Here is a 245,867-nt window from a genome sequence, read left to right as displayed (position 1 = left end):
TCACGCTTCACTAACATGATTTGGATAAGGTTATCATGGTGCTGATACTGCGCAAATGCCCTAAATTTCTAAGGTTAGAATCCTGCCTGCAACTTCCAGCCATTATATTGTGATACTTCCCCTATGAAGATGCATTGACATTGTAATTAAGTCACCTCACAACTTCTTCAAAGACAAATTGAACTGTTTAAACTCCTTAAGGGCATGTCAGTACAGAAGAGCATGCACATTCTTCTGGCACAATTATACCAGTAAAATAAAGTGCTAGGCACCAACAGAACTCCTCACAAGGGCACTGTTGTTTTGAGGTAGAAGTGGGTTTTCTTTTTCTTTTCTTTTAAACTTCTTCCAAAGGGATCTTGGAAGCTCTCCCAGTGCTCTCTCCTGCCTAGGGGAGGATTTGGAGATGGGTAAGGAGCACCTGAGCTTTTGCAGTAGTTCACCCCAACTGCCACATGTAAATCTGGAGATGCCCTGGGCCTGTGACTCTCTTGGATGTGGGACATGAGCTTTCACAAGGGCTAACGAGAGCCCATGAGAGTCCCTGTCACTTATCCTTCTAGAAGAACCCACTTCGCCCTCATAGCTCATGAGACTCATGGGTTGAACTGACAGAACACTTTTACAATCACTTACACAGAAGAGTCATTTTTGTTTTAAAACTCAAGGATAGTTGCCTCAGAGGTTGGTTGATTTTTTTGGTAGTTTTTTTTTTTTCATAAGTTAAGAGCAACCTGAATATAAAGGCATGAAAGTTCACTGGAGCCTGTTTCAGCCTGTAAGTGGGTCACAAGACACTGAAGCGTTGAGTGAAATAACACCCACACAAATCAAATAAAAGAGTAGCTAACCTGTATTTAAAAAGAATAATCTTTCTGAATGCCTTAGTCATAGATTTCTTAGCCATGAAATATTCAAGACACCAAGCACTTAGTGGAGAAGCGGCTGCAGAGGATGCCTCCAAACCTAGGTACAAAATTATCAGGCTGACATTAGTAGTTAAATCACCTCCCCTCAATGCTCCAGGGACCTGGGATGCATGCGATTTCCATCAGAAATAATGAAATTCATGAGTATGAACCTTGGAAGTGGTGTTTAGTGAGAGCTTTAGGGGAGAAAATCTTACCAAAATATCTCACACAGAAGTTGGCCTTAAAAAAAACCAACAGAAAACACAACAATCAACAAACAAAAAAGCCCAAACAAACCGTCACACAAACACAAAAAACCTGAAGAACAAGGGAGCAGGTAACACTGCATGAAGCCCCTCATGGTGACCAGCTGAAATTGCTGAAAGACGGATGCTGCTGTGGGGAGCGCTGCTAAGCTGAGCAGAATTACGATCTAAATAGCTCTGAGAGCCTGCTCGGAGGTTTTGTCTTTGCTGCTGGTAATTACAGCACAGGCCCAACCAGCACCACGGTTTGTCTGTAATTACCATGGAAGGTTTACGCATTCTGGTGGCTGGGTCTGACTGCTGGGAGGCTGCAGGCAGGCAGACAGCCGCGGGTGTGCGAGGCTGAGCAGCACTGGAAGGACAGGGATTTGTCTCTGGAGCATGTCTGAGTGCAGGAGTAGGGAGGAGGCTTGCTGGGAAGGAAGAGGCGGCAGGTGCTGAGCACCATCCAGAATGCCTGGAAGGATGAGCTAATACTCCTAACAGACCCTTCAGACTTCTCCCTGCTGGGGGTGGCAACTGGGAAACTTTTCTTATGCTGCCCTTCTCATGGGTGTGCCCTGCAGATGCCTGTGGTCTCCCCATAGATATTTTCCCCAACCACACAGCTGCTGGGTTGGGGCTTCCCTATGTTACTGCTCTTAGTTTTGACCAGCAGAGATCAGACTGTGCTGCAGAGGTCAATCTCTGCCTCTGGTGTGAGCTCCCCACCTGTGCAGCATGGCTTTCCCTTAGCAGACCTGCTGAGCCCCTGTTTACCCGTCCGGAGCAGGATGAAGGATAACAGCAGTGGGATGTGAATCAGAGCAGTGAGTCACTCGGTTTTAACTTACCTCTACTTCTCTGATGGGAAACAGAAATAACTGGAGATAATGCAGTTACTCTCCAGCTATGGGCTTGCCCTGTCATCATCCTATGCTTCCATGGTGAAAGAGAAGAGAGAAGAGTGCTGTACCTGGACACGTCTACAGACTTCTGGGTGTTTGACAGAAGGCAATCATGTCCTCCCGTTAGCATTACTTCTGATTTTTTATGTTTTTAATTGACAGTAAAAAACAGAATGGAATAACTTCATAGTGAAAATGGTAACAACTCATAAGACAGCAGGAATATAAGGTTATTTACACCTATCATAATGTTCTATGTGCAATATCCTGGCAACAGAAGTGGACCTTCCTCAGAGGGATGGTTACCCACTAACTATTTGAGCCTAAGCTTCAATGTACCCTCATGCAGCAGCCCATGAACAAACCAAGGATAAGGGCCCCTCAGCTGCACCATCTAATACAACCCCCCCTCCCACTGATGGTATAAAGGGCCAGGGTACAGACTGGCTAAAAAGGAGGATATATCCAAAATTTGGGACACCGAAGGGAAATCCAACACCCCATCACAGAAATGTTTTCTGTATTCGTCAAATTAGCCTCATGTTTGGCATCAGATTATGGCCAATGCTTTCATAGTCCCGAAAAGGACAAAGGATGGGAGACTGTGGAAGTGCAATTAGGGGGGCTTTTCTCATCAAGCTGTGGTTCAGCTGGGTTTGGATGATGATGAGAGCACATTTATTGCCCATTAATACAGAGCCTGAAATCCGTGGGAAGTCCACTTTACCAGCTGAAAACCCACTTTATGAAGAAAACTAAAACTCTTGACCTTGAAATAGCTTCCAAATTCTAAAAGCAGCACATCTAGCCGCCTGTTACAGACATTAATCACTGCCGTATTTTTCACAGCATGTAAAATTTAAGTAATAGAATCACTGTCCCCATTGCCATACTTGCAACTAAAAGCTGATAAATAGAAGCACTGACCTCAGCTGGTCGATTTAACCCGATGAGTCATGGTCTTAGGGCCACATATGCTTCCTCTGCTAATATTCTTGTTCCTATTTATTTTTTTTAAAGTGTGCTGGCATGCTGTGTACCACAGAATAGCTTCTCTAATGGGCAGTTCCAGAAATAGAAATATCCCACTGGTTCGCTCTCCTTTGTCGGGGTTTCACAGTCCCCACTTAGTCTACACAGAGCCACAGCAGCTCAAAGAGATGCCGGGAGAAATGGAGGATGAGTGAGGCTGTTGAACAGTGAATTCCCCTTGAAGTTCTCTGTCTGAGAAGCACCCTGCTATATTCTTGATTTTTGCATTACAGGGAGCTAAGCTGTAGAGAAAGATGAATCAGATGCAGGCTCCTCCACCTCACCTGCTCTGGGTAGACATGTACCTGCCACAACAGGGTCTACTCACAGCAATAGCTTTGGTGTTGCTCTGAATGAGATTTTTCCTCTGAAAAAGGCTTGCTTTTACATCCCAGCTGAACAAGAGTACCGAATCACAGTTGGTTTGGCGTTTCAATCAGGGTGGTGGTCCACAGCAGATTCCTTGCCTTGGACTGGGCTCCCACAGGGCTGGGCACTGTTCAGAAATACAGAGTGGAAAAGCCTCAATCTCCCAGGCAGACATTGTTTGCAACTTAATAACTTTGAAAATTAATATTCACATGTATAATATTTAATGATGGGATGTGGCACTTATTCTAGAGTTCTGTTGGCATAGTGGTGTTTGTCAGAGGTTGGACTCAGTGATCTTGGAGGTCTTCTCCAACCTTAATGATTCCATGATTCTATGTATGAATGTCAGCTGCCCTCACCGCCATATTTGTGTTGATCTGAGCTGGTGAATCCTGGTCTTGGGGCCATGTGTGCTTTCTCCACCACCATTCAGACGGGAGTGACTGTACAGGGAACGGATGAGATGAGGCTGGGCAGAGATGTGTGCTCAGCAGCCCTGGTCACACAAATGTCCCACAGCAGACAGCATGGATGCCAGGGTAAGAAGGGGTGTGAAGGAGGACTATGGCACTTTGCAGACTGGGCTGGGCTGTGGAGCATCAAGGGGAGAAATCATGGCTGGGCTTTGCGAATGAAGATTTGGGAAGGGCTCTACCCACGTTTGTTGCAAGGGGAGAAATACCAAAGTGACTAATGGAAGATGTCAGATGTAGGTCTACTGTAATCTGGCACTATCAGAAATGGCATTTGCCCAGTGACCTTCCACCAACCCTGTCATTACAACCTTAAAAAGATGGCAATCCAATATAATTTTCGAAAGTTCTACCTGTAACCAGACATGGTCCACAGTCCAGTGTCTTCCATGCAGGCAGGAACCTGTCTGGCTTGCAAGATAAAGACTTGGCAGACTACAGGCTGTCACACAAGACCCCAGAAGCCATGACTTTCACAGCCTGTAAGTGCTCCCGTGCAAACCTAGTCCCTTGCAATAAGGACCTGATGGGGACTCTCTGCTGGCCTCCAGGTGGGAGCCCATGAGAGGCAGGTGCCTCCTGTGCCTCTGCCCCATCCCCATCTTGTGGAGTGGGTACCTGGGATGTAACCTGGGAGGGTACATTCCTGTATTGCCTTTTCCTCTTCTGTGGGCAGATCTGTAGTGCTGCAGCTCCCTGAAGGAGTGGAGCAAGCAGTGGGCTTGCACCTGGGTGCCCCTGCAGCACTTTGGCACTAGGTACTCATTCAGATTGCAAATTGGCAATGAAGCTTCAAAAAGAAAAAGAAATAAAGTGAGGCAAAAGCCTTTGGCTGCCTGGATAAAAGCCATTTCTACCACACAAGCATCACTCAGACGCCCTTGTTGCTCGTGGTGTTTATGACACTTAGACTTTTTTGCTGCAAACAAATTAACTTAAAATAAGACTCGGCCGTACATTAAACCTGACAGACTCGTGATAGGGAGAAGGCTTGTTTATTTCCCACTCTCAGAAAGAAGCAGCTATTGTGCTGATTCACTTCCATGTGTGAGTTCATCAGGCTGGAGAGCCTAATGGGCTGCAGATTCTGGCCCACAGCTGGACCTTTCTCTCTTCAGGCATATCTCCACTCCTTCCCTCTTTAGATGGTAGTTCTCTGCCTTCTGACTCTTTAATGTCACTGAAATTGAATTTATATGGGGGATATTTAGCAATATTACATTAGTATTTGACATTTCATCTCTTGGAAATTTTCGATGATGTTATTTGCAAGGACATTTTTCATCACTCTAAATTACAATCCTTCAAGAGCAGTGTAGCAGTTTAATTTTCTAGGTCTGTCTCTTTGTCTCTCCCTCTTTATGAGGATTTCTGGTGATTTATTTGATTCACAGGTCCTTTGGATTTTTTATGCTTGTTACAACACACCTGTGTTTCAACAACACAGAAAAACGTTGATTTGAAGTAGCAGCTCTGGCTTGCAGTGCTTTGGATATGATACAAAAATAGAACTGTGTAGAAAACCTATTTTATTAGCTTTCTCAGAATTCTAGACCTCAGGTAGTTCAAGCTGAATAACATGGTTTACCTAAAAAAGGAAACCAGTTATTGGTTGCTTGAAATGGCCACTGAAGGAAGATCTGGGAGCACTTATGAGAGACTTATGGTGCTTCACAAGTCTTTATATCACATGCTCTGAGGACTATAAAATTCAAATGTGCAGCTTTTTCCAGTAGTGAGTTTATACTTTGCAATTCTTGCATCTCTCTTTTCTTTTCTCTTTTTTTTTTTTTTTTGTCTTTAATGATTAACTACAAGAAACACAAAAGGAAACATTACAGTGCAAAAGCCTTAATGAAAATATGTTCGGAAGAGGCTGCTGTGGCTGTGCAGTGGGAGTCTGATAAAGAAACTGCAGCCCAGGCAGTTAGTGGTAGGCTTGTGATTTTGGTTGGGTTTTTTTTTATTTTCCCAGAAAACTCCTGTGATGAAGGATTTCTAACTGTAACAAAGTACAATTTGGGGAGAAATCTGTAGGAACAAAAATAAAAAAGGATGCTGCATATACTACAGTGTTAAAAACTGACAGACTAAACTGAGAAGTCTCTCCTGAATATCAAATTTCTGTACACAAGATTACAGAGATCTTCATGATCCAAAAAGACATTCTTACAGTTCACTTAATTTCTACCTTGCCCTCATTTAACAAGATGATTTTGCCTTTCTTTGGCACTTCACATCTGAGATCCCAAATGCCATGGACAGCACCTGCCATATGGGCCCCAGATAGATGAAGATGTATTTTTTTGTCCTTATTTGACATGGTAGAATATGAAGACATCGAGTTATGGAGAACTCAAAAACCTGTTGAGAAAGAGCTGCCTTTGGAAATGGTACATTCCTTTCAGAGCTGCTTGAATTTCCAGAAAAATCACTGCTCTTATGAGAAAAAGGTTTAAAATATCTCTTCCTTTCTTATTTTTTCCAAGTTTAGAAATACAGTTACTGGCAGATGGCCTGTGGTGCTCAGCACTCATTCAAACAGTACTGAAATATTAGGAATTTCTATCCATGTGTCCAGGCACACACAGACACAGATGCACACAGAGACAATTCTAGGCAGAGTTTTAACGTGATTTTCAAATCAAAGCATACTTCAAGGCAGATGTCAGACCAGATTCAAGCTAAATTTGTAGGCTGAGCTCATCAGATGGGTAGGACTGTCTGACTGCAAAGGATTATAATGATGAACATGTGTGACAACCGTTTTATTGAACAACGAGTAGATTGTTTAAGGGATTTGTCTGCAGCAAGTGCTTCCCAATCCTGTGAGGAAAGGACATCAGGCTGGTTGTCTGTGTTATGAAATCAGGCTGATCCCCTTGGTTCTGGTGGACTGTGACGTGGCCGTGTTGGGCAAAGCATGATGCTCTGGGGGGAAAGCAGGAGCACTGCCAGTACCCAGGAGCAGGGTAGTGCTGGCAGCTGGCTAGCCTTGGGGCAGTGTTTCTCCAAAACTTGGCTAATCTCTTAAAACACTTCTCTTTGCACAGCCCCTGATTAATGTGATACTGACGAGGCACTGCCTCTGCTATTTGTGCACTAAGGATATGGACATTCCCTGGCGACAAATTGCTTTGGCAATGTTTAAGAAGGACTTGGTATCTATTGCACAGTTATTTGATAACTCCTGCGTGCTGGTTCTGTGCAAGGAAGGGCTCAATCAGTGCTTTTCTTATCATTTTGTCCAGGCAGCACGCACTCAACTATTGTAAATAAAACATTCTGGTTTCTCCAATAGGTATGAGGAGATACGGATTTCTGTGCAAAGATGAAGCTCAAATTGAAGGAGGTGCTTTTGAAATGGTGAATGACTCTATATGCGACCACATATTTAACAGTGAAATCTAATAAATTCTAAGACACACAGAGGCACTGCTGTAGACAAAGGGAGGAACTGATTACCTAATAATAGAAAGCAAAGAAAAAAACCCACAGCATCAGAGCAGACTTGATAAACACTGCACCATAAAAAGAGGAGGATGACTAATTTGCTAAAGAAATTGGCAGAAAATCTTATCTTGATGAGAAGCTCTAAGATGATAATTAGTGACTGGTTTATTTTAACTTTAGATTTTTGTATCTATTTCTTTGGTCTCTGCAAACAATGTCTACAGTCAAGTTCTACTGGTGGGTGAGTTTGTCCTCTGATATACCACTGAAATCAAAACAAGTGTTCATCTTAGAATTACATGAAAGAGGGTCTTTAGAGAACTGTGTCTTGCGTGTAGCAAAATAATCTTAGCCTTTTACCCTCAGGAGCCTGGAAAATGAGTATTTCTATAAAGATTTGTAGTTGAGTGCTTGAATCTGAGGCTGACTCTTACTATTGACTTTGGTTTGCTATAGTATTTATATGGAGTGCATGTCTGAGACTTTTTCAGCAAATGAATAATTCAACGTGTGGTATCCACAAACAATGTATAATAAATGTATCTAAGTGTATATTTTCTCACTTTAAAGTTTAGATCTTGTTGATAATGGCATTTTTGCTGCCTGCCTTTACCCCTCCACCATGTATGTTGGAGGCAGTTATGCTTCCATGTTTCATGCTAATTTAAACTAAATACTTCTTAAGGGTTGCCCACTGTTGTGCTCTAGGGGAAACCCATTGCATCTGGGGAACTTTACATCCTAGTTATTCTTGCCGTTAGTCTATGAAAATTCAGGAGGAGAGACATAAATGGAGAGAAATCCCTGCTGATGGATTCACAGCTCTTAGCTTGTTTTTCCCCCCTTGCTGTAAAGATGTTAGTAGGCTTTCAGAAAGGAGTAAAAAAAAAATATTGTATCAGAATCATTGTTTTTTCATTATTGTTGCTCCCATTTGTAGCTGATGGTCCAAATTAAAGCTGGAACAAAGTGGAGTGTCACTATTACAAGTGACACAAGGCTTTGCAGAGCCAAACTGTGACAGTGTCTCTGAGCCTGGCGTGACTGTTCACTTTCTGTGCATGGCTCTATCCAATTTCCAAGATTTCTCTTTTTCAGCCCTTTTAGTCTCATATTTACTGCAGCACATTGATGGAGGAGACATATGTAATGTGTTCCCTCTCTTGGGCTTTGCTTATGCAAAGAAAATCACTGTCACTGCCACTGCAGTGGAAGCAGCACGGATGCAGTCTTTCAAAGTAAGACAGCGTCCTGGAAAAATTGCTCTGCTTTTGAAGTAATTATTTCCAAATAAAATTGGAACACTGTGCCCACCTGAGGACCATGATAACTCTAGGTTATTACTGTAATCATGCCGGTTAATTTTTCCATGCAGAATAGTTCATTTTAGCCTCCTTGTGAATGGAATTTATAATAGCACAGCCAGTAGTAGCTTGTCCTTGGTCTATTTTATACCAGCCATGTTCATGGGGGAGTCTGTGTAAAGGACAGATATGTGAAGAGAGAGAAGATTATTATCTCATAATAAAGATGAAGGGTCCCACTTTTGTTCCGTAAATACAGGAAAGCACAAGTCTTGCTAGCGGAGCTCACAATTTGTCAGGACTCACGCTGCGTTTTTTAAATCACAGCCTGAAATTTGGAAGCTGCTGGGGGGAAGTAGTAATTCAGGTTAATCAACCCCAGATACGTACTGCCCCGCTTTTTGTTGTCAGTGGTGGCAGCATTAGGTACACCCTACCTGGATATAAAGATGTGCTTTTTCATTTATGCTTTCTTTTGTACCTACTGCTAGACAGTCTGTCCCCTAAACTAGACCCAAGCACCATCAAATCAGCTACAGAAACACTTCAGAAAAATGTGAACCCCCACATTTGGGGATTTCAGGGAGATCTGAGGGCAGGTCACAGCTCAGCAAATCTGCCTGGATTGCTGGATGCTGTCCAGCCATCCCCAGAGCTTGGCAGAAGATGAACACTGCCAGGGTGGCACGGGTCAGGGCAGAAAATCCTGCTTGTGTTTGGAAAATGTGACAAAATTACAGATTGTTGGAGATGGCATTGGGATAAAACATTGTTAGGGTGACAAAAAACTGCTGTGTAGCAACTCTGAAAGTACTCCATGTTTCTGAAAATATGCTACTGAAGTTCTGTCCCACTGGTACAGCCACACAAGGTTGTATGTTCTCGGGAGTATTTGAATCTCAAAAGCTGAATATTACTCCATTGGCCTAATCTGATTGTTCTTTCTGCTTCCTTGTTTCTCCCTTTTTCTTTGGGCTCCAGTACCTCTTCCAGGTTCCTCTGGGGTCCGAATAACTGCTTTAGTTTCAGCATCCTTCCCTTATCTAAAGCAAAATAAAATGAGATTGTGGGCACTGTCTGGGAGGTGAAGTATGAAAGACACTAGGGGTTACATTTAATCTCAGCTATCTGAGAAAAACATGGACTAGTACTGATGCTCTCAATATCTGACCAGGTTGCAAAATACAAGTTCTGAAATTTCTATATATCAGTGTTGAGAGATCCATACTCATGAAACCCCATTTAATTAGGATTTTGATGCTCATATTCCATAAGAGGTGCATAACCTTCAGGAAGAGCAGTAGAAAAATAGTATTTTTCAGATGTGTAAGAGGAGAATGTAAAATATTGCCAGCAGCTTTCAGAATTACTGATTCTGGTTGTAGATAAAGCTGACCTTTCCACAGACATCTGCAGAATAAACCCAACACGTATAGCACAGTATCTTTTCCACTTTTTGGCCTGAAATCAAAAGATATAAGCAGTGATTGATTTACATTACAAAACTGAATGCCAACAGCTGCCTATGAAAGCACTTAGTAAAAGACATTGTTTATGAGCATCAGCTTTGACTCCGTTGTATAATCCTGCCAGAGGCCAAACGCTCTGCAGCAGGAGCACCCAGCCTTCAGCACTTTATATTGTTATCTTGCAATTGATGCAGAAAATGGGGAAAATGATCATGACTGACTTCAGAGAGATTTAAGTGATACTGTTATGTGAAAGGCAAGAAGGCTAAAGGAGTCCCTTTCTATGCTGCCTCTATGTTGGTGTAACCCCTGAAATGAACAGAATTGCTCTGATTTGAATAAGAAGTGGTTCATGCATAATCTGCTCCCTTGCCTTAGCAATGAGCTGAACAAATAGGCTGGACTTATGGACCTTTTAAAATTAAGACAATGGATAATCAGAAGTTAGTGCATGTATATTTTGGTGATTCTGATAAGCTGCTGCTGCTGGAGTTAATCATCACATTTGCGTGGCTATTGTATATTATTTCTTTCCAGAATCGATCACAAGGGACAACCTGAAACAAGGACTCAGAACTCCAGGCTGCTATCCCGAGGTGTTGTGGGCCCTCCGGGGATTTTTCGTGCCCCGCTGGGAGATAATCACAATTTTGAACTGGGGAGTCAAAGGGTGTAATTCTCAGAGTTTCTTCTGCTTCACCCCCTCATCCATCTTGCTGCTGTGAGCCAGCACCATTTCTAGCGAGCTACCTGGCAGCACAGAGGAATGATTTGCAAGCATGGCTGTTCTCATGTGGATAAATAATGAACAGAGCATTGTTCAAAGACAGCTTTCTAGAAACAGGGGGAAAAAAAGTCATGGAGGGAGGCTGAGTGAGTCTGATATTGCAGTGCTTTTGGAGGGGTCTTGAGTGGTGGCAGAACTTCATGCACCTCCAAATCTTTTTTCATGGACATTTCATTGAATCATGTGCTGGATTAACCCTGCAGTGAACCACCTGAGGGGCTCACACTTCTGTGTGAAGATAAAGGGGAAAACCAGGGTGGGATTTGGTCCTCCTGGGTGGTGCAAGTTGACAGTGACCTGGCAAGGTGTCAACATGTTTGCCAGAAGCATTGCTAGAAAAAACTCAGCTGGCTGGGAGCTGCTCTCTCTCCTCTCCCAGAAGTTGTTACTTGCTCCATGTGCCTGGGATTTCCTCACTGGAACAAGGTCACTGTCAGGAATCACACACCTGTTTTTATGTACCTCATCCCAGAGTTCATCATTGTGAAAGGAGTTTTGTGTGTTTTTTTTTCTTTTCCTCACTGCATGCTATGGCCTGGCCAAACACCACTGCAAACCTTCCTGCTCTGCACGGAGGGTGGTCCAGGGTGTGCTCTGCAGTGCTATTTTGTTTGTGTGGAAGTGTTTTGCATCCACAGAACAATTTGGCTCAGCTAACATCATCCTTCCCCTGCTGAAGAGTCCTAAGGCACTGCCTGGTACCTCGTGCCCAGCCTGTCACTGCAACAAGTGCCCCTAGACAACCCTCTGCTATGAACGCTGAGCTTGATTTAGTTATCAGCCCAGACATTGCCATCATGAGCAATCATCTTCAAAGGAGTGATAGGCAGAGCATCCGGGCCAAATTGTAACGTGATTACCTGACAGAGCTTTTAATAAAGACAATACTTCAGAGACACTTTGGTTGATCTGAATTCTTTCTTTTTTTTCTTTTTTCCTAGATTTAATTTTAGAACGGCAGTGCTGGAAACACACTCCTTGAGCCTTGTTTAGGGGCATGAGTCAGGAAGGGACTCTGGTTTGAAAGAAAACAGAGTTACTGATAATTCCCTTTTCCTGTGCCTGGGAAAAGTGAACCTGAAAAAGCAACTAAACATTTCAGAATGCACTTTCATTTTAATAATCATAAGTTTCTCATAAAAAAAACTTCTAAAAAAAATTAGAAAGGATTGGTTTAGCTCTATTCAAAAAAAAAAAAAAAGGTAATTCACTGTTCGTTTAAATCATCTTTGGAACTAGCACTGCCTGCTGAGTGAGAACAGAAGATAAAAGCGATACAAACAAAACATTTAAAGGACTTTAAATAAAACTCGATGTGCTCGAAAACATTAATACCCTGGCAGCGAACAACGCCTGCTCCTCAGGGGCTGCAGATTTCAGGCAAACTCTTCCATCGCCAGCCGGCCCCCGCAGCACGGTCCCTGACCTCCCCCGGCTCTCCGCAGCCCCAGGAGCGCCGGGGCGCTGCCAGTGGGTCCCGCGGAGGGTGGGGAACCCCGCCCGGCACCGCCCCGCCGAGGGCCTCCCGCCCGCCCCTCGCGGGATCCCCGCGCCGCCCGCCCCGTCGGGGCCGCCCCCGCCGCTCCCGGGCCGGGCCGGGCGCACCAGGCGGCGGAGCAGCGGCGCGGGGCCGGGGCCGCCTGCCCCGGGGACGCCGAGCAGGTGTCGGGGCGCCGGGGCCCCCCGAGCCCATCCAGGTGAGTGGAGAGCGCAGGGCTGCGGGCGGGGGCTGCGGGCGGCCGGCGCTGCCCCGCTGTGCGGCTCCGCTCCCGCGGGCACGGCGGGGCTGCGAGGGGCTGGGATCTGCGCTCGCCCCGCTGCGCTCTCCCCGCGCTGCCGCAGCGGGACGCGGGGGTTCCTTTCCCTGGCGGTCGGTGTGATCATCCCCCCGCCCCCGTCCACCGTCGGCTCTGGGGCTTCGTTCCCCGGCGGTCAGTGAGGTGCAGCCGCGTCCCCGTTGCCGGAGATGTGGCATCTCCCGGGGATCGTGGGTGCCTCCCCCAGTACGCTGCGGGCTCCATTTGCTGCGAGTGGGCAGGGTGCACCTCCCCACTCTGGTGCTGGGGCACTTCACCTCACCCAGAGTTGTTTGTGAGCGGCAACAATCCCCCCCCTCCATGTGTCGGTGGGGTGCCTCCACCATGATCCCTGGGGCTCCATCCCTAGGGCACCTGAGGGTGGCATTCCCTCTGCAGAGGGTCAGGGGGATGTGTACTCCATCATCGTGGGGGCTCCATTCCCAGGAGGCTGGTGGGTTGCAGGAGTCCCTGCCCAGGGGCCATTGGGGTCCATCTCTTCGTAGGTCAATGGGGCAGGTGTTGGTGGGGTCCATCCCGCAAGGGTTGGTGGGGTTTCATTCCTCTGGGGGTCAGTGGAGCATATCCCCTGATTTGGGGGTGCTTGTAGGGTGTCTGCCCAGCCCTTGCTCCGCTGATCCCAGTGTGCCTGCCTGCAGGGCAAGGGGCATGCTGTGACACTTTGTGCTATCACCCTGCGCTGCGGATTAGGTCATGCCGTGACACTGCCTGTTACTGTCTCGCAGTGCAGCAGGGCCCGGGGATATGAGGAGAGGGGTTGCAGTTGCAGAAAAAACAGTAACCACCCCCCTTCGCTATATGCAGCGGTTTAATAAAATCAGACAGCATGAAGCATGGGTCTGATATTTCCCTCCCCCCGATCATCAGAAGGTAGTTCTCTGTGTCATTAAATACTCGTGTCCGCACAAAGCAGGCTGTGATATATGCAGTGTTGTAAGCCCGGGAGCAGTTGTGGATGAGATGTGTAATCGGAAAACATCAGGAGCTGACCTCAAACTCCAAAGTTAACTGTGCTGCCTCTCCTTCGGGTGGCCTGGGGTACTCTTTTAAACCTGTCTCAGTCTGTAACTATCTGTCCATTACACGTGGCTGCAGGAAGCTCTGATGCCCCTTTGTAGGTGCCATAAAGCTGTAAATGGGCTTAATATAGCCCATCCCGTTAACCTCAGTGCTTTCCCTCGGTATCCTTTTAATGAACGGCTCGTGAATTTCTCTCAACGGGCTGTCAGATCTTCTCTGCTTCTGGCTGGAGAGAGCTTGGCGAGGCTGTGTGAGGGGAGACTTCCCAGAGCTTCCCAGAAGGATCAACACAAGGAGTTGGTGCGCTCTGGCCAGTGCAGTGGCAATGGGTTCAGGCACTGTCCCTGCATCAGCATCTTGATTTTAGGGCACTCCCAGGGCAGGGGAGACATCAAAGTCTTGGGCTTCACTTTGCCCCTGGCAAAGGGGCAGCTGGAATGCTTGTGAGCAGGCCATTTTACCAGAGTGCTCAACCACTTTGGTCTGTGTTCTTCTGCCTTCATTTTGAGGCAAACTGCAATACCTGTACACCCTCTGCAACTCTCACTTTCATGTCCAGGATGCATGTCCTTGCAAATATTGTGCTAATCCCTTGAGATGACTCACTAACTTTGCCTTTTTTAGAGTGTCTTCTGCCTCTCTTGCATGGGTTTTTGCACTGGACAAATTATCTTCTGGGCAGCCAAAGCTCATAGTCCGTGGAAGAATAGCCTGCAATATTACTGAGTTAATAATTTTCTGAAAAACAAAATGCCTGAATGTAAATAGAATGGAAAACATGTCTTTGAAGTCTTTTTTCTTTAAAATTATTCAGTGCCTAGCCTGGAGGAAACCTATTTTTTAAACTTTTATTAAACTCACTAGTATTTTACAGAAGTGGGAAGTGATTTTATTGTTTCTCCTTTTTGTTTAAAAGTCTTTCAGTTTTCATGACATGAGGTCTTTTTTGTGTTACCTTTTAAATGTTGACAGGGGATTGCTAGTTTAAGAAACTTTATGTGTGAGTAGATGTTTAGTCTGGTTTACCAGCTCCTGAGCTGACAAAGGCAGCTGCCAGCAGCTCTGCCCGGGGCACAGCAGGGCTGAGTCCAGCCAGGGATGCTGAGGAGTCCCAGGGCACTGATTATCTCAATTGAGTTGAAGTAGGGAGAGAAGGTCAAAGTCCATGTGGTATTGTAATGGATTTCCTAGGCATGCAGAGAGCAGCAGCTATCTTGTATGGCAGGTATCTACTGAAGGGGCTGTTTGACAATGCTGGTGACATCAAACCTCTGTGTTGTAAGAGCCAAATTTAAAAGGTATTGCATGTCTTCATGATATTGCCATAGGTGTTTTGCTAGCTTTTCAGTAGCTTTATGAAATAAAAAACATCTCTGGGCGGGAGTCTGTCTGGGTGCAATAGCGCACACTGGGTGTTGGGATGTAGGAAAGGCTTTAATGTAAGGTCCATCTGCCTTAGCTCATCCGCACAAGGGTTGGGAAATGCTTCCCGCCTTTCAAATCCGAGCCATGACATCCAAGTCTGCAAAACCCCCCATTTTTTCTTTTATTTGTTACTAACTATAGTTCTTGTACACAGCACACTTTGTCTCCTGAAAGGGCAGTTGAGATGCCCTAAATGAAAAGCTGTGGGTTTTGCCTGAGTAATACATGAAAAAGTCTTACAATGCAGGCACATTTCTTAATTGTGTCTGAATGTTGTTATTAAAATTAACTTTGCTGTATTTGTACATGTTTCTATACTAGGTAGATAATATTTCTGAATGCTATTACTGTCTTCAATATAGGACTTGTTCTCTTGCTGGGTTTCCTGCAGGTGTTACTAGGCGCTCCGTGTAACATTCTTACCTTAAATGGGTTCAAACCACTAATAAAATCCATTAGACAAATGCAGAATTAAAAAAAAAAAAAAAAAAAAAAAAAAAAATGGTTTTACTGGGCAATGTTAAGTCAGGAAATACAGAGGCTGAGGCTCCAACAGCAATATTAACTTGGCTGCAATACACATCCTGTAAGCTCTTTTATGACATACATCTCATAATGTAAACAGGAATAAGCATGTAGATTAATGTATGCAGAGAAGGAGTAGAAAAGAGTATTTTTCTGAGTCTGGCCCCCTTGTCCCTGTGTCAGCTGGCTCTTGCACAGAGCCTGGAAAAGCCTGGCACTGCTTTACACTGTGCTGGGCAGTGTGTCCAGCACCGACTCAGCTGCACCCAATTGCTGATGGAGTAAAAATAACTGCAGTGAATGAGTAATTTGGGTTTCGTTTCTGTCAAAACAATACTAGAGTAATGAAGTTTGTTTTGCTCCTTAAGGTCTGTGAGCAGTAGGATGTATGAGCCTTAAGCGTTCCCGCTTGCATTATTCCCTACTGGCGTGCCTGGCCCTGCTGAGGCTGCTGTGGTTGTAATGAAGTGCAGTGGCTTTTCTTTGGTGAGTCTCAGCTTTCTACTTGTATTACCCACGTGTTACAGTAACAGCTCTCCCGGCTAATTTTAACTAGATCATGTACAAAAGTGATTACATGCATATTGTTTTTTAACACAGATCTGCAATGGACCAAGCAGTATTGCTCTTTGTATTATGTTGTCTTAATTAAAAACTGTGTTATTAATATTTCAGTAAATTGATAAATTTCGCCTGAGGGTCAAATAGTCTAATCTGACCTTCGCCATGTCACAAGACATTATATCTCATGCAGTTACCACTGTTCTGAGCTGGAGATTTGCATGCGATGTGGTGTCATCTAGGGCAGAGTCTGTGGTCCTTCAGCATCAGCTTCCAGCAATGACAAAGGTGGTCTGGGTGAATAAAATTAATTTATGGGTACTCTCCAGGAGAAAATAATTATCCTTTTCTGTCTAAAAAGGGCTCCTAATCTAGTATCAGCACACTGATATTGCTGCCTTGCTGTGACATTGTAAAGCTCTGCAAGGGAAGTGGGAGCAGCTCTAATTCTGCAACCTAATACTTCTCCTGTTATACCTGCCTAATTGCAATGGCTCCTCTTTGGTGCAGCCTCCCAAAGATGCTGTTAGAGCATTGTTGTAAGCCACAGCATTGTGCTTTAATTTAATTACTGTTTGATTTGGCCAGCATTTTATTCACTTTCTCTGCAGTGTTGGACAGTTTGCAGAGGGGTTTCTACCTGGCTGGGTTACAGCACTTATTGTGTGCACTTAACCTCAATTTCTCTTTAAGCGGAATTGTATTAAAATAATTTGACAAAACTTTGAAATTACAATAGGGCTGCTTTTGATAATTGACTTACTCCCCTCTCCCCCCGTAAATAATTGTATTTATTAAAATTATCATGATTCAGAGAGTCAGAATGGTTCAAATCAAACAGAGTGTCTGGATCCCACTGGGTTTTGGTTTTGGCCATTTTTGCTTTGTGAGAAGTGAAGGTAGGCACCGCTCTGGGGTCCCACTACGGTGAGCGACCAGCTGTCCTCTGTCAGCTCTCAGAAGTGAAACAGTACCTGTCAGGATTTGTGCTGGGGGAGTTGTCAGAAAGAACAGCATTGAAAAATGAGAAAAGCATAGAAAATGGTCTCTAACTACATTAAAGACTTGTGAAACTTCTGCTGTTCTGCAAAAAAACCCTGTAATTTTGCACAGTGGAGCCATCCTCCCTGACTCAGACTGGGAGAAAGACCTATTCAATGTTACATTTTAATCATATACAACACAAAGACTTTTGCTGTGCTGTTTAAAATCCAGCTTTCTTTCAGGCTGTGTTCTGCCGGGATGTTTTCATCCAAAACGGACTGCTGAGGCTGACAGGAACAGTCTGAAAAAGCAGCTCTAACCTTCCTTCCTGACACTTCAATAGTGACACCCACTGTGGGAAACTAGGGCATAAATGCATTAACACTTGTCACTGGGAAGAAAATCCTCTCCATGATGGGCACCAGAAGAGAGTGATTCTTAGATTCATGATACAAATTGGTTCATTATTTATTTCAATCAAAGTCTGTAGGTGCTCCTACAATGAAAAATTAAAGTGCACTTTGCAGAATACTTGTGAGCTGACACTCTGCCAACCCCAAAGCCTTCCTGACCTACAAAATGAAAGAGAGCTTTGATATTCGCTGCACTCTTCACAAAGTCTCAGACAAACAGGCTTTGCCCAGAATTTTGACAGAGGCAGGACCTACTGAAACAGATGCCAAACCCACTTTGTTCACTGTCGCCTTCCAGGGGAAACATCCTGTTGTTGCCTGTTGGTGTTACAGATCTGTATGAGGGCAGCCCAGCTGCTTAGTCTTCTGTAAATACTTTGGACTTCAGTAGGTATCCCCTTACGAGTGCCACCATACTGTTGCATGTTGTCTAAGTTTAGCAATGCTCTCATCTTCCCAGATGGGTAAAAGACAGCTTGTTCCCTGCTGGAGCAGGGTTTTCCCACTCCTCCAGCTGTATGCAAATGCAGCACTTCTATAAATCAGTAATTGTGAAGGAACTAAAGGAACACACGGCTGCTTCTCTCTCTGCTCCCAAGGCAAAAGTGGTTGCCCAGCAGTGTGGGGAAAGTCTAGCTTTAATACTGAGCAGTGTATTTTACTAAATGTGCTGGTCTTAGAATCATAGAATGGTCTGGGTTAGAAGGAACCTTAAAGACCATCTACTTCCGACCCTCCTGCTGTGTACAGGGACATATTTCACCAGACCAGGTTACTCACAGCTCCATCCAACCTGGTCTTAAACATAGCTTCCCTGGGCAACCTGTTCCAGTACCATACCACCCTAATGGTAAATATTTTTTTCTAATATCTAATCTAAATGTACTCTCATTCAGTTTGAAGCCACTCCCCCATGTCCTGTCATTACATGCCCTTGTAGAAAGTCTCTCTCCATCTTTTTTGCAGGCTGCCTTCAGGTACTGAAAGGCTGCAAACAGGTCAGCCTGAAGCCTTCTCTTCTCCAGGCTCAACAATCTCAATTCTGTCAGCCTTTCCTCATAGGAGAGGTTCTCCATTCCTCTAATCAACTTGGTGGCCTCCTCTGGACTTGCTCCAACAGGTCCATGTCCTTCCTGTGCTGGGGACCCCAGAGCTGGATGCAGTGCTCCAGGTGGGGTCTCACCAGAGCAGAGCAGAGGGGCAGAATCCCCTCCCTCACCTGCTGCCCATCCTGCTTTGGATGCAGCCCAGGACAGGATTGGTTTCTGGGCTGTGAGTGCACATGGCTGGGCCATGTCCAGTTTCTCACCCACCAGCACCCCGAAGTCCTTCCCAGCAGGGCTGCTCTTGATCTGTTCATCCCCCAGCCTGTGTTGGTACCGGGGGTTGCCCTGACCCAAGTGCAGCACCTTGCACTTGGTCTTGTTAAACCTCATGAGATTCCCATGAGTGCACTTCCTGAGCTTGTCCAGGTCCCTTTGGATGGCGTCCTGTCCTTCAGGTGTGTCAACAGCACCACTCAGCTTGGTGTCACCTGCAAATCTGCTGAGGCTGCACTCGATCCCCTTTGTCTGTGTCATTAATGAAGATATTAAATAACACTGATCCCAATATGGACACCACTTCTCACTGAGGTCCCTTGGGACTCTGAGCCATTGACCACTATCCTCTGGATGTGACCTTCCAACCAGTTTCTTGTCCATCTAACAGTCCACTCATCAAATCCATCTCCCTTCAGTCTAGAGAGGATGTTGTGGGATACCATGTCAAAGGCTTTACAGAAGTCCAGATAAATGACATCTGTAACCCTTCCCTTGTCCACTGATGTAGTCACCCCATCGTGCACAGCCATGGGGTTCATCAAACACAACTTGCCCTTGGGGGAGCTGTGTTTGTTGTCTCAAACTACCTCCCTGTCCTCTATGTGCCTTAGCACATCTTCTAGGAGGATCTGTTCCATGATCTTTCCAGGACCAGAGGTGATGCTGACAGGTCAGTAGTTCCCAGGGTCCTCCTTTCTTCTGGTCCCCTTTTGCACTCACCTGGGACTTCTCCTGGCTGCCATGACTTTTCAAATACCATGGAGAGTGACTTGGCAACTACATCAGCCAGTTTCCTCAGGACTGTGGGATGCATCTCATGGGGTTCCATAGACTTAGGTCTGTTCAAGTTCCTCAGGTGGTCATGAACCTGATCTTCTCTTACAGAGGGAAGGACTTTGCTCCTCCAGTTCCCATCCTGCTCTTCATTTTCTTGAGAGGTGTGGGAAGAGAGGTTGCCATTGAAAACTGATGACCAAGATCTGTTGGGGTGTTTATTTCTCAGTACAACCAAAGATCAAAAAGAGACTTCAAAATGGCATGGCTTTTGAGAGAGCTTCTGTCCAAAGTCTGTACCAGAGCACAAGCCCCAAAGACTTTCCTTACTTGATGCCATTCTAACACCCTGATGCACATGGTGCAGCTCTTTCATGTCCGCTGTGCTGGGGGAGGAGGGTGGGTGGGACCTGTGGCAGCCACCTCTGCTTGTTGTAGTGCCTGGCTCTCAACCCATCAGCTTTAATTAGGGCTGGCAGGAGCTCTGATGGCAACTGACCTCATGTCAAAGACTAAAGTCCCTGTCTCATCTGAACTCAGCTCCCTTCAGGAAGGATTTCAGATGACAAGTGGGACAGGTATTAAACATTAACCAGCTGTTCATCTTTAAAATACTAATCCTGGCTCTTAGCTGTTTTCCTAGGGTTTGAAGGACTTGAGACTTTCATGAGTGATGAATATCTATCTTGTGGTCATCCCAGATCTGCAGTGCCAGTTTCCAGCTTTCAGGCCCTCCTCACAGGTGTCTTTGCTAGGAACATGCTCACTTTGTTTATCTGGGAATACAAATATGTGGGTGGGCTCACTTCAGGCCACTTTTCAATTTGCCTCCCAGGCTGCCAGCAGCATAGATCATATTCCCCTTCCCTTAATAATCTTTATTCTTCTGTACCACTGAGCAATCTTTCTCCATATGGGTTGTATTTGGATCTGCCACTTCTTGGGATGAGGAGCTGAGTAGAGAAATGTCTTTGTTGCTATGATGGGGCTTGGGCTGTGAGGTGACATGTGGCACGTCATATTCTAGCAGGAATCCATCTCCCCTCTCTTACGGAGTAACAGACATCCTCCTATTTCTCTTCTGAATAAAACTACAAGCGTTTCTGTATGGGAAATCTGTCCCATAGCTCAGCTGGAAATTAATAAATGCAGCAAACAAACTGCACCAACGAAGTGGCACCATTCCAAAACGCAGTTATTGCAGCTGGTGCACTGTCGCTGCTGTGAGGTGTGGGGCTGTGGGGAGCAGGGTGTGATGGGCTTGTCTTGGCCTGCAGCCTTGTCTTTCAGGCCATGTCCACGTGCTCATCAAAGGATTTAAACCACTATGCAGCGAGTAGTCTGAAGTGGGGTGAATCATAGCTCCTGGATATGTAGGGTGGAAAGGGCCTGCTGGCTCACCTAGCCCTCTGCTTTGCTTTCAGAAGGATCCTTCCTAATTAAAGCACAACTGGTGATTGCAAAACGTCTTATTTGGGTGGTTTAATAAATTGCCATCCTCTCTGTGAGACATGAAAGTGTATTTACTAATGTGGCTGTAAATGTCTCAGCTGTGAGGTTGTTATTTACTGCACTATTGTAATGCAAATGTTTGTGGTTATGTTTGCATTGATCGCACAGACAGTGCACACATTTTATTTCTTGGGGTATTTAGGCTTGCCTTTTTCTCCTTTCTGCTGTATCTGTTCTGTTACACACTATATAATAGAAATTGCTTGAAGTGTAATTGCCTGTCACTCAAGTGCCATTTTACAATATAGGGCTATATCAATCAGAAGATTCTTCCTCCTCCAATTAATTTTGATTTTTGGGGGTAGATAGCAGTGTTTGTCTGGAGAATATGCCACTAAATCATTTGGTATTTTATACATTTATTTACTTGTAAATGTATTTTATGTGAAAGGTAATGGCCTGTAGTTACAGTTGCAGAAGACAACGCTCACTGTCAGAGCCTTGTGGTTGGTGGTGGTGCTCCCAGCATGGATGCAGCCTGAGTGATCCAGTCTGATGGATATGCAGTCACTGGTTGTATGCTGCCAAGGAGGTGGCAACTGCCCTCTTTTTAATGTGTGTCCTGGGGCATGAGGTAGGAAAAGGTTTAGGCATCACAGTTGCAAGTTTCCCAGATGAACTATTTTTTGAAGCTTATTTGTCAGTCTGAAGCCCTGTATGTCTTGCGTGATTCTTTCACGGATGTGGGCAAGCATCAAAAATGGTAGCTGAGCTTTTAAACTGGAAAACTGTTTAGAATTGATATTTCTTGCTTTGAGTAGTCCTCTAATAGACTGGCTTTTCAGTGTGTACAGAGACTGGAAAAATGGAGTCTGCGAGTAGGAAGCCTTGCCTTGAAACAGACTGCTTTGTGATTAATGATTATGTCTGTAGCCTTTTAATACCTTGTATAGATGAGATGATAGCCCAGAGGTAATCTCTCTGATGGGATGCAGGGAGCATTGGTTGGGAGGTTTGATATGGCATCTTTTAGCGTCTCTCTTCAGTGTTCATTGGTGATAATCCTACCTTGGGGTGGGGATGGCCTTAAATTTGATGGAGCTTGGATTAGATGCCAACTGATTTAGGCCTCTAATCTATAATGAGTAAGCTATTAGATTGAGTCCTTTAAGTACACAAAGAAATATATAAAAAAAATTAGGAGACTTTTGAGCTTTGTGTACTATTAGTCAAGACAGTGGACATTACGTTAGCCATGGGCTCATACTCATAGAGATCTGCCTGGATCCATTGGTTTTTGTTGTGGGTAGGTAGGAGGGAGCTGTTTTGAAAACTACTTAAGTTGCTAAGACTGATTACTTTATTATTTTTTTATTTGTAATGACTGAGTCTGTCAAAATTGAACTTGAGCTCTTCTGTGAAAGACCTAATATTTGCCTTAAAACCACCTGGTTTCATTTTGGTCTGTAATTGCCTGGAGTTTGCCTGGCTGCATGGACTGCCAAAAGTGGTTGGTATGTCATTGTGTACAGCCTGGGTGTCAGTGTGTGTGCAGGTTGTGTTAAGAGTCAACATCCGTTATTTGTTGGGGAAAAAAAAGAGAAGATCCATTGGGGCCCATTTCTGCTAGAACCAGAAAAAACCTGGAACAAAACCCTGTGTCTTTTATAGTTATCTTTTTCTTTCAGCTCCCACTTCCATTTATTTTATGAAGCTGCTGACGCTGCAGGGGCAGTTTGCTCTTCCTCCACTGCGCTCAGAAACTTTCTGTTTGCTGGAGGTGCAGCTGTACCTTGCATTTGGCAGTTTGCATTGAGGAGCAAGCTACAATTTCAGTTTAAATGAACACTGTTTCTCTTAAATAAGAACTTGTTTAAATAAAATCAGGTTAAAAAACAACTAAGAGTCTTTATGGAAGAGCTTACATGGCCTGGCAGGGCTGTGCATGAGCTTGGCAGCATTTCGGAGCAGTGACCCATTACAAGGGCATCCCTGTCTCCTTCTCGAAGCTGCCCAGAAAAGAGCAGGTTCTCTGGCCCAATTTTGAAGGGAGAGTGAGAAAAGTGTTCTAGCTTGTGTTGATGCAAAATGAATGCAGATTTTTTCAGGGTCCTGTTTGTTTCAATCAATGGTGTGTAGGGATAGTCATATCTGGTGCATTGGGAAAGACTTATAAAAACATTCAGGACAATAAGGAGCTTATTCTGGCTGCTGGCATGCTTTCTTCTGCCTACCTGGTGGGTCAGGTATAAGCTGCAGCTCAATCCAGGCCACTGTCTGAAGTGATGTTCTAGGGGACTTGCGTGTCCATGGGGAATGGGCACAAGCCTGGAAGAATGAACCCTCTCCCTATGCTAACAGTCCTCTTGCTGCTTATTGCTCTACATTGCAGAGCCCAAATTACTATCCAAATATGTGTTCTACCTGCCTCTTAGTTTTCCTGATCACTTTGGTATTTGTAATTCTCCCTTTACACTCCTGTTGCTATGAAGAAAGGCAAAATGGGCAGGAGACACTGATTGTGTGCTTGAGAAACAATGAAATGGTGTTGGAAATGCTGCCAAAACTTGAAGAGGAAAGGGAAAGGATGAATCTGGGGGGGGGGGGGGGATATTTTCTGTTACTTACATTGTGTGTATTAGTAATGGATGGAAAATGATTTCAGACAAAGCTGTGAATTTTGTTTGTCCTAAAAACACTCCAATTTTTTTTTTTTTTAAAGCTTCCCTGTGAGTATTATGGCCAACCTCATTTCACAGCTTGATCTATTCATCTCAGTTAAATGCAATGGACAAAATCTACACAAAACAACTGCTTAACATTATAAGCAGCTTGCATCAACATCAATTATTAAGGTCACGAGAGCTCCCAGAAACCAGCTGAAATGAGTGCACTGTTGCGTTTCTTTTTTCAAAACATCCATTAATTAATAAGGGGCTTAGTGCCCAGACTGTTTCTCCCTGCCTGCCTCCATCAGATTTTGCTTTCATCAAGTGGAGGGGAAAGTGTCACTTCTCTCTCTTCCTCCTCCCTTTTCTTTGGCTGGAGCACAGAAAGGTGCCAGACTTCATCCTTCATAAGCCCATCATTCACAGCTGTGATATCCTAAAATGCTCAGGCGGGTTGTGTTGGGGATGTCACAACAGCAGCACACCCTCTGGAAAGGCCAGGGGCTTCATTTCATGCCTGGACTGCCCGCGTGCCTGCCACAATAGGAGCAGGGGTCTGAAGTCAAGCTGCCAGGAGCTGGAGAGTAGTCACATTGACGTATTTGGGCAGTGCACTGAAGGCAGGGTGCTCACAGGAGAAGCATGGAAGAGAAGAAGACAATGAGGGGAATGTAGTAGTGTCTAGAGGTCCTGTCCGCCCTCTGGAAGCACCACAACCCCTTGGTTTGTGAGGGCGTGGGCATCATGTCAGATGTTGGTCCCCTCCACACGACAGGGGCATAGGCAAGCACATGGTGGGCATGGAGGCCTCGGACATCAGAGCTGTGGGAGCGTTTGGTGGGAGCTCCTCTCTAGCCCTTTCCAGCACAGGAAGGAATTGCAGGGGTTTGATTGAGAAATGGGCTGCTGTGATTGAGAGGCCGAGCCCTGCTTATATGCAAAGTCTAGGTGCGTATAAATATACGTCAAGGTTCACAGTGGGAAATGTTGCAGCAAGGAGTTGAAGAAGGAAAAAACAGGAATAGAACAATGTTCATTTTTTAAATGAATTAATTCAGTTGTGGTGCTAGATGTAGAGGGGCCAAATCAGACTAACTGTGAGGAGGGAGGAGGCTGTGGCGACCAAATGGGAGATGAGGAGAACTGTGATGGTGGGTGCTGCCAGTGTGGGTGGTGGGGGAAGGCTGAATCTCAGCGAGCTTACACAGGACAAAGTAGCTCAGATGAGAGAGCTTGCTCATGGGACTCTATGTTTAGGAGAGAGGATACCTTCAGAGATGGTTCTAAAATGTCAAAAAGGCAAGAAGCAAACTTGTGTAAAAGGGGATTGAGCCTTGGTATCCTGTAGGTTGCACATGGCCTGAGATTTTCTTGCCTGGTTCGTACTTGAAAGTAAACCCTCTAAGACAGACACTTCTCTGTATTTGTCAGGAGTCAGTGTGGGCATGAAGGCTGATGGTTTGCAACTCTGTTGTCTGGGATCATGGCATCTGCAAAAGAAACTCAGATGGCTAGGATCTGGGTTACTGAGCCCCAGAAAAACAAACTCATCACTTTTGGCCTTGCTGGGTTTAAGCGAGTATCATCAGACGATTGAGGGAGGGGATTGTCCCGCTCTGCTCTGCACTGGGGTGGCCTCACCTTGAATATTGTGGCAGTTTTGGGCACCACAATATAAGAAAGATGCTAAATTCTTAGAGAGCGTCCAAAGGAGGGCAGCAAAGACAGTGAAGGGCCTTGAGGGGAAGCTGCGTGAGGAGCAGCTGAGGGCACTTGGTCTGTTCAGCCTGCAGAAGAGGGGACTGAAGGGAGACCTCATCCCACTCTACAGCGTCCTCATGAGGGGAAGAGGAGGGGCAAGCACTGATCTCTTCTCTGTGGTGACCAGTGACAGCACTCAAGGGAATGGCCTGATGTGTGTCAGGGTAGGTTTAGGTTGGATATTAGGAAAAGATTCTTCATGGCTGGGCACTGGAACTGACTACCCAGGACAGTGGTCACAGCACCAAGCCTGACAGAGTTCAAGAAGTGTTTGGATGATACTCTCAGGCACGTGATATGACTCTTGAGGATGGTGCACGGCTAAGGGCTGGACTTTGATGATCCTTGTGTGTCCCTTCCAACTCAGCATATTCTGTAATTCTGTGATTCTGTGGCTGCATTTCTCTTGGTGCCTCTAATGAAACATAATGCAAATACCAAGACATCAAATGTGGTCTTTTATTAAAAATCTTACTAGGTACCACACCTGCTCTTTATCTGTCGGGAATCTAATTTTTGCAGCCACTAGAGAAGCAGTTCAAGGAGATACAAATGTTAAAGCCATTATTCAGATATTTCTGAACTGGGGCCAGTACCTACTTTTAACTTATCAAACATCAAAGAGGTTCTTCGGGAGGAGTTTGGAGGGAGAACCTGCCTCCACCATGCTGTGAGTTAGGACACAAAGGCCAAGGTGCAAACCTTCACCCCATAGGATAATGCTTATGGGGGATGCCTTCCTAAAAAGCAAAAAAAAAAAAGTTTGTCCCATGCTTTATTCCAGCATGGGTTTTGAAAATTACTCATCAGAGGCTGCTTTTGATATATAATAAAAAAACTCTAAGCAACAAAGGGGATTTAAAAAAAGCAAAGACTTGACATATTTGTTAATACTCAGGGTAGCAATGCATTAATTTTAAGGCATGCTTTTTAGGTTTGGGTTTTTTTTTAAAAAATGAAATGAGGACACTAATTAAAATTAATCCATTTATAAATCTTTCCACATCCAATTTTAAAGTGTAAATAAAACATTTGCCTTGTCTGTCTCTTTTCTCATGATAAGATAATACAGACCATGTAACTTTTAACTCTTTCAGGTATTAAGCAGATAAAACTATCTTAAGTTATTTACTAAAAGATACAAAAATTGGTTGCACAGTTGAGATAGCTTTTAAAGAGCAAGAAAGATGGCAGTGGGAATGTTGGGAGTACCTCAAAATGGGTTTTAATGCTTGCCTTTGGGATCTGCAAACCTCAGGAGTTTCTCACCCCGGCTGCCTCCCTGTCCTCCATTCCCACCCCTTTCATGAAAATGAGCTGTCTGTTGGCTGCCTTCCTTGATATGCATTTTTCAGTGTGTGATAATTTGCACTATAAAATACACATCGATGAATTTACTTCAGTTTTGCTCCCACAGTCAGTCAGGATTTGAATTGAGTTTGGAAAAAGAGAGGTGGTAGACTACTCCACAAATATGACATATTTGATTAATTTATGTGACTGAAAAGAAAAAGAAAATGGGGGGGGGTTATGGCAAAGAAACTCTGCAGTTTTAGTTCTGTGACATGTGAGACTGCAGTGTTGTCAATGCTGAAGGTATTATTCTGTGCCTTGTTTAAAAAGGAAGCTAAACACGACCTTGGGTCTGTGATGGTTGGTAGCTCCTCAATGTATGCTAATTAGTAAAGACTGTGAGAAAAGTAGTACAGCTGCTGAGGGAACTATATATTCTGATTTTTTAATGTGTTGCAGATATTATCAATTGTGCCTACAGACCTTTGGTGCAGTTATGGCTGTGTCAAGGGTGCCCATGTCTGTGCAGTCATCTACCACAGCAAAGCACTTGCACGTAGAGTGCTGGCAAAACTGCTAAACCCACCCCCCAAACAGCCATGTGTAGGTGATATTTTAAACTCTGACGTAAGCTGTGTGTCTCTGCTCCATCTCAGGCCATGCCAAAGCAAAGAGATAACATGGGGCAGGTCTGTTGTGTGTGAGGATGCTCCCCTCTGCTTTCATATGCAGATATTTAATAAAACAACTATGCATCCCTGCTTCTTGTCATGCCTATCCCTGGGAAGTTTCACGTCCTTTGCTATCTTCTATCAGTTTCCTGTGCTTTGGTCTTGATGTCTGTTCTTCATAAACCTTCCAGCCTGAAATCTGTCCAGTACTGACCCCACCCTGGTTCCCAGCCCTCTTTGCCAGGAGTAAAGCTCAGCAGCTGCAGACAAAGTGAGGGTAGGAGGAGAAAAATTGCCAATTCTCAGAACAAAATGTCCAAACCGAAGTTGTACTGGCTTGGAAAGGAGTGTCTTGCTATGGCTGTCCTGCAGATACAAATGGGCAATAAGTAGCTATTTGGTGAATTAGCAGGTTGAGAGTCTAGATAGCTCTTTCCAGCAGTGTTTGTACTCTAAATATTTATCCACAGTGCACAGGAGCATTGTTCCACCTTTCCCAGAGAAGTCATGCCCAGGTAGGAGGTTTGATGCCTCTTTTATCCCAAGGCTAAATGGGATTTAGCTTCACGATAGCAGGTTTGCAGCTCTTAAACTGAGTTGCTGAGATCTACTGTTTTAAGCTCTGCTTCTGGTAATCAGTCTCCTTTTGTGAAAACATAAAGACACAGATGTTGCAATTGCAAGAGTTAAGGCTTCGTTTGGTGTTTGCTCGAGGTGTTCTTTCTCTGTGGGTGCAACCATGGGAAGTGGGGAAGTGCAGGAGGACACGGCTGGGCACTCGCCCTCCACCTCCCGAGAAAATGAGGGGATTTCTCATTGCGGAAAGCAACTTTTGCATGGAGCTACGATGGGATTTTTGCCCTGTGTGCTCAGTTTTCTATTTTACAGTGCTGTGCAAAATGACTTCTTTGCTTCCAACTACAGATTCAGAACTGCTAACCACCCACTGTACAGCTGCTAATGCACAGATTATCTCCACAGCCAACAGCTTTAAGTAATCAAACAGAGATAATTTTACCTCTGTGACCCAACAAATAAACACCAGAATCAAGAAAAATCCTTTCGCCACACAGTCCTACCCAGGCTTTCAAGGACAGAGTAAGGACTCTCATCAAAGCCTGCAGAGGTGTCAAGGTCACCAGGTTTGTCCCATCTTAGATCGATGGTGTGGGGTGCTCTCAGGAGGGTCATGATGCTCTGTAACCTGATGAGACCATCTCTTGCTGCTGCTGCTGCAAAAGAAATCAAATGAGTAGAGTATACTCTGAAAGTTGTGTATGCGGTCCTGCTTGCACAGGAAAAATTGTGGCTTGGAATGGCGTTTGTTAATGACATCAGCCTTTAACTTTCCGTTCTTTGGAAGAACAGACATTTCTCACAGCTATCAGAGGTTTAGCACCATTAAGGAAACACAACTGTTACATATCGTAACATTGCATCTGTGGCTTCTTTCTCACTGATCTCCACCAGCGTTGAGAAAGAGAAAAAATTCTAGCCCGAAAGTCATATCAGAAAACATTTTTATGCTTTAAAAATCTGTTTCTCTTTGCTTTTATTTCCCAGATCAGCCCATTGTGGCTGTGATTACTGTCTTCGAAATGAAGTCTCAGCTTTTTTTTTTTTTTTTGGTGTTAGTAAATTCTAGCTACTCAGAGCTTCTCTCATTTTCCCTGCCCTTTCCCCCTTTGTTCTAGTCAACTCATTTCCTTATTCCTACTATTAAGGATACTTAGCATGTTGTCATTGAGAAACAGCACTCATTTCTTCATGGAAAGAAGCTGCTTAATGTTTCACATGTTACAGTGAATAATTAAATAAAGAAAAATATCTAAGCCTACAAAAACTAGCTGGCAGCTGAAAGGAAGAAAGCATTTGCAGTCTGCTGGGGAAAAGTAACACTCCTGGCCTGGTGTCTTAAAAGTACAAGGGGAAGGTTGAAAAATGAATATGTCTGACATGACATTCAAAAAATCTGGATTTTTCAACTTTCCATGCATTTATAGCATTAATCTTTAATTGTCGTATTCTTGAGCAACTGGCTGTGAGATCAGAGCTGAAATTGGTGGGGCTGAGGAAAACCAGGCTGGTAAGTGGAATGAAATGTCTGCAGGGACCACGACCTTGTGAACTGTCAGGGATGGAAAGGCTGTCAGCACTCAGGGAGCTTGGCAGCCTGATGGCGTATGGCATGAGCGGTCTTCATGTAAATAAGGGGTTTTATTGGCCTTCATAGTGCTTTTCACCCTTTCTGGGCTGCATGGTCATTGCCCCTTTTCTTTTGATTTTAAAATAAATCTTAAAACACAGCTGATGGGCTCTGTGAAAGTGAGATGAAAAACTGGGGAAATGGGGCTTCTGTGCTGAGAATTGGGAGAGGGGTGACTGCTCCCAAATGATCTAAATGGACCACGGAATGTTCTACCTTTTCAAATAAAACCAGAACTGAGCTGTAATTTTGCAGTGACCTTTGCAGTTTTACAAAATGAGATCAGACAATTGCCATCCTCATGGCAGAGATAGCATCGTTCAGGACCGAGTTACAAATGGGGATCTGCACTGAGTATCTTTTTTTTTTTTTCTTTCCTGCCCCCAACTACTTTTTCCCCTCACTGTATGTATAATATCAAAAGGATAACGTGCTTTAGCAGAATTTGCTGAGACCAGAGACAGATGGAGGTTTGTGCAGAGCAGTAGCTCCCTGTGCCATTGCACATCCCTTTGAATTTGGTTAGTCCCATTAGCTGGGGTAGGATCCTTTGCATTCTCCTTTTTCCGCCCTATATGCTGAGATGTGGAGGCTGGATCACATAATTTGTATCTGCATCTTCCAATTGCCTTTTGCATTTTCCTTTCTGTCTGTGATCTGCAGCTCTGGCTGCAGCGGGGACACAGTGAGCAGGACTGCAGTGATGGCCTTGTACCACTGTGAGAACTGTTGATGTGGACCTGGCGTGCTTGATACACACCAGAGTGACTGATCTAACAACCAGAGAACATCTCACAGCTCTCCAGCCTTCACGTGCTCTGCTGCTCTGCCAGCGTGACTGGCCTGACCTCTGCTCAGAGTGAGAGATTGGGTCCAATTCAACTTGAAGCAAAGTGGCGTGAGGCTTAGGGAGCTGTTGCAGCATCCCAGAGAGCATCCAAAACGAAAAGAAAGGGGACTTCTTTTGGTTCCAAAAAGACTGTTAGAAATTCCTGTTGAGGGTTGGGCTGCAACAGTGCTGTTAACTCTTCTGCTGGCTCATTTATGTACTGCTGAACTAGTGAATATTTAGATCATGTCCAAACATTCTTCCCTTTACATTGACAGAATCTGCACTGAATGGCTCATACTTGATAAGACGAGAAACAGTTTGAGAGGAAATGTGGTTTTTGATTACTGCCTCTTGCACCTCATCTGTGGTAGCTCACCAGTTTGTGATTGGCTGTACGGCAGAAAGGATAGTGCCATTTTAAATGTGCTGCTTATACCACTGGCTTAGACTTTTCCTGTAGACTTGATTCAGGTACATAACCACACATCTACTTTGAATTGCATGAATACTACTGCTGAAATTAGTGACACTCTTCCTGTGGTTCATTTAGGATGCATGGTTGCAGCTGACCCAAGTCCTGCTGAAATAAGTGAAAGAACTTCCCAGTATTCTGATAAAGCCAGGTCAGGTCCTAAATCCAATTAGCCCTTTGTGTTGTCTGCTTACCACAATACTATAGTTTGGGAGTGGTACAAATTCTGGTATGCACCGCACTGATCAGAATTCTTTCCATAGGGTGTACCAAAAGAGGAGCTCTCCTCAGTCCCAAATGCTCTGTAGTTTATCTTCTGATGTTCTCTGTTACTATCTAATTTCTCCCCTGCCTTGACCACTCTTGATATCATTTAGCAGAATCTGCATTTTCTCTGTGCATGAGTAACAAGTAAAAGGAGTCACTGCACTCAAGAGCCCTGGTGTCAGTAAGAGGGCAACAGCAGCCAGACCTGGAAATCCAGTAACCCTGGTCCCACTGACCTGAGGATTAAACCCTGCTCACTGAAACATGAGCCCAGGCTGCCAAATTGCCCGTGATAAGCTTTAAGGAACCGGGAATAAAACCATGCCTGCATCTATTTCTTTTGCAGCAACTTTTTAGCTGGAGGCTCATAAATGGCTGCAGCAATGTGAATAGAGAGACCCCACAAGAGACCTGGAAGGCGCTCAGCTGTGTTACAGGGTCCTATTCTTGGGGTTTTGTTTGTTTGTCATCTGGATTAAAGGGATTAAAGACTTAACCTTTGTACAGCCTTTCAAATAATAACATGTTTGTGCTCATACTGCATGTCAGGGAAATGTTTTCCCCCACTCCTGATTTCATGATACAAGTGAAGATCTGACAGTGGTCAGGCTTATGTAAAGTTTTGTCTTGTGCTTTGAACACCAACAAATTTAGCTCAGTGCTCCTGTTCTTCTCCATCTTGTGGTGTTGGTGGGCCCAGGGCAGGGTACCTGCTTCAGACCCTCATCCCAAGGGTTGGGAGCTGTCATGTTGGTGGGGGGCTGCAGTCTGAGCTGCCAGATCCGTGTCCAGCTGCCACCCCTCTGGGCTGTGTTTTTTGTAGTCAGAAATAAAATTTGTGCTGCCAGATGGGGTCCTGCTGCACGTCAGTCTGTCACATGCCAGCCAGCTGTGGCCGTTCCTCACCTCCTGCTCTGGAGTGGCTTTTCTGAGCAGGTTTCAGAGTTCTGTAGTTTATACTGTAGCCCTTTGCATGACTGGCAGTGGCTTTTTTGGGCTTCTTTTGGGATTCTTCTGGGATCATTCCAACAGCGACTAAAATTTCCGAAAGCATCCAAGTGATCTGACAAATTTATTGACGTGTGCAAAAACAGACTAAGCAGGACCCAAGAACTGTCTTTACTTTTGAAAATTTTTTTATCTAATCCCTGTGCATATTCCACATGTTATTAAGGGAAGACCCAAGGCCTCCTTTGGGACCAGCTGGTCCCAGCTGCAGGTATATCATGTACAAACATGGCCAGGACTTGCTCTCCTCAGCGTGGTGCAACACCTGCATGGTCTGGGGGATGCCCAAGAGACAGTCAGGTGGGTGTAGAGGTGTGGGTGGCCCAGGCTTGAAGACTTTGTCCTTGGAGTTGTTCCCTATAAATAGTGCTGAACCAGGAGACCTTGTATGTGGGGATGGGAGGTTTTGGGGTTGGATTTCTTGGGACTGGGATTTCCTGGGGATGAGAGTTCCTGGGGATGGGAGTTCTTGGGGTTGAACTGTGCGAGGAAAAGGCTCACCTCTGGCAGTTTGATCTCTGGCAGGGAAGATGACCCCCCTGATTGCCTACATGGCTCAAAGCAGTCCACCAAAAGATGCACAGTTTTGTGAGCATTGTTTTCGGAGCGTCAGCAGTGCCATAGGACTCTAGTGGATGCAAGTGTTGGCATGGCACTATGTAAAGAGTTGGTGGAAAAAATAAATAAAAATCATTTTGGTTCTTTCTATTCACAATGGACTGGCTATAACAAAGATAATATGACTTTATCATCTGGATCAGGCAATAGCTTTACCATCTGTACTGTCATCACATTCAGTAACTTGCCCCCTCCTTCAAACTACAGCTCTTTTCTAGGTAGAGCAGCCAATGTAAGTAGTAGTTTTAAATCTACAAGACATATAAAACCCACGGACCTACAAATCTATAACCAAGAGGCTGTAAGATCCATGCTCAGGACCTGAGTAACAACTGCTTTCCCTCCAAAGACAGCACATGCAGTGTCAGCCTCTAACAAAGGTTATTACCATCAAGGACTTTCCTCTGGGGAAATAGTTTAAAAAGAGCTGCCTGAATATTGCCTAAAAATGTACTTGAAAGAGAATCCTGAATCAAAGTGATGTAACAACAGGAGTATTTACTTTTCTGCTTGACCCCAGAATAGAGAAGTCACAGAGAGTTAACCATTCTCTGCATTTTAGAGGGGATTTTATCTTGCAAGAAATTTGCCCTACCCTACTTAAATTTAGAAGATGTCAGTCCCCTTGTATCTCCTGCACACCAAAGGGAATGCAGACTGAACTTGAGCAATATATCTTAAATTTGCCAACAGTTTTCCGCTGCAATAAATACCTCTTGCAACATAACACTGAAATCTGTGGGTTGCAAGCCTGTGCTTTCTGGCGTATAATATACTTCATCCACTCCACCAAATGCCCATAAGGAAATTGTAAGTGAAATCAAACCACAATATATGAGAGTGAACTTGCACAGACAGTTGATTTAGGACACAAGCACCTCATTCTGGCTCTTCACTCTACAATTTTCAAAAGCAATTCACAGCAAGTACGTAATAGTCAAACAAGTTGGGTTGGACATCAGGCTTTGTGGTGGGTAATACGAAGAAATAAATGGAAATGTGGTTACAAATTTGAAACTTTATCTTTGGAAACTCTGTGTAGCATTTCTGAGAGCTCCACTTGACCTACAACTGCTGGGTAGAGGCAGTAAAAATGATGTAAAGGCAGTCAAAATGAATTAATTTAAAAAGTCTAAGTGAATATTAATAGTACCTGCTATATCCAACAATTTACAAGCGTGTCTGGCATTTATAGATGAACTCCGCTGTTTGTTACATATTACATTAAAGAAGAATCCTGAACCAACATATCAAAATGTCAAACTAACACAACATTTTCCTTTGATCTCCTTTTTTGTTAAAATGAATTATTGATAGCCTTTTTCATGGCTGGCAGGAGAGATTTCTGATTTTTATTTGCGTACTAGATCAAATCTCCTGTTCCTTCTGCAGGCAGAGCTCTTTACAACAATATCTAGATATGATATGTGCAATTACAGAGCTCAGATTCTTTCTCGCGGGGAATGTTCTCCCCACCCATCCTGTGCTGCTGTGATTTCTTAAGCTGATATTTTCATTGGAAGTCTTTAAACAAATGTATAGCCCACCCTGGAGCCAGTGGTCAGGACAAGAGCGTAATGGTTTTGTGTGGGCCCACAGACCACACTGGTGGGTGTGCAGCTCCGTAGAAGGATCTGAGCTGTTTTACCCAGGATCTGTGGAGAAAAACCTTCCTGTCTGTTCAGTGATGTGGCTTGGGAGGGTGTTTTCCAGAGCAAGGTCATATTTATGCTAGGTTTCAGAAAGCCCAGGTGGGGAGGCGGGGTGGATAGTTCTTGAAGTTTTGGTGGCATGGGGGGATAATGACGTCTCTATTATCCATCATCACCAGCAAAGCCTTAGTCCCAGTAAGAGCTCTCAGCTGCTCCAAGTTTCATGGTTTGCAAAACTTTCTTTTCAAATATCACCCCAGTTATGGTTCTGGCACTCATGTTTCCTAAGGGTCCACCTCACTCCTGGAACTTGGCAGCCCCCAAATCCATTTGCTATGCTCTGCCTACCAACACAGAAGTGGTTTTGGCTTGTCTTATTTTAAGGTCAGGAGTCTCTGTCAGAGAAATGAAGAAAACAAACCTTCCCCCTTTTGGTGTCCTTTTTATTCTGTTTTGCATTTTGAATTGCATCCAAAAGATGCTGCTTGAATTTGGCAACTCTTGGGACTCTTCTTCCAGTGTCTCTGGGTTTACTAAGGCACAAAGAAGGATGGTGCAAACTATAGCCACAAGGCTCATGAAGGGTTTTAGATTTGCATGGGTTTAAATTGTTTTGCTCGATTTAAATGAGAATAAATCGACTGGAAGTGTGGAACGGAGGACAGAGGGACACACTTATCTTCTTATACTCCCCTATCCCCAAATGTGTTTCTGTTGCTTGCATCCCATTACAGATTTGAGAAACCCAGCTCCCGCCCTGCAATTGTGGAAGGGGGGGACCAGCAGTCCTTGTCTTTCTGTGCCTCTGAGGAGATGTGGAGCCTCTGAGTGCCTTTCCCTGCCTTCTGCTGTCTCTCAGCCAGCAGGTCTGCTCTCCTCCTTCATGCTTTAATCAGGTTTTTTCTCTCCGTTCCGCTGACCCACTTTAGGCTCTTTGAAGGCACGGCGGAGCTCCCCGGCGGCTGCGGCTCTGCCTTCGGGGGACATGGACGGGGACATGGAGGAGCTGAGCAGGCGAAACGGCAGCAGCGCTCGACCCATGGGAGAAGGGTGGTTTCGGAGGCACAGGTCCCCTTGGTTTGCTCCCCTGGGCACCTTTGGGCACATGTTTTTCTCTCTTAACTGCTGCGTAGGGTGTGTTGTTGTTTTTGGTCTTCTGTTTTTAAAGTCCTTTTTTTTTAAAGGAGGTTTCATTTCAAGGCTGCTGGAGCAGTCTGCAGTGGGGTTGCAGACATGCGTGCTCACGCTTCGTGCCTTAATAGCACCTGACATAACCTGGTCATAGGCACAAGGAAGGCACAGATTATCCATCCCCCACTGCTCCTCTGTCCCCGCTCCCATCCCCTGTATGTAGGGCATTCTGTATCTCAGGCAGCATTCCCTGCCTGAATCACTTCAGGAGCCTGTGGGGAGCTCTCTCCACCTTCCCATCTCATCCTGGAGTCTCAGTTTCATGTTCAGATGCTGAATTTGGGGTGAGCGTGACCCTTCCTCTGTGTGTGGGCGGGGATGCCGGCTTTGCTCTGGCTGCACAGGGGTGATTGCAGCTCTGCAGTAATAATTATGTGAGCCTGGCTGAGGAGTGATGGTAGGGGAGAGGATCTGCGTGGTGAGATGACTCAGGGGTGGGATGACGCAAGTCTGGGGCCTGACTTTCTCTTTGCAGGCTGCAGAAACTTCTCTCCAAAAGGCTAGGTCAGGGAATGATTTACCACTGGGTGCCAGTCTCCATTCTCTCTGCGTGGCACTGGCCCCACTTCTCACTGCAAAGGTCTCCAGAAAAAGCATGAGACCACTTGTTTTCACTGTTTTTGTCGGTATTTGGTGGTTTCCTGCCTGGCTGAAGGATCTTAGGTAATGCAGGAGGAAACTAAGGACCTGTCCTCATGAGATGCTGTTCATGGTGAATTCCTTGACAGCTGGCCTTTGGGAACTTTTATTACAAATTGATTTCATTTCCCTCCGTGTCTCAATAACCAGGAAGAGTAATTTCAGTTTACATTCAAATTTACTTTAACCTGGATGAATCTTCCTGTGTAGACATGCTTAGGGGTGTCAGAGGATCTGCTTCTGTATAAAGCTGGTCTGCTGCTGCAGCAGCAAAGCTGCCTTTGACTGACCCTTGCTAACCCTTCAGCACAGGAGACAGCAGCTTATGTTTCATGGCCATACTTATGACTTTTGTATGGTTGGTAAATTCAATCATGTGGGCAGGAGGTCGCCCATATGGGGACTCTTTGCAGCTGCCCTTCTGATAGCACTCGTGGTCTTAGCCTTCTGATGCTGTTGCTTGATTTCTGGTCATGATGCAGAGGCTGTTCAAAGCCCATCCCCCCTTCTCCTAGCACTCAACCCTGTAAGGAAGGGCACAGAAAGATGGAATTATGGATCTGCCTGATGGCTGGCAGGTAGAAACCAGCTCGTTCCAACTTGGGGCATTTCCCATATATGTGCTTTGCTGTTCAGGCTCTGTGTATGGACATCTGCATGCAGGTTCTGCTGTGTAGGAGATGCCATCCCTGTGTATTAAAGCAAAAAGTGCTTCAGTATCTGTTCTACAGACGATATAATTTTTATGTCATAAATAGCCTCTCTTGTTGCCTATCCCTTGTCTCCTCGTACTTCTTCATGGGAGTGTATTCTTAGCACTGAACCTCTTTCTTCTAAATCCCATTGCTGGTTTCCTCATGTATATTTGTAATTTACTGAACAAAACAGGGAACTTCTGAAGATTAGTGTTAATTGTATTTAGAGTGAAAGTAGGTAATGGCTCTGGAAGTTTTCCCACAGGGTTATTTTGGTCCTGGCTCTTTGGAGCAGAGCTGCTGATGGGGCTGGGCTGTGCTAGGGCGCCTGGTGGTTTGTGATGCACACACAGACTCTGCAGCAGACCCCTGGCTTCATCTTTCTCTTGAGATCACGCCAGGATTTAAGCTCTGCAATGAAAGAAAGTGTAAAAACCCTTCTCCCACACACATGGTAGTAATACTTTATGTATATTTATAGAAAGGGCTGGTATTTTTTCCTGTTGGTATTAAATTATTGTAAAAAGGATAGAAGTGTTACTAAAATGCAGTTCTTCGTCTCCTCAGAGCATTTCTTCTCTGCTGTCTAATAACTCTGTGTGATGCTGGTGTTGGATGGTCATTTTTGGATCATCGTATTCCTGTGGGCTAGGCACAGGTCTTGGAAACCCCTCTGCATCATCATGCTGCTCCACTCAAGGGATTGTCAGTGGGCTTTGTGTGTTTCTCGGGCACCGGTTTGAGAGTCGTGTGGGGCTAAGCTGAACATCAGAGGTAAGACATTACATTGCTTTTGGACTGATCCTGGTTGGACTCCAGCAGAGCCAAGCCTTGAGACTAAGTGCTTTGCACTGCCTCCAAAGCAGGAAGAAAATAGTAGGAGCAGCTCAGCACTTACACCAGTAATATAGTGCTTTAATCTTCAGTAATTTCTCCAGGAATTAGCTGTGTATATTTTTTTTTCCCTGTGCAATAGCTGACTTCTTGGAGGCAGGCGCTAGATTTCTTGCAGGGTCTGTTTTCTGTGGTTTGATTAATTTAATCAGTATACAAGTGTATAGGCTTGGGATCATCTGACCAAAAATAAATACTGTCAGAGCTTTTGCTCTTGCATTCAGTGCATAAAACCTGGCAGTGTTTCAGGCAGTTCAGGTAGCCTTCAAGTTTATGTCTAGAAAAATCTGATCAATTGTTCCTTGAAAAAGGTATCTTTTTCTCTAGTGGCTCAAACATGCATTCATATATTTAATACAGGCACCAAAACTGAAATTAATCCAGTCTGCAGTTCCTACAGTGACAGAATATCTGGATTACTTGGTACCAGGTTGCCCCAAGATGGCACTCTGCGTGCATGTCATGCTAAAATAATAGTATGGTTCCAAAGGACCGTCTTTAGTATCTAAACACTGCATACTTCTCCTTGTGGGAGGTAGAGAAGCTGTAAGCCTGACAGGTGTGCAGGAAGTACTGTCACACTGCCTTTGAGTGATGGTCTGTGAGGGCATCAGGTGACATCAGAGGTGACACAGGCAGGAGGCTCATTGCTGAAATGATTGGTAACCAAAACACGACCTGATATGTTTTTATCCTTTTACATGCTTTTTCTGTATTGATAAGGTGGTATAATTGCCAGATAGTCATAATATGTCACATAATTGTTTTGCTATTCCTTTATCTCCTCATATGCAGGGTATCCTCCTTTGACAGGGAAGGGAGTTGCACCCTAAGCAAAATCTGACTGCTGAGGAAGCAGCGTTTCCAAGGGGTAGGTCCAAAATAATAAAATAACTTCCTCTTCCTGTGTTAGTGGAAAAAAATGCAGAAATACTCAAAACAAAAGTGACAGGATAGAATGGTAAAGATGGTACCTTAATTTTATGTTACAGATCATAGAATCATAGACTGGGTTGTAAGAGATCTTAAAGATCATCTTATTCCAACCCATGGGCAGGGACACCTTTTCCTAGACCAGGTTGCTCAGAGCCCCATCCAACCTAGCCTTGAATGCTTCCAGGGATGGGGCATCCACAACTTCTTTGGGCAACCTGTACCAGTGACACAGCACCCTCACAGAAAGAATTTTTCCCTATTATCTAATCTAAACCTACTCTCTTTCAATTTGAAGCCGTTCCCCCTTGTCCTGTCACTCCATGCCCTTGAAAAATCTGATCTTTCAATCTTTCTTGTAGGCTCCCTTCAGGTACTGAAAGGCCTCAATTAGTCACCCCAAAGCTTCTCTTCTCCAGGCTGAACAATCTCAATTGTCTTAGACTTTCCTCGTAGGAGAGGTGCTCTATCCCTCTAATCAGTTTGGTGGCTTCTTCTGGACTCACTCCAATGGGTCCATGTCCTTCCTGTGCTGGTGACCCCAGAGCTGGATACAGTGCTACAGGTGGGGTCTTACCAGAGTAGAGTAGAGGGGCAGAATCCCCTCCCTTGACCTCCTGCTGACCCTGCTTTGGATGCAGCCCAGAATGCATTTGGCTACATTTTGGAAATTTTTAAGCTTAAGGGAATTAGCCAAATGTATATTTTAATGATTAGAAGACTGTCAAATACGTGTTTAACTTCATTCCGTGTCTAAGTTGCATGTGAGGGGCTTTTTTTTTCTTCTTGCAGAGTAATCCTTATAATTCTGCTTTAATGATTTTTCTTGTCTATCTGAAAAACTGGGAAAGAAAATTTAAAAAAAATTAAAGTTTTCTTCTTATTTACTTCTTCTGTAGCTGTCATTTATAAATCTTTAATGATGTACATACTTTGAATGAACCATATATTTTTAAATGATTTGTAAAAGGAAAAAAGCCTTTCACATTCTTGCATTGTATTTTTGTAATAACTTCTCTCAGCCTATGACTGAAAATTTGTCTCCATTTTGGAACCTTCTGTAATGGAACGAGATAAAATCTAATTCTGCACTTCACATACTCCATGGGCCAAATAGATCCTTCACTTAATTCCATTAAGTGGGTTTTGCAGAGAAAGGAGTAATTTACAGGCAGCACTTGGCCCCAAACCCTCTTCGAAGTGACTGGCAAATTAGATAGACACAGGCACATGGAACTGGGTCCTACGGCAGCCTCCTTCATACGGGTGGAAGATGAAACCCTGAAAGGCAGGATGGTTTCTGGAGAAGGAGGGATGTTAGCCAGAGGTGCTGCTGCCCTGCTGGATTCTCTCAGGGTGCTCACCCACCTCTGCCTTTGCGTGTCACCCGGAGGACGTTGGCTGCGCTGATGCAGACACTGATTGCACTGTTCCACAGCTTTGACAGCATGCATTAACCTGGAATCTGATGTGGCATGACAAGACACCAAGTTCTGCTCTGGCAGTGGGACTGTTCATGTGCAGTGCAGTCTGCTGGAGTCTCCCAGGACGTTTGAGTCGTATCCGTGTGTAATGGCCTTGTGCAGTTAAGTAGAGCACACTGTCTGAGATGAAAATCAAGTCCAAGAACAGGCTTGTTTTCCTCCCTTCCCTTTCCCTCCACCATTGCCGCTTGCACCACCGCAGTGGAATGTCTTCCTGCTTCCCCATGGCTCCCCAAAACACACAAGCCCTCCTTCCTGCGTGGTGTAACTAATCTGGCTTGCTGACTGGGATCTGCTGGGGCCTTTAAAGTGATGCCAGCTACTACGTACTAAATGTAGCATGGCAGCGTTTCAGAGTGAAGCTAAAAATCCAAATCCAATAAGCAAAGAAATAACCATAAAGATGAAGCCCTGGTTTCCATTCTGCCCATCAGCTCGCTGCCTGATGGGACAGCTTTGGACTAAAAGTTGGCGGTGGACTATATGTTAGAAGTACGAAGGCCTCTTTTTTTCCCCTTTAAGCTCAAATCTATGAATAGATGCATTTTTTTTTAATCTTACAGGAAAATCACATTATTTTCAGGGATGAGCTTTCAGGCAGTTTGGATTCCTTTTTCTCTCTGTTGGGATTAGCAAACAGCAGCAAAACTCACACTTCTCTTCCTAAATCCCCATTCAAAACAGAAGGGAGGTTACCCAAGCTCAGGTTTTGTTCTTTTGGGATTTAACTGAAAGAGAGTTTCAGTGTGGGGGTTGTGATCCCGTAAGGTGCTGGCTTTCATGAAAATTAGCAGAACGATTTTGTGAAAAATATTTGCATTTCAAGCGAATGTAGATTAGTAAGACTTTTATGGTGAAAAAGACTGTTATGGTTTTGTGAGGAAAACAGGTTAAATGATTTCTCGTTTAGTTTGTGGGGAGAAGAGGACTTTTCAAAAAAAAGCAAAAGAACCCCCAAAACACAACTACTGAACATCATGTGGGGGAACATGATGTGACAAAAAAAAAAAAAAGATATGGGGTAAACCATCCACAGTGCTGGAATGGGTACCATAAGTAGTGAAATGCTTGCTTTTGTGGAAGAATGGAATGGGTGCTGGAAGCTCTGTAGTTTCTGAAATGACAGAGCGATGTTTTCTTCTGCCAGTGCGTCCCGGGGGGAAACTGTTATTACAAGGTTTCACCAGGCCAATTTTCATTTTATTTTATTTTTATTGAACAAAAAAAAAAATAAGGAAATTCACCAGTGTAAGGAGGATTAAGAGTGGATAATCCATTTTTGTGACTCATTCTGATAAGAAAAAAGCTCATCAACTCCCTGTAGCCTTGCATCTGAAGACAGTTGCTGACAGATTGCACAAAATATGTCCCTGCATTTTTAGGACCTCAAGACAGCATCTTGCAAGCAGATAAAACCAAATAAAACCTGACAAACCGTCTTTGTACCGGAGAGATGAGAAGAAAAATGTGGATAGTTTCTGTTGGAGGATTTGAATGTGAAGCTATGGGGAAGGACATTGAGTTATAACTTTAACTCCTTAAATGTTCTCTTAAGCATGAAGGATCTCAGTTAATCAAAGCTATTGCATAACTGCTGCTGAGGAGTGAGAAGTTTATTTTTAATTACACTGCCTTACATAATTGTTACACGATGACAGAGGCAGCATGATGAAATGATAGAGATTTAAGTATACTTTTTAATACAGTGAAATTAAAAAGTGAAGTGTTGATGCATTTATTCATCCCTGCCTTGTACCTGGGTCTGTTTCATGGTTTCTGCTTCAGCATGGAGTTTTTTAGGATAGTATCATTTTATTCTGTACTTGTACAGCCCACAGCTGTGACGATGACTTCTTGAATGTGGTGTTCATCAAGATAATAAATAGTCTTGTTCATTTTCAGCTTCTCCTTTGATCTTGGAATGTTTTGGCCAGCAGACCGCTACACGTGCAGCTATAATTTATCATAGTTGTGGAAAACCCATTTAAGCTGGATGATTTCTTAAGTAATTTATTTAACTGTGGTTATAAAACTGTATTTTCTGCCTTGATACAATGAAATGCTTGCTTTAAAAGCTGAGCATGCAACAGGACAATTCAGTATGTTGTTTTAAATTTGAGAGAGCATCTACAGAAATGTTGCTAACAAAAAAGGGAAAGTGAAATGGATGTGAACTAAATTTTCGCTTTAATGTACGTAAAAGAGAAACTTCTTTTCTGTCTCACTTAAAATACCTCTTGTGAAATACTCCCTTTTCTCCTTACTTTGAAGTCTCTATGTGTCTACTCGGTGTTTGCCAGCACTGGAGTGGTGTCAGGGTGGGGCCATTACTTGCCCCACTGCTGCACACGCGGGGCTGGGGGCTGCTGGTGGCGGCTGGGCTTCGCTCCAGTCCTCAGCTCCATCACTCAGCCCCTGGAGGGGGACACACTGGGGACCTGATGGCTGAAATGGTGTGTCCTAAAGTGTGATGTTCAATTTACCTAACAAAAATACTCGTCGGGGGAAGCCACCACCAGCTGATCAGGCCTAACAGAAAACCAGACAGGAAAACAGCAGCTCGTATAGAGGTCCTAGTTTGACCTTGTTAGACTGAAAAGGCTTGTTTCTAGCCACGAGGAAACTACTGCCCCTTTACTTTTGCTTTGACAAGCACCTTTTCTACAAAAGGACTGATGATGACGATGATTGTTGTTGAGGGTGGCCTATACTGTGAAGAGTTTTAAGCTAAATGATGATGGACACTGTAATAGCTCCAAGGAAATCTGGTGTGAGACTCCTCCGCCTTGTGGCATAAGCCTGCCCTTCCTCCTTTACAAATTCTGTAATTTCTGGAAGCATCCAAGTTACAGAGGAAAAGCTGGAATTCATTTACAAGCTGACTTAATGTGGCTTTCATCAGAAACTTATGGCTATTGAGTATTTCTGACAAAGTCTTGTTAGAGGTTTAGAGCTTGCTTTGTGAGTGTGTTTATTAATTAAAGTCTGCCCCTCTGTCATGGCTTTGACTATTACTTTTTAACTGGAAGCCATCACAAAGGATTTAATTGTAGTGATTTTTTAATTATTTTGTCTTAGAAGTATTAGCAAATGCCTATGAAATTGAACGAATGTAAAAATTAACATCGGATCCTCTCAGTAAGAGGGAATTAATGCAATGAAGATCTGCAATATCAGGTTGTATCTGTGAAGTCAGATATGCAGAGATCCCTGTCTGAGGTACATAAAATCATGAATTTTTAGGGAATGACAAGATCGTCTATTGGTGATGTTACATATGAACATGCTTTCGTCCTGTTGTTTAATGGGGTGGTTAACACTCAGTGGTACTGTGTGCCTGGTGTTAACATGTCTGTATGGACAGCAGACTTTTGCACTGACCTTCCTTTTCATGCTTGTCCATGTGTTTTCAACTGCAATCTAAGTAATAAGAAGAAAAAATCCAGTAATTTGAATGTTCATTTGTGAGCTTCTTATGTAAGTCTGTGCTTCTTATATCCTTTTGAAGGACTTAATTAAATCCTTTTCAGATAGCCAGAAAAAGTAGGACAGGAAGGTAGGGTGTCAGGTAACCCTCCAAACCACCAACCTCATTTCCCACATCCGGGGTAGGTACTGGGAACCCTTGATTGGGATTAAGATGCCATTATGACTTTGAATGCTACAATCCTGCATCTTTGTTTTGGAAAGGAGTGTACTGTAGTATCAAGGCTGCCTTGTGTACTGCTTATCTTCATTTTTTTAAAATGTATTACAGGGAAGTTTGTGCCAATTGTAAAATTGAAAGAAGAGACTTAATGGAGAGGCACTGAGGCCAGCAAGAGTGTTGGTGTTGGGCACAGGACTTGATGGGTGAAACGGTTCGGCTCCGCATCCTCAAACTTTGGAAATATGCAACAAGGGGAAGGGGCACAGAGGAGCTGCAGCAAGTGGCAAATAACCCCATCCAGCGACCCACCCCAGGAATATTTAACAGTGTGCATTGGATATATGATGTTAGATGCAGCATTTAGGCATTACAGGATGGGGATGCAATAAAAGGCTGCAAAGAGCAAATAGTGCTGAGCCCTGACAAACCTTGTTAGTTGGCCAGTGCACCAGAAACATCGCCTCCTCAAAGGCACTTCAGCTTTCCTTTCCTCTTTGTGAATTAGTTGACTTTCCCCAGAAGCAAGAAAAGAATAGGTCTCTGTTTTAAACACCAGCTTACTGGGTTCAGCCCTGAAAATTAAAATCTGTCTGCGACTGGGACTTGTTGGCTTCTGCTCTGCAGTTCTCTGGGGGAGAACTGCTCACTCTCACAGTTGGTTTCCCTGGGGTTTGGCTGAAAATCCACTCCTGCCATTGCCTTGAGTCTGTGTGCATCCCATGGGTGGGTAGCATTAGGTGTCCTGCTTTGTGCTTTGCCTTGCTGGCATTTCACATGGGAGGTTTGCAAGTTTTAGATCAATTAGAAACCAAGACAAAGTAGAACTCAGGTTCATTTGAGAGTCTTTTTGGTTTTTTTGAGAGTGACCATTTGTTTTTCTAACTCAGGAGTTTCCTCCCCCCATAAATGTAACCAGAAAGGAGGTGGCATCACTTGGCAAAGGAACATTTAGGTTAAGTTTCGTTTTGCCGGAAGTGTTTTTCCTTAGTTGTTAAAAACAGATTGAGGTTTTTGACAGCACAATGTGGTGTCCAGCCCTTGTGTGGGTGGCAGGGAACACTTTGTAGGGGGGGTACCAGATGTTTTTGTCTGCCTTAGGGAATATCTTAGAAAATACTCAACGTTTTGTTGTGATCTGCTGCTGTACAATCTGCAGAAACTTAAGTGGATCCCAAACATATGTGCTGCCTGTGGACAGAGCCAGTGCTCTTGTACATCAGGAGCTCAGTAGGAAGCCAGAAGATCTGTCTTTATTTGGAGATCCAGCTGAGTCTCTGAGTCATCATCTCCAGTGTATCGATACTGCAAGTTATTTGAATTTGATGTGGGTCTGTAACCAGGGTAATCGCACTTGTGGTCACTGGTGGGGCTGACTGTCATGTTTCACTCAGGGATTTTTTTGCCTCTGATGGCATTATGGGAATGGTTGTCTCTGGATGAAAGATACGATCCCTGTTTGCTTGGTGATTGGAAGTGTCTGCTTTGCTCTTGAAGTCAGAGCACAAACTTTTCTTCCACTGATCTTTGTTTTACCCATGCCAAGCATAGTATAGACGGGTATTGAGTGGAACTCCATGAATATCTGTTTTCCTGCACTGTGCTTAGAGGTCAGTATAGAAAAAAAATATGTGTTCTTAATGAGGACACAGCATTCCATAGGAGCACTCTCAGCCATTGTGGGGATTTGTGTGTGTTTTCTGCTGGGTATCTGTTTTTACTCCACAGAGATGTGTGGACCAGAAAGTCAACAAAATGTTGGTCCAGAGGGATACTGGGAGTTGTGAAATCCAACTGTCCATCCTGGATATTTAGGCCATCCCTGATGGATGCATCCTAGCTTACTTGGCCTGTTCTTTCCAAAATCTGAGGTGAGAACATCTTTTGCTAGCTTGTTCCACTGTCCTGTCCTTGCAGCTTTTTTCTAATGTGTAGCCTAAATATTCCTTGCTGGCAATTAAGCTGATTAATTTTTGGGTTACTCTCAGTGGACGTGTAGTACAATTGACTGCTGTCCTTTTTATAACCTTACATGGCTTTGAAGAGCGTTACTGCATTCAGACCTCTCTTTCTGAGAATATTTTTATTTGAGTCTTTCCTCAGAGGGACACCCACCCTTGCAGTAAAATATCCAAAGTCTGGAATCGCCTAGTAAGTTGTCTGGGAAGCTTTCTTACTGTATACAGTGGAGGTGATTCATGGAAAAATCCTGGTTATAATCTGTGATGGCTATCTTTATTTCTAAGAAATTTCTTTCTGAACCTCTTTATAGAGATGACTTTACCAGATATGAGTACACATGTAAGCAAAAAAAATGTCTTCTCTGAGACAAAACATTACTGAAGATCCTTTCCATACAGTAGCAATTTAAGTTCTTCTTTCTTCCTGTCAAAATATAAAATGGAAATATTCAGAGAATCATGGACATTTTTTCTCCCTTCTTACATTAAAAACCTACTGTAAAAATTGTGTATCTTCCAGAATACCACAGGGCAACTTTGTAAATGTGGGGGCAACCAGAGCTGGAGTTGCTCTGTGGATTTGAATGACTCCAGACTATTTCCTTGCAGCTGAATATTTGACTGTGTAGGAGGGTTTTCTAGTTACTCTCTCCTAAAAGAAATGAAAAAACAGTGGGGAAGAAAACACAAAGTAAATTACAGTTCCAAATTTACTCAGCAGATCACAGCTTCCATACCATGCATACAGATTATATCACTAATATTTCCCACAAAGAAAGGAGGTAGTGCCGCAGACCTGCAATTAATACTTCGCTTCAGCAAAATATTATGATGTAGCTGTCCCGATTCTCCATATGTACAAATTCAGCATGTTCTAGGCATTATTTTGCACTCTGCCTTAGTTTCTTGGGAGAAGTGTTGCAGAGGAAACTGGTACTTAGTTTATAAAAAGCGCAGTCGGTGCCACATGGAGGGATTTTTGTGCTGTGTGATGTGGTGTGGCACGTCCTCTCTTCAGATTATAGACAGTCAAAGTTAATTGCAAGTGTGATGCCAACTTGGTGGCCGCCTGGCCTAGCCTTTTGATCAGCTTCCCATGCTACACTCTCCAAAGTTTGGGCTGCTGGTGTATAAAACATGGGATGGGCATCTGCCCGCCTGGGCTGCTGTTCTTGCTTCCCGTGGAGGGAGCCTGGGCACTGGTGTGGAAGGATGTTCCAGTCCCTCGTGGGTGCCTGGACATCACACAAGGGTACAGCCTGGATCTACTTCTCCAGCCAAGACAGATTTAAGTGTTTTGAGTATAACAAAGCGAAGCCTAACCTAAGGATGTGCATCTGCAGAAGGCAGGAAATTTTTTTTAATTTTATTTTCCAATCACTTTTCTGCAAAATATTTTTAAGTGCTTTGTTGCAGACAATAAATACATTGTTGATGAAAGGCTAATAGGCACTGCCTGGGCTTGGTACTGCCTAGTCTTGACACAAGTGCCTGGGAGAGCAACACAGTTGGTATAATAGCTTATATGCAGACAATAACATATCTGCATCCGAGACAAAGTGCTTTGTATATTAAGATTTCAGTGCTTTGTATATTAGGATTTCTGCTGCGCAGAGATGCTGAGAGAAGGCTTCATAACAGCTGGAGTGCTCACAGAAAGCGTCTGTTAAATATAAGGGCTGAAGTCTGGATAATAAAACCAGAAAACCCTCAATATCTACCAAGGGGCACTTAGTGCATCTGCTTGGCTTGGCATTCCCCCCTCTTTAGAAATGTGAAATTGTAGTTTAAAAATCAGGGTTTTGTTTGGTCTTTTTTTTTTCCTTTTTATCTCTACCTGTTAGCATTACCATCATATTAAGAATGCCACCAGGTGCAGATGGTCATCAAACCACCATCACATTCCTTTCTGTGCAGCAGTGCACCTTCCTGTGTGTCAAGACCCCAAGGGGGATGTTTCATATGCGTGCAGCTCATTTAGAGAAGTACTTGGAATTTTCAGACCTACTGGGAATTGAATTTTATTTTCTCTCCCATGGTAACCACCAGTTTTTGCTTGGTGCAAATGACTGACTTTCATAAGAAGACACATTTTTTATGGAGAAATAACTGGTAAAAAACCCCAGAGCTGCTGTGCGTTTAGAGACAAGATGTGCCTTAACTAAATCATTACTTCTAGAAAAGTTGTTTAGTCAAGCTGGCACCCAGCTGCCTTTACCCTGGCCAGCAATAGTCTCCCACCAAACCACAGGACTCTGTCTGGAATTTGTTTTCTTAAGAAGTAATCCTTGCAAATCCTCATCTCAAATTGCAATTTTCTCTTTCCCTAGTTTCTCTGATTTTGCTAAATCCAGGTATCCTTGATATCCCTTGCCTGTTATATCTTCCCTGTGCCTCAGCCAATTCCCTACACTCTAATCTTTAATCCTGAGGTTTTTTTCTTTAGCCTGTGGTTTTGCATTAGTTAATCTGTGTTTTGCACATGCCTGGTTTATCTTGCAACACAATTTTAATTTGGATCTAGAGTGAGCATATTGTTGCTTCTGCCGAATGAGCACAGATGCTCTGTAAGTTGTTCTCTGGCAGTCTGAGGATAGCTCTTGTGTGCTCCTCTCTGGCACCCAGAGTGCTCTGGGTTGCCCACTGATGGTCACTTTCACCACTAGTGCAGAGCCACCTCTGCAGCTCTTCTTGTTGGCACAGGGGACATGCTGTTAGAAATGCAGCAGTGACTATGGGGAATTACAGAATGGTGCAATTTGGGACAGTTCAGAAATTCTCCTAAAATTTTGCTGGGAAGTTGGATTGAACTTGGCACAGAAAAGCACTCAACAGGGGCTTTGCCCAGTGCAGCTGAGTAATCCTCAAGATGTTTCCTTCATTTGTGTGTTGATATATAGTATTTTCGGCCAGTGTCCAGGCAGCTCACCAAATTCTGTTAACAATGTGATCCTAAGGGGATTAGCTAATGACTTTCCATACTGATTGGGTAATGACTTTTTGGAAAGTGAGAGCTCAGCAGAAAACAATCCTGGCAATTACTGTCTGCTCATGTCAATACTCCAAGTGCTGCAGAGCAGCTACATGAATAAAATGGCTTAACTTCTCAAATTAAGTCTGTGTCTGTCTCACTAACCTCCCTACAGAGTCTCCTACTCTTGTCTGATTCAGGAATATCTTTTGCACTCCAGACTCTTTTGGGGTGAGAGTGGTTATAACCTCCCTGAACAGATTCTTGGTCTGTGTGCTGCGAGAGTCTGGGTCCTGTTGGCATTTCAGGTGGAGTCTCACAATGCAGCCCAGTCCTGCGGTGGCTGCTGGCACATTCGTGTTCTCCCCAGGCTGGGCAGATCTGTCTGCTCCTTTGCACCAGGAGCGATACTCAGTATGCTACTGAAAACAGCCAAAAAGCTTTTCTGGCTTTGGAGGTCTGAGTTTCTGCCCTGTGCAGCTTACCCTGGGGCTGGGCAGGCAGCACTACTGGCTGGGAGGTGGTTTGCCTGCTGGACAGGTGGAGGTGTATTCCCCAGCCATGCTCTTCACTCAGCTGAAGCCTCTCTGCCCTGCAGACATGGGCTGTGAGATGGAGGGTGATGCTGTCAGGCAGGTTAGGAAGGAGGAACAGAGACGTAAGGTTCAGGGGGCAAATTCAGCCTTGTTCTCGTGCCGCCTCCTGAACTCCTGCTATCAGGAGTGCAATCCAGTGCCCAGGATTGGTGGGATGCTGCTGGAAGGGATGCAGAGCAACCCAGATTTTGTGATGGATGAGTGAGGATACTGACATGATTAAATTCACCTTTTTTGTGCTTTTCATTTCTCTAAAGGAAAATCTCATAGTGCTCAAATCCAGGAAAACATGGGATTTTGGACACCCAGATATAGTACAGGCATTACTGGCAATGCAAATGGTTTTAAAATATATGATCAAGACAGGAAGTCTAAGCAGAGCCCCGAATGAAGGGCTGGAAACAAGGGGAGAAACAGTTACATATGTAAACCCTTACAGTTCAGAACAGGCCAGCTAAAGGGCAAGTTTCCAACCAGGATTCTGATATCTCTTCCAAAAAGGTGGAGCATAACCTCACATTGACCCTTAGGGTGTGCAAAGGAGAGCACTTATGCTACAAGAACAACTCAAAAGAAAAACAAAAATATACCCAAGAAGAGACTTGAACCCTACCAACACAGGGCTTTGTACCCTCGTGGGGGCAAGAAAGGGTGTGCAGCACAAGCTTCCTGGCATTTGCAATAATTTTTACTTTTTCTAAGCATTCGTTTTGTCAACAAGACAATAGTTAAAAGATATGTTAGCAGCTGCATCTGCAACTGCATGCTTCAGCCATTGTTATGCATAATTACTCAGTGTTTTATCAATTCTGTTGTACTCCCAGTAGTCTGGTTTGAGAGCCAAAGCACATCATTGAGATGTCAGCTTGGGTCCCACCAGAGGCACTGAAACTTGGCTGACTAACTGCTTTGTGCTGTTTGTTTTACCCCTGTTGCCTGATGCTTGATGTAAAAACCAAGTAAACCCATCCAACCTGTAAATGAGATAGCAAAGTTCGTAACAATAGTGGCCTGCTTAAAACAGTTTGCCTTCTGATGTACTGACTTTATGACATACATCTTTAGCAAATAGTTAGGAAGAGGAAAAATTGCAGATATGCAGTGTATTGGAGCTAAATCTGGCTGCTTCACTGTCTCGCCAGTTACTGTTAGACTTAGTATTAAGCAGTTAAGGTTGGTTATAAAGAGCAGCTGAATATTGAAAGTGTTGGGTACATCCTGATGGTGAGCTTAGAGGATCATGTGATTAAGAATAAACTCTTCTTATGCTTGTTTTTACAGATTATTGCAGAGTTATTCATGCTATGTTCAGATGTGTTCTTCAACTGGGAGTAAGCTCACCTCTCCCACAGCTGCTTGCATCCTCCTTCCCAGTGTCACTGACTCCCTTCCTTGCAGAGGATAACCCCTATCTCAGGTTTCAAGGGAAATTTGTTCAGTGAAATGCAACTGTATTTCTTCTTTATTTTGGCAGCTATTTATCTTTCCACTCATCTTCACCTGCAGTACAGAAGTCGGGAGTTTTTTATGAAAACTATTTCTTTCTCCTCCTCCTCCTCAAAAAAAAAAAAAAAGTGGCAGGTCTTTCTCTGGAGACCAAAATTGTATGTTTCGAGCATGCAAACCCGGGAGATTATAATGCAAGCTGATTTTCAACCTTTGAGTGTAACAGCCATTGCCAGCTGTTGGTCACAATAAAGTGCCATTGTGTCTCCTCGTTGTCACCGTCATCTCCAGTGATGGTGCCAAGTGCATCCCCTCACACCCTGCCTCGGAGTGGGGGGACACCCCTTCCGACTGTCTCCAGAAGCAAGTCCCCACCACTGTCACTCATCTTCCTGTGGCCCTGGCTGAGCAGAGATGCCTCACAGGCTGCCCCTTTCACTGTGCTCCTTGTCAGTCAGCTGCTTTTGTCCTCTGCTGGTCAGTGTTGTGTGTGTGCCTCCAGCTGTTTGAGTTTCATGCCTCTCACATTTTTTCACAGGCTGAGTCATCACCACTGCTCCTGAGCACTCCTGCACCTTCAGCATCTTGAATCTTAGTCTAAATCGTGCTACTTGGGCCAATTTCTGCTGTTTTCCTTAGTTGTCCTGATTTTGCAGATTATAAATTTAAATGAAGAGGGCTCTGATTTTCTACTCTCGGCTGCTCCCGGGCCCTTGTTGCATAGTAAGCGACCAGCTGACAAACACTGTGTGTAACATCATGCATATTCCTGCTGACATTGCTGACAGCAGAGCTCATGCATAAAGAAAATTATGCCATAAAGCATAGGTAGCTCTGCGGACTTCTGCTCTATTTAATACCCACGTCAGAATATTGGTCAAAGCTTCTCTAAGAACGAGAGATGACATTTCCCCATCTGCTCATGCGAGGGGAGGAGTTTGTTCTTTAAAAAGCAGAATAATTGTTAGAAGACAAACGAGCAGGCCAAAAGGCAATATGCTCCACAAGTAATTGCTCCTGAGTTGCAAATGTGTTCAGTGAATAGGGGCTGTGTAGCAACGCTGTTTGGAACATGTGTGAAAGCTTTTTAATGCTGCTGGCAAAGCAGAATGGTGCTTCTTTCTGACCACAAAGTAAAAAAAGAGAAAGATTTCATAGTAATTTTAAAGTAAGGAGTAAGAATAAAGCTTTTTTTCCTTCTTATCTAGCCTATATTCTTCTGAACCATTTCCCTTTGTTAAACCAGAGACCCAAGGATGTGGTCTACAGGTATCTTGGTCTCCTTCTATGTAGCTACCTTTCTCCCGTTCTTTGGCAAATCTTTGGCAAATTGTAGAATAGTTTGGGTTCGAAGAGATCTTTAAAGGTCATCTAGTTCCAACCTCCCTGCCATGGGCAGGGACATATTCAACTAGATAAGGTTGCTCATCTGACCTTGAATGTTTCCAGGGATGGGGCATCTACCACTTCCCTGGACAACCTGTGCCAGTGTTTCACCACCCTCATCATAAAAAATATATTTCTTATATCTGGTCTGTATCTACACACTTTTAGTTTAAAATCTCTACTACTCATCCTATCACAACAGGCCCTACTAAAAAGTCTGCCCCCATCTTTCCTACAAGTCCCCCTTTACTGAAAGGCCACAATTAGTTCTCCCTGGCGTCCTCTTCTTCAGGCTGAACAATCCAAACTCTCTCAGCTTGTCCTCACAGGAGAGGTGCTCCATCCCTCTCATCATCTTCCTTGTCCTCCTCTGGATTCACTCCAACAGCTCCATGTCTTTCCTGTGTTGGAGAACTCCAGAAGTGGATGCAGTGCTCCAGGTGGAGGGGCAGAATTACCTCCCTGGGCTTTCTGGCCATGCTGCTTTGAATGCAGCCTAGGATGCAGTTGGCTTTCTGGGCTGTGAGTGGACATTGCCAAGTCCTATCCAATTTTTTGTCCACCAGCACCCCCAAGACCTTCTCAGCAGGGCTGCTCTCAATTTGTTCATGCCCCAGCCTGTGTTGGTACTGGAGGTTGCCTCTGTACTTCATCTTGTTAAACCTCATGATGATCCCAAGGGCCCAATTCTTGAGCTTGTCCAGGTTCCTCTGGATGGCATCCCGTCCCTCAGGTGTGGCAACCACACCTCTCAGCTTGGTGTCACCTGTAAACATGCTGAGGGGGCACTTGATCCCACTGTCCCTGTTGTTGATTGAAGCTATTAAACAGTGCTGGTCCCAGAACAGACCCCTGAAGGACTCTACTCATCACTGATCTCCATTTCGACATTGAGCTGTTTATCCATTGCAAGATGTGACTCTGTGGCAAGAGCTGCCCCTCAGTTTGCTAAACCACCCTTCTGCATCCAGAGTGGAGGACTTGCAGGCACATCATCAGTCAGTATCAGCACTTTTTGGCCACTGACAACATAATAAGACTGTTCACCCTCCTTTCCAGGTAAGGCCTTTCCCGCTTTGAGGACACGATCACCCAAGTGGACAGAATTATGATGGTTCTTTCAGTGCTGAAGGTGCTCTTTTATACTCTGCCTCAGTGCTTGGTGCAGCAGGGACCTGCAGCCCAGGTTTTGCCCTCACCTGCCTTGCAGAGCCATCCATGCCAAACATCAGAAGTGTCTGATATGAAGCAGAAGTTGTTAATGGGAACCATCCAAAAGGCAGGTGGCCAGGGTGTAATCCCCCTCCCTGTGAGGGCTTTGGAGTTCGTGTAGGGAATATGTCATATTGCCTCCTGATATGCCCTATTTACTATGTTTCTAGGAGAAATATGGGCAACTTTCTTGCTGACTTTGTTAACTAAGCCTAAACTAACTTTCCCATTGCTCAGCTTACACTAAAAGCATTCGAAATAGAACAATGCGGGGTGGTTGGGTCATATATTTACATATGAATGAAAAAAACACATGCACAAACATTTTTAGCATTTTACTTTAGCAAAGACAGACAAAACTCCTTATGTTTTTTTTAAATTCGAATCTGTGTTTGAGTTTTCATGTGTTTGTTACACATTTCTGGGTTAGTGGTGTAAGTGAAAAATCCTTTGTTTCTCTACCTTTGCTGTCACTTGACTAGTTTGTTTAAATTTGATAATGCATGATGATAAACCTGTGGCTAATCTGGGTGTTTCAGCTGCCTTAGACCACATACAGTGTCAAACCTACATTCCGAGCAATCTGCTGCGTCATCTGAAGAATCTTAATCTTTTTACCTGAAGGTGCTGAACGTGATTTAGTGGGAAGATCTGGGCTGCATGTCCTGTATCCCTGTCCACTTACGCAGGTTTGTATGTTTCATAACATCATGTGCCACTGGTTATGCAAAGGAGTTGTCAGTCAACCATCTGTGACCACATCTTTCCATCGCTCAGCACCCAAAGCAGATTCTTTCCAGAGGTTTGTTTGAAGAAGGACACGTGTTTGAAGATGGTGGTAACACTAGTATTTAATATTTCCCAGTATCTAGTGGCACTTTGTGCCAAGCTGTTTCAGACGCACTCACAGATAGAACGGATCGCAACCTGTTAGATCTGCGGAAGGGTTACACTAGCGAGTGGGGATTATTAATGCAATGCACTGGGTCCTCCGGGTATGCAGGCACCTGGCAGCGGTGCCTTTTTCAGCAGCGAATGTTCAAAGCAGGAATTTAAAACATTCCAGCATGGTGCTTCCTTCTGGGCAGAAGATATTTGTACCGACCTGCCTCTGTGCATCTATTGAGTGCTGCTTGTGCTGTTGAAATGCCAGCTGGCTCCGGGCACCCCCGCTCAGTCCCACGCCGTGAATGAACAAGCACCGTTTGGTTGGATCCCATAAATAGCTTTTGTTCATTCATTGAAAATACAGTCATTATAAACACACTACTTTAATAACTGTATTTAATTAATGGTGGGTTAGTAAACGATGCGTGGAGAGGAGGTTAAAATGTACTAAAGGCTGTTGCTGTGTAGCTCTTAATTGAATTAAGTGTGTATTAAACTGGGCCTCTTCCCTGACCCTGGAGAAACGAGCTGGATGCACTGGAGCGTATGGATGCTATTGATTTCAGGAAGTTCTGGTTAAAGGCAGTACAAAAATGCTCTGTGGCCAAAGTCCAGATTCTTCTGCATATATAATAAGGCCAAGGCAGTGTTAGCACAAAAAGATAGGGAACATGGTGTTTACTTAAGGAATTCATATACCTGTAGTTATTATCACAAGTCCTTTCCCAAGCAGTGCTATTAAAAAAAATTGTCCTACACTCACTTAGCCTTATTTTAGAATCATTGGCTTTTTTTATAGTTTTTGTATAGGAGAATAGGTTGTCCTGTATCTGTATATATACTTATATATATATACACACACATATATGTATGTATGTATATATACACATATATATGTGTATGTACATGCTTAGACACAGTGTCAAAAGTTTGTTTTTTAATTAGCTGCCTGAGGCTGTTTTTTCATACTACTTTTAGAATATAGACTAAAATTTTCCCATCCCCAAAATCCATCTATATACTGAAAGAAAGATGTTCTGAAGAAAAATCCTAAGGAAAATGTCAGCAGTCTGGGTTTTGGCTTTTTTTTCAGCAGTCTGTGTCCAGCAAGACCATTCAGAGCAAAAAGGAAAAACAGTCCTCAGGGAAGGTTTGTAAGAGAGGAGAATGAAGGCAGGAGCTGCCATGTGCTAGGCATGGCATCCTCGTGGCCTGTTAGAAACTCATTTCATGTTTGAAATGAGTTTATGTAAAACTTGTGTTCTTAGCACAGGAAAGTCATGTGCACAGGTGGAGTGAAGGTTGTCTCTGCTTGCAAATGAGAAAATTAAGGAGAAGCTGCTATTGAGTTTGCTGGAAGCTTTGGATAAAACACCACTGTTCAACGTAGTGGAGTAATTTTTTTTTAAGCTTTTGGAATAAAAGCTTCTAATGGACTTTTTAAGGTATTTTGAAGATCAGCATTAAATACTGCAAATGGACCTTCTCATGTTTTATGAGTATGTGTTCCCACTGTGTTCATGTGCCCTCTTCCTGCAGAGTCCTTCTAATGTTGTTTCACCTTTGCAGCTACAACCCTTACAAGTCGTTCCCTTCAGCTTGATTTTTATCCACATGGAAAAACAGGAGCTGGCTTTGGATTTTACCTTTTTTTCCTGAGGATGCACAACTTTTGTGCTCAGGAAAAAGCAGTTTGCATGAACTCCATGGGTAAATAGCCCAAATAAAAATTTTGCAGCGAAAGAACTTGCTGGTATTTATTTTGTAGATGAGCAGCTTTGAGGCATGAAGTCTTATCAGAGATGTTGGATAACTGAATCCTAAAATGCAGACAGCTTGTACTTGAGAGTTTTTCTCCTATTGCATAGGTTGCACAATCAAAAATAAGATGAGCATTAGGAAAAAGCTGGGAAGCTCTTATTGACCATTTGACTAAGCCCTCAGTTATAGCATTTTGTCAAAAAAGCAGTGTTTTCCTTCAAGTTCTTAGAAAAATTCTATTTGAACTTAAAAAGGCAGATAGTGTGGAGAATTTTTCTCCCATGTTTGTTAAAAACATTTTTTCTAGTTTTACACAAAAGTAGGTCACACTAGGGTGCACTGTTTCTTTTTGTGTCTAACAGACAAAAATGTGATCACAGAAGTATGTTCTAATAAAGTGACTAACAGGGAGATTTGTAAAAATATTTGATGAATGTCAGGCTTCCAGGAAAACAGGCAGTTTTGGAAAGGACCAGACTTTTAAGAGATTCAGTTAACTGTAAGAATATTCAAAAATCTTGAAGTGAAGGAAAAAAGAAACCCAAAAAGTAGTTTACAAAAATGTGTAAAGAAATTTAGTGGGTTTTGAGGTCTGACAAAATTCAGGAAGCAGTGGAAGAAGTGTTTAGTGACAACTTCCGAAAAAGGGTAAGACAACAGGATATAAAAATCATTAGTCTTGGGGATGTTTGTGCCCTCTGGGTGCCAAGAGTCCTGATCGCACTTGTGCTGGGGTGAAGGGTGAAGTTTCAACAACCCATGTGAAGGCTCTGTGAGCTCTTGGAGCTTTGCATGCCTGGACCTTGGTATGACACCTGTGCAAGGAGATCTGATGTTCTCTGCCAGCCTTTGTGCAGGACCCACGTACTGGTTTTGTGGACGAAACAGCTGCTTTAAATGTCAGTGCTAAGACTTGTGACACTGTGGCACAGTAACACACTTCTGTTTGGTTTTGTGCTGTATTTTGCCTCTGGTGTTTTCCTGAGAGACATATGCCTGGTGAGAAGTAGAGCAAGCTAAAACTGCTAAATCTTGCCTGCACGGTAATGCTAATGTCTTTCATGGACTCTTGAATTAATACTATTGCTCTCCCACAATATAATTTAGTTGAATATAAGTTGCCTCAAAGAAATCCTGCTGGTGTTGCTGTTGTTACCCTATGACATTTGGGTTAAAATAGCAGGAAAAAAAGGGTGGCTTAGCTTTGTTGTCTGATACTGTTAGGAGTGAGTTGCTCTTTCCTGCTTCAGAGAGCTTCTCACAGCTGTTGAGAGAAGTACTTAGCCCCAAAATGCAAGACTTGTATCCCCCAGGGCTGGTGGAGAAGAGGTTGTGAATAATTTGACTTGAAGTCAAGGTGGTGCTCGGTGGAGCAGGAAATTAGGAGTGCTATTTTTAAATGCTGAAGAACTTATTAAAAAGCAGTAATAGTTTTCATTAGACAAAGAGCTTTGAGTTTGGGAGGCTCGTCATTTGAGGTAGCATCATTCATCGAGTAAGTGTTTTTTGAAGAGTGCCAAGTAAATCTGCTTTTCTGGAAGGGTTGGTGACTATAAGGAGAATTAAGTAAGGGATGCAAAGCTTAGTGACATAAATCTTGGCGTGCCAAGTATGCCTCTCTAAATTGGCAGCTGGTGTTGCCACACATTAGCATTTAGAATAAAATAAAAATGACAAATTTGTCTAATGTGAGAATAAAACTAACACAGAAATTCTGCTCATTCTGTATCTTTTGGTCCTCTCTCTCCTTTGCTCTGTGCCTGTGATTTTCCAAGAATCTGGAAGAGGAGAAAGATCCTGTTCCCTTCCCTTCTAATGCCAAATGCAAAATGGCCCATGGACACAGGCTTGTAGCAAAGGAGGGATAATTCAGACACTAGAGAAGAAAATTCTGGAGTCACTGGGTGAAGTGACCTAGAGGCTGGAGAATCCACACCAGTAGAGACTGTCGTGCAGGAATCTGCAGGGATGTGCCATCTCTGCTCAACTCTGTTTCAAGCAGGGAGATTGAGCAGAGGCCCATTGAGGTACCTTCCAAACTAGGTTAGTATGCTTTCTGTGACAGAAAAAGGGCAGTCAGCCTTTGAAGATGGTCATACTAGGTTAAAATCAAGAAAGCAGAAGTCTTACCTTCCTTTGTCCTTGCCCAAGACAGAAAAGCATGTTAATGCAAAGAATATTTGACATTAAAAAATTATGTACAACCAGAGCAGAATAAGGTCCAGATCCCCATGGCTGCAAAAAGTCGCTTTGATTTTTTTCCAGACCTTTGGGTTTCTTAGCAGCAAGTTCTCCGCCTAAGGGCTCTTCAGAGAATGGGTAGTCTAAAGCTGGCAGGTCTTGAGATTTGTTTTATATTTTTCTGCTGAATGTAAGTCCAAGAAGACATGTAGTAATCATGATAACACATTTACAGCTGTACTGGAACTCCCTGACCCTAAACAGGTCATAAGCCTCAAAAAGTAACTGTTTTCCATGATGTTAAAATAGCATTTATTCTTCAGGTTTGTAAGACTTTATAGTTCACTAGCGTGTGGACAAAAGCTCCCTATTTGGTCCTTCAGGAAGATTTTTCTATTTATTATTGCCCAAGATATCCCTCATCTCCAAAACAGAGATGACTTTTGAATACTTATGCTCTTCAGCACCTGGTTGTGCATGTTTGCACAGAAATGAAAATGAGAGATTTCCTTGCACTGTTCAGTTGCTCTCATTCAACAAGTGGTATAAATGTAAGTAAAACTAAAGAAGATTTGATTTTTTTTTACTCGTTATTCAATGGAAAGCTGATTAGTGAGACCTTGAAACCTAATATCCCCAACAGACAGTTCACAGCACTGCTTGAAACCTGGTTTGTTGCAGGCAATAAAAATTAGAGGTGACTGGAGAGCAAGCCATTATATTATGTTTGGAGGGGAAATTCAGGCTCAGGCACACAGTGGAGTTTGTACTGGGTAACAGTTCATAGAGGTCAGCAGAGCTGTGATAGCTGGGGCTCAGTGATTACCTTTGACAACCAGCGAGGGGTCAAGACCAGGCTATTGAAGGGCTCCTGTCCTGCTCACTGCCAGGGAATAGTCCTGTGCCTTCCCTTTCTCAAGCAGTAATGCTTTCATGGCCGGCTCTCCAGCCTGGCTGTGTGCACCCACCACCCCTCCATCCCCTGGATCAGTGGAAAGGGTCCCACCACAGATCGGTTACTGACTACATCCTTGGGATGAGAGAGCATGTGAGGACACCATGCATTCCCAAAGATGAAGCAGGGAGCTTGCTCAGCCGTGATGACCTTCTTGGGCTCTGAATTTTTTTTGTAGCTAGATTGTCAGATTTTGAATTTCTACTTTCTCACCATTCTCATGACAATAAATGTTTTGTGTAGCTTCCAAGAAAAAAAAATTGCTTCTCAGTGCCAGATGAGATTTGCTTCTACTCTAGTGACTTGCAAAGTAAGTCTGAAGTTTGCTGAGGCTGCCCATGGTTTTTAGAAACCACTGCTTTTAGCATGAGGGGTTTGGCTTCTAAATGCCCTTTGAGGGGGTTGAAAATCCTGCCTTCAGCCTCTGGAACTGCTGCTGTGGCTCAGACTTGTGGAGCTCTTCAGGCATGGAAAGTGGAGCAGGATGGGTTTTGATTGCAGCCTCCAAAAGTAATGGTGGTAGGAAGAAAGGGTGGAAGAGAGGAGGGGTGGGGGAAGATATCTGGTTAGTGTGTTGGGCAGGCTGGAGTAAGAAAGCAAAACACATCTCTGTGCGCATGGTCCTGCTCATGATTCACTGCATGCCAGCTGAAAAGGACAGACTGGCTGGATTTCTGTCTGCTCTCTTAAATGAATCTCTGCTCTGCAAAGCCTTTACTACCCTGAATGTAAAGATTATCATTACAGCTCACACTCCCAAGGTGTCTGAGGCAGAGGCAGACTGGTGACCAGTCGCTTGATCTTCATTAAGGTTCATTTCAGTGATTTTGCCTGAACGTACTGAAGCTGCTTTGTAGTCCCTTGTTTGTTGTACTGAGCACCCGAGTTGAGGACTGAGGGAAGGAGTTTGCACTCCTGTAACTCAGTGCTGCCCTGAGGGGCTGCCTTAGGGCCCAAGGGGGTGAGATGGTGTCCTAATGAGCTGCGACCACATGGATAATGAGGCAAATACTAAATCTTGCACATCTCCTTTCATCTTAAAAATATGAACTGCAACATAATTTATCTGAGCATTTTTTTTAGCATTTTTTCAGCATTTTAATCCCTATTCTTCTCCAAGTGTTGTACTACTGCTTTGGAAACTGCTCTGCTTTATTTTTATCCCTCTCATATGACAGTCCAGAAAGCTTGCTTGCATCCTCTTTTTTTTTTTTCTTTTTAAATCAAATTAATTTTTAACTAAATATTAGCAGTTTCAAGATGCAAATGCAAAAATATGGTGTTCGAATGCAGGGGGAGAAGTAATGAGCAACTTGCCTATCCCAGGAGATCTGCAAGGTTGGAAACCCCAGGGATCAGTAGCCGAGGTGGGTTAAACAAGCGCTTAATTATTTTCTTTAAAAAGTATTGTTACCTAGTGTATCAAGCCTATTCAAAATAAAGTAATCTTGGCAGATTGTGATTTTAAGAAATCCCATCTTATTTCTGCTACTTTCCTTAATGTATTCCTGTTACAGTTTGCACTTGCAGGTTTTCTGTAGAAGCGGGGTAAAATTTCCATCTGTGTGTTTTGTCAGTGGAGGATAGAGAGTCTATAAATTAGATATTCCATGCGGGAAAGCCTGCAGTGGCAATTCCTGTGGGACATTGCTCCTCACAAGAGGCAACATCTCCTGTTCTGTCCTGGCTTCTGCAATGCAGGTTGAGCTTTTTCCATTGGAGCAAGGACTGGCAGGATGAGGATGTGTGGTCACCAGCCTCTTCTTCAAGAATAGTGTCAGACATCCAGACTCTTAGGCTTTTTAAGGCTGAAGGCAGGAAAAAAAGCAAAAGAAAAGAAAATATTTGGAATTTTCATAGAAAAGTTCTCTGGAACTTTCAGAGCTCTACAGGGGTTTAAACATGGTTTTCCAGTGAATATATCTCTTTAAAATACTGGGTTTTCCCAGTGGATGAGAATTCAAATTTTTTACCAACTCCACTTTATTGTATTTTCAAGGTTTTCCATTTTGAGGCTGGGCATCTGGCTTCAGTTTTCCTTTCATGAAAAAAGCACAGGGACATTTAAATAATTCAAGGGAGAAATTATATGCGCTCAGCAAACAGATGTAAAAAAAAAAAAAGAAAGGAGCTTAAAATCTAGGTCTCCAAAGTCACTTCCATGTATTTCCTTTTTAAAGAATGTATTTTTAATCAGCTTTTAGAAACAAAGTGCCATGCTGACATATACGCACTTACCCAGTGTTTCATCATGGGACAGAACAAAGAAAGTGAAACCAAAGTTACAAACTATTGTGCTATAATATGTGAAATAAATGCTATGATACCAAATCGGTTCACCTGACAAAGCCCAGAGTTACAAGACTGTTGTGGTGTTGTTTTTCAGATGATGTGATGATAATTGAATGAGTTTCCGTGCTTTTCAACAAAAGAAGTTCATACAAGGGCTCTGGTGGCTCCAGTAAAAAAGTATAATTCCCTTCTCCAGGCGATAAGATCACTCTTCTAATTGTAATTTGTAATTTTCATTTCTGATTTGTCTTTTTTAGTCTCATTCAGCACATTTTCCTGTGAAGTTGTTTCAGGGACTAAGTTTGGACTGTGGCGTGTCTCCGCCTCTCTCTGTGCAGCACAGCTGTAGGATGGCTCCTGCCCTGGGTATCCTCTAAGTTGTCAGCCAAAATATGAACTAACACAGTAATCTGAAGGGAGCCTTGAATGTTGTAGTAGAATTAATGGAAGAAAAGTGGGTGAAGACAGACAGAAGAGAACCTTGCCCTCCTGAGATTGGTGTTGTACAGGTCAGCCCAACCCATTTTGAGGCTGCTGATAAAGCTGCTGTTGCCACATGGTTTTGTGGCGCCACGTCATTAGTTTGAGTTTAGGGTGTTTCAGTCCTGATTTAGTGCCTGGGTGGAGCTCTGAGATAGGCTGATCTCTGACAGCTGCAGGTTTGCTTGAGGCACCTGGGAGAGCAGGGACGGTGGAGGGTCTTCAGGGTGCTTTCGCCTCTCCCCTTTGGGGAAATATCTCCATACACCACTGGGATTTGAGCCAGTTTAGGAAGATCTTTGAAGATGATCGAATAATCCAGTGAGGGTCAGAAGGTGCTACTTTCCATTGGTACCTCTGAGGGTGGATCAGGTCTAGTGGAGCAAATCCTCTTCTGCCACCCACTGCCATCAGTGTAATTGTTTTTGAGTTTGTCACCTGTCCTTTTAATTTTGGTGGAGAGGATGGCTTAGGGTTTATGGGGTCTTTTTAATGTTGTGTGTGACACCCTGTTCCTCCTCTACCCACACTGCCCACAGTGGACCACGCTAGCAGCTATTGCATAAGAGATGCTATTTAATCAGGTGCATGCTTGCTTGTTGCAGAACAGGGGAATGTGGGACTAGCAAAGCAGGGAGGAGTGGACCTGCTCTGTCTGGCGCTGGGTGGAAAGAACAACACTTTGTCATGCTCTGGCTTTTCTGGATTGTCAATGCTTACTGGCAACTCCTCTTGAGCTTTCCTGCTTGTGAAGAGCGGTTCTTACTGCAATTTCAGAGTGTTTCCTTCTCTCTGTTGTTTTTCTTGTTGGCTCTGGGTCTTCCCTGCCTGTGGGTTGCTCACAGTAAAAGACTAGCCATCACTAAAACCATTTTTTTTTTCTTATATACATAGAGCAGTGATATGGCTATCAAATCCCCCTCTTTGGCAGCATCTTAGAATCTCGCTTGGGATGCTCTGGTGACTTTGAAGCTGAAAGTGTTTAAGAAAAGGGTTTTCAAATACTAAGAGGTGGGTTGAATTTTCTAGTGCCGAAATACATGTTGAATATTGGTCTTTGGGAATATTCTGGTGACAACATGCACATATTTCAGCTCCTGATCCCTAGGATGTTTCTAAGCACATGATAAAACAGATGCATCGTAAGTCTGTTGATGTGAGCAATATTACATAATTGCTCAAGTGTTTGAAGGATTAGTATTTTAGTTTTCAATATTTGGATTTTTGCCTATGCTGCACTTGGTTTTTTCTTTAAAAAAAAAAACAAACCAAAAAAAGCGTATTTAATTTATAATATTTGAGTCCAACATTGCAGTAGCACTATATTTAGTTTTAAAAAGTCTGTTTGGTTTAAATGAGGCTGATTTTGAAACTCGAGCTTCATGGTTGAAGATTAGGGGGAAAAACAGGGGTGTGTGGTTGTTCTGGTTTGTGTCTCTTTCTTTTAGTAATTATAACCTGTTGAGAATGATTATGATGAGAGCTTATGTGGGAGAGTCGGCTTGTTGCATGTTCTTAAATCTTTGGCACGTCTCTGAAAGCCTGCCTGGCTTCTTTTAAATATGATCTGCAGTTGCACACATCTGAACAACATAATACATGAAAGTGCATATGATGTTTCTCCAAGTCCAGTGTGGGGGTAATATACCAATATTGCATGGAATGGTAAAGATTATTATGTGAGTTTGCTCTGAATGGACTTGCTCTTTGTTCTTCTAGCCCAGTAAGAACATTGACTGAGAAACCTGAATATTTAAAATGCCTGAAGGCAAGACTTTGCTTTCCAGGCTTTGCTCCTTGTCTTTGCAGAGATGATAACTGCATAAAAGCAAATGATTAGGTAAAGCATCAAGTCATTATTTATAGACCATAACATTTATTTATGTATTTTTAATAGGGGCTCAATTCAACACTGAAGTCTTTTAAAGCACAAGAGAGATATGCAAGAATGACCATGACAGCAACCTCTGTGCTTCAAACCTTTTCCCCAGGGTGTATGAAATTTTAGTGAGATTGTATGTAGTGTGAAAATGAGTCTCCTGACCAATACACAGTGGTAACAGGGTCCCTGAAGAGGGAAGTCGATGTCTGCACTGTGTGTATCTGTTGCTGTATCTGGATTCTGCTAAAGCTTGTGTGGAGACTTCCAGGAAGGCAGTCATCTCCTGAAGTTCCCTTGAGGGCACAGGTTCTACTGGTTGGATGTAGGCCCTACAGTTCTGGCAGAAAATACTTCATAATTACCTGTCATCATCATGGCTGGGCTTCGCGAACGAAGATTTGGGAAGGCTCTATCCACATTTGTTACAGGCACGCTGGTGGCTTATGAGGCCAATATGAGACAGACATATCCGATTGCAAAAGGCACAGCAGAAAGACTCCTTAGGTGGTATATTTTGCAAGACACGGTTCTTTCTGCGTTGCCTTTTTTCCTCGAGGGTGATCCTGCGTGTGTTCTCAAAGGAGACAGCTGCGTTATAGATGGTGTGTCTCCAGGACTCCCGATTGGAGGCCAGAGTAGACCAGTTATGGTGATCAATATGGCCAAGGCTGAGATGTTGTTTCAAGGAGTCCTTGTATCTTTTCTTCGGGGCTCCTCTCTTGCGGCAGCCGGTGGCAAGTTCACCATAGAGCAAGATCTTAGGGAGGTGGTTGGTCCTTCATCCTGGAGACGTGTCCTGCCCAGCGCAGCTGTGTTCTCATCAACATGGCCTCAATACTTGTGATTGCTGCTTGTTCTAGAACAGATGTATTGGTCACAAAATCTGACCAGTGGATGTTTAGAATTGTACGGAGGCAGCGTTGATGGAAGCGTTCTAGGAGTCGCAGGTGGTGACAGTAGATGACCCATGATTTGGATCCATACAAGAGAGTCGACAGCACTATGGCTCTGTAAACACTGATCTTGGTACTTTTCTTCAAGTGTTTATTACGCCATACTCTTTTGTGGAGTTTTCCAAAAGCACTGTATGCCTTTGCTAACCTGTTGTCTCTCTCCGTCAATCTTACCATCCGAGGAGATGAGGCTACCTAGGTAATTAAACTGCTGGACTGATTTGAGCTCTGATTGGCCAATGGTGATGTGGGGATGATGGGGGACATCCTGAGGTGCAGGTTGATGGAGGACCTCTGTCTTCTTTAAGCTGACTTCCAGCCCAAAGAGCTCCGCAGCATCTGCAAAGCAGGATGTTAAACGCTGCAGGGCTGCTTCTGTGTGGGCAACAAGGGCGGCCAAAAACATGGAAAACCCCCTTACATTCTAAGAAGTTGAATTTGCTCTATCTCTAGCTGTACTCTCTCCTCCTTTTTCTTAACAGATAATTTTCAGTCAGCCAAAAAATATTTTTTGAGAGGAACTGGACTAAAGAATGCAGTGTCCAGTTATTTCTGGAACCAGAGGACCATCCTGGTCTTGGTTGTGTGAAACCTCAGAAACAGCTGTAAAATTCAGCTGCCTCCAAAAGCACGATCACACGTTGCCTGAGAAAGTTCAGAAGAAGCCTGGGAGGCTTCCAAATCCATGCTCTGAAAGGTCTGGCTGCAGAAAGAAATTGTTCCTGTGGTCAGTATTAGGGCCAGTCGTGTTTAATATCTTTATTAATGATCTGGACAAGGGGATCGAGTGCACCCTCAGTAAGTTCACAGATGACACCCAGCTGGGTGGGAGTATTGATCTGCTGGAGGGTAGGAAGGTTCTGCAGAGGGATCTGGACAGGCTGGATCGATGGACTGAGGCCAACTCTGTCATGTTCAACAATGTGAAGTTCTGGGTCCTGCACTTGGGTCACAACAACCTGCAGCACGCTAGGCCTGGGGCAGAGTGGCTGGAAAGCTGCTCAGTGGAAAAGGACCTGAGGGCTCTGGTCAACAGTGGCTGAACATGAGCTAGAATGTGCCCAGGTGGCCAATAAGGCCAATGGCATCCTGGCTTGTATCAGCAATGGTGTGGCCAGCAGAACCAGGGCAGTGACCATCCCCCTGTACCAGGCAATGGTGAGGCTGCACCTCGAGTCTTGTGTGCAGTTCTGGCCCCCTCACAAGGACATTGAGGTGCTGGAGTAAGTCCAGAGAAGGACAAAGGAGGTGGGAAATGGTCTGGAGAGCAAGACATGAGGAGCAGCTGTGAGAGCTGGTATTGTTTAGCCTTGAGAAGAGAAGGCTCATGGGGGATCTTATCACTTAACCCTGAAAGAAGGTTGTAGTCGGTTAGGGGGTGGCCTCTTCTCTCAGGTAACAAGCGACAGGACAAGAGGAAATAGCGTCAGTGTATGCCGGGGGAGGTCAGGTTGGTCATCAAGAAGAATTCTTCACTGAAGAGGTGGTTAAGCATTGGAATAGGGTGCTCAGGGAGGTGGTGGAGTCACCATCCCTGGAAGTGTTTAACAAATAACTGGACGTGGCATTTGGTGCTATGGTTTAGTTGACATGGTGGTGTTCGGTTAAAGGTTGGACTCTATGGCCTTGGAGATTTTTTCCAACCTAAATGATTCTGTGATTCCATGATTCTATAAAAGAAATGGATGCTTGTGGTCAGCATCAGCAGCATCTTGTCTCTGAGAGGTGACAGCTCATTGCTTCCAGCGAGTTTCTACCAGCAGGGTTAACCTTCAATTTGGAAGAGAAAAATTCAGTCTGGCATGTGTGCTTTGGAAGGCTGCAGTAGTTCAGCTGGAGGTTAAGAGGACAGAGGCAGCAATGACAGGGTTATGGTTCAGTGGTTTGTGTCCTTCAGAGGTCACAGATGAGCCCTTTTTACCACAAAAACCTTTGCATTGACTTGAGAGCAGGAATAGGAACTAAACTAAAACTGCAGAGTGCAGAGACTGACCCTCCATCTGTGGAAATCCCACTACTGGCTGCAGTTGAAGCGATGTCCTGATTTCGGAGATGCGCTCCCTAAGGAGGTGATGAGAGTTGGCTTCATGTGTACTCTTACCTACCAGGGCTGTGTGTAGGAGAGCTGAGCTCTGCTGGTGTGTCCAAGTGCTTCACACGGGTGGACTGACCCTTCATGGAGAAAGAGTGAGGTGTAACTATGCAGTATCGAAGGCAAACGCAGTTATGGCCTCCAGGTAGATACTGGTGGTAGAGATGTAAACTGTTGTCTGAGCATCCTTAAGTTTTTCTCCTCCCAGCTCACTGGGAGGTGAAAGAGAACATTGGTGATAATGAGTCAGTGAGCAGTGTTACGGAATCTGGCAAAGCTGAGACGGGAAGGATCTTCCTTGAAAGTCCCTTCCTAAGCTCTACTTGGCACAGTTGCTTGGGAGCACTAACAGTAGGCTGTTAATTATTTCCAATGTTCAGATCAGATTGGAGATGATTAATGGATTTTGGGAATAGTGATATGGAAATATTTTGGTGGTCTTAATTCAAACTTAAGAGAAAATAGAAAACAGTTCTTTCTTTCTTTTTTTTTTTTTTTTTAATTTTATTTTATTTTGGCCTTTCCAGTAACACAATGAAATCACATCAGTCCACGTTCCAAGTTTATTCAGTTCTGGGGTTTTAAGCTGTATGTTTTCTTGGTGCTTATCAAAACTTAATTTAAACAATTGGTTAGGGGCATTCGTTTGTTTAATATAGAGTCACAGTATTAGAACATCAGATGTTTGTGGTTTGCTTGTAATACTAGATTCATGACTCCTGCAGACAATGCAGTCCAAATTTAACATGTTATTTACATTTTCTTGGTTTATAAATAATTATTGCAGAGATCTTTCCCACAGGAAGATCTTGAGAAGAGTGGGAGCATTTAAAAATAATTGTAGATCTACAAAGCCTTTTTTTGTCCCTAATTTTACATAAGTTGTTTTCAGAAAGAACTGGAGTGTGGAGTCATTTTCTATAGGAGTGTTCAAAATGTTACATGAAAACTCATTCCTTCAGGAAGCCTTGCAATCAAGAAATTTGGGGTTGTGGCTACAAAGGTCTAGATAAATGAGTGCTTATTTCAAGGTCATACAGGAGTAGGTGACATTAGTGAGGACTGGATTACTTTTCAGGTGCCTAAATGTAAGTTTGAACTCACTTATATGTCTGTAGTTTTGACTAGTTTTCTGTGTGCATATGTGTGTGAGAGAGAGCTGTGCTATTTTCAAACATGGAAAAGGGATGTTTCTTGGAATCTGCATACTTAAAATTAGATTTCCGTTGTGGTTACACAACTGTAAAGTAAATCCAGAAAAGCATTACTGACTTTAATTATGTTACTCCAGATTTTTGCTCCCATAAATTATGCCAGAAATAAATTCTGAATACTCTGAAAATTCACAGTGGTGCTTCCCAGCACTGGCTCTGAACTGTTCAGCAAGTGGAAGAGATCCAAAGGATGATTAGGCATGGTGGTGTACAGAGGATGCAGAATAATTGCAGAATTGCACCATTCTTCAAGAAACTCTTTAAATACAGTTCTTCCATTGTTGAACAAGCTTGCAATAACTCAGTTCCTCAAGCAAGCATTTTCTGCTCTGCTATTAAATTAAACAGTCTTGAAGGGCTTATAGGTAGATACATATTTTTGACTATCTGACAGCTATAGAACTTTGCTTTTGTACAGTCTGGGACACTAGATCATGTGAGAATTGGATGATTTTAAGTCTTGTCTGAAATAAGTTGCTTCATTCTGGTTTAAATGAATGCAAAAGGGCAAGGCTAACTTCCTTCAATATTTAAAGTACATTCAGCACAAGAGAATATAGGAAAGATTTAAAAATTAATTTAGAAATTACAAAGCCTTCCCATTTTCCCACCTGACCTGGACTTGGAGAAGAGGCTGGCTGCTGGAGAGAGTTTGTGTAAAAAGAGGGTGACGACGAAAGAGAATAATTTGATCATACTAAAGGGCTTCTGTATCAGTATCAGAAAGAGTTTTAGATTTGATCCTCTCATTAATAATGGATGGCCAGACGGATGCTTCCTCCCCTGCTGTCTCTCTTTAATTCATCTGAATGATGGTGGAAAATACAGCCCAGCCGTTTGAGCCAGGCTGTCTCTCCAGTTTAAAAGCTCACTGTGTCTGTCCCTGAATCTCCTCTTGCAGCACAGCCGTTTTGGCAGGTTGAAAAGTGCACTTGGGAGGTTTCCTTACCAAGCTCAGCAGGTCAAACAACCTAGCTGTTGTTTAGTGCACAGAAGACCCAAACCCACAAAGTCGCATCATCTCAGCCCTGGCTTGGAATTTTATTACCATCTGCAACACAACTGGCTTTGGCTTTCCCTGCTTTCAGACCAGGGCTGCCTCTATGATTGCTTGCCATCCCAAAACTACATCACAGTTGCTGTCCCCAGAGGACACCAGCCTCTGGACACCACAGGCAAGACTGCAGTGACATGCAGTGAGGGAAGGGCTTGTGCTGCCTGACCTGGGCGTGGTGGCTGGAGCCTTTGGTCAACACAACGCTTTGGAGTTTTACTGTTACCTGCTGACATATAGCAAAATGTTTTTCCAACTTTCACCCATTCATCTTATTTTAGTAATATCATTAAAACCCCACCATGTTCCTGTCCAGTGTAACTACTTTCTAGGATATCACGATCCTTGATTTCTGGTATAATTTCACAAAATACATTTTGGAAATGTGTCTCTTTATACGACCTTGCTTATATTGTATGGACATAGAAATAAAGAGGAAGGAGGACACAGATGGCTTCAGGGCTCTAGGAGTAATAAACAGCTTCTACCAGGGGCACTGGTTGTTTTTGTGAGAACTGAGGCAGCTCCTCATAACCAGTGCTGCTAACAAGGACACACCCCATGGCCTTGGAGGTAATACTGGTGCTGGAAGCCCCTGTAGACTTTACAGTGGTGTCAAAGCCAGTGGGTCTGGACTGACAGCAATCTGGTGTTGCAGTTCTGTCACCTTGTGCTCAGATGATCTCGATCAAGGGTAGAAGGAATTAGGGGAGCCTTGCTCTCTTCTCATCCTTGGTTGGGACGTGGATCCCCATGTGGTGCCTGATAAGGGGAGCATATACGGTGCTTAAAAAATTTTCCAGTGGTCCTGTGGCTACAGGAAAGCTTCACATGAGGCTGTATGGGATGCATACCTTTTGGTAGCTCCATTCCCTCTTGTATAAAAATGGGCACAATCCCATTTCCTTAATGCAAAATTTTGCTAATTACCAGCATTTTGGATACTATGAGAGCAGCTGGAAATAAATAACTCCTGTAGAGAGTCATTTGGTGGTAAGGTTTTCAAAACAAATCCAAGTATATGGCTAGGTTTTTATCTAACTGTTCTCCCCCCTTTTATAGTGTAATGTTTCCTGCAAAAATTCTGCATTTCTACATTTGGCTGTTTGAGTGTCCTCTTGGTGAACTGTTCTTTGTTCTCAGGACGTGTTGGCCTGATATTGCAAATGTCCTGGCAGTTACTAGGTTTGATTTAGGAAGTCTAGATGTTTCCACAGGTCTTTTGATCCTTAATATAGTCGACATAAATACTTCAAAATCAAAGCAGTTAAGAAAGCATTCCAGGGAACCTTTCTGCAAGACTTGATATAGAGTTTTTCTGGGCCCAGTTTGCCTGGTTAACTGGTTTAAATCAGGTTCTATCTGATCAAATTCAGATACCTCTGTTCTACATAGCCACATATTTTTCAGGCAATGGAGCAGAAAGTGGACTTGAAAGATGTCATGCATCTAGTCTGAAAATAAAGATCTGCAGCAGGTCAGATAACCATTTCCTCCTAAGAGTGCCTATTTCTCTCCTTTGGCCAGAAATGGAGCCCATGGTGACAAGGTCAGGATCCTCATGATGAGGATTCAGCTGATGTTAAGTAACAGAAATCCCAGTTTTCATGTCCCTGTATTCTTGTTGGTTACTTATGTGGAGGTCAAACCTGAGGGTGTAGTTTCACTGTTCAGTAAATCCAGCTTTAGGGCTCCTACAGCTGGATGAAAAGCACTGAGGCCATGAAATGTAAAATGCTGACTGCTATAAAACTCACTGTCAATTCAAATTTGTTCAAAATCTTCCAAAGCCTCCCAGCGCCAGATTTAAATTTTTATTGCCAGGTCAAGTATCAGCAGTCTTCCTATGGCTGGCATAAAGCTGACCTGTAAATGTGCACTCTGGCTAATTCAGCAGAAGCATAACTCTGTGCCCAGATCTGATTTGTACCACTGGGTAATCCAGAATAAAATGCGTTTCCTACTTTCCTGAAGGATTTCGGACCTCAGAGCATTACAGCAAAACCATCTTTCAGCAATAGCATGTCCTTTAATGAAAAACTGCAATTCAGTTCCAAGGTGTTTTTTTCCCATTGTTACTTTTTTTGTTATTAGTTTCTGACTAAGAAGTAGAAAAAATGAAAGCTACACTTGAATAGCAATTAGTAAATGAATGTCTTTTTCTGGTAGTGCATTTATTTCTCTGGTGATGAAATGCCCAGATGACGTTAGGAAAACAAGTACGATGCCTACATCTATATATAAAAAGATTAACTGTATATGTCAAACATAACCTTTAAAGCAATTATAAAGTGATCTCACTCAGGGGATGAAAAAAAATTTTGAAATAACAGTATGTGTTTTTCTGGAGGTTTAGGCTAGGCTGAAAATGCCAAAGGCTTTATCCTGGAGGATTTTGTCTTGGCTGTTTGCACAAATCACCTTTTAAAAATCGGTAATGGGACATTTTAATGACCCTCTCTATTTCCTTTTCCCCCTATGAGAAAGTATTATTGAAGCTCTTTACATCATCCCTTTGAGGACAATATAGGAAGAAAAAGCTCAGCTTGTCAGAAAAAAGAAAAAAAAGTTTGTTGCTTATGCAGTGAATATCCAGATATGCTTTTTGACAGTTCCAGCGTAACTTATTTAAAGAAAATACTCTTATTCTTCTTTAAAGGGATAGCTGTATGAGGAGTGGCTGAGGTCTCTTGGTCTCTCCAGCCTGCAGAAGAGGAGGCTGAGGGGAGACCTCATTGCAGTTACAACTTCCTTGTGAGGGGGAGAAGAGAAGCAGACACTGGTCTTTTCTCTGTGGTGACCACTGCAGAACCCAAGGGAATGGCCTGAAGTGGTGTCAGGGGAGGTTTAGGTTGGATATTAGATTAGAAAAAGGTTCTTCCCCCAGAGGATGGTTGGGCACTGGAAGAGGCTCCCCAGGGAAGTGGTCACAGCACCAAGCCTGACAGAGTTCAAGAGGAGTTTGGATGATGCTCTCAGGTACATGATGTGACTCTTGGAGGTGGTCCTGCGCAGAGCCAGGAGTTGGACTCGATGATTCTTGTGGATCCCTTCCAACTCAGCATATTCTGTGATTCTGTGATAAGCAATCATTTAAGACAGCTTTTTTGCTTCCTTAAGAAAACCTAAAAGAAGCAGCCTCTCTTCACCTACAGCACCTATGTTTAACTTGGTATTTTGAACTGAAAGGCTGGAGATGAAGAAAGTAAGTGTGTTACTTTCTGAGCCATAACTAAAAACTTTCGCTGAGGAAGGGAGAAGAAGATAGCCAGTTTATTTATGTGGGTGATATTTCAGTCTTTGAGAGCACATCTTATGTGAGTGTGCTGGGTGGAAAAAGGGCAAGGTAAAAGCTGATTTTTCTGGCTGTAAATACTCCAGGGATGAAGGTAAGAAGAACTGATAACCACCAAGAAGAGCAGAGAGCTGTAGCAGTTACATGTCTGTGGGTTTAAAATTTCAGGAATACATTTAAGCTGGAACACAGACCATTTCCAACTATGTGGTGTGCTGGGACAGCTTTCCAGCAGAGTAACAGAGATGTAAATCTTCCTTACTTCTAGTTAAAATTTGATGAGTTTTATTGAGTAGAGAGTGAAAAAGTTGCTGTGGTATCTGGGGTCCAGCTTTGATGGTGCCCAGCAGGATCTTTGGCTGGTAGCAGCTGCTCTGCTCACTGGGTGGTGGTGGCACATCTTTGGATGGAGGCAGGCACCTGGGTTGGGCAGGCTGCAGCCGAGCAAAGTGGCTTGTTGGTTTGTGGTTGGACAGAAAGGAGTGGTAATTGGCTGTTGGCATTGATGGGTAAGAGGGGACCTAATTTTTTTTTTAAAGGTTTTTGCATCAGCTTCTTTTCGACCCTCTGAGAGCATCTGGCCCAAAAGCTTCACTTTGTGCAAAGGACGGTGCCTTGTCTTGTGCCGTGAGTTGGCTCTGGGTACAATCCAGGGGCTCCTGCAGCAGTGGAGGGTAAGCCTGAGCCCTTAAACCAATACTCAGGATTGTGAGAGTCTTTCTAAAGTGATATCCCATGAAGGGTGATCCCCTTGGTCCTCCTCAAACTGAGTGGTCACTCTGTCTCTGCACCATCACGACCCTACTACTTGAACAGGACTAATACTTCTATATTGCACTCAGTATATTAATTGAGATTTCCCACCCCAGAATCTTCCCAGATGAGATGTTCAGTACCTGTAAATATCCTATCCACAAAATCTTAGTTCACTTACTTTATCCTTGAAAAAAAAAATCTCAGTGGACCACACTTACTGAGATATAGGTGATCTGGCAGATTTAATCACCAGATAGTGTGAATCGGCAGTCTCAGAAGGATTCAGAGCAACCAGGACAAAATCTCTTTGAAGGAAAGTTGTCACCAGGAACAGGGACTCCTGTTATCAGGACAAGGGACTTTGGGCCTACTGGGCTACCTATTCCCAGTTCTGCCTTGGTTTACTGCAGGCAATTCTAGGCAATGCCAGGGTGGGCATAAAGTTAGAGTATTTTGTATGTAGGTCTTGTACTTGATGCAAGGCAGTGAGGTGGTTTGGCAGGTCTGTCACCTACAGAAAGTAGCAAGGTGGTGACGACTTCGTTAAAATTTTCTCACCTGTGTCTTGAATCTATTTTGGTGGAAATCAAGAGTAAAAATAAATTTCTTCTTAGAGTTTTCCATTTTTATCAGGCAGATCTATTTTTTCCCTTGATGAACAGCTTGTCACCTTTCTATTTTTGGCTTCTTTTGGCACTGGACACCTGAGCTGCTCTTCTCACCAGTGCAGAGGTGTTCAGCTCAGTGCTGCGCTGTCTGTTTCTTCTGGGAGGAGTATTTCCTATTTATGCTTGTCTGGAGTCATTTTTCCAAAGCCAGAAGGTTTTGTTTGAGAAAATCAAATCCCTTGAAAGTACTGTATAATTATCTACATGATTAATTTAAGTGTCTGCCATGGCTCTGCAGTGAGCTCGGGGGCGTAGACAGGCAACCCGCGGCGTATCAACGCCTGCAGTTTTTCCTGTGGGGAGCAGGAATGGGGTTTTGAAGGCTGCCTGCCCCCGGCAGCGTGGAGGGGGCTGTCATCCACTGTCTCCAGAGGGATATGTGTGCATGGAGGGGAAGAGCCCTCCAGCAATGTTGCTAAATGAATGATGGATGAGTTTTGCATGGAATGCAGATGCCTTTGAACGCTTCAACCAGCCAACTGCAGGATTGAAGCTGAAGTCAACATCAGGTTGTGCCCTTGGCCAATGTTGAAAGGAGATTTGGAGACTGGAGTTAGAGCTTCCAGCTGCTTTCAAGGAGCCCCAAGTTCTCCAGGCTGGAGACTGGGGCAGTGCTTTTGGTCTGGGGATAGTTTGAAAAGGACAGCCTGTAACACGTCCACCCAATGTCAAAATTGGTAACCAGCTGAGAGCAAAACTCCTTAAATTATTAGGTCAAAAAAGGCCTCAAAGGATGATCTGGTCTGATCTTCTCTGGAGCTTAAATGGTTTTGAACCTTGTGTGGTTACTGAGAACTATACTGATGTTTGCTGTTGAAGCAACGATAAGGATGTCATTGTCATAACTTACTGGATGTTACCCATTAAATGACCACTCACTGTGCTCTTGCTAAGATGATGTTGAAGGAAAAAAGTAAGAGGGATTGAAATGGAGAGATCTACTCTTTCCCACAGCCCAAGAGAGATTGGCTCTAGTCATTGCTCATGGCAGATATTTGTCCAGCCCTCGGCAGCTACCATGAGTGATGGAGACTCCAGCCACTCTAGACAGTGTTCTGCAGTGCTTTGATATTCTTTATCCTTATGTTACCTAACCACTAACCTAAACCTATCTTGATATGGTTTGCACCCATTACTCCACCATGGGCAAGCGGAACAGACTGTTTTTCTCCTCCTGGTCACTGTAGGGCATTTTAAAGTACATGAGGACCTGTAACTTGTGCTCTCACCCCCCACCTGCAATGCCTTCTCTGTTTTGGACTAGCAGGCCCTGATTTCTTGAGTGTTTCCTAGTAAGTCACACTTTCAAGACTGGCAGAGCTCTGCTCCAACTGGGCAGTTTTGCTGCTGAGACCTTCCCAGCCCTGCGTGAAGCTACAGAGATATTTCACATGCCTCGTAGGCTTTGTCCCTGTTGACACACCTTGGACAATGACCCTTTTATTTCCCCAACAGCAAGACTTTATTGATGGGAATGATTCCCTAGAAACTCTGGAAGTGTTCAAGGCCAGGCTGGATGGGACTCCGAGCAACCTGGTCTAGTGAAAGGTTTCTCTGCCCATGGCAGTGTGGTTGGAACTGGATTCCCTTCTAACCCAAGCCATTCTGTGATTCTATAGTTCTGTGAAACTCCACATCTTTCCCCAGAGACTTGCCACCTATCTAAGCCAACCTATCTAAGTGTGGTTTTCCTTTTGTAGTACTCTGCTTCTATCCCTACTGAACTTCATCCTAATTTTTAGAGAATGTTTTTCTGATTTTTCCCAAGCTATTTTAGATGCTGATCCCGTTCTCCAGTGTGTCTGCAGACACTCCCAGCTTCGTGTAATCTGCAGATTTAATATGTGTACTCTCTTTCCTTGTCCAGGTCACTAATGAATGTGCTGAGCAGAACTAGATCCAGCAGAGTTCCACTCACAGTGTCCTTCTGTTTTCACAGAATGTCATTAATAACTACTCCCTGGGTATGGATTTATGGTAGTCTCATTTAATCATGTTTCCTTAGTTTGTTTATGAGAAAGTTGTTTGAGACAGTGACAAAAGCTATAATAAAGCCCAGATAAATGACATCCAACAACTTCTCCATTATGAAATTAATTTGATTTTATATTACTTTTTTCTTGTCTCTCCTTTTATTTTTGTTCTCTTCCACATACATGCAGACTGTTTCTTTGTTTGACTTAGAGTTTTTAAAATGATTTAAGATAGACTACTGAGTGATGTAGCATTCTTTTGCTGCTTCTCTTTTTACCCTTAAAGACAGACACTGCACTTGCCGTTGTCCTTCCTTCTGGCACCTTACCTGCCTGAGTTCTCACAAGTGACCAACAGGGAGGTATCTGAGATGGTTTCAGCTGATTTTGTAGGGAATTTAAAAGGTGGTTTGTCCTACTCTGCTGGACAGAAAATGCTTGACTTGGACAGAGGACGGATCTCACCCTGGAACAGGCCGAGAAGAGGATAGTGTACTTCTGTACTGATATTGTGTCGCATTTTATACTAATCCTCTGTACATAGGTGGCAATTTTAACAAGGACTAAAGCAAAAAGCAAACCAGTGTTGCCTTTTTCAGTGTCATTTTTCAATAACTTTCTCTCTGAGCAACACTTTTTCAGACTGTCTTTGTGGTATTAATATGCATATAAAGAGTAATTTTTTTTCTTTTTTTTTCATCTTCTCCAAGTTTTATTTCATTTTTATGCCCTGATGTTTCTATTATTTTTGCCTATGTGTTCACACTATGTTTTTTAACTCCTGCTCGGTAACCTTTTAGTGTTCTTTCTTCTTGTCTTTGAGGAAAATGAAAAGCTCGTGATGTTGCCAAGTCTTCTGATCCTTCTGCATTGAGATGCTATTGTGCCTGTGCCTTTTAAGCACAAAATATTGTTTCTTCGAGGAACTACAGCTCACCTTGATTTCTTTTTCCTTTAAACTCTTCTGCATGAATTCTTACCTAGTAGGGTTTTTTAATGTACTGAAGCCAATAATTTCTGTTTTGCTGTCCCCTATCTCTTGATTTTACAGGCATTCTTACATGAGTTTCTTTCCACCTTCTTGCCCCCAACGTATCCCTCTCTGGAGGCACTTCCCTCCTTGACCTATCTGTTATGTGAGAATGTTGTTCTGAAGGCACCAGGAGCCTCTGTCTCATACTGCTCTCCTTTCCTAGCAGATATCTCATGATTGTACTCTCCCATTGCCATTGAGTCAGTTGTATCAGCTTCTTTGTTTAGGGTTTGTTTTGTTTGTGTTTTTTCACTTTTATTATTAACCAGATAATTTAGCAGTTCTTCCTCCCTCTGTGTTCTGGACCTCAGAGCAAGTATATAGATCATCCTCAGTATGTCAAGAGTGCCTCTACGTTTTCTTTTTTGGTTCATATATAAGCCATGCATCTTTAGATCAGTATTCCAGATCGAGGTCTTACTACAGCAAGTTCCAATTATGTCAGTTAAATCATCACTTTTGTCTTAAATTAAATCTGAGATCTTAAATAAGACCTAAGTTCTGTGTTAAAAAATATATTCACCAGTGTTGCATTAAATATCTAAGATGCGCAGAGGATTTAAGGCTATTTCGTGGTCAATCTGTGTCTCTATTATCACCTCTTCTTTTTAGACCTGTGCTAACTCAGAAGTGCCTCTCACTAGGCAGTGGGCCATTTCCTCCATTCCCAAGCTGATGCCCATCCTTTTTGAGCTGTTGGTGTAGCATCACCCTGATGGTGAAGATGATGGTGTCCTCCTAGGAGGACCACATGTGGCCCTGATCTGTTGTCCTTCCCTGAGCTTTCTTGGGGTTACTCCTGTCCGTCTAAGTAGTGCCATGCAGCCAGTGGGGTGGCAGAAATTTGGATACAGTTTCTGGGCAGCAACATTTTGCAAGAGTCTCCCTTTACACTCATGCTCTTGGGGTTACAAGCTCCTTCTACAGCTCCTCTGCCAGAGCCAAGCCTTGCGTACACATCTGCAAGAGCAGGCCTGAAGGCTGCAAGCTCAAAGCTGCTGCTTTCTCCTGCCTTCCTGGTGCACAGCTCACTGAGCAGCATCCACTGCTAGAAAATAAATCCCTGAAAGAATCCAGTCAACCAGACTTGACTCGTGTCAGGGTTTTTTCTTGTTTCATAGATCCTAATGATCATGAAAAAAACCCCTTTCTCACCCTCTTGCTTGCTAACCCCCAGCTCTCACTGCTTCCTGGTTGGTTGTGTGCCTCACTCTCAGAAGTGCAGGAAATTGGGGAATTCACCTGCCCAACTCTCGTCCCAGGAGACTGGGTAGTCGCCTCCCTTAGATGCTTTATTGGGTTGATTCAGTCTGCTGTAAGCCACTGCCGCCAGTAAGAGGAGGGAGCCCATTGATGTCCTCACCCTTCATGTATGCTGCTGCCCATCCCTCGTGCAGCTTGGTGGGGACGTAAGTCAGAGATGTGACCAGTTTAAGACTATCTCAGCCCAAAATCACTGGCATGGAGGAGGCAGAGCTGCCTCCAGCAGGGGCATCAGCCACGTTCAGTCACTGGTGAGACTGAAGTATTGCGCTTTGCCCTTTCAGCAGTCCTTGGAATAGGTTTGGCTGGAGTGTCTCCTCTGCTTCGCTAAGAGCCCTGGAGCTGTGGCAGGAGCATCCGCTCGGCTCTCCAATTCCCCTTTTACCGGGAAGGTCAGGAGCTAATGGTGACCTTTTATTCCCTTGCTGAGGAGAGCAGCTGGTGCCCTCAAGTGGCAAATCGCAGAAGGAGAGCGGCCCGGCCGGCGAGCCGGCGTTGGGATGCTGGGCTGGGGCTGTTGAACGCCTGCAGTGGTTTTGGCACTTCTAACCATGCTGTTTACCCCTTGCAGGACAAGACGGTGTGGTGATCGTGGCAGGAAGGACACTTTGTTCCCAGCGGAGTGGGGACCCCGACGGCAGGCATACCTGGACAGCCAGAGACACTCCCCATTGCTTCATCCACTAACAGCCAGTCCGTAGGGCTGGCTGTGCTGTGTACACCAAACATCCTGCCTTGACTGTGCTTTTGGTCAGTCAGAAACCCCTCCCCCCCAAAAAAAAATCTCCCTAAGATTAGATGGAGTTTGCTTTGGATCTGCAGCCCCACTCCAGCATGTCCCCAGGGGCTGCAGGGGGCCACGGCAGACGACCAGGGAGCCGACTGGGGCCGGAGCTGATGCCGTGAGGGGATGCACGGGGACAGCGATGCCCATCACACAGGACAACGCAGGGGTCTTCCTCCCCCTCCTGTGCCAGTGGCTGCAGAACAGCCGTCGGGAGGGGGCCGAGGGAGCCGAGCAGCAGCTCTGCCGCTCGGCAGTCCAGAAGCTGAGTGAGTACATCCAGCTCAACTTCTCTGTGGATGAGAGCACACTTCAGCCAGGGAGCTGTGGGACTCTGGATACAGAGATCTGCACCATGTACCTGGCCCAGGAGATGCGAAAAAACGAGGTTCTAGGTTTGAGCTTTGGGAATATCCCTGCTCTGGGGGACTATGGGGAGAAGCGTCGGGTAGGAAAGAAGAGGAAGGGGCATAAGGGGCCTGTGCTTGACGTTGGGTGCATCTGGGTGACGGACTTGAAGAAAAACAGCCCGGCCGGGAAGTGTGGGAGAGTGCGCCTGAAAGACGAGATCCTCTCTCTGAACGGCCAGCTGATGGTCGGCGTGGATGTCACTGGAGCAAGGTAAGAGGGGAAAAGCAGCCACCAGCAGCTGTCTCCTGTGGCACATGCTGCAAGTCATCAGCTGGTGCTGATGAAAGTCCAGGAGCAGATGTTTTGGCCTCTGCTTTCCAGCCCCTGAGAGAGCTCTGGGTTCATTCTTAAGGTCTGCAGAAAATAAGTAACGAGAGCAAATCGATAATTACCTTACATGTGCTACTCACACTTCCACTGGAAAATTTTCAGAGGTCATTGTGTCAAAAAATAGTACGTCGTAAGCATCAGAGGGGCTCCACTGAAACAGGAGTCTTCCTGAGTTTGTATAAAACTGTTTCCTTAAGTAAAAATGAACACAGATGCAGCAGCTCTGAAAGATATTTTTACAGGTGCTTCTTATTTTTGTTTGAAACATTTGAGTTGAGGGAAGCTTTTTTGACAGCTAAATGTTGTCTGAGACTTTTTCAAAGCAAGACATTTTTGTGTTTTCCACATTGGAATAACCTAATTTTAATAAATTCCCTTTGATTTTAATGCATTTGCTCTCTTCTGTTTCCTGTCCCAGAAAACTTGAAACCTTTAAGACTTCAAATCAGACATGAAGGTTTTTGCAATGATATAGATTATTTTTGTGGTGTTTTTTTAATTCAGCTACTCCATGCTGTAAATTTGTTATTGTCCCAGTCTTGCTCTTTGTGGGCTGGCAGACTTTCTCACATTTCTCTTTGCAAAGGCAAAAACCTTTCTCTGCTAATGATGTGGATGCAAATGTTCATTCATACCTGAGGTTGCAATGTACCTGAGAGCACGAAATCTTCCCCCTCTTGCCAAAGTGGGTTCATCTTGGGAATGGACAGTTTTGGAAACCAAGTGCTAGTGGAGTGCTCCCAACAGGCAGTGGATGTGGCAGGAGTTAGGGGTAACTATCACTCCCAGTTCTGCCATGTGACTGAATAAAAGCAGTGAGTTCTCAATCTGTGGGCACTGGGCAGCTCAACCCATCTGTGGTTTTATAGGTGTGAAAAAAACCCTCCGTAATTCCTGACCTGTCGTTCAATGAATGTATAAATATTGCTACTGGGGCGGTATCAGTCAGTGGGTGCCTCCAAATTCAAGAGGGGTTGTGGCAGAAAGCAGTGACATTTTGCCAAATGTCACTGGTCCTAAATCCAAGGAATCCAATACAGTGCATAAGAGCAGCACAACACGTGGAGGAGCTGGCTGTGGGTATCACTCATCTGTCTCTCCTTGCTAGGAAAGCTGAATCTGACTTCTTTAAAGACAAGTTATTTATTTAAATTCCACCTGATTTCCATGTAAACAGCAGAAACAGATTGATTATTGCCGAACTTATTTCTTTTTTTTTTCTTTCTTTTGATTTAGAGAAACATTATGTGGTAATAAGATCATCAAAGCTCTTTGCTTAACAGCGTATTATTACATTAGAGAGGAATAATGTAGGTGGTGTCATTTTTGGTGATGTTAGTGATTTAGGGAAAATTACTGCTCTCTTCAGACTTAGAAAATTGTGTGTGTCTATCAAACACAATTACAGGGAAATGAGCTGTATTGGAGTATGGAATAAAGGTTAGTCAAAACTCTGTCTATTTATTTATCTTCTGTCTATACAACTGTATCTCTAAACCACATGGGTTATGTTCCCCCAGACAACAACTTCCTATGTATATTGGAACTACTCTACTCTTTTTGGCTCTTACTCATTTACTGGAGGGAGGCTCTTAGTATTTCTGCAGATGACAGATGAATCCTTCATTTCTTGAGCATAACTGAATGGGGCTTCACTGAGCAAGTCCTGGGAGAATTGCAAAAGGATTATTTTGTCATGAATATCATTCAGTTTGAAATATTTCATTATGAATTTCATCAAGCATAGCTGCAGTGCTTGGACACAGCTACCATATACATCTAATCTTAAAAGTCAGCGCTAAATACGTTTCCAAAGTCAAACTATTTTTAAAGAAAGCAGAGTAAGATACATTACCAGTGTTGACAGTGTGGTAGAAACATGAGATATGATTATAATTTTGTCATTGAGAAAACCCAACCACTGCTTTAAAATACCATGTTTCTCATTGCCAAAAATGACCAAACATTGCCATGTGTGGGAATACAGTCAGAGAACAGGAGGACTTCTTTTTAACCCACAAACTGGAGCTGCTTCCCAAAAATGAACCGAGAAATGTTTTGGCAGCCGTACCTTTGCACAGTTTTTCTTAGTCTCTCCTCTTCAGCCAGTGTCCTGGGCAGAGTTGCTAGGACTCCTGAGCACAAGATGTGGCATGCCAAATGTCAGGGAAACCAGTTTATTCTCAAAGATACTGAGAAAGTCCTTCAGGAATCAGGTCTGCAATGGAGAGGGAGTTTCAACTGACACTGCTAAAGGTGAAGCTTTTACTTTACCTGAAGTTGATGGTTTTCAGCAGAGCCAAGGTCTTTCCTGAATGCTTCCTGCTACTGCACATTACATGTACATGCTCCAGGATAGCTGAAACTATGATGGTAATGTTCTGTTCCTCCTAACAGGTCAGTGGTAGTAGTTGTGTGGTATGTGGACGTTCTAAACACAGTACTGCTTCTCTGTATGTGCTCACAGCTGATTACAGAGCACAGTTCAGAATGTCTAACAAAATCACAGGTGTCAAAGTGTGCGTAGCACTTTGTGCTGCTTTCTGTGGCAGTCAATAACACTCCTGGGTTCTGCTAGATGAAATCTTGAGGTTCTTTGTCAAAAAAGTTCTTGCTGGTGCTGGAAACACAACATGCTGTCCCTGGCTGTAATTAGAGACAAATTCTGCTGTTCACAGCAGTCTTCAGGAGGGTGATCTTCTTCCTTATCCCCTTGGGAGCCCTGCACACAAGGAGCAGATCTGTGCCTGCAGAGCAGTACAACTGCTGTGACAGTGGGAGCAGGGTACAGGGACCTTTCCTGTGTCTGAGAAGCGCTGCTCAAAAATCTGACAGTGTGGTTGGAAAACTTGTTTCAGCAGAGTACTCCTTTCAAGGCACTTTTTTATTGAGATCCCCCTTCCTCAGAAGTTTGAATGGCAGGATTTTTTAAAATAGATTGCTTTGCTCCTCCAATAGAAGTATTTTCTTGTTGGGAAGAACATTCTTCCTCTCCAGATGTTGTCACTATTTGATATTCAAGTGCAGTGCTCCAGTTTTGCATTTTCCATGGGGTGCTGCTTCATGCCCTGCTGTGGTGAGACACTGTCACTGCCTCAGGAGGCTGGATGTCCTCGCCATGGCTACTTTGTTCCTGCACTGGCAGCTGTGCTTGTCTCTGGAGCATCGACAAGATTTTGTTGCATCCTGTTATTCAGCAGTGTGTTCAAAATGCTTCCATGTGCCCTGAATGGCTTGTGGAGATAACATGTATGGGAACAAGGATCAGTGAATCAGCGGGGGCCCTCAGGTTAAGTTTTGGGTAACTAACCCATTTTTTAGTAGGGTCAGGTCTTAAGGTGTGTTATGGTGGAAGGGGAGGATTTCAGGTTTCTGTGCCTCTGATGGGATTGTGTTTCTCTTGAAATTTTGAGGGATTTAATTTCTGCTTGGCAGTTCAATCTCCTTTATGCATAATTTTTATTATGGAAAAATCACCCCAAGAAAACTATCTGTGGTCATCGCAGAAAGCTTTGTCTCACTGCACCCCACCTCCCCGGCATGTCAGGTTGCATGGATTGATTGGTCTGTTTTACTGTTTCCTCACCTCCTTCCTAAATTTAGCAAATGTGCTGCCAACACAAAGTGCTGCTCAGTGTAAGCAGCTGCCTTTTCTGGTGTTAGTAGGGCCTTGATTATGTTCATAAGAAAATATTTTTGTTTTATTAGAAAAACAAATGGACATTTATCCTGTCCCTTTGCCCTTGGCCAAGGGGCAAACTTGTCTGTGGGAGCTCCTTGTTAAAATATTAACAGCACTGACTACACAGAGAAAAACAAATACAGTGGTCCTGGAGACTGTAGCCTCCAAACACAAGTTCAGGGAATAGATTTCTCATAACTGACCTAAAAAATGCCCCCAACCTGTTGTGGTATTGAATTAATTTCCTTTTTTATATCATATTACCAATCTTCATGCTGCTAAGTGATGGATCAGGGCACAGAGGCTGAGACCTGGGGCTTGTTATCACGGGCAAGGATGAGAAGCCGATGCTGACATGCCCTCCAAGCTGCCTGGTGCGTGAGTCCTGAGGATGGAAAACAAGCAGCACGCAGGGATTTTGGCAGAGGGTTTTCTCCTCCAGTTGAGCTGCTGTGAGCTGGGATACAGCAAATGTGTGCTCAACCTGTGCAAAATCATAGAAAGCCTATGGATGTCTAACGTTTCCCAGGCACAGCCCAAGTCTTTCTGTGCTCCTGAAGTCTGGCTGCTGTATTTTACACTGATAATGGATATAAATACCCCTCCTTGATTTTGGATATAAATTCCTCTGCTTTTCCCCCTCCCCCACCCTTAAAATATTGCAGGACTAAGAAACTAAGAAGGAGTTGTTTTTCTTCCCTTTTTTTATGTCTCCCAGAAAGGTATGAGCAGACTTAGCCACACGTGTTGAGAAATAAATTGCTCTGAAGAAATGAGCTTTATTCCAAATCCTCTCTTAAGAGCCAAAGTCTTAAGCAGAAGGTCACTAATCCCCAGACTCAGCAGAGATCATTTAGCTTGTTTGTCCTCTTTGCTTTGCTAATCTGAGTGTGTGTTCGCTCAGTTTCCCCTCCTCACCCTCCTGTTTGTGCCGTTCCTCTCCATCTCTCCATGCCAAGCCCAGCATCTGCAGAAGCAAAACTTGTAGCCATAGTCATTTGCAGCATTCCATCACTACAGCTGCCTCCTCAACAGACTCCCCAGACCGCTCATCCTCCTCAGATTTGCATCTCATTTACGTTCTTGCTTAGCGCAGTTTTATCTAACACCTATGAAAAATGATGGAAAGACTTCCATTGATTTAAACAGCTCATGTCCCATATGTGTTTGTGTGTTTGTGCCAAAATTTTGGGAATAATATGCTTGCCATTGCCTTCTATGCACTACTGCCACTGAACAACAGAGCTGTCCTCTCTTGGTAGGAAGCGTGATCCCCAGGAGCATACATGTATAAGTAGGCAACATCCCCAGGGTCATCTGCTGAAATTGCTCCCAGCCCTGTCTCCGCACGCTTGCTTTTCAGAGGGATTGCATCAGGCTTGGGCAGAGAGGTTGGTGGTGTTGCCTTAGGAGATGTAAAATTTCCAGGGGGTATAAGAGAGTTGTCCTACACTTTTTTTTTTCGTGCTTTGGTTTTGTTCTACTGAGCTGTGAGCACTCTGATTAGAAGGCTGTACCTTGCTGCCGAATGTGTGGCTGTGCATCTACATTTAATTTGCTGTTCTGACCACACTGTAATTACAAGAGAACCAGCCCAGTGTTTGGGAGGGAGCTCTGCCCTCTCCAGTCATCCACTGTGGGAACATCTTGTTTTGGTGAACTAGCCTTGTGACTTGTCATTTACCCTGATACCAAAGTGCCAGCAAGATCCCTTTTCCATCCTGAGTGGGATTTTCAGCCTCACACACAGCAAGCATCCCATGCTCTCAGGTCATCTAGAAGCACAGTCAGGATGCAGCAGAACATGGCTAATTGGCAAACTGCTGGAACGTGCAGAATAGATTCACTTTTTTCTATTGCCCAGCCAATGAACAGGTGAGGCCTTCAGCTACAGCAGCAATTTTCACCACCTCTCCAACATTGCATTTGCTAGCACAGAACAGTGTTTTAGCCATCAATAATTAAAAATACAGATGTTCAAAAACACAAGCAAGGAACATTTCATGCCCCTTATTCTTACTCCTTCTATAATGCTTGTGCCCTTACACTCCAATTTGCAGTGTGCAGTCATTCACAGCATCTCTTCTAATCTGTAAATGTAAATTTCTCTTTATATTCTGGGAGTCCAAAGTTTTGCACAAAGAAAGCTGTGGGCTAAAGACTGATTTCCGTGAGATAGAAGCTCTGAGTGATGCAAGAGGAGGAGGCAACTGGAGCCAGGTTACTGAGAGGTTGTAATTTCCAGCCTGTACTGACTGATGTGCTATGAGTTTCAGAAAGGCACAGCTTCTCCAGTCCTTATTGAATTTTTTTTTTCTCATAGGATTGGGCTAAGCAAGCAGCATTTCCCTTCTCCAATGGGTTTTGGGGCTGCTCCGCAAGCAGGTCTTGATCATATCTTCTTGCCACCTCATGTACCTTTGGGTGTGATGGTTGCTGTCCTGGACACGTACTAGAACTGAACTGTGACCCTCCAAAGCTAAAAGCATTAACAGTGATGGCAGCTTAAAACCCAATTATCCTCTGTCACTGGGAATCAGGCCTGGATTGGGAAGGACAGGAGCAGGGAGGCTTGAAAGATGATGAACAGGAGACAGTTCCACAGGCAGAGGCTCAACAACAACCTCAGAGAGATGATTTGTCAGCATGAACCTACCATCTACGGACATAAGTGACAGGATAAATATAAGAAATAGGTATGATCAGGAAAGAGGCGGGTGTGTAACTACAGAGACAGCTGCTGCAGTGGATGGCTTTGGGGATGGGCTTTTTTTTAACATGGAAAGCTCATTGCTTATTTTAGGTGATGTGACACTTGCCTCCAGCTCTAAGCAGTATCACATGCTCCTTGAAACTTATTTTTCTGTCTCTTTTTTATCAGATGTGGGCTAAGAGGGGAAGGGTGTATGTATCAATTGCAGACTCTGCAGCATCACTCACTGTACTTGCTGCTTTCTCTGGGTAAAGTTTATGATGCTCAGCAAGATCAACTGGGCCTCAAATGGGAAACACTTTTAACAGACCAGTACCAGTGAAAAGATAAGTTGTCAGGCATTGCCACAAAATTTGGGGCTGTTCAGGAAGACTGCTACCTGCCAAGGCAGGACAAGAGTAGGGCAAATGTGATTATTACCAGCAAACTTCACTCTAGAGCATCCAAGTTTCAGGAAGCCCAGCCACACTGAAGCCTCTTTAACAAGACTGTGAGAAACTAGAGGTGGAAAATGGATTCAGGCTTTTTCAGAATAAAACCAAATAGTTGGAATGTGACTGAAGAAGATTATTGTTTCTGTTGATGCCTAAGACTCTTTTCTATTGTCTAAAAAGGTGGCAAGGTCTGTTTTTTCCCCTTCTCCATAGCAAGTATTATAGATAACCAGATGATCTTCTAAAAAAACCACCAACAACTGGCAAAACAAATAATTGATTAATAATGCAATAACTTTGACTGTGTTTCCTAGTCCATTACATGATCACTAGAATGGGTTCAGGCTAGCAGAGTAACTATTTGATGTAACAAAAGTCAGTGAAGTCCTTCTTCTCATCCTCGTACATTTTGATCAGTGTCTCTTTGTGCTGCTATAATTGAAGAATTACTAAGTGCTTGACAATTTTTCATAGCCTGGGTTATTTTTATTCCAGTAGCGAAGAGGAAAACATAGACATGGTAACCAGTAAACTTCGTGTTACCATATATCTGAATACAGAGCCCAGATGAGGAAAATAGACTGGAGGTTGGGGAGTTCCTTCTTGAAAACTCGTGGATGACAAATGGACCCAAACCAGTGCATGATGTTCTCACTGAAAATCGTTTCTAACAAACACTAATTGTTCTGCTGAAAACAACATTCCATGTTTTCATCTGTAGAAGGGTTGTACTAAAACAGATTTTTTCTCGGTTTCCTCTAGAGGGCAATGTCATATAAATATTTTAAGCAATTTTTGGGTTCCGTCAACCGGGAATTTATCCTGTCTTATCTAAGAATTTTTAAGACAGCAGTGAAAAGCATTTCTTTACGTGCTTTTAGAATGTGTACATACATAATATAGTCTGTTTCTTAGGCTTGTTCAGAGCAGTATCTAATCCCTTTAAGGAGCACAGAAATGCATTTTGGGCAGATTTGCCTATGCCAGAATGCAGAGAGGAAACTGCTACTGAAGACCTGACTCCCTTCTCTACCTGTGCAACTTCAAGGACTTCCAGTGGCTACTCCTTATGTAACAATTGTAAAAAAGATATAATCCAGTCCTCTAAGAATGGAGTTACCATTTGCTATAGTTTATGTTGGTACCTGGAACTTCAGAGCAGAGGATAACTCTAAATACCAAGTCTGAGTGGTTCATAGGACCTAGGAAACAGAAGCGTATGTGTTACTATTTATTTCCCTAAAAATTTATGTGTTCCCAAGTTTGTTAACCATATTGCTTGTTTGATGGCTGTTAGTAACAATGCAATTTTCAAATTAATTGTCCACATAAGCAGCTGCTAACATTAGTATGAATCAAAGGTGGCCACTCTGGATCTTAATTTAACTTAAATGATATTTTCAGTCACTGTAGTATAGAAATGGCAAATATAGACAAAGGCTGTTTTATTTTCCTTAAAGCTCAGGTGTGTAATTTGAAACGCATTTCCATGGGCATAAACTTCTTTGTTTTTTGCCTGTATCATTACCTTTCTCCCTTCTCCCAAGCTGACATTACTAAAAGGGAAATTTGCTCTTGACATTCCAACATGAAAACGGCTTTAGGAAAATCCTTTTGGAATTTAGTCTCCTTTCCCCTCCTGATGGTCACTAGTTCTTTGGAGAATCATTATAATGGCCTTATTAGATTAACTTCCAAATCTCATACATTTACTAAATTTGTGGGTTATAATTCTTTGTAAAATATTTTTTCCAAAGAAATAGTGGGCAATCTGCAGTTGCCAGGGTCTCTAAATGAATAAACCTGTTTGTTTGTTTTTCCCCAAACAGGAAAAGTAATTATTTTAAGTAAAACACTTATTCCCAAAAGTGCTCTATTTGAAAACAATGGCCTGTGAATAAAAAAGGCAATAGTTGCATTGGCTTCAAAGACAGCAGACATTAGGCAGCAAAGCAAGATTTGCCCTCTTCTTTTGAGTAACAGCATCTCTAAGAAAAATCTGAGGACACAGCTTTTCTGCAGCTTTTACAAGCTTAAATAGGTGATAATTGCTTTTTAATTACTGCTGCTGGCCAGGAAGGACTTTTTCCTAAACTATGTCTTAACAGAAATATGATAAGCAGTTGGTAAATTTTAAATTCCTGAGAAAAATTTTTAGAGAAACTAGTGGAAACTAATTATTCATAGTTTCATTTCTCATGCTGCATCAGAAGCTTCGTGCTTGAACCATATATTCATCACCGCCTTGGTTTAGGGCTTGTGTTCAGATCTCACTGTTTCTAAATTAGCTATCATCTTAATGCTTAATCATGGGGATTATTCTTTGCCTTTGGCTGGAAGGAGCTATGTTTGGGGCTGTAGGTGTGTGGGGAGTTTGATTCACCCTGATCCGGGATCTCTGTATGTTGGTAGCCCAGAGAATCTCACGCTTGCCTGGCTGCAGGTCCTGAAGGAACCACCAAGGTTCACAATTTTGTCTCCTCCTGCTCACTCTCTCTTCCTTCCTTGCTGGTGAGTGGTCTGCAGTGCAGCTTTCTTGCTGCTATGCCCAAGGCCTCTGACAACTCCATAACACTGTGGGTTTCGGTGGAATTGCTTCCCACTTCCCTGCAATTTGCTTTCCAAATTTCCTCCTGCCACTCCATATCTGTCCCAGCAATACACAAAATAGTCTCCTCTCTGATCTGCTTTTCTATCATGGCCTGCATTTGAAAAGTAAGCAGTATATACAGCAGAGCAGAAAATTATTTAGTAATCTAGCCAGTTTCATCAGGATGAACTGTGTGGTTAAAATAAATCGGATTTCAAGAATTCAGCAGTTATGCTGTGGAGAAAGAAATAATAGTTTAAAAAAGTGTACAGATGCCAAATGGATTAGAACTTAATGGCTGGTGTGTAGAATTCAAAATCAACAAGGATTTACTACAAGGCTCTGCTTTAAATATATAAATGGACTCTCAATAGTGGATGAGAAAGGCAGAATCTTAGTGCTTTATGAGAATGATTTTGTGACTCAAATGTTTTCTCCGATGACCTGCGATTCAAATTAGAAACCGTGGAAATGAATTTAAGGGGCATCATCATTAAAAAAAAAAAAGTCATTCAAGTTAGTAGAGAAGTAAACATCTGTCTTGAGAGAGGTAGATTTAAGAGCTTCAAAACTAAAGAGGTAAACAACAAGAGGGTAGAAAAAATTTAGGGTGGAAGAAGGACTTAGAAATTCATTAATTCTGGCTTGCTGAATAATAATCATAAGTGTTTTGTCTAATATGTAATTAAATTAGATATCTGTTAAAACTGTTCAGCCTGCTCTAATAACCAAGGAAACCAGTCCTGAGTCCAGGTGTTAGCTCCCACACTCCCTAAGGTTTTCCTGACCTTGGGGATATTCTCTCATTTAATGATAGTATCAATAATAGTATTAAAGAATAGGAGAAGGCATATTCTCCTCTTTTATATAATCTTCAACATGCACAGCAGCACACCTGGGACCTGCTGCCCATGTCCTACATTAAAGGAGTCATGCGTGACTTGGCAAAGCCAAGATCTCTAGATTAAAAAATGTCAGATAACATGCTATATACCAACTCATAAACTGCTGCAAGAATCTAGCATGAGCCCAATGTGAAGAACTAGTTTAAATTCTATGTAAAGTTTTGACTCCCTCACATTTTAGTGGCATTTACTACTTCCTTGTAGCTCATGCTGTTCTCTGCAGTAAGCCCATGCTAGTTCCGTCTTTACCTTCCATTTCTCTTCTGCATGCTTCTATTTTAAATCATTGATGTGTAAGTTATTTTTGCATAAACTGTGTATGACTTAGAGATATGTGTCTGCCTCCCATCAGGGTCTTACAGCCTAATGGATAGCAGGTGTGGACTTAAAAAGTGTTGGGTCCTGGTCAAACCTTTTCCCCACACTGTGAACAAGTCCTGGCCCCAGTGACAGGGAGGTGATGACAGCAGCTCTCATTTCTGCAGGTGCTTGAGACCTCGGGGGGAAAAGCACTTTTTTAAATGCTGTGTTTTACGGTGGAGTATTTCTTTCCAGGTACTTGCCTGTCTGTTGGAGGGTTATAAAGACAGAGCAGCTTCATAAGGGCTAAAATTCTTTGAAATACCTGTTTCTGCAGAAGTACATTTGAGCAATACAAATAAGCCCTAGCTTAGGAGATACCTGCTTGGTTATGAATTTAGCTATTATCCAGTCTTCCTAAGTGTCTCCAAGAGGCGTCAGTGTACACAAGTGAGACTTTACCTGTGGAGTTTTCCTAGAATAATGACAGAATGGAAAGATTGAATTCTGTTTTTTCTAAGCCCTTGAAGCCAAAAGCCTGTCCTTTTCTGCGCCTAGTGCTAGCTTTGTGGGAAAAAAAAAAAAAAAAAGAATACAGCCTTGTTTTTGTCATGGTGCTCTAGCCAACACACAGCTGAAGTCTGATGTCTGATTTCCAGATACGGTATTTGAGATTTGTTGTGAAGTGAGAAGGTCCAAAGCCAAGCCTGCTGGAGCTGCCAGTTTTCTGGTCGGAGTGCTTGCTCTAGTTTATAAAGCTTTGCATATTATACCCTCACTGTGTTGTCTTTTAGAGCTGAAAGAATGCAAAAGTCTAGCAGGGCAGCTTTGGACAAGGGAATGTGTATTTATTGGGGAAAATGGGGCTTTATTGGGGAAAATGTGATGAAATGGCTTCCTATTCAACACAACTCTTATTTGGTGACAACTTCCTTGCAAGCACAAACAGACTTATTGGGAAACTGAGGAGGAATCAGTATCAAAGATAAGCATGTGAGAAAAAGAAAAACAGGATGAAATATAACCATGTAATTCATTTCATGGCTGCCTGGACACATACTGGGAACAGTCTGGTAATGCTGGGGGTATCCCCCTACCCCAGCCCCCAAACATTACCCTCTCTCATGCGCACTTCACACATGTCCCCCTTGTTCTGTGGCCCCCAGTTTGCCAGTCATGGATCCCAGGGGCAATGTGCAGGAGTGGTGTAGCAGTTCCAGGTGCACACACAGGGAGGAGGTTTGTGCTGCTGTTCATGTTATCCAGGGCATTCTGTTTCTGCAGCTCAGTTCCTGAGGCTCCTTTTCTGAGGACTAACTTGGTGCAGGGAATGGGACCAAAAAGTGAACATGAGGTCAGGCTGAGAGTTTCCATCTTGGTCACATTTTGCTACCTGCTCTTTCAGTGGCATTCATCAAAGTCGCCTGAAAATATGTGTCCTGGAGAAATAGCTTGATTGAATACTTAAGTTTTAAACTTAGCATTGCTCTTATTTTTCCCCAAGTCACCTGCATATTAGAACTTTTAACCTTTAGATTGTGCCAATTGATCAAATGTTCCTGTGTGGTTATTAAAGTTTGATTTCTTTTTCCCTTTCAAATGATAGCAAAAATCTGCTCCTGACTTGTGAGGAAGGCTTGAGACCTTACCAAATGAAAGCCTGAAACCACGGAAGAGCATTTGTTGCTCACACAACATACTTCTCTTTAAGTACAATCTAAAGGCAAATTATTTTTCATCCCTTGTTAAATGGATAAATAATCATTGAAAGGGAAGGAGGTGTCTCCCAAATGTTAGGAGATAGAGGAGCAGTTCCTCATTTTCATATGGGTAAGCATTATGGCAGGGCAAATTGATTAACTAAAAAGGTGACTCTTGGTTTATGTAAAAGGAGAAATGGGCCTGCAGGATGCTCAGATATGATCAGCTACCACAGACTGGTCCAAAAGAAAACATTAAACCTCAAAGAAATTAACACTAAACTAAGGAAAAATCATAAATCTTCAATCCAACAAGATAAAGAAATAGCCTAGGGAAAAAATTCAAACCAGATCAGAAATTCAAGAAAGATTCTGCCCATGGAGCTCATAGGCACAGTGTCTGAGATCTGCAATCAGTACCAGATGCTACTGATGCGGTGTGGAGCCTGTAACAAAGACATGCTGGACCCATTCAGCCCAAGCAGGAAGCCTTGCAGATTAAATTTGTATTAGTTGGAGCCTGTAGATTGCTTTAGCAAGCAAAATTGAGCCTGGGTGTTAAGATGATCTGGATCAAGAAATCCAAATTAGGTTTCCTCCTTAAAGAGGAACGAGCACATTTTGGCACCACTTTTTCATAACGGTTTTAGAAAGAAAATATTTGGAAACAGATGCAGTGAGTTTCTGTATATTAAATCCAGTCTGTGAAATAAAACTACTCTCTCTGACTGCACAAAACAGTCAGAAGACTCTTGGAACAAAATCCTGCTGCCTAAATTTCATGTATGTTTTAAGGAAGACTCTTGAAACATTAATAAGTGGCGAGTGGATGGCACATTCTGACATGTGCTGGGAAGTATGCACAGATGAAATGCAGGATGGTTTGCAATGTTTAAAAAGTAAACAAGATGTGGGCTTCCACTTTGAATATCATAAGGATCACAGCATATTACATTAATGGAGGCTATTCTAGCATGGAATGAAAGCCACATTTGGAACAATCTCTGCAGCTCTGGTTTAGGACACTGGGGAGAGTAATATAAAATGACTCCAGGGTGGAGCACAGGTTGCTGGAGGGAGCAGCCACTGTTGTAACCTACATTATTTTGTAGTTAAAGAGAAGGGAAAAATGTTGCTTTGGTAGGAAATCCTAGTGAGCAGGCACATATGGGCAGTGAATTTCCCAAGGGGGAGTTAACCCCTGAACTGAAAGCTTGTGTAGCCCTATGTGCTATACAAGTCCCACTAGCTGGCAGTGCAAGTGGTGCCTAAAGCATCCCACTGAGTGTTTGCAGAGGGGTAAAACACTCTGTTCCTTTGGCTGCTCTGAAAATGCACCCTGCCAGAGCTCGCCTTACTCCCGGCGGGAGGTGTGTTTGAGTGTTGGTGTGCTCCCGGCAGCCTTCCTCAGCCAGAGGGGTGGGCCTTGCCAGCATCATTGTGCAGTTGAGGTCATGGCTGGGGCTACGAACTGGCACCAGCCTTCCTCTGCCTGGCCCTTCCATCTCTCATCTTTACCTTAGGCTTAATCTCCCTTGTGCTTTTTCTGGGATGTGTGGTCACGTTCCATTTTGCGTCATGGCTAAATCACTTCCAAATACTGCAAGTGGGGGAAGGTAGGGAGAGCACCTGGAGGCACCATCCTGGAGTAGATTGACAGCAGCATCTTGATGGGTTCGCTGATCTCTTGTCCAAATTAATTTTCTCTGGTAGTTTTGGATATCCCAGCATGAGACCTGGACAATCGCAGGTGTGCAGAACCCTCCCAACCTGCAGCAGTGCCTTGCTGCCTCCAGCTTGGGGTTGGCAGGTCTGATGTAGATTTTTCCCCTATCTTTTGACCCCTTGGGTTTGTAATGAGATGTACATCGCGTGCTGTGTGTAGAGAGTCTTGTTGCTGGAAGATTCAGACTGCTGTTCTCGCGCAAAGAAAACAAGCCCCGCTGTTAGCTGCATTCCCCCAGGCTGCTGAGCACCCCGTGCAACATTTTACACTCAGCAGAGCTTAGCGGAGTTAAAAATAGTTCTTGTTGTCAAAATATTTCTTGGTAGTAAAAATGTCCTTAGGATACTTTGTGAAATGGTAACCTTTGGACCAACCGGGGTAAGGAAAAATCAGAACATGGTTTTTAACGCCACAAAAAAAAAAAAGTTCATCTTAATTGTGCAATAAGGGAGAAAGGTTAAGAGCAGAGAAAACTGGCATCACCTTGGGGAGGGAAAGAATGGAATTTAAACAGAGATCTAAGGGTGAGTACATAATGTAAGATATTATATCTTCTTTAAGTATTTTTTCCTTCAGTGCTTGAAATTTTATCTGGGAGAAAATGTCTGACTCAGTGTAGTGCATGAAGGTCTTGCTGAGAGTCTTTGAATTCAAGGAAGGGTAAAACCTGGCCTTTCACTTTTAATTTGATTTTAAAGGGTAATTAAAATTCTAAATTTGGCTCCCAAGTTGTAATTTCTAAAAACAAGCTTAGATAAGTGTTTCCACCCTAGGAAAAAAATACCCTCAGTGATAAAGGATTGCTTTGAGCAAATGCACGTTCCTGTGTGGAGTCTCAGACCTGGGTCATACACTGTAAATAAGTGAATGTATTAAGTGAACAGAAATTTAAATTAACAGAGGGCATTACTGAGAGAAATGCATACAACAAATAGGGAGTGAGTTGTGAAAGATGGCTTGATGATTTTTTCATTTTAATAACTGTAGCTAGAGTTAAATGTATCAGATAAGGCAAATTGCTTTAAGGCTGTGTGATTTCTGGCTTATTACTCTCTGTTTTATTTCAGCAATACCAGTACATTTCCTTATACCTGTTTTCTACTCTTCGGTCTGGAGATACTGCTTTGTATTTTGAAGTTAAATACAATATACTTAATGCCATGTAAATCTCCACTGTTGGGTACTATATGATATCATATTATTCTGGTACTACATGCTTAACCTGAATTAGAGAACTGCTGGGTGAGAAGGCTTTATCCCCTATAGATTTGTAGTAACCTCTAAATAAATTCTACGAGGACATAAAGAAAATAATTAAAAAGTGAAGTCAAAGCTATATAATGTAGATACATTGCATCATAGTTTGGAGTTTCATGGAATATTCTCTGAAAGTGAGGGTTTTTTTCACGTATATAATTGACTTTTAAAATTATCAGCTTATAAATAAACTGTAATGCATAAAATCAGCTCTAATATGATTGCTTACTAAATAGAAATATTTCACAAACAGCTCTCTGCCCAAAGAGCTCAACCTCTGGCTAATGGGCATGTTTGGAAGATAGTATTCCAGAAAAGGTCTTGTGGGAGAGAGTTATCAATACTATCAGTCTTACTTCACCCCTCTGAAAGGAAACCCCCAAGCAGAAGGAGAAGAAAAACAGTCTACTGGAGACTAGTGATCTTATACATTTTAAATAACAATTGGTCTTAATGTAGAAGTCGCAGTGTCAGTTCTCTGGGACAAAGACCCTATGTCCCTGTTTTCATTAGAAACTACTGACTGTATTTTCAGTGCTATTTAAATAATAATTATCAATAAGGGAACAGAATAATAACATTGAGAGATTCAATTTCCCAACAGCTCTCTCAATACAGTCTTCCATGGATTGCTTTTCCTATTTTATCTATGTAATCATGCCTTCTGTAGTAGAAAACATCTCTGACTGTAAGGAGCACAGATGAAAAGCTTGCTGACACACAGAGACAAGACATCATAATACCTCCCAAAAATCACTGAAAAAACATCTCATTTCCTACTATTTGTAGGGTAAGAGGAGTAAGTGAGTGTTTACAAATAATTCTAGTAGAGGTCTTGTAAAGGCCTGTCTGCCTGCAATTTGCATATAAAACTCCACTAAAGATGAAGGACTGGGGTGTTTTCAGCCAAACTTGGAGCTGCTTGGAATTTTTTTTGGTCACTGGAATTTTTCTGTACACCCCATGAACTTGCAGCCAGCAGGAAAGGATGAGGGTGTAACTCCCAGCTGAGCCCTGGGTGGCTCTGGGGGCATGCTGGATGTGGGCTGTGGTATTCAGCTCTCCAGGGCTTTTTATGGTTGCTGTGTGTTGGAGCTATTAAACTGGCATTTTTTTTTTTTAAACAGAACCCCTACATTTGTTATGCTTGTGTGCAGAAGAAATGGTAAGGGGAAGGTTTTCCCTGCGGCGGCCATCTCATAGTGTAAGAGCATGTGGTGCAGAAATGGGGCTTTCTGGAGGAGGTGATTGTGGGGACTTGGGGAACTCAGTGGCCTGAATGCACCGAATCATCCGAGTGAACTGTGAGATCCACACGGAGGTCAGGGAAGGGATCTTTGTATTTTACACTGGCACGGCTGGGAGTAGAGTGTGGCCTTTGCAGTCCTTGGCTCCGCCTTGGCGCTCTGGACTCCTATGCAGTGTTAACCCTCTTTTGTGTCATTTTTGTGGTTTCTAGCTGAATTCTGAACTTTGCTGTTTTCTTTTAGGAAATAAAAATGGAACATCGTGTTGTCGTCCTGGGTTATATGCGGTCCTGGATGCTTATTGTGTTTTTAGAGGAATTTCATTTAAATGTGCATATTCATTTTGCTGCCCACCAGATCCTCAAAAGCCTTGGGTCTTGGGAACATGTACCATATAATTGACTTTATCTGTGTGTTTTGTGTGTCAGGGATGTCAGGCATCCAGTGCCTGGGACACAGCAGTGTTGGGAGAATGTAAATGTCTGTGTCTGTTGTAAAGAACAAATGTTTCTGGTGCTTCCAGCTTCTGAAGGCAATGCTTGAGATAAGGCTTAAATATGGTGCAGTTTAAGGTAGTTAGGAATAGACCTAACACTTCCTCAGTTGCTTCCTCAAAGTGTTAACTTCTAATACTCACACATTAGTGAAACTGATTTCAGTGACATTTAGTTTGTATGAATGTGGCTCTGAGATTATTTGTATTAGTTGTTTTTCTGAGTGTGAATCAAGAACTTGTTTGTGCAAGACAGTGATAAGGAAAGAACCAAAAATAATGGCAGTCCTAAAAATGCCATGTAGCATTGTCCCTGTGTCATGGCATGGGATCCAACAGCAACCTTCATTAGCTAAGCACTGAACTGGCTTTTTCTGCATCCTTCTTTTGACATTCTAATTTTCCTAATTTTTCATTTTGTACTCCTGAAATTCAAGCTAGAAAGGAACCTGATGCCCAACTCTGTGGGGCAGAAGAGGATGATCTGTGCTAAGCAGTTCTCCTTGCATATGTATGAAGCCAATTTTCTTTAGACAGATTTCTTTAGATAAATCAATGCTTTATCTTTAAAACCCTGTATGACTCAAATCCTGTTTTGGCTTATAGCACAACAGATTACTTTGAAATGCACAGCTGCATGTATGTGCGTAAAATATGTAAATGCTACCAATATTTTTTAAAATAAAAGCTAAAAAGATTTGGGGCCCAATCCCTCAAAATTTCAGTGGGATGTTGGCTCCAAAGCAGACCTAAAAAAGCCCTGCAGAACTGTCACCAAGCTGGGAGGTACTTAACAGTTTTGGACTTCACAGATGCCCAAGAGCCTGTTTCTGTGCTCTCATCCAAGACACTTTGGTCTTGCCTGAGCCAGAGCAGCTCATCTGTCTCCTTGTCCCACGGGGACTCTGCATGCCATTTCCCTCTCTGCTGTGCCTCCTCAGGCCAGCTGGGAGGAGAAACCCTCTTCTCACTCCCTATTCTGCCAAGATTTTACCAGGCAGGATTTTGCATTTTACTTTGCATTTGGATAGGAAATTGGGTCATATTCTGTGGCCTATAGGATAAACATTTCCTGGATCCTTCTGGACTTTTAGTATGATAGGAGACTGTGCAGAATAACTGCTGTGGTCTCTTTTCTGTTTATAAATGTAGTCTAAATAGTTAGGGAGACCAAAAGAGGCATCCCAGGGTGTGATTCCTGATCCAAAACTCTTTTGTATTATTATAATAACCAGGTTGTGGGCAAAACAAAACAGTTTTAGGGCGGGGACTCAGGAAAACCTCTCCTCCCAGATGAGTATCCTGAAGTTTGGATTCTGATTTGCACAGAGGAATACATTTAAAGAAGAGGTGTTGGAGAGGGCTGAGGCAGGAGTCGTCTGGAAGCTCCTTATTTTCCTAGGAAAATAATGCTGGTGCACATTTCCCTCCTCTTCAGCAGAAGCTGTGGAATTTGCTGTTTGTATGCTGGATGAACTTCCCAGTCCCTCTGCTGCTCAGAGGATGGATGCAGCCATCACACCCTCCTCTCACTGTGCTCAAAATCTGATCTCTGCTTTTTAAATGAAGGGGCTTATGAGTTTTTTTCTTAGGAGATGTCAGGCCATGAATCATGGTGGGAAGGGAGGCATTTCCTGGTTAGCAGTGTTGAGCCCCAGAAAGAGGCACATCCCAAGGATTGAAAGCTTCCCTTTGGATTAGCTCTAGGTATGTTAACTATTGGTGTGTTCCATTTTGGCACCTAATTAACTGCCTGTGCTCCCTGGGAGCTAAGGCACTGACATCAGGCTATGCATTTTGCTCTAAGGAACAAAGTTCAGAGACTCTTCTGTCTCCTTCTGAACTCGTGGAAGGCTGAAAATCACGTTGAAAGTCCTGAAAAACAGGAGGGACAGTTCTTTCTGTGCAGGATCGTACTACATGTCTGAGCCAGGACTGCTGTGAGCAAACCTAAGCTGTTAAAAAGATGGCTTGAATACAGCATGGGACTCAGCGGAGGAATTTAATCCCTGTCCATCTTGATTACAGCCTGATCTGCTCACTCCTTGTCACTCCTTGGGCAAATATAGTTCTCTGTCTCTTTTTTTTTTTTTTTTTTTTTAACAGTTCCAGCAGTGGGTTTTCTCCCTGTATATGGCCAAAACTTCTGTCGCCAGAAGATGGCTGTGACTGCAGCTGTATAGTTTAGATGGCAGAATGCAATGTTGGATATAACCTGGCTGCTGTTAGGTCTGCCGGGAACCGGCTGCCACACACCTGGAAAATGGCCGTGGGATGTTAAATGACAGCCTGAAATACAGACACTTGGTTTTGGCACATCAGGCCAGGCTCTGGAAAAGGGAAAAAGGGAACAAGCTCCTGGGACTTGTTCGGAGGCAGCAGTTGGGGATTTCAATTTGGATGCCCCGAGTGGGAAACATTTTCACGTGTGTGTGTGGGGGGGGAGGGGCGCATAAGGAGGACGGCTCTCAACAGGAGCCTGGTTTGGGTGGAGCAAGTGTGCCGAAGGGAAAAGCACCGTGTCCGGACCGGGTCCCTCTGGGAAGCGACCTGTGAAGGTGCCCGAAGGCAGCGCAAAGGCTGCCCAGCGCATCCCCCCGGTAGGGACGGTTCCAGGAGGGCTGGGAGCCGGGGACGCGGGGCCGGTCTGGCACCCGGCAGCGGGCGGGAGGGGCATCCCTGTATCCCCCCCACGCCCGGCGGAGTGCGCCGGGGTCAGCGCTCCCACCTGCGCGGCGGGGCGGGCCGGGGCGGGGCGGCGTTCGGGCCCTGCGTGGCCGCTGCAGCCGCGCCCCGCGCCCGGGAGGCGGCGGCGCTGCCGCCGAAGGTGCCTCCCCGCCGGCAGCAGCGGCAGCGGGAGCGGCGGCGGCAGCAGCGGCAGCAGCAGCAGCTACAGCCACCGGCACAGCCACCGGCTCAGCCACCGGCACAGGCACGGCCGCCGCCACAGCCACCGCCGCCGGCGCGCACCGGCTCCGCGGCACGGCGCCGGCAGGTGATGGAGCGGATGAGCGGGGAGCGGGTTGCGAGAAGCGAGAAGCGGGGGGCGGGCGGCGGGGATCAGCCGGCTGCTGCGGGGAGGCTGATCCGGCGGGAGACGAGGGGGAGAGGTGCGCGGAGCCGCAAGTTGATTCGGGTGTGGGGGCACCGGGCGGGCGGCGGGAGCCCCGCGGGATCCGCGCTCGCCCGGTGCGGGACGTCCCCCAGCCCCGGGGCTGGGGGCTCCGGGCTCGCGGCTGGGCAGAAACTTCAGCCGGGGTCTGGCAGGAGGGTGCGCGTTCCCGTGGGGACGAGGCTCGGTTCAAAACCACTGAACAGTTCGTTTGGGGGAAACCTTTATAACTCCAGGCACAAAATGCTTTCCTGTAGGACACACGAGCACCAGATTTTTAAAATGAAAGCGCTGCCGAAAGCCTTGCAAGAGGAGCTTCGCTTGGCAAGCCTGCGTACGCTTTTAATAAGGAAAATATACTGTCTTCCAATTGGATGCAAAAAATAGAGCTGAATTATTACTTCCTAAATCTATCATGATTCCTGGCTTTCAGTTAGGAGAGCTTTCGGGGGCCATAGTGCCGCAGCCATCATGTTCCCTAAATATCTCCTAATCCCCAAGCAAACAAAAGTCTGTTGGTGTTTAGTGGGTTTGGTGCATGTAGGTCATAGCCGTACTTCATTCTTAATTCATAGTTACTTTATGTTGGTACAGATTCATTGCTTCTGCTCAGCCCAGCATTTTGGCAGGGTCCTCTCTTGCAACGGAACAGGGGGACCTTCTGAATGAAGCTAACAAGTAAAATATGCTTTGAAATGGAGTGCAGATGGAAAGCCTCTTAAGTATTGTGTTGCACAACAGTGCACTCTCTGCGTATGCCATTCGGCTCACAAAACTTTGGGTTTTTTGAATGCATTCACAATCTGAGCTGGACCCTGTGCTGTTCAGAAATATCATGCATTAATGTCTGGAACAACAGCAGTTCTGATGATAAAGGTTAATTCATCTATCTCCTGACAGTACTTTTGATGCCTGACACCTCTGGTCAGCACATTTCTTAGAAGTGTGTATGTGTCCTAAGTTTTTAATTTCAAGATATTAAATTGTTGAATAAGAAGCGTAACTGGTATTTGCTGGCTCAGGTGGGTGGTGTGTCAACTTTTCTAGAGCTGTTTTGTGAGTTATGCAGCTCTCCCCTGCATTCTACAGCATCACTGTGGATTGCTGTTTCATATTGACTGATAGTAATAGACTGATAGTAACACCCTTGACAACAGAAAGTGAGGTTCTCTATCCATGCATCTCACCTTTTCTTCACAGTAGGGAGTGTCCCTTTGGCTCCATCTCCTGGCTCAAAAAGAGGATCCCCCTTAATTGAGAAGGTATGGAGAGATGGGAAGCCTCTGGATGGTATTGGTAAAAAGTGGGTGGAAAGGGTAATGAAGGCTTTTTCTTCATCTTGAACTATGTGATCTTGGGATCTGTTACACCAGGTTGGAAGCTGGGAATTAGGTTCTCACTTTTACTTCATGTGAAGAAAGCAGGTCTCTTATGTTATTACTTCTTATATCTTGGAAGGATTTTTGACTTAGTGACTAAATATTATTGTGGTATTTAGACAATAATAATTTAGTATTTCATTCCTCGCATGGATCTGCTGGAAGGGTTAGTCATCTCGCCTGATACATCTCTGTATGTGATCTTTCGGTGGAAATGTGTTAATGATATATCCATTATGTAATGATTTTTCTGCATGGTCAGGAAAGTGTGTTACCTGCAAATTATGAATCCACTTGAAATAGAAAACCTGTGGCACTGTGGAAGGATCTTGCTGTGATTTAGCAGATGTATGACTATGCATGGACTTTGGATGTGAGCAGAGGGAATCATAGTCTGCAAGTACAGTGGGATGGCAGGATCTTTCCTTTGTGGAGGATCTTTTGCGTGCCCTGTCTTTACTGGAGAACAACTTTCTTCAGGTGTCAAGGACAGGAGGAAAAGAGCCTGAACCAGACTGTAAAATCAGGGTACGTGTCCTACCTGTCGTGGCCAGACTTCTGTGTCTACTCACTGTACCCCAAACTGAAAGGGGAAGGTGACAGGCTGTTCTGTCACTGATGTTTGGTCCCTGAGGGGTTGGTGGGGGTAGCAAAGCAATAAGGTACAACTCTGAAATTGTAAAGATCTGTTTTGTTTCTATATGGATGTCCTGTGTATTCCAGCAAGTGCCAGACAGTATGTCACTATGTGCCTACATATATCAGTGTCATTTAGTCCTTCACTGTTATTGCTTAAAGTATGATAAATTATGTGGTATTGGGATAAGGACTGACAAAGATAGCATGGTGTGGTGTGGGTGCTACCTATGTTTTTTTATTTGTGTGGCACTCTCAAAGTGTATATAACTCTACTTATGGACACTGTTTTCTTCTGCCCTGGTGCGTGCCTCTGTTTGCATGCGGGGCATTCTTCCTATCACATGCAGTCTGGGAGGCAGCAGAGGGGATCAGAGAAGGGGACTGGTGGGCTGTGGTGGCTCAGGGCTTCTCTCTGGTTGTCCAGAACCCCTCCCTTGAGGCTGAACATTGGCGACACTCTGAAAGTATGTTTTGTCCACCAAGTCCACTGCAAGGGGAGAAAAAAGATGTTTCTCAGATTTGCTCTGTATATCTTTTAAAGTCTGTGCCTAGCTTTTTGCCATGCTTTGTGCCTGATAGGACTACAGAGCCACCACCACCAGCCTCTGAGGCTGAGCTGAATTATTTTCTGAATTGTGTATCACCAAGAGACACATCAGCTCAAGAGATTCCAGCTGCAGAACGTGTGTGTGCAGAGTGTCTTGTTCAGATGTTATTTCCTTAATAAAATTGCTTGTTTGGCATGAAGAATTGTTGGCTGGTTTGGGCGTTAGGATTTTCCCCCTCCCTTCTTCTAGCCCTGGGATACAACAGTCAAGTTGCCTTCTCTCTGGCTGGTTTTGTAAGTTAATTTTAAGGTCCACAGTCCTGATAGAGCTGTGACTGCAGGGAACTTGAGGTGGTAGCCTGTTTGAAACGTGTGGGTAGAAATGGATGCTGTTGTGGGTACTGTGTTTCCTGAAGAACTAAAGAAAGGCAGCAGCCCCTGAGGAATTCTTCAAGGGGGAGCTGCCTACAGCCAGCTTCATGAAAATACGGGCTATAAGGACTCTAGTGCAGTTTGAGTTACCTGAATACGCCCTGACTTTACACACAGACTCAGACATGTGTGCTTTCATTCCCTGTAGGCTGACACCCCTTTCTTCAGGTTTGTCACTTTTCTTCTTCCGTGTTCCTCCTTCTCCTCCTCCAGTCCTTGCCCTGTGGTAGCTGTAGCTCCGGTGGAGAGGTTGGGTTTGCAGCAGAGCCTGCACTGCCTGTGAGATGGTACACAACTTGTGAAGCAGGATTTGGTACCTCTGCTCTACCTGATGAACGAGAAATGTTTTGCTTGGCATAGGAATGCTGTCGCTCCTGGAGTAGTTGCACTCAGTGTTTTGCTAGGCTAAACATTTGTAACAGACTGAGACTGCTAATGAGGAATAATACATTCAGCTAAAATACACAGTGGAATTCTGTTGTTGTAGGCCAAAATGTAGTAAACGAGTGAGAGCTTAGTCCAGGATTCAGGGAATATGTTGCCTTTTCTGCAGAGTGCTCTGTGAGTGTTGATAGTGATCAGTGGTTGAAATCACATGAGCCAAAACCTAGCACAGGTCCTGGCCCATTTTCCAGAGTTCTCGGGAGCTGGGGTGTGTAGAAATACTTTGATTTGAGGACAGAACCTCAGCCCACCTGATGTCTCAGAGGTCCATCTCCAGGACTTGTGGTTGTTGGGAAGGTGGTTGCAGCACTCTGTGTTGTCTCAGTGCAGGGCCAGCTCAGGTCAAGTAGATCCATAAAGCATTAGGATAACATGGCTCTGTTTCTTCTAGACCTGCATGGGATGCAGCATGGCTGTGTTTGCTTAGCCCTGTGCTGGAGTGACCTGGCCCAGGTGTGTTGGTTTTGGGGCGTGTCATACCCATGTCATGTTTTGTTATTTCATATACAGCCCTCCTCTTGACAGTGGGTGATGGACTAAATCTAATGTTATGTAAATCTAATGTAAATCTGAAACACAAGTTGAACACTGCAACGGGAAGGCTGTTGGTGTAGCTGCCATCGTTGCTTTCTGGAGGTTTAGATTCACATTGGCATAGTTCACTTGGTTTGTCCCACGGCATCTCTAGCACTTTCTACAGCATTGAGAAGCTCTTGGCTCCAGATGAATTCTGCCAAAGCTTAAGATTTGCAGTAATTTGCAGAATTTGACCTTTTGTCTCAAGAAACGGGTGTGGCTTCCAAGTACTACTGTGAGTATGTACAAAATAGTCAGGGAATGTATTTGCAAATCCTGCAGTTGCTGGTGAGCTGGGAGAGCAAGGGCACTGTTGATGTTTTTGACACAGGAGTTGCAGAAAGGAGCAGGAATCTCACCCTACTGAACAGGAAGGAAACTAATTTTCAAGTTCTTGCCCGTAATCCAGGATGGTCAAGAATGCCTCGGTGGGGTCAGACTTCTGTGCTGCTTGTTCACAGGTCATCTTGCAGTCCAGCTAACAATACCAGGCAAAAGACCTTTGTCCTGTGTCTTTGAACACTGACCTTCCTCTTTTGGGGCAGGATATTTTGCGATGTGGGTTGACCCAGTTATAGCTGTGGTGCTCTTCTAGGTCGAAGCTGAAAGAGCAGAGAGGGAAGGAGGATGCAGCCACCAAAGCAAAAAGTTATTGAGATCCTTAAACACACTGACATGTAGGAAACAGGTTTTAAAAGACCTGTTTAAAATATGAATGAGCGTGAGATGTAAATTACTTGCTAAGAAGCCAACTTCCAGAGACAGGATAACCATAGGGGACTGCTTGGCTTGTACTGTATATTCATCTGATTGGCTGAAGTTCCTGGCTCTTTTCCAGATGTTTTAATGTGAAAATATTTATTGAAAGTGATGTCTTGATTCCGTGGGTCTTGACCAGTGACCTCAGGATAAGCGTGACATGCTGAGCTGATACTCAGGCCTTCTTCGGATTGAGTACAAAAGAGATTTGTTTGTAGACTAACTGGCATCTCTGGTGTAAATTCTCCATTGCTTGGTTGATGATGAGCCAACTGATAAGAAATTGGGGAAAGTTGCTTTCTTCAGCAAAGGGAAGTTACTTCCTGTGTATCTCCTGGGAAGACGGCTGTGGAGGATGTAGAAATGCTTTCTGCATGAAGTCACCTCAGCTCTTCCATGTTGTTGATGAAATAAAGGTGAAAAACGTTAAATGCTTTTGATAGGCACCGCCTGCCTAACAAGACCCAAAAGTGATGCAAGACTTAAAACTGTGCTGCCCTGCTGAATTCCCCATACTGGCACCTGAATAGCAGAGTAGGGAGTAAAGAGTGAGAAAGGGCTTGTGGATGGGATACTTCTCTAGGATGGTGGACACATTTGTGAGAGGAATCAAAGGAAAAACTCTGAAAAGTGTTGGCTAGCAGTGGAAGTAAGCTGAGGTATGTAGGTTGTGTCTTGCAGACAAAGCATGTGTATGTCTGTGCAGCAGCATCTTCTGCCTGCTTGAGGTATTGCTGGGCTCTTCCAAGGGAGCTCAGAAGTTATGGGGCTTCAAAGGGAAACCTCCTTTCAGGGTCCTTACTCTCCAACTGGACTTAAATGAAATTGTTTGTGGTTTACACCAATCTGCAAGAATGTGGCTGCTCTCTCCTAGCTGTGGGCTCAGTTTTAAACTTTGGATAGACAGTGTCTCATCTCTCCTCATGTCCAGCTGCTACAATCCTTTTAAAGTGTTGCTTTCATTTAAAAAGCATGAAGCGCCTTCCACTGCAGCTTTTAAAGCAGGAGTTTAGATGGGCCAAGATGGTTTCTGAAGTTACCCTCCAGGGAAGAAACTTCTAAAGAAGCCGCCACTCAGCCATGGTGCTTGAGCAGCCTTCGAGAAACAGCTGTTGGGAATGCAGAAAGCTGAACTTTTTATGGCTGAAAAGTTAGTTTTGCCATTAAAACTATCATTTAAGAGAGTCCATCTGCCTGCAAAGTGCAGCAGCTGCCTTGAGCAGCCAGGGCCCTTCTGGAGGAACAGGGAAAAATAATTTTATATTGTCTTCCATAAGCTCAGCTGCCCTTTAAAAACAACACAAAGTTGGCCAAAGACAGTTGTTTGTGTTGCAGGTGAATTGCAAAAGAGCACTTGGGGGACGTGGGAACACACACTGAGAGTTTTAAGGAGACTTTATAGAACTGCTTATAATTTAAATTTGGATCTCAAAAACTTCAATATTAGAGCAGTCTCTACTCTGCAATCCTGTTGCTTAGCAAAGCCTCCTGATAGTGCTCAGTTAAGAGTAGGAAATTCTTGTCTTTGGTATTGCAACGACAACTTTCCAAATGCAACCTAATGAAGGAAATGTCTGGTGTACCAGTCCCAAAGTTGCAGCACAGTGAAAGCAACAGATTGTGTCCAAGGAGTAGAGGGAAATTGGTAATTTCTGTTTCTATAAACTATGTCATTGACTAATGACTCATTTTCTTCTCGTGGATAGAGAGTTGAAATGTTACCTGGTGACCTAAAAATACTGTATGTTTTGTTGTAAGGTTTGAAGATTGAGTAGAGTGTAACAACCACAAAAAATGTACAAATGAAGCCCCTCTGGCAAAATACTTGGTTGGACTTAAGAAAAGAAGCCTGAAATGAGCTCGTAATTCTGTTTGTGGCTTTTCTAGATGTAAGGTGACAGTGGGATGGTAAATTCACAGAAGAAAAGCTCATGGGGGTAATTCTCCTTCTTTGCATACCTCCCGTGGCAGTAGCAGTAGTTTGTGGTACTTAATTTGGAGTCTAGTTTCTACCTATCCTGCTACACAGACATTTTAAGCCTTTGCCGTTGAGATGGTACAGAAGGCATAAACATCCACAGGTCTCTGCTGCAACATCTGGACATGGTATTTGTATATAAATATTTGAGCAAGATGTTTTTGTGTTGTGTGGATTTCAAGGCACCTCCCGCCTAATCCTGCTTCTTATACGGCACTCTGGCACTCCCCTCACGCTCACACAACTGTCTGCAGAAACACTGTCTGGAAGGGTCATGTCAAAAGCATCAGTCATGGGTTTTTATAGTGATTGACATTAATTAGCCTCTATGTTTTCCTTCCTTCACCCTCGTCCCCTTTTTAACTTCATGTTTTTCATTTGAAACAGAGATTAATTTGGACTAGCAAGATTGTCAACTGCCCTCGTTTGAACCTGCCTGCACTGTTAATTTTGTTGGGCGGCGTTGGGGAGTAGTGGGGGAGTTCAGCCATGATAGTGAATTGCTTGCTATCATAGTGATGGTTTCTAAAGCCTTCAGCCACAAACCTTCTCCTTTCCTTTAAAACTGTTTCTCTTCTAACCCCAGTCATTTTGTGTGACCTGCCATGCTTTTCACCAGCCTCCTTTCATTGTCTTCCTTTGACTTGATTTGGGCATAACCTTAAGTTTTGTGGGAAAAGTCACCCCCTTTTTACTGTGTAGTGATTTAAGAAGCCAAAGTAGCTTTTACTGTGTCGGTAACATGAATCTGAACTCTCCATGCACTAAAGCACCATGGCCTTCTGGTGACAGCAGAAGACCTGGTGGCAGGTGAGGGAAAGTGTCGGGTTCTGGGGTAACAGTGAAGCTCCTGCACCTTGGCTGGCAGGCTCATTGGGCTGTATATGGTGAGGAGGTATGTTATCAGGACCAACTTTGGACATCCTGCATGGTTGGTCATGTTTTTGGCTGTCTCAGACAACTATGCTGTAGATTTTCATGTACTGAACAGTTGGCCTCCTGCCTAATTTTTTTTTTTTTTTTTGAAGCTTTGCTCAAACAGTATTATGTTGGTGGATATAAGTCTCCTTTCAAGTTCCAGCCTAAACCTCTTTATAGATGGTTTGTACTTCTCTGCCTTTCCTTTTTCCCTCCAAAGAGAGCCTTCGTTTTGCTCCAGTAGCAAAGCCAACGTCTCTTTGTCTCATGGGAGAGGTCATCCTGCTGACCTTTTCTTGCACTATTCCAGTGTCACTTAACCTTCTTGAACTCGGTAACCTGAAATTGCATGTTGTTCCAGCTGAGACCTTACTACTGTCTTGCATATTTTCCCATTCCTCACTGAGACCTTGGGCAACATCAAGCTTTTTTACCCTCTTGCCATGAGCCACTAAACCACCAATGGCTTTCTCTTTCTGTATCACTTCCAACTGTTGAGCTACCAAGCTGCAGAACACATTTCTTTAATCCCAAAGTGCATGACTGCACTTGGCTTTATTGCAAGCTGAACCTCCTCTCAGTTTTAGTCCCTGAATGTTCTGAGTACACTTCTGCCCATCCTCTGAGTTGACAGACTTTTCCCAGCTATCTGTTGTCTGCAGATTTCATTCACAGTCCCCTATTTTCTCTATCAAGGGAATTAGTGGAATTGCTGGATAAGAATGTCCCAAGGCGGCTCCTTTAGGAAATCTGTTTATAGTTTGTCTTTCTCACCAGAATTTCAACATCTGCACAAGCTGCTCTTCTTCTGGGTTTTGCGGGGTGGAGCTTGGTTTGGCTTTAACGGTGGCCCTAAATAGTAAACAGGATGGCTTGTGGAGCTGGGCTGACAGGGGATCCACATGCAGGCAGGCACTGCATGTGCAGGGTGCTGGTGACAGGCATGCTTGTGTCAGAGCCATGATGTTAAATGTTTCCTCTTGGACAGTGAAAAATGGCTTTGTGTTCTGGTCTGTTATTATCAACACTTAACAGTTCCTGGAGAGGGTTTTTTTCATCTGAAAAAATAAAATTACAGGAAAAATAATAAATACATGAAACTAATGAGTTGAATGTATAGTGGGGATGGCATTTTTAATTTATACTCTTATTAACTGTGGGAATGACCAGAGCTGAAAATACCAATTGTGTCAGCTCTGAGCATTACTGAAATAGTATTGTCACTATATCACTTGCTTATTTGAGTGTGTTATCTGGCAGAAATCATCTTGAAAAACCTTAATCTGTGTCTTCTTTTATGGCTAGTGCCAAAAGACCAGAATAGATCATCATCCAAGCCCAGATCCAGTTGAGAGAGGATTACTGTGGTCTCCCAGAGCTTTGAGCGAGCAGCACAGCCTTTTCTAAAAACAGCAAACACACCAAGTGGGTCATTATAAAAGAAAAAAAGGGCTAGATTTTGAAACATACATTGTATATACCTAAGATGGCCAGTAATCTTAATTATTAATGAAGAACACAACAGAGCTAGGGTGTTAGCTTTATACGTTTCATAAACGTGTGTCAGATAGAGAAGGCTGTACTAGCACAACATTCAGTAAAATCAGTATTTGTGGAAGGTAAAGTACTACAATTCCACTGTTAACTGCTGTATTTCCTTTGTTCAGTAGTTTTAAAGCTCACCTGGAGAATTCTAGCAGGTAGAAGGAGCAAACAAGCCATTCCTGGTAGCTTGGAGAGAGATCTGAAACTCTGGGGCATCTGTGAGATGTTCAGCTGAGTCTGGACTGTGCTAGTTTGAAAATAAATAGCATTTGCTGTCCAGTCACAAAAATCCATGTGTGACAAGTTGCTTTTTATGTTTGTACTTGAAGAGACAATTTAGAGTTTTGTCCTTGTATTAATATCTGAAGGAAAAGTCTGTACTCAACTCATCTTTTTCTGTTAAAAGAATCATCTAAAGGTAGGATTTCTATTTCTTTTCAATACCTGACATCTGCTGCTGTTCTGCACATATTTGCTCATCAGAATGCCAGTGCTGGGTTCACAGAATCTTTGTTAAAGTCATGGAAAAGCCATATGATTATGTCATTAGTATTTAGTCATTTGTGTATCAGTTGTTCAGTATATGGTTTTCTTTTTTTTTTTGGAGGGGGGGCTCTTGAAGCCATAGAGGCTGATCCCTTTAAGTCTCATGGCAGAGGGTTTCTATCACTTAGTTAAAAAAAAATTCTGCTTGAAGTGCAATTCTTTTCCAAAAAAGGTGTGGAAAGCCCCAGTTCTCAACAAGGGTTGTTTAAGGGAATGTTTGTACTTTGAGTGGCCAGTGTAAGAGGCTTTGAGCCACAGCCTTAGATCTGCTGAACCATGAAATGTGTGCTAAAAATCCTTCCCAAAGAGTCAGCCAGTTTTTGTTCTGCCACCTGGATGCAGCTGGAGTGTAAGTGGCAATGGGAAGAGGAAAAGCTGGGTGGGGGTGAATGCAGCCATCCGTGTGAGATTTCTGGCACTGTCCTCACATTTGGTTCTGGTGCTTTCTCCGATCTCTTGGAGCAGATTTTTGAGACCTTGCTACCACAGCTGTGGTGTTGCGTGGGTTGCATAGTTGCATACCAGCCCAGGAATGTTAAACGGAGTTATAATGGATTCTTATTGTCACCTCATGATTTAAAACAAACTCTCTAACATGTGGTTGTGACTTGTGTGTTGTCACTTTACAGCACTTGCAATTTCAAAACAGATGACTGAAATCACAGTGGTTTTTAAGAGCACACTTGCTTTCTCCCTGAGATCTTCCTCCCGGTGACATGGTTCCCTTCTTGGTACCTCCAGTCCAGTGGGGACCCAGCCAACCTGTCTGGGCATGCAGTGCCTCTGTTCCCCAGAGTCTCTGTTACAGAGCTGCTGCTCAAGAATCAACTATTTCAAATATTTACAGTGCTGCAGATGAGTTTCCCGTGTCATCAGTCAGAGCTCAATGAGGTTCCCGGTCCTGTTGCAGCACATGGGGAGGAGACAGCAAAGCTGAAGATGAGCAGCAGAAACGTTGAGTTTGTCTTATTGTGTGAAGATTTATAGTGTTTGCTGTCTTGTATCTTAGACTCATTTAAAGTGTGCACTTAGGCACAGCTTGTTGATATAAAGCATGCCAAATCTCCATTGCTGAATCTACAGGCAAGACACAAGGCCAAAGTCCTGTCTTAGCTACCATATAGGATTTTCCTTTAATAAGCATAGTGAAGCAATGGCTTATTGGGACTTTGGGGCCAGATCCTCTCCTAGAATAAATAAAGCTAAGCTCATTTACAGCAATTGAGCATTAATCTCTATAAGGCTTTTCCAAAGATATATTGCAGGGAACATAACAAGGAAGAGAGCTCATTATTTTCCAGGAGAAGTGACAGATGAGAGTGCATTTCCACTCCACAATTATCATCGTTTTCTTTTTAATCACATAACTGCAAACATCTAGTGGCCACCGCCATGGCGGTATTTGTGAATGGAAGCTGGATGCATTCAAAACAGCATGAGTCCGGCAGTTTTCATTTCTTACAGTATATCTTGCCAAATACCTAATTTTCAAAGATTAGAGTCTTGGAGCACGGAGCTGAGGGTATGATTGGCTGGAGGACATTCACGGCTCAGTAATGAAACACTGATGTATAAAATGGTAATTGATCCCTGGAGCACCACGAGCGCTGAGCCAGATCCCATTATGTGCGGGTTCCGGCGCGGCAACAGAAACTATACAAATGTTGGCACAGAGGGTTAAATGTGAGATTAACTAGCCGTGCTCTGCAGAGATGGTACTAAAATGAAATACACCGTTCAAAACTTTGGGGGTGGTTCACTGCAGAAGTAGTTTTCCATGCAGTTCTAACCTCTACACGTTTGTTTCACAGATGAAGCTAGAGGTGCTTTCTTCAGAGAGGACTGCTGCAATTTGCTGCTAAGTTCAAGCCTGACCAGTCACAAAAAAGTCACTTTGGAAGCTAATGGAGTTTTTTATGCACCTATGGCTGTTTTGTGTTATTTGTGCAGAGACCCTTTTAAGCATTTTGCTTTCTGAGGAAAACTTTTTTTTCTGTGTCAAAAAGGCTGTTGCAGCACTTCAGTTCCAAAATAAAAATAATCCCCACCCTGCTGCTGTTTTTAAACATTTGCCTTTGTCCTGTTTGACTCGTCTCTCCGTGAAGTTCTAACAGAACTGGTTCTGTGTGGGTAGTTAAGCAAGCAAGACATAGCAGTTGTGGCGATGGATTTTGTGCCCCTGGGTACACTGGGAGGCTGTGCTGGAACTCTTCTGTGGTTCTTGATCTTGCTGGAATAATGGTGATTCTCTTGTCCCCATGGGCTGCTGTAATTGCAGGTTTGGGGCTTCCTATGTTTGTTGCCTTGCTTGGAGACTATCCAGAATCCTTTCTGCTGCACCGAGGGTCTAAGGGTCACTTCTTTCTTTTGTGTCTGTGTGGGGATAGAACCTGTGTGATTTACATGCATGTAAACTCTGCATGTCTTACTCCTAGTGCAGAGGCTGTATGAGAGAGTGCTTGCTGCAGGCTGGACCTTACCCTACTTCTGCCCTGTTCCCCATCCGGTGTGTGAGATCCGTTGGTGCGTACAAAATATTTCTTCAGCTCTTCCAAGGTAATAAATATCACCAGTGTGGGTGGGACAAACATCTTTCCTCCATCAAAAGCTTGATGTTGAAGCTGAAGCTCTAGAAGTTGAAGCTAGGGTGATAGCCAGCCTCTGGTGCAGGAGGAAGCAGTGTGCCTGGGGCAATTACCTGATCTTTCCTCTGCTAATTCTCTGCTACTCTGGACAAAACAAAACAGAGCAAAACTCTCTTTGCCTGCAGAGTGTTTGATTGAAAGCAGTCTCCTTGTAATGGTAATTTTGGAAAATGTGCAGGTAAATTGTTCTCTGTTTAGAGGAGTAAAACTGTTCAATTTCCAGAGTCCTAGAGACACCAGTCCTGCTCCCTGCCAGCCAGGATCACATTATAGCCAGTTGGGTGGTAGAAATTCCTGATGGATGAAGTGACAGACCATTTTCCAAGTTGTTGGATAGCCTCCGAGATGGATTGCAGGATGATCTTTTCTTGATTTCTTTCAACAATTGCCTATTGTGACTGAAAACAATTGCTCAGTTCTTCATTTTAACCATGGCAGAACTGTAAATTAGGTTACTTGCTTGTTTTCTGTTTTGTTTTTGGGTTTGTTTGTTTGTTTGTTTGTTTTTGTTTTTGTTTTCCCCTGCATTGCTGAATCTTAAATCTGGTGAAAGTTGGCAATTCTGCCTCTTCTGTGGTTGATCTCTGCAACAGGCTCCCCAGGGGAAGTGGTCATGGTGCCGTGCCTCTCAGAGTTCAAGGGGCAACTGGGCAATGCTCTTAGTCATGTGATTTCGTTAAAACTAAAGTAGTTCTGTGAGGAGCAGGACTCAGTGTTCCATACGGCTCCCTTCCAGCTTGAGGTGTTCTGTGATTCTTCGTGCACTTTAACTTGTACTTCTTGGAGTTTGCATGTACTTGTAGATATCTTGTGAAATTAATTACAGGGTAGTGTTGCTGGGGACTGCCTGTCTGTGCAGCATTTAAGACAACCCACAAGTAAAGCATCCTGAGCTCAAATTGTTTCAGGGAGGAGCAGTTAAGTGCTGCTGCATGAGTTTCACAGTGGTCTTGAGTGTCGCTTATATGGTTTTAGCCTAAACTTGCATGGAAGTGAGTGGTTTAATTATGCTGGAAGTACTGCTGGTGTCCTGCAAAGCTGTTCAGTCATTCCTGTGTATGAGCACAGTAAGAAGCACAATTGTTAGTGTGGGTGCAATGGATCTTCAGTTAACTGGTGTGCCTTCCATGATCCTGAAAGCCCATGTGGAAAGCAGGTTACATGATGCCACAAGTTAAAATCCCACTTTTGCAGACTGGTGAAGATGCAGAAGGGCACCTGGGGGAGTTGGTAGAACTCTCCCAGTTTTCCAGGCTGCTGGAGTTGAGAGAGCACTCTGTTAAAAAATGCAAGTGGCAAGAAATGTTTATTTCTGTTCAGTTCTTAATCTGTGTTTTTCACTACAGCTGTTGACTGTGGGGTTTTGCATTACTTGATTTGGACCAGGGTTAGCCACAATGAGAGTCTCACTGGCTCTCCCTTTCCTGTTCTGCCTGACTGTGATGTGCTGTTGGCGTTATAAACATCCCAGGATGATGTTTAAATCCAAATAAACAGAGTTGCCATAGCAATTAAAAGAAAACTGGAGAAGCGCTTTTATTGTTCTTGCACGGTGCCATGTTCATAGAAACTTCAACTATAGGTGGGATAATATAATTTTTTTTAGAAGAAACAATGAAATTAGAGTTCGGTGGATAACCACCTAGTGGTGATGAAGTGCAGTTGTTGCACCTCATACTTGGACCCTTTTGGTACCTTGCAGCCTCCCAGAGCTCTGGGTGCACCAGGCACGGCAGGCTCAGAGGTTTCCTTGTGCATTTGTTTTGGGTATTTTTCCACTCCAGACTGTGCCACTCACTGTGATTTGTGGTGGGTCACTTTTAGTCTGCTCAGTAAAATGAGTAAAGGGTTGCTGTTTTCTTCTCCTGACAGCACCGTGGCCATCACCAGCTGACAGATGCTCATGAAGTTAGGTCAGTGGTGCTCCACTGCCAGATGATTGTAGTTAAAAAAATATTTATGACTGGCTAGAACTTTTTTTTTTTCATTCTTTGGGTATTGATTGATTGGCTTTTAGCTGAAGCCAGTACATATTTTCAACAGATGAAAACCAGATTTTTTTGAGCATTCTTCTTGTGTCTGTTTGCTTTAAGAATGCTTTTAATACTTGGCTCAAAGGAATTTAATTTTTTTTTTCCTTCAGAAGATGATCATTTTATAGCATGTTGAACAACAAAGTTAATACAGGTATTCAAAATGTATGAATGGTTTTTTGTATATACATTTTTAACACAAAAATACCTTGCATGCCAGCAATGCCATCAGCTCGTTCTCTCCCCTTACTTTGTTCTCAGGTCATTTCAGTTCTTTAATCTTTTACAGATGTACCTTCTTACAAGCAGGATTGTAAATCTATTATTTGTAATACAGTTCTATTTTCTTGAACATATCTCAGCAAAAGCACATTCAGTATAAACTGTGAAAACACAAAGTATAATAAGCAATTAATGTCAACTGTTTTAGTGAAGACATCATAGAAATAAGGTATGTGTGTATTTTAGAATGTCTCTTAGAATTTGAACATGGGCTAACAGCTGAAAGTATTGGAAGGATTTAAATATGAAGGAGAGAAATACTGAATATGCAGAAAAATTGGGGAAAGTGCAAAATAAAAATGATACGGTGACCATCATCCATTAGTAGCATACCTCTATGAGGACTATCAGGGGCCTAAAGCGGAAGTCACTTGATGAAATTTGTTGTGTGGTAGGCAAAAGGTCAGGCTAGATAATTGCAGTGATCTCTTCTGGCCTTAAAACCTTGAATTGAGTAGCACCAGTCATGTTTCCAGCCAGTATAGGACGCAAAATGTGGAAAGTCCTTATTCTGAAGAGTTTGCAATGCAAACAAGATAGATATAGAATAAACAGGATGTGCCAGAGAACTCCAGAGAGGAAATGGCTAGGATGTCATTGTTTGTGAAAATGTCATCTGTGAGAAAGCACTGGAGATTTATAACTTTTGGGCATCATGGAAGAAATGAGTGGAGAGGAGGACTTTGAATGGGTGAAATAATGCACAGAAGGAAAAGTGAAGAAAAGCATTTTATACATTGAGAGAAGAGGGGAATGGAAAAAGATCACAGGACTGGGCCAGTTGCTCCTGACGGGTGGGAGAAAAATGAAAAAAAGGTGCTTGAACCTTAAATAGGGTTGGCTCAATCTGGGCTTTCAGGACAAGGCTGCTGAGTGAGAGTTTTGCCTAAGAAGGTATCTGTGGTCCTGTGGTGTCTGGTAACCAGGCTGGTGATGATGCTGAGCTTTGATCTGCTCCTCCATTCGACACGAGTCCTGCAGGAGTGAGTACAGATCATGCAGGTACAACTGTCCTCTTACCTGTTAGTAATGGGAAAAGATGGAAGGGCTGACTGTGTGCCCTGGGAGTGGAAGGGGGTTAGCGACTATGTATTTATCTATTTTGAGCCTGAGCATCTGAGGTTATAGCCTCAAACCTAGGCTGTGGCAACCAACTCTAGGAAATCCCCATTCAAAGCAGTTACATCTTAATCCATTTTAATATTAAGCATGTAAACTGAGGAAAATGCATGACCTCTTCTAAGTGATTAAAGGTCTGCTGTGACAGCAGCTGAGTACAAGCAGTGCATTTGCTGCAGCATGCCTTCTGTCTCTTGGCAGCATGTGCTGTTACAGGTATGTGTGGATACATACTAGCTCTGAAGATGCAGTCAACAGATTTGTGGGCAAAGATCAGACCCATGTGCATGACCAGTTGTGAACCTGACAGGGATCACTTGCCTCACTGGAACCTCTGGATGGAATTATTGTCTGAATAATAAAGACCATTACAGTCTATGTTGTTCTGTTTAATATATCTTCAGGGATTCCACATGATAGATTCTTTTTTCTGTGTGCATTGAAAGCATTTTAAAAACCGTTTAAATATAATCCATATTAATTTCACTGTGTGGATGCCTTTTAAAAAAGCACTGAGAACAGAGAGAGGAGACTTTGGGAGCATGCCATTTGCTGCCTCCCATCAGATGCCAAAAATTTGCTAGCAGATGAGGCTTTTGGATATTTTCTTGTCTGTCAGGGGGTTCAGAGCAGTTTTGGTGCAGGCTGTGATATTCCTCTGGGTGCTGTAAATCCTTTACATTTGCAGGGGGGTGGATCACTTTAACTGGGAGAGATGAGTGGTAACACAGGCATGCCCCTCATTGCTTTCTGCTCTTGGAAGACCTGCACGCTGGGTGTGACTTGCAGGGATGGCCAGGATTGGGTGTCTGTGAGCTCTGTGACCATGACAGGAGGCTGGTGAGAGCTCAGTGGGTGATGGCCAGAGGAAAATTTTCAGGCAACACAAGAGCAAGGATGTTGGGCCACTTGGCAAATACTAATTAGAAAGCACTCAAAAAATGTGTGTGTGTGCATGCACGCACAGGTGGTCAAGGTTTACGTAAACAGCTCCTGAGGGTGGTCTGTGAGGTCTGCTTAGCAGTTGCTGATTGAGGTGAATCATTGGGATCAAAAATCATTTGGTCTGTGCTGTAACATTTTGGCTGCTCTCTTCTCATGCAGCAGCATGTCCGAAGAAGGGCAGTGGAGCTCATGAAGGGTCTGCTGCACAAGTCCTGTGAGGAGCAGCTGAGGGAGATGGGGGTGTTTAGCCTGGGAAAAAAGGAGGCTCTGAGGGGACCTTATCTCTCCTTACAACCTGAAAGGAGGTTGTAGCCAGGTGGGGACTGGTCTCTTCTCTCAAGTAATAGGTGATAGGACAAGAAGACACAGCCTCGAGCTGTGCCGGAGAAGGTATAGAGTGGGTATTAGGAAAACAATTCTTCTCTGAAAGGGTTGTCAAGTGTTGGAACAGGCTGCCCATGGATGTGGTGAACTCACCATCCTGGAGGTATTTAATAGACATGTAGATGTGGCACTTGGGGATATGGTATAGCGTTGGGCTTGGCAGCAGGGTTAATGGTTGGACTCCGTGATCTTAGAGGTCTTTTTCAACTTAATTGATTCTATATTGGCACCATGAGAGGAACGTTATCCACATAATATTTGGTTCTTGGCCTGTACCAAAATTGATTAAAGTCTAGCCATTATTAATCATAAGTACTACATTATTATCCTAGATCTTTTTTTCATCCATTCAGAGAAATGGAATACTGCGTTATTCATTTTTTCCCTGCATTACATGGCTGTCTGGTATCTGCTGATCTTTTGAAGTCCTGCACTCTGAAAGACCTCACGGCTGAAGTGCTAACTTGGCCTTAATCCATAATTTTGAATCAAAGTCCCATTATGTTGCTCACTTGTTTGAGGGATGGAACCTGTGTTTCTGTGAAACCTGGGCTGAGCACACAGTGTGGATGCTGCTGCCAGCAAAAGCGATGGGGGATCCCCTCGTCCCCCAGCTGCCAGCTGCTTGGCAGAAGAAGCTGAAGTCAGGGAGTAAGCTGAAGTGGAGCCTAAATCGCCCTCAAAGCACTGGAGAGGACTGTTGGCCTGGTTATGGCTCTGTAGCTAAAGGGAGAGTGTTTGTCTTTTTTTGGCAAGGCAAAAGTCTCATGAAACAGGTCAGATCAATCCATCTGCTTTTGCTAGAAAAGCAAAATTAAAATGAAGCTCGTTATCTGCACGGTTTATATATTTAGGAGCTGCGTTAATTATCCTCATTAGCTTAGTTTCTTGGGAGAAATGCTCTTGATCTTACCCCAGTGTGCCAGAAATACAATCTGGAACGAGTCTGTGAAAATAAATAACACATTGATATGGTTCATGCATTGACTTCTGAGTACACTGCTTGGGCAGCATCTGTCACTGTGCTCATTCCTGCCTTGCCTTGTTGGGACCCTTCAGATTATCTTTCTTGGACTTCAGCTGGTAGGAGCTGCCATTTATCAAGGCAGTCCACGTGGTTAAGAGGTATTGCTCTCTGATAATATTCGGTGCAGCTTACACTTGTCAGACACTGGAATCTATTTACTGAATTCTTTTCAGACAAGTCGTTTTTGGCACTTTGCAAAGTTTCCTTCCATGTGTCCTCACTGGCTGAATGCTAATTTATTCAGGAAGGCTCAGCTCCAAATGCACGAGACAGTATTTTCAATGTTTCCTACTGTCTGGACAGTATTGCGTTTGGAGAATTCATTACTCCTCTCTCCTTTGTGTCCTTAATTTCCTTTGCTAAATGTGTGATGATGGGACACAGACAGTTTATATACTTACATTAAATGACATTGTATTGTAATGGGAAAATGGATCTCCACTCATAGCCTCTCCATAGGGACACACTTGATAAGCTCATTGTATCAATACAATAAATTCACTCAAAGTGCCTTTGACAAATGACATCTCTGAATTTTCTAGTCTTTAGTGATTCCTCTAGCCCGGAGGATACAATGAATTAGCTGATCTAAGCTGAATTGTCTTAAATATCCTGATTATTTCTGATGTCTGAACTAGTAGTGGAAGCAGTGGAAAATTGTAAGGAGAAAGGGATAGAAATTACAGGGTATGCAAAAAGAGAGATTGTCAGGTCTGAAGGGCAGTTGTTTCCATTTAGCCTGACCTTGTGTATAAAAAGTAGCTGTAGACTTTCTTGAGTGATGTTTGAAATATTGTAATCACTTAGTCCAAGCTCTGGGGTGAGATATTTCTCTCCCTTAGTTCAAATTCCATAAGCAGCTCAGATACCCATCAGCACTGCAGTACCGAATTGTTCATGGCGGATTAACAAGCTGCAGAAATTAGACCAAGGAAATGCTTTTGATCTCCTTTACAATCTAGGAAATGAGGCATGGTGTCCCCTGCTCCCCTTCCCCTGGGAACTGCTTAGTTTGAGCAAGAGTCACATTAAAACATGTGTAAGCACCAAAAAGTGCTTATGTGCTCCCCCAGCAGAGCTCTGTCCTGTCCTAGCACCAGGCACGCTCTACATTGTGACTTGCCCATATGGCCTGGATTCAGTCCGTGCTTTCCAAGGCTTCTCAGCCACTTTGCAGCAGCACGTGCTTGATGCCAGTGCCCCCATGGCTGGGTCAGGAAGCTTGGTGCTGATCTCATGCCTGGACATGCTGTAGTAATTAATGAACTGCATGTTCTTAGCCCTAATTCCCTGCAGGTCTGATCAGTGAGGTGATCTCTGGGTGTGCCGATCAGTCATGCATGTATGCACAACAGGGGCTGTGTGCAGGTGAGCTCTTGTGGCCACTCTTTAATTATAAAAAAAAAAAAAAAGAAAAGAAATCGTTAGAGGAGGTCACACCTGGCTTGCTTTGTTGGGGTTGGGGCTCTGGGATTGGGGCACTTGCTCATGGACAATTAAATGGGAGGACATTGTTAAAGCCTTAATCCAAATGTTTTCTCTTTCATAGTGTAGATTTTGATTTTTTTTTTTTTAATGAGAGGAAAGCTAGTTGCATCCTATTAATTAGCTCTTGGTGTTTTTGTTGCATCATGCCTTGTCAGCCAACATTTGAGATCTTTGCAAAGACAAGATCTTATTTCTTGGGAATCGGGTCATTGCGATCAGTTAGAGAAGGGAGCTTTTGAATTTAAGGAACTCATCCAGAGATGTCTTGTTTTTCACTGGGCAATGTCTTAGCAAAGTAATGTGTTACTAAATCTGTCTTTTGGGTTTGGTAATCCTTGTGAGATCCTACTAGTCAACCAGTTTTGAGTTTGAAGAAAAACAGGCAATTAAGTGGGGAGGCATCAGTTTCACCTGCCTACCACGAAGAGCCGGTTGATGTCCTCCCAGTAAATTACAGCTTTCGGGAGGCAGTGATTCATCTCTGCAAGCAGCACAACAAGTGGGAGAGCAGTTGTTTGGCAAAAGCAGTGTTCAGGCCTCTTAGCACACTTACTATTTTCCTGTAGAAACTTGGGAACGGATTAGCACATGGTGTTTTTTTCCTGAAGCCTCCAGAGAACCCTTTCAGAGGGAAACAGGAATGTCGTGTTTCTCCTCCCTTTCCCTTGGTTGTGGCCATACTTTCTCACCCTGCCCTTGTGCTGATGCCAGTGTTGGTGTGGGCGTAAGGCCAAACAGGTCAAGGGAGCAGTGCCATTGAAAACAAACCCTTCATGCTACACTCCCATATTGGTTTTTCATACAATAGCCCAGACTGGAAGGGACTTTGAGAGGTCATCTGATCCAGCCTTTCATGGGTATAGGAGTCTAGGTGAGCTTATCAAGAACTCTGCCATGTTCACATGTTGAAAACCTCTAGCAATATGGACTCTCCCATATCCCAGGGGGGGCTGCAGTTTTTAATTGCATTACGTTCCTGGTTTGCTGATGGAGCAGCTATGTGTGCCCTGGTCATGGTGCGTGGATAGGAGTGCAAAAGCATTGATTCAGGTTGTCCTAATCTCACTTCTGCTCTCAGCTCTGCCACGGATTTGCCGTGTGGCCTCAGGCAGTCACTGTAATCCCATCACAGGTTTCTCCATGGCACAACAGGGCTAATGCTGGTGACCTGTGTGGAGCACAGGGATGCATCCAGATTTAGGTAATCCAGTTTAGCATATGGACTAATAAAGGCTGAGAGCCAAGCCCAGTTTGTTGGTGAAATGTTTGTTTCTATCTCCTCATCACTCTGGGTCCGTGGAGGAGGCCCACATCTGTATGGGTTGTACACTCATGTCACTTCCCAGTGCAGGAACCGATGAAACCTGGAGCAGCCTGAGCTGTCAGTTACATCCCTATAAGGAACCCGAGGCATAGGATTGTTTGAATGGTGCCTACTGATGAGAGGAATGTCATAGAAACCCTACATGACCGTGAAAGTAAGTGTGGCCGTTATGAAAATAGACACAACAAATTGGATTACACGTAAGAGGAAGGTACTCTTGTTCACTGCTGAGTGATGAGCAAAGAGAATTTTGGGCTGTGAATATCATGATGTGATTTATTAGTAATCACTTCCATAATGTATTTCATCCATAGATCTAAATTGGCAATTAGTATGAAGGCATAAAAGTAGTATTCATATTTTATTGAGGCACAAAAACCTCAAATGACCTGCTGCAGGGCATTTCATGAGTCAGTGGTAGGGGTTGGGCATGGTGTCTGCTTTGAGGAGGATAGTTTTTCTGTGATTGGTTTGTGATGCCAGTTCTGTATGTGATTTGGTTAATAATTGTAAATGTGACTTGAAATTTTACAGAGTTTTTCGGCGATGATGGGTCGGAGCGTTGCCAGGACTTGCTGAAGTAGAGGCTAATTCATGCTAATCTGTAGTCTTGGTGTGGTTTAATTCAATTCATCTTGAGTAACATGTTTCTCCTTTTAAATTCCAGTGCTCCTTTCCATTGCTTTATTTAACAAATAGATACCCGTGTGTTTTAACGGGAAATACAAAAACCCCTTCAAGCCTTAAGAGCTCTGTAGGTGTCCTATCTGCTGCTAGTCTGCTGCTTTCTTAAAGCTGGAGCTGGTTTTCCTCCTTGTCCAATTAAGCCAGATAATTAAATCTCCCTTTTTTAGTCATAGCCTGCCTTTCTAATCCTGTAACTGAGCTTAGTCTGCCAGAGGAAGTCCTCTTCATTTCTCAACGCAGCAGATCCCTAGTAAAGATGGCATTAAATCCAATCCCATGCTGCTTCCCTGTATTCATCTGTCTTTTCTTGACCTGGTACTTTTATGCTGTGTGTTTCCTGTGCTAATGGTTATTTTATTTAAATGCCAGATGCACTGTGATTATACTCTTAGCTCAAAGTATAGGGAGGTTTTTTTAACTGTTAGATTTAGTTACATGTACTTGATATTTAGAGTACAAGCACAACGATGTTTTGACTGAAGCTGCCTAGACCCAATTTGACAATCAAATGAAAAGCTGGAGGTTTCAGCACCATCTCCTCAGCAATACTAATTGCTTCCTCACTTCTTTATTCATTGCGTGTCCTCTGTTTGATGGTGGAAGCTTTTAAATCAACCATTGCATCTTTACCTGAAGGACGCTTTGCAGTTGCTAAGTGTAGGTGTAGGAGATGACGTGACAAGGAGCCAAGTTAAAGAACTTGAAGTCCTCTGGGGCTTTACACGGTGATATTTAATGACTTTGATACACCAAACAAAATTTGAAGGCACTACAAATAATGCTTCACTTCACAGGAAAAGAAATGACAGACATTGGAATGTTGGCCTTGAACTCTGATACAAAAATGGGGAAGAGTGAGGCCTTATGAACTGTTTCTTTCACTATACCTGTAGTATTTCCTTATGGAAGCTGCTTTTGGAACTACATTCTAATAGTTGTTTACTGGTTTAATTGTCAACTGATTTTGCTCTGTGATAGGGGCGAAGATGTACGCAAGAGACTGGTTAAATGGAGATGTGCAAAACAACTCTCAATGCGATATTTGAATTGCTTTCTGACACTTGAAAATGAAGACTCAGATTCTGTAATTTCCTCTTGGGTCAAACTGAGGCCATGTTGGTAGGATTTTTCCATGTCTGTATGTACGACAGTGCTGTCAGGAGAGCATGTGTTTCGAGCAGCAGTGATTCTTTGTCTTGCATTGCGTTGTTAGGTGTAACCTCAGGCATTTGTGTTGTTCCCAGAGCATTTAGAAACCTCATCTGGAGCTGTTATTACCTGTGTTGAGAAGAGGCTGTGGTAGATGTATGAATCCTGAATCCTCACAGAATTCTCCCTCACACAAGGGGACCTGTCTGTGGGTGGGTATTGCTGGTCAGTAATGCTGGATCTTGATCACCTTGCACTTCATTTGATGCAGATCAGGCACGGACATCTGTTAGGCCAGCCAGTGTACTTGATTTGCACTGGATTCATACCTTGTGCAGAAGGACAGATGATACCTGACATCATGACCATATGACTACCAGCCTATAGCTAACCCTTCAGGTTTTGTGGTTTTTCTTAGAGAGCAGGATATTAACCTGGGAGGAGCTGCAATAACTTGGCCCTTTGCACAGTGTGGTTGGCACAGTTTTATGCCCATTTTATGGGACCTAAGACTAGACTTCCTTTCTTGCTAAACCATGGCCTTTCTTGCTAAACAGAGTAAGTTATGCTGTGGCCAAATCCATACGCTTGTGTTTGGAGTGTACAAAGCCAGCTTGGACACTTCAGCCTGCAACACGTGTGCATCCAAGATCTCTGTGTCATAATGTTCCCAGCTCCCGTTTGGGAGCCTTTTTGCCTCATCAGTATGACAGTGGCTGTGATGTACAGGGTTTGTATAAGTCTGTTAGGTCTCATTGATTACTGTCTCTTCTGAAGACAGATTATTAATTAGCACAGCAAATTGCTGGAGAAAGGGTGTGTGTAGGGAGTGGTGCTGGTGCTGTCTCTTCTGATGTCTGGAGGAGAGCCAACAGGGCACGCAGCTGTCTGCCATGTAGTTAAGAATGAGGTCGGATCAGCCGTGCAGAGAGAGACTCCCTGTCTAGCAAAGGAAAAAATTCAGAGTTTAGAACAAGAAGTACAAATAAAGCAGAAAAATACCCCAGTTGTTGGGTTGTTGTTTCAAATGGGCAGTACTGTTAAAGTAAGATTTGGCTCCCATGTTATGTGTATTGGGAGAGAGCTTTCAAACAACTGCCTCAGTATCTCATGCCGTTCCTTTCCAGAATTTTATTTTTTTTTTCAGAGGAATGCTTTCTTTTCCCTCTCTGCTTATTAACTGTTTTCTGTGAGGAAAAACCTCAGTGCAAATCAGTAGCTCAAAAAAAAATCTTTGCCAAACTGTAATTTTAAGGGTTTGGATGCTGGGGATTAGTTTTTGCTTCCCACCTAAGGTGATTTCAGGGCTTTTGCAGGCTGGGGTAGAGGTTGGAAGTGTCATGGTCCTGCAGGCAGGGTTAGGGTGATGCCTGGTTATTCAGGGACACAGGGAAGAATGTGTCTGGGAGAGTCTTGTCTGTATGTGTACCGCTGCAGTTGTGCAGCACAGCTGTACCAGGTGCTGTCTAGAAATGACACTGCACTGACGGGGGATTATTTGGGTTATAGAAGTGAAAATTTCTGGGGCTAGAATGTACCGTGAAGGAGGGAGTAGACGGGGAACTCCACGGGGGCTTTTTTCTACCCTGTGTTTTCTGCAAGAAAAAAACAGACCTGAAGCATAGCTGCGACTAATGGGATCCTGAGCTGAACTTTGCAGCTTTCCCCTGTGATCTCAGCAGGCTGACCGAAGCTCTGCTCTCAGAGCTGCCTGATTTCAGGGTGTGTCATTGATTTGTTCTGGATGGTGGCAATTCTTCTGAATTCACTGCAGTTTTAAAAAAAGGAGGAGGTTTGTGTTTTTCATCCATTGCAAAATTGTGTTAACTGCATTGTCACTGAATTAAAAATAATACGTATCCCTGATTTTTGCTGAGGAGAAGACTAATCCGACTTTATTCAGGCACTGCTAACTTCCTCTCCTTTTATTCCCCCACAAAAAGTCCTTGAGTTCTGATTTCACAGAATTAGAGGTAAAATTTAGTTCTAATTTTAGAGCTAAAGTTCTACCATTTTAGTTATACAGGCACCATTCATATCATGCTACAAAGAAAATGCAAGAATTTGAGTGTGCGGCTGGAGTTACTAAACATTTGCCGTTGTGGATAAAATTGGAGGGAGGAGGAAAAGCCTGGCTGAGCCAGAGGACGATCAAAACTCCAAAAGGTCTCAGAAGCCAGTGTGCCTGGGAGGGTTTAAAAATGGGACACTGATGTCAAGACACTTTGGTGCTTTCAGATGTGCCATCCCCAGAGTTCAGAAGACCCTGGAGCCACAGATGAGTGGTGTGGGTTGGGAGCAGTTTATAACTGCAAATTGTCACTTAATTTTCTTGTTGTTATTGTCATGCAATTAAAGTCGTGGCCATTGAGCTACAAGATGAAGGGTTTTGATTGGATTTTGGGGTCTGTAATCACTGCTGTGATGTTGCTGCCTGGAGGCAAGGACTTGCAAACTGATCTTTCCAATAGCAGGATTATAACTGAGGAGGGAGTGCTGGGTTTAAAGAAAGAAAAGTTTAAAGCTGTCATATAGTGGTTTCCACTCAGATGAAAAAGCAGAGGATTATAAAGCTTTTGTAAAAAAAAAGAAAAAAAACTATTGTTAGAGGACTGACAATGGAAAAATCACTCTCAGGGGAAAAAAAGCTCTTGGGACTTGCATTCTGAAAGAATGGTTCCCCACAAGTAGGGGGTGAAGTGAGCTCCCAAAAGGCATGGCAGGCAGCTCTCCAGGCTGTGCATCTCTGTAATTTTGCTCCTTAGAGAGGTTTTCTCTTAACCTCTCTGGTTAACTGGTGGCTGAGTTGCTGTGGTGTGGGGCTGCTTTCAGCAGAGTAGACCCTCTGGTCTGAGTCTGGGACTGGGGACTTCATACACTTTATGGGTTGTTTGTTTTGTCATTACTTGTGTTTTGGACCCCCACATTTCAAGTAAAAAGGTCTCTCCTTCTAACCTTGTCAAGGCTTGCAGGTATTTTTTGCAGATGGAGGGGAGGTCAGGCTGCCTCTGGATGTGTTCTTGGGACAGGGGACTTGACTGGATGGAGAAGTGAGAAAATGAGATGAAGAATGTGGAAATTCAGAGGCGCTTGAAGAATGAGGGGAAATAACTTCCTTCTTTCCATATTCCCTTGATGCTGCCTTAATCCATTGGGTCAGGAAGGAACTCAAATGTTCATTTCAGACCTTTCATGTGCTGTAAAGTTAGCCCAAGTAGCCAGGGCACTCAGGTAACTGTGAGATGTGGAAACCCAGATTTCTTTCCTTGCTCTTTTTGTGTGATTTACCTAGGATTATTTGGAGCCCAGTTTTCAAAAGATCAATGGTACTGCAGTGTCTGAAGATTTTTCACTGTTTCCTCCCTTGGGTCTCTGTGCTGAGTAGCCTGTGTTTGACTTGGATCAAAACATGAAGCAGTGTCACAGACTTCAATACTCATTGATAATATCACTGATGTATTTAGTCATGGTAATTGTAAAACATCTCCATTTTGTGATTAAATTTGATTTCTGTATGTGGTAATATTTTAAAATACCACCTTCATGAAAACATCTTTCAGGAGCATGTGTGCCTCAACTGGAAGGGTAATGACTGTAAGTATTAATTGTTACAGAAGGAAATGTTTTTTCACTAATTAGCAGAAATGGGTTAAATGAGGTAAAGCTGGGTCACACTACTGCATAGCACATGCAAGGCCAAGCTATAACCCTTGGCATAAAACACACACACGTGCGCATTTGGTTTTGAGATGCAAAACTAGAAGTTGAATGCTGTGCTGATTTTTTTTTTTTCTCCCAATGCTGATTGAATTACTGAGGCATTGTGAAAACCTGTGGAAAGACTATGTGGAAAGAAGGCAGCGTGGCTCAGGGACCAAAGCTGACTGGCATGGATGGGTGTTGGTATTCCTTGAAAAAGCTGGAGTTGCCAAAAGTTTGCAGAGGCTGTGCTGAATGTGGCTGGGGCACCAGGTCATCATGGGAGTCCTGCCCACCCGACAGCCACAGGGACCTGCAGGATGCTCTTTGAGCTCATGTGGGCCAGGTAATTGTGCAGGCTGCTAGAATCCTTGAGGCTACAGGAATGGTTCAGCCGATACCTCCCTTCATGGTGCTAGCAAGGAAGCAGCAACACTGACCCAAGCAAACCCGAACACTGCGGTTTGCTTCTGACCAGGGATCACTGCTGCACAGTTGCCTGTGGTTCTTTTCCTTTGTATTTGGCTTTTAAAATTCAAATGCTTTGGCCAGAAACGTTATAGCACAAGTCTGTGTCTTGGAGGACATTAGTCTCCTAGTGTTGAGATACTTGGCAGGAGCACAGAATATCTGAATGTGGAGTAACTTGCTTTTTCATTTTGTAAACCCTTATGTAAACACATTGTTTGGATCACTGGGAGTCGATTGTTTAACTTTTCTCTCTGCAGTTTGAACAACAACAACAAGAAAAAAAGCCCAAAAGGAGAAAGAAACAAAACACTGCTTATTTTCTTGGTGTGCCTCTGTAACACTTTCCAAATGTAAAAGCCTCTTAAGATATGGAAAAGGAGCAATACTATTTATACTGCCTTTATGAAAAGACTGATCAAAGGAGCACAACTGTGCTTGGCTTTATTTAGCGTTGATGACTGCATTAAGGTCAGGGTGCTTATTATTTCAATGAATTCAAAAGTTGTGGGCTCTGCAAAGCATAAAGCTGGCTAAGGCTCTGGTGTGTGCTCGATTTATATTGTATTATGTGCTGTGCTATCACAACATGTTTTGTACTCTGATGGCTGCATTTCTTTGTCAGTCATTTGGAAAGTCTACTTTGTGTTTGAGGCTTGTCTGTCTTTTTTTTTTTTTTTTTTAAACCTTGCTGAAAGGTGTGGAGAATTGGGAAGGTTTAATCTTGCTGGGAATCCCTGAGTTTTCCTTCATGGGAGAGAGCTAACCCCAGCTGTGTTCAGCTGAGCAGCCAATACTCTGAGGGCACAGGTGGAAAGGGGTTAAAAGACATTCATGTGCCCTGACTCATCCTGCCCAGCTGCTGTGGTCAAGCAGCTTTTCTTGGCTGCAAGCAAGGCTGTGAGGAGGCCAAGTAGAAACAGGCATACAGAAGAGTCCCAACAGATGAGATGAGGGGAGTTTTGGCTGATGCCCATACAGGCATGATACCTCATACCAAAATGTTTTGATGTTCTGTACAGATATGGGATAGTGTGGGGTCAGTGCCCCCCCCTTCTTGGGGGAAGAGGAGGATGCAGCAAGAGTGCTCAGATGGATAATTTAAGGGGTTAATATTAAAATGGTGATATGCCAACAAACTGCACAGCTGATTAAAGCTTTAGGGGGTGGATCAGATCAGATCCCAGACCAGAAATCTCACTAAAAAGCTTTTCACAGCTTTTTATGAGAGCTATTGTCTCTTTTTCTGCATACACGGTAGGGACACGGCTTTTGTTCTGTCCTGTGGGCAGAGGCTGTGGCTGTGAGCGGGCAGCACGGGCCATCTCTGAATATCGCTGGCGTGGGACAGCAGCCTTTTGGCATGGCATAGTTCAGCATTTTGTTGTTGGGATTTCTCCTTTTGTAACTGCTGGTCACGTTGGTGGTGAAAGCAATGCAGCTTTTAATGCAGACAAAAGCAATTCTTATGTGCTAGGCAAGTTTGAAATAGTTGGGTTTTCCCACGTTCTCTGGACTGTAGAGGTTGGCTGTGATCCCCCTCTTCTTCCCCCCCCCATGGTCACATTTCTTACTTTATGAATCAGGTATTGTTTCTATTACCTTCATTTGCTTACCAGGGAGAGTCTCTTTGTTTTTTTTTCTCTTTTCTTTCCTTTAACTGTGTTTTACCTAGTTGTAGTTTGACCTTACCACCTGCTTGGCAGTAAAGATGATGCGTGAGCCTGAAAATAAAAGGGGATTGATTCTTTCCTAGTCTGCTCTTGTACAGGCAGGTTTTAGGCAGCTGTGGGCATGGTGGGTCTCCTGCCTGCAGTGTGAGTTTGCTGCTTTGCAGAGCTCTCCTGCCATTGGATCTGGGGAGGTCAGAGCCCGGTTGATCCACAGCCTACCTTCTGTAGCCCTGCTCAGAGGATCTGGAGATGCTTAAGAGCTTCTCATTTTTCAAACACTGAGAACTTTGATCTGAGTAAAACTGGCAGATGCTCCAGTAACAACACCTCATGTAGCATGTGGGATCTGGGGGTTTTCCCGGTGATCACTTGGGAGCAGAGCTGGTGGTCAGGACCCTGGCAGAAATGCAGATGTTCCTACATTTTTTGTGTCACATCTTTGCATCTGTCCATCTCTGCACATCTTTGAGACCAGAGCTCTTTGAAGTGCCATACTCAGACCTTGCTTGCCCTCCTGTGAGGGGATTAAAGGTCAACCTTGGGTGCTGGGAGCTGCAGGTTCTGCTCCAGGTGCTCCTCAGATGGTGTTGAAGATGGAAGATGGAGCTGAATGTCAGGGGTGCAGGTCGTGCATGATCTTGACTGCTGCAGAGTGGGGCTCATCCAGAAGCTGGACTTGCCTTCAGTGTCTGTAGGGGGGCATTTACAGCAAGTGCCTGGAGAGGCTCTGGTTTTCCAGCTGTATACTTGCGCTGCTTTGGTGTAAGAGATTAATACACTATTAGTCCTGTGAAGTCATGATTTATTTCACATTGAACTCATTAAGTGCTCTGTCATACATGTTTTTGACCAGTAGTGAGCAAACTCTGCGATGTGGGTGCCAAGGATGTGTTAGCAGATGTTGAGTAGTGTGTAAAAGGGTACGGCTGGATGAGTGAGGAGACACTTGCCAGCTCCTGACTCTACACTCAGTTTCCACTGCAGGCTTCACTGCTTATTTGGGGATGAAATGCAGAGTTTCCTTGGCACATGAGTCTGCAGGGGTGGTTGGCCCTTCTTGGAGGTGTCATTAATGATATAGAGCAAGTGTTCAACTGCAGTAATCATTTCCTTAGGTTAAGGACCTCATTTTTTAATCCTTTGTGACAGCATCAGTAAAGGTACAAAATAAAGTAATAAACTTGAGTATATCATAAAGTCAGTAAATCTAGTAGGGATTTAGGGTCTGCCCTCCTTTCATTGAGTTTGACTAATGATGATTATATATGAGTTTAAACTGCCAAGTCTGGACTTGTATCCAGACTGCTACTTCAAGCCTCATGTCCTGGCTTTTAGCTTCTGGTCCAGATCCAATACATTAGGATTAATATATGTATATTGGCAAGGGTAAATAGACCTTAAAATATGGTAGATATTAGTGAGATATTGGTGTGCTCTCTTAACAGCTCTGTTTCATATATATGCACGGAGGTCTTGACTTTTAGATAAAACTTAATAAACTGGTGGAAGTGACAAGCTTTTTATGTGCAGCAAAGGGCTTTTGTGACCCATTTTGGAGAGAGCTGGAAGTTTATGCTGGGCAGTGCTGCCTTCCTATCCAAAGAACTGACTTAGGAAGGTACAGAAGGAAGATAAGAAGAATGTATTAACTAAGTTGAAACACGAAAGTGAAATGGCACAAAATATATAAATAAATTTAGTGTGATAGCTGTTTTCTCTGTAGGAGTTCAGCTATTAGGTAAGTCAGACGACTGTTGCTTTGCTGAAGGCAAATCTCTCTAGGTGGTAAATTGTCCTCAGTCACTCCAGGGTTTATGTCTTCTTTTCTTATTTCTCAGATGGTGAAAGTAATCCTTCTTGCAAACTGAATTTTGCCTGTGGCAACTCCTCTAAGGCATCAGCTTTGAGCATGGTCCAAAGCTCATTAAATCAAACAGTATCGATCAAATAGTTGCCTTCATGCTTTGGCTTTGTGTTCTTCTTACTTGAACAAGGAGCTGCCTTGAACCCCGACATCTGCTGATGTATTTAGAATTAGAGAGGGAAAGAAGAACTTGTGCCTCTCTTCTCTTGCAAAAAAAGTGAAAATCTTGGGGGGATTGAGGAGAAAAACATCTGGAGAGGAGGGCTAACCTCTAAACTGGGAGGTAGATTAGGATTTTCAAGGACCAGGAACATCTGGAGAGCTGACAACATCTTCCTCTGCTGTTTGCCAGCATATTTCTATAGGGTCCTTGCCAAAAATGTCCTCAAAGTGAGGGACTTCAGTCATAGTCACTACAAGAAGGGCTTTGTGAGTACAGTGCTGCCCCTTGTCCCCTCTTGCTTTCTGGTGTCACAGGCAGCTTAGGCCAGCTCTGTTGTCAGGAACATGTGGTGTCTTGCACGAAAAATGCAGTCACAGCAGTAGCAGGGTGATTCTGCTTGGTCAAACGAAACACGAGTTTGCAAACAGCATGATGAGATGGCAGATCCAGTACTGCCTCAGTCCCACCAAGATAGTAAAGGGCTTTGTATTCTACTGCATGGAGTATATGTGTTTTATGTATGTTCAAGATAGGTGCAAAATCCAATAGGATAAAACAGATTTAAGCAAATTTGTGGAGTCTGATAACCATTTTGATAACTATAATGGTTTGGATAACAATTTTATTGGGTTTTTAAGTATCCTATAACTTCTATTAATACATATATTGTTATTCTGCATTAAATGCCAAGTCCTCTATTATTTATAGATTTAACAAGTATTTTGTTTAGCAACCAGACCCCAGACTTCAGCCTGGCACCCAAATTGATAGCTAACCAAAACCAGTTGCCCAGCATAAGGCAGAATTTTTGTATGTGTGTGTTTCTGTGTTCTATCAGTGTGAGAGCAAATATCCCAGCCGAAGAAAAATGTTTCATGGGAGAGCAAGTGCTACAATATTTCAGAGTAGAGGCTGTAGCAGGCTAATTTTAAGATTTTGCATGTAAAAGATGCAGCTGTTAATAGTGCCTTGGCATCAAGATAGCACCAAAGAAAAAAGAAGATAATCAACAGGTGCCCATCCTGTGGTTTTGGTATTTATCTGGTTTTGTTTTTAATACGTCAGTCCTAATGCATAATGAGAGTGGTGTCATCATTGTCATGGAAACAGAGCATGATGGTGATTAAGATGGATTTGGGTCTTTTGTTTCTGGGGTGCATGTAGTTGCTGAAGTGTCTCTTCTTGTGCAGTTTGCTGAGATTCTCTGCTGTGTGTGACTTCCACGAGCACAGCAAGTGAAGACCGTGTGTTTCGGTGTTTCTCATCTGAGTAAATGTCAGCGAATAGCATCCACAAATTGACTTTATCATTGAACACAAGGGCCTCGGGGGGGCGGTGGTGATGTTGGATATTTTTGTCTTCAGAGAAGCTGATGTTATGCTGAATTGCTCTAATTTTGGCTGGGGTTGGGGGGAGGGGGCCAGTTCTGTGGTGGTGGACCCAAAACCTCCTTGCTGCAGTAGCTTGGTATTCGGTGAGAAGTAAATGGAAGCTGGAAATCCCTGGGGCAGTTATTCCTGTGCTGGGTGTCAGGGCTGGGGGATCCTGTCCTGGCTGGTGGGGAGGAGAATCTTGTGTCTCCTAATGAAATGTCTCTGAAAAAAAGACTCTGTGCACTTCTTGGCAAAGCTTTTCGAAGGGCTCTGAAGGAGCAGACGTGGCTCTGAGCCATCACTGTGCTTTGGGAAGGAAATCCCAGTCTCAGGGCAGGCAGCAAAATGCCCATTGACTTTTGCGGAGGGTGAGGGTTTGTCAGTGATTTACTGCTAGAGATGGGGGTGGATGAGGACAGCCTTAGGGCTGCTGTAGGGTTGCAGTGGCTGTTTTGGGAGGATTGAAAATAGCACTGCATTAAAGTGCCCATGGCAGAGTTGCTTGGCATACACATGTACAGTCTCAGCTTTGCATGTGGGCTGTCTTAATGCCCTTCTGTCTTGCTAAAGGAGCAGAAATGTCCTGCCACAGGGATGTGATCCAGCCCCCTGCTTGTCCAACAAAGAAATTCTTGTTGCTAAACAAGAGGCTTTCTTAAGAAATATATAGATGCTGAGAGTCTGAATTTATGCTTCTCTCCATGGAATGAGTCACTGCACTAGTTTTTAATAGAGCCCCTCTGGATTTATGTGGCTGCTGCTCAGATTAAACTCTGATCGAGCGTGTGAAATGAGGTTCAGTAGTTGGTCGTGCTCTGCTGCTGTCCTGACACTTGCAGAGAGTTGCTGGTTAAAGTCTGCTTCTGGCTTTTTCTGTGCAGACAGTAAATACATTATGGGGCATCTTCCTTTTAGATTATGCTGATGGCCTGCGCATGTTGCTACTTGATATTTTTAAGCAAACATCGAATACCTGCTGTCTTGTTGGTTGTGTTTCATTTAATTGAATTCAGTCTTATGTGAGAACATGCTGACAAGTCCAATCAATACAGTCAGTGAAAGTGTACCAAGAGGAGGGGAAGGAAATCAGCTATATGACGTTATAAGCTAATAACGAAGTAGTTGTAATGATTTGTAATGGTAATTTTTAGTTCCCCCTGTCCTCCTGTCAGGACTTGCTTACCTTCCCCCCCCCCCCTCCCCATAGCTGCTGCCAGGTTCTGCCCTGAAAGTCAGAATTATGATTTGTAACACCTTTGGAGCAAGGGGTGGCAATTCCCTTGGGGAGGGAAGTGAGCTGGAAGAGCTGGTGGAAGAGCTGAGTGCTGTGGGTGGGGCAGGTGGTGGAGGAGGAGGAGAGGAAGGGGGACTGGAGTTGTAGGGAGTGGTGGCGGTGGTGAGTCCTCGGATGCATACCTGCTGGTCTCTGCTGTAAGTAAACTTGTAAAGCAGATAAATGGAAGTCAAGAGGGGAAAGGAAATTTCTTTTCCTGTGATGCTGTTGACTTTGACTTTTTTTTCTCTTTTAAGTAGCAAAGGCTTATCTGCCAAATAAACCCGCTCTGTAAGAAGCAGGGATGAGCAGGAACTCTTGGAATTAAAATTTGAGTCTTGCAGTCTGCTTCTCCAGGCTTTGCATATCTTGTGGGGTTTTGTAAACTTTGTTTTGCTTGACAGCCTGTCTGCATCTATGAGGAAGGGTTTGCCTCTGGCTAGTGTGCTCTTTGCATTAAATTGAGTAATCCCCACTCCTCTGTCCTGTAAAAGTTGAACTGGAACAGCTCTATGGCTTGTCTGTAGTACAGCAACTATTTTTTTTTCTTCTTTACTTTTTATTGCAGCTTTTGCTTTTGTTTTCAGCATCTTTTCTTGTGTCTATCTTCCATCCCCTTGTGCTGTCTTTTACTGTTGAATATTCAAAGTCCTGATCTGCACATGGGCTAAAAATCATTATTGCTTTGAACTTAAAAATGAATTAAGTGAATTCCCACATCCACCGCAGGAAAGGAAAATATTCAGTTTGAAATATAATTTGGAGCCTATAGGAAAATGCATCTGATGAAGTTTGTGCTAATTCTATAGCTTCGGTACCAAAGCACCAGCTCTGTTATCATCAAGAGTATTGAGTGTAAGCTCTATATTTTAATGGTAACTCTGTATGGCTAATTAGTTTGAAGGCTCTTTGAAGAAGCCGATGTATTGACTAAATAAGCTCTTATTTTTCAAAGCAACTAAAGGGACTCTTAATTTACAGAGCAGATAGTTGTAAAACTGCCTTCAGTTTGCATACTAGGAGCCAGTGTGAAGTCTGAGTGTGCTTGGAGTCAAGTTCACTCCAGTGCCGTCTGACAGGGTTGGTCTTAGTGTGCTTAAGGGCGGTTTCTGGGTCTTTGGCACAGTAGTGCAGCATAAATTTGTGCCACTGGGCTTGACGTGTCCAGGAGGAGGGTGTCATGTAATGAATGCCTGTGCAGCATTGAAATCAGTGGCAGCATTACCAGTCTCCTCTCTGTTTGCAGGCGGGTTGAATCCAATAATGAAGAGCAGCTTTGAGTTTCTAACCAGATGACATGGCTAATCCTAAAGCATGTATAAAGCGGCCATAGTTATTAGGAGATTTGTGGCTTTGAAAGTTCGGATTCCCTTAGTGCAGTTTGTTAATGGCAAGGATTTGTGGTAAGTGAATAATAGATGAAAGTCATCAAAAGGCTTACAGGGGATTTCTTGTGACGTGTTGCTGGTCTGTCTCATGCCTGGGCTGGAGATTTCTGTGTGGATTCTAAAATCTAAAAAAGAAAAAAAAAAGGAGGACAATCGTTCCCTGTTTTGCATCACTCTGGGAAATCAAGTTGATGGTGTGATGTATTGGGAACTACAGTCACAGTGCAGAGTGATGTATGCTTAATTCCCCTGGCTCTGGCTTTCTCATGTGCTGGCAGTGCCCTGACAGCAAACAGACTCTTCGTAGCACCAGGCTCTGGCAGCTGGAGGGGAAGGGATGCCCATGGCCATCATTTCTTCTGCACTGTGCCAGGTGAGCAGGGCCAGTGCTGCACCTCCTCACCATCTGGCACAGCTCTTCATTTGGCTCCTAGGGGTATTTTCACCTGCAATGCTTCTGGTACCACAGCACCAAACAATTCCTGCAAGCCAGGAGCCGCCAGGCAGCAACTCCCATGGGCTCTGCAGTTCTGGGTGACGCCTCTCCTATAGGACAGTCCCCTGCTTAAGCAGGAGGGTGTCCCAGTGTTTGTACCAGGGACTCCTCTCAACCAGGGTGGTGTGCAGTGATGTCTGCCCTTACCTGCTTCTGTGGTAGTAGATTTGGTCCTAATTGGTCACTGGGCTGAAGTACCTGCGTCACCTTTTGGGTGGCAGCATCAGTCCCGGCTCAGAGGCAGGATCAGGGCTGCAGTCAGCTCCTTCCTGAGTCCACAAGGAGAAGAAATCGATGAATGACCCTCTCTGTTGTCATGGTGTGATGGAGGTGTGAGGCTGAAAAAAGTTAGGCAGAAAAGTTGTGTGATGATATCCTGATGTGGGATGGAGGGTGAGAGATTGTGATCTCCATTTTTTTTTCTTAAATTTAAAAGAAAAGTATATATTGAACTCTGCTGTTGTGTCCCAAGTTGGATTGCACCTGTGTTATGTTTGGCAACATCTAATGAAACTACAACTTGGGGCAAATACTGATGAATTTTGGCTGCAGCAGCAGCTGGGGGAGGATGATTTGGTACTGGGAAAAGTCAGTTATGTGAATAGATGCAGAAGGCAGAATCCTGTCTGTTCTCCTGACGGTTAAAATAATGTTTGCTTTCAGGGATGCTGCTGGGAACTGTCCCAAGGCAGTTTCTGGGATTGCAGTCCCCATCGTGGCCTGTCAGAGGGGTGTTTGTGTGTTTTGTAGCTGGCAGAGTGGTTACAACAGTCTGCAAAATCTGTATTAAATCCAGAATCTTCACTGTGTGCAAAGCGTTTGTTGGGAAGTTGAAATCATCTGCAAGCTTTAATCCATGGGTCCTCCGAGGAGGACATGTCTGTCTTGTTTGTGTTGCAAAACCAAGTGAAAGTTAGGAAATGTTTATGACTACTGCCATGTGTGTTCCTTAATTCTTCTCCCTTTTGGCCTTATTCAAACTTACTGTGCTAAAAACAGAAAGTGAGGTTGTAATTAGAAGCTGGTTTATAATGTGAGCATCCAAGGAAAGAGGCAAACTCACAACAGACAGACAGGCACATGTATATCTGGCATTGCCCAATTCCTGCCTTTGCAGGCTGTTTTGTTGCAGAGTCCTGGCTGTAGTTCCTGAAATTACTTGAGCGTTGGGTTCTGAGGGTGTACAGTGTCAGTAGAGGTGTCATCCTGGGGGCAGTTGTCACCCAAGCAGCAGTGATTATCTCCACCTGGGTTGGTGATAGCCTCAGCAAGTTGCCCTTGTTTTGCTGGTGATCTGCTTCCTCCTGAGAATCCTGAGCATCCATCAGGGAAGTGCCTGAATTCAAGGCTGTGCACTTGCCTGGGGAAAAGTAACTTCAGCCCATCACCGGGGAGCTCAGATGGGAAATGTTTGTTCTCACTGAGAATTGTAAAACTGAATGAGCTCCGGCAGGGTTTGCTTGTTTTAGAGAGGATGAGTCCTTTGTTCTGGCCAAAATGACAGGAATATCAAAGATGTATTTAGACACTGGGAGAGAGGAAGGGTTTGGTGTGACTGACGGAAAGTGTTGAGCAAGAGGTGGTGCTTTGTGCAGGGTTGTTATGGTTAGAAACCTGTCGCAGCATGCAGGGGAAGCATGGTTCAGCAAGCCCAAAGTCAGAGCCGAAAGCAGTTCATCCCTGGGATTTACTGTATGCGCAGCCCGTCCTCACCGCAGAGCACAAAACAGCGATGTTAAATAGCTAAATAAACCTCCTGTCCCCGCGGGCCATGGCCTTCAAAAGGCAAAATTATCCTTTGCGAGAGTGGGTGCAAGTGAAACGAGACGCTGATGGCCTCACAGGGAGGGCTGAGTCTGGGGCAGCCTGTGAGCAGAGTTTTGGGTGACGGTGTTGACTGGGCCTGTTGAGGGTCTCACCACTTGTGGAAAATTCACTCCTTTTTCCTTCTTCCTCAGGCTTTCTACAGCCTGGAATCCATCCTGAAGTCACAGAAAGTAATGTGGGGATGCATTTGTAGGAATTCAGGCTCTTTTCCCCCCCATATTTAAGGGTTTTTGCAGTGTTGTCAGATCATACTTTCAGACTTTTCTCCTGCTCCGACAGAGGGTTAGGTTTTCTGTTCTGCTCTTAGTTGAGAGGTAAATTTCTCATCTCAAATGCATGTTTCTGGTCTATTGAGCTTCATGGTCAAATCACAAGATCCCTGGATGCTGAGTAATAAGCATTACTCCCCCCAGAAAGGAAGAAGCAGCTGGTGGAAGTAGCTGCCGTACTCAGTATTAGGAAGAATCCTGGAAAATGCTCAAAACCGAGTGGTCTTCTGAAGGCAAGTAGCCCTTGCTGCTGGAATTGGCCCTCTCAAATAAATCTGAGAGCCATGAATTTGTTCTTTCCCTATCTGCCCCGCAGCAGTTGCAGAGTTATTTGAAGCCTGGCCTCTCTCTGTTAATAGGGCTCCTCTCAGGAGCTCAAGTAAGCCTGCAAAAGCATTGGAAAATAAGTCTCTTCTAACCCAGCATACTGCTTCCTGCTGTAAAATAGACTTGATTAAATTTTCTGGCTCTCATTTTCATCGCTTGCAGACATCCAAACCTTCACTTCTCAGTGGAAAGAGGTATATTGGGAATTGCAACTAATGTTAAAACGTAAAGAATGTGATTTGCCAAAACAATGTTGCAGAGATTATTATTTTGTTTTGTTTAGTGTTTTTTTTTTTTTTATTTCCCCCCCATTTAAAATACAATGAATTCTAAAACTTTGCTGCTGGAGTAAGAGCTATTTAAGTGAGATGTGTTCGTTCTCCTCCCGTTTGGGTATTTGTGATAATTTCCGCATAGGGAAAAATAAGCAGTTTTATCACCCAAAGGGGTGATCTTGCTGCCCAGGAACAGCCTGTACCTGCCACTAGCACTACCCTGTGCTGCTGTACCAGCACTGTCTAGGGGCAGATCCAGCCCCTGAGGGCTTGCAGCCCTCCTACCATTAAGCTTGGCATCAGGGGGTCATCACATTTACAAGGGCAATTTTTTGTGGTACCTTCCATGGCTGCTGTGTCTGTCAGTGAAAAATCCTGGATTATGGTAAAGAATATCTCCCATGCTGAACTTCTCGTTCAATTTTGAGTACAAACCATTTCTCTCCGGTTAAATCTACTCCTGGCTGTCACTGCTGCCTGGTGTGATATGAAACCGGGGGCAGAATTAGATAAAAGATTTGCAGGGAGGAAGAGGAAAGGATGTGAGCTGGATGCTTAGAAAAAAGTTGTTTTAAAGGGGTGATCCTAAAATAGCCTAGAGGAAAGGCAGAGAGCCCTGGAAGTAGGGTGGTGAGATGTGAAACATGGTGACGAGATTTGAGTACTCAGGGCAAAGTGGCAGCAGCATTACACATTGAATGTACTTTGTACATAGGTCACACACATGGATGTCCTTTGACCTTCTTCCTTCGTGCAAGGCACATGTGCTTTCCAGTTGGGTGACATATTTTGGACAAAGCTCTCAGGCATGTGGTGAGATTCTTGGGGTTGTCTCTGCAGGGGCAGGAGTTGCCCTCAAGGATTCTTGTGAGTTCCTTGCAGCTCAGGATGTTCCGTGGTTCCGTGGCTTTGCAAATGTGAACTCGTTTGAGCTTCCCAGTATGGAGTGAGTCTTGTACTTGGGAGGAACGCTGTGGAGAAAAAAAGTTGCTACCATGCAAATCTGGAGACTTCAGAAAGATAGCACTCAACGCAAATCTGTAATAAACTAAAACCTTTATTTTGATATATTCTCTCAGTTTGAAAGTCAAAGCTCCAGCCCCTCTTTGTTCACATTTGAGATTTGTTGCCCAATCCTGAAGTGCCATTTTAAAAAAAGCCAAACATCTGAACTAATGATAACAAGCTGGATCTCTGCAATTACCAGCAGCAGTGAAAACACTTTGAGCACTGCTCTGTAACTTACAGCAACTCCTGCAAAAAGTAATCAGGAATTTATTTGTATTCCTCTGTGTGTGCTGGGCATGCCCACAAGCAAATCTTGTCTGGCTGAGTCCTTGTACTTCTTGTGAGGCAGAAAATCATGTGTGGATGAAACAGATGATAGCACTGGTCTTTGCAAACTTGCTTCATATCAATACACTGGCAAACACTCTCATTAAGGGCATGGGGCAGTTACCCCCTGTCTGCATTAGGAAGACATGCAAAGGGGAGGATGAAACTGTTGAGGCGAGACTTGACCTCCACACTGGTTATTTTTGGGGTTACGGATTATCTCTAGTGCATTTCCGGGGACCAAATCTGATGGACATTCAGCTGGAGCATATGGCACAGCAACCAGAGTGCACTGTGTGTGCTCCTGGCACACACCTGCCATTTGATTGTCATTAAGAAGAACCCAGGGGGAGCTTGGAGACTGCTCAAGCGTGCAAACCAAAACACCATAATAGGGAAAATGAAATGTGTTTCAGAGCTGTGCTCTTGATTTGTGTTACAGTGGTAACCTAGATCCTGTTGATGGCAGCCCTTCATCATGGGGGTGTTGGGAGGGATAGTGTCTAGCACGCTCCCTGGAGATTGAACATTCCTCTTCGTCTGCAGTTCTTGGGTATTTTTGCCCCTCTGTCCATCCTTCAGTAACAAGGCTGTAAGATAACTGCTCCATGCTGCATCAGAGTCCAGTACAGCCTTGCTTGAGGAGGGCAGGCAAACCCAATTCAAGATATTTTTCAAAATATATTTGCTAAAAATGCAGTAACGGGAAAGCTGCTCTGTTGTTGACCATGGTGGTGTTCAGAGATGGATGTGTGTTACTCATTTGCCCCTATGTGGCAGCTGAATTACTGTGAGGCATCAGCAACTGAGTCGTCCGAGGAAAGGCTTGTCCACCTCTGGGCTTCACGAGGAAGAGAAATCGACACCTTCTTTTGAAAAAGCTTAGAAGAAGTGTAAAACTCAACATGCCTCAAAGTCCTCAGTAAGACAGCAATTGGGAATGAGGAGCAGTTGCATAGAGCAGCAAACAAAAAAGCTTCTGCTTGTATCACTTGGAGCTTCAGGAGCATGAGTGTCTTCTGAAGAGCAAGAGGTCATTGTGGTGGGAGAAACTGCATCTGAACAGCAGGAACACAGTATGGTCAAGGGATATCTGCAGGTGCTGATGCCCAGGTGTGACTTGATATCATTTTGGCCTGTTGCAGTAAAAATAGAAAGTGTATATAATTTTGAAACTGATAACTAGTAATTTGAAATTGTTTAGTTTTCTTGTAACTGGATATGATATTTGTGTTGCCAGCTGAATGTCCATTTGCGGCAGAGCTATGAACTATCAAATTGTAATATTCAATGCTGGGATGGTTTGACTGGGTTAGACCACTTCTGTTTGTGCACTCTACTGCTAACCAAGGAATGAATAGAATTTGTCTCCTTAACACCTATCTGTCTCTAGGTCCCAAATGCAGAAAGTACCGTGTGCCTCTGCCTACTGGGACTTGCAGATGCAGTTGTGGGAGTTGCATGTTTAGTAAGATCAAGTCCGTTGTAAAACTCAACTCCAAGATCTCTGCAGTCGAAATGCAGCGTTACTGCTCTGTCCTCCTAGCACAACCAATATATCAGCAAATCTCAAAGGATTTTTTGATTGCAGTTGCAAAACCTGTTGGTTTTAGGATATCTGTCAGAGTTTGAGGGATTCCTTAGGTGTGGAGAAGCTGTGCAGCTCCTCAAGTCATCATCTTCAGATGTTAGTTCTGGGAGGAGAGAGGAATCAGTGTGGCCACTCATATCCTTCATCCATGTGCAGTGTGTTTTGGAGGTACCTGCTCTACTGGTTGCTCTGCCAAAGCCCTGGACATGTTTCTGAAGCATCTCAACAATATGCAGGGCAGAAATGTGTGGGGTTTGTGCTGTGGCAGCATAATGGAAATGATCCAACCTGTCTTCTTTCCACACCTGTGATGGGGATGTGATTCAGCTGGGCTTCGTTGTCTGCTGAAAGGGTGCCTATCCTTTGGGTTTTAGAAAGAGGAGATACGAATGCCATTCAGCCAAAGCCAGACAGTACTTCTGTCTGCGCCATGTGTGCAACTCCCTTCCCTGAGGCTGCAGCCACACACGTCTCTCAGCCCTGCATAGGTGGGGACTGTTGGTGGGAGCGGAAATGTGGTGCCTTGCCTGCCATCAGTCTTCTCCTGTCCCTGCCTCTGCACCACTGTGACCAGATCAGAGCACTGGGCTGTGTTTAAAATACCCACCTTGAAGTCTGAGTTGTTGAAAGTTTGCTGTGGCTGGGTTAGTTGAAAGCTGGATCAGTTCCCTAATTGGGTTCGTTTGTACTGTTGTCCCTATGACTGTGCCAGCACCTGAGCAGGCAGGATATGGGGTGGGAGGAAAGCTTGTGGTGATGTTTGGTGTAGGCTGATCCCAGGTGTAAGGTAATTGTGAAACTCCAATACTTAAAGCCAGTGGCTTCACCACCTCAGACCTTGCAGCAACTTTTTGGGATGCCATGTTGTTGGCCCTATTTTTTTAATGGAAAGACTTGCCTGGGGTGCTATCAGGGATTTGTAGCACAGGAAGGGGAAAGGAATTCAGTCTCCCCAAATTCAAAGCCACATCATTGCATTGATGCCAGGTAGAGTGAGGTGTCTCACCAGGCTTTGTCATGGTCCTGTGTTGAAAGGCTAAGCTGAATGCCATCTTAGAGCAAAAGCTGCAGGCAGGCCAGGAGTCCATGAAAGCACAGCAGTAATCCTTCCTCTCCTCCCTTTTTGCCACTCCTAAGAGTTCAGGATTTCACAGTCGGCAAAGAGGTCTTGCCCAAGGCCTCCTGCCAGGCTTACTAAATATACCTTGAAATTCAACTTTCGGAGTTGTTTTTCCTTCAGAATTTCAGTAAGTCTAGTTGCATTCCTTGCTATAAATTTAATAGTGAAAAATATGCCGTGGTCAAAAATACTGGATTCAGAGTTTTCCAGAAATCCACCAGTTTGGCTATCCCAAGAAAAACCTGGTATGGCAGAGAGAGCCACAGCCCCTGTGAAACTTGTGGAGTTGCTGCTTAACCTTGGCTATGAGCTGAAGGCTGACGGTGTCTCGTCCTGGAAAGGCAGATGGGAGCACCTCTTGTGTACCCTGGGCTGATTGAATGCACTCCCTGGATGTTATTACCCTCTCAGCATTGTGACTGACTTTTCCTTTGCTCTTTCTGCCTTTCCTCTTGTGTATTAAGGGAGTCAGAGGACACTATGTTCCTTGTGTATGCCGTTGCCTGCAGAGCCTGGGGCAGGAAAAGGCCTTGTTGGTGATGAGATATTGGATCAGGCTCATTCATAGTGTGCTGCAGCTCTGTGCCCGCAGAGTATGTTGAAGTAGCAGCCAGATTTACCGACACCATTGCCTTCTGCTAAGATAAATTTTGGCTGGAGATTTTAGTCTTCTTGGAGGACTAGGATGAGAGTCCTCATCCTAGAGGAGGTGGATGAGGGAGCTGGTCATGGGTGTCCCTGCAGCCCTGAGGAAGTGGAACCTCTTGCAAGCTCGGATGCAGCTCCCCAGCTCAGTGTTTTCCTTTGCCTGCATTGAGGCAGACTTGACTCCTGCCTGAAGACATGGCAATCTGTGGAAAGTACCCCTTGGTGCTTGCCAAAATCTGTGCTCAGTGGGGTGGGTGTACTTGTACAGTGACGGCAGTGAGGTGAGGGTTTCATGAGGATCGTTCGATCAGTCACTATCTCTTAGTCATTAATTTGCCCTGCCTTACCTGAAAAGCAAGTTAGCTCGTTTGCCAGTGTCATGGAGAAATGGTTTGTTAAGTTTAGCTTTTAAAATCTCCCTTGAGGCTGGAGGTTTCAGCTCTGCAAGGATCAGCACTGCCCTTCATCTTTCCAGCCTAAAGAAGATTGAGTTTCAAGACATTTTACCATGCCAAAGTCTTTCAGAGAAGAGCATGAAAATTAGTGGTCTGTCTGTCCTGCGAAGGACATTACAGGTCCCTGGGGGGAGGTAGGCGGGGGCTCTAAAAGTGGTCGTCTCGACTGAGGTTTCTGTTCCGTGCCTTGGTGAGCTGCACCACTTGGCTGACTGGCAAGATGTCAGTGATGCTCTGTGTGTATCATCCAAAGCACTTTCTGATCTATCAGGATGAAGGGTTCTGGAGAAATGTTAAATAGTGTTATTAGTGTAAAATAAACATACTTCGATATTTCTGACCCTAAGTGGATCCAGATGCTTTCTTATGGCTGCTGGGTCTGCTTTGGTTTTTCCATGGCTCAGTGTGGCTGTCTGCATTTGTTCAACTGAGATAGGATATGACAGAGAGCTTGTCGCAGCATGCTCTTGTCAAGTCTGTAAACCTTTACCTTTACACATGCATACACTCAAATATATATATATATCTGTATAAGAATGAAAAAATTACTGTCTTAGTCTAAGACACCATTTCTGAGTCTGACACTTCACACACTTGCCAAGGAACTTGGAATAAACTCAGTGAGTTTATCAGCTTTTATGATCACAGCAGTCAGTTCAGCTGTGTAGGGGAGAAATGGGATTTGGATGAATAACTCAAAATAGTCTCCGAAGGAAGTGAACGTGTCCCTCTCTTTATAGCTCTGATACAAAGAGGGTATTAAACACCCCTTGATATCAGCCACCAGTTGCATTTTTCAACCTGTGGTTGAGCTTTGCAAGAGGTAACTTTACGTCTCTGTTTCAAGTATAAAACAATTTCCCCCTGGTTTTAAGGATTATTAACATTTTCATGGTTTCTCTCCTACAGAGAAGAACAAGTCTTCCCCACTGCTTAGGGGTTACATTTTATATGGGCTGGGGTTTTACCAGCACTGGTGCCAGGGTGAGATCAAAGTAGTAGGAGCAGCCGGGTGGTCTTTCCTTCTGAGCACACCAGTGGGAAGTGTTTCCAAGCCAGTATTTCAGTGATTTTTTTTTTTTTTTTAGACCGTGATTGGGGAGATGATGCCATAGTGTCTGAAGGGACTCCTAGCTGTGCCACGGAGACTTGACATTACCTTACACTTTCTGGCAAATACAGAAAGTGTGGATGAGTGTTTTGCTGGTAAAATCTTTTGCTTTGTTAACCGATACTAATAGGTGTATGATGAGCTAATAAAATCTCGTGCGTTCTTAAAATCGGTGATAATAGGATTTGTTATGTGTTGTGATTTGGTGGCAGTTGGAGTAGCTGCCCAAGATTTCTTAGCTGGTGTGTGAGATCCAAGGCTTCACCAAACCCTACTCCATACCCTGCAAACCAAAGCGGGAAATAATGTGTTTTAGAGTCTTAGTTTTCAATAAATTTGGATCAGTCAAAGCTGAATTAGGGTTATATTTGCTCCAGGCACCTTCTCTGTCCAAGCTGAAGTCCACATTCAAGCTAAAAGGCAGCTGGGAGGTTGGAGCTGATTCCCCACATCTGTGCTGAGAGCTGCCGCGTGTGCTCATCAGCTCTGATCCTGCCCTGCCTGAGACACTGTTGGTGTATTGATTGCAAAAATCTCTGTGAGTGCTCTACAGGGACCAAATCTAAAAAAAGACTTGTCTGCATTACACACATAAACCCCTTGAGAAGGGGGATTTGGGGTCTTGTCTATCTTTTTGCAGTTTTCTGCAGTCCAGAGGCTGTATAATTACATTTTATCGAATCCATCCTGCTGCTTCTTTCTGGCATGGGATACTCCCAGACTAATAGAAAGCAATAAAAAACCTGAAGGTTCTCACTCATTTAATACAACCTTACCTGTCTTTTGTCCAGTGTTGAGAGCTTGCTGTGCTTCCCTGGGTTTTTTTGTCTTCTTACTTAAACAGGAAAGAAATGGCAAAGAAAAATTAAGCCAGCTAAGTAGGTGGCATGTACTTAGCTGGCTCAGGCTCCTTGGTTATCAGTCCTATCTTGGGAGGGCAATACAATAAATGACCACAGATTCTTGGTATATTATTTTCCTATCTTGTCTCCTATCTTGTCATATGACTTTAGTGTTGTATCAGTGCTGGTTTTCCTGGTCTTTGGTTCAAAACAGACTCTTGAGATAATGATGCCACTTACTGCATCATTGGTCCCAGCAGGACTTACCCTGTCCGGAAATACCTGACATGATCTGGTGTATGCAATGACTTGCTGCCGTGCAAAGGTAATCGCTCACTGACCCAGAGAGGACTTTTTTTTTTTTTTCCCCCCATGGAAACTTATTGTGTGCTTTGAACTGCTGAAAAATACTCAAGAAGACATAAACCCATGAGTTACTACAGACTGCATGCCTGGAACATGCAGGCCATCTCAACATATGGAGTAAATCAGCATGGCTCCGCTGACTTCAGCGCAGCTGCATCTCTTTCTGCTCGCTGTAACCCTGCTCCAGACTGGAGGGATGGCTGTGTGTGAAGAGTGGATAGGAAAAAAACCTTCCTTTTCTCTTCCCTTTTCATAGCTTTACACTTTATGATCGGAATAAATGGTACCACAAGTGGAGGTGATACAGTAAATTATTTTTGCCTCTCTAGGAGTACTTTATTTGGACATACGCTAAGTTGCCTCTTGTTCCTTTTGCTTCCGAAATCAAGTAGTTGATTAATGCATGCACTTGGTTACTGGCAGTAAAAAATATGTCAGTGGTTAGTTCAGAGATTGGTGTTTCAAAAACCCCACATACATGCACCTGCACAGAAACGAGTCAGGCAGACCTGACTCTGCATAAAGACAGGGTGGGCAGTACCCATGTAAGCCACAGGACTGGAGAAGAGGAGCTGCTTTCCTGTTTCCATGTGCCAGGAGAAGCAGTGCTATCAGGCTTATGTGTGATGGATCAGAGTGCAGTGGTATTGCTGCAAGCAAAAGTCATGAATTTTAATCAACTTTACTGGCTGCCTTGAAATTTGAGTTGAAAGATAAATGTGAAAAACAGGCAGCTCATATTGTTTCTGGAACAAAACTGCCCCTTTTCTAGCGATTAAAAGAATATTTCTTTTAACTTGATAGTCAAAAATACTTTCATCTTAGTTCTGGATTTTTTTTTTTGGCTAACCCTTTAGATCCTGCCAGCCTCATGTGTCTCCTGGAGCCAGGTGTCACCTCATGGCCACCCAGACAGCTGACCTTGGCTGCCGAGACTTCTCAACCGGAGGGGCTTTTTGGCTGTCTGCTTTCAGCCATTTTGAAAAAGGTGGTTTTAGGGCTTTACTTAAGTAGTCTTAATGTCTGGTAAAAAAAAATATTAAAAAAAGAAGAATTGCCTGGTGAAAACTGAATGGACTGTCCAGGGAGCTGGAGTTCGGTTTATATTCATTGGGGAACTTCGGCACATACTTGTCCTTCCCTTCTGTTGCTCCAGGGCTGCTTTTAAGATTATTTAGTTGCAGTGTTCATTTGGACATCGGTCTGCTTAATTAAATGTAAGTGATTTGAGTGCTGATGTTGTCTGTGGGGGACATGGAAGCTTAGGGAAGAAGTGGAGTGAAAATATCAACTCTTGTCCCTGGACAGAACACACACCCATCGTTTTATTTCCAGCCACTGCCAGGCTGGTCTGGATTACTTTTGTAGTTGAGAGTGCTTTCTTTGCTCCTCCGTGCAAGAGTTTGCTTCAGGGGTTATCATAGCTGCTTTTCCTGTTTTGCCATTAAGTCACCTCTGTGCAGGATTAAGTTTGAAGGGCTTTATTTGAGGCCAAGCAACTTTTAAGAAAGGGAAGAGGAAAATTAGTCTACAAGCAGCAGGGAGGGGAAAATATTGGTGGCATACTCCTGAGTTGTTCCTCCTCTCTCAAGCACAAGTGCTGTGTTATTTTCTCTTAGATTCTTCTGTGGTGCAACTCCACACCTAATTTCTCATCTCTAAAATCTGTAGGTTCAGCAACTGCTCTGTATCAGTGGAGAGTTCATTGCAACTGCAGCTTATTTGATGCAGAGGCTTATTTGATGCACTGGGAAATTCCTGCTGCCTTCACTAGTGAGAAAGGCAATATATTTTGGAGGCCTAAATTAGTGTGAAAGGGCACATACAAACCTGCTAAGTACAAATTCCAGCTTGTTTGTACTCTCAGTTGGTTACACCCTTGGCTCAGAACCCAAATATTTCAAGAATTTGGGTTGAGGTATATCCTTTCCCAAAAGAGGCATGAAGTTAGATTCCCTTTTTGCATCAATGGGTGCAGTTTCTGTAAGGTCACAAAGGGTTTGCTTGAAGCAGAAATGTTAATTCCTTCAAGGCACATCCAGAAACTTCAGGAGGGGAGATGATGCTTTGCTCTGGTGCCTGGGGGCTGCTCCTTGAACAGCTGAGATGATTTGGCCCTTGCTTTGACTGGAATATGCTTGCTATGAAGGAAACTCACCTGATTTCCTTTTCAGCAGCTGTGATGCCTTGTTACCATGTTTTGCTGTACTGAGGGCCATTGGTGCTATGCCTGCTTACCCCAGTGGCTGATTTTTCATTTTCCCTGAGGCCTTCAAGCATTTATGTATGCTGAAGCAGATTAGTTTTCACTAAGGAGGTTTATTTCAGATGCAAATGCTCGATGAGCTGCTGCACAAATGAAGCCTGCCTGATTTTCAGTTTTTTAAAAATATTTATTTATTTTAATACTCCGCTGGAAACCCTTTCAGTTTTGCTTGCTTCATCTTTTCATGTTGCTGTGGTGCAGGTATGGAGGTCAAGATGGTAGGAGCATGTTTGGTGGCATTTACCAGCTGTCATGTTATGCCACAGTGGGATCAGCCCAGGTGGCTGGTGGGGCTGTTATTATTCCTGATAGTATTCCAGGAGTTCTCCTCCAATACTGAAGAAAGAGAGCATTTGCCAATGTTTCAGGGTATGGCATCCACACATCAGGCAGTCAGCTGCCTGAACATCACAGGGTACGGAATGCTGGGGTGGCAGGACGGGATGTGGGCACTGTGGGGCGAGTAGTTAGTAATCCTTGCACATCCCTTTCCTTGCAGTTACCTGGCTGAGCAGTGCTGGAATGGCGGCTTCGTCTACCTGATCATGTTGCGCCGCATCAAGCGCAAGGCCCCTCTTCCTCCCTCCAACGGCAACAACAGCAACAGCTGTGACCCCAAAGCCAAGCCCAGCCCCGAGCCTGGCGACAGGGCTGCTCAGAATGGGAAAAGGACCAGGAAGTTTGGGGTCATCACCAGAACGCCGGGCAGCAAGGAGAGCAAGGAGAAGCTGGGCTCGGAGCACGGGAACGGGCACTGCACCCCGATGGAGGTGGAGATTGCTCAGCCAGAGACCTCTGAAGCAGAAAGCAATGGGGAAGAGCAGCACCAAGGCACTGGGGCACCCTACCAGTGCCGGCTGTCAGATGGTGGCATGCCAGACATTGGAGACCAGTCTGCCCAGGTATGTTTGCATTGGTTTTTCTAGAGAAGGAAGAGCAGCAGGCATGCAAGTGAATTAAGTGGACTTCCCAGGCAATTTCCGTAGTTTCAGTGCTCTGTCCTTGGGCTGAGCCTCCAGGGGACAAGACAAGCTGTCATGGCACTAAGTTTTGGGATGTGGTCCAAAGCAGGGGGGCAGGAGGATTGAAGAGTTAAATAATAGTTGTCGGAACCTCTGTCATACTCCATCTATGATGGAGGGGAAGGTCCTTATATCTCTGACCTCTCAGGGTTGGTCTCAGGATTTCTTTTGTTGAGACAACTGGTGACCCTATGACACTGGGGCAGGAGATGTCAGTGGAAGATGGTAATTTTGTCCTTTGGGGCTTCATGTTTAGCTCTGCCTGGACTTGATGTCACCTTATAGCTCATGTTAACACTGGAATTGAAGCTTCTCTTTTTGATGCACCAGACCACATTGCATGTATTTATGCTACGAAACTTGTTTGGCCAGTGTTTGGGAACCACATGGAAGTAATTGCGGACTTTTCTCAGAGTTGATGAGATAGATGATTTGTTAATGTTTGGGACAACAGTGGGATTGGGGCTTTCATTGCTTCTCTCTTTGTCCTAATGGAGATCCTAGGGTTTGTTGCCTGCCTAGAATTGCAGCGTTGCTGGATAAAGAAAAATAACGCAAGCCTTGATCGGGTTTCAGTATGCATCTATCACCAGAAGCACCGTCTGCCAGTCTTTCCAGAGGCACTGATAGTATAAACAGATGAACGTTGCTTTGTTGGGCTTGGGGCTGGCTGCAGCAGCTGGTTTTGGTTTTAAGACTTCAAAGCTGGTAACAAAGCAGAATGAGTGGACATCTCGTCACTAAATTCTGTTGAGAAAAGCATGGGTTTAAATGTGTTCTCTGAATTAGTGCTCCTCAGCACTACTGCAGGGTGGTGGTGATGGTGGTTGTGAACTCAGAGTAATTTAATTTAAAGTACGTTGTAGGAGCTAAAAGGAATTAAAAAAACCTCTGGTTTTAAAGAACCATAATTGCAAAAAATTGCTCTTCGCATCAATGAGACACTTTGAATTTTACGGTGCAACAGAAAGGGTAGGGTGTTTGTGTACTGTTCTAGCAAGCTTTGTAATTGTAGTCTTTCTAAAAGAAAACATTAAAAGCTTAAAAATAAATAAATGAATCATTTGGTATTTTGAAAACTCTGGTCCATATAAAAACTTCTTGAATCTGTTCTGAAGATGTCTAATTAGACACATGTTATAAATGAAGATGATCAGACTTTTTTTTGAAGTGGAAAGCCAAAAATATATATATGTAAAAAAAACCCTCTTGATCCAGAGCCATCTCATGCTAGTGTTACCTTGACGTTTTGAGTCATTTTGGTCTGAGAAGTAAATTGTTAAATTCAGAACATATATGTATCAATGTGAGCAATAAATACATTTTTAATGCAAAACATATACAAGAGGGCTTTGTAAAATGCAAAAACATAGTTGAGGCACTGGAAAAATATAAAAGCTATAATCTATTGAGCTGTGGTGTATTGGTTATGGAGCCTGTTGGGAGGCGCAGTCATTTAGTAAAATTGCTTCTGTCTTTTTTTTAATTCCCTCTCCCCCCCCTTTAATATTTTGCTTAGAAATATGACCTCTCTCTGTGTCAGTACTAATTACATTTTCCTGACATCTGAATGAGGAGAAATATGAATAGCTGGAGCCTGAATAGCATGCCTTGATCATCCTTTGCTTTTTAAAGACCACAGGGCCTTATAGAATCCTATCACTTTAGTATCTGTGGGGTTACTGCTATCAGAGTAATGAGTGGCTTAAATCAGTTTCTTAACAAGGGTTCAATAGGGACAGTGAATAAAATTTTCAAAATTATTTGTGTCCTGTTTAAAAAAAAAAAAAAGGCAGGGAATAAAGACACTTGGGAGCCTCGAATCTCACTTCCAGCTCTATTTTCAAAGCGTGACCTGGCACTCAGGCACGTGAGATCCAGTCGTGTCAGGAGCCTTTTGAAAAAGGCATCCAGGATGTCATGTCAGAAGTTGCAGCCTCCTTCCAGGCTTCAAAGCGTGAGCCAAAGCTCTCATAGCCGCAGGATGAGTTATCTCCTCCCGTGCAGGGACAGGGTGCATTGGCAGGGCACCCTCTCCACGGGGAAAGCAGCTCTGTCCCCACTGCCTGCCCCACGCTCCCCATCTCCTCCACACATTGACTAATTGAATATCCAGGGCTGTCAGCCTTGTGCCTTTGGGGAGCACTACATTCACTTTGAGGGGAGGAGAGAGAGCCTGTGGCAGACTGGAGGTCGGCTGCAGGTGGGAGGAAAGGTTTCAAGAAGCTGCTCAGTGACCGGTATGGATGTGGGAGGACCTGGCTGGTCCTTCCCACTGCTCATTTCCCCTTTCCCACCTCAGGAGGTAGATGGGAGCATTGCTGAAACTGGAATATGGAGTCCAGGAAAATACCTTTTTTTCTCCCTGTAGAAAGTTATTATGAAGTTGTAACCAAAACAGGGGTGAAGAGGTTGGGTTGAATCTGCATGTCTTCAGCCACTGCTGTGCTGATCCCAGCAGGTAGCTCATGGCCAGTGCCTAGGGGATGTTGTGCTGGGAGTGCTTTTGGGGCATCCATATGTCATTTCAGTGCCCTTCACTTTCAGGGTACCTCTCCCACAAGTGAAACACCTCCCTCAAGTGTGGGGTTGTTCTCCCATTTTCTCCCTATGTGCTGCTCACAACAGCAATGCTGGATTGTGAGATGACAGGCAAGATGAATACTGTTTGTCAAGTGAGCCTGCCAGGAGATTCCTGTGTTACTGGTTTGTGTGCATGTGCCAGTCCCCTTCTTCAGGCTTGCTTTCATCTCTCAGATCTTGATCTGTCTCTCCTGTGCACTTGGCATTTGCTATCACTGTGTATAAACAAATCTGCCAGGCTGTTTGCTGGTATGTAACCTTCAGTAAATACTGTACCTGTCAATTAGCAGGCAGCATTTAATGTTTATAGTTGGTTTACTTATGCTGAAATATTTTTAGGATGAACCTAAATGCCTTTCAAAAATGTGGGGATTCAAAGCAGCAAAGCTGTATCTGCCTGGCTGGAAGATCTCTGAAGTCTGGAAACCAGACTTTGGAGAGGACCCAGGCTGGCAGCAGTGAGAGTCAGGGGCAGTCTCTGAGCTGGAGTAATGATCCCTCTCATTCTGGGAAGACTGGGGAGCTTAAACACAGAAATCAAAGTTTACTTCTTTTATTCAGTGGCCTGAGACAGGTCGTAGTTTTGCAGGCTGATAATTATATAGGCACATATGGAAGAGGAGTATGGGAAGAGACTGCTGGAGTCGACTAAAAAATGATAAATAAAAGGAAACTGTGAGTTTTCCTCAAATAGAGCAGTCTTGTGGTTTCACTGTGTTTACTGGTAGGACAGAATCCCTCAGTTTTGTTCTCAGTTTCTCTATCACGGTACTTTTGGAAGATCTGTGGACTGTTTCTGTTGCTGTTCAGCCCAGAGGTGGCCAGATACAGCTGGTATGGACAGGGATCAGAAGCAGGACTGAGGTTTGCAAGGACCAGACTTAGGAGTGTGAAGGGCAGGAGTCTCGTTGTCAAAGGGGACTCGAACTGATCCAGGTCTGGCTGGCACTATGAGGGGCTTTCATTGATGAAGCCAGAAACAGCTTGGCTGAAGATGAGATGTACCAGAGCAGATTGGCCCCCTTCCTCCAGCCACTGCAGGATGCTCTGAAAGTTCTTGAAACACCAACTGTTAAAAGCAAAAACAAGACACTCCCAGAATGCCCTTGAATCCTCTTGCTTCTTTATAGGCATCCAAATTAGTAAGGGCTTGAAATCCAGATCCAGATTTACCAGTGACCAGCGTAAAGGAGATTGGGCAGGGTAAAAGCGCTTTAATCGTGAAGGGAGGCAGTTGAGAGGGGCTGGGACTCTGCATTTGAGTGTTTCTCCACTGTCAGGAATATGTGGCATGGGAGAAGTTCAGGGTGGGCACCAGGTGTCCTGGCTGCTGGTGGCACCATGGTGTGGGGCTGTGGTGGGATGCCTTTCCAAGATGGAAACAAGTCAGCATCTGGTGTTCCTCCAAGCTGTGTCTGATGCTTTTCTGAAGCCCCTGTCCATTAACAAAAGGAGGGAGGGGGAAGGGCAAGAGAATATTAATGCCTTGCCTCCTAGAGGTTTCTGGGGAGGTCTAGGCTAGAGGAGTGCTTGAAGGTCTTGCCTCCCTGTTGTTAACCTCATTACTCTGCAGTGTGTCGCAGCCACTAGCACAGTTTGCCAAGCCAGCATTGCTCTTATAGCCCAGCTGAGCCCAGTTTGCATAGACCACAGCGCTCTCCAGACTCATCAGTGTGTACACAGGTGCACACAGACGTGCATGTGAGCAGGAGTCCACTCAGGTCTTTGCCAGCCAGCACTTGCTTTTGTATTGCTCCAACTGCACGGCACTTGCTCTCTTTTCATCAGCAGCTCTCTTCATTCCTCAAGCCCATTATTGCTTCCTTATTGAGATGGCTTGTCTTGCAAGGGGATGAATGCTTTTGAATTGCATTTTACTTTTCAGCTAGGAAAGGCTGACAGCCTTTCTGTAGCAGTACTTACCAATTAGTGTTGGTAAATGCCAGCCTTACCTTGAGTTTTGGTTAATGGAAAATGCTCCTTATCTTGCCAAGCAGAAGAGGAAGGCTAATAGGACATTACAGGAATCAAAACATGAGGCTTGAAATAATACAATGGCTTTAAGCATTTTACTATTTTGTTAAACTTGATGGGAAAAAAAATTCTCGTCCTTTTGCTGTACCAAAATGAAAAACTTGATGTAAGCAAGGTACTCCAGTGAAGCTGCTGAAGCTAAGTTGCTTTACATCAATTTTTTTTTTGGCAACCTAAGCAGTAATTACTGTTTCATCAAGGCTTTTACTGGACTCTTATATTATGCATTTTTTAGACATAAATAACACTGGTTTGAGGTGTTAATGTAGACACTTTTAGTCATGCAAAGGCCATCCTCAGTATCTGATTCTGTTCTTAACATCTTTTTATCTGTTGTGTTTTCTTCCAGTTTTCATTAACATGAATCCTAGGGCTATCTACTGTCTTGAAGTTTTAATGTGCACTGTGATAAGCATGCCTTCCCTCTTCTTTGCCTGTTTTGAGTTGTAAACTCTCTTAGGGACAAGGACTGTCTTTTAATTGTAGCTGTACAGCACTGACAAAACTTGGCCTTGCTTTCGCTTGGGGTTTTAGGAAGTGCTTTGATGTAGCTTGTAGTGAAATTACAGTTGATATTTTTTGCTGCCAGTTATGTTCCACCTTGCCATAACAACAATCATCACAACTTTCTGGGGTTAAGTCACCTGCTGCCAATTTTTTTCGACTGACTTAAGGTTCTGCCTACCTTTGCTGTGATTTAAGTGATAGCTACAGCTGTAGTAGCTGTATGCTTTAATTTTGAGTAGCAATCTGTCCTTTTATCCTGTTTTTGTAGTGAATTTTCTGAGGGTGTGATGGAGGGTTGGATGTAGAGATAGTTTGGTGATGGATGAGTTGTAATGTGTTAATGTGTTGCCTTTAAGAGAGGTCCTCACTCTTGGAAATGAGCTATTGCCAAAGGCAGCACAGGTTGTGTTGCACGAGGTCTCAGCCATACTCAGCTATCACCAACCATAGGTGAGAGCACCAGTAGGGAAAGCGCTTCCCACCTACGCAGAAAGTGGGTCAGTTGTTTTTTTTTATTATTTTGTGTGTTGTATTAAAGATACAGCAAACCCACAACTGGAATGCAAATGGCTAGCTTTGGCTGAAATGTAAGTTCACACCATTTTATGTTTTAATCATTAAGTGTGAATGCTTGAAACCAAGTGGACGTGCCTAAAAATAGAGCATGCTGTTTGCTTAGGTGCTGTAATGTTTCAGGCTTTTAGTTGGAATTATAAAGCTACATACACTTAATTTTTGAGGCAGGGTGCTGAAAGCACTGAGCAAACCCAAAAGATTCCTGTTGCTGACAGATGTAATACCAGTCCCCACAAGTGACACCTCTTTAGCTGGCACTGGAGTGTTGTGACCTACTCTAGGCTGGGCTTTAATCTACTGCAAGCTGCAAGAGTGTTTTCTGAGAAACTTCAGACTAACCAACCAGCCATTCCCAATAGCCCAGCAAGAGAATGAGACTGAGTAAGGTACTCGAGGGAGTGCAAACACTTGTAACCCTTAAAAGCCTAAGCTTCCCAGGGGCAGTTGCCAGACTGAAACCTTCCAGGGTTGGAGACAGCTGAGAAACCATTCGTCTGATCTCTCAATAAGGGTTCAGTTGAAGGCAGGAGTGGAGCAGCTCAGAGAGGTGCAATCCAGATGGTGATGGCTCAGGGTGACAAATGACTCCAGCAGATTTTTGCAAGGGGTGATGGTATAGTTCAGGTGCTTGCATTGGTTGATAAAATGTTTAAAAGCCCTTGCCAAGGAAATGATGTCAACATGCAGTCTGTCTCGGGAGATGGATCCCTGGGGGACAGTCTGCTTTAAGTCACGGAATTTTCATCCACTCTGTCTCGATGGCTGTTTTGTGTATTTTAATTATGTGTTTGTGTTTGGGGGAGGGTATGTTTTTGCTTTTGACTGTTCCCCAGGCTTCATCCCCTAGGACACTTCTCTTTTCATGGGGAAAGTACTCACATTTCAGTGAAAGGATGCCAAGTATCTGGCGGCTCTTTGTCCAAACAAGGGGACTTGTGAGATCAGGAGTGGACACTTGAAAGCAATCACAGTTGTGTCTGTGCTCCTGGCTCCTACTTAGTTTGAGGACATGGAAAGTTCATATCCTCAATGAAGTGTAATTCGTATTAAGGGCTTATTTGGTTTGGGATTTTCCCCCGTATTTTAAGTGGTGTAGGAGACACCCACTGTATGGCTTGCATCATCCAGAGGCAGAAGCCAAAGGCTTCAGTGGTTCAGTGCTAAGAAACTTTCATAAGCAGTAGGGATGGACAAAAAACTCCTGTCTTGGAATCGTGGCTAGGCTTCGCGAACGAAGATTTAGGAAGGCTCTATCCTCGTTTGTTACAGGCACGCTGGTGGCTTATGAGGCCAATATGAATAATTTATTGATAAAGGAATTTAGATTCCTCCTTCCCCTGCCCCCACCCTACTTTTGATTTGTCTTGGAGTTGTTTAGCTTGCTTGTGCAACAATGAAAACAAAACCCAGGGTAGTAGATGAAAGCAGGAGTCCTGCTGTCAGATCAGCCTTAAAAATAACCTGGCTAAGTTCAGACGAAAAATATACTCATTATCCACTAATTAAATAATTGCCGTTAAGAATCTGCAAAAATCAGATTTTGGCATGATTTTTTGGTACTGAGTCATTCACATTAATATCTATGATGTGAAGAGTGATGGCTTTTGACTGTATCTTGAGACTGACGCATTCAAGCTGCTCACCTGGTATGTGATCGTGCAAGTTAATTCCCCAGCTACCGATCTGTCTTTCCCACCTGCCTGCTGGGGAGTAGGGATAGTGGAGGAGGCATGATGTGGCCCGAGATGGGGCAGGCAGCTGGGAGTAGTGCTTTTAATTTATCCCACATCAGTGAAGGATGCTGGCGAGTGGTATGTGCTAGTATGGCCATCCCAGTGTTCTCCCTTTTCATGGAGAGAAGGATGCTGTGCTACTGGTAATGTTGTGTGTTTCTGTTTGGGGGATTTTGTGCTGGTGTTCAGCTGTGTGTGATCAGCACGTTGGCTGCCAGCTGCTGTGAAGCCTATTGAAGTAATTTTTTGTAATGCATGGAACTTAGGACTTTCTCTTAAGTGTCACGTTTCCAAAGCAGCTTCGTGGCTTGTGAGTAAGATCTCACTGTTTTCTTCTGCTGCTCCTAATGAGAAACCCTGTGAAGTCTGAAAGAGGGAACTGGTCCCTGCAGACAGACAGTAAAAATTCACGTTGAAATGTGGAGGGAGGGAGACATCCTGCGGGCTGCATTTCGGTCTGTGGCAGTCAGTCAGTGTGTGAATACAGACTCAGTACATGGTTATTGCTATTCTGATCAGGGCTTATCTCTGTTTTTATTTTAAAATTGTTACATGTTTACATCAGGTTCGTCTGAATTGCTGCTGTGACAGAAAGTGCTTTTTCATAGACAACTATTTTACATTTTCCATTTTGCTGTCTGGCTTTTTAACTACTTACCGTGTTTCTGTTTTCCATTTGTTTACACCTTGCTCCTGCCAAGCTTGTCTTTAATAAAAGATTTCAAAGCAATTTTTCTTTTGTATATATAGATTTGCAGCTTCTTGAACACGGCACAGTCAAAATCAGTCAACCCCCTTTAAACTCCCCTGCAATTAGCTAGAGAAGGAGCAGTGTTGGGGGAGAACTGCTCCGACGTCTTTCATTTATTTATTTATTTTCCTCAACAACTCGGAGGAAAAACGTTCCTTTTTGTTTTATTAATGATGTGCTTATGAAATGGAGCGTTTGATGGTATGCACCCGGAGCAGGCAGAAGGCGAGCTTCCCCATGTCGCGCTGGCAGTGCGCTCGCTTTCTGATCTGCAGCACGCTAGTTTATTCCAGATGTAGGCTCGCTCTGTACAGAGGCTGCCTGATGTACAGTGGTTTCACCGTGGAGAGAAATGGCCTGCAGGGACCCACTAGAAGCTGCCAGCTGTATTCTCTATTCTCACTTGCAGTCAGTTACATAAGATGACCCTTTGTTTTTGGTTGTTTCCCCCCCCCCCCCTCTGCAATTAGTCCAAATAGAATATTTATACTGTCTTTAAAAAAAAAAAAAAAAAAAGTTTTAATTATTTGTAACTTAGGCACTTTGAAGTTGATCAGTTTCAAGTGGAAAAATCTGGTCCAAAGGGCTGCCTGCTTGAAAGAGCCAAGTTGGGAGGAAAGTTGAGTCACCTAAAAGTGATGTAACTGCAGAGAACAAAAATTAGCCATTAGCCCAGCTGCAACCTGACTTGACCATTTGTGTTTCTCCTTGCTGTGTGAAGGAAGTCAAAAAATGAAGGTCTGGAAGGGATTTCAAAGGATGACCAAATCTCATCTCCTGCTCTGAGGCCAGCTTTTACATATGTGGGTTCATTGTGCCCATGAAATCCTTAGTTGGGAGGAATCCACAGTCCCTCCATGTAGGCAGGTCTGCTACTGCTCTGGGATTACAAGCAAAGTCAGTGGGGTGGATCTGAGCAGAATTAACATTTACTCTCAGGAGGGGGGGGAACTCTAAAGGGGCATTCTCTCTTCTTATTCCTTTGACACACTTACAGCACACATGAGTGTCTTTCTGAGTGTCCATCTTGGCCAAATCTCAGGTGAATGAAATTTTCTGGATTGTTATATACATTATATATATTATATATATTCATTCCATGATATGTGGTGAGCTCTTTCTCAAATGCTGCTGTGCTTATGACCTGCCTTTGGTTAGAGGGATATAATTTAAGTCTCCTTAAGAGTGACCAGGGCTGGATATTCCCTGTTCCCTGGCTGTAGCAGAAGCTGGTAGTGCCTCGCTCCCTGTCCTTGGTGAGGATGTCTGGAGTTTGAGATACCTGGCTGGACTGGCATCAGCACATCTGTGCTTTGTGCATGTAGTGTTTTTGCACCAAAGGGCTGTGGGTGCACGTGTGCATATTTTTTGTGTCACTGGTGAACAAAGCTGGGGAGGAATGTTATTCTGAGTCATTGAAGCTGTGAGAATTATTCTGAGAGGATGGGAAAATTCAAATGTTAATAGAAATATGGAACTTACAGCAGCCAAGCAGCAACCAGAATTGTGCAGCTGATCAAAGGAGACTGGTCAGCAGTTAAACTCGTCCTCTGGGCAGGGATTATGCAGGCTCCAAGGGCAGTGACATCATACCTGCAAACTGCCAAATCTAACTACACTTGGTGTTTCCTTTGGGTATTGTAAGTCTCTGGAGTGGAGTGAATGCACCAAAATCCTAGTTTTCATTTAAAGACTAAGTGAGCTTGTAGTCTTTTTGTTTATGAAGGAAAGTTTGAAAATATGATAATTCAAAAAAATTTCAAATTTAAACACATGCATCACTACTTTTTTTTTTTTTTCCTTTTCTTCTTTTTTAAAGCATTTAGGCCTTGTGTTGTTGAACCTGGGAATCTCCAGTAACTTAACAAAACTGGTTTTAAGTATAATTTAAATGCATTTACAAGTCCTTGGAATTGGCACAGAGCTTTACTATTAAGGCTTTCCTGTGATGAACTAATAGAAGATGCACATTCAAAGCAGCAGCATTTTTATCGAGCTGTGAAGTATCCTGTGCTCCTCTGTGCAGCTTCCTGGGGAGGGAAAGGGGGTTCTGATGGACACCCCCTTTCTCCAGAGGCCTCAAGCAAAGGCTGGCAATCTGCTCTTTAATACTTAGCTTTCAAAATCTTGGAGAGACGTCCCTTAGAGGTACATGTGTATTGGTGGGGTGTGTTTGCTTTGCAGCGTGTGGTTAAATGAAGAGCTATGAATGTTTTATGAGGAAAAGGGAAAGAACAGTGAGGGTTTCTGATTTCCAGCCGATGCCGAGTTGTTTATTCCCAGTGAAATGCCTGCAGCTGACCTGCAGGGACTCAAGGGACAACCTTTTCTTTCACAGGAGCAGGTGACAGTGGCATACGAAAATGAGTGAAAGAAATACATGTTTGGGTACATGCCAGGTGTTTTTATTGTGGATGTGTTCTTCTGTCCATGTTCAGACAGAGTAGTGTTTTACTTTCAAGTGCTTTTGATTTTAGAGGGCGTTCAAGGGGAATAAGGTGGTGCTTGCACAAGAGCAGCAAAGTCTTGCCATTTGCTGTTATTAAGTGCTATGTAAATGAATATTCAAGAGTGGGCCAGTTAAGGGTAAATTTGGGATTTTTTTTTTTTTTGTGTAATAAAATGTGTGACAGTGAAGAGTGCTGAGGAGTGCAAGCCAGGCGCTGCACATAGCGGGCCTTGCTGTAACTCGCATTCCAAAAAGCTTTTGCAGATCATTAAAGGCAATTTTTGACTGCATTGTTAAACTTTATTGAAAGGTCTGCTTCCAAACTGGGTTTAACAACAGGACATTCAAAGTGGCATCATGTGAGGAGAATAGATGGTCATCGTTTCAGGCTGGGCTTGGCTGGGGGAGGCAGAGGGATTGTATTTCTCTGTTATACTGTCTTCATTATTGGTGCAAGGTACTTCATAGCAATAAAATATCTCTGGAGCATTTTCATGCTGTAGCTGTGTTCTGTTTTTAAAGCGGATAAATATAGTTGACTCTTGCCCCTGCATTTAACAGGGTGTCTCATGTATCACTCTAATTTATTTTAAAGTATCCTCTGTCCTGACATGTCCTGTTATTCAGCAGGAGACTGGCCTTTAGTCAGGCGTTGAAGATCCCAGTTAAACCTTGTTAGGATATTGCCCATGTTCAAGGCTTTCAAGTTAACAAATTACCCACAGGTGTATGTGTTTTCAGGCCCAAACTTTTGGGTAACCTCTTAAGAAACCTGGTTTGTTTTTTTATGTTTCTCCTACCTGTGGTTCAAGGGCTATGATAGATTAACATTAATATTCGTGTTAACATTCCATTTAGTAATGTTAATATTGATAATTATTAATTATTCTTGTTAATTTTCACTTTGTTCCAATATCTGAAAAACTCATACTGCATTTAAAAGTTTTGGTGATTAGGTGAAAAAAAAAAGACAAAACAAAACCAAAACCCCCACATTTTCCTCATTTAATAAAGGCTCTGATAAACAACATTGGCCTAAAATTTGCAGGTTGCTGCCACAACCCTTGGGTTTGCTGTTATATTTAGCAGTTCTCCTTCTCAGAAACAAGCACCAATTTGTGCATGCTCTTCACAGTTTGCCATGAAATTTTAATCATCTTTGCTACTTGGGCGTTTGCATACTGTGAGAACGTTACTTGTGTGCATAACACACCCAGTCAGAAATAGCTGACCTGGTGCCTGGTGACTACAACACATGGCTTAAAAATCCCCTCCAAATTGTGCATTTTGCTGTCTTGCAAGCTTGAAAACTTCCAAGGGTTTTTCATAATTCTGTAATCCTGGTTCTTCCTCTCTCTGGTAGAGTCTTGCCAATTGCCTTACGTGTCTTGCTTGCTTGTTTTTCTCTTTCTTTTTTTTGCTCTTCTGCTATCCCTCACACTTGTGTTTCCTTGTGTCCAATCCTGCCAGTAGGAACTAGTTTGTGTTTTGCATTTTGTATTGCTCTGGAGTTTGTAAACCACTTTTTGGATACATATTTATAATAATTAAAAATAACCAAAACTAATAAAGGTGTCCTGACCATTGCTTATTACCTTGGTTATACTGAAAATTATTCTCTGCAGTGGGTAAATTTATTATTTACAATCTGTACAACAGCTGCCCAGTAAGAAATATTTGATTGGCAGCTGATAATTTGAAGCTGCTGTTTTCTTTCCTTTGTCTCAAATCCTGCAAACCCCTCCAGAGAGGGAAACTGCTGTGTGATGCTGGTCTGGTCCCTGCTGCAACAGCAGCTGTGCTACCTGGTGTTCAAGGTCCCCCTTGGACCACGTCTTGCTCCTCTGCAGCCCTGCACGGCTCATCCTCGAGTTTTGGCGAAGGGGTTTGAGGCCTCTGGTTGCTTCGGGAAGGACCAGGGCATTGAGAGCATCACCTCTGTGTGGCTCAGAAAAGCTGCAAACATCCCTGCAAGGAAACCTCTACGTGTTGACCCTGCTCTGTGCTGCCTCCTCCTTTCTGCCTCCTTCTCTTGGATTGCAGCTAATGTAGCAAAGCTCAGCAAAAACACCTGTATAACTTGAGCTATACAGGTGTGCGGTGATGGGCAGCACGGTGCTAAATAGCTCCCTCCTGTAGCCTCCCAGCCCTCTCTTGGTGTCCAAATCCAAATTCAAGGACTCTCTGCACATTTTCTCTCAGCGAGAAGGTTGCCGCATATGGAAGATGCACATCCTGAAGGGGACGGACGGGCTGGGAATCCAGATAACGGGAGGCAGAGGGTCAAAGAGGTCCCCTCACAGCATCATCATCACCCACGTGGAGGAAGGCGGCTCCGCACACAGGTGAGGTGATGGTGGTACCTTCATGGGGGTGGGTGTGATGGAGTAGCCATGGACTATCCATGTTAGCCAGGTTCATGAGGCAAGTGTGGGCGTTTTGCCCTCCCTGTGTGTGAGGGTGAGAACATGGCATTTTTAGCATAAAAAATTATTTTTGTGTTTGATCACTGAAGCTTCTTCTAGCATGTTTAGTCCAAACTGTAGACAGATCACACAATTTCTTAGTGATTGAGTGAAAACCAAGGAGCCTGATGGCTTGTAGGGCTTTTTTCCCAAGTCCCTTTTTGGAATATGGGTCTTTCCCATGGAATTGGCATGTGTGAGAGCATGGGTTGTGCATCTCAGGTTGTGCTCACTTCCAATCCTGGCCCTGTTCCCTGATGGAGTGCAGATGGAGCTGCTACTCCCTGACCAACTCCATTGGGTCACGGAGAAGACTTGGGGGATCTCAGCTCTGCCAAGAGGGTGAGATGGCTCTAGCTGTAACAGTGATTTCCTGGGGTTACCTTTCTGAACCCCTTTTTTTGGAGAACAACACACAATGCTAGCTTAGTGTCAGTGAGATCACGTGTTGTCCATGCCTCCACATCCCACCATGTGCCACCGGCGCCGGCACTGGGGGAGGACCACCCTGCAGCTCCATGTTCCCGCTCTGTTTCTGCAGGGATGGCAGGCTGATGGCTGGTGACGAGCTCCTCATGATCAACGGGCAGTCGCTGGTGGGGCTGTCCCACCAGGAGGCTGTGGCTCTCCTCCGCTCGGCCGCTGGCCTGGTGCAGCTCGTGGTCTCTAGCAAGGTACAGACCTCTCCCAGGTGCTCTCACAAATGTGCCTCTGCAAATGTTTGTGCCAGTGCTTCGTGAAAAGGGCATATTTTTGATAGGCAATCACATGTGCACATTTGCTCCGCTAAATTTAATGTACAGCAAGATGTTACCTAAGTTTTGACCAAAACCATTTTCTTAAAATACATGCTAAATAAAGCAGGCTGTTCTCAGCCTCTTCTGCGTAGCCTCTGTACCTCTCGTCTCCGTCCTGCGTGTGTGCCTGAGGTCTCTTGATGATGATCTCTTGGCTCGAGCTCCTTATTTTGTCCTTGTTAATAATGTGGAGTGGAGCTCTTACAGATAAAGGAGCATGAAATTTCAGGGAAATGAGAGTAGAACTCATTTATCAGTTAGGCTCTTCGTTCTGCTTTGATCGCAGAAGAGGTTGAGGGGATGTTAAATAGTATTTTGTCCTTTGTTTAAGAAAATCCTGCCAACCCTTGTTTGCTCTTCTCTGTGGATCACATCCTGCTGCCCCCCACACTTGGGTTGCTGCAGGTGTTTGGTGGGTGGCCAGTGGGCTCCTGAAAGCACCCAGGGGTCTCAAATAAGGACCTGCCTGCAGGGTGGGTTTGTCAGGGCCTTTGAGGGGGTGGCAGGAACATCTTGGTACCTGCATTTCCAGGGTGTCAGCAAACCACTGTGTCAGTATTTTTATATTTCTTCTTAGCTTCACCTTTCAGTTTCCTCAGCCATCCCAATGCCCATTTTCTGTGGCTTTAGTGTCTGGATACTCATTGGCTTCCTGGGATGCTTTATGCTCATATTTTTCAAGAAGAGGCTCTATTCTACCATATTGAAAGTGAAGAGCCTGTAACTTCTCTAATATTTCAGTTCATTGAAGACAGTCAAGTTCATTGAATATCTTCTGTAGGATCACAGCTTGGTATTAACCCTACCAGTGTTTGTTCTGGAAACAACACACTTTGACATGAAGTAGCTACATTTTTTGTTTCTTTTAGACAATTGGACTCTGTCAAAACATGAGGCAGTAGACTGCACAGATTTCTCCTTAAGCTTAAAAGATTGTTCACATGATGACCTCATCATGAATAAGCTCATGGCATAAAACTTCATGTTCTTGGTCAGGCTGTGAATCTGTTTGTCCTGTGCTCTGTGCACTTGGGCAGTTTTCATGTCCCTGGAAGAAGGACTTGAAAAGGCAAGCAGTGGGGAATCCACCCTGTGCCATGCCTCAGGCAGCCTCAGAAAAGGTGTAAATGGGTGAAGTGTTCCCTGGCATCTCCTTTGGGGCCTTATTTGTTGGTATAGGAATGCAGCCTTGCCTTTTGGCCTGGTGAGTGCTCAGGAACATAGAATTTGTTCTGAAAGCAGTAAAATGAGAGTCTGTCTGGCCACTGCTTTCAGCTGATGCATGTGTTTGCCTGCCAGAAAATATGCCAAAGACTGGAAACAGATCCTGAAGAATCAGGACTGAGTTGGTAGAGGATTGGTGGTTTAGTTTTCATTTTGTTCTCCTGAGCAGTGTTGTCAGTGTATTATTCTTATGTGTGTAGGTAAATAAATGTGTGAAGGGAACATCCACAGGGAGGGAGCAGGAGCGCAGGGTGTGATTTGGGAGGCAATGAAATGAGTAACGAGGTCTGTAAACTCTCAGTCTCCTCGCAGTAATGTTTAGTAAACCCAAAGTGAGGAGGAGCAGGCTGCTGGAGAAGTATTTATTTTCAATTCTCTTTTATGAAATCTAAATTTTTTAAACATTTTTTAAACTGGCCCATGTTTATTATATATGCACTTTAAAACCAGGACTGCTTTTTATAACCGGGCCTTTAAAGTCTGAGCACATGGAAGTGTGTAACAAGGGGAGGATTACCAGAGAGCTCACACTGGGCAGGTGAAATGGGTTTACTGTGACACTGGTGTTTTTTCTGCACGCGATGTAACGTATTTTGTTGTCTCTCGGGTAGGAATCTTCTGAAGGGGATTTTCTGAAGTGTCCATCTACCAGTTTGCCAGACTTGCTTAGCACTTGCTCAGTCCAAGACTCTGTCTCTTGCACTGACAATAAGGAAAACGAAGAGCCAGAAGAAGAACATGTGAAAGGAGTGAATGTGTCTTCTGAAAAACCGGTCGCTGTAAGTGTGGTTTTGGTGTGAAGTTTTCACTCTCTCCTCTGATGCCTGTTTGCATCTGTCACATTCTTCTACAGCTTCTACAGGAGCAGGTCCTGGGGACGGGGCCGTGCCACCCAGCCCTTCTTTGCATGGGATGTGGGTGAGAAGCTGTAGTGAGGATGGCAACTGCCACAGCACCTGCCATCTCTGAGGCAGGGCAGGGGCACAGGGAGCAGGAGCTCCAGTGTCCTCCAGCCTATGTCGCAATCACGGTTTTGTTTTTCTCTCTGCCCTTGGATTGTTTTCCACCCACTTCCACTGCTTTTGTTGGATCTGATGCAAAGTCTCTCTCAGTGCTTACGCACTTACACGCTCTTCTTTCCCCTTCTTTTGTAACTAAAGCTCTTTAACAGTTTATGATCCAGCTCTTGAAGTTTGTATTTGCTTTGTTGAAGCCAACAGACAGTTTTCAGTGGAGGGATAGGAAGTCCTGGCTGTGAACCGTAACTGAAGTTCTGCTGAATAAATGCTGCCAGTTGATAATCTCACTTGCATTCCCTTCAGGGCTGTATTAAGAAGAGATTAAGTGGGTTATTGTTATTTATTTGTAATGTAACAGCTCTCTGAAACTTCATTGGTCTTCTAGGCCTCTCTTGTGTTGTACAGACAAAGAATAAAGTGATGTTTCTAATCTAAAGAGCTTGCAGACTGATTTTCCAGCAAAGCAGGTGGATTCACTTGAAGCTTGTATCTATTTATAATTTTCTCTTCTTGTCTTTTTTTTCCTCTTCTTTCTTCTGCTTCAGTTGTAATAAATATCCTAAACCTTTGGATGGCTCAGATATGATACTGGTTTGGTGATTTGTTTTGATTTTATAGTCTTACACTTGCCTGTTTCTGAGCAAAAGGCTGCTCCCCAGGATGAGTCTTGCACTGTAGTCAAACTGATGCTGGTGTTCACTTCCTACCTGCCTGTCATCTCTGGCATACTTTGAGTCAGTGTTTATAACAGTTCTCACTCTCACACATCTCTTTACACTGACAAGTTTTGTTATTTCTACAGTCTTCTCATCTATGTGCCAGGGTACCCTTTTGGGGGGAGGAAGGGAAAAACACATAATCAGAGGATGCTTAGCAGTGATGATGGTGTAGTGTTTGTGTGCTGACTTGAGTGGGCACCTAAACATTCTTTTGACTATCAAAATACTTCAAATTCTTCTACAAGCCATGGTTCAAATTCTAATAATTTTTTCATAAGGCTGTGGCTCAGCAACACTTCAAAATAAAAATCAGTTTTGTCAAAACTTAATTATGTGTGGCTTCAGGATGCAGCTCTCTGATGCAGGCGTTCCAGCACATGCTAGGAATTATTTGTCACTTGGTTTGCTCCTGTCTTTTCAGCAAGGCTCTGCCTGGTGGAGAGTGACGGCTTTTTTTAGTGTTTCCTTTCCAGATTAACATAATGCTCAGGGAAGCTCAAGGTAGCTGGAGTGCACATGACTGTGAAGACACAGCTATATGAGCATCCCAGAGCCCTTTGGCACCGGCCTGAGTTTGGAGCCTTCCCCAATGTTCATCCCAGTGCCACTGCAGCTGGCTGTGGTGGTGGCCTAATTCAGAGCCAGCTGGATTTGCCTGCCTATCTGGCACTCTCATGCCTGATGGCAATAGCTGTGTGCTTTCGTAATAAACCACTGGGATATGGAGGAGAAATCACAGAAATCTGGGTACCATAAACACATGAGGAGAGTAGCAGCAAGATTTTTTCTTTTTCTTTCCTCTATTTCTATTATTAATTTTTTTTTAATGAAAGGGTGTAATTTAGAGAGATGTAACAAGTTATTGGTGACTCTCGGGACCTCTTCTGTTTTTCCTTGATCTGCAGATGAAATCATTACTTTTCTGATCTGAAGCACAGGGTGTCTTTGCATTCCCTTTGTAATTGCTGTCTCAGCCTCAGAGTGCAGAGGGGCTCTCTGCAGCCTGGGCTGGGCACTCTGTACAGTGTAGACCTCCCAACTCTACCCTCATCCTGTTCCGTCCTCATCAGATCACAGCCTGAGCTGAGCTGGGCTGTGCAAATCCTGTGTGCCACCAGGCAGGACAGAGGAAGGTGAATGTATGGAAAAGATAAAATTCACGAGACTTTTTTTCACATGGCAAAATGGTGGGGATTTTTCATAGCAAAGCTTAGAAGGTGATTTCAAGGCCAATATGAACTCAAAGCGTCACATGATTTTATATTTTAAAATATATGTATAGTCACATAGATTATTGCAAAATTGCTTTAGAAATCACTGTTCTTTGCTGCTCCCACACTCCTGATGATATTCACATGTCTTCTCTTTCTCTCATATATATTTAATTATATTTATACTGTAGATAAGGGATGACAGCGTGACTGATGATTAAAGAAGGAATTAAGCTGGACTATTTTTGATCACTGCAAATGTAATTGTATTAGACTTCCAGGGTGGGTGGTACTGAAGGACTGGACCAGGTAACTGAGACTGTAGTCTGAGTTAAAGAGTCAGATGTCTTAGATTTGAAGCTGATTCTCCACCCAGCTCTGGCCAGGAGTTGTCTTCCTCACCTCTGACAAGAGATTAATGGATTTTCTTGTTTACTCTGTGGGACTTTGTAAGGACTCCAAAGGGATGCTGTCAGGTGCTGGGTGGTTATGTAACAGTGAGTAATTCAGAGTGATTTATTGTCAACTGAGGCTTCACTGTCCCTTTTCTGACCCAAACAGTATATATCTAATTCTTAAACAAGTAAAGAAGATACTTCAAAACTTGTAGGAGCTCTTAGGGTTGTCCAAGATATTCTGTCATTAACTTCTCTGTGAATATAGTTCATTGCTGAGTATTCAGAACCGTGATTTATAGACCTGATGGACTGTATAGTCTTGCTGTTAATGCTTTAGCACCTGGTTGCTTAAAGGCTGAACCAGGCAGAAAAAACCAATCACTTGGAACAAAGGTATGTATTCAAATCTTCATACTTGTAGTTACTTAAAACTCAACTGGACCAGGCTCTGAGGAACCTGATCTAAGTTGAATCTGTTTTGAGATGGAGCCTGGACCAGGGATGCCCCAAAGGTCCCTTCCAAACCTGGCTTACCCTACAATTCTATGAAAAAAAACCAATAAAAAATATTAAAATTATCTTTTCTAGTGGCTAAAGGTTGAAAATTTCCCTGTGAGCAAGTTTTTTAAAAGTCTTGAAGTTCTGCTCCAGTGTTTCCAGAAGGGAAATGGAGTCTGAGCTAGTAAGCTTCCCCAGGACACAGCAGAAGGGTCTAGTGACATTTGAAAACTGTAATTTAGGAGAAATATCACTTTCAGTCTTACTTGAAAGTCTACTTGTTAAGTTTCATTAATAAAAATTTCATAATACAATTTAATTGAGGCTCTGTTTTTACAGTCTCCTTATGTAAAGCCCTGTTTAACATGAAATGACCCTTAAAGTTCTAACTTTAATAAAAATTGTACTGCCAGGCAGAAAAAGGTTACATTAATATCCTTTAAGTGCATTTCTTTTGGAGCTAGTTGGGCCAAAATATTCCTTAACTTCAGACACAAAATACTGGGCCAGAGAGTCACGTTGTCCTAAATGGTACTGAGGCATTTAGGGGGGGATTTTAAACTCCTCCACCCCAATCCATATTTTGCTGTGTGCAGTTGACATTGCTATATTAAAATATCATTATTTATGTCCAAGTGAAATAGGATAATATGATAGTATTTGCCTTGGATGATTTATTTTTAATTCTAATTCACTTTTACTAGTATTTCTGTTCTTGAAATTGAATCTGTCACTTTATTGCTGGCTGATGGAGCAACCTGGGAAATGAACTCTAAAGAGAAAACTCATCTGCTAAGAATTTGCAAAGTGTCTGGTGAATTTGGAGCATTTTTGGTCCCTGAACAGAAGCACGTGCCGTTCTTAGTGGCTCCAAAAGTTATTTGCCTCTCTTTCTGGTAGTGCTGTATTGTTCAATATATGATGGTCTGAGTATTATTTAAATGTCCAGCTTCAGTGACCAGCTTCACATTAACGGCTTGAAATCCCTGAAAGCTACTAAATATAAGAAGAGGGCATCTGCCTTGGGAGGTTTGGATCCGTGGTTGCTGGAGGCAGGGATGGAAGGCTGGGGACTGTTCATCTGTGCTTAAATCATGTGCTCTTCCCTTGGTATTTGCCATTTGTGATGCTGGAGGCATAGACCCTGAGCTGAGTCTATTCCATGCAGAATAGAATTGTACAAAAGAGACATTTCCTGTTTGGGAAAGGAGTTCGTTATTATCCCTACCTGTTGAGGGGGAGCTGGGAAGGGACACTGTTTGCTTCCCCATGCCCAAGCTGGCTGTGCAGGGAAGACTGGGGACACAGCCTCTAGCAGCACCCTCAGCTGCGTGATCCTCTGCTGTGGGGTGTCAGGCCCTTTTTACTGATGTTTTAATCATTTTGAGTTGACCTGAAGCGTGTGATGTGTTACCTTCATGTCAGCTGTCAGCACGTTGCATGCAGAGATGGCCGTGACCCAGCAAGGTTGTCATCCTCCTACCAGTAACAGAAACAGGATGTCTCCTGTTAAGGTTTCTTGCATGATCTGCATTACCTGATCCCTACCAAAACTCTTTTTTCTTTTTCTTTTTTTTTTTTTTTTTTTTTTTTGGCTAGGCATGTAGCTGAAAGCATATAAGTAAACCTGTTTGTTGAATAGGAAGAAATGCATTTGTTTAACTCCCCTCCCTCCCCATTAATATTTTTTTTTTCTGAGCTGTAGAACTGATCAGTTATTTTCTGCCATGAGCCTTTCTGTCCTACCAGGGAATCCATACGTAATTACCTGTAGCCATGCAAGCATAATAAAGACAAGGATAACAATGCCATAAGTTTAAAAACAGTCTCGAGGTCAAAAGTTCTTCTGGAAACACTTGGAGAGAATTTCAGAGAAAGCATTAGCATTGAGAAGGAACAGGAAGCATAACTCAACAATTAAATGTGTGCAGAGCGTGGGGAGGGGCCCTCGTTACTTGGAGGACTGGAGTGTTTGTTCCCATTAGGGCACTGCAGTCTCAACAGAGCCTGCAGAAATACAGCTCACTCCTCAAAAAGCGCTGCATGGCTGGGAAAAAAGCAAGAAAGGGCTTTTACTCTTTCAAGAAAGAAATTTGCTTTGCAATGAAATGCTCTACTTGGGTAGGGGAGAGGGAGAGAAATTGAAGAACCTGGTGTGCGGCTCAGCTGTAGCCAGCCCTTGTCCTGGGGAAGGGTTCAGTAACCCTCTTCCTCTTCAGTGGTGAGGGCTGGTGATGTGGTTTCCAGATCCTGGAATGTGCCATGTCGCTCTTGGAAGGGGGAGGGTCCAGCTGCACCTTGGCATAGCTCAGAGCTGTTGCCCTTCCCTCATGCTGTAGCTGCATAGACATGCTGGGTCCTACAGTGACTCCAGATGTGAGTTTTCAAAGTAAGTATAGTTAGGAATTTGGGCAAGGGAAAATGATAAAATATTTGGAGACCAAATCTGGTTCACAGGGTGTGTGTTGTTTCCAGAAGCCCTATCATATCAAAATAAGCAATTGCAATTTGTCTTGTTGAGGAGTTGTTCAGTGATGGTGTGACACTGGTCAGGGCTGGGGGAAGGTGTTGGCACACATTGCATGAGTTTGGGGAGGAGGATGGGTGCTGAAAGGCCCCCAGGGGCACAATGTCACTGAATTACTGCTTTTCACACATCCTGAAATTCACCTGTCAAGGAGACATTAACATGAATGTGTTCTTCATGTCAGGAGGGAGGTCCTCAGAGCACTCACATCCTTCCCTGAGCCTGGTTCCCAGCCTTTTAGGACCACTTTCTACTGCCTCCATCTTAAAGGCAAGACCAGAGAAAACTGTTTCACCCAAGGGCTATTACTCTGCAGGTTTCTCTGTAGACATGATGCAGTCTACAAAATGTGAAATATCTCTTGTTGCTTGGGCTGGTGGAAGATAACCTTTTTAACTTGTCCATAAATATCAACGTAGACAATGCCCAGTTATAATTTTTGCTCTTCCTGTGTGATATGTTTGAAAGCTGAGTCAGCAGAGCAATAGAAACACAAGTTTATCTACAGTACAGGTTCTGCATGGTCTTTGTTTTTGTGAATGAGGGTTTTTCCCATAAAGCAACAGATACAGTACAGCCTGTCTCTCCTTTGGCTGTTTGGATAACTGCCCAGTTTTGAAGGAGATGAACTGCCTTTAACAAGCTAAAAATAACACCCTCATGGCACTGGAACAAGAGAGATGCTGTCACAGCCATGCGGTTCACATACATTAACAGAAGGATGATAAAGGCTTTAGGTTTTGAGACTTAGTGTGAATGTCGCATCATCACATCTGCAAATTCTTGAGTGTATACATGGTCCAGTCTTGGTTGGGCTTGGGTAAAACTCCTTTGAGATGTGCTGTGCTTGAATACATGCAAAGCACATGTATAATGCATGAGGCTTCAGATCCTTGATACAGGTATGAAAGACACGTAATGGTTGCATATTCTATGTCCTTCTTTGTACTTAGGGTGGTATAAAATGTGGATTTGGAGCTGAAATGCAAACTCCCATGAGCTATGTCATGGGAATACACTCTGAAGCTGTGGGTTGATGTTGTTAGGAAGGTCTTTCTTTATTCTCAGGAGAGTTGTTTATTTGGAGGACTGATTATTGCTTGCTTTGTCCCTCACTGTGAGTAGAAAGGTTGTCATTTAGGAAAAAAGAAAAAAAAAAGAGAAGCAATTTACTGTTTGTCGTGATGCAAAGGCTCCAGATTTGTACTAAGCCACGAACTGAGTGTTTATTAAAGAAAATAACAGAGGAGCTGAATTAACTTTCACATGACTTGAGTTCCATGGGTGTCAGAATCAAGGAATCCTTTAGGTTTTCACTGTTTACCAGGACCAGTCTTCTGGGACCTCTCTGCAGCGCATGGAGACATCTCGTGGACAGTGACTAAATTGCATGGAGATGTGTCCTACTTTTTGATGTTTGAGGGGAAAAAAGGATAAAGCATAAAAAAGAGAACAGCAGGGATCTGTTTGTGTGCATTTTATTTCCTTTAGCTTAGAAGCTGTTTCTAGTGAAAATCGTAATATATTGCAGAAGTAGTGTAATCTGGTCCAAAAAGGATTGGGAACTGTTTAGCTGGGAGCATCTTACTGTTTCCGAGGCATATGCTGTCTGTGCTATGTGTTTCTTGGAGAACTTAGCTGCGTTAGCCATTTCCTGCATTTCTTCCTATTTAAAATGATACTTTAAAGGTTTTTTTTCTTCAAAACATTATTAATAATTTTAGCAACTGTTTGGAAACCTGAAAGTGAAATCTGCTTCGCTTAACTGCAGCCCTGACCAGCGAGTCATTGGAGCCAGCACAGCTGGGATCCTGCTACATCAAGAACCTGCGAGTATCCTCTGGACAATGATCAACACGCTGAGGCTCTTGGTATCAAACACATCGAAGGAGGTTTTGGAGTGTCTTGTGCCAAATAAATAGAGTGTTCTGGAAGATGAGAGTAGCTTAGCTCTGACATAGTTTCCAGGCTGTTTGCTGAGGCTACATGGGCAAGTATCGCTGCTGGCTTTGTTCTGGTGAATGCCAGGTTATGTTTCATGTGCAGGTTTGTGTGGGGCTACTCTGTGGGCTTTGTAAAGAGCCTAAAAATAGCTGTTGAGGGTTTATGCTTCCTGAAGCGAATGGTAATGCCCCTTCTAGCAATTGCTGCTTTACACTGAAGGCTTAGGGTGGCTTTTGAATGCAGGCATTTGGTAAAGTGGCAGACTAGACATTCTTAGAGACCACTTTAAAGGCTTTTGTTTTGTTTATTTGGCATTTCCACCTATTCAGAAATTAGGGCAGCTCCAGTTCTTGACTGTTTATCAAATTCCTTGACCTCCTGCTACACATGGACCAAGAGTTCTCCAACACTTTCTTTAAAATTCAGTAATGCAGGCCTTGGGTTCCCATCCTCTTTGGCTAGGCAGGAGGAAGTACAGGCTACACCTGGTGATACCAGCACGTGTAATTCCCAGGGGAGCTGCTAGTGCTTTGTTTCACCAGCAGTGCTGAATAGAGTCCAAACCTGAGTCCTCTTGGAGCCTTGCTGGTGGAGCCTGCCTCGGGCAACATGCAGAACTGCTCTCCACCCTATCAGCCTTGCCCTGGTGGGAGAAACCAGGGCACAGGGTTTTTCTCAGGTGCCAGTTAAGGCACTGAATTAGTGCTGACATGGAGGTGATGTTCCTTCTCTTTTCCTCTGTCCATGGCTCAACGTGGTTCTCTGCGCTTGAGGGGTTTTCTCCCCTCATGACGGTGGGGAGCAGCGTTGCAGTGCCCTTTGAAAGAGGGGAGTCCTCTAGCTTGCACCAAAAATGACTAAATCCGGGATTAAATTGGACTTCTTGTGAGCCCCATGGCTGAATTGATGGAGCTCCCTGGACATTGGGAGGTGCTGTGTTTTGGAAAAATGCCCCTGGGTGCTGCAGCCCCTGATGCAGTGTGTCCCAGCTCATCAGTCTCCTTCCAGGGTCTGGGCGGCTTTGTGCGTGTCCTAAAACAGAACAGTAAGGCATGAAAAAGTCGGTGCCATCCAAGATTAGAAAATCCGTGTCCTCTGCATCACTTGCAATGTTAATTCTCATAAATTATAGTGCTGCAGTTTGTAATTTATCTGGGAGATGGATTCAATTAAATTGAAAAAGAGCTAATTTAAAAGTGAAGGTATTTTACTTTCCGTGCAAGGCAAAGGGGCATGTGGAGTTCCCTGCCTAGGAGATACATTTAAGGCTTAAAGCATGCTGTGCCCCATAAAGCAATAAATAATTGCACAAATAACTAGAACAGCTACAATTATAACAGATCTTGGAAGAAAATCTCAAAAACTTTTGGAAAGGTTAAGGGCTCTAAGGCATCAGCCAGTCTCAAGAGGCTAGGAAGAAAGACTGTGCAGGAAGCAGGTGAAGCCAGGTTTGCATTGGGTGGGTGTTTTGTATGTTTCTCTGGAGGGTCTGTGCTGGCACCTCATGTAGACCCGTTGGGTCCATCCTGATGGTTGCCCCACATACAGCAGTGTCGGGATGTTTCATGTTTAAATGTTTGGAATAGTATTGCTTAAGGAAAAACTGTCAGGACCAAAGAAGATGAGGAATTACCCCATGGAGCTTGTGCAGGGGCACAGCCATTCCTCTTCCACATTGCTGCTCTGAGGAAAGGCAGTGGTCTCGCTGGTGGACTTGCTGTGCCAGTGCAGGTGGAGCTGAATTTGGCATGCTGCAGAGTTCTCAGTCTGATCCTCGCTGTTTCACTCCCAAACTACCAGGTTAAACTGTCTGTGTGGTGCTCGCGCTCTGCAGAGCAAGCCAGGCTGTGGCGTGGGGAGTCAGGTGGGCTTGCAGATGGGGAAGGCAGCAGCTGAGGAGCTCTGCAAGGGCAGCAGTAAAGCAGTTTGCTTATTAAATTGTATCATCCCCTGTGTGCCGTCTCGTTTTTGTAGATCGGCAGCAATTGCCAAGCTGTTTGCGGTTAAACAATGCAGACTGTCATAATCCTGCTCCTCATCTCGCCTCATTAAGAACCTGGTCACGCTGGAGCTTTGCCCGAGCGAGGACTCCGAGGGCAGTTGTTCGTCCTGGTGCAGTGCCAGGACCGTGTGTCCCTGATAGCGCAGTTTCCTTTGAAATCAATTGAGATGTCACCGTCACTTGATCCCAGAGCTACTTAATGAAGTGGCAAAATGGGCTCTATTTTTAGATCTCACTTCAAACTACAGTGTGTGTTAAAGCTCCCCTTGTCCTTAAAGCCGGGACGGCATTGGATAGGATTTATTGGTTTAGTTTAATACGAGACCTACAGAACTGGAATAATAAGCTTCATTTCCTTGAAAGTGAGGAAAATTAAAATGGCATGGTTAAACCTGGGCAGCCGCCTCGAGACAGTAAAGGGATACGTTCACGGCCAGAAGGATAAGGTGGAGCTGGGTTTTTCTTCTTGTCTAAGTTATAGGAGAGCCAAATACGACAGACACATGCCTTTGGGGAGTTCTTGCAAGCTTTGTAGATCGGATTTCTAAGTGGTTTTTGAATAGGATAGAACTCCTGGTGGTTTACTAGGCAAGCTCAGCAACTTAAAAAGAATATCTGCTTCGTTGCAAATGCTAGACCGTCTTTCCCTACATGTTTATAATTAATGTCAGAAAAATACTTTTGCTAAAACAAGAAAGAAACACAGACGTAGGTAATTTAATTTTTTTTACTCCTTATTGTAGTCTGAAGCCAAGTTAGATAAAATATAATTTCAGGAAGCTGCTGAGAATGTCTTGAGGCTTTGCCTAGCATCCATGTTTACACACACATGCCCTTCTGGGGATCATATGTGGGGTTTGGGGTTTTGATGTCTATAGGCTCACAGCCTCCTGGATTGTGCAGCGATGAGGGGAAGGAGCAGGGGGTGCGCAGTTTTAATGCAAGTGGCAATTGTCTCCTGTTTTTCCTCCCATCCCACCAGATGGAAATCTGTGTAGCTGCAGAATGCATCTGTACTTTGCTTCTGTGGCACAGTCAAAATACATGTAAGCAAAAAACCCATCATTTAAGCAACAAATCAAACTCAAAAGTCCATGTAGTAGAAACACAAGATGTACCAAACAGGTCACCCTTTAGCCTGGGCTCTGAGTGGAAATTGGCCCTGGCAAAAATGATTTCACCATCTCTTTGTACACTCTACAAACTAAGTCATTTTTTCCACCATCCTCTGAGTTGGAGGAAGTAGTCCAGCTTTGGGCTGGGAGTTGTGTGGTCTTACCAAGTGTAACTGCCCATGTCCATGCACATGGCAGAAACCAAACAGCTCTACAGCTCCAGACTTGAGCTGGGTTATGCTCAGCTCCAGAAAAATCAGGTTAGACTCATCCGTGTCTGTTAGGATAGTTGAACGCATGCTGGCAAAATTGTCTGCTTTGGTGAGGCATCCCTCTCGTTTTTCTTCATCCCCGTGCTTCATATATTTGTCCACCACAGAGTTAACATTACCCTTCTGCACCGATTGTTTTGTACACCTGTTAAACCTCCAGCTACATGCTTTTTGTGTTTGTGCAAATGATTTCTACCTTTCTACAAGGGAGGCATTCTCACTTCATAAAGAGTGTTTTTACTAGTATGGTAAATTTCTTTGTAACTTTGTGAGATCCATGAGGTCCCACCTCATTTTCAGATGCTTATGCTGTCTTATGGGTATCCCAGAAGTGTCCTGTAGGGAGAGTTTGTGATGCTTTGGCTGTGGCCTGATTGCTGATGGGTGGGGTTTTGAATCTGATGTTTTACATCTTTTCTGGAATGAGTCCCTCATTAGGATGACCACATAATAAGTGCTGTTTTTTTTCAGACTGATGAATGAATCAGATGGATCTGATTGTACATGCAACTGTGAGCTGCAAAGCATTTGATACTAGAAGTGGACTCTGAAGTAGTTGCTGCAATGCCTTGAAAAATCAAAAAGAACTAGCTAGGGTGTCCAAACTCTGTGTAAACTACGTGTAGGTGTTTATGTTGAAGGGGGAGAAAAAAAAAGCAGTTTTCCAGCTTCCTGTTTTCTGCCAGTTTTGTGTTTTCCTGAGGTTTCTACCCTTCGAACTGAAATCATGAAGTCTAGACTGTACAAAAGATAAACTTTGGGTTTCTTGCCTTGAGGATAAGAAGGACTGGGGAATAGGAAGCACGTTCTGGGAAAGACTGACATTTTTAAGGTTGACTAGTAGAAGTAGAAAGTATTTTTACAGTGAAGTGTTTCATCACTTGGGTGGGATTTTTTTTTGAAACTGACTTCCAGGAATTTAAATAGTACATTAAAGGTTTAATGCTACTAGTAGAGGTTGTATTGGCAGTTTTGTCATCCTTGCCATGAACCGTGTGAATAATCATGTAGAGGATGCATAGTGGGTAATGGAGTGAGAGTGTAGAAGAATTGGTGTGTGCATGGGGGAGTGTATTGAGGATCACGGTGAGATGGCACATCCTGGAAAACGTGACTGTTGTAGCTTGGTAAAGGGAGCAGAGAGTGGAGAAGGAGTTCACCAGCGTCTTCCAAAACACATGGGCTGGGGAGAGTCTTTGCCCATGGGCAGCTCTGCTCATCCCTGACCACACAGGAGCAGGAGGCAGGGGATATGTGACCTTGTCACCTGCATCTGGGCAAACACAGCTGGTAAACAGAGGACTCCTGTCCTAGTGCCTTTACTCAGGGTGACGGGGTTATGATTCCTCATGTAAATTTAAATTATGCATTTCTAGTCTTTTAAGTGCTTAGGGGTATAATCTTCTTAACTTTCTGTTAAATAAGCTTTTCATCCATTGCATTAGCATTCAGTCGCAGACAGTAACAATAAAATAACACTTTTAAAAGTGGTTTTCTCTATAAATATGTGATGTCTCTGGAAGCTTGCAATAAAAAACTACATTAGAATTTTGATAAAATGCATGCAGAAGCACCTGAATGAGGTGCCATGGGTGGTGGAGGCATTCTGGGGGCATTAGTGTGGTGCCCTGCAGAGGATGCCTGGCCATACAGAGCTGTACCTTTGCCTGTTGGTAAGATGTGCAACAGTGTCCAAAGGCATTGCTAAAAATTGCTTACAGAAATGTGTGCTGGCTTAATACAGTGATATGTTTTGGAAGCAAAGATGATATGCAATGGAATTTTCTGTCCCTTAGTAAAAATGAGAGGAATTGCATCAACTGCTCAATTTTTTTTTTTCTTTTTTTTAGGTGATGGAAACTGAGAAGCCTCAAGATCCAGCCTGTGCAGAAGTGTCCAAAGGAAACAACCAGAGTCCAACTCTGGGAAGTGGCATACTGAAATACAGAAGTCGATCCCAAGGTAAAGCTGGGTTGATAAAAGATAGCAGTAGTAGAATTTTTCTGTTGTGTATTTATTTTAGCTCTCTAAAAGTGAGATAGCATTTCTTTCCTTTGAAGATCACATTAGTTTATTTTGGAAGGAAAAACCCATCTGTAAGATGTTTGCATTCAGCCTCATGAGTTGAACTATTGTAGGGACAGAAATATTATGCAAAACTTTGGAAGCTTCTTTCCTTTTTTTTTTTTTTTTCTTTTCCTTTTTTTTTTTTTTTTGAACATTTGCATTCACTGTATATTTCAGTGTGCTGTGTTACTGAGATGGAGGGACACATTTCAACATGCCATCACCAAAATACCCATTATGATTAATAGTCCCCAAACTTTCTATTGCTTTGTCCCCAAGTCTTAACAGTAACCTGTGTGCAGAGCTTGATCATGTTCTCATTCCTGATGCTGAGGCTCCCTGCCTCCTGTGTTCACCTTAATTTCCAATTCCTCATATATTTTTAGCATCCTCCAGGGAGCTCCTCTGCCAGTAACCCCTGGGGCTCTAAGTTGGTGGCTCACTGGGTATCCAGCCCCAGTTCCCTTGGGTGCTGATGCCCTTGGGCTGTGGGTGAGCCTGGAGCATCCAGCAGCCTGGACTGCAGCGTGGGAAGGGAAGCTGCATTGAGAGATGGGCAGTAAACACAGAAATATAACTGTTACTCTAGAAGAAGTGAGGGAGAGGTGATGGGAAACCATTAGCTTGTAGGTGCCAGGAGGGCTTGGGAGCGAAAGAAGTGCCAGAGTGCCGGGTCCTGCCGAGATAGCTACCCTGTCTGTGTGCAGCAGCAGCAGCCTGTGTGCTGGGGGAAGAGGAGTTTAAAAGCAGAGGTAATTTTACACCCCGAACCAAGGATTGGATTTAAATTGCGCTCTGGGCAGTGGGTGTGAATTCTGCCTGTGGATGCGTCAGCAGGATTGATTTCGTGCTGAGGGAAAACAAGCGGCTGCCCCAGCTCCATGCTCCGTGCCTCCCCGGCACTGGCAGTGATGCTTGTGCAGCCTCCAGGCAAGGAGGAGGTGGCAAAAAACGTGTTTGGGGCTCTCCTGGGCAAATTTGCAGTGTTTCTGCCTTAGCCCATGACGCGTGAGCCCTGTTCCCAGGGCACAGACAGGGCAGTGAGGATGAAAGGAAATCAGAGCTTCTGCTTTCCATGTCAGCTCCAGATTCACATTATTTTAAACCAATCTTAAAATCTTGTCATGAAATCCAGATTGTGTGAATTTGGTGGATGTCTTGGGTTTTCATCTGTAAAATAGAGGTTAATGGCCCTTCCCTGTGTGGTGGGGAAATGACAGGGATAAATCTGCAGGAACTTCTGTGACTGAGAATCTTGCGGGGACCTTAGAGAAAATGAGAATTGGAGGAGCCTTGGTGTGAAGAGTGGGATACTCTGGCTAATTACCGGATTTCCTTCAAGACAAATAATTCTGTTTCTTATGTGAACTCTGCATTCTTCTCTTCAAGACAACTAGGATTGTTGCTGGAAGAAAAGAAAATAGCGTTTATTTGGCACATTTTTCCTTTTTCCATTCCAGTAAAAATGCTCAAAGTGACATGACACTTCCAGAAATGAATACTGCTACAGTGTGAGGTCTTTTAATTTTAAATAAATGAAGCTTGAGAGCTTAGTGCACTGGCAAATGCCATTGGGTATGAACAGCTGAATTTCTTTTCTGTCCCTGAGCTACGGCTCAATTATCTTCTTTTTTCCTTACTATCACAAGTGACACTGCTGAGAAGTTCAGCATCACTGAAAGGTTGTAGAAAACCTGTGATAGCAGGAAAAGTTTTTGGGTGAGTGTGATCAAAACTGGTTTCTAACTGCCCAGTTGGGAACTGCATAACATTGTCTTAAGGCACTGTTTAAGTTGAGATTTGCAGGAGGTGATTATTGCTTGCTGGTGAGAGGTTAAAGCAGCTCTGAGATGTTTGCAGGATGTGTTTCTGTCGTTTTCCCTAGGTGCCGGATCCCGCTTGGAGTCTGTGGGAGAAGACGATGAGCTGACAGTGGAAAATGGTGAATCTAATTATGAAATAGCAGTGAAATATTCCCGAGGTGGAAGAAAGCACTCTCTGCCCCAGCAGCTGGAGTCAGCAGGAGCCAGACAGGTGGGTGGAAAGGCGAGGCTGGCTGTGAGCACCTCACTGTGCTCGGTCTTTTGACATCTGTCTGGAGCTCATAGAAGGGAGTGAGGGTCACGAAACAAGACCATGTAGGTACGTCACAGGGACTGAAACGAGGCCTGAACACCTATGGAGAACTACTCTGGGGATTGTGAAGGCAAATACTGCTTGCTGTGGCCACAAGGTCCTAAGGCTGCTCACTTAAAAAAAACTCTGTTTCTCTTTAAAATAATGATTTGATAATGTAGGCTTCTCCTCTCTCCTCTCTTCTCTCTTCTCTCTCTTCTCACGTCCTCTCTTTTCTCTTCTTCTTTCTTCACCTTTCCCCTTTCCTTCCTTATCCTCTTTTTTTTTTCTTTTCTGTTCTCTTTTCCCTTTCCTGGATAAGCACTTGAGTATATCATGAGGTTACCTTTAACCTTTTTAATTGAAACTGTGACTGGTACATTACAAAATTATTCTACTGTGCAAAATGTGGGGAAATTACTGTGGCAAGTTTCACTTTAACTGAAGTGAGCTGGAGTTTAATCCCTTGAACTTTTTTTTTTCTGAATATATCTGTAAGATACTCCATCTCTCTTCCCCCACACATGCAATTTTCCCAGTATGACGTCCCCAGTATCTGTGCCAAGCAATCAGAGCAACTTCCCTTGTTTGCTGATGTTTGTTAGGACTACCATATCGTGAAGAAATCTACCCGTTCCTTCAGTGCTGCCCAAGTGGAATCTCCATGGAGACTAACCCAGCCGTCCATCATTTCCAACATTGTCCTGATGAAAGGGCAAGGCAAGGTGAGGATTTCTGCATGTGGCTGGTTTCTCACGTGTAGCAAGAGCTGGCATTTGAGAGGTGTCTCCCATACCCAGGACTTCCAGCTGCTCTCAAGGTAGCCAGTAATAATACTAATGGTGAACAAATCCTGTGTTCAAGCATAAGTGCCAAAGTTACACCTGCAAAATACAGGGGAGGCGATGCTCGTGTCACGCACTTGACACAGGGTGACTTTCATTCTGAGATGGTGCATCTTGTCATTACTGACATACCGAATATTAATCGTGGATCTTTAAATACATATGTTTGTGCAAAGTTGATGCAGCTACAGAAGAGTACCTATTCACAGGCATATTTATGAACAAGCATATTTTCTTTCTGTGGAATCTGGATGTATTTTTTTTTTAAAAATTACTGCAAATTAAGTGTTAAACCCAAAGACAGGTTTCTGGTTTATTGCTTATCTGAGAGCACTGAATTCCCTGGGTCAAAAAGTCCTCTTCTCTCCCCCCAGTAATGTGTTTACACACTTGCTAGATACCAGCTGGCTGAATGCTAAGGAAAAATAGACAAGCATTAACCTAGGTGTATATTGTTTTCTCTAATGCAATCCACACTAGTATTGTAGCTGTCATATAAATATGCTAAAAATATGCATGTCTTTTCATTAAATACTCTTTAAAGGCATCAGATGGATATGTTTTGGACTACAGAAGACTTGTTTTGACTTTCAAGCTCAAATGCAAAACAAATTTCTTGTTGTGCTCTACGTTGAGCAGAGTTAGAAATAGTGATTTCTGTGGGTAGACTGACAGTTGTTTTAACTTCCCTTGGTTTAGGAGCTTCAACTCTTTTATAACATTTCCAAGCAAATATTTCTTAATTTTTCATGTACCTATTTTTTGACTCTGTTTTTCTCATCAAATGAGATTATTACTTCCTGTGGGGTAAACCATCCTCTCCTATCTTTCTGCAGTTAGCTCCAAGGTTTTAGAAGCAGCTGGAAGCATGCAGACTCTAGTGATCATGAACCATGTAAGACAGCTGCCATTGTGGGTGCCTTCCACTCACCTTTTGGGTGATCACCTCTGTTACTTAGGGATTGCACTGTGTACAGTTTGTGCAGTAGCATTGATTTATTATCTCTGCGCAGATTTGGGACTTGAAAAGTTTTTCCGCAGAGTTGCGGTGTCAGTGGCTGGGAGCCACATGTTTGCCTCCAGTTCTTCATCTGTAGGTAGATCTGCAAGGGGTGATTCTCTGCTATGCAGTGGCAGCGCCTCTCTGGGAAGGTGGGCAAATACAGGAGCCGCTGTACTTTGCAGCAATATTTCTCCCAACCCATCCCACAGAGCTGTGCGGAAAACTGCTCTGTCTGGGTGGGGGAGTGGCAGAAGCCTCCTGCTTTCTGTAGGTTGCTTTGCAGTTGATAATTGCACAGGGAATAGTTAGTTGTTTTTGCTGCACACCTAAGGTGCTTCCTTTCTAGAAATCAGTAAGGTCTTACCAAATTACTAACTTACAAACTGTCGTGGTCTGCTTTATATTCACGGAATAAAAAAAAAGAGCTGGTGGTTGTATTGGATTGTCAACACAGTGCTTGCCCTGGCAGCATCCCTCAGCTGGAGAGCGCTGCCCAAGGCACTAATAATGTCCATAGCTTCATATTACCAAAGAACAGCAGTTTTCCACTTCCCTTGTCCACCCGGTCAGTGACTTCTCCCTTTATTCTTTAAAATGCATGTACAGCAGGGACAAGAGGGGAAGTATGGAGAGGGGGAGTAAATCAAGGAAGTGATTTGTCTGGGAAATAACTCAGCAGAAGGGGGAGAGGTTCATTCTACTGTGCTCGTCTGTTCCCTGATCAGCTTTGAAGATAGTCCCATACCAACAGGGGCAGTGCAGGGGTAAGATCTAATGGATGGAGCCCTGGGGAATCTATAGATCTAGATTTATTTAAATACAACACGATACATGTCTCCAGAATAATTACAAATGTACATGTGAATGGCAGCCCCCACTTGCCATTCCCCTTTCAGCTACATTCCTGACATTGCAGCACTGACCTTATGTCATGTTCTTAAGCTCTTCTTCTTCCTGAGGAAATGTAGGATCTGTGACAAAAGAGAAATCTACAGTTAATCCTGGATATAGATCTCAGGGGTGCGAATCTACTGTCTGTCAGTTTAAAAGCAGTGTGTTACTGTTTATAAAATGAGAATGGAATTAACATGAAGCCATTGACCTAGTGTTTTTAAAAAACCCAGAGTAATCTCGAAGTACAATTTTTGCGATTTCATCTTAGGGTGAAATGCAGGCTTAAGGTGCCTGCTGCTACATTTCGGGCTGATAAGTGTGTTGATATTAGAGTGAAAGAAATTAGGAAATGCAAGGAGAGAGTCAGATGACATTGCAATTCATCAGATGATTTTGGATTTTCATCTTTCATTTGTCTTGTATGTTACCAGCAGTCTTTCTTACACAGGTAAGAATAGAATAATAGAATAATGCGCCAGCTGTGTGTCTTCTCCTGCCTTTTCTGTAGGGTCTTGGATTCAGCATTGTGGGAGGTCAGGATTCTGCTCGTGGACGCATGGGAATTTTTGTGAAGACTATATTCCCAAACGGAGCAGCAGCAGCTGATGGAAGGCTTAAAGAAGGTATGGCAGAGAGAATCCAACCACACAGCAAGGACCACAGTGGGATATTACTTCCATCCAGCAGGAAAATTCAAGTACGGCTTTATTTAGGCACCTTGCCATCAGCAAGAGGCTGTGGAGGATGTAACACACCCTGCTTGTTCATCCTGTGGAAGATCATTAATAGCAACTAACTTGATTATATTGCATATTGAGAAGGGGAAACTACAGCATAGTGGTGGTTGGTTTTTTCCCCTTCCTCTTCCATGAACTTTATTTGTCCAAACCATAAGCTGCAATTTTTCAGTTGGAAAGGGTGATTGACAGGAAAACATATATAGATAGCTAACCAACATCTGGCTTAAAGATGCTGGTCTGAGAAGGGGTTATATTGAGAGACATGTTTGGGAGAGGCTCTTTTGGGCCCTTATGCTCTCCGGGCCTCTTGGTATGATTTCGACAAGAATCAACAAGTAAGAGTTCTAACTAGAGAAAGAGAAGAGGAAGGATGGGATTGGTAGTAAGATCACCCAGCTGGTTAGAGAAGCAGATATATCCTGATTTTATTAGTGTTTTTGCAGTCTTGGTCTCTGAGCTGGATGTGTAGCCTGCTCTGTGTGTGTTACACCCTGGTCTGAGTACTGTGGCAGACAGACTCTTACACACTGTTGAAAATACAAAGTGACCATGAGTTCAGAGCAGTGATTTACAACTCTTCTGCAGGGGTTGTGTTACTTTGCTTCTCTCAAGCTGCTCCTGTGTTACTTCTCATATCATCATTCCTCTCTTTACATCTTATCACACTTGTTGTATTTGAGGCTGCTTTTGGTGCTAACTCTCACACTTGCTGCCAGAGGGAAGCTCGCATCACTGCATCATAGGTTGTGCACTTGCTGTGGGAAGCCAATAAGTAACAGCTGTCCCATAAACCCAGCAAGCCTTTGCAGGCTATTCATAGCTTGCATAATTCTTTTTTTTTTTACTGAGACTACGGAAGGAGAGGAGGGGTAGACTTATCTGATGATATTGCCCCATCTAATTCTGCACAGATGCAAGTAAAATTGCAGAAAGTGGGTCTGGATCATGTTGACCCTTCTTTTAATAAAATGAAGGTAGATCAGCACAGGTGGGTATAAGTAGTAAGACCCAGAGCCTGGAAGCTGGTAGAGGTCTGACAGGACATGTTCCTTGGGGTGAGAAGGACATCTGCTATCACAGGGTGTGCACTACATGCTTCTCTGTTTGCAGGCATTTAGTAAAAGAACACATTTACTTTCTGCATATGGATGCAAGGTTAGTTTTCTCTGACCAGGCTTTGAAGTGATGTGCTGTAGTGTTTCACTTAGTTTCTCATTTTTTCTGTTATTGCTTACAAAAGAAAGGCAGTTTTATAGTCCCATTGGACTTCATATCATAATAATCTATTTTCAGACTTTAGTTAAAATCCATAGTGTTTTCAGCTTGTTTGTTGGTATGAGAACACCAGTTTAAGGATCTCTGCTGGAGAACAGTCTTTACTCTGCTAATTCATCACTATTAACTTGTAGAGGCATTAGTACAAGTGCAAATAAACTGAGAACAGTAAAAGGCTTTTTACTGAGCAGTTAGTTGGGATCCTCATTGTAGTGGATCACTTAATGTACAGGAAAGATGTTTTAAATCTTTATAGTCTTATATCGATGACTTCATTTTTTGTATCTAATTACCAGGGGATGAAATCCTAGAAGTTAATGGAGAGTCTCTACAAGGACTGACCCATCAGGAGGCCATTCAGAGGTTTAAGGTAACATGGATGTAGTGCAGGAGAGATCCGTGCTCCTCTTCATTCATTGGCATCTCGTGCCCTCAGCTTTATATTCTTTTGCTGCCACAAATTACTGTAGGCAAGTTTACTGGCCTACACTGGTGTATTGTGTCACTTTACTGGGGTTCTCTGCTGTCTCTGCAGCAACTCAAGAAAGGTGTGGTGACCCTGACGGTGCGCACGCGGCTGCGCAGCCCAAGCCTCACACCCTGCGTGACTCCCACCTTGCTGAGCCGCTCCAGCTCCCCCAGCTCCAGTGCCAGCGGGGGCATCCCAGTCCCTGGCCTCGATGAGGCGGATGGTTCCTCCTCCAGCCGCAAAGGACCTGGCCCAAAGGACAGGATCGTCATGGATGTGACACTCAATAAAGGTCAGGGTCCATTGAAATAGTCTTCAAGAACAAATCCCTGCTTGTTAGGGGAGTTTTTGGAAGTAGAGTAGAGACTCTTATATCCAGATCACCTGCCTGTGTTGAACAGGGGAGAGTTCCCCTTTCCACATTTTGCTGCTCCAGAGCCAGCAGGCTCTTACAGGTAGCAGTCAGTGTCCATGCTGCTGAAACGGGGAGGCTGTGAGATACCAGACAAATGTGAATCATCTCAGATGGCCATCATCCCAAGTGGCTGTGCCCTTTTGCTAAAGGGCAGCTCCAGGGAAGACAAAGCTGCACAGTGTTGAAAAGTTCCCAGGTGACCTGTTTGAACTTCTCATCGAGGGTTACTCTCATTATCACTAATTGCTCATGATAAACTCAAAGCACGTGCTAGATGTGCTGGAACAAACATACTTATTTTTAGGACTTAAAATATGGTGATTTTAAGAGTTGGATTCAAAATTTGGAGAGAGAGTAATATGTACAGCAATTCCTACTTTCAGGATGTTGTTACCTGAAAGAAAGCAAAGGTGAAAGTGGACAGAGGTGATCACTGAACCAGAGATAATGCCTCACTTTCCTTTGTGCCTGTTTGCTGAGGAATACCATGCAGATATTTAACAAAAGAGAGCAATACATTTGGCAGTGTCTTCTGTGCTCGTGTTTTCTGCAATAATTTTAAGTGACATCTTTATTGGATTGCTGCCCCTACTCCTTTGTGCCTTGGACCAGATCAGACCTTGTGCGACATTTCCAGGAGGTTCCCACGGCACACAGAGTATTTTCTGAGAGTGATGGATCTTAGAAAACAGTCAGGATCAGCTATTTTCAATCCTGATTTCCACTTATCGGTCTTGGCTTCCTGACTGACTGCACCTAAGGCCAGCCCTGAAACAATACATGAGTCCTGATCTCAGATGGGATGTGGGAACACAAACACTTGTGTGTCCTGTGTGATTGCAATCTGCCACATTTCTTTGTACTTCTTTTTCACAGAGCCAGGGGTTGGGCTTGGCATTGGTGCCTGTTGCCTCACACTGGAAAACAGTTCTCCTGGAATATACATTCACAGTCTGGCCCCAGGATCAGTGGCTAAAATGGATGGCAGATTAAGGTTAGTTAAAGCAGAAATATGCTAGAGTGATTTTACAATAAAATCGATTGAGACTTTGTTTTCACCAATTGGTTGATATAGCAGGGAGGAAATTTATACTTAAGAGTTCACCAAAAAGAAAACATTTGAATAAAGGCATTCCAAAGTGATATTAAATACCCAGGAAACATTATTCTGTGTGCTGGAAGCAACTTGATTATTAAGGTTTGGGTTTGGTTTGTTGGGTTTTTTTTATAAATTCTCTATACAGAAAACTGAGCCTAATAGCACCCTTTGAGAAAGGGGGGCAGCAAGAAGTGCAACCTCATGTCTTTTTCTGAGAGTTGCAGCTAGAGACCCCAGACTGGGAGGAAATTTGCAGAGCTTTGCTAAAAGCTCAGTCACCTGAAACTCACTTAAAAAGAGGTGGGGGAGATGTTCTTGCAGCTGCCTGTGCCCGTGGCTACAGCAGCACTTTTCTGCCCTTACTGTCGATCTGGCAGGATTGCTGCAGGCTGACCTGCCCCACTCATTTACTCTGTCCTGGAGTCTGGATGTCTTTAAGGAACCATAAAAGAGAAGCAATCATTCCTAGGGTTCCCTTGTGCTTTACATTGGATTAAGTGATGGAGCCTTATTTGCTGTTCCTCTCCTGAAGGCTTTATTTTTGAAAACCATTGGAGGAAATCTTCCACCTTTCTGTGTTCCTGCATAAATGCTGTTGGGTACTGAGAGCATCGCTCCGGAGGGGAGGTTGTGCTGAAGACACGCTGGGACTGTGTGATCCACACTGAATGTGTGGTGTGAGCACTGGTACAGGGAGACTGAGCAAATCCCTTGCTTTCACATGACTAGAGAGTGTTTTCTGTTTCCTTGCTCATCAGGAAAACTGTGATAGAGCAATTCAATTTCTTGGAGAGAAGGAAGAAGATAATTTTATGGTGGCATTGCTGCCAAAACCCTTGAAAGTTTCTACTGTTTAGAAATGTCTATAGGAAACAGTATTTAATGGTTACTTGCTTACTTGTAAGCCTCTTTGGAAAAGATTGCAGTGCTGGTTACGTCTGTATGTAACAGCTGTATTGTTTATTAGGTTTACGTGATTGATTATATCCAGGCGTGCTTCCCAGATTTCTGGCTTGCTTCTCTGAGACATTGCTTCTGTTATCCCATCAGCAATTTATGGCTCCATAAGCCAAAACTTACAGGATGGTTTTGATTTTTGGAAAGCTTTGTTAATCAAATACTGGCTTGGCAATGCCAGGAGAGGTTTGAATCCGGCTCCTCTACATCTGAGCTCCCCCTCTCAGTCATGTGGTTGTGTAAGTGACTCCATTTGTGTACTTTCTAATAGCTGTGTAAGTCTGAAGGATGGGCAGAGCAGCAGCGCAACTGCACAACTGATAGGTCACCCTTTGCTTTCCTGAGCCTGTACCAGAAGTGCAGGTTACCAAAGGCTGCCGTGTGCAGTTGCCATTTTGCCTTAGGTGTGTGTATTCATAGTGCAAACACAATTTCACTGTCACAAGTAGCCCATCATAAGTCAGCAGTAGTAGATTATTTGAGAATGTCTGTTCAAAGCAAATGCTTTAGCAATTGTGGAGATTGCTTTAATGATATCCCTAGTTGATGATATTTTCTTTTGAATAGCTCCAGATGTCTGAGCACCATAAGCAAAAGTTAAGAAACTGGGAAAACAAAACTAAACAATCACAGAATCATGAAGTGGTTTGGGTTGGAAGGGATCTTAAAGATCATCTTGTTGCAAACCCCCTGCCATGGGCAGGGAATTTTCCACTAGACCAGGTTTCTCAAAGCTCCATCCAACCTGGCTTGAACACTTTCAGGGATGGGGCATCCACAGCTTCTCTGGGCAACCTGTTCCAGTGCCTCGCCACCCTCACAGTTAAGAATTTCTTCCTAATGTCTTATCCAATCCTGCCCCCTTTCAGTTTAAAGCCATTCCCCCTTGTCCTATCGCTACTTGCCCTTGTAAAATCACACATTGTGCTTTCCTTCAGGAGATTTTTGTGCTTTTTTTTTCTTTCTTTTCAATGGGTTCTGTATGTTAATTTTTAGCAGATACAGGCTTATCAAGCTCAATTTTTTCTTGAAGTCTTTTAATAATCTTATATCTAAATCATGAATTTCTTATCAGTGTTTGTGTTAAATAATTCACTAGGATGCAAAGAAACAGCCCATCTGAATCTCATATTTCCTCTTCTGTGTTCAACAAGTATCTGAATGCAGAAGTGGAACTGAAGTTTCACCCTGGTCCAAATGCAGCCAGTTTTCTCAGTTGATTAATAAGAGTTTCTAGCACTGATGGTAAGTGCAGAAGGGAGCCTCCCTCATGAAGTCAATAGGACTTAAAGCATTCACACCACTGGGAGCAGGAGCAAGACTGGCTTCTTTGCAAGTCACATCTTTTCCAGACACTCGTATCTTTGATAAAGCTTGGCCATGAGTTGAAAGCACAAGTTTTTGCGTGAAAGGTGGTTGTGATTAACCGGCTCCGTGTCTCTCTGCAGTCGGGGCGACCAGATCCTGGAGGCAGATTCTGTGAGTCTGCGTCACGCCGCGTTAAGCGAAGCCTACGCAATCCTGAGTGAATGTGGACCAGGTCCGGTCAGCCTAATCATTAGTCGTCATCCTAACCCAAAGGTGAGGAGAAAAGGAATTAGTGTATCTGGGTTGCTTTCATTTGAAGCTGTAATCTGAGTCCTGCTGTCGGGAAAGCAGCAAATGAAGAATACTGGATTTTTCTCTCTAAGACCTGTGTTGTCAGGATTTTAATGATGCTTCCCAGTTTTGTAAGTTGTAGCAATGCTGGACTGTTCCTGCTGCTTTTTACTTAGTCACCCAGTGATCAAATGCAATTTTCCTGGAACTGCTTGAGTGAAGTGTTCCCATCTTTCTCGGTACTTGGATCAAGTAGCAATGCAAATATGGCACAAGATCTCTTCCTCCTAAAAGTTAGTTTGCAGTTAGTTTGTCTTTGAGTAGAATATTGTTTAGGGCCAGGAATATAAATATCAACAGAGTGAATTGATCAAGTAAAATCTGTCCAAAGATCAAAGCTTTCCTTCAGGAATTAAAACGTGAGAATTTGGAGTGTACTGCTACTGTGGAATCTGTGCAAGGTCAATTTGGAAATAAGGCTGTGTTTACAAAGTAAGTGTTTTCAAGCATTTTTTAAAAATTGATGATAGAAGATGAAAGCCTTTTAGCCAAGCTATAGGGAATAACAGCTTCTTTTATTTCAATATTTCAAAGAATTTCGTGAGTCTATGAAACCTTCCTGTTTAAACAGGAATGAAGCTGTAAAAATATTTGCATTAGAGGGTCCAGAGAGCTCTGACTTTTGAACTCATAAGTGTAAATGGAGGCCTTAATAAAGCCGTATCTAGGAGAACTCAGGTTTCTTATTTTATAATTAATCGTGTGTTTTCTGCTTAATCATATATACGAACAATCAACAAATAGGGGTCTATTGCCCAGAGTTTGTTATCATTGCTGCAAGGCCTTGTGCTGCTCAAAAGAAAGAGGCTGTGGTTCTGTTAGTGAAAGGTAAGCACGGAATGGGTAAGAATTGGGTTTATAGCCCAAGATAACAGTATTTCAAGTGAGTCCGTGTGCTGTGCTAAACCAAACACGATGGTTCAATGTCATTGCATTATTCAGGCATATAGACTTTGTGGAGAGTCTCTAAGTAGCATGAAATAAAATCTCCACGGAGCAGAGCCTGCCCTTTCTCCTCCATCCTTCATCTTGCTGTGGTGGGGTCTTGAAAGCTGATGAGGGACCTAACCTGGTATCTGCTGAAAGGATGAACTGAGTTAAGCTAATTGCCTGCTATTACTCAGTAACAGAGGGAAACTATTAAATGGCTCCTATTACAGTTTTCCATAAATGATATTTAAGATGACAACAAATCCTTTGCCAAGAAATGCTATGAAAAGTTGAGCTGGAGAGACCCTAGAGCATTTTTTCCTCCAGGCAGTATTGAATCCATAATCCCTCATAGCTGGATCTCTGGATGAGTGTCCATATGAGGACCCATATTTATTTTTGTGTTACTGTCACCTATTTTCTGAAAGCACTGGGGTATCTATAGATATGTCAAGTATTTTATTAAATTTTATTTTATTTTAACAGCTCTTAATAATACCTCAGCCTGCAGATTAGAATTAGAAATTAGCTTGTTCCTTTCCAGTTTCAACTGCCTGAGATACACGATGCTAAAAATTATAACTGGCAGAGCTTGCAGAAGCATGGATTTTTGGTTAACTTTCAACAAATATTGCAGTGTACTCAGGACCTGGTTTTACTCCTGGGACATGTTGTACCAAAAGGTTTGTGTCAAGGCCCTGGATCATAGTCTCAGGACTTGGTCCGTGTCCTGTAGGAACTTCCTGTGCCCCAGGAGCCCAGGGGCTTTTGGTTTGCTATAAGGTCATACCGTGGGTTGGAAACAGAGATGTGTTTTTACAAATGTTCATGTTTTTCTCGAACATTTTTATACTTAATGTCTTATTTTATAACACAAAAGGTCCACAGTACATTTTGTTGCTGAATATATTTCATTGCATTGTTTTCATGTACTTCCAAGAGAAATACCACAAAATTTTCTTTCTTCTTGTTTTTCTGAGTGAATATGGCATTTACACTATGTTTAAACTGCTGAGTTTGCTTCAGAATCTTTCAGATCTTCATGGTTTAGGAAGATTCAAGTTTCTAGTCTCTATTTATGCTGAATTTTAATTCATGTAAAACAATGTGCATAGAAATTATTTTTGACAGAATTAATTTGCTTTCTGTTCTTAAGTATATATTCCTGCAGAGTGGTTGTTCCTGTTATAAAATTATATGTTTTCCAGTAATAAGAATTAAGTGTATGCCAGTAATTAAGGCCTAGATTAGCAAATATGGTAAACCAGTATTTATTCCTAAACCAGAGAAACATTATTTACCAATTACTGATTTAGGGTTTGATTTAGAAGCAAGGAGAAATGAAAATTAAAAAGACAGCTGATATTATGGGAAGTCTGGTATTCTTCCTGTAGGTTAAATGTAGAATAGCTTAAGTGTCTGATGTATGCTTGTGCAAAGCAGTCTTTGGCTATTTTAAACTAATATTTTCTCAATAAATCAATGTACAGCACTTAATTGAGTTAAAATTGTGCTGTAATGACTTCATTTGATTTCTTTAAGTCTGGTACTGTTTTATTTGTTTATATGGTGTGGCACTTGGATGCAGTCTTCATGTAGCTGGCAGGCTTCTGCCTCCTTGTTTCTGGAGGAAAGTGGCGTGGAGGGAGTCTTGGTCAGGGGATGAGGGCTTAGGAGCTCTCAACTCGGGCTTCTTCATTGCGTCTTTGAAAGTGGTGGCATATATCAAGTGAATCATGTACTTGTACTAAGTGGTAAGACTTTCATCGTTTTACATACTCAGTTTGAGCTTTATCTTCCACTTAACTTCAGGTTTCAGAGCAGGAGATGGATGAAGCAATTGCACGTACTACCCACCGAGAGAGCAAGGACGCCAGCTCCTCTCACGTCACAGGTAGCAACACGTTCTCTTCTAGTGTGTCCTTTTCCAGATGCGGGAACGTTTTAAGAGCCTGTGCTGAAGTTGCCCAACGTCAATATTTTGAGAGCCCTCAAAGCAGCAAAACAGTGTAGGGAGTGTCATCACTCTGTCCGTTGCAGAAATTTTAGCTCAAACATCCAGTTCAGGTGGCTCATGTTACTGCCTTTGTTTCACTAGGCTGCCAGGATCTGAAAGTAGGGTTGCCAAGAGGTGGTTGCTCTGTCTTTTTTTCAAAAAAGCACAACATCCCAGTAGGGAAAGGACAGGAGGAACCTACTCCATCTGTGTACACCTGCCCATGTCAATGGCACCCCCCCAAAGTATTGTTGTGACCATTTGAAAAAGTCCAGGTTGGACTATATGTTTTAACTCCATTTAAATCTCTAAAGTCATGTCCATGTGTGTGCTCTGGTATCTCTGTGATGTGTTTGAACTCCGAACTTAGCACTTGCTAAAATCTGACAGATCAAAGCAAACTCTTGGCAATGGCAGAGTGGCCAGTGAAGGTGATGTTCAGACAGAAATGTTAGATTTGTAATTATCCCCTTTATATGTGTGTCAGCTAAGACCTATTTTGAAGTTGACCTTGGCAGTGGCTGCTAATTTGTCTTTTGAGGTTGCCCCTCAGGAGATACCCCAACAGATGAGGAAGACCATCTCCCACTCATCTCTTTTTTCATGGCACTGTGCTGGGCCTGGCTGGTGTAACGTGTCTCTGATAACATTCCATCTGATCTGAGGGAGAGGGTGTGAAAGGGTTAATAAATCTCACCTTAGGAAAGCAATTCACATAATACGTAAGTGAGATTAAACACAGCTCAGAAGGTGAATGAGAAACTTTTTTGGATATATGGACCACAACTTTAATTTTTGGCATCTAACTAATCTTCGTTTAACAGGAGCTGTACAAAAGAGTCCGTCTCCTAGTGTGAAGGCCAAGCAAGGAGAGACGTCATCTCCCCTCAGCTGGACCATGAAACGCTTCCTGGAGCCAGCAAGCCGGGTAAAAGGATTAGGTGCAATAAAAACAGTGTCTACCTCAAATTCAGCTTTTACTGAATCTCTTACTTGGTCAAGGAGTTCAAACTCAAACCTGTATGCTACTTCCCTGTCACATAAGAGAGTTTGTTTCTTGCATCACACAGTCAGACTGGGACGGCAGCAAGCTGCTGTTTGTCTGTGTGACTGTAGCCTTTGGGGGTGATATGCAGAGCATGGCAGATAAGGCTGTGGACTCCCACCTCCTGCCACCCCAAAGGCACCCCTGCTCTGTGGGACACAGAGATGAAGTTAGCAGGAGAGACCCGAGCCTGTGGGCAGAAGGCTGAGAACTTAGTGTGTCTACATAACCATTGCAGTGGAAAAGTCTGTTTTTCCTGGGAAGGCCAAGGAAGCCACAGACACTGTGTCCAGAGGAACAAACCCTTCCCTTCTCTCAGTGTAGAAGGTGCTTAAAGGGAACAACAAAAGTGAATGGTTTCATCCCTTGTTTCTGCATTGAACCACACCTGCAAAGTAGTGGGATTTTGAATCCTTTTTTACTTATTATATTGTCTAAAAATGATGTGCAGCATTTCCACCATCTAGCTTTGACAGTTTGGCTCTCAATATACTGACAAGTTTTCTGTTTTAAAAACTGGCTTCAAGTTTCCTTTATTGACACAGCGATGAGAGTGGAGTTTGTGGTGCTCACGTGTGAGCGGGGGCTTTAGGCATTGATGATGGCTGGTCACCAGGCTCCCTTCTTTCCAGCAGGGATCTGTCAGCTCTGAGGCAGAGCTCTCCCAGTACTTCTCGCACGACAGTACGAGCCATCTCCCAATTTCTGATGCAGTAACTGGCCCCTGCGATGAAGAGCAGCTTCGTCAGAAGAACAGAAACAGTTTGTTGGATGATGGCAACCTGAGTAAGTGCTGGAAACACGTCTGATCATTTGGCTAATGAGGGGAGAGTCACTCAGCACTGGCTGCTTTACAGGAGAGCAGTGGTGATCCTTGTGGTGGTATGAATTGCTGGGCACTGTAGTGCAGGCCAGTGCTGATCATACAAAATTCTGGGAAATTGAAGGGCTTTACAACAATACACATAAGAGCCCGTTTGCATGGCATTTTGTTCAAATTGCTGCTCTGATTATGTGAAAATGACTTCATTTTATTGGTTTGGCTGAAACTAGATTGACAGCACTGCAGGTTTGGTATTTTTCTTAAGTGGCTGATGATCATCTGACTTATGTTTAAATGAAAGTGTTCATAGCTCTCTCAAAAACACAATTTTGAAATGTCACATAGCAGTGTAAAAACAAATGTACAGTTTGGCATCAAATATTTTGCGTGTGTGTCTTTCTCCCCATAGTAATTGACTTAAAGATTCTTACGTGTCCTTATCGACATGCACCTGATCTAAGATTCAAAGGATATTGCATTTGTTCTCCCTTTCATGTGCTTCTCAAGTGATTTCTTTGTCTAGAGCTTATTTTTCTCTGGAAAATATTTAATGTTTAAAAGCATTTTTGCGTTTCTTAGTAGCCAGCAAACAAAGCAAAACAAAATAACTTTCTACAAAATAAGATGCAGTTCTTTCTACGAAGTATGTGGAAAGAGTTCTTGGGTTTGTTAGTCTTTAGTTTGAAACTGATTGTTGTGTGCTTCAGTCTTTGTTCAGAAGAGCAATTTTCACTCTCTGTAAGTTAATGCAGGCAGTCCTGAGCTTAGATTTAAGCAAAATATGAAAGCAAATCTATTGTTTAAACTAAAATACACATTTGGATTTGCATGCCTTTCTTGTTTGAGCTGTAGTCATAATTTAAAAAATAAACTGAAAATAGAACCAGATGTGCCATGAACTGATTTCAAGAGTTACCTGTAAATTGTAGTACTGTCTACAACCGGTCCTGTACTTAGCATGAGGACATGAAAAACCTGCTTTTTGCTTTGTGAAGAGAAGTTAAGCTTCCTCTGAAAACAGAGCTACATGTATTCTGCTGTGGTCAGAGGCATGGTATTACGAATCAGAGAGTAAGTACAATTAAAGTATAACTTCTCTTTTCCCTAGCTGCTAGAGATGGGGGAGTGGCAAAAGCAAATGGTGTGGCTCCTCCAGCTAGTGGAAGACTGTCTGGCCATCACAACAAGCACGTGGAATCTGTCCGACCCGGCATCCTCAGTGACAGCCCCAAATCTGCCCGCAGCCCCTTTCACCGACAGAGGAGGGTTGTTTTCTATGATGGGGATGGCAGCGATGACGACGAAAGTTCCCACTTGCACAGAAGCCAGAGGGCCAAGAGCCAGGAGGATGCTGGCATTGTCATTACAACCTCATCTGCAGAAATCGATGAGGAGAGCCAGGACAGTGAGTCATCCAGATACAGTGGCATGGAGACATCTTCCCCTGCCTTCAGCAACTCAGTGGAGTCTGCAGACAGCACGCTGGAGCAGATTGAATCTCCTTTCTTCCCCATCATAGCATTCGATTACTCAAGTGTGCCTGAAGTTCGTCTTGGCAGCCTGAGTTTGAGGGAGCTTCGGGAAGCACAGCTTGAATCTAAGAGGTCACCAAAACTTGAGCACAGAGCAGTCACAAGAGTGAAAAGCATGATGAGCACAGAATGCCGAAGCCTGCAGAGACACAGGGCAGAGGAGCACAGCTCATACAACAAGCCTGTTGCGAGGATGCTCCCTCACAGCAAGAAGTGTGAAGCACCCGACGGGGCCGGGCAGAGCCAGGTTGAAGTTGTCACTCTGGTTCGCAATGAGCACGAGTCGTTCGGCCTGGATTTGGAAATCCAAGCCATGCCTTTAAAGGTTGTTGTCACAGGGATGCGGCCAGGTGGAGCAGCAGAAATGGTAATTTTTAAATTTGAGTTGCCTTGTTGTGATTTGCTTTCCCGTTCCAGGGATGATGATGATGATTATTAAGCAAGTGATCTGTTGAGAGTAAGTGCAAGTAAGGTTTTTGTCTTTGCTGGGCAAAGTGTCTCACCCCATATTGTTCTGAAACTGGTGCTAAATGAGATGTTTCTGATTCAGAAGTGCATCCAAGCTGATCAAAACTAAGAGAGGCAGGATGCAGATCCATTGAGATGGACTTATCCCTGCTTGCAGTTGCGGTTTTGAGGGAATGCAGTTTTTGTATTTGTTTTACCAGGGAAAAAGACAAAGTAAGTATATCCTGGTGACAAAAGCGTTCATTATGCTTTATTGTCTTATATGCATGTTATCCTGTATTACACAGGTCTGGAACTAAGAGGCTTTAATCACTGACCAGGTTTACCAAGAGCCATAGTAGTACTAGTAGCACATCGCTCTTCTGCATCTCATACATGTCCATATGGATACTTTCTTCATGCTGGATATAGAATTGCTGACCTAGGTGCAGAAGTGGAGAAAGAAGGAGAAAACTTTGGTGTACAAACCTGGATGTACCATTTTTAATCTTGTTAGTGGCCACTAGAATAAGAGGCGATATGGCATAGTTAGAATGGGACTGTGAGATCTGGGGATTTGGGTTTTGTTCCTGCCTTTTCCTCTGACTTATTGTTCAGTGTGTAGAAACATAATCAGACTTTTTCCTCAAGATTTCAGTCCCTGTCCGGTTTAGTTGTTTAGGAGAGTTCCACCAGGAATATAGTTCATACATGACATTCAAAAATGATACACAGTGTACTAGTCCTGAAGAAACCAGGGTTGATTCATCCCAATTAATTTAACTGAAGAGGGCTATATGCTCCATCCTGATACTGATGTCTCAGAGAAACCAGCAGCTCTTTTGACCTTCCTGTTTTAGATTGATCTTTAATTCTCCTTCTGGCAGAAGCACAGTCTGCTCTTTATTTATGTGTTGGCAATCTGACAGCAGTGGTACCTGTGCTCTGCGGTGATGTGAAAATAGGGGATGTTACTCACAGGCTGTTAATTGCTTCCCTGAAATCTTTGCCCCTGTGGCAGGGCTTCTGGTGTGTATTTATAATTTCCTTGAATCTCTCATTGCGTCAGGGATCGATGGGCAAGATGGCTGTAGGAGATGAGATTACCACCATCAACAGTATCCCCGTCAGTAAGATGACGTACGAGGAAATCTGCTTGCTTATGCAGTGTCTTCCCACATCCGTAACCCTGGAGATCCAGAAAGCAGCATCAGGTGAGAAAGTAGTTTCGCTTTTGAACCATTTGTTCTGGGTACCAGTGACGAAAATGCCCTTAGATCATCTGGGTCTGACCTTCTGCTGCCACAGCTTCCCACATGGATTCAGTGAAAAAGGCAGGGGACATTGTGTCTGCACTGGTGAGCCAAGCAAAGCATTTCATCACCAAACTAGGCTTCAAGGGGCCTCCCTAGCACAATGATGAGGGGAGCAAGCCTACTCCTGGGCAAAGCACTCAAAGCTCTCACACAGAGTATGTCCTTCCTGCCAGCATGTGCAGAGGTCTGAGTCGTTTCATGCAGACTGGGAGCTGAAACAGCAGTGACCCTTGTCCTGACAACCTGTGTTATTGCTGTGCCTGTTCATTAAATATATTGACCCTTTGTAATCAAATCTGTCTCTTTCTCTTAAATCTGAAGTTTAAGTAACATTTTTATGAATGAAAAATAAGATACTAAAAGCCTCTTTTCTCTATTTATTTCTTTATTTCTTTCTTCCTTTCCCTTTCATGTAGCAGAATTCTCTAAAGTGCAGGAAGATGAAACAGAAAACCCAAGAAAACTAAGTTCTTATAAAAATGTTTATTTGCATGTTTTCTTACAAAAAGGATTCTAGTGTGAATTGAAATATTTGATACCTCCTTACTTTCTGCTCAGGGCTGATTTATGCTGCTACAGCAGTATATGAATCCCCATAGACTGTACAAATTATGTGGTGTGGAAATAAGTGTTTGAAAAAGAAAAGCATACTTTTCAAATTCAGGAAGAATATAATATTTTGCTTTGTTCTAGCTTATGATCTTCTTTGTGTACCTATTAATACCTGGGAACCTAAAGTGCTTCCAGATGCATGACTTCCAGTCGTTCGTTTAAGGAATTCCAAGCTTGGCAGAGTCTTGTTCTTGTTTTTTTTAGATTGCTGTGGCTTTTGCAAACCGCTAGCATTGGAGTAAGGACACGTTGGCACTCCTTTATCAGGCATCTCTTCTGTTTTACCCTTCCCCTTGCCATACCCTACTGGCAGAAAAGAGAGTCTCTTCAGTGTGTGATCCAGCATGCTGAAGCAGGGCAGTACTTGAAATCCTAACACAGCTGCTTCAGATTGCTCTACTGAGGTCTTTCACTTTGTTGACTCCAGGGAGAATCAGCACTTCTTAATGTGGATACTTAAGTACAGTGATGTGGATAATCCTCCAAGTTTGTGCAAGAAGTACAGAGATGTGCAGGCACATTTGAATGAGCAGGAAAGGATACTGACACTGTGAATAACTTCTCCTTCTCCATGCACTTTCTGGGCCTCGTGTCATAGTAACTGACCTCTGGAAAGCAGCTTGAATGGGAATGCATGTCTCAGAAGCAATGGAGAGAGGTGGAATCTGGTGCTTAACTTGAAGTGCTGAAAATTGGAGATAGGAGAAATGAGTGAGCAGGAATGTGTCAAAGTGCGCAGTGATAGAGAGCTTGATGCGTTGCCCCAGAGCGGGTTAAACATGTACTGGAAGCAAGGAAGGGTCTGTGCCAGAAATGCTTTAAAGCCCACATGCTTGATGTGTGTATGACATCACTCATGCGTGTCACATTAAACACCTGCAGAAGTGCCGAGAGGGTCAGAGTCAACTTCTCTATGCACAGATCGTCACTGTGTTATCTGTTCACTTTTGCTATGTCAGGGCTTTTTGTACTCTCTGGAGTCTCTGTTGGAGACTTCTTTGATCAAACAAGTGATGAGAAGCAGTGCTGCTCAGCGTGACTTATTGCACGCCGACGCTTTGGTAGTTGGCTGTTTGACTGTTGCAGTTTCAAAGATGAGAATTAAACAGATCATGACTACTCACCTTGGATAAGTGGATTGCTCCCTTCTGTGTGCTTCTCAAATAGACAGGGTTATGATTAATTTGAGTTGTTGTAAACACCATTAGAGAAGGGGAGGATTGCAGAGCAAAAGGAAAACATGTAGCCTGACTACGTGGGTGTCTGTTTTTGTAATAAAACCTGGTGTTTTCTGTATCACTTCTTATATCTGACAGGATTTTGCTTCTTCTTTTTTTTTATTCTTTTTTATTTTTATCATGATACAGCTGTCAGCAGATTTACAAACCTCATCCTGTCTCCAGGGGTAGACAGTCAAAATCAGGGCAATGTCAGCAGCGTCCTCGCAAGTGAGGAAGAGCCGAGTGCCGGGAAGCGAGAAAGAGCAGGTTTGCAAAACGCTGGCGGCGGCTGCGCGGCGGAGAGAGCAACACTGCCGCCTGATGCCGCGAGCAAAGACGTGCACAGAGGTACCACGAAAGGCAGCCGCGAGGAGGACTGCGCTGCCATCCCTGTCACCGACATCGACGACTTGCTCAGCCAGATGGGCGCCCCCGAGAGCAGGGCCTCGCGCACCCCGTCGCGCGCAGAAAGCCCCCTCCGAGATGAGTACACCACGATGTGCTGCTGCGGCACCGACGAAGGCTGCCCCGGGTCCGAGCCACGAGCAGCCAAGGAGGAGCCGCTGGAAAAAACTGTGAATTGCGGAACGAATGCACAAGGAGTTTTGGGGCTGTCTGTGTTGGACTCCATTAACACAGGCAAACTTTTTACTGTGAATAAAAACTCTTTAAATAACTATTCTAGGAATTTTAGCAGTTTAAATGAGGACGAGTTGCCTGCAGCAAACTCTCTGGAAGGTAAGAGGAGTGACCCGTTTCCAAAGTCTATGTATGGAGCTGCGGAGGATTCTCACTCGGACGCAGAGTCTGTCACAGAAACCTTTGATGGTGCTAGTGAGGTGTTGCTTGGGCAGTGTGCTGCTGCTAGTGTCCCTGCAGCCTGCACTGTAGTGGAGTCAGATGAGGAGCAAATTGAGATTTGCTGCACGAACGATGAGCTGCAAAAGCCTGTGCAGGAGCAGCATCTCACACCTGGAACGAGCTCGTCCTCACTGTCCCCACCGCACCCTTACGGCAGCAAAGTTTTGCAAACTGAGGGCTGTGCAATGTGTGGGTCACTGGAGACAAGCATCAACAAACTAGGTTTGGAAGATCATAGTGGTCCCACTCCATGCCCCTCACAGTGTTCAGATGTGTCCTCTGCGTCCTTGTGTTCTCCTTCCTTGGTTTTCCTGACAGAAAAAGACATCCTAAAGAATTCAGCCAATATCCCTGAAGTTTACTCTTTCTGTAACAATGGTGCCTTACGTACAGAAGAACAGATGGATTTGGGGAAGAGTAAGGGACATATGAAATGCTGTGAATCCACTGAAGAGGAAGGGTCTCTGCACTGCAAAAAGATAAGCTTTTGCTCTGCTAGAAATGTCAGTGTCTTGGAGAACAGCTTGCTTGAGAAAGAAGGATATCATGATGAGCAGAGATCCAAATCTGAAAGCGAAGAAGTGGTTGATGACTGTAATCGTGCTGTTAGTTATTGCCTGGTGAAGAAAGAAACCAGCGGTTTGTCCAACTTGTCTAAAACAGACAGCAATCACATGAATGCATTGTCAACAAGAGGAATATCACTCAGGTCACCCTTTCCCACTAGATCTAAAGATCCAAAGGCTAATGCAACTCATGACTTGCCAGGGAAAATTGAGAAAATTAACTCTGTGACTTCAGGAAGGACTTCAAATGGGAAAGTCCAAAACTCAGGCACAAATCATTGCAAAGGAGCTGCAGTACCGCACAGCCCATCCTCACAGAAAAAATCTTGTCAGGAGTCTAAGGGAATGGCACAAAAAAGTATAATGGACACCCTTTTAAATAATCAGAAGACCAAAACAGGACCAAAGCTAAAAGGGTTCACCATCAAAAGTAAAACAAAGACAAATTCAGATTCTTCTGGTATTAATCCTACCAAAGTGAATGGGGCTGATCAGAAAAGGGCTTCTATTTCTCCACAGCTGTCTCCCAAACTCCTGGGAAAGAAAACACCATTGTCCCGTAATTCACCTACAAATCCAGATCCTGGCAGGAGCATTTCTGCAGCCTCAAGGACTCTGAAATCAGAGCTAGAAAATAAACCATCTCTGGTCATTTCTGAAGATTCACTTTTGCCTCTCCTGAATGGCACTGGCAGCCCAACAGCAAGCGGTGAAATGAAATGTGGCTGTGGGGAGCTAACATGGGGAAAGCCAAAAGAAAAACAGGTTTCTACTGTGGGATGTCAGGGTAAGAGTGCTAAGGTAGATGATTTCGGAGCCAGGGACAGTCAATCCAAAGTCACTTCACCTCCTCAGGGGATACCAAAAGTTGAATATGTGAAAGGGAGGACTGATAACCCTGAAACAGGCCTGAACCCAATCAAGATCATTTATAGTGCAGATGACCTTAGGCAATTAGATCTGCAAAATGTAGTACCATCTGCTGGAGGCTGTTCTTCTTCATTGAGGTCCTCCTCAGTTCACCAGGAACAGCTGGAAGGGCAGGAGATCCAGCGCACTTTCATTGAGGTGAAGCTTTCCTCCTCATCATCTCCTTCTTCCTCCTCCTCTGCCTCTTCCTCACCAGCATCGTTTTTGCAGCTGCCATTGCTAGAGAAAACGGAAGAGGTGAATGCAGAAGTACCTCAGCTCACTGAGGAGATGGGGACCATGCAGTATTTCTCAAAAGCAGATGCTGCTGGAGACAGACATCTCTGTGGCTTGTCAAAACCTGTGACAAGGACCTACTCAATGCCAGCCCAGTTATCAGGTCACTTGAAGGAGGACTGCCATGTTGCAGAGGGTCATCCTGTGCAAGGCCCCCAGGGCCACACTGCGGGGGAGAAACACCCCCAGGGGATGTTAAAGGTAGTTCACTTGAATCTACCGAACAGCCAGAGTGGAAAGGAGCAGGCGTACACCTCCAAAAGTGCCCAGAAGGTTCATGACATGTCCCCCTCAGTGAGTGACATCAGCTACCCCACTGCCGATAAGCTGAGGAGCTTCAGGAGGAATTACTACTACTATGAGCTGAACTGGCCACATGACCCTATTTCATCCTTCTCTGTCAAACAGAGGATCAAATCCTTTGAAAACCTGGCAAATTTTGACCGGCCCTTCGTGAAGGCCATTGATATATGCTCGTCTGCAAGGTTGCCCCTCGCCAGGAGGTCGTGTGGTGGGTTGGCCGCCCCGTCCAGCACTGCTGAGACTCCGTGGGCGCTGCGGCGCAGCTTGAGTTCCTATGGCAGCAGCCCCAGCCCCGCCAGTGCCACGGCCAAGTCTCCCCCCAGCGCAGAGCCCGTGCATGTGGCTGAGGGTGGCAAAGGGCACAGAAAGCCCCAGAGGAGCGAAGAGGGCGGTGCTGGGCCAGACGTGGCCGCCTTCCCCACCTCGGCCTCGCAGGTGCGCCGCAGCCGGGGCCTGGGGCGGCCGCTGCTGTCCCGCTCCAGGCTGCGGGAGCTGAGAGCCCTCAGTATGCCTGACCTGGACAAGCTGTGTGGAGAGGGCTTCTCGGGCCCGCCACAGCCTGCCTGCTTCAAGACAGAGCTGGAAATCACGCCCCGCAGAGCCTTTGGCGCACCTGGCCAGAACGGGGCAGCTCTGCCAGCCCCCTGCGGCCCTGCAGAGGCAGCCGGGTTGGGAATGGGTACCTGCAGCCCCCGGGACAGTGGGTCGGGAACGCCGGGTTCTGCCTCGGATGATGATGTGCCGCATGGCAGCTCTCTGGATGGGAAAAACAGCTGGTCCATCAGGTTGGTGTCAGCTTTCCTACCACTGTTTCATTTTCATCCCCATGAGCCCTTCCCAAGGCAGAACTTCCACTTTGCCCCAAGTCTGACCCAAAGCACATTTCAGCTGTGGCCCCAGCCCTCTGTCCCCTCACAATTCAGGGTGTCATTCATGCTCTTGATGCCTTGGAGCTGCCATGCTGCTGTCTGTTAGCAGCTGTGTTCCAGTACAGGATGAAACATTTTATCCTGGCTTAGATGTGCTCCTTTTCCTTATCCCCTCTAGCTGGTGTTGGTTGGTTTTTGGCCCCATTACAGAACAGCATCAGTGGTGGAAGGGAGGCTGCACAGCACTGGCTGCCAGCACAGCCTGTGGTGACAAATAGGGTCGTCGTCCTGCCAGAAGCGTCTTCAGATGTAGCTCTCTTTTTTTAATGTCTGTTGCTGAAACCGTTGGAGAAGGATGAGGGGAACAAAACAGGGACTGATTTTCAGAGTTTTTCTCTGCCCCTTCACATTCTCCCAGTTATCCCATTTCTTACTAGGTTTCAAGATTTCTGCTTTATCATTTATCTTCATGCAACCTTCACTGTATACCTGAAATGTATCTCTATACAGTCGAGAAATATAAAACTCTTTTATCTTTTTATGTTAATTTTAGCTTGGATCAGCTACTTGTCTCAAACCTGGACCAGCAAAAACTGCAATCTGTTTTGTCGGCAGTAGTACCAAAATGTGATGTTGCTGCTGTGCTCCAAGAAGTCAAAGCACAAGTAAAGGTAAAAATGAGAAGATAAAACTAGGTTATTGGCAGATATTTAAGGGTTTTCTTTATGGCAGATAAAATCTTTTCCAAACAGTTTCCAAGCTCCTCCAGTAGTCCTGTGGTAGCTTACTACTATCAGCTGCAGCTGATGTTAGCTTTACTAATGCTGGTTGTTGAATGCCTGCTAGAAACCGATAATAATTTTGAATGGCTTTTTTTATATGAAAGTTCAAAGGCAGTTTTGAATCACAATAAATAGACCTACTTTAAGTGGAGAAGTATGCCTCCATCTGGGTCTGTCAGTAATTGCACATCAGAATTTAACTTTCCACCAGCCATCTGGGTCAAACTCAGTTCCCCCACTGTGCAGGGGAAGGTCTGCTCCTCTCTGTGCCTAGAAGCACCAGTCTTTTGTTAGACGCTGCAATCACAGAAATTGAATTTATTTTGTTTAATGCTGAATTGGTGACTTGGAACACTAGAAAGTAGTTGTTAGTGGGTTTTTTAAGAGATACCTGTGACCTTCTTCTTCTCTTTTGTGGAAACTGGCTATTGTATCAAGATAACCTGCTTCATTATCTAGGTTTTTAAAGAAGGCCTCCAAAGTGAAATGACTGCCAGAACATTGCTTTCCTGTTTTCAGTGTTTCTGTTTGTGGGATACAAGCACATCCTTTTTAAATCAGAACAGAAGTTGATCAAATAATGACAGCACTGGAAGGGAAACTGGTCTGCATAACTGCTGGGTGAGCTGCATCTAGAGCGTTCTTGAGCCTTATTCTCAAAGACTGCTATTTCAAACGTAGAACAGGCTTGGAGGAAAAGGACCTCCCTAAAATATCCAGCTTTATCTCCTTCCAGAGGACAGCATACCTAAAGCATGCAAATCTCCAAAGCTTGGTGAGCCAAGAGGGTTTTCTAGGTTTACTGATAAAATTAGGATTGGGTTGTACAACTGGCTGAAGGTAATTAAGTGTTCTTTAAAGTATTTTGCATGGAGTCTTGGAGAGATTATTTATTTATGCCACTTTTCAAAGCCTGAGAACTCAAATATTTATAAAACTGAATGCTTTTTGGAATGCACTCCTGGTCTGCATAGTTTCTTATCCATATTTAAGACTAGTATGGCACATAGGCTGGAAAATTTTATGCTATTCAAATCGTGGATTTTGAATGTACAATAGAACAGTTCTTCATAGTTATGCAGTTGCTGAAAAATGAGATAGACTGCCTGATTTGGACTGAGAGCTTCCTCGGGAAGAGTTTGTCATCATCTTTTGCTTTGAACAGTGCTGAATTTATTGTTAACATTTAATAAGTGCTACTTATAAAAAAAAAAAAAAAAGACATTTTATTTAGGTCTCTATGACTGGTATCTTTGGCTAACATTCTAAACAGAGGTGAACCCTGGAGGCCTGGTTTGCCCATTGTGTGTCCAAGTAAAGAAGTAAGCATCCATAAGCAGGTCTCTGTGCCCAATTGTATGTGTGCTGGCAAGGGGCAGCTTTGAGTGCTGGGGAGGGAGGGAGGGAACTTCGGCAATGGGAACCCAGCATCCAGACTGTCTTGTTGACTGGTCCAGGACATATGGTCTATGGATAATGTGGATAACTCCTTTAACATCTGAATCTCTGACTTTCTTTTGTTTTCCTTCCCCAAGTGTAAGCAAATTAAATTGAAGTATCAAGGGTTGGAAAGAACCTTACCTCTAGAATAAAAAGGGTTGCTAAAGTACTTAAGAGTCAAAGATATGTGTATGTTTCCATTGCCCTCACTGCACTTGGGAAGGGGCTAGCCTAGATACTTAACTGATTTTAGTATTTCTAGCCTGACATAAAGGTGTTCTCACTTGAGCATAGGTGAGAAGGGTCTTAGCATATACAAAACACCATGGACAAAGATGTTCAGCCCTGACTGCTCTTCTCTTCCCAAGTGCTGATGGATCAGTGATGTGGAGCAGGGTGGCATCAGTTTCTGACATTAGCTCTATGTATTGCAGAGATGCCTCTACTGGAGGAAATCTTCTACAGACACTATTTGGCAAAAAACATGCAATTAGAGCAAGAATTTGACTTCCTAGTAGTCTGTGGTTCCCTGTGCCTTTTGAAACAAAATTAAAAGGCAAATGCTGAGTCAATGTGTTCAGTTTAGTGGTCTAAATATGGCATTTAATGCTAAATAGATTAAAAGGTTGGTTTCTAATGATTTGCCATTAATTTTAGTGTTGGCAGTTTCTGGAAATTACTAATGTTGGATGGGATCCTGGGGAAAAGCTGAGAAACCTGCTCTCTGCTCCCTGTGTCTGATGCTCTGTGCACAGGTGGTTACTATCCTTTTGCTCCCAAATTCCTTCTTATAGTTCCCCACACACCACAAAATGTGGTCTCTGTGACACAGTGCCAGACTTGCTGGATGGGACTGCTTTTCTCTCATGGCAAATTCAGGTGCTGTTCACTCTATAAAAGGCAGAGAGACCCTGACAAATTAGAGGGCTGGGCAGTCACCAACTGTATGAATTTTAACAAAGACAGGTGCCAGATTCTACACCTGGGATGGGGCAACACTGGGTGTACAGACAGACTGGGGAATGAGATGCTGGAAAGCAGTGCTGCAGAAAGGGACCTAGAGGTCCTGGTCGGTGGCGATGTCATCAATTTAATGCTGAATATCAGCCAGCAGTGCCCTGGCAGCCAAGAGGGCCAACTGTGTCCTGGGGGGCATCAGGCCCAGCATCACCAGCTGGTCGAGGGAGGGGATTGTCCTGCTCTGCTCTGCACTGGAATATTGTGGCAGTTTTGGTAACCACGGTATAGGAGGGATATAAAGCTATTAGAGAGCATCCAAAGGAGGGCAACGAAGATGGTGAAGGGCCTTGAGGGGAAGCCGTATGAGGAGCAGCTGAGGTCCCTTGATCTGTTCAGCCTGGAGGAGACTGAGGGAAGACCTCATTGCAGTTACAACTTCCTCTGGAGGGGAAGAGGAGGGGCAGGCACTGATCTCTTCTCTGTGGTGGCCAGTGACAGAACCCAAGCGTGTGACCTGAAGTTGTGCTAGGTGAGGTTTAGGTTGGGTATTAGAAAAAAGATTCTTCACCCAAAGGGTGGTTGGGCACTGGAAGAGGCTCCCCAGGGCAGTGATCACAGCCACAAGCCTGACAGAGTTCAAGAAGTACTTGGACAACACTCTCAGGCACATGGTGGAATTCTTGGGTAGTCCTGAGTAGGGCCAGGAGCTGGACTTTGAGGATCCTTGTGGGCCCCTTCCAACTCAGGGTATTCAGTGATTCTGCAGTTCTGTATTTTGGCAGCAGGCCATCACTTTGAAGAAATCAGCTTTATACCTTTGTTCTGGTCCAGAACCAAGTTCAGCCCTGGTGTAATCCTGCACCAATCCTTTTTGTGCTGAATGCTCCCATTTTTACAACAGCACATCTTAGTCCTGTCTAGATCACTAATAGGCTCCTTATTTTTAGTTCCTAAGTGAAACAGTTTTTTCTGCTGTCCTATCTGACCCTCTCAAGAGAAGAGGTTAATGCAACTGCCCTGCATTACATCTATGTAACTGCCTTTCCAGAGGAAGGAGAATTGGGACAACAAAAGTATTTGTAATTCCCTGAAGAGAAAGGTCCAGAAAGGTGTATGGGAAGTATTGTCTTTTGACTGCAAAATATTGAGCAGTGCAAAATTGATTACAGCCTGTGAAAATTAGGCTGTCCAAGGTTTAATGCCATTTCACTACCCTAATTTTGACTTTGCCTTCTAGCCTTGCACTGACTGAAGGAACCTGTGCTGTCACCTGAGTTCTCCTAGATGACTGATAACTCATCTGTAGCATGAAGAGAAATACATTTAATATCTCTATTTCAATACCTTGAGTTGTTTTTTTTACCTGCCATAATCTGTGGATACTGGTAATTTGTCATTTGTGTAGGAACTTGGTCTTGATCTTGGTTTTGTGTTTCTTCTTTCCTTTCCCGTGCACCTCCATTTTTCTGCTAGAGCAAAGAAGACACATACTTTGTAGTCTTACACAAAGAAGAAGGAGCTGGTCTGGGATTTAGTGTTGCTGGAGGAATAGATTTGGAACAGAAATCAGTCACGGTAAGTGATGGCTGCAAGTCATCTTTTTACAAAGCTCACTTTAAAGCAGGCTGGTGATTAGATCAAATGCTCATTTGTCAAGTCTCACTGCAAGTCATTCACAGTCATAAAACAGTGTCTCAGAGGCGGCAGCATACCATCTGCCACTGAAATTAGTGTCTGGGAAGTGTAATTTTTATTATTGGGGATGGATACCAATTATGTTTACAATCTTTAAAAGTCTGTTACTGAATGGGATGGGCTCAATCTAAACCTTATGCATGTAAATAAAATTCTGCATTTCATGCAGTAGCAGAGCATGCAGTCTTTTAGGGGAGACTTTCATTCCCAACCCTTGAAAGTAAACGCTGTGCAGCAGAGTTTTTGAACGATTTTTTACATCCTGAGACTGATCTTTTGAGACCTCAGCAATTCACATCACAAGTTTGTTTTGTGTTATTAAGGCTTGTAGGTGGGCCAAAAAGGAGGGTTGTGTTTCTTAGGGGTTTTTTAAAGTCTTATACAGCATTCTGAACCAGAGATACTGTGTGTCACATTAAGTGATGTTGGTGTGTAAAAAGTGACATAGATACTGTTCAAAAACAGATCAGTGAGACAGAAAAATCCAAGAAAACTGGTGTCCTCCCATGTGACAGTTTCTTTACTCAAGATATGCATTTAAATTCTGCCCTGAAAGAGAGAGATCCATTAAATGCTGAGTTTAGAAGCAGGATGTGTCCTCAGTTTTGGGGCCTGCAGCAGCCCTTGTAGGAATCTTCTGGTTTTTGCTTTTAGACAAGACCAGTATAAGTAAATGTATTTTATATTAAGCTGTCATTAAGTTAGAACATGGTCACAGTCTAGAGAATGGAATCTACTTCTCTCATACAGTTGTTCTATGTCTCTGGCCCAAACAGTTGCAGTGGCAGCTGTGAGGAGGGCTCAACACTGTAGCACCCCACGGAGTTCTTCACCTGGAGACTGGGACTCCACTTAAAAAATAAGATCTTGAAGTCTCTCAGGTGGAGTAACTGATGAAATCTTTTTCCTGAATTCTGTTAGCTGTGAGACCAAGGAAACATCAGCTCCTACTCTTCACAGATCTTTGTTCAGCTCCTCAGAAGGGGAACATTTTAATGTTCTTGATCTACTGGGATTCTGGATCCCAACTGGATTTAGGGTTGCCACTGGGTTCTGAACTTCTTAGATGGGCTGTTGTGCCCACACTTGGGTGAGCTTCAAGGTACTGAGGAGAACGTGAGGGAAAGCAGCAGATGTTTTGTACGTAACTCCTGTATTCCACTTTCTGTTTGCATTTGCATGTCTACATCTATTATTGAAGCTATTATGCCAGCTTTGAGTGCCCGCTTAGATTGGCTGAAAATTTATCTTCTTGTATCTGTAGGGTTGTGGCAGGTGCCCCTCTCAGCATGGCCCTGCAATGAGAGGGAACAGGAGCCAAAAAGCTTCTGATGCCTCACTGTTGGTCGAGGTAGTAGGATAAATTCCTAGAGGAAAATGCAGGATTGTGACCACAGATTTGTGCCTCAAACCTTTGCCTGGAAGATGTAGAACTGTCTCCATGGGAAACCATATTCTGACTGCTAAAATTACAGTGCCTAGTAGGCAAGTCCTTAAATACCGAGTCTTGAGTCTTTTAGTCAGTTCCTTTTTGTAAATGACACACATCTAAACTTGCTAGAGTTTTACTCAAAGTTTAATCCACTCTGAATAGAGTGTTTTTTCCTCTAGAAGAATGCATTTCATGCCACTAAATCATCGCTCTGCATCTGTTTGCATGGTATTTGATCAGCCAAATTGAGGTGAACAATTGTACAGCTGCAGTAAGTCAGAGCCTTTCTGTGCACAGATGTTTGGAAGTGTGTGTTTGAAAACACTACAGGATGCTTGTCCTAGTCAGTGGGAATTGGGGGGGATTGGGTGTCACACACCACAGTGTTAGTGGTTGCTGTAGCATGAATGTGGATTTAACCTGTGTGTCACTTAAAATATGTTAATTGAAGGCCTTTGAGGAGTTCAGTGAAAGCATTAAGTAATTTGTGATATTACATATTCCCTTCCTGGGTTTGGTTATTTTTGGCTTAGAAATGATGATGCAATAATAGCATCTTTTCCTCTGAATTGCCCCATCCCTAACTGCAGTTCTGTCCAGTCACTTAGTCCTTGACATTTAAAGGGTGTTCACTGGAGCAAATGTTGTGCATTTGATATCCACTGACTGCAAACTTTGGTAGGGTGTCTGTGTTCACCTTGGCCTGTAGAATGCTGTGTGGGTCGTGAGGTTAAAACGTACTTGTTAAAATCTTTCTTGTAGGTTCACAGAGTGTTTTCAAAGGGAGTGGCATCTCAAGAAGGGACTATTCATCGAGGAGATCTTGTTCTGTCAATCAATGGCAAATCTCTTGCAAACTCAGTCCATGGGGATGTCCTGAATACTCTTCATCACGCAAGACTGTACAAATATGCAGTCATTGTCATCCAGAAGGAAAAAGACAAAGCAAACAATTCCTCCAGACTTGAGACATCAGCTACTGGCAGAAAATGTGTAGGGTCTGGAAAGGATGTTTCCATGGAAATAGGAACAGGTATGATCTTTGTCCAAGAACAGTTGGAAGGATTCCCTTGCAGAACAGACTGAAGGGAAAAATGTCCGTGTGTTTTAGATTAAAAGTGTCTGTGCATTATGTGATTGAAGGGAGCAAATGAAATTACCTTTAAATTTTATTTGTTCTCTTTGGAGCCTAAATTCAGTTTGGGTTTGGGTTTTTTTTTAATTATCATAACTAGGCACAAACTTAGAAGACCTAATTTAGGGCCTAATCCAGTTTCTACTGAAGTAAGTGATTCCACATATTCTTCCAGTACAGGATAAATGCAAGAAAGCACACAACCAAAAATAATTTAAAAAATAGAGAGGCTCAAAGAAAACCTCATGCTCTGCAGTTTATTATACATAGGGGCTGAACTTGTTTTTGTAATAGCAGATTTCATACTGTTTCTGCTAAAATAGAAAAAATTATTTTGATATTACAGTAAATGGAAGTTAGCCATATTGAAGTCAGACATCCCACAGGAAACTAGGGATAAATGGTTTAAGCAGAAATGTGTCAGTGGAATAGTAGATAAATGTTCAGGAACAAGACAGCATTTTAGTGTGAAAGCAGTACCTAGGGTGTTACAAACAGATCTCTGAATTTTTTTTGTAGATTTAAGACCCAAAGCCCTTCAGTACCTGTCTGTATTCTGCTCCTTCGGAGCAGGGGATGACCTGTTTCAGTCCTGCACTGTTGCAGTGTCCCTGGGAGGTGGCTTCCCCTGCCTTCAAGGGCAACTCAGCTCAGACCACTCCAAAAGCGGGACATGGAGCTGCCAGTCCCCCATTTTTAGTCTGTTGGCTGTAATCATTACTGTTTGGAGGGTTCTTTTGGCTGTAATCACTACTGTTTGGAGGGTTCTTTTGGCTGTAATCATTACTGTTTGGAGGGTTCTTTTTTTCTGTAGCAGTTTCTATTGTTTTATGCTTACACAGAGTTTTATGATTACAACTTTGTGACAGAGCTTAAAAAAAAATAGAAAGCACTTTGTAAGTGAATGGATCAGCCTTTCTGGAATTGCTCCCATGGATATAATATATGTAATTACTTCAGAATCACTTTCTACCCTAAACTCCCTGTGTTCTGCACCCTGACAAATGCAGAATATCTGCTGGCTCCGGGCACTAGGGGGCAACGTTATCTCATAAACAACATAGTGTTGGCTTATTCAGAACATATTTCCATCCTTTAAGGCAAAGCACATCTCCAGATGTTTTAGATAACATTTAAAGTTGTCTGAGATAACGGTAGCAGTAATTTGTGATAATGCAGACTGCATAATTTTTACATTCACACAGGGCAAAGAGGGTCCTGTTTTCCAGAACTGCAGATTTATTTCGTCCTAAGCAAAGTCATATTTTATGTCAACTACAGCATTATTGTGTTTCAAAAATATCTGCTATGTAGGAGGCAGGGTGAAACTACAGTAAATGATGATTATATCCATAGATATGAGACCAGAAACACTTATTCACCCTAGTGAGTGATTACAGATTTTTCCATATGAGGATGGAACATGTGTTTGCTTATGTAACATTTCATTCATTACTCTTATTTAAAAAGAAATGGCTCATTGAATAAGCAGTTGGGAACAAATGAAAGAAAAAGATGCTCTCCACTCACTACTTTTGTACTTTTTCAGTTATTTTGTTGACATTCAGAGTATTTGCTAAATTTGCTAGCTGTAATTTTTGCCAAAATAAGTTGCCTTGGCAGGTTTTTGTTGAACATGTAAAATGAAAATGTCACTGTGCACTTTGTACTGTCTCCCATTCACGGCTACAATAATATACATTCACTTCTGAGAAACAAGGTGACATGTCCTAGTCTGAGTAGGAACTGAATGCTTAATTGCCTGGTCACTGCAGCAAAACTAAAACCAACCAAACACAACTTGCAGTTTACTGTTGTCTGCATAACAAAATGCTGTGTGTGTTCTATCACAGATCCAAACCTGGATATGAATGATGTAATCTGCGTTGAATTATTGAAAACCTCTGCTGGTTTGGGATTCAGTCTTGACGGTGGAAAAGCTTCCATTGCTGGAGATAAGCCCTTGCTTGTAAAAAGGATATTTAAAGGTACTACAAGCATGCAGTGGATGTTATCCCAGTTTTCCTTTTGTGCATTGTACAGACATTTTAGTTATTGCATTCAATGGTTTTTGAAGCAATGGTGTTTCTTGTGGCCCTCCTTTCTTGCCACTTTTTTTTAGAAAAAAACCCCACTTCTGGGAATGGCTAGGGATTGCATCTGCTAGTAAATGTTTGTGGAGCTATCTGCTTTTCTGAATATGATACATTTCATTCCTGGGCTTGTCCACTATTTTAGACATTAGATTACAGCAGCAATAATCTGTATAATGGCCAATAATCTATATAATGGCCTGAGACATTCATGCCTTATCTAGTTCTTTTTTGTAAGAAACACACAGTGCAGATAATCAGTGTGGTTCTGAAGCACCACCTTGCATTATGGAATCATAGAATCAGCTGGGTTGGAAAAGACCTTGGAGATCATCAAGTCCAACCCTTATGCCCAATTATTAATTTTACCATTTCTGTCTTTTTTTTTTTTTTATATATTACTACTAGCTTGTGCTAAGAATATATGGTGTTTGTATTCAGAAACTGCTAATCTTGGATGCTTTGTTAGCATGTAGTTAAACTTATATGAACCATATATAGAAAGGAAACCAATCCTAGAACTATGCTGTGACTTTTATAAATCATATTTAGCAAAAAATAAAGCACTTTCTGAAGGAAGCTGAAACTCTCAATGAAACTGTATGTGGACAGCATTTTTACAGGATTACTCTTCAGTGATTTGTTCTCTCACCAGTGAAAAAAATCAAGCAGGTGTTTCCTGAACTGCTTATCTAGTTTTGTGTGTGTGTGTGTTTGTTTTCCCCTCTTTAGAAAGTGATTCTTAGGGTAAAGGGCATGTTTAATTTTTGAGCTCATTCATTTACATCCTTACATACAGCCCTTTTCCCCTCCCTGTGATGGCTGATGTTAGTTTAATTATCGTTACAGAAAACATAACTTTCATCAGCAGTGAAGGGCGTGTCTCTCTCTAGGAGCTTTCTGTGTCTGGTGTGTTTTTCCTGAGTTTGCTGCTTGTGTTTGGTTTGTTCATCCCAGGTTTTACAATCTGTTGCATAATCTGCTTATTACCCTGTCAAAATTTCACTTCGGAAAATACATCCATGACACATAACAACCTTCATGATTATTTTATTAACCAGGTTTTCTTAAAGCTATAGAGATGACATCCAGCATATTTCATGTACTTATGTTGTTTCCTTCAAAAACAGACAGCTTTTCTAAGAACAAGGATTTATCATGGTTAAAATAACCTTTTCTGTGAGGTGCAGCATGGAGTAGGTTGCTAGAGCTGAGCTGAATGTAAGTGATTTGTAGTGAAATTGTTATGGTTGGAAAAGCGGTTTATTTGTTGTTCAACACAGTGGAAAGCACATTTTTGGTGGGTTCGCTTTTCTTTTTCCTAACGCTGACTTTTTCCCCCTTTGCTTCTAGGTGGTGCTGCGGAGCAATCTGGAAACATAGAAACTGGAGATGAAATTCTTGCTGTTAGTGGAAAGTCATTACTTGGCCTCATGCATTACGATGCCTGGAACATTATTAAATCTGTGCCTGAGGGCCCTGTTCAGTTACTAATCAGAAAACACAGGACTGCAGTATGATGGAAGCACTACATCTAATCACACTTGCTAAGACAAACCATTTAGAACTGTCTAAAAGCTGTCTTTGTTTCTAAAGTCACACAGAAGTGTCTTAATGCTCTACAGAGAGGTGCTAAGAGCCTTGGAGAACCACTGAGCAAGCATGTGATGAGCTTCATAAAATCTCACCTAATTATTGGGGATGAAGGAAGCCAAATGTTAGAGACAATTTTGTATTATGTGGCAGTTTTATTGGAACTTCAAGACCTCTCCTGGGCTTGATTTAAAGTATTTTGATTGAAATAAATAACACTGTGCCTGTCCCTGATATTTTTAGTATCTGCAGAGTGTTGGTAGTAGAACTTGTTGGTTGCCATCCTATTGACAAGGATGGGTTTTAGACTGTACTATATCACTTAGCTGTAATAAGACTTCAGGACACTTACTTAGGGTCTGGTCCTTTTTTGTTGTTGTAATAAGAGAATGTCTGGAACAATCTCACTTTATTCTTCTAAGTGCGGTTTTGCTAAAAATGCATGACAAAAAGAGTATAATTTTGCACAACTTTTATGCCTAAAACATGAGCATTTTATTGCAAAGCTGAAAATTCCTCTTAAAATTGATGAACTAACACAGCATCCACCACAACTAAATCTGCTTTTAGATGCAACTTGTATCTGAAAGCAATTGACATTAATGCAGCAGAAATCTGTAAGAAAATCATGTCCAAATAATAGGTGATTGTCCACCAAAGTGTTAGTTGTGATTAAAATGGGGGCGATAAAAATTGGGGTCTGAATTTTCAAATTTAGGCTTCTAATGTTAGGCACCTTTAAAATATATATATTTTTAAAAGGGGGATAATTTCAAGTGCTGAGCACTTACAGATCCCACAGACTTCAGCGATCGCTAAGTACGTCTGAAAGCTGGGCTGCTTTTATTTGTCTACAAGAGGTCTAAGGCTGCCCAACTTGAAAGACTCAAGCTGAAAAGTGGTGATCTAAAAATGGGGATTATAACAGATTAAATCTGAGCTGGCCGTATTTGTGGTGGCTTTTAACTGGTCTTCTTTGTTTTCTCCTGTCCAGTATTTATTTTTCCTTGTGTGAGAGTGGTTGAGGATGTGTGTGGATGACACAAGTGCGCCCGACTGCGTTAGGACTGGGCTGATATTGAGGGTTCTGGGTGGCGAAACCAAACACTGTTTGCGTAGATGGGAGAAACCGTGGTGTTGGGTACAGCAAAAGAGAAAGGGTTGCAGTGCTCTGGGCGCTTAGTTTGGACTTTCTCACCTCTACTCACAGTGGAGGTATCAGTAGCAGGCCATGCTGCTGAGTGTTACTTACAGTCTGCTGTGCTGGGAGGAGAATGTATGGGTGCAAAAGATTAGACTCTGTTATTTCTCTTCCTACATCTGGGATAGCTAAACAGCATAAAATACATACAGGAGGAAATGGGCCAGTGTCCTTATCAGCTGAGAACAAGTTGTTTGTTCTACAGTGCTCAGGTTGTTCATCACATTGGGCTGGAGACTCCTTGCAGCCAACATGCCCAGGGTGAAGAGCTCTCACTCTGGAACCAGTCCAAATCTGAAGTGCTGCCTACTTTTATGGTGAGCCAACACACTGGGTAGCTGTTACAAAAAGGTCTGGGCTTGTCGTTTGGCCATACCCCAAGATCATACTATAGTTCAGTTTATTTATATTTATTCAACAGTGCTTGGAGCAATTCCTTCCAGATTAGTGGAGCACTTGCTTGGGTTCATTTCTGTGACAGCTTCATGAGACTGCAACTTGTGATGCACAGAGGAAAATTCAGTTCTGTGAGGCAACCTGAGACCAGATGAACAGAAAAAGCTGTGCAACGTTTGCCTAAAAATGAATAGATTTAACTCTTTTTCAGTGACATATTAGCATGTGAATCCAGGGAGAGATGCAGCTTTTGGTTACAGGAAAGGCAATACTGTACATAATCCTACAACTCCATTGCCTGCAGGATTTCTGTTGAAATTAATTCAGGTTCAGTGCTATGAGATGACTGTGGAGTTGGGTCCCCTGTGAACCCACAGCTCAGCCGCTCTGTCAGGACTGATCCTGGCCTCCAGTCACCTCCGTGGTGGGAGGGGCTTCAGGAGGATGCAGGCATGGGGCTGGAGGACCACACTGATGTTCTAGGCCTGTGATGGCATAAAAGACGTTACCCCTGCAATATTCCATATTTGCTGAAAAACAGGGAGAAGACATTTGGTAATGACAGTTGAATGGTGAGGCCTTGTTCAGGAATGACCAAAATCCGACTGTAATAGCGTGTATAATAGATACATAAAATGCATGTGGAATTTAATGCAGCGTAGTGAATGCATACCTGTATACGTATAATACGTGCAAGTGCAGTACTGACTTTTTGCTACTTTATTGTGGTAAATCACAATTGTGTTTTAGGAAGTGGCTTTTTATTTTCAGTCCGCAGTCTAAAATTTTGGAGATTCCATCGCAGGGAGGCATCTGTTTCCCTCACTCCTAAACCAGTGTGAGCTCAAAGGTAAAGTCTTCATTTTGTAAATTGAAGTTAATTTGAGGTGTCTTAAGATGATACGTGGTGGATATTTTCAGATGCTTATTTGCAGGTACCGTTCATTGTGAGTGATTTAGAAGACTTTCATTTTTCAGTAAACAGATACTATTCAGTATTTTATTTTACATGCACGTAGATAAGTGTTGGCTGAGTAACAGCAAACAGAAATGGGGATTTTTTGTGTGTGATTCGGTAGTGGCTATAATTTAAAAGATAGGTTTAATGTTTTAAATCTGACAATAGTTACTATGGGTAGAATGATAACACTTCTCTGCTAACATTAGAGCAAGAAAAAGAATAGTATTTAACCTTGATTGTTTCTGTTCCTGAAAATACCTTTTTTTTTTTTTGATTAAAGAACAAGAAGCATCTTTACAGAGGCTACCAGTGTTCATATGATTACAGTAGCATTTCCTGACATCTCATATGGAGTGACATTCCCCAAAAAGGCCCCAGGATTTATGCACTATGGGTGTCTGCTTTGTTGCAAACAAGATGGCTAGACCAAGCAGATGTAGTAAACCTTTGGTTACGCACCTGGCAAAGTAAATGTTATTTTTCTGAGAGCCTGGTTGCAGTAGAATGACAAAGGACATTGCATTAGTTCATCAGTATTCAGTAGGTTCACAACTATTTTCAGCCTTGCTGTTTGCATATCAGTCTCCGTGGTGATTGTTTGCCCTACCAGAGTGTTGGCCAAACTCCAGGAGAGCAGCGACTTTCCAGAGACTTGCAGCTGCATCTTGGAAGACCAAAAAAATAGAGATTAAATTATGCACCACTTCTTCACCAGGGAGCTGAAGGCATTCCAGACAAGGCAAATTTGCTCCTAGATAGAGAACGTCTGGTAGAGGGCTTTGCTGCATCCAGGCCTGGGGCAGCTGAGGGTGCACATCCCGGATATGAGAGCGGTGCGATACTGCCGTTGCATATTCTGCAGCCTTTTGTACCTTGAAGATCTTTCCAGCTTCTGTAGGGACTGCATCTGCATTAAAAACTCTGAGATTAGGCCTAAACTGGGGGGAGGGAGGAACATTTGATCATTTTCTCACTAAAAAATTATTATGAGGACAGATAAGTATTAAGAAACTGTTAAGTGGATTGATATTTCCTAATGACCCTCACTTAAAATTAACCCTGGTTAATGTTCTGCAGTGGTTCTTGTCAAATTCTGAAGGAAGTGTTCCCAGATGGGAATGTTTACCTGTTTCTATGTTTAGGTTATGTAAATGTACAAGTGAAAATATTGATGAAGAGTAGACTAGCTCATGAGAGAAATGGGGATCCCACTGTAGGTAGATTTTGTGTGTTAGTCTGATACACTTATTGTATGATATTGTATATTTACACTTTTATTTATATAAATAAAACTTCTTTTAATGAAAACTGTTTAATATGCCTTGTATATTATAAAAAAGTCAGTGCAATAACATGAAATAGATTGTACATTTTTCGATATGCTGTCTCTTTTATGTAAATCTGTATCGCCATAAACTGTTTTGCTTGGGTTTTTTAGTGATTTTGAAAATAAATGGTAACCTTAGTACTCCGCTAGATATTTAATTCTGTTATGCCAAAGTTTGTCTGGTCCGGAGTTGAAACTGGCATTCCAGGGACAAAGATGTCAGGGAGAGCATAGTCAAAGATTTAAGTGTTAACACTGCCCAGATGTACATCTAAGCTAGAAGTAAAATAGTACCCTCTTAAGAACCACCGTTCAGTGTGAAGAGGACTAAAGCTTTTAAGAAGTGATAGAAGATGTTTTATAGAACCTGCTTCAGTATCTTGGAAGCCGTGCTTTTTTTTTTTCCTGCCCCTGTTCAAGGAAGATGTGGAGTTTGAAGGTGAAATGTGGAGTTTTCAGCAGCAGCAGCAGTCCCTGGAGCACATCGCCTATGAAGTGTACCTCCTGCCCAGACCCTGGGCTGTAAGGGAATGGAGCTGTGTGTGTAGATAATATTTTATGCAACTGGTCCTAGCCTGGTATATGTTCTCCTCTTCCACCTACCCTAGGGATAAGCTTCCTGTCAAAACCACAGTGAAATGGGCTGGTTGGGAAGCACTCTGGGGATGGAGTGGAGCTGAAGTGGAGCTTGTAGTGGGGAGTGTATGCCACAACCTCCAAAGGTTTGCATCAAGTGGGCCACTCTTTTAAAGATACAGGTGACTTCACAGTAACTGCACAGCAGCTCGAAACAAGCCTTCCTTACAGGAACGTGAGTCAGCCCAGAAGGCTCAGCTGCTCGGACATGGGGAATGCCAGAGGTGCTCAAAATCCCATGCTGCCTGGCAGCACAGACACGTCAGCTAGTCACTGTGGGGAAGGCTGAGCTGCAGGAAGGAGTTTGTGAGGTTGTGTTTATATCTACATTGCAGGCTTTTGTGCATTGCTCTGTGTTTGAATGCTGGGTTGGGCACTTGAGGCAGCAGCACAATTTGTAATTTCCATCCGGCGCATGGCACGGCACAGTCCTGATCTTTCCTTGATATACCCGTGGCACTTGCCTATGTCTTGTGCCGTGCCTGGCAAACCTCACTGTTTCCTCTTGTGCACAGTGCTGGCTTGGTGGGTCAGGTGGGTTTTTGTGTGAGGAGAAGGATTTGCTTTCTTGTGCCAGTGGTGCAGAGGGCATTTCAGTCATCCCCAGGCTTGTACCCCAAAAGCTGTGTTTGCTTTCAGTTTCCCTCTCTGGGTGCTGTGCTGCGAGGGTGCAAGCAAGAGCCACATGAGGAAGGATAAGCCCAGCATTTGTGCTGACTCATCCTGTGGGAAAGGCCAGTGCACTGGGTTCCCAGACTGCTCCATGGGCATGGGGACGCTTTCCTGGGCTGGAGGGGAAAAGGAAGAGTTCTGTGGTGTCCTTGTCTTCCATCTGCATGGGGACCCCTTTCCCCCCCCATCTTTCTCCCTTGCAAACAGCCACGATGAGGGATGCTGCAGAGCCTATGCTGTTGTGCAGCTGTGACTGTGCAAAGCATAAAATTGTTCATGTGGGAAGGGGAGGTGTGGGACAGTGCATGCAGCCCCTTGAGCTTGGTTCGACATGTCTGTCCCCAGCTGGAGCCTGGCTTCTCCCCCAGGGCTGCATGGGAAGAAGGAAGAAACTATTGTGAGTCTTAAATATTTCCTCTGCCCTGCTGTCACCAGTTCTGGGCCAGCCCAGCTCCTCTCCCTCTTTCACTGACTCCCCTGTACCCATCTTCCTGTTTGTCCTGATTTCTCTTAACACATGGTGTGAGCTGGGGTCAACAGGGCTCAAGCCTCAGAGCAGCTTGGCTCTTGCAAGATCAGTCTTGAATGTCTTTAATTGAAATCTTAATTGCCCCAGTCAGTGGCTAATTAAAGAGGAATACAAAAGCAAGAAGACACAATGGACTTAAGCTGTAAGTGGATTAGTATATGTGACTTCATTTGTCCCCTGAGACATGTGAAGCAGCAGAAAATGTTTACCTCTCTCAGTTGTGAAGTCCTTGGGGTATGAGCAAATGCAGAATTTGAAATGTGATTCTATGGTCATTCTACCTGAAAAGTTCCAGTTTATTTCTCATTTTTTTGCAGCTTTGCTGTTCTCCTGTTCCCTGTAAAAGCATCACTGGATGCTACTTATAACTGAATAGTATCCGTGTGTCTGGAGTAGCTGTTTCTTCCTCTCTTTCCAGGATCAAAACTGCCACTTTACCACATTTTAACAGAAGCTAATGGTCACTGTCACCATGCAGGGGTGGTGTGAAGGAGAGACCCTGGGGAGGAGGTTACCACAGCCCACCCCAGAGTCAGTGGCTGGGCAGGAGCAGAGCAGGTGGTGGCTGGGCATGATGCCCATGAATGCAGGGAAGTGATGCCACAGGGCAGCATGTGACTGTGATGACAGGGGGAAGCAAAACCTTCCCAGGCCACAGCCCTGACCTACACTTTCTGGTGACCATGGCCATACAGGATCAGCCCCAGAGCCAGGCATCACTGCAGGGGGGCATGTCCACCCTACTGGCTCTGCACAGCCAAACCCATGCCCTTGCCTTGGCCTGCACTGGGAGATTTTTGGTCCGGCAGTTTGGTGCTTCTTTTTTTCTTTTCTATGCAATACTATGTTGCATAAACACTTTTGCAGCACCTGCTCCCTGTGTCCAGCAGCCTCATGTCAATAGATGCCTGGGGAGCAGGTGATCTACTTGCAGGTTATCTAGGGCTGGTCCTCCCTGCAAGGGAGGTTAAAGTGTTTCTCCTCATCATGACCTTGGCTGAAACTGGACCATCTCCAGCAACCCTTAGTAAAAGCCTGTGTCGGACTCTCCGTTTACAGGAAAAGCCAGCCATGACTTGGCCTTGCCATGTAGTTGTGTTTATAAAGCACTTGACTTGGCTAAAAGACTTCACAAATTAATGCACAAATAATAAACTTTTTTCCTTCTAAAGAAATCCTTCTCTTTAAATGATCAAAAAAAGAGAACACGATGCAAATAAACATCCTTCCCTAAAACAAGGAGTTACCCTTCCAATCCCATGGTGTGTAAAGCTGTGACTAGAAGGATATTTTCTGGCAGCCAGGGTATTTTCTGAAGTTAGTCAATACTAAAACTAGAACTTTCTGCTAATAGTCCCATATGTGCTGGCCTCACCTCACTGTGCAACTGAATCAGTCTGATACTGTTGCACTGAGCAAACAAGTTACCTGATGCTGTAGTTCCTTGCGTTTTCCCCTACCTATCAAAGTCATTTGCTATCAACGCTGTGGTGGTGCTGGGGAAAGTCCAGCTGCTTTTGTCAAAAATTGCCTCCCTGATTACTGATCTGGGGCAGGGTGGACATGGATGTGACCTCCTGCCTTTGTCACGGCTTTTGTCACATCCCTCTCAGGAGCACGAAGCGGAAGGTACAAGCAGAATTCTGCCCTTAGTTGCCCCCATGTGGTAGGGGACTGTGATCCCAGCTAGGATCCAGGAGCTGAGGGAGAAGGTGTTGGCATCTTATTATTGACCTTATTCAGTGCTGCTGAAAGTAACTGCTTTTCTCAAGATTTGAAAGCTGGCCTGTCCACTCCAGAAAGTGACTTGTCCCTTCAAGCAGTGACAGTGGCACAGAGGAACCGAGCCTAGTGGTGCTCCTACCATCCTTTCACGGGGACAGGGGAATGACACCAAAGCCCCTGTAAGGTTAAATGGCTGGAGCAGTTTTATTTGTGGTTCCTGTCATTTCGTGGGATATCTCCTCTTGCTGAAGGAGTGACACCAGCCTCCATGCTTTGAGAGGGTTTGCGGAGTGGTGAGAATTGCATTGCAAAGAGACCATGCGTGAGAAGGCAGGGCAGCCTTGGTGTGGCCCGTTTCTTACACGGACCAGACAATGTCCTGACGCACTTGGGTGAGGACCCTTGTTTACAGCTGTAACAGCTTTTTAAACTATTGCTCACTGACAGCCCCAGCATCAGACAGTCACCTGCTTCGTGGAAAACCCTGCCAGACTGAACGTCAGCACATCACATCCCCAGCCCTTCCTGTCCAGCCTCCTTACGCCTCTATGGATGCACACCCTCTCGTGTCAACGGGAGGAAAGTGATAAAATATAGTCCCATCCAGCAGCGGGTGCTAAAAATAATGAGCAGCACAGGAGACATTGTTTTTCAGTTGATTTATAAAAACATCCCATGAGGGGAAGAAGGAGGTGTCTCCTTGTCTAGCAATTTGTTTAGGAAATACCACTTGTGCGTTCAGTCTCAGGTGTGAAGGCATGAGCTGGCCAAGGGCACTGGGATGGTTTTCACCCAGGGAAGCACAGTGTAAGTGTGGGGCTGCACTTGTTGCCTGGGCAAGTGCTGTGCCCAGTTAATGAAAAGCATTACAGGGTAGCAATTCTATCAGTTTGCTTGGACAGGTGGGTTTGTTTTGGTTTTTTGATATCAGGTGCTTATGGGTGAGTCAAGTACATTTAGAAGGCAATGTCATGCCCCAATGATAGGATTTTTTCCCCCTGCCTTTTAGGGAGGAGCAGTGCTCTGGAGGTGACTTGGCTGGAGAGGGCCCAGGCTCTAGCAGGCAGCAGGTGAAGGTGTCTGGATATTTTCACAAGTCTAATGAGTCATATGAGTCTAATTTGCTGGTGAAGCTTTGCAAAACCAGACCTCTGTGCAGTACCTATGGTAGCACTTTTCACCAAGTGGTCCTTCTCAAGAGCACTTCACTGATGTCCCCCGAAGTAAAGCATTTCCAGGCCTCTGCTGGTGACTAACTGGGAAAGGACAGGGAATTGCTTCTCTTTATTTTATGATGTTCCCTGCCTGTGAAGCTGGGGGGCAGCAGCACGGCGAGTCAGTGCATGGCATAGCAGGTGAGGATCTAAGGCTCTCCTGTCCACAGACACATCTTTGGGTCCCAGCTTTAGCGAAGAATTTTCTCTGCACTATCCCTTTGCTATTCCTTTGTGGTAAACAGTGTTATTTCCCCCTCTTCCAAAGCTCCAGCTTCAAACTTTGGAGAAAGTAAAAATCTGACTTTGACAAAATGCCTTTCTGCCTGGATCTGAGACAAAACCCTTAACTTGGATGTCTATCCTTCACTGATCCTCAGGGACACTCTTTTTCAAAGCTGCAGCACCTCTGGTAGAAGTAATGGACTCCCTGACACCACCCAACTATTCTGCAGGCAGTAGTTACTAGAAAATATTAGAATAAGTGTCTCTTTGAAGTTCAAGGTTATGGGTACACCTTTTTCCTCTTGAAGGCAGAAGTCAAAGCCTAATTACCTAAAGCATACCTGCTGGTACTCTGCTTTTGCCCCAGTGTGTGCCTGCTGACGTGGAAGTATGGAAGGAATTTGCATAATACAATCATGCATTCAAAACACACAAAAGAAAACCGGAGTTGTAACAACAGTGACTCATTTTTCTCGTAAACACTTCGTATTTATTATCTTAGCATGGATTCAAGACATACGTGCATGAGGCATACAGCAACACATCTGGCCCGCATCCAGAATAGGCTTTAAGAAAAACAAACTCATATTGATAAAAGTCATAAAGCAGATCCTTTGCAGAAGTAACAAAAAGAACCTAGGACAGACATCAACAAGTGCTTGGTCACATACTGGCACTGGTCTCTTGGATCTAGGTCTCCTTGAGTTCCTGGTGAATGATAGCAGTCTTAACCATGCTCAGAAAAATTTTAAAAGTTTCAAAAAAAAGCAAATAGTCTTTGCATATCTAGACAGAAAAAGAATGTGCCAATACTTAAATTGGATATCCCCATGACAATGCATTTATGAGTATATTCTTTTTCCATAGTATTTCACAGTTTTCAGGCTAGAGCCTGAAGGAATGGGTTGGCTGTATAAAACCCACACCTAATTTCCTATTGAATTTCAAAGCAGCATACATTGAGAACACTTTTATTCAAGTACATTTTAGCTAGTAATACAAATGCTAATGCTGAATTTTCCTGAGAGTTCCAGGCAGGCATGGTCATAGTTTAGTGTCCTTGATGAAGAGTCCAAGACTCCACCAAGTGTAAGACATACAACAGCAACCTTATTTCTTGGAGTTGGAGCTGCCTTTGATGAACAGTTTGCCAAGCTGCGTGCAGTGCTAGCCTGGGAACTGGTGTTCAGCTGAACTGAAACTCTTTGCATTTTCTTTTTAGTACCTGAAAAACTGACCTGGGTACGTGTACGCAAAACACACTACTTTGCAGTACTAAGATAAAAAACAACTATTCCTGAAACATTCTGTTCTCACTCAAAAGGTGTTAGCTAGCTTAGAGGAGGAGGGAACCATGCATGTGGCTCAAGCCAACAGCAAGGCTCCCGGTAACACCACTGGGACGGGGTTCAATTTTCCATGTGGAAAGTAGTCAAAGTCAGTCAGCTTCTGCTCAGTGACAGAAATCAGTGTCAATACATAGCACACAGGGTTTTTTGTGAGAGTGACCAGAGATATGTAATGACAACTTTGGAAAGGCAGATTCAGAAGAGCTAACCGAAGAATAAATTATAAACACAAACAAAAATTCACTACAAGGCAGGAAAATACTTCGAATAGACACAAATATCAGAAAGTGCAATTATACAGCCTAATAAAATGCATATGTACTCACATACAAGGTTAGTTAAGGGAAGGAACTCTGACCATTGACCTTAGAGGTGGCTATGAAACAGGATCACTTCAGCCATGAAAACCCATGAAAAAAGTACTGTTTAGGATTGAGTTTGACAAGAATGGACTGGCACAGTTATTGTTTGCCTTGACAGCGATCAGCAGGTTTAATTCAGCTCCTCTGAAGCCAGCCAAGGGTAATAACACCTCAGTGAGATAGGCACAGTGCATCACTATCCACTGGATGTTCCATTCTGGAACTGAAATGAGGTTGCCATGAAATGAAATGGAAATAAAGTACACAGGAAGAACTTTCGCTTATAAGTATATATAATTAAACATTCAAAAATCTAGGGTTACTGTGCTGTCTGTAACATTCAATTATATTGATATTATTTCTTCAAAGAGAGGTAGTTACTTTCTTTGAATAAATAACATTCTCAAGAAAACTTGAGATTAGACTTTAAGATCTACTTCTATTGAAGTTGTTTCATTACTTATAAAGACACAGCAGAATTGTACTGTTGTCAAGAAATTCTTTGTAATATTGAAAGAATTCTTCCACCACAATTACCTCAATACCTGTATTTTTGTAATATATATTCAGATATATCTTATGTGATGCTAATGTGATTTATTTCCTTTATTGTCAAACTTCTTTTTAGTTTATGTAATGTATTTTTATACCGATTTTTTAAAACGTATTGAACATTTTTTCAAACTATGTTTGAGCCCAAACACCATTCAATTAATAGCTCCGTGAAATACCTGTTTCATACACTTGTGGTGCAGATATTTGTATTTTATGTATACATATTATATATTTATAATATAGGCTAGAGCTATGCAACATTGTGTTAATTCATAGAACTTTAACTCTTAGTCTGCAAAGCAAAATCCTGTGACAAAAAACCATTCAACAAAGATAGTGGTTTTCTTGAATGAATTATATAATCCCATCACCAGATCCCTGTCCAGCAGGATCCAGGCTTTAGAAAAGGACAGCAGTCAAAAACCCAGCAACTGGCTTTTGCTGTGGAATTCATGATCCCAAGTTCCAAGACACTGCCACTTTTTTTGGTTTCATCCTGAGGTGGTCTGAGCTCCTTGGTGAAACATGGCTGTGGGACATGAGGACCAGAGGGCGACTTGGGAAACCAGGTTCCTGGAAGGCTCCTCAGACCACGGTGAAAGGCAAGTTGCCCCAAGTCTCCCCACGTCACCATCTCCCCCCAGTTCACCACTGCAAGGTGAGGGGCTCTGCCCATCGCTATTTTTTTTCCCACCTGGCATTCACACGCAAATATTGCTGTAACATTCTTCAGAGAAATCATGTGATAGCCATCCTTAGACGGCTACAGGCAGCTAAACACAATGCAACTAAATTTCCAAGGTTTCTTCATCTCCCGGTGTCTGTGAAGTCTCTTGTTCCAAACCATAAAGCCAAGGTCATCATCCCCTGCCGTTCTGCGCGCCATGTTCGCGGGCAGACCAAATCTCCGGGCAGAACAGCTTGCTGAGCAGGTTCAGGATCCTCTGCCGCAGGTCCCACCTGTCGCCGATGCGGATCAGCTCCCGGGCGCACTCGGCCACCGCCGCCTCCCGCCCTGCGGACACACGCGGCCGTCAGACACCAAGCGTGGTTTCCGTTTTAAAGAAATCCCCACAAGTTTGTTCAATTTTTTACTTCTTTTTTCAATATGAAACACATCTCCCCTACCCCCCCTCCCCCCCCCCACACACACACTGAGAGCAGTGGCTGTACCGCCCTCGCCTCCACACGAGCGACCGCAGTCGCTCCGGTGCTGGAGTCGGGCGAGCAGCAGTACCGTGTGTTCCCGTCCTGTCCAGTCCCATCCTGTTCCCCCCACCCTCTCGCTTCACACTCCGGTACCTGCAGGAGAGGCTGGTGGCGTGGCTTTGCGCAGGGTCTTGCCAGGCAGCATCGCGGCAGCGGGGCTCGGACCGTCCGGGCTCGGCTCGGCGGGGCACGGACTCTTCAGGCTCGGCTCGGCACGGGCTGTCCGGGCTCGGCTCGGCAGGACACTGACCGCCCAAGTTCGGCTCGGCTGGGCTCGGTGCGGAGCAGTTACGTCCCAGGTCCTCACGGCTCGACGGCGGCAGCGGACTGCGGGCACAGGGGCGGAGCGCGGTGCTTACAGCGCGGCTCGCCGGGGGTTTCCCCGAGTCCTGACGTGTGGAAAACGCGCGGGAATCCCGCCCCCCCGCGCCGGGCGGGCAGGAGGCGGCGTGCCCGGGCGGAGCGGGACCGGGCAGGGACAACGCCTCCGCTCCCGGTCACAAAAAGCCCGGCGGGATGCGGTGTGCCGGACGGAAGGAGATGGGAGGATGGGGCGTGCGTGGGGGAGACAGGATGGAGGGATGGAGTGTGCTTAGTGAAGAGGGAATGGAGGCGTGGGTGGCCAAGGGAGGTGGAGTGGTGGGTTTTGCATCATCCGGCAAGAAGAGGCAGAGGGGTGGGGTAGGCTTGTGCTGGGGAAAGAGAGATGGGAGGGTGGGCTGTGCTTGTGGTGGTGGTCCAGGAGAGCTGGACAGGGTTGTGACCATTATGAAGAAAAAGGTGGAAGGATGGAGTGTGCTTTGATAAGTAGAAGCAAGAGATGTCGTCTGTTATTATCATAGAATCATAGAATAGTTTGAGTTGGAAGGGACCTTTTAAAAGTCAGCTAGTCCAACCTCCCTTCCAAGGACAGGAAGATCTCAACTAGGTCAGGTTACTCTGAGCCCCATCAGACCTGACCTTGGATGTTTCCAGGGACGGGACTTCGATCACCTCTCTTGGCAATCAGTGACAGTGTTTTACCGCACTCATTGTAAAAAACTTCTTCCTTATAGCTACTCTAAACTAAACGGTCCTTCAGTTTAAAACCCGTTTTAAAACCTTTGTTCTATTGCAAAAGGCCTGTCTTTCTTCTAAGCCCCCTCCAAGTGCTGAAAGGTTGCAATAAAGTCTCCCCAGAGCCTTCTTTTCTCCAGGCTGAGCAATTCCAGTTGTCTAAACTTTGGTGATGGTGACCTTGCCCTCAAACTAAACAGAGAGAAACAAACTAGCCCATATTCCTCTGCTACTTGCAATTAAGGGCCACCCTACCACTGCTCTACCCTGCATGGTGCTGGCTGACACATGCCAGGGCACACTTGCCTGTGCTTGCTATAATTTTAGATGGTGCTTTGTGCAAGAAACAAGAGCTGAAACAAAGTCACCCTCGTGTCTTTGTGATTGTTGCACAATGTTGGGAGAGCTACCGGTGATATATGGATCACTCATTGGCCTCCTGTCTCCACGAGAGTTGATATCTGGTGCACTGACTTACAGGATGGACTTCTGTTTTTAGGGGAAAATGAAAATAGCTTGAGGTAAAGAAAACACAGATGAGTCAGACATAACAAAGGACTGATTTGTGGCTGCAAGTCAGTAAACTTACCTCTCCCATCAAAGTACAACTTCACAAAGGAAAAAATGGCACAGTGTAATACAGACCCACAAGGGGATGTTGAGAATCTCCTTTCTATGGGACAGAGCCTCTCAAGTTAAGTGTCTAGAAATACTGATGACTTTGAAGTCCATTAGAAGGGGAATCATTCACCAGCTCAGTTCAGATACCCTTTCCCCTACCTATTTCCCAGAAATGATGGCACATCTGAAACATGGCTGATTTCTCTCCCTGTGTAGGAAACCTCAGCCCTGTTGGTACCTGGCAGAAGGCAGCTGCATGGCTGGCATGTGGAAGAGGCAGTGATGCCAGCTCACAGGGCAGTTTTCAGGGTGAGATGTCTAAAAGAAGGATACAGCTGGATGAGGCTTTTGCAAGGGCACTCCCAAGACAGTAGCTGGGCACTGTCAGCATCACTCGATGCACTCTGTCTGGTGTCAGGGCATCTTAGGTTGGCCACAGAGGAATTTCTGATGTTTTTGAGAATGTATTGCCTTCACCTCTCATCTGGTATTCAACCTAAATGGCATGTAGGCGTATCGGCTTGACTTAATGTGTTCAGGGTCTCTTTTCAGCTGCATGAACACCCCTGTTAGTAACCCAGCCTCATTCAGGCAGAGCCACATCATTCCTGTTACATAGGAAGTTGTTTCTTCCAAAAATATTTGTTGGGTTTTAGATGATGGGAAGGCAGGTATACAGTTCAGGAGCACGTCTGCATGACGTGTCGTCCCTTGTGGTAGAAGTGTGTGTCTGCAGCACATGATGCTCAGGGCTGCATCTCACAGCCACAGCCTGACGGCTGCTCCACAAATCACAGCAGCCCCTCTAGAATGTCAGCACATGGGGCCAGGGCCCTTACCAAGACCCCACGTGCCCCTTCTTCTCTCAGTGCTCGGAAGTCCCCAATGCATGGAAGGTGCCACAAAGTCAAGCCATGGGGATACACTGGTCCTTTGCACTGCTGGCACCTGTGTTACTTTGCTCATTCGTTTTGCTTGTTTAGACAGAGCCAGGTATGACCTGCAGCTTTTTCTTCTTTGTGAATTTGGAGACAGATCAAATATTTGGGCAAATTATTTAGATGACTCTTCCTTCAGTGAAGCCAAAACCAAATTAACCTCGATCCTGTGCTGCTCAGGAACACTTCCTCACCCTGAAGGCAGATGAGTTTTAGAGGCAATTTCTCTCTGTATTCCTACAGTCACACAAAGAGATGGACCCTTCTTTTGGGCATACGTGGGAGAGGAGATTCTTTCCTGTCGGGGCAGCTGATGGGATAGTGAAGTCACAGGCATCAGTTATTCTCTTTGTTTTATTTTAAAATAGTGCTAAGGGTAATAACAGCCCTTAAGGGGAAGAAGGGGAGGGGGGAAAGGAAGTGGGAGAAAGGGTGTGGGGACAAAGGGAGAGATGAAACTTTAGTGTACAAAATGGGTTAATAGATCTGCCTGTGAGCCAGAGTACCCGAAGTACTCAGCTCCTGGGTTGCTGCAGGCAGAGCCATGTGTCTGAGTGCACTGGTGCAATGCAGGGAGACCCACCACTGTTGAGAGGGGAACTTACTCCATCTCCAGATCTGGCCCACATCCCTGCAGGGTTTTACCGGTTTGTGAGGGACTTACTGGTATTGTAATCACAGCCCGTTACGGCAGGAGCAGCACACCGCGGGGCTGCTGCCAATTACAGGATTGCGCAATGGGGGTAAAGCGAAAATAAGTCCACTGTGGTTTCAAGACACCAGTGAGCTCTGTCGTTTTCTTGTTTCAATTCCCCTAAATAAAGTGGTGTGTCTGTGGGAAGCATAGCCCCCTGGGAAGGTGCTCTGCCGGAGCAGCCACAAAACCTCTTTCTTGCCATGGCTGCACCGAGCAAGACCACAGGTCCCCAGGTGGGCACAGCCATGGCAGGGAGCAGAGCAGAAGCCCAAGGAGCACCGCCCACTTGGAGCAGCCTTCCAGGTTTTTTCTATTTAACACCATTCACAGTTATTGCAATTGAACATCTGAGAAGAGAGAACCATGTTGAGATAATGTGCCCAAGCTTCACCGGTGTCTGGGTGATGTGGTTGGGTGATGTGGTTTTACCAGGAACATGTCATTGAAAGCCAACACGTGACATATTCTCAGTATACATAACACTAGCAGGCAGGCTTGTTGAAAGGAAATCAAAATCTGAAGAAATGAAATCAAAAGTGGGAGAAAAAGGAAACTAGCTGTTTTTTCTCTGAACTCAGTTATTTGTGCTGAATCATTTTCAAGCTGTTTCTGTGCCTCCCTGTAAGATCTTAAATAAATCTCTGGTACTGTTTCATCACTGGAGTTTATCTTCTCATCTTCCCAAGGCTGCCTGGTGTTGACAGCTCTTATGTTAACTCAGAAGCTGTTTGTTTTTCTCCCTCTCTTTTCCTGTTTCTGCAGACCACAGAGTCGGCAGTTCTTGTTGATCCTTGCAGGTCTGCGCATCCGAGCAGGAAACTTGACTCTATTGTCAGGACCAAAAAGCAAGGTCATTTCAGGAAAGTGCAGCAGGGTACAGCCATGCTGAGAGAGTGTGATGATAGCCTTGGATAGGTTTTCTTTGTTTGGCTGGGGTTTTCTGTTTGGTTGGTTGTGTTTTGTTAGGTTTTATTTTATTTTATTGATTATCATTATTTTTCTTAAGGCACTCTAATTTTCTGGTTTTCTCTTCTCTGTCAGCTTCCCTCCAGGGATCTCTCTCACTGTTACAAGTAAAGCTTCCTTAATCCTCCAGCCTGAAGCATTAATCTCAACCTTACTTTTGAAGGAAATGGCTTTGTTCTCTATTAGCAATATTCCGGTGGCAACTGTAGTAAAACTTCAGCTTCCAGCAGCTACTGCTGTGCTGCTGACACTCCACTATGGCAAGGGTAAAGGTTGATGCAGCTTTAAGCAGATAAGTGAAATATGCCAGCTAATTTGACTTCAGTTTGATGATATGATTCGATTCAGCACTACTCAGGAAAAGAAACTAAGCAGAGGTTCCTGTCCACTGCTGGGATGTAACCACACTTGTACAGATCTCATCTGCTGTTTAAATATTACCTAATGCCTATCATTAATTCTTAGACTCTTCCTCCTGTTCTATTTTCTCTTGCCTGCTTTCCTTGAAAGCTTAAACAAATAATTTTCTTAGCGAAAGGTAAACTGCATGGTTGCTTATATATTACATACTCTGTCACTGGCAAAGGGATTAACCTCCACTTTTTCCTCTGCAACCGCCTTTGTGCTAAGCAGGCAGCACTAACTCATTACCTGCAAAATGCTACTGAAAGATGACTCACGGGAGTCTGATTTGTTGCCCACCAGTACCAGTTTGTGCCAAGCAATTTTCCTGCCAAGAGCAAGAACATTTGTCTGAGGATGGGATTGAGTGGCAGAACCCCTCTTTGATATAGTTAGAGTGTAACAGAGTTTATATTGACTGTGTGCACTTCAATCAAGGATTAATTGTGAGGAACCTTAATTGACAGGATTTTCCTGGTTTTAGGTTTTTTATATGGTCAATTCAAAATTGGCTGGGGCAAGTTGTTTGGTGAGCTGAATTTTCTGTGAAAGCAGAAAGCAGAGACCCTGCAGGTCATTCCCAATTCAGCCCCTTGGTAGTCACCGAAAACTTCCCAGAGAGATAAAGAGGTTGTAAGAGATGGAAAGATGTACTAGGTAGTTTGCTAAGTGGGTTTTGGCAGCTGTGAAGGTGATGACATCCTTGTAAAGGCCAGTCTTTGCAACTGCAAAGGTATTCCAAAAGTAAATATTGGCGTTGGTTGCTGTTTATCAGGCTGGTATTTGCTGAAGAGCTCTTATGCGTGTGCGTAGGTGTCTTGGCAAACGCCAAGCATAGTGTTAGCACAGCTGCACCATTACTGCAAGGTTCTTGCAGAGGTTCTCCCTTGAATGGTGACTATGTTTATTTTCTGTCTTGCTATCTTTGTTCAGAATGTGAATGTGCTCCATTTCTGGAATTCTTCATTGCTTGCTGGTCTGCCAGATCTTTTTCTAGTTCTGGCTCTCTTGTTTCCTGGTTCCCTTGTTTCCTGCATCTCCTCTGCACTTTGTCATAATTTTTGTGTACAGTCAATGCAGCAGGTGTGGGATTGGAAAAAAAAAATGGGAAATCCCATGGATGAGACAGTTGCTACTTTCCTGGCATGCCACTGCCTTGCAGCTGAGCCAGCAACCTGGTAACCCATACAGGGCTCATTATCGGTGACTTGCTGTGAATCACTGAAGTCTACCAGGAGAATTAGAGAATCCAATCAAACTTTTCTGGATGCTGGCATGGTGACCTGGAATTCCTAATCTAGCACTAAGCCAGTGATTCAGTGCTGCAGTGTCTCTCCTGTACCTTTCCAATGCTCTCCAGTTGTGACAGGAACTATTTTGCATGGGAAGAGGATTTTCAGACTATTGTGAATAATAATTTCTCTGAGTTCAGTTTTGGAAGTGCCTTGTTTGAACAACCTCTGTTTGGATAAAGAATTTAGTGCTCCTAAATCCCACAAAACAGAGTTAAAGACTAAAACATTTTAAATGGAACACCTCTCCTATGAGGAAAGGCTGAGGGATTGTTCAGTCTGGAAAAGAGAAGGCTTAAGGGTGACCTAATTGCAGCCTTCCAGTACCTGAAGGGAGCCTACAAAATATAGGGAGAAAGAATATTTAGAAAGACATGTAGTGACAGGCAAGGGTTAATGGTTTCAAATTGAAAGAAAATAGGTTTATATTAGATATTAGGGGAAAAAATCTTCATTGTGAGGTTGGTGTGGCACAGGTTGCCTGGGGAAGCTGTGGTTGCCCCATCCCTGGAGATGTTCAAGGCTGGGCTGGATGGGGTACTGAGCAACCTGGTTTAGTGGAAGGTCCCTGTCCATGGCAGGGGGGTTGGAACAATATGATCTTTAAGGTCCCTTCCGACCCAAACCATGCTATGATTCCATGATTCCATGATTCTACGAACTTAGGGTGAAAGGTAGACAGATTTAATAAGAGAAAACAGGGACTGAAACAAGGTGGAATGCAGTATCTTCTGTGAAACCTTCTTCCTTGAAATTTTTAGGGTTTAAAAAAGTGTTTTAGTGTTTTATTCACTGTAAATATTAGAACTATATATTTGAAAAAGGCAGGTAGTATGTTCAATATTATAAGTATAGGATCTCCTCTACAATTTGAATTGCCAGTGATGTGTATGAATGAGCAATTAGGTGTGTTTGATTAGGGATCTTCGAGCCATGTCTTTGCTATAAATAGAAATGAGAATATGATTTAGGTTTCATTTCAAAATGTCTGCTTAGGAAAAAAGGGGCACAAAAGTATGAGACTATATTGTGAGTAGATCATCACAGTCCAGAACTCAGAAGCTGGCAGGAGTATGGGAGCAGGATGTGCATACACACACACGCTTCCAATTTAGGATCTGGTGAGTTCCAGCAGACTTGAACCACCAGAACATTGCTGGGGGAGGCTGGGCCATTTCCATTTCAGGATCTGCATGCTGCATCATGGCAGTGTGAAACCTGCAATATGCCCTTCCTCTCTACACAAAAGGTCCCCGTGTGGGCTTTACTGGCTGAGAAGTAGGACAAGCTGAAATTGTGTCTGAGTGAAAGCTGTCAGGGTGGCATGGACTGTGAAGGCAGAGGGACCACTTGAGTCATCACTTGTTTGACAACAGATTTAGTATCAGAGTGCTGACAACATCCCATGTTTTGAGGTAGTTTCACTTTAAGTCTTTGCATCTGATTGCACTGAAATGAGCTAATTTCCTTTTTTGTTTTATTTTTCAGTTGCAGAAACACACAGAGAGGGAGGAGGGTGTGACTTTTACTGCTTTTTCTAAATGGGAGACAAAAGCCTCCCTGGAAATGGAAAGTCCCCCACAGCTGCTCTGCAGATAAGCTGCAGGAGCTTCAGGCATGAAGGACTGCAAGAAAAAATGTGTTGGTGGCAATGACTTTGCACAGAAATGGAAGGAAGCTTGTCCCTTCTTGCCGAAAAGGACTGTCTTTGGGGTCTTTTCTCCATGAATGTAAGCAGCTCTTAGAGAAGAGGAGGGGATGATGAAAGTGGTTGTAAAGGATACAGACAGGAGTGCTGTCCTCCCTGAGTGCCTCTCTATTACCCTGCTGACCTGACAGCTGGATCTACCCACTTCTTGACTTCAGGAGGTCCCTACTGCGGGGAGCAGCTCCATGTAGTATCACCACCAGCTGCAGCTCATAACCCCTCCTTTGCTAAGTGAACCTCACATTTGAGATCTTGCTTTGTTTGTTTCCAGGTAACTTCAGGGAATGCCGAACCAGCACAGAGCAGGTGTTTGGTGTCCACGCTGGCAAGCTTCTTCCATGCATCCATAATTATGTGTTGAGGGGTGTGTGTCTCTTTGCCCCCAGCACCCACACTTTTGGCTGTGGGTGTGCTGCTGGGGGTGTTGGTTACTGATGTGTGAGGGAAAGCTCTGGCAGTGACCTTTGGCATTAAGAACTCAAATAAAAAAGTGAAAAATAACAAGTCTTCTTTCAAGGATGAGGACACCTTGTTCTTCCTCACCAGTGACCTTTCTGCAGATGCACTGACTGACTCCAAGGAGTATAAAAGAGAAGTAAATAAGGGAAACAAGAAAAAGGGGGTTGCACTTAACAACAAAGTGCTTTCGGCACTTTACAACCTATTTCTGTACTCTGGACTCTACGTGCTACGGGAAAGTCCAAGTGTCAGCTGCTCCATGCCTCCCTTGTCAGTTTGGTGTGTGTGTGTGTCCTGTGCCCCTCAGCAAGGCTGTCACCATCCCCACCTGCTCCACTTGTGCAGGAGAGAAGTGGAGGAGCACAGATACCCAGAGGGAGGAAAGAGAGTGGGTCATGGTGAGGAAGGGTGGGGGTTGTATCCCACAGGCACAGGTGTAGGAGCTGACTTCACGTGACAGCATCTTGATTTGCACCATATTTTGTGGTCATGATGCCATCCTTCCTGCCTGTTTCATCATCCTGTGGTGGGCAACGACGTGGAACTGGGGGAAGGTGCACGCAGGCTGCTAGAATCTAGAAGAAGCTCTCAATCTGCAAAGACACAGGAAGTCAGGGTTGGTGTTTTTTTGTTTCTGTTGTTTTTTGTTTGCTTGTTTGGGTTTTTTAGGGATTTTCTTGGGGTTTTTTTTTCATTTGTTTCTTCATTTTGTCTTTTATTTTTGTTTTAACATAAGGCAAACTAATTGTCAGGTGCTGTCAGGAGTCTGGCAGGGGATGGCTGGACTGACCAGGCTGTGTCTGCAGTTATGGCAGAGCATGGTGGTGGGGAGGGAGAGGGGAGGGCAATGCTGTGCTGAGGAGGTGACAGATGACCTCCAACAGGATTGGGGAAAGGATGAGAGGTGGAGAAGCCTACCTGGACAGTCATCAGCTGCTGACCACTTCCTTGTAGCTCTAGGGGAGGCTGGGGACAGTTTTGCAACATAGAGGCAGCAGAACCCTGAGAAATTAGTCAAGATCCTGTGCAGTGATAAGCTTGTAATGTGCTATGGGTACTTTTCCTGTCTGGACCGCAGTGCTGCTGGCTGGGGTGTCAGATGAAGGTGCTCTGAAGTGCTCACCAGAATATCAGAGTGCCCTGAGGAACCAGTGACCCAGGATGTGCACCAGGGAGCAGATGCAGGGTATGATGTCCCATGCCAGTAGTGTTATAGGGTCCCACTGAGCATGGCAGAGAGGACGAGAAAGCTATTGGCCCCCTCTGTGGGACACTGGGAGCAGGGTACCCCAGAAAACACCCCCTTCACACCCTGAAAGGACACCTCAGGAGCCAGTGTTTTGCACCTCACTGGTGGGGTTCCCCTCTTGCTGGGGGTAGAGTGGTTGTCTGGTTCTGCTACCCCAGGCATCCTTGTTTACCCTGTGGTTGCTGAGGTGTCCTTGCTGACTCCATGGCATGTGTTCCTCATGTGGTGAGTATGTGCTTTCTATGGTATGTGACCTGGGAAGTCATGCAGGGGCACAGATTTTGGGACCAGCTGGCCTCAGGACTGTCAGTGCAATCATTGCACCCTGAGCTTCAGGTTCCCACTGTCCAGCAGAGACCACAGCCACATCAGGCAGAAGTCATGGTATATCCAGCAGTGGTGGCATTCGGGTCTCCATCCCAGGAATTCACAGTCTCACAGAACTGCACATTCGACCAATAAATTTGGCAGTGATTGTGTCAAGTCTAAAACCCCGGAAGGCTCTAGACCAGAGAAACTCACAGAAGTTTGGATGCTTAGTCAAAGAAAATAACGTCATCTTTCAGTTTTGGCTCAGGGCTGAACCACTATGAAAACCACCTTTCTTTGTGGTATCTCAGCAATTGCCAAACTCAGAAAATTACATCATCTGCAAAAGCAACAAGTAAAATACCTTGCCAGGCTTTTTAAAGCCTCAGTTAGAAAATTCTTTGTGTCATACGTGTGAAATCAGAGTCATGAGAGCTATCGGTCAATGACTCATTGCAGTTCTGGGTATGGTTGCAGTGGATGAGGGAGAATCTTTATGAATTTATGCTCCAAATAACAAATTATGTACAATAAGCAATGTACAGAATCTTGTACTGGCAACTCTATCCATGCTATTCTTTGTAATGCCTGTTTCTGATCTTCTTCCTGTCCCCAGTTTTCCCTTGTTTCCTTTTTTTTTAAAGTTGTAATGCTTCTGGGTTTGAAACGAGTTTGTCCCTTCCTTCTAAAAGATGTCCTACCAACCGACCACATCCCTAAATTAAAGAAAAAAATTAAATTGAAGCAGACTTGGTAAACAGTAACCATACCGTTCTTCTTTTTTTATTATTATTATTTTTTAACTATTTTTCGATCTAGTTATCCTAGGTTGTAAGATATTTGAGGTGAGGGTTATTGGTGCATGATACTGAATTGACAGTGTTATTGACTTCATTAATGTGTGATCAAATTACACTATTAATTTACAGATAACTTAGAATGGTTGGAATTGTGAGAGAGACATGATTACAGCAAACACCAAAATTATGCATTTCATCTGATGCTTATGAGAGTTTAAAGGAAGATCCCATTCTTTCACAGATGCATAGGCAAAGTGTACTGTAAACTGAAAACCTGTCACAGCTTCCCCTCTAGCACTGAAGCCACAGTATTACATCTCTTTTATTAGTATGTTTGCAGGGTTCATTACTAGAGAAAGGCTGTAAATGTCCTTAACCCTGGTATTAAATCTAATGTGACCCCACCCGGAGTGCTGCATCCAGTTCTGGGGCCCCAATCATAATAAGGATATGGACCTGTTGGAACAAGAACAGAAGAAGTCACAAAACAATCACAGGGCTGCAACACCTCTCCTATGAGGACAGACTGAGAGAGTGGGGTTTCTTCTGCCTGGAGAAGAGAAGGCTCTGGGGAGACCTTGTAGCTCCTTCTGATACCTAAGGGGGCTACAAGAAACATGGAGAGGGACTTTTTACAAAAGCATGTAGTGACACGACAAGGGGGGATTGCTTTAAACTGACAGAGAAGAAGTCAGATTAGATTAGGTTTTAGGAACAAATTCTTTACTCTGAATGTGGTGAGGCTCTGGAACAGGTTGCCCAGAGAATCTGTGGGTGCCCTATCGCCGGAACTTTTCAAGGCCAGGTTGGATGGGGCTTTGGGTGACCTGGTTGAGTGAAAGTTGTCCCTGCCCAAGGCAAGAGATTTAGAACAAGATGACCTTTAAGGTCCCTTCCAACCCAAACCATGCTATGATTCTATTTAACTTTTTTTCAGTTATTTTTTTGTATCGACTCAACAGAACAGGATCCTACAAATCCAACAAGCTGTAAACCTGGTTTCTGTGTGAATGGGGAAAAAAAAATTGCAAGCTAAGAAAGAAAGCATTTCCTGGTTGGTAGCCAGGAAATGGAGCCTGTTCAGTGACCTCCAATGATACAGAGATGCTGGTGGTTACAGACTTCTCTCAAGAGTGTAACATGGAGTATTGTTCGTGGAGTGAGGAAAAGGGCAGTTTTCATAAAAGCAGAACTTAGAGGCATTGCAGTTGTGGCATAAAACGGTGGGTTTTACCTGTTATTAGTTTTTCACCATTTCCCTCTCCTATGCACACCAGGGGTTTGTTGCTACGGCATATTGAAGAGCAGACCTCTTTGGTGGGAGTGCTCAAGGCAGCCTGCTGCTGAAGAAATGCTGTACGCTCAGCCAGCACTTTTCTTGGCTTGTTCTCTTAATAGCTAAGGTCATTCCAGGTCATGGATGCATGGATGCTCTTCCATGCCTGCCAACAACTTTTCTTGGCTTGTTCTCAATATACTAAGGTCATTCCAGGTCATGGACACATCTGACTGCCTAGCAACAACCAGTGGATGGTCACACCCAGCGTCAGCCTTTGACACGATCTCTCACAGCATCCTCATAGGCAAACTCAGGAAGTGGAGACTGGATGAGTGGACAGTGAGGTGGCTGAGTGCGGATATCAGAGGGTCATAGTCGGTGGCACAGGGTCTAGTTCTAGGCCTGTCACTAGTGGTGTTCCTCAAAGTTCAGTACTGGGCCCAGTATTGTTTAGCTTACTGCTTAGGGACTAGGATGAAGGAGCAGATGCCCCCTCAGCAATTTCACTGATGACACAAAACTGGGAGGAGTGGCCAATACTCCAGAGGGCTGTGCAGCCCTTTGGAAGGACCTTGAGAGGCTGGAGAGATGGTTCTTCTTCTTGGGTAGAAAAGAATTGTCTGAGGTTCAACAAAGGCAAGTGCAGGATCCTGCATGTAGGGAAGAATAACCCCAAGAACCAGTGCAGGCTGGGGGCTGATCTGCTGGAAAGCAACTCTGCAGAGAAGGACCTGGGGGTCCTGGTAGAAAACAAGTTGTCCCTGAGCCAGCGGCATGCTGTTGTGGCCAAGAGGGCCAATGGAATTGTGGGGTACATTAGAAAGAGCATTGCCAGCAGGTCGAGGGAGTTGATCCTGCCCCTGTGCTCAGCCCTGGAGAGGCCACATCTGAAGTGCTGTGTCCAGTTCTGGGCTCCTCAGTACAAGAGAGACATGGAGCTCCTGTAGTGGGTCCAGCGAAGGGCTGCAAAGGTCATCAAGGGACTGGAGAACCTCTCTTATGAGGAAAGGCTGAGGGAGCTGGGCCTGTTGAGCCTTGAGTAGAGCTGACTAAGAGGGAACCTCATCCATGTCTGTAAGTATTTGAAGGGAGGACAAACCCAGGCTCTGCTCAGTGATGCTGAGCAATAGGACAAGAGGCAACGGGCAACTGATGCACAGCAAGTTCCACCTGAAAGTGAGGAAGAGCTTCTTTTCTGTGTGGATGACTCTGCACTGGCATAGATTGTCCAGAGGGGTTGTGGGGTCTCCCTCACTGGAGATATTCAAGAACCATCTGGATGCAATCCTGTGCAATGTGTTCTAGGATGACCCAGCTTGAGCAGAGAGGTTGCACCAGATCCACCCACTGTGGTCCCTTCCAACCTGACCCATTCTGTGATTCTGTGACAGTGACAGAAGAAAATTCTCAGTGTGAGTTGAGGAGTATTTGACAGAAATGTTACTGGAATGGAGGATCAAAGTCACTGTGTTCTCTGGGATAGCTGGATCAGCACGTTTTCCTGTGGCTGTAAATCAAGGACTCCTTGATTCAGATGACATATTTAAGAGCTACCTCTTAAATACAAATAACTACATTAAATCCTACAAGAATAGGTTTTCTTCTGAACCCATTTCACTTTTGACAGGGACACTACTGTTTGGCAGTGTGGCTAAATTCCACACGGGAGGTACCAACATGCAGACTAGTTATCGTAGCTCTGAATTGTCACCTAATTGTTTTTGTGCTAGCTCTGTCAGTATGACTCATTCCTAATTTGCATAATTTGCAAGACACTTGAACTGGTAACTGTAGTAAACTTCAGAAATCCAGAAATGATGACACATGTTCACAAAAATAAACCCAGGCCAAGCCTGTTCTGTCTCTGAGGATGTCTGGTTAGTCTATTTAATGCATGTTGGCACAGAAAATCAGCTGATGAGAGAGTCTCTTCAAAAACAAAACTGAGGCAAAGTTTTTGCAAAGGAGGAAGCAGTCATCAAAACTTGTCTATGTAATTATGGGCTATACAGATTCTTGTATTTACTGAAACAGAGGAAATGGAACAACTTTAAGCTACATGTTTAAAATATGCTTCAGCCAATACCCAGTACCTTTAAAATCTACCTTCATGTCTCTTTGCTTTGGCCTTAATTGATGTTTCCACAGCACGGTAATCTCTGGTAGAGAAAGGAGAACAGGAGACCTCTCTACAATCCATTTTTACAATGCTTCTCTGGTTGTTTAACACTGAATTATGAGGAATTCTTGCCTCTACATTAAGAGATGAGTGTAGAATAATGTTAGTGATGGGGAATAGGTGTCCTTTTAAAACGATAATGTTTAGAAGTCTTAGATTGGTGACAATCTTTATGTACTTCCAGCTAATGAAGCATATGTATGAACAGGACTGTGGGGAAAGCTGGGGCTCAGTTAAGACCAGTAAACTCTGTTCTCCTTAGAGTCTGAAAATGCAACACCTGGGAAAATGAAGGAAAAAGAAAAATAAAAAACTCCAAGGACTCCTTATGGGAATCAATATATTTGCCTCTCTCCCTCCTACAGAGATTAGAGAAGTAGCCACTTCTTGTTGTGGGGTCAGAAACTCTGCTCATGATTAAATTGCTAAATAGTGTGCTGAATGCTCAGTCTTTACTTAATGTTGATCCTTTCTAGTCTCCATTGTGTCATGGAGTTTCAGCCTAACCACAGCTTCTCAATGGAAATCCCCAATAGGTAATATTTTCTTTTTCCTTTATTCCTTTGATATTTATCGTACAAAAGCTACATGGAAGTTACTCCTTTTTTTCAAGCCATTGCAGCAGAGGACAAAGATTGAAGGAGAGGCCACCCAGGGAAGGACATAATCTTTAGATAAATACTTGTACCCCTTCCCTAAGTTCTTATCTCTGGCCCATAGAGCTGGGAACTGAGCCAGTCTCATGGCATTGCAGCAAGTGTGCATGAGCAGGGGGTGGGATACACCATCTTCTCATTCGTTATCTCAGTGTAACAAACCCAATTACTCAATTTAACACGTTGATCAATTCAATGCTATCCTTTCCCCTTGACTTAAAATATTACTGCATATCCTCAAAAAGCTGCTCCAGTGGGTCACCCATATGACCACAGCAGCACAGATAGAAATGTACCTCTCTTGCAACATCTCCTCCTCCTCTGCTGTTAGCTTGGCTTGCAGAGCCCTCAAATCCCCATCCTGATTTCTGGGATAATGGGCATTGGATTGAAGATGCACTAAAAGGTGCCACCCCTCTTCTGCCCAGAGGGGTGGTGCCAATCACTGCCACTTGCTCAGAGAAGTGGATTCCCCCTCTGCTGTGGCTTTTGCCACCCACTGTGTGTCAGTGTAAGTTTCTGGCCCATAGGAAAGCAAAATAATCACAGGAACTCTCAGTGGTGTCTTACTGTCTGCATTGCAGTTTCATGAGCTCCCAGTCAAGACCTCACTAGAGAGACTGTTTGATTTCTTCTTTTCTTCCCCCCCTTTTTTCTTCCTTCCTTCCTTCCTCCCTTTTCTCATTCTCTCTTTTTATTTACTTTTTTTTCCCTTTCTCTATTTTTCTCCTCTTTTGGGAGACAACATATTTGTGTACTACCTCCTACCTTCTTAAAACTCAGCATTTTGCATTGCAGGATTGCTCAGATATCTGCAAAAAAAAAAATAAAAAATCTGTATTGTGCCCCAGGATGGGGGAACTGCAGATGACAGCTTTTGGCAGGATTTCATGTGTTTGCTCACTGGGGTGGCCTGAAAAGCCTGATATTCAGGTTTCCTCAAAGAGGACCTGAAATTACACACAGTCCATATTTGACCCCATGTTTGAAGAAGATGACCTCATGACTGTGAACACCCTGTTCAACAGTTTGATCCGTGGCAGCAAAGGCGCTGTCAGAGTAAAAAGCACTTTGAAAACTGCTTTAAAAGACTCTGTTTTTTCCTCTGCATGGTAAAATTAATTTAACCAATTTCCTTCCTTGTATTAGCCAGGTCATAATAATGATCAGTCACGCTTACATAAAAGGGTTTATTTTTAAAAAAGGGGAATGAACAAGATACAGAAAACAGCTTGATTTTCATGGTAAGATGCCCAGACTTGGCACAGACAGATATAGTGGCTGTGCAACAAGTTTCCAAACACAGCCTTTATGTTTGTGACACCTTCATATAGACTGTAAACGGAAGAAGGGAGACAAGAGGTTCCTTTTTTTTTGAAGCATAAGCCTCCAAAACACCTTTCCAGCTTTCAAAAGAGATGGAGATTGGTTGCTCACTGAGGGTGTTCTTCAGTTCAATCCTGAGAAACCCGTGGCTTTGCCGTGCGGCATCTCCAGTGCTATGCTGCCCATCTAGATGTGCTGGGGACTTAGATGTGAAAGATGCCATGGAAGAAGGGAAGGGTGAGGTGGGGGAAGTTTTGAAGTCTCCAGAGCCTTTTAGCTGTTTTGGGATGAAGGAGGAAAGGACAAGGAGTGAAAGGAAGAGTTCAGGAGATGATAAAAAGTGTGATGTTTACATGTGCTGAGGTCAAGTGACCATGGAAGCAGTAACAAACCCCTGAAAACCTGAGTAGTATCTCACTGTTTTAAAGCTGGTAAAGCAAAAGCTATAGGAGATGCATGGACCTCAGTGCAGGAAGCTCTTACCAAAGATTTTCCCAGGCTAATTCTCAGGAAAGGGCTGTTTTGTGCTTTTGGAGTGGAAACATAGAGCTGTTCTGCAGAGAGGAAAAGGAAACAAAGGCCTGAGCACTCAGAAAATTGTTTTAAAATTGAGGTTTTGCAGGAGATAATTCAGAGGGAGACTGTGAAGCCTCCTAGAATACAGGTATCGCATAATTTCAACAGAGGGTTAATTTATTATTTGTCATGACTGGGCACATCACCTCCGGCCAGAAGTCACCCAGCAGAGCTGTGAGTCATCCCCTGAGGCAGCCCTCAAACCAGTAAAGTTCCCATCCATTTTCCAGCTTTGCTGGAGTTGTGTATGCAGTCAAACCTCAAGTTACTGTTTCAAAAACCACAAAAAATCACCCTTTCAAGTCTGGGAGAAAATAAATATTGAAATTCTTGGACTCTGTGACAAGCCTTTCAGACATTACTTGCTTGTTGAAAAGCTTAATCCTGAAAAGGTCCCTGCTTTGAAGCACAATGAAATCAGTCACCCTGGTTTTGTCCTGCTTCTGTAAATATATATATTGAAAGGTCCCCAAAGCCCAGTGCATTAATCTTTTCCATTTATAACTTTGCGAAAAACCTCAGACCTCACCTTGAAGTCTTCTCAGAGTATGTATGGTTTTGATTTAAATGTGATTGTTGATGCTTGAGCTTTTCTTCACCTTGTAGTTCAGCCCTGTCTGACTGACAATAAAGCTATTTTCTCTGACCAGCTACAGTAACAGATCCCTTTGGGCACAGTGGGCTGAGCAGTTCCTTTCCACTGTTACTGTGTGGTGTAATCAAAGATCAGTGTTGTCTGATTAAGACCTTCATCTGTGCAGCTGTCAGGAGTTTATCTGGCTGAATGAGGTGCTGAAACGAAGCACTGTAGTTTACCTGGACTTCTTCAAGCGCCTCTTATCTTGCTTTGTTGTTGCTGGCAGGTTGAAAAGGCAATGATCATCTGAAAGTGAGATGATCCCATTTTCCTGACTCAGGGCCCGTGCTTTCACTTGATGGCTGTTACTGAGAGAAAAAGTGCTCTGAAAGAAAGGACTACAAGCCACTTATGAGAAAGTAGGTTCATTCAGAAACTGAGGATGTTTCTTGGAGTCTGGGCAACAGGACTTGGGGGGCTGCATCCCACCCTGGGAAACTGAGTTCCGGTGTGACTGTGTGAGGCCTTCAGACACGGCTCACCCCTTCACAGAAGTATTTCCCGATAGATAATTTGATATTGCATTTTTGACATTCACACTGTAGCATAAATTCCTTCAGTTTGGAGGCAGGCTCAATACTGTGCTATTAGACAGGCGACCAAAAATTCCTGTCAGCTGTTTGCAAACAGCTGCAAGTTGTCTCTGCAAGAGAAGAAAGGAGCAACAACAGGCTCTAATTATTTGAAGTTGAAAAACTGTTTTTGGAATAGAACGTTGTGTTTAGGGATAGTTCTTGACCAGAGAAACTACCTAAATTTGTCAAAATTATATTTGCTGATTAGCCTTCACTGATCGCTTGTGGCTAGTGTGGGTTCATGGAAGAGGGAGTTAATTTTAGTCAAGTAGTCTTTAACAACAAAAATAATTTCAGGTTTTGGGGAATACCAAATGAAATTTTTGCTTCTGATGCCATATCTTTGTAGAGAAGCTGGGGACAGCTGTGGGGAGCTGGAGACAGCTGGTTTTGTTTCACATGAAAGCAACACTGCTGCTAGTTCTGCTTCAATGTCATGAAGGTGCGTGAGTGGAAATTTTAGATGTGTGGCTGTAGTTTGCAGCTCACTCGGTCAAGGATGACTTTTCTGCCTTCAACAGAAAGGATGGTAGAGGCAAAATGCCCTTTTTAGTGTCACTTGGCCTCATTTGCGCCATTCACAGCATCTAGGTGAAGTTTCCATAGCTGTTCAAAGCAGGCCAGGGACTGAGAGGAGGAACATCTGTGGCACCTGTGCATGGGCACAGTCCACGTGGCAGCCAAGCCCACAGCTCTGGCCCCAGCCGCCCACGAGAAGCAGATGGGTTCAGCTCCCCTGGCATCGCACAGGCAGCTGCAGCTCTGAGGCTGGTACCAATTTAATTTTGTATCTGGGCTTCGTGCCACCTGCGAGCCTCGTGGTAAACCTGTGAGAAGTTTTTCTGCGGGTGGGTGTTCATTAGCATGTCCACTTGTCTTCTCCCTTGTGATCAGGGAGCAGCAAGCTTACAATCATATCTGCCAAACTGGCAAAGGTAGGCTCATGTCCGGCTGGAGCTCTGGCACCTTCAGCCAATGTGAGTCTCTCAGTCTAGAAACTTTTTGAGGCAGCTGATGACAGATTCGGCTCTAAACTGTCCCTGGAGAAGTATGTGTTTCCTTCAAACTTGCTCTCCTGTCAAGTGGAAGTTCCCTGTACTGGGACAAAGGGGACAATTTTTATTAATTTTATTAATATAAAAGAATCAGAAAATCAATAAAATGTCTTACACTTTCCCACAGTAAGACATAATGTTGATTTGAAGTTGGCTGGGGCTGGAGGTAGGTGCTTGAAGTCCTGCTCCAGAGGTTTGTGCAATTCAGAAATGGTATACTTGCCAGACAGGAAACCATCTTTGGCTGGTTTCACTCCAATGCCAGCAGCCATGGCTGCTAACTTCCCTCTTCAGAAGTTTATTTTTCAGTACTTTCTGGTTTGCTGTGTAGCAAGGGAATGAGGTAAGAAATTTTTCACCAGAAGTGTCCATGGGTGGTCTGTATGTCTCATATCTCAGCAGTACAGGGGAAGGTACCAAGAGGGTTTGCTGAGACTTAATGTGGCTGAGGATATGTAGAAATGGAAGGGACAAGATCACAGAGGACAGCTCTTATTTCAGAGTGCCAAACCCTGCAGAACTGGACTTAAAGAAAATCTGGACTTGCCTGTCCAGGTCTTTGGTTCAATCCAGAAATAATCAGGCATCAAATTAATTCTGAGCATTCCTGTTCAGCCTAGAGGGATTGGTGGTCAAA

General features: G+C 43.8%; 3 protein-coding genes across 5 annotated transcripts; 1 reads left to right on the top strand and 2 right to left on the bottom strand.

The window, feature by feature from the left end:
- Positions 1–10,846: 10,846 nt before the first annotated feature.
- On the bottom strand, positions 10,847–13,286 carry LOC114000880 (putative uncharacterized protein FLJ46214). The gene is made up of 2 exons (XM_027745595.1): positions 12,560–13,286; positions 10,847–10,917 (listed from the first exon to the last, which is right to left on the bottom strand). The coding sequence occupies exons 1-2, from the start codon at positions 13,284–13,286 to the stop codon at positions 10,847–10,849; spliced, it is 798 nt and encodes a 265-aa protein (XP_027601396.1).
- Positions 13,287–79,219: 65,933 nt separating this feature from the next.
- Positions 79,220–218,123, top strand: PDZD2 (PDZ domain containing 2). 3 transcript variants are annotated; one of them, XM_027745650.2, is made up of 24 exons: positions 79,220–79,895; positions 148,349–148,751; positions 161,707–161,849; positions 162,511–162,643; positions 164,602–164,769; positions 177,546–177,657; positions 179,648–179,796; positions 180,483–180,602; positions 183,128–183,242; positions 184,931–185,004; positions 185,170–185,395; positions 186,395–186,512; positions 189,023–189,155; positions 191,976–192,057; positions 192,984–193,087; positions 193,837–193,990; positions 195,136–195,926; positions 197,076–197,220; positions 199,302–202,875; positions 203,513–203,630; positions 207,615–207,716; positions 210,031–210,301; positions 212,257–212,391; positions 213,850–218,123. In XM_027745650.2, the coding sequence occupies exons 1-24, from the start codon at positions 79,417–79,419 to the stop codon at positions 214,014–214,016; spliced, it is 8,016 nt and encodes a 2,671-aa protein (XP_027601451.2). In that variant the 5' UTR covers positions 79,220–79,416; the 3' UTR covers positions 214,017–218,123. The 3 variants fall into 3 exon arrangements, with proteins under 3 accessions (XP_027601451.2, XP_027601455.2, XP_027601456.2); XM_027745655.2 differs by lacking the exon at positions 79,220–79,895 and adding an exon at positions 101,409–101,436; XM_027745654.2 differs by lacking the exons at positions 161,707–161,849; positions 162,511–162,643; positions 164,602–164,769 and having other exon boundaries at positions 79,318–79,895.
- Positions 218,124–225,557: 7,434 nt separating this feature from the next.
- PMAIP1 (phorbol-12-myristate-13-acetate-induced protein 1) lies at positions 225,558–226,595 on the bottom strand. Its single transcript, XM_027745594.2, has 2 exons — positions 226,544–226,595; positions 225,558–226,256 (listed from the first exon to the last, which is right to left on the bottom strand). The coding sequence occupies exons 1-2, from the start codon at positions 226,593–226,595 to the stop codon at positions 226,102–226,104; spliced, it is 207 nt and encodes a 68-aa protein (XP_027601395.2). The 3' UTR covers positions 225,558–226,101.
- Positions 226,596–245,867: the final 19,272 nt, after the last annotated feature.

This window comes from Pipra filicauda, unplaced genomic scaffold (assembly GCF_003945595.2).
Source record: "Pipra filicauda isolate LSUMZ 115617 unplaced genomic scaffold, ASM394559v2 scaffold86_size2582843_pilon, whole genome shotgun sequence".
Classification (NCBI taxonomy): Eukaryota; Metazoa; Chordata; class Aves; order Passeriformes; family Pipridae; genus Pipra; species Pipra filicauda.
Note: the sequence above shows the minus strand (reverse complement) of the source record. Positions and strands in the feature narration are given on the sequence as shown.

Coding starts and splice junctions, on each gene's coding strand:
- LOC114000880 (XM_027745595.1), bottom strand. CDS start 13,286: ATGGACCCCACCAACACCTGCCCCATTGACCTACGAAGAGATGGACCC. Junction 10,918..12,559: donor CGCCGCTGCTCCGCCGCCTG/GTGCGCCCGGCC, acceptor CTGTGCTGCCAG/GTAGCTCGCTAGAAATGGTG.
- PDZD2 (XM_027745650.2), top strand. CDS start 79,417: ATGCCCATCACACAGGACAACGCAGGGGTCTTCCTCCCCCTCCTGTGC. Junction 161,850..162,510: donor GAAGGCGGCTCCGCACACAG/GTGAGGTGATGG, acceptor CTGTTTCTGCAG/GGATGGCAGGCTGATGGCTG. Junction 189,156..191,975: donor GTCGTCATCCTAACCCAAAG/GTGAGGAGAAAA, acceptor ACTTAACTTCAG/GTTTCAGAGCAGGAGATGGA.
- PMAIP1 (XM_027745594.2), bottom strand. CDS start 226,595: ATGCTGCCTGGCAAGACCCTGCGCAAAGCCACGCCACCAGCCTCTCCT. Junction 226,257..226,543: donor GCCACCAGCCTCTCCTGCAG/GTACCGGAGTGT, acceptor GTGTGTCCGCAG/GGCGGGAGGCGGCGGTGGCC.